Here is a 249562-nt window from a genome sequence, read left to right on the forward strand (position 1 = left end):
TCCCAAATCATTCTCAGTCGATGAAAACATTGAGCCTGATTTCATTTTCTTACCTTTGAGCTACAAACTGAGTTGATTTTTTTCCCACTTTATTTGCATATATTAACGCTAATGTTTTTCCATGAGGATGAGAGGCTCATCAGCATAATAAAATCACTCTAGCGGGAAAGAGACTCACATGCATTTGGTAATGATCACAGATGGTCTTGAACCAGTAATTCAGGATTATCTGAACCTGATTGCCCTCCATTCCACAAAGAATAGGTAGGGATACGTTGTGCTACACATAATGAAAAAATGCAATGATGAAAAAAAAAAAAACCTAACTAAACAAAAAAGACAACAAATGTAAAATTCAATGATGAAAGACTTATAAGTTAAAAAACGACATTTCAAATCTCACTCTTCAGAGAGATGACCAAATTACAAAAGTGTTTTTCACATTCCTAGATAGCCCACCATAATTTCCCAAGAATAAGATGTAATACAGCCCTCCAAAATAGCAACAATAATAATGGAAATACACGGTAGTTTGATGGACAGAAATAATAATAGTAATAATAATAATAATTGATAAAGTTATACATACATTTATACTAGGCTTTATGCAATCTCTCTCTCTCTTTCGCTCTGTCTCTGTCTCTCAATAAAATTCAGTTTTTGTAAACCACATTTTGCTTTGAACGCATAATATGCAGTATTTTGTAACATTGTTAGAAGCAGCATTGGTTATATTCCTGGCAGTAAAACCATAAATTATGAAAATCTACTGATGTAAAAATATAACAGCAAACAACACCGCCCTACTGTCAAAAAAACAACAAACAAACAAAAAACATCCTTCCCTCGTCAACGTTTCTCTCAGCAGGACGTCAGTAGCAAGTCGTACAAATTATTAATGGCTCTAAAGTATGTTCAAATTGTAAACGTGGGCATTAAAAAAACATGCGAAATGTCTTCTCCTGTAAACATGTCTTTTGACAAAGGAGCAATAAGCAAGGCAACTGAGATGAATTGGGTGCAGGCAGTGATCAAATGCGCAGGCATAGATTGTGCTGTGACTGAGAATGTGCAATTGATAAATGTTGCACTCAGCCACAATGTTGTGTGCACCCTCAGAAAGCCGCCTGTGACACTTTGTAAACAGAATGGATGGCCGCACGCACCATCGTATTTTGTTCTCACTCTTTGCATGGGTGGAGAATAAATTTCATAAATGGAGTCCATTTTAGCCTGATATTAATACACTACAGCACTCCACAGTCTGCGAAGCGGGACGCTCAACTCAAATTTATTTATAGGACACTTTAAAAATAAACAACTGCAGCTGTCACAAAGTGCTGTACAAAAAACATCTAATACAACAATAATAATAATAACAATAATAACAAGGAAATGAATAAACGGTCTTATGTCATGAAAGTCCTGTATGAAAGAAGATCTCCATCATTTTATTCCCTCATGTTGAATAATCTACATGTTGTGAGGTGTTCGTCGATGAGCGAGGAACATGATGGAAGTCTCCACTGACCGCTGTCAAATGATCGTGAATGACGTGACCTTGCGATGACTGCAAGCTGAAATTAGAACGGAAACAAGCAACAGTATTTTTCTAACAGCCGTTGGTTTGTCCGTTTGTGAGTAAAACACCTGCAGAAGGAACAGTTCAAAACCTCTCTCAGTTCATCCTCTTGCATAACTTCATTTTAGAGCTGGTTCTCATCCGTTTCCACATCTCTCTGCAACTGGTTCCTCTATTTAATTGGCTTCTGAACTCCCTCACCAATGTAACCCAGGCCGCACATGTGAACAACAACATATCCAGTTTCATCATCCTGGACAACAGCTCCCCGCAAGGCTGTGTCCTTAGCCCCTTGCTGTTCCCCAATGACTGTCGTCTCAGGTATAATTTCAAACCCTTCCTGAAGTACACAGACAAAATAACTGTTGTGGGCCTAATGTCAAGACAAAGGAGTGCATTGTCTATCAACGACACTGCAATGGAAGTCGTTAGCAGCACCAAGTTCTGGGAGTGCAGATCACCAGTGAACTAACTTGGTCAAATGCACACCTCCTCCCAGGTGAAAAAGGCACAACAATGCCTGCTCTCCCGATGAAAGAAGAAGGATGCCCCACTACCCCATTCCATCCTGACCATCTTCCACAGAGGCATAATCGGGTCTTTTAACCTTCCGCGTCTCAGTCTGATTTGAGCCCTGCAGAGCCTCATACTGGAACTCCCCTCCATCCAAGACACTGGACAGAAGCGGTGCCTGACCAGAGAGCAACACATCTCCTCGGATGAAACACCCTTCCCCCACCATAGACTCTTTTCCATGTTGACCGCTGTACTCAGAGAGCTGTCATCAAGAGTGGAACAGAGGACACTGTCCAATTGTTTTTACATCTGACAAGGTTCTGATGGAATTTTGTGAAGTCGCTCTAGCAATTTGCAGGCTATTGGGCACATAGTAGTGAGATTAACTTTAAGTTTGAAAAAGTGGGAAGCCATCCGTTTCCACTGAAAGCTTACGTATGTTAAAATAGCCTTTCACACTTCCCATTTCAAATTTGTCATTAAAAAAAAAATCTGTTAGAAAATGAATAAATTAATGAAATATACAGCATGTTTCAGCAGTGTGTGCAAGAGGTAATTCTGTCCTTCATGTCTCAAGTCTAAAGTAACAGTGCTGCTAAGGAGCAGGAATAGAGCACTTGGTCACAGTGCACACTTCTGAGGAACTTTTCTGGAGGAACACCACATCGTTGGCCAAAAAGGTTCAAAACATGCTTCTATGTTCTCTGCAAAACTAATAAAGCTCAAGCACCACCCCTCAGCATGTGCACTTTCTAAAGAGCCTTATTGAAAATGCCATCGCTGGCTGCATCGCTGTGTGGTACGGAGGCTGCACTTCCTCCTGCTGAAAGCCTCCACAAGACTCACAAATAGCTTCATACATTAGGCTGTCAGGATGCTGAACTCGGTCCACTACCTCCCACCTTCTGCCTCCTGCCCTTGTGCTCTCATCCACTTAAACTACCTCTGCTATTTTGCATATCCACATTCCATATATAATGGCACACATGTCTGCTGCTGACATTTTGCACTTTTGCATTTAAAATAACCTTCGTCACCAGGTTACATCAACTACCTTTGGCCATTTGGGAATATCTACATTTGCAACTGTTGAATAAAACTGCTCTATTATGCACCGTTTTTAACTTCTAATCCTGAATATGCAATTACAGGGTTACGTAGTAAAATGGTGAGCACTTTGGTATGTCTATCCTTTGAGTGGAATTTGATTTTTAATTCCTGCTCTCTCAAGAAAGAAATCCATCTGTTACATGTTTCAGTGGAAACTTTATTCCTGGTTAGGATGTCTGACCGACACTTTTGCACTTTTCCAAAACACAGTTCTTGAAAATCCCAAATTGGTGTCGGCTTTTTTAGTTTTATTAAATTTTAATAGGGTGAGATGGGTCCCAGGTTCGAATCCTGAATGCATGTCTCTCTTTTCATTTGTATTATAGTCGTTCATGTCTTCATTCCTGGTTTTAAACAATATGCATATCAGGATACAATATCGTTACATTAGGTTTAATTTTGTAGATTAATTGTCAATCCACTGATCAAGATGGGGACGGCTATGCCTCATATCATTTGTCTGCAGATGTACAAAGTAAATGGCATCCCAGAAATGTCATTGGTTGGGATAAGCAAATAACACTATTATGTTGAAGACAGTACTGTATATCAGGGCAATTATTAAATTAAGATTCGAGTGACACCCATGCTTGACGCTAGTCTAGATAGATAGAAATGGGACTGCCATGAAAATTTTGGCGAGGGCAATCCAGAGTCTGCCTATCTATGCAGCACCAACATTATTATCGTGGGAATACAATACTCTTTGGTAACATTTTACACAGATACTGTATGCTTCCATATTGTCTAAAAGCTCGTTATGAATTAATTTGCATTTTTGTTTCAAATCATTTCTGTCGAGCGGAAACTGGAGTCCACAGCTCCCGTTTTCAGTTTTAACAGTGCATTTGGAGTCATTGTGGCAAAGTTACTCAGCATCATGATTGAAACACATTACTTCACTGGCAGTAAAGTGTGTGATGGTTTAAAAGCCTCTTCCTTGAACACATATGATGCATTTCCCAAGAACAAGGTACAAGTTATGATGATAACACCCTTGAGGGGTCGTTTGTGAATGTGTAGTAAATGACCGTAAAGTGTATGGTGAGGTGCTATAATGTCAGAGCTGCTCGAGTATTTACAGTACAATTGGTTTTGGTATCAGTTGGTGTGGAAAAACAAGGAGACTTATCTGGTGATGCAGCAGGTACTCTCGCTTTGACGCATTGTAATAATACCGAATAAATTAATGCATTGATGTATGCTTTATGGGTTGCATGGCCGACTGGTTAGCACATCCGCCTTACAGTACAGAGGTCCAGGGTTGGAGTTAGGCTGCAGCCATCCTGTGTGGCATTTGCATGTTCTCATCGTGCCTGTGTGGCTTTTCTCCAGTTACGGGTTGCTCCCACATTCCCAAAACATGCATGGCAGGCTGATTGAACATTCTAGATTGTCCCTAAGTGCGATTGTGAGTGTGAATGGTTGTTTGTCGAAATGTGTTCTGCAATTGGCTGCCAACCAGTTCAGGGCAGACCCCAACTATTGCCCAAAGACAGCTAGAACAGGCACAAGCATGTGATATATAAATATATATACCGGTCTATATTTATCTCCCTCATGTTAGGGTCCTCCACCAGAGGCCTGCAAGCTTGAGGGTTCTGTATAGGATCTTAGCTGCTCCCAGCATTGCGCTCTTTTGCATGGAGCTGCGGGATGTTCCACGTATCTGAGCCATCCATCCATCTTGGGGGTTACTGCCTCCAGTCCCCCAATCACTCCTTGCAACCCTGTTGCCTTTACTTTCCACATCTTCTGTCGTTCTTCCTTGGTATTTCTGCAGCTTTTCGTGTTCCATTTTCCGGATGTTGCTGTACAGGATTGTGATATTTATCACCAATGCAGTTTTTTTAATGTTTATACACCACCACTTTGTCAGGCTGGTCGTGATCATCAATTTGTTTGTCTGGCCTGGTAGTTCTGAACCACCTCGTGAGATGTCTGCCATTTTAATTCTGGGACCTCGAATTTATATATTATACATTATTCCTGCTACCAATCCATGTGTGCATTGCTTCTCAGCATCTTTCTCTGGCAAAAAATAAATGATAAGTATGTGAATATTATTAATAAACATTCTTTTTTGTTGTTATTGTATTATTATTTACATATTTTTATTAATCAGAAATGCCTTTCATATTTTGCCAGTCAAGGGATGACACATCATATATACAACTTCCAAGGTCAAGAGTGTTTTTGTATTAAACAGCTATAAAAGAAACCGTTTCATTCTATTCGTGATAATTGATTTTTTTTTGTCCCCAACTTTCTGATCATCTCAAATTAGTGCTGCTTCACTCTGTTTAAATGAAATGTTATAACAGTTAGGCTGCCCTACCAAATGTTTTGCCTCCGCTGTGAATTTGAGCTTAGCCCCTGCAGAGTTATTGGATTGTTGGAGCATATGAGACATTGTTTTTCTTTTTTATAAGGAGATGGAGGCAAGGTAGTGGAAAGACAACAAGACTACAACGCCTCAAGAAAGTCAGCAACCACAGAGAGGAAAAAGGCCAGTTCCTCAAGCTACATTTCTGCACCTGTATGAATAACCCATGCAGAATTCATAATGCATGATCAAAGTTACGAGGGATATCCTGCCTGTCAGTTTTGGTTACTTTTATTTTACTGACTGGTGAGGATTCAGCAAATTCATGCTTCAATTGACTGACTCGAGTGTGCTAGTATGTTTGTGTGTGGAGCTACTTCACTGTCAATAAATGTTGAAATAACACACTCATTAATTTGATTAGAAATTCCTATTTATTTCATTCTTGTGTTGTGATGCACACATAAATTTGTATGGTCCAAAATAATCCCAGTCGACACTCCTGTAGTGCCGGAATTTATTCAACCTCTCCCATGGATTACGGATAACAGCAGAATAGTCTTGCACACAAGGGTAACTTTTTGGCCAAATAATCACAACACTTGTGAGATTTTCGCTAAACTGCATCGATAATCGAATCTAAATCATAAAAATCTTATTAATTCCCATCCCTATTCAAAAGCTCTATAACTGCAAGAAAATGCCCTCTGTGTTATCTAGATCTTCATCATCCCACAAAAAGACTCGCCAACTCGCTTTCCGAAGTGACTGTAACAATTCACCTGAGATCCACTCACTGCTCTCTTACAAATGCTATCAACTAACAAAAAGCTTTCACTTGCAATGAATACTGACCAAACTATCACAATTGATATTTTTGCCACTCTACATGAGAAGGATTCATGTCAATGAATATTTTCACCAGTTTTCAAAACAGCTGTGATGAAATGCTCGTTTCTGCGTGCAAAAACAATCTCGTGAGTAGCCCTTCAGCTCTGCCTGTCCAGGCCTTATGTCTATGTCACCTAAATCAAACCCTACAATATAGCGGAGCTGCAGCTGCCTCATTATTTTCCTTACTTACTGTGTTTGTTCTATTTCTCTCACTGTATACTAGAACCTGAAATGGGTAGGGTCGCTACAAATTACATGATATTAGATCATTTTTATTAGTCCCACAATGAGGACATTTGCGTCGTTTCAGCAGCAACAGTGGTTGCAGGAAACGAAAAAGAACAAAGGAATAGCATCCAGACTGGGGTGGATCCCGGTGGAGGCTGCTCTGCACAGTGAGAAGTCCACCCTATCTCTGTTGTGGTGGTCTCTGTGGCAGCATCATCTGTGACTGTGCGACTGTGGGCTGTGGCACCTCTCGGTGCCAATGATTTCCCACAGGTTGTCTTTCATCGCAAGGATCTTTATTGCCTTTCCATGTCTGTACGCTCACTTAACGCGTGTGTGTGTGTGTGTATTGTCATAAGTATACATATGGGTGTGTTTGAGTGGGATAGGGGAGGTGGGTGTCTTGTGTTTTAAATGTTCTATTTTTTATCACTGTAACACACTATGTGTTGCACTTTTAACCAAGGTAATCATGCGACATTCAAAACTTGGCTTGACAACAATTGAGTTCGTGCAGCTTTCAAACACTTGCCGGACGTGTCTGTTGTGATCAATCAATGCTGTTTTTACATGATTGTGGGAATGCCTTACTGCCAATTTGATCCCCCAGAGCTATTGGTCTCCGAGTTCTATAGATTCTCAGCAGTCTGTACACCACTGGTTTCTGAGACCGATTTACCACCCTGAAAAACGAACATCATTCTTGAATGTTTCCAGCCACCAAGTGACCAGAGATTGCAGCCATGTTCATTTGATTTTGCTGCACCGTCTGTATTTTTGTGTTCATTGAAAATGATGACCTGGTCTTGCTTCGTGATGACACAGTGATCTTTTTTGCATACCGTTTTGCATCCAATGGCACTGTAACAATATGTTAATTGCTTTCTCCAGCCATAAAACCCAGTGATGTTCCTGTAAAGGATAACTTTAAGTGGCTGCAGTTACTTTTGCTAAGCATTAGAATTAGGCTCATGTTGAATCCATACCCATCCAGTCAAAAAGAAAGCAAATTAGGTGAACATTGTACTTTATTTGCTTTGAACTTGTGCATCAACTTCAAAGGGTAAACAGTGCACTGAATTTAGTTTTCACAACAAATCCATGTTTTCTTGAATACATTAAAATAAATCACGTTGGCTTAACTCTGAATCGTAAGTATCATGAATTAGGCTCACAAAACGATTAGGCATCTTGTTAAGATTTTCGTCTTTTGTGGAAATACATCCTGTTTTTTTCCAACTATGTTCTCGATATTCATCTGTCATGTGAATTAAAAATATTTCTATTATATTTGTAGTTGTTTTTTTTTAACACGATAAAAAAGGTTTTCTTCTTCAAAACATCAATGGGTCACTCTGTGGTAAAAAGAGAGCATCCCAAAGTGAGGACATTTACTGCAGCTCTCATCTTTATGAAAGTCAGCTCAGTGTTTAGGATAGCCTTTTGACTACCAGTCTGGAGTACCATACAGCAGGGGCGTAGATGGGGAGGTTTACAGCCATAAAACGATTTAGTTCCTTTTTCAAGTCGTAACATTTTTTTTTTTTGACAAATGCAGGCCTTGACATTAACACCCAACAACACGTCAATGCGTTTGAATTTCTGCAGTGGCAGCTGACGATTCACTTTGCTGCGTTTGGTATTTGGATACACATTATAGTGCTAAAATGGATCATCTTTGATCTGTGAGCCATATGAATAACTCTGCACGCTTCACCATGCATGGTTGGTGAATTTAAAAACAAAACGAAACTGTGTGTTCACGCGAAGGCAGCATTTTTAGTCAACACTCACGAGTCAAGCACTGGAAAGGAGCAGAGGAACTTGAAACCCCTCCTGTGAACTGTCAGTACCAGAACACTTTTGATGGGAGATCATTCAGTCAGCACAGCACGCGCACGCATACACAATCGCACGCACACAAACGCTCTCATAAAATCTTCTAAAAGCGATATGCCACGACGGCTACACACGCTCACAAACATTCAATACTAAACAATTATTTCCAGGGCAGACATCACGGTAGTTAACATTTAAACTCATGCTTTAGAAGAGTTGAGATGGTATTCTGGGCATTTTCCTGTGTGTGACGGCAATGTTGGTGTCCATCCACTCGGTTAGGTCACATCCATCAAACAGCAGCTGAACAAACCGGGCCTTTTATTTTATGGAGCATTGTACGCCTGTGGTCAAAAAACGCATTTCTCACAGTGGAGAATGAATGCTCGCATATTGCTGTGGAGGTGCCAAATGCTAGCTTTTTAAGCGGTTCGGTTAGCCTACTGATTATCAGATGCATGAATGGTACTTGGACAGGAAATTTTTCCCACTTTCATTTTGTTTTCGGTTCTCTTTTTATCTTTATGTCAGATCTGTTAGACCGAATATGGAACTTAATTGTGCAAAACCCTTATCCTCCCACAACAAAATTGTGGCTGGTGAAAATGTCAAGTGAGTAGTAACTCTGGAAAACCTTGAGCCACGGTGGCTGTTGAGCAAAGTTAATGTCAAGCCCTGCTTGAATGTATCCTCAACATTTGTCACACAGACGATTAATCACGTGGACAGCAGGTGAGACAAACACATTTGCTTGTTGCCGGTCCAAAAACCATGTTGTATTATTCATGCTGGCATGTACTTATTCTGGGTATGTTGATCCTAGTTTCTCGTGTTGTGGTATTAGTGTTTCCTATTTCAAATTGTCAAAAATGTCAGCTGATGTTGATCGGTTCTCAGTCTAAACTGATGGCCATGAAAGTTTTGCTTTGCTAAAAGCCATTTGGTCTGATTTCATGTAGGACTAAAGCATTCAGTATTCACATGGAAAAAAAAGCCTCAAAACCTTTTCATTCACTTTTACTTTGAGTGCAATAAATTTGTTGGATAGATTTGTATTTAACCAAAGTTTTGTGTTCAGTCTTGCCATTAGACATGTAGGGCCATATCCCCCCGGTCCCCCTCCTCTTCGTGCTCAAATCAATTTTTTAATAGATGCTTGCACATTTTCAAGGCATGCCGATTCTCCTGTCCAGACTTCTGACAATGCATAACCACCAAAGAGGTACGGATTGCTGAAGTCTAAAAGTCCACGGTGGCCCTAATTTCGGGAGCGTGACGCTTTCATGAGAAGTGAATTCCATAGGGATCTATTTGGATAATGTGAAACTAAATTGTTTAGTGGATCCGAACGTTATATTAATCGTCGCCAGGAATGTGTGCACGGCTCATTGAATAATAATAATAATGTGCATCACTTTCATATTTTGCTTTTCTGGCACACGTAAAGACGCTTCACCGTGAGTACATCAATATGTGTGATACCGAAGGCAAGGTTAGCAGAGTGTCTTGCCCAAGACACGACGACGCGACACGGATAACGAACGACCCGCTTTACCCCCTAAGTCACGGTCGCCTCATCTAACAGGTTACTTTGAAGGAGCATGTGGGTTTTTTTGCACTCTGTATTTAATAAATCGAATCAAAGTAATTAATCTGAGTATTATGCTTAAGACTGAATGTCTGTTTTGAGCCAGTACAAAGCAATTGGGTGTTGATCAGATTGCCTAATGCTGCATCCACGTGGTCAAACACACATAAGCAAAAAAAAAGCTGCTGGCCCTGACCCCTTTTTCACCAATTAAATCTTTCAGGGACATCTTCTCATATTATTGGGTTACAGGGTGCATGAAAGGGTTAATCGAATCGAATATCAAGGTTTCAGCCGTCGGCGGAATGCAGTAGGGATACATTATGGCCATTGGACAGTCGGTGAGCATATAATGGCCAGGTGTGCCCCCCTCCCCCCTCCCTACCTCCGCGTCAGCACAAGGATGCCACTTGACAGAAACGTTGCAGATGAAATCAATCAAAATGTGCAATATGACTGATCGTACTTCAGCCTCTGGAGTGCTTAAGAGGAAAAGGTGCTTAAGTCTTTGGGAGAATAAGCACTTGACGAAATTTGACAGGCTGAATTTGCCCTGATTTGACGGTCGTTCTACCCAGAGTGCGTCCATTCCATGAAGACGCATTCGTGACACAATTGGTATGGCGGGAGCATCTGCGCAGCCATGAACATGCGTTGCTACGCCCCTTTCTGACTTGAGCACAATTGATACAATATGCCCTTTAGTTATTTGGCTATTCAAGATTTACTGTCATTGTGTTTTACCTTATGCAGTTTGGTTATTTTTAAGAAGTTGAACCTTGAGAGAATTATCATTTGCTCATAGAGGTTGTCTTAAGCTACGTTTGCATTACGTTTCTGCTGCTCATAGCAGCCCCATTTATCCGAAATCTAGTGTGTTGTGGGATTTTAGCCTTTTTTTTTTTGTTACACGACCATCCCGTTTAGTCTACGGTGGCCTGAAAACTGCCGCAGCCACCAAGAACATTGTAAACGTAGCTTGACTCCTGAACAATCTGTCCCCACACTTCTGAAATGATGGCTACGCCCCTGCCCTACGACCGTGAATGACACTCCTGATGGTGAAGTTCATGATGGTAAAAACCAAGACAAAATGATGGTTCCCTTTGTACAAAACATATTTTCTTACAAATTGTAAATGCACATAAATATTAGATTTGTCGTAAAGAAAATGAAAAAAAGCCACAAGAGACATTACACAGAGCATATTGTCAGAAACTTTAGCATACTCATACACACGTGAGCTTGAGATTTGCTGCCGCAGTGAAAATCCCGTCTTTATAAACAAAGAATTTCATAAATAAAACAATAAATACTTGAATAAATACAATTTCTTTGCGTGTGATTGCCGTGGATTAATGGAGCTGTGCCAATCACATCCTACGATTCCTCTAAATTGAAGGTAATGGTGTATGCGCTTCATTTAATCCCGAGTTACGACTACAGGCGGATACAATACATGGAACTCGACAGCTTGCTATATCAGCGCTAAACCATGCATCCTTTGGTTATATTTCTGCATCCTTCCCATACACTACATTTAAAGACTAAAAGTTGTAGTACTCTGAAACACAAATAAAATATCACTTATTGCCCGATGGATGAGATCTTATTTTTTCCTCAATTAATTACACGTTATGTGACAAAGAAATACAGTGCTTCCCCCACACAAATAGAAATCAGCTGCACTCATTGCAGTCCTTGAGGCTTGGGGCTAACGTGAGTTGAGAGCCTTTTTGCTCCTTCTATCTATGTTTCAAAACAGACAAAACCTTTGTTGTTCGTTTCCAGTCCTCTCTATGTAATTTACCTACGGCCATAGCAAAGAAATCTGTGATTAAGATGTTCACGTTGCCGCTGCTGTTTAAGTAACTTAATATGACGATGACAGGGTCCATTCCACCATTGTTAAAAATGGAAAATTCCAACCTCTGCCATTAAAACTCCACTGCCTGTACTTTGCGCCTTATTATTGTGATAGGAGTCATGAGGTAACTAGCTGAAATTTCTCCTAGGCTCAAGTTATTTCCACAGGAAATATTATTGAATCCAAGTTAATCTTTAATACGAATGACTTCTTGTCAATGCACTCTCAAGCAACTCTCTCTGCTCAATGTCAAAAATAACCCAAAGTGTACTTCCCTCCCTTTTACCAGTTTCCCCCACGGTTGTTCCAAGTGTCTCTACATGCCTCCTCATTGCGGAGGTGAGGGTGAGAAAGTGATTCCCATTTCATGCCATGGTCTCTTTCCCTGGCAGTCTGCGGTCGTTGAAGGTGTGCATGTTGATAACCTCCTCCGTTTTCACCATGACGGGCGGCTGAGGCTTGTGTTTGGGCCTGCGCTGGCACTTCAGTGACAGCCTCAGTTCGTCCACCATGACTCTGCAGAGGGACCTCTGAAGTTGAAAAAAAAAGGAAAAAAAGGAGGGGGAGACAATAGAACAGAATTGACTTGAGACTTTGCTGCTGTTCACATCCTATGATCAATCAAACTATTCAATGTATCTTAATTTTATAAAGGTTGAGAATGAGGATGTGTTGGGATGACTCGATGTTATGATCTTGAAAGTATTGGTGTTTGGTGGGGGGGTTGCATTTGATATGGATGGCAGAATCATGGGTGGATTGAATCGTAATTTATTTTTCTTTGATCATTTCATTTCATGAAGAGGGTCAAAATACAGGGCACAAGTATTCACATGTTTATGTTACATACACACAACACCCCTTGACATGATTTGTTTTGTTTTGTTTTGGGGGGTTTGACCCCAAAAAGTTTTAAAATTTATTGACACGCATGAAGTATTCACAGCCTTTGCTCAGTATTTTGTTGATACACCTTTGGCAGTAATTACAGCTTCAAGTCTTTTTGAATATGATGCTATAATCTTGGCACACTTATATTTGGGCAGTCCATCCATCCATCCATCCATTTTCCGAACCGCTTAATCCTCACTAGGGTCGCGGGGGGTGCTGGAGCCTATCCCAGCTGGCTTCGGGCAGTAGGCGGGGGACACCCTGAATCGGTTGCCAGCCAATCGCAGGGCATATTTGGGCAGTCTCACCCATTAATCTTTGCAGCACCTCTCAAGCGCCATCGGGTTGGTTGGGGAACATCCTTGCAAATCTCTTCAGAGATGTTTGATCTGATTCAAGCGCAGGCTCTGGTTTGGCCACTGAAGAACATTCACAGAGTTGTCTTGAAGCTGCACTTTCGTTGTTTTGGTGATGTGCTAAGGGTTGTTGTCCTTTTGGAAGGTATACTTCGGCCCAGTCTGAGGCACTCTGAACACTCTTGAACAGGTTTTCATTGCTGCGTTCATCTTTCCCTCGATCTTGACCAGTCTCCCAGTTTCTACTGCTGAAAACATCTTCATCACATGATGCTGCCATCACCAGGGTTCCCTGTCAGGATAGTAGTGCTCAGGTGATGAGCAGTGTCTGGTTTCCTCCCAACATGACGCCTGTCATTCACAGCAAAGAGTTCAATCTTGATCTCATCAGACCAGAGAATTTTCTTTCTCATTGTTTGAGAGTCCGACAGGTGCCTTTTGGCAAACTTCAGGCAGGATGCAATGTGCCTTTTACGAAGGAGTGGCCTTTGTCTGGCTACTCTTCCAGACAGACTTGATTGGTAGAGTGCTACAGAGATGGTTGTGATTCTCAAGGTTCACCTCTCTCAACAGAGGACCACTGGAACTCTGACAGAGTGAACATCCGGTTATCGGTCACCTTCCTAACTTCAACTCCGTCTTCCGCTCCAATTGCTCAGTTTAGACTGGCGACCGGCTCTCGGAACTTCTTCCATTTACGGATGATGGAGGCCACTGTGCTCATTGGAAGCGTCAAAGCAGCATGAATGTTTCTGCATCCTTCCCCAGATTTGTACCTCGAGACAATCTAGTCTCTGATGACTACAGACAATTCATTTCATTCTCGGTTCATGCTCTGACATAAACTGTAAACTACGGGACCTTATACAGGTCTGTGCCTTTCCAAATCATGTCCAATCAAGTGAATTTACCTCAGGTGGACTCCAATCCATTACAGCTGGAAGAACTCAAGGATGATCAGTGGGAACATGATGCACCTGAGCTGAATTTTGAGTTGAGAAGCAAAGGCTGTGAAAACCGTACATGTGATTTCTTATTTATTTATTTATTTTAATAATTTTGAATGAATTTGAAAAAATATATATACACATGGGTGGATGGCTCAGATACGAGGAACAACATCCGACAGCTCCGTGCAGAAGAGCGCAATACTGAGAACAGCTAAGATCCTGCGCAGAACCCTCAAGCAACCAGGCCTCTGGTAGAGGATCCTAAGCTTTATATACATGTATATACCTGTATATATATATATATATATATGAAACCATTTTATTTAGGTTAAAAAAAGAATTAGCTACTGTATGTGTGTTATGTATTTAATTTTAACATCTCTTTAATTCCAAATAGCTTTCATCACTCAGCGTGGCCACGCAAATTCAGCCAGTCACAGATGCCAGGAGGCGGGCATGTCATTTCTTAGCTCTGTTGTTGACCACAGACACACTCAACTTTCCTAAACGTCGATACGAGATATACTGCGGTCATTCTCAACCTGTGTTGAGCTATTCTCGTGCTGTGATTTCATATTATGTCAATCCAGTTTGTGTCGATAAGGCAGAATTTGGACAGCATACATGCCAGACAAAAGTGTACAAACAATGTGAGACAAAATAATCATTGCAGTCTGTGGGCACGGGAACTTCAGCAGGAGCACAATGTGAAGTGAGGAACTTGTAGCTGGGAAGTAAGGCGTACCAATATAGCGATAGTTTGAGCATAAGACCCAGCCAGCTGAATGACGGGCAACCATGCATTTTTTTATTCATTAATGTCAGATAAGAAGATGTTATATTTATATTTTATTTGTACAATTTTTGGGGGGTTTAAATTATTTTGTCCAATGAATTTTAGCTCGACCCAGGACACGCTGAAGAGACTATGTCACCCAGCTGGCCTCCGCCAGGAAGAGCTCAAAGAAGTGGCTGGGGAGAGGGAAGTCTGGGCTTCCCTCCTAAAGCTGCTGTCCCCGCGACCCGACCCCGGATAAGCGGTGGAAAATGATGGATGGATGGAATTTTAGCTCTGATGGGGGTCAACTGTAAATATGCAATTCAAAGTATTTTGCACCGTGAGTACTGAATGAATTTCCCTTTTTTAGTTAACTACACAAATAAAGTGCCCTCCCTCCCCCCACAGTATTTCAATTTATTGAGATGTATCTGTACATACTTACATATACCCATTTATGCACAAATGCATCATCATATGTGGTCATAGATGAAAACCAGAACCACACTGTAGCCATTCATTTACCCCCACTCCCCATCTGTAAAATTAAATGGCACCGCAGTGGTTTCGCAGTAAAAGCTATACAGGCTCCAGGCTTTGTAGTGCGCTGGGCCCTCTGTGCTCAGGCTCAGGGGACACATTGCCATCAAATCTGCCTGCTGGTGGTTTGTTGGATTGATAGCAGCAGCTTAGGGTCATTGGATTACAGAGTTTTTATGGTGCTCAACAATCAGCAGCTGTGCCACAGCTCTGAGGAAGAGCCCGTTTCCACCGTGGAGAATGGCAACGTTGTAATGTGATTCAGGAAGTGGGAATTGAAAAGCAAAAAGCTGCATGTAGGCATCATTATACAAATGAATAAAAGCTAATAAATCACTATATCTAGGCATTTACTGATATTTCATCACTCTCAGCTTAAGATGTAACAGTATGACTAATCAGAAAATGTTTTTGTTTTCTCAACAGTAAATCCCGTGTATTGCCAGGTATCTTTGTTTTGTTTGTTTTAAGTGCACCAACAATAATTGCAAATATACAATTGAGACTTGTACTGCATTTTTTTTTCTATTTTTAATAGTTTGAATGCTATTTGGCACGATTGCCAGTCTTGGTAGAGACAACCATAACCATCCTGAGATATTTTAGTTTCGTTTTTCTTGGTTTATATATTTTGGTTTGTTTACCATTCCCAAAGAATTTTTAGTCTCTGATGACGCGTGAGTTCTGTCCAGGCAACTTGGGTCCATTTCCTAATGATGTACACATACTGTACATCAGTATGTATACATACTGTATAACTACAGTATGTAGTTATAGTTAAATGAAATGTTTAAATTAGACCCCTGGTCTGTTTTGACTTTTAGATAGCTAGATAGGTCGGTAGAAAGGTCCTTAATGTTATGCAGAAGTATTGCATTTATATTCAACAGTAACAGTGACTCGCCTGTGACCATGGTGAGGACAAGCAGTTCGGAAAATAGATGGATGGTTTAAGTGACTCGGTTTATTCTTCTCTGCGTGTCCCTGCTGTGATATGACTTGATAGCATGGACAATATCCTCCGATGCAAATCATGGCACAATCATTAACTGCAGAGGCAATTCATGATTCATGAAGCTTATGCAGCTTTGGGTGATATTGCATGTGTTTAATATGTCAGTATTGGGAACAAAAAATATCAAACTAATGCGACACATTTGATAGATTTACAAATACATGCACCTCATGAACAGCAGTGAAATGCCAAATGTAGAAACACGTAACATGAAAAGCAGCCTCTGGTAGAAACCAACAACTTGACTGTCGCGTTCAAGCACTGCTCCTAACACGTGAATGTTATCATAGTCCATCTTTTTCAAACAGCCTTCATATTCAAATTTGATGCTTGAGGGGTTTTCACAGTAAAATGGTTTTGGATACAAAGCATCACTGGTCAGTATCGAATGAGTTCAGAGACCAGCTCTCACTGGCTGCAGATATGTAGTTTACACACGGTAACTACCTAATCTAGACACAATTATTGTTTTTAATGATGTATGATTTTAATTAATTTGAGAAGGAATGTTGATGGCAAAGACAACTGTACTATGTACCAATTGAAAGGGTTGCAATATGTGACAGGAACAGAAAAGAAAAAAAAAAAGAATATCTGTTCACATGTTGACTCCGAAAGGAGGTTTGCGGAAGTTGTAGTCGTAGGCAAAAATCAGTACGGCAGGATTACTTGAATTACCATAGGGAGCTTTGTTACTCGATTGCCCGTCATGACACCTCATGTGGAGGCTAACATGAGTTACTTGTCATCTCCAGTTTTGTTAAGCTTATTTTACTGACACAAAACTTTACACGTGCATATGTGCGCATCCACAAACATGCAAATGTGCAGTCGTGTTGGTGCATCTGTGTGCGTGTGTGCTTGCATGCACATTGGGGGAGATAACATGGGTTCCTCACAGCCGTCCCAATGCCAGAGTGGTCCCTGCGCCCCCAAAGCCAGGTTAGTCTGCAGCAGCCTCAGCAGTAGGAAAGAAGAGTGGAAAAAGAAGCAAGAGGAGGAAGAGGGGGAGGAGGAGTAGCGGGAGTAGAAAGCAGAGGAGGAGCTAAGGAAGGGAGACAATAGAGGGCAGGACAGGAGTGGAGCAGGAAGTGGATCAGGAGAGGGACGAAGGGGATAATTATGGTAATCATGGAAATCTGACAAACTAGCATGGAGATGACAATCCATTTTAAGTCAATGATGCATTTAAATGAGTGGATAATGAGTCCCGCTTTGATAGACTTAAGAATAGTGGGTGGGGTTATATTTTATGCATTTGTTGTAATGTATATTCATCCATCCATTCATTTTCAACACTGCTTATCTTGAACAGGGTTGCGGGGAGTTGCTGGAGCCTATCCCAGCTGATTTAGGGCAGAAGGCAGGCTACACCCTCAACTGGTCGCCAGTCAGTCGCAGGGAAGTTGGAATGTATATTGTTCCTTAATTTATGTTGTATATAGTATAAGCTATGAAGAAAAATTCTAATTTAAAAAAAATTGAACCACTGTACATGGAAAAGTACAGAGCAAAAAGAGCTAAAATATATATTTTTTCAATATTTTGCATCACATGCATAGAATTTCTTCCGTTTCCTGGCGCACTCCGACAGGATTTTCTTTTGGCGAGAGCTTCAAAAATCAAGAGTTAAAAACTCTAAACAGATGACAATGGGAATTCACATGACTATTAACAGAAACCCTTTCAAAGTTATGACAAGAGCACTGACAAAAAAAAAAAAAAACATGCAAATGGTGACATCAGATCAATTTCTTACATTGCTCATGTAAGCATTTCTTGTAAAAATCAAGATTTGGTTTTGTTTTGAATGACAGGCCCATAGAATGACCGTAACAGCAAATTTCATTATTTAATTTTAAGGATACATGGTTATTGTATAGGTTTATGTGTAATAAATAATGAGACAGTGTTTCTTGTGTACAAATTCTGAAAATGGTTAGAGGACATGAACGTAAAAACAATCGGCAAACATTATTAAATTTATTTCAACCCATGTTAATACTCCTTATTTATTTTCTCAAGAGAATTACTTGGATAACTTAGGACCGCATGTGCAAACTTGTGTTAATATGACCAAACATTTTGGGATCTTGCTATCGTTGAATTTGAAACAACTCAATACTCAAGTGAATATAATTTGAAAGCAAAAAAAAAAAAAATAACTTAATAAAAAGTAATAAAGGACAATAAGAATAAACTAAAATAATTTAAAAAAAACAATGAAGAAAAACAATAGAGAAAAAAAACATGGGTTATTCCTGCTGTGCATGCCTTGGCCCCTTAGGGTCAGTGTGGTGCCGTGCATGCATCGAGTGCACACTTATAATGAGATAAGAAAAAAGTTGCGATCGAAATATATAAATATAACAAATTTTTCATCGATTTGGAAGAATGTGTGCTTTTGAGTATTTTTATATTTTTCATGTATGTATGTGTTTCTTAAACGTTTGTGTGCGAATATTCGTTATTTGAAGGGATATCACTCCCGAGAACTATGCTAATTTCCTGTTAGCAAGTCAATAGAATTTTACATTGAATTTGTCATGTTTCGGTTTGTGACCAACAGGTGGCACTGTAGGGCTCGCCCTGAAGCTGCACACCTGTTGGTCATTAGGTCGTTAGCTGTTTAAAAGGACTCCTGGCACGACTACTCGGTGTCGGGTCATTGTTTGTTTGTTTCAGTCATGTTTTGGTCACTGTTAGGTTTTAGCTTCAGTCATGATTTTTGTTTGATACTTTGGATTCATTGTGTTCTTAGAACTTTGTTTGTTTAGGATTTAGTTTTCTCTGTGTTTTTAATCAATACAACTCGTCAAGTTCACCCTGCTCCTGCCTACTTTTTGGGGTCCACCACCACCTCGCAATGTGACAGACTTAGGTTGGCGCTTAGATGATACTCAATTATTTTTAGTTTTATGTTTAGTAATCTCCAACCAGATGTCATTACATTTTACAGCATGCTCAGGGATGGCAGGTTCACATATCCGTTGCACGCTTGCTATGCAAGCGACATCGTGCATGTCACTTATTTTCATGTTTGCTTATAACGTTTTAAAAATCGAAAGAAGTCAAACTCGAAACAATTACATTTTGACTATTTTGCCAGTCGTAGCAAAAACATAATACCTTGAAAAAATGAAACGGTTTATCATTTATGGTACATACCATGAGTGTAGTGAATTAGTGCGTGAATGAATGAATGAATGTAAAGCGTCGTAAAGCATTTGGGCACCGTATTGCATTGCTAAAGCTCTATATAAATGCACTCCACTTACCATCAGTTTAAAAGAGTGTGTAAGGCTCATCCCCAGTACCAAAATGAGGCGATGCTATTTTTGCTTCTGTCTAATGTCACAGAACAGAAGTAATTATAAAATGCAAATTGTCGTGTGCGCTATCAAGCATGTGGAAAACAACAGATACTCAACATTACATTTTTCAAGTCGACACTTTTAGTTACTTAGTTAAAAACAAACAACACGTTCAAAATTCTATATGTCAGCACCCTGAAGCATAAAATGTATAGATTTTTGGTGATAGTTTATTTTCACAGATAAGCTTCATGCTGACTGGAACATCAATGTGGATCACTTGCTTGGCTTCTGTGCGGGTATCATGTGTTCAATTCTCAATTTGTGTGGTCTAACTAAGTGGCTGTCTGCTGTGCCTTTCTAAAAGAGAGGAAAAGGCTACATGAAAGGAGAGATTCACCACATACTTTTTTATGATGACATCTTTTGCATGTGAAAAAGTACCGGTAATTGTTCCATCCTAGTTAAATCATATATTTAATTATTCACTACAGTTTTGGAAAATGAATTAAATGTTAATGGCCATGCCTGATTACCACCGGCTTTGTCGAATCAAGAATTCACTTAAATAGTGCTGGTCAGAAAATTGAAGAAGGCTACATGATCTGAATAAACAAAACAAAAGAAAAAAAAATCTTCAAAGCTAGTAGAAATACAAGAACCAATTTGAAAAAGGTTACAATGTCATTTCCGAGGCACGCTGCGAGGGGGAATTGAATTGTTCAGCGACATTTGGTTATGTTGCTCTGTGGCTGGTTTTACTAACCCAGCGATTTGCAACAATCCAAAGAGATAATGAAAAGGTCGTTTAACTTCTTGGATTCTTCTTGAAAGAATATGTTCTTCTTCTTCCTCACAGAGGTGTCTAACAGGGTTGTGCACACAACCTTGAATGCCACCTTCAGAAAATCTCTTTTTGTGACTGGACGAGTTTTAAAAGTAACATTGTTTTATCTGCTTATGTTGATAATAATAAGAGACCTGAAAAATGCCAGTGCATTAATGTCCTGGTAAATAATAAAAAAAAAACATTTTCTGTTGTGTCCTCAACAGAACTGGGGATAGAGAGAAGGGCTCCCGTTCTTCCATAAAAATCCAGTCTAGTGTGTTAATATGCTGTTATCCATCCATCCATCGAATTTCCGATCTGCTTATCCTCCCTCACAAGGGTTGTGGGGGTGCTGGAGCCTATCCCAGCTGTCTTCGGGCACGAGGCAGGGGACACCCTAAACCGGCTGCCACCCAGTTGCAGGGCACACATAGTCGAACAACCGTCCGCGCTCACACTCACACCTAGGGACAATTTTGAGTGTTCAATCAGCCTGCCATGCATGTTTTTTGGAATGTGGGAGGAAACCGGAGTACCCAGAGAAAACCCACACAGGCCCGGGGAGAACACGCAAACTCCACACAGGGAGGCCGGAGCTAAAATTGAACCCGGTACCTCTGCACTGTGAGGTTGACGCGCTAACCACTGGACCTCCGGGTCGCCAATATGCTGTCAATGTTCATTATTTTAGTAATTTGCGAAAGTCCTATTGTTTCCTCAGTGATGCTTCTGAATGTCATTAGCTGTTGTGTTTGTAAACGCGTTTCGGTGCTGTGTTTTTGTACATTCAGTTGCTTTCTGTATGTAAATAAAGCTACTTTGCCTTCCCTTGCCTGAAATAACCTTGTGGCATCTTGAGCAAATATACACTGAAAAATGTTTTTTCTGGCTTGGAATGATTTGGATTGGGTGATATAGTCGGTATGGTTCTTACCCAGAGATGATGGGGCTCTGACCTGAGCCTTGTCCACCTGGTCAGCCGAACAGCTACTTTTAGGATCCAGTGTGTTCAAAAATATCTTACAGGACTTCCAGACTTAGTGTAGTGAGACATGGCCAAGTGCAGCTCACTGTGTGTGTGTGTGTGTGTGTTTTGGAGGACAGTGGGGGGTGGAGTGGACCCTGGATCTCTGGAGGGGAAAACTGTCTGCAGCAGAGATGTACCTCCACTTGCAAGTAGTTTAAGGAAGACGCTCAACCTTACCCCCAAATATGACTTTCCTGATCTCTACCTGATGCCTGATTTCAAGGATCTTGGTGAATGTACCTGTATGCTGACAGACTGGAAGGCAACCCCCAAAGCCCCGTAGAAAACTTTGTTCAAGCCACTATGGTCTGTTTTGGAGGGTTTTGCAACACATCCATCCATCCATCCATTTTCTGGTCTGCTTTATCCTCACAAGGGTCGCGGGGCATGTTGGAGCCTATCCCAGCTGTCTTCGGGCAGTAGGCGGGGGGACACCCTGAACCGGTTGCCAGCCAATCGCAGGGCACACAGAGACGAACAACCATCCACACTCTCACTCACACCTAGGGACAATTTTGAGTGTTCAATAAGCCTGCCATGCATGTTTTTTGGAATGTGGGAGAAAACCGGAGTACACGAAGAAAACCCACACAGGGAGGCCGCAGCTGGAATCGAACCATGCACCTCTGCACTGTGAGGTCGACGTACTCAATCACTCAACCACCATCTATTGCAACACATTTTGTTTTTAAATCTGTTGTTCCTGTTTTGTTTTTTATGTGTTCGTTCGGTGGTAAGTGTTCAAGACTAATGGCCAAACCCCACAACTTTTTTGTCGTTCATGACGGTTGGTCTGTCAGACTATCAGATAAATATCGTTCAGTAATTTGCACCGGGGTCAATGTCACACTACAAGCCTGTCACCGCCCAATTGTTACGTGCTTCCATCAAGATTCAGTCTATCGGCCAGATCTGTTGGGGAGGCGGGACAAGTAACTTTCAAAGTCATGTCAACGGAGGCATTATGTGCCTGTGTGTTCAGAAAAGTCCCCCATAAAAAAAAAAAAAAAAGAATAAAGTATGGACTCGTTCCTGGATGGTGGGGACAGGACGGGATGGACCTTTGCTAATCAGCTATTAGCTCTGCAGTGAGCAAATGTCAGATGAGTTGAGATGCTATGGATACTTTCCAATGGTTCCCATTTTGTTCGTCACTTTATAAATACTGTACACCAAATTGTGATTGTGTGTGCCATGTCAATTTCTCGTCATAAGTCTTTCTCTTGGTCAATGCCGAAGGACCAATCTAAGGACGACATAGCACATGTGACACTATGCGGAAAGATACTGACATGCCATACTTTCATCATGGTAGTCATGAAGCATCCCAGACATCAGCCGACCAATTATTGAGTATGTCACACTGGCTACGAGACACTCCATTTGTCCGCGACGTGTCTGTCGGCTCAAAATCGGGCTAAAATTGGCAATATTTTGAACCTCTTTGGGCATTTTTATCTGGTCCAGTGTTATTTAAGGCCAAAGAGACTTGGGCCAAAGATGAGTTGAATGTGCCCACTCTGTTTTTGTAGCCCAGGAAGATGCAAATTGTAGTAGGACTTGCCTATTAGGCAATATAGTGGAACTCAAAGGAAGCCGTGGCTTTATTGGGCACCACAAAATCAAAACTTTAATACACTGCCATGATATAGAAATGAATTATTACTAACAACTCATCAAATGTAAGCACTAAAATTGATTCGGATGAAAAGCAATGGCAGTCATCACTCTTACAAATGACAATAGATTGAAATATTTTTAAAGACACTGTCACTTTTTTGTTTTTGAAAGAAAAAATCTTTTTTTTTTCTTTAATAGCGCACATCATAAACCTGACAACCCACCATAATGATGCTGTGACGTGAAGTGCAGAGGCCAGCCACATACGATGGAAGGAGATCCTAAAATGATTATGTGTGGATTCAAGGATTATGTTTTTGATCAAATCAGGAGAAAGCGAACGGCAACATGCAACTCAAAGCAAATTTTTGATTGTGATGGGGGAAAACTGTTTGTGACCATTAAAACTTTGAACGTCCGGCGAACGTCGTTGCGACCTTTTTCACTCTTTAACGAACCCTGACGATAAAACAACATTCACTACATTTGCAAACACACACAAGCCTCGGCTGCTCAGTGTAATACCGCCTCAAGAAGCCTGACATTCTATCACTTACCATGACTTGATGTCTTATTCACTGACCTTGAACCTGGCTCAGATCTGTTTAGCTGTCAGTGTTATGACAGAAAAGTCTGGTTGAAACATTTTCCCAAATTTTTTTAGACCTTTTTAAAATGGTGCAGTGGATCAAATCGTCAGAGGATGCCTAGCCATGAGCTACTATTACTACTTTTCATCCAACTACATTTTCTTGAGAACGGACTGTCTAAAAAAACGTTTTATAGATTAATGATCAGAGAAGTCTAGCTGAGTGTCTGCAACACTGCTGGTGCAGGGTGAGTAGAGAGAAGAAGGGAGCAATAGGATTTTGTGACTTTTGAAATGGAGCATGCAGCATGAAAATCTTAGTGCATGTGCCTGGTTTTAGCCTGCTGACTGTGTACTACCAGCACTATTATGTTTTATTTCATATTTTGAATCTCTTTGCAAATACAATTCCAGTGAAGTTGGAACATTGTGCAAAATGTAAATTAAAACAGAACACGTTGCTTTGCAAATCTTCTCCAACCTATATACAATTGAATACACTCCAAAGACAAGACACTGAATATTCAAATTGTTGAAAATCGTCCCCCACCCACCCCCCAAATACTACATTCTGTCGATTTGATGCCTGCAACACATTCCCAAAAAGCTGGGACAGAGGCAACAAAGCCCGAAAGTTGAGGAATGCTCCAAAAAATATCTTTGTGGAACATCCCACAGGTGAACGTGTTAATCTGAAGAAGGTGAGTGTCATGATTCGGTATAATGCTCAGTTTTTCACAAGAAGGGAGGGAGCGGGCTTAACCACTTTGTGAACAACTGTGTGAGAAAATAGTTCCAAAAAGAAAATTGTGATTTCATCATCTATGGTCCATAATATCATCAAAAGATTCCGAGAATCTGGAGAAATCTCTGCACTTAAAGGGGCACTGCATTCAAAAGCAGCGTCATTGTGAAAAGAATATTGGCACGTGGCCTTTGGAACACTTTAGGAAACCATCACAGCTAACACAGTTCTTCGCTACGTCGCCACATCTACAAATCGTGTAAAGTAAAAGCCACCCAGAAATGCCACCGGCGCTCTGGACCCAAGCTCATCTGAGATGGAGTGAAGCAAAGTGGAAAAGTGTGTTCTTTTCAAATTGTTTTGGCAGTCATGGATGTCATGTCCTCTGGACCACCCGGATTGATATCGGCGCAACGTTGAAAAGACAGCATCTGTGATGCTATGGGGTTGTGTTGGAGTTCATGGCTTGGGCAACTTGCACATCTGTGAAGGCACCGTTCATTCTGAAAAGTACACAGTGTCCAGGTTTTGGAGCAGAATATGTTGCCAACCAAGCAACACCTTTTTCTGGTCTGTTCCTGCTTATTTCAACAAGACAATGCCATTTCAACATGTGTCGACAAACATGGCTCCGTAGTAAAAGAGTGCAAGTACTAGACCGGCCTGCCTGCAGTCCAGCCCTGTCTACCACTGAAAATGTGATGCACAATATCAAGCGTAAAACATGAAACACCGTGAGGCGCCAAACTGTTGAGCGAGTTTTCCATCAATCAAGAATGGGAAAAGAATTCCACCTACGAAGCTTCAACAGTTACTGTCCTCAGTTCCTAACCGTTCATTGAATCTTGTTAAAATAAAAAGTGATGTCAGACTGTCGTAAACACGCCCCTGTCCCGGTTTATGGGGAAAATTGTTGGGGAAAAAAAGACGTTTATCATTTTGAACATTAACTCTCCCGTCTTTGTCGTGCATTCAATTGGTTGAAAATGATTTGCAAATGATTGTATTCTGTTTCTATCCACGGTTGACATAACATGTCAACTCCACTAGAATTGGGGTTTGCATGTTTGTACTACATCATCTAAAGTGTGACAATCAATGTGTGGCAGTTTTAGATATTGTCAAAGCTTCTTGAGTGTATCTTGAGGTCATTTGCGATGGTGGTTAAAGTCTAGCTTGGATCCATGGTGACAGCAGAATTCCTCACGTTTCTTATCTCGTTGTCGCCATTGGGCCTAAGTGAATAAATGCAAAAAAACCAACCCTTATCTTCCTGCATATTGTAGAGCACTGGAATGATCATGTGAACAATAACAGAGAGTCATGTGCTATTCATTTTGCAAACTTGTGGAATTAGCATTACCATATGTTTCACTTCATTTTGTTTAGATATTTCTGCCATGAAAGTCATTCAAGGCACGCTGGGTAAGAAAATGTTGCTCTTATTCGTTGATATAACAAATGGTCCTACCTTTTCGAATTCGGCGCTTTGCTTGGACTTGTAAAGAAACTCTCCCACTGCCACGAACACGGAAAGCACAAGTCCGGCGGCTAAAACGATGAAGATTCCGCCAATGTTCTGCACCCCGAGGGCACTGGCCTCCTTACTTTCCTCTTCCGGGCAGCCGTTTCCTCGCCACCACCTCTCCTTCATCATGTGCAGCTTGCCTTCCTCCTGAAGCTGCAGGATGGCAATAGTGATCTTGTCTCTGTATGGAGAGCCTGGAGAGCCAGAAGACTGTCTCAGAAATCATGGCATAGCAATCTTAGCTCTTTTTCAAAACTGAAGGAGTGAGGTAGATGCAAACTTGCAAGACAAATCGAATCACATATACCGGTTTGCAATCTCTTCAGTCCTTCTTACCAAGCTTCACATTTGCAAAAACGATCACAATTTATTGTCCCTCGAGACAATAAAGACAGCAGCTATGACAGCAAGGTTGAAAACTAAGATAAAGGAGCTGCTGTATAGATGCCTGTGGATACTCCTGATCTCTGTGGTGACTTCTTCACTTTAGAAATTCCACCATAGATTCTAAAATTATTTCCCTCAACCAAGCCGCAAAGGGTCTATTTCACTTTTTCAATCAGATCTGAAAGCCACGCCAAGAACACTGAATCTCTGACATTAAAATGGGAGGCAGAGCCATAAACCATCAACCCCCCCCCACTCCGTTGAGCCCTCTTTTAAGTTGCCGCCAAGAAAAATGGGGCCATTTTGTCTTGTTGACACTAAAATCCCATTTTCGCCTTATCCCATTGGCAAAACATTACAATCGTTATTTAATGTGCAACAATTTAACATATGGATGGTACACAATATATTTTTCATGTGTGAACAAAGTGTCTAGTGTTGTCTGGTAGTTATTCTTGTTGTAATGTACTGTATATCGAATACTGTATGTATGTACTGTATGTATGTATGTTGTGTTACTTAGTTTGCCTCATAGGAGAAATATGATGTATCCGATTGAGGGTACCACTTATCAAGGATCAGCTCCCCAATTAGAAACAAATGCACTTAAATGCAATGAGACGTTTATTATAAACTATATTATAATATCATGATAAAAGCAAATTATGACACTGACAGATGTTCTATAGGCTTTTCCTGCCATGTTTTTTCTTTCTAGCACAGGGGTGTCAAACTCATTTTTGTCGCGGGCCACTTTGTAGTCACAGTTTCCCTCGGAGGGCCATTGCGACTGTGAAACCATTTCAGTGTTTAATCACCTTCTCGTATTATTACATATACAGTACACCATTAATAGATAACTCATTTTGAAATCAAAAGTCTAGGAGAGTAGTTTGTTCTACTGTTGTTCAAGTTTCTGTAATAATGTAAAACAAGAAAATGCTTGCACTAGCTCAACAAGATGATTTATTGCATATGACAATTTCAAATTCGGCATAGATTTTAGCATGTGTCATGGAAGTTGACCTGGTTGAATTGCTTTCGCAGGCCACATAAAATGATGTGGCAGACTAGATTTGGGCCCGGGGCCTTGAGTTTGACACCTGTGTTTTAGCAGAATCCTATACAATACAATACAAATATCGGCCGCTATTTCAAACTGTTCAGAAGTCCTTCCACCTTGTCTAAAGCTGTAGAAAAGCACCTCCTTTTGTTGATGACCCTTGTTCTATTTGCGCCAACCTTGGTTTAGTCGGACCATAAGAAAATCTCCCAAACCCATGTGAGAAAACTGATGAAACCAATGTTGAACTTTATTCACATGCTTTTTAAATTTTTTTCTTCTGAAATTAAATTGAATCCATCTGTCCGTCCAGCCGCCCGTCCAGCCATATATCAGTCAAGGCTCTCTTTACAAAAACAGAGATAAATCAACCTTGTTTTGTAAGCGACCCGAATTCTCTCATCAATGATTCCTGTCCCACCGGAATGGTTTCTGACCCAAACAGTACCACCACTGCAATAGGGGTTATGCGCAACCAACAAACCAGATTAAGCTATTCGAGGACAGGAGAATGGGACTAACCACCTGTTTTTCATCATCTACTCATCATTACGCAAAGATTATTATTAAAATATTGATCCGGTCATTGTTGTTAACACTTCAGTAAAACAATCACCGTATTGGCCCGAATATAAGACAGTGTTTTTTGCATTGAAATAAGACTGAAAAAGTGGGGGTCGTCTTATATTTGGAGTCTATACATTATACCCATTCACGACGCTAGATGGGGCCAGATATCATTGAAGCAAATGTTGAATTTGACTCTCCAGGCCAAAGTGAACCCCTGTCACGAGGAATAAAAATAAAATAGCGGTAGCACGAAGAAGAAATAAAAAATAGCGGTATGAAAGAAAAGAGAAGAGATAACAGAAAATGGAGAAAAGTATCGACAATCTAGAGAAAAGTGGGTCGAAGATCGGCCAGGTTAACCGGCAGCTGAGGAGAAGTTATGATGTCATTTACATTTCAAAAACCAGAAGCCATTCATTTACGAATGTGATTGCACTTTAGTTTACATATTTAAATGTTCAGATATTAAGATTTGAATGAGGCAAAATAACATGATTTTTCTCTCAAATATATTATAATCATTTGTTTTTGATGAACTGTAATTATTTTCTGTATAAAAATTAATTTGGTGTTCAAAAAGTCTTTTTTCAAACTTGAGTCTTGAAAAAGAGGGGGTCGTCTTATAATCAGGGCCCTCTTATATTCGGGCCAATACGGTATAGAACATTACATGTTATGTGTATGCCATAGCGGTTGTATCAAAAAGGTTTCAACTTGCGCTCTTCCCTTGTTAATGGGGCAAAAAGGTGCCTTGAGATGCCTCCATCTGTCTGTGTGCACTTTCTGCAAGGACATTACTAGCTTCTATGTGTCTAAACATACTGTAGTAGCCGCTGATGTGATGGATTTCAAAGGGTGTGAGCGCATCTGATGCAGAGTGAGGATGAGGAAGAGCAGGGAAAATTATCAGTGAAGGTGTGGAGGAGGAGTGAAGGAGGGGAGACAAACAAAAGAGAGAAGGAAGGGGAAGGAGGAGAGGAACAACTGAGGAAGGAGAGCAAGAAAAGAAGGAGGCCCGAGTGGTGTTTTATACTATACCTGATTGAATATTGAGGGTGTTGGGCAAAGTTGATATGTTTGCATTTTATTTTGTGAAATCAGGACTGTAGATGGTATATGAAACGATGACTGTCGGCCTTGGTCGGTAACTGTTCAGGTTCATGGCAACCTCTTTCAAAGCATATTTTTGCGCGTGTGCAAGCTTTGTTAAGACACTAATATGAGGGAATTACATTGAAATATTTCTAAATGGAGTATCTGTACTGTGGGGAACTGCGTGAATGTGTGTGAGTGTGTGTGTGTGTGTGTGTGTGTATATGTGTGCGTGTGATTGAGAATGAGAGAGAGAGAGGAAGAGCAAGATGAAAGGGGAGGTGGTGACGTTTGGACCACCTGATGGGCTGGTTCCCGCCCTATGTTTGAGACCCCTGATTTAAGGTAAGAGCCCCCTGGAGCACAGGGGACAAAACATGATTCGACAACAATCAACAACAATTATCAAGTGTGGAGAGTCAGTTTAGGAATTGTATTGACTATTCGTGCTAAGGAGCAACTCTAATCAGCTTTTTGACTTGAGGTTGCATTTATTAATCTTACAGGCCGTTCGTTTCTCCCGTCCTTCATCTCTTCCCAAGGGCCTTTGCTATCTCTCTCCCATTTTAGCATGAACAGACAGCATGTTTCAAAAACATCTATCACAACAGTGATGGCAAGTATGAATTGCAATCATGGCTTTGTTATTCACTGCCATCTTCACGACATAACTTCTTTTCAACCATCGAGTGCAGTACGTTATTGTGTGAGGAAAAAAAAATCACTTGCTTCGTGAGCCAGCCTTGACACTGTGCCAGGTCTGTCAGATCCAAACAAATGGAAAGACCTCAGCTGCGACACCATGGAAATGATGAACATGTGCTACGTGTCATGCAGTCACTATCTGTGATGCACAGTCCTAGCCTTCTTATTGACTGTGATATAAGTGACAAGTGACATCGAGGCTCAATCCCGTGCTTTATGACCCCTTCCATCCTGCCCATAAATCCAAAATACTATAGCGTCGTTCTAAATTCCAATTATATTGCAGTAATAATGACACAGCCTTAAAGACAATAAAGAAAAAATAAAAATTACATGAGTTCAGTTCACTCTGATCCAGGAACGCAAGAATTTTGTTTCAGCTATGGAAAAAAATAACAGGAAGGCAATTTTTAAAGATTATTTTGGAAGATAAATTGTTGTCTCTTGAACAAACGAGAAAAGTCCATGTGTCTCAATAACCCTTTGCTGACAGCCTACACCAACATAGAGAAAAATTTTTTTTTTTTTTTTTTTAGACCCTGATACCGTGTTCATTCGTGTTTTGCTTTACCCTCTTTATTTGACTTTTTACTATTTAGATTTTTGCGATTCTCAGTCTGGTCCAATGCCTATACCCCACAAACAGCAGGGGTATTGCATTTCATCCGGGCTCTTTGTCACAATTCCACTCTCCCTGGTTCCTGCTCTGCATTCGCACATATCTCTGAACAAAGGTAGAAGACACTTCTCCACCAAAGACATCCTTTAAATATGATGCTCCCTTTCTTCGTATCTGTCTTCTCACTATCCTTTGCTCATAAGAATGAATGGCTTCTGCTTGCACAGCAACATCAGCCCAACTCGGGAACGACCTCCAAGCGGTGTTGGGCGTGCCTTTGGGTTACGAACAGTTCCCAGTCAATGGCCGACAACCGGGTCTGCAGGTACCCGGGTCGCTGTGGCTTTAGGAGCCGCTTTGGGACCCAGTTGGAGGTTGCTCAACAACAACAACAACATCAATAGAGATCTGCAGGTTTTCGGGTTGTGGGGATCTATATACACAAATAAATGCACATAAAAGAGAGTCAATCAAAGCTTGTAGATTTGTGTCCTCATAGCAAAGTGAAGTGACATCATCTGGTTCTGCCTCCTTTGACAATCACAGCCGGCCATCACAGTCCCTTGCAGAAATCCGACTGAAAACATATATCATCTAAGAAGCTCCTGCAAACAAACACGTGATACAGTCAGGACGTGTTTCTGTCAGTCGTCAGCAAAACGAGCGTCTGTCGGTGATGGACTGAGAGGTCTGTCGGTACTTGACCCGACTGGTAACGACTACACCAACGGACAAAAACCCACTCCTGGCAGTGCTTAGTCTGTCTTTTTTTGTGCCTCCCATCATTCGTCAATCACCAGCAAAACGGGTGTCCGTCAGTGACAGACTGACGGACCTTCCATGAGCACTGATGGAATGCCCACCTCTCTGTGTATCAGACAACCCCCCATTTCCTACTTTGACACTTGCTCCATCCTCCATGCTGACACAAGACCACAAACAGCTCTGGTTAAAATATCAGAATACATTTTTGAACAACGTTGTAATGATGATGTATCTTAAACTATGAAGGCTAACTGATGCATTCTACTTAATTATTTTTATTATTAATATAATTATTATTCATGCATTTGTTGAATTGTCTTTTGACTTTTTATAATTGTGATCGTTGTATTTTTAAATGAAGGAAATGTAGGTGTCCAAACTCGGTCCTCAAGGGCCGCTGTCCTGCCTGTTTTCCAGCTCTCCCAGGAGCAACACACCTGATTCAAATCATCAGGATCATTCTAATGCTGCTTCAGAGCTGGATGATGAGCTGATCATCTGAATCAGGTGTGTTGCAGCCAGGAGAGATGGAGAACAGGCAGCGCAGTGGCCCTCCAGGCCCGGAGCTGGACATGCCTGATTTGGAGTGTTCAGTCAGCCTGCCATGCATGTTTTTGGAATATGGGAGGAAAGTGGAGTACCCAGAGAAAACCCGTTACATGGAGAACTTGCAAACTCCAGACAGGAAGGCCAATGCTAAATGGTCAGGTCTTGTCATGTGTTTTATTGTCAAAAAATTGTCCAAATATAGTCATTGGTACTGAATCAAAATTGTCTGATAATGCCCACCACTACTCTGATATGCTAAAGATGCTTATGTGATCTACCTTTGAAAAATGCCTACATTATGTCATTGCAAATATAGGGATTATCAACTACACACTTGTATGCTTCTTTTTAGCTAAGTACTACATCTAATCATGCATTAACAAAAATATTAGGCAGTAAAGATTGCACTAAGTAAACACACTTTTATAAAGTCAATTTCAGACATCTGGGACGTAAAAGTGTATCCATTAGACAACTGAGGAAGTTGTCAAGGGGACTGTCAGCTGTGGCTCTCCTAAGGCCTTGGTACTAATGCAGTTTGACCTCAAGTCAATGAGATATATGCAAAATGACCAGGCTATATGGGAATACAGTACAGTTTGCAGATGGTCAAGGCGACTAAAAGGGTAGGATTAGCAATTTAAATACCTTGTTCTTTCTGGATGTGAACGAGCCACCTGGGAGCAGTGAAGCTAGCACCTTTCGTTTCTACATCACACACGCTGGCCTATAGAGAAACTGTTTTCAAGCCTTCACTCACTTTGCTTACCTGCCTATCACTCGCATAAGCTTTATTTCAATAACACACATTTAATAGTACTACATAAACAGCTATACACAGCACACTAATGATGCTGGGTTGAAAAAAAAATCGACAAAAATACATTTTTATATTGTTTGTTTTACAACTCACTAGATTTTTACATTCACATCGGGAGTGTTGGGGAAGCTACTTGGAAAATGTCATGAGCTCGTCCTCAACCTATTCTACGTATCTTAACAACAAGGAAGCGAACCACCAGAAAAATGAAGCCAGAATAAAATGACTCAAATGACTAAACTACTTCAGAGTTATGTCAGTTGGGTGGAGCCTCTAAAAAACAAACAAACACAAAAAAAAAAAAACCCAAAACATTTTCAAGTTTTGTAATTGTACTATGAGGGTATAAATGGACAGTTTTACTGTTTACAATTTTTGGATAATGTATACTTCAATTTATGTGATGGACAAAGGTAATATATTAAACAAATAAGGTATGACAGTTGCAGATGCGGTCACCATTTAAATAGGGATGGGTGAGTACCAATAGGCACCGTTGCGTCTGATCGCTTGCTGATGCTCACAGCTGGTCGCCGTAAAATCACAATTCATGACCATGTCATCACAGAGCCCGATTTATAGTTATATTGTCGACATCGACCGGTACTGGGTCGAGGACATGTGCAATCAAGTGTGTTAAGCAGAACCTGTCCAATGATGCAGTCTGATATTTCATGACATGATGCTATTATGTATTATAGTTTATATATAATAACCTGTCACATTTCAATACATTTGATTGTAACACCAACACACGTTTGCACGATATAGCACGAAATACGGTACCTGAGGAACCGCTTTAGTTTAGTTAGTCCAAAGACTGATGAAAAACAAATAAAATAAATATGATAACAAAATAAGATAACATCCATATGACCAAGAAGATAAAAGAAATTATTCATGGTTTGACCATGTGCAATGTTGCTAATGCAGCAAAGGTGTGGATACAGCGGAATGAAAATTTGCACTTGACAAAAAGATTGTTCAAGAACAAAGTCTTGAACATGCAGTGATGAATAGGCATGAAGGAGCTGATGTGGGGCGATAGAGCACCATTTGAGCTTAACGTTCGAAAAGCTTGAGGAAAGAAGTTGCTCTTCAGCATGGTGGTCCTGCTATGGATGGTCCGTAACCTCCTGCCAGAGGGGCAAGGAGATGGAAGAGGGTTTGTGGAGATTTAGGTGGGTCCTCGATGATGCGGAGTGCCCTCTTTTTGCATCTTCTGGAGAAGATATCTGTCGTTGTGGGGAGTTGAGCCTGCTCCTCACAATCTTTACATGGTCTTTACCATCCTTTGAAGAGCCTATCTTTGTGCAGCGTGCCATACCGCAATGCTGGTGCTCAGGACTCTCTCCACCACAGATGTGCAGAAGGCTGTTCCACCAACATCAACCTCGGTCTTCTCCAAATGAATGCAAAGGCTGTTAGTTTTGCACCGGTCAACAAGATGTTCTCCCTCCTCTCTGTACTCGGACACATCGTTGAAAGTGATGCGCCCCACTACGACCGTTGTCTGCAAACTTCGCTCGATGACAGCTTGTGAATTTCACTGAGCAGTCCTAGTTTAGTAGTGTGAACAGGAGGAGGCTCAGTACACTGACCTTGGCATGGCACGTCCGGAGGATAATGCAGGAGGAGACGATGTTATGGATCCTGACAGCCTGTGGTCATCTTTTAGCCACATTTCCAACAGGCGAAGCATGTAAAAGTTTCCCATTTCTCTGGAACCACGTAACCTCGGGCAAAGTCCATTTTATGAAAGTGATGGTATAGGTGGTTTGTTAGGCTTGAGCTAAGCCAGACAAGCTGCCTGCTTGCCTTGCTTTTGTTGGCGTGAGCAGCACTCCCTTTTGCTGGCATCTACTGAAGTTGTGTAGGGCTGCATAGTTATAAGGTTTATCGAGTGGACTTTTCATGATAGGTGAGATAGGCAATTGTTATTGAACTCTCTCTAAAACGATGTAGTTCATCCAGGCTAAACTTCACATGCTGTATTGGACATTGAGACGGCACTAAAATCGGCTTCTATGTCATTGTAAATGGGCTTAATCCTGGGAGCTCGACACACTGCTGCATCGCTGGGTGCCACCAACTCTATTTGTTAAGATAAGATAAGAAAATATTTATTTGTCTCACAATGGAGAAATTCCCAATTTACATCAGCAACATTATGAAAAGGATTTATATGGGACCTTATTTTCATTCCACAGACAAGGAGTGAAGCGCGCCCAAGGAATGACTACAGTATGTATAGCACCATAGAAGCATAGTAGCATCGGTGTTAATATGCATAGAATAAAATAACTTTAAAAGTGGTATATAATGTTTAGTCAGCAATGCAGCATACAGTACGTACCCATTGGAGTGCCAACCCCATAGGCTTGTGAGTCAATAAGGCCTCCAATCTGGGTGAGGTTGCAGTTGCGTTGTGTGGCAAACTCAATGCTTGTCGACTCCATGAGGAAAGCATAATCTGATGTGAGTACTCTGTGAATGCCCTCTTCAACATTCTTCACCATCACTGAATGCCGCCGACTGCTCATGAATTCCCACATTTTATCATAAGTGGAGATCTTGGTTTTCTGTGAGGAGACATAATAAGATTGTGAAAGTAAATAGCCCAAAAAGTTTGTGTAGTCTTTATAGGGCAATATACCATATGTGCTAACTTGTGTGGAAATAAACACCACTTGTCTCACTACATACAGCGGTAGAAGCACATAGTTCCTCTCTGCCCTTTGTTGCATTAATATTTAAATAGTAATGAAAACATACACATACAATACAATACATATTGTTCAACCATGATTAACAACAGAAAGCCATTTTCAACATTTTACATTGGTCAATAGTTTGTAAAAATAGCACACTGTGCAGACTGACCAAGAGTATAGATTTGTGAATTAAAAAAAAAATATATATATATATATATATATAGTGTTGCAAGATCGGGCCCCAGGCAGGGGATATAGAACGAATGTAGGCTAGCAAGTCATCTGAGGAGCAGTCTCTCAACAGCAAGCAGCCTAACTACACTTCAGCTAGATACTGATACTAATGGCTCCTGATGCACTTTTGAGTACCTTTGAGGCAGAAGAGCACACTATAAGAAAGCTCATGTACAACAGAATATGTCGATCTGAGATCGGGTGGTGTGAAAACTGTTTTCACTCATGAGATACTGTATTTCATAAACGTTCTGCTCCTGTCATTTGCACTGAGGAGAACCAGCTTGGGCATAAGCAGTGTGCTTCAAATTGCATACCCGCTATCCCACAGTTTGATTACAAGGGAACGTTACTTTCTTGAGAAGCAGAATTGAAGGCAGTTTTGAAGCCATTCGAAACCTAATTATGTCACATCTTCAAGGTCCCACCCGCCATTATTGTGTGTAATGACTTTTTGTGGCTGGTCGATATTTTAGATCAACTGGGTGATTTGTGGAGTGCCTATCAGAATCTTTTGGAGTCACCCTTGACAAATCAGGCGATTGAGCATGCAAGCTTCTGACTGCTGATAAGAAGAAAGCAGTGGCGATGAATACATTGACAGACAGATAACTTCTACATGCCAAAACCAACTGACAGCAGTGGTGCATCACCACATATGTATACTCAAGCACTACAACAGATTTGCGATGTTGGAAATGGAAAGGTACAGATAACAACCAAGCCTCGCAAAATGCATTATAATTCTACAGAATACAAGTGATTTGAAAAACTGAATTGAAATACTGTTACTTAAATACACAATCCTATCTTTCTGCAAGTGCCAGTGCCACCGACGAAGCCAACGATCATCAATTCCCATAGTCTCGACTGAGTTTCCTTTCGAAAGTGACGGACAATTTCAGCCTTTACAGACAGCGAGTTTTGCTTCCGTTGACCAGACATGTCTACAGACCATGTGCTCAGGACCGCGCCCTGCCTTCGTGAGTTACGGCAAAAAGTACAACAATGTACCAAGTCGATCAGCAGCGTTGCTAAGCAACAGAGGGGAATCCCGTGCTGTACATTTTGTTCAAAAGCAAGCTCGCGGCGGCAGTGAGATTCCCACAGTTCATAGTCACAAAATCTGGTTGTTATAATCAAGTTTACGTTATAAAAGTGTTCATTGTCAGCAAAATCAGTAAATGGAAAATGAGTTGCGTGAAATCGGGACTTTGAAATGTGAACGTTATAGGGGTGAACAGGTAAAATGGGGTACGTTGAAATGAGATTCAACTGTATTATTATTAGGTATGTCATTATATTCATGATATCGCAGTATTAAAGTGTGTTGATATCATCATGTTGTTCTTTTTCCAGGTTAAAATAATGAGCCCTTTGTGCTTCAAATTTTTTTTCGGGTTGACGGATGTGCACGTCGTTTAATTGGGCTGCTACATCACTCTCCCCACTTCCTTGTTACGGTATAAGAGCACCACCAGTTTGCCCGCTAACCCACGTGGCTTACTGGCCCATGTGAGCGCAATGCTGCATTTAAATGCAGTCGTCATGTAGACAAAAAAGTCAAGATGGCGCCCGAGTAGGCAGTCATCAGCAAGTGCTCTCATGAGCCTTGCTTTTTTTTTGTTCTTTTTGTGTTTTTTTTTGTCACTTTGTGTTTGTTGTTACGTCGTGTGGACCTGATGTGGACTTTTTTCAGCATTTTTTGGCCACGACATTCATCAAGGAGGAGACTCTGTGCTTGGTGGTTGCGCCTTCTCGGCAGCATGGGTATACCAGCACTGTTTTTGACTGGGAGGAATGTCGGCGCCATTTGACTGTCGTTGCTGGACAGTCCCGGGGCGCTTGTGTCTTGCACCTGTAATGGGCAGCATTTTTCACAGCCCCGCTTTGTTCAGTGGAGAGATCGGTGCTGTTGAACGGTCTGCGGCTGGATGGATGTAAGGCTTGAGGAGCCGACGATGAGAAGAAAGGAGCGTTAGCGCGGAGCGCCGATGCGGATTTGGAACTGGGAGTCGCGGCTTGGAGTTTGAAGCAGATTACGTGGGACAGGAGAAGTGAACTAATCTCTTTTCGTCAATGGACGCTACAGCTTCGTGTTTGCTTTCAAAACTTAGCTTGTAGCAGACGTGTGCACATTTTCAGCATGACGTCTCTGATCCACTGGTGAAAGGACACTTTGATCCTCTCCTCTTTCATCTATAACTGCTTCAGACAACAAAGTGTATGCAGAAAAGTGGTGAAGATTGCACGACTGTCTGTGTCCTATGTGTTGTGTTGTGTTATTTTTGTTATTTTGACTTCAAAATGGCGCCGCGAGAGTGGCTGCCTTTCCAGCAGCTCCTATATTTTTTTGTTCTACTTCTTCCTTTCATAACTTTGCTGCTGTGAATTGGGAATTTCTCCATTGCGAGACGAATAAAGGTTTTCTTATCTTATCTTATCTTAAATGCCAGCTGCGGAGGCTGTGACCAGGTTCACAAGGAACCTAGGTTAATCGCACGATTAAAATTAAGATATCCTTTATTTGTCCCACACTGTGGAAATTTACAGCCTACAGCAGCAAGAATGTGGGTAGAAAGAAGAAAGAAGAAAAAACAAACACCGTTCAATTAAGTGCAATATAAATACAAAATGGATAAATCGCAGTGCTATTTACAATTGTTTTCCCATCATTTAATTATTATTATTATTATTGTTATTATTTTTATTCAGCAGCCTGACAGCAGTCGGTAGGAACGAGCGTCGGTATCTCTCCTTCTTGCAGCGTGGGTGTAACAGTCTCTGGCTGAAGGAGCTACCTAGTGCTGTCAGGGCGGGCTGGAGGGGGTGGGAGGGACTGACTGTCCATCATAGCTTTAAGCTTAGTTAGCATCCTTCTGTTGCCCACCTCCTCCAGAGTGTCAAGGGAGCAGCCCAGGACAGAACTGGCCTTCCTGACCAGTCGCTCCAGTCTCTTTCTGTCCCGGGCTGATTTGCTGCCTGACCAGCAGACAATGCCATAATGGATGGCCGAGGCCACCACCGAGTTATAGAAAGTCTTAAGGAGCGACCCCTGAACCCCAAAAGACCTCAGTTTCCTGAGTAGGAAGAGTCGGCTCTGTCCTTTCCGAATCAGGGTGTCCGTGTTTGTAGACCAGTCCAGTTTGTTGTTCAGAAGAACACCTCGGTACTTGTAGGAGGTCACCCTCTCTATGTCCATATCCTGGATGTTCATCTGTGCTGGTGAGGACTGTTTCCTGCAGAAATCCACAACCAACTCCTTAGTTTTTCTAGGGTTGATCTGGAGGAGATTCTGCTCCTGCAAAAATAATAATAATAAAGCCTCCGCTCCCCTCAACTGCAGACCCGTGGGCCCAACGCGCCCCCATTGTGCTGAGAACTGCTGCCAGTGGACATCTGCTCATTGAATTTTTAAGTGTATTGCTTGTGGCGCTGGTATACACAGCATGGCATCTTATACTGTGTTTCAACGGTCTTCACTTTCAGTATTTATAAGAATGAGTAAAACGGACAAAATTCAACAAGTACCATGTGTAAATTGTACCTTAAGTTTATCTCTATACAGTAAATGTTTTTTGTTGTGTTTATAAGCACATATCCTTGGAAAGTGAATGCGAGTAACATGGTTTACGGCATTCAGCATATGGGTTGATGTAGCCTTGATTAGAGTGCAATAGCACACGCTGGTCCTTGTCGTCAAGAATCTCTTCGCTGCTTGTCAAAATGTTTTGCATATTTTTCAAAGGCCCTTAATCAAAATAATCTAGAGAGTGGAGGGGGATCGCGCATGGTTTTTGTCTGCACAAACAGCAGTGTTTTTATATTATGCAGCCTTCTCTCTGTTGTACAGACACCGTTTATGATACAGGGAAGCCGTGAAACAAAACGGCTGTAATAGAAAAATAATTTCTGCAATACAAGAGCAGTATATAAAGTCACATTTGTGCTTCGACTACTCAGCCAGCAGAATGGTTGAATATAAGTGCTGTAGACCAAACCTAAAAATAGCGATGACAATGAATTTTGTAAATGTATGTTGCTGTTTGTTTTTTTTTACCCACTGAGATGGATATTTTAGTGGAATATATATATATAATATTTAGTGGAATAAAACGTATACGGTACCAGTGTGGAAAATGAATCGAAAGAAAAATACAGTACTACATTAATGTGACACAGTGGCATATTACAAATGTTGACTGCAAGTGATAATTCCTTCAAGCATACACGCTTAAATTTACATTTTAATTCGATGGGCGTTTTATTTTAATTTGGTGACTGTGAACTGCACCTGGGACTGTGAAATTGTTTACCTATTGGCTACATTGCATGCTGTTTAATTTTATTTTGGCCATATAATCATTCACGTTTACTGTGACAATAGTACACAATATGTAGAAACTCATGAGCCAATGGTATATTTTAAATTCTATATAATTTTTATTGGTATATTGTTGTAAGTAAATTTCTTCTTAATATTATTAAGTTATCCATCCATCCATCCATTTTCCAATCCACTTTATTCTCACAAGGGTCACGGGGGGTGCTGGAGATTATCCCAGCTGTTTATTTCTTGATTAATTTATAACTTCTCAAAGAAGCTTAAATCTATTTATTAAAGGGTAATTCCGTTTGAAATCCCGTGTACTGTAGTAATGCATTCTCAACCAGTGGTTTTAGGTTTTTGGCATGTATACCACCTTTCTCTCTCTCTCTCCAACTCTCTCTCTCTGTACACACACACACATATTTGACGTCCAATATAAACTAGACTGGATTACTGGATTTCATTTGATGCAAGTGTAGCGAGAACTGTGACCCATGCATGCATTGTAATTGCTTTACTGAATTTTATACAGCATATGTCCACTTTATTTTGTTGCCATTGTTATAATTCTTCCATAATTATACATACAAAATAACAATAAATAAATATGTTTCAATTTCTACTGCTACAAGTGGTATTTATATGACAGCTACAAGAGCATTGGAAAGACTTAGAAGATCTCGACATAACACTGGTGTTATTTAAAGCTCTCCACCAGACATATCCTATTAACTAGGAGATTTTACCACTCATCAGTGGATAGGATCATTCTGGAAAGCGTTTTGATATCAAAGCAATACAATTAATTATGTAACAAAACAGGCCTCACGCTTTTCTGCACTGTTTGATTAAACATTTTCAAAATGCAGATTAATTAGGATATTACCCGCCGTATATTTATTCTGCAATGGCAAGCCATTATTGTGATTTTCATGGTCTGCTCTATCTTGTTACCTTCTCTCCCCACCACCATCTCCATGAGTTCCCCCTGATTTAATAACCAGACTGTTCCTGCTATTATTTTTGTGCAAAATAATCTGCATTTGTGAAGACTGAAGATTTGGAGAGGTGGCCTTGTAGAAGGGCTCTGTTTTAAACATTAACCGGCATCTCCCAATTATACCCACAAGGTAAAAAAAAATCCAGCCCACCCTTTAACAAGATGTGATTTTATTAGCTAACAAGCAAGTCTCTACAGCAGTGGGTGTTTGCTATTAAATTATTCAGTGTTGGTGTAGCAGAGGTCCACGGGGAGTTCTGCTCGAGAGACGAGTGAAACGCTTCTATGCTTCAGAGACCATCCTAGGCAGACATTTACATAATTAGGCACCATTATACTATTTTCCAGCACGAGTCACTAATTACCTAAACAGTATTTTGTAAATGTTATTCCTGGATGTGAATTGTGATGTCTGTGCATATTATTTGTGTGTACAGCCACTACACTGAACATCATGATAACCATGTGCCATTAACACCTTGATAAGGACATTAAGGGCAGTTGCCCTCTGCATTTGTCTGGCTTCGTTAACACTCAACTGAGAAAAGTAAAGTGAAATTTTTGCTTTGAATCATTGTATCTGTTTTTTATTGATATGTTCTGTTTTGGTTTTCATATTTATCTTTATCAGTTTCAAGATCAATTGTGTTTGACCATTTGCCACTTGTCAAAAAGGACTCAGTCAAACAGTACCTTTACAATTCGAATACATACCTCTATTGATTTATTGTGCCGTAAACCTAATGAGGTACGCCAAGTTCTCATTTTCTACCAATCACTTATAAGTTGTAGGAGTGCAAAACATACTGTGCATTCTGGTGAGCTAACCAAATGTCAGGTCCACAATAGACACTTGAATGCTCTGGAAATACACTCTCCTCACTAAATATTGGCCAGTGAGCTAAATTCTTTCTCCGTTTGCTCCGTTTTTACCGGTTAGCTCTCTGCAAAAGCCATGCATGCAATCCTTTCGTGAATTCGCCCCAGAATTCCTTAAGACTCTGGATGTTGTGGGGCCATGTTAGTTGACATGCGTCTGCAAAACTGCATAGACATCGGTGGAATGTGCCTCTGGATGCAAACCAGGGGGGTGGACCCCGGATTCACAGAAGTGGAACCAGAGCGTATGTATTTACCATGGAGCATTACACTCCTCAGCCTGCATGGTAAGACCAGTACGTGGGTTCTGGAGAGGAGGTCTTTCAGGAAGTCAAACCTCAGATTAAGGAGGTGCAGTGTGGTTTTCATCTTCTTCAAGGTCTCCCTTAGGGATAGTGTGACAAGCTTGGTCAGTCAGGAGGGCATCCGAGGAGAGCTGCTGCTCCTCCCCCTTGAAAGGAGCTAGATAACGCGGTACAGGCATCTGTTTCAAAATGCCTCCTGGATGACTCCCTGGTGAGGTGTTACGGGCACCTCTCACCAGTTGTTGTCCGAGGACACTTGCGAGAACGTGACTCCCAAGCGGCCCTGGGATTTCCCTGAACAAACTGAATGAAGTGGATGGGGACAGGAAGGTCTGGGCTTACCTGCTGAGGTTGATGATGTAAGCAAAAGAAAGATTGATGGGTTAAACTTAGAAGCACTTACAAACTATTTGTTTGGATACAAATGGCCACATTTCTGGAGTCTCTGCCCACAAATTTATGTGAAATTATAGCCCCCATCCCCCCTCCAAAGAAGGATGAAATGCCTTTGTAGGAGAAGGTGTCTGAAGTATTTGTTTTTGGCATCGTGTCCTCATGCTTCACATGCATGGATCCTCACACTCCTTGACTTGGTGATCAAGTGATGCCTGTATGGCTGAAAATAAAATACATATTTTTACTTCTTGGTAGCTCAGGTGCAAAAAACACAGCTCCTCCAAAACAGTCTGATTTTAACAGGGTTGTTAAAAAAGAGGGTGTTAAGTATGCGTATTGTGGTATTTTCAACGCCCCCCCCCCCCCAAAAAAAAAGAAATGTTTTCACAGACAGGTTATAACAATATCTGGTAATAGTTCTTATTTATGGAGAACTGGCATATGTGGTTTGTGAGGAGCACCTGGGAACATATCTTAATGCACACTTGGCGGGGAAAAAAAGTGGGTTATAACAGCCGTTAGCTTGCAGAAACGGATTAATTTTAAATAATTAACACCCTATGAAAACACCTATGACAAAAGTGTCTGTATACAAGATAAATGGAGGAATGCATGACTGGAGGTTAATAATAGAAGACCAACTTGAGGGCACAGCAAATCATCTTTTTTTTTTTCCTTTTTCTATACTGCTTTTGGCTGTAGCCACTGTGTCATGATCACTGTTTTTGTGGACTTTTGTATTCTATTGAGTAGCTTTAGTCTTATTTCATATTAGGTCACCTTTCCCGATGTCCCTTGTTTCATCTCTTCCTGTTCTCGCCCGCAATGTTCCTTGTGTCAACTGTAACCACTGGTGTCTTGTCCAGGCGTGCCTTGCTGTTTCATCAGTTTGTTTGCCTGTTTCCAGAGATGGTTTGGATCCACTTTTGCCTCCCTTTTTAGGGCATCGTGGCTCAGTGGTGGGGCAACATGGCTCGTTTCCCAACCCAGAGGTTGGTAGTTCGATCCCCGGCCATTGCCATACAATCGACAGCCCATTTATTTACCTTCCACCCCACCATGAAAACCACACATCCTTGACAAAATGATCCGACAAAATGAGCACAAAGCTGGAAGCTCATAGCGTTGGCCTCCATGCTGTCCGTCTGCCTGCCATCAACCTCAGTCTGCTGACCAAGGTAATCCTCAGCCTGTAAAGCTTGTTGCTGTTTCATGTGATCCAATTTTTGATTTGCCCACCCATTTTACATTCTTAATTTTTAAGAAATATTTTAACGTTTTCATTTTATTTTCAATAACCTCTCTTGGATTCTGACGCTAATTCCGATTTTGATTTCTTCGATTCTGTCCCTCATAGTTTTTCTTGTCGCAGTCAGTTTTGGTTTTGTTTTGTCCTCTGATCTGTGTATGTCCATGCTTAAGTCTTTTCCTTCTAACTTCTACTTCGTTTGGCCAGCTATCTGGGACACCCACGTGGTGACCAACAGTGGCGCCCAAATAAAGGTTCAGTTTCGTCGTCACACCCCGCACCTTTGTCCTTGTCGTCTTTCCATGCCTCTGTCCACATCACTCTGAACCTGTCCCCAAATCGCCCCGTTCCCTATCTGTTGCATCACTTCATCTCATGCTGCCAGTTTTCTCCACACTCATATTCGTCGAGTTCCTGCACACTTGGCCCCACTTGCTTCTATTGCTCCCCAACCTCCATGGTGGCAGGCTGATGAGGCTAATACAGACCCTGTTCTTGCAATGTGGCAGCTCACAGACCCTGTTCCTGCGTCAGTGCCTTGCCAAATCTAACTTCATGTGGCACTGCACCAAGTCATTGCTCCCATTTCTCTTACCTTGCCATGCCGAGTCAATGTACTCGTTTTTATTCTGTTGCTGCACAAAGTCAGTGTGCAAATGCTCCAATTATGCTTGCTGCATGGCCGCCATCGGACCCAGTCCACACCACAGGTGGGCAGCCGGGCCACAAAAATAAACCATCCATCTGCATAGGGCCAGGCATCATGCCCATCCACCTGATCGTCCCGGTGCAACCTTATGTGTTTTCCACCCTGGTTAACCTCCTGCCTGGTCCATATCTTGTTTCCAAGATGCCCACCAAACTGACGCCGTACATGACTCCATGTCACCTTTCAGCTATTCTGTTTGGGACAAATCTGCTGTGATTTAGGGATGTAGCGTATTGTTACATATTGTTAGTTGTTCATACAAAACCTGTTTGTTTTTAGCAGTGATTCTCTTTTTTCTTGCGCAATCATGATTAGAATCGTTTAGCCCTAAATATTGATAATGTTGCGGACAAAACCTGTTCTTAGTTCTTAATGTATTGTGCTCAGAAAAAAACATCATATTATGATAACGTTTTGCAACTCCACACACCCTGTTACGGTACTTGCAAGTACCTACCCAATCTGTATGCGCTGCCTGCTGCCTACTCAATGAGCAATTACATCCCGTGTCACCTGCCGTTCTCAAACAAGCGAAATGCTATCAAAATGTATTGCCTGTGCACTGACTTAAAGCTAAAAACATGGAAAAGTGTTTAAAACACCCACATCAAAAAATATTAAACACGGTTTTCAATCGGCTATCGGGGACATGTCCAAGTACCGCTTTTTCGGTATTTTTCGGATCATACGTCCCTCCGGATTATAAATCGCACCAGCCAAAAAAATGAATAATTAAGAAGGAAAAAACATGTATAAGTCGCATTTTTGGGGGAAATTTATTTGATAAAATCCAACACCAAAAACATACATGTCATCTTGAAAGGCAATTTAAAATAAAAATAAAACTAGAGAACAACAGGCTGAATAAGTGTACGATATGCTAACGTTACATGACGCTTAAACAAACGAACTGTGAATGTGTCTGGTATGTTCACGTAACATACTAAGAGTTATTTAGATAACTATAGCACAGAGAACATGCTAACACATTTACCAAACCATCAGCGTCACTCCAAATCACGAAATCCAATGAAATCTTCATGCTCGCTGTCACTTTTAAACAACTCCGCCAACTCCGGAGGTAGAAGATGCATTGCTTTCTCTTCTACATTGCTTATGTCAGAGTCACCGTCAGTTGTTTTTCTCAGTTACCGCCAACGTGGAAAGTATCAACAAAGTCCGAGAGCACCCTCTTGCGGTTTAATGTGAAAATAACATGTGATGTGTACAATATGTTAACCATTTCACACATAAGTTGCTCCAGAGTATAAGTCGCACCCTCGGCCAAAATATGAAAAAACTAAGACTTCTACTCTGGAAAATACGGTACTGTATCAAGACACGGTCTTTAGTACATTACATGATGTGATAACAAAAACAAAAAAACCCAAGCTGAGTGTTATGATGACGCGGACTACACACCCTTTTGTTAACCTTGAGAAACTTTGTAAGCATTTTTTATCTTCAAATTTGAATAAGTCATGCAAAATAGTCTGACTCAAGTGGAGAAAGTTTTATCTCTAGACGATGTTACTAAATATATAATATGGCTATAACTGACCTTGAAGAAAGTCATCGTAGCACCATCCTCGACCACTCCATACTCTATCTTGGTCTGCTTGGCAAGGTCATCAGCAGAGTCAATAGGCGACTCCATCCTCTCCACAGTGAGGAAGGCTGCAAGGTTTGCCGTGTAGGAGGAAATGATGATGAGAGTAAAAAACCACCAGATTCCTCCGACAATTCTGGTGGAGAGGGCTCTCGGCATGAGTTCAGATCCTGAGTGAGAGGAGCAAAAGGAGGTCATGAGACTGAGTTGTGCAGTCAATGAGAGAGCGGGGCAGCATCCTGGACAGCTGAGGCCAGGCTGGTCCTCCGCACCAGCTACCAAGCTCAAACTCCAAAAAAGAAATAAAGTCAAATCATTATCTTTTCGTTGGTGGCGCAGAGGTTGCTCAGTGTCACACCTTGTGCCATATTACCTGGGAGCAGTTAACCAGAGTGTGGAACCAGACTCGGACCTCATAATATTTGCATATCTGTTTCATCGTTTTATTGGTTTAGTTTAATCGATTGGCCACTTGAACCATTTCTGCAAAGTAAAGCACAGGTACATACTGTATATGTGCAATTTGTGGTCAGCATACACATAGACCGTATGCGAGGGAGTGAAACTGCTCTGTTGAAAGAAGAAGAGCCTGAGTTCTATGTAATCTGTTTTACCCAAGCAGCTTAAGCTATTGAAAGCTGGGATTTTGGACAGTCATTCACAGCTGATAAAAAGCCATAAAGATAGGGGGTTAAGAACTGCATGCTCCACATCCTCTGTGAGAAAACTCAATCTGCATTCAAAAGGGAGGGAATGAGGGGGGACTATGGCTCAAAGCGAATTGCTATTGATACAGCAGTGGCAAGGGAACCTCTTATTCGATCACACTAAATTGTTAAGTCTATTTAACGAGCGCTGTATTGGTGTATAAAAAAAATTGGACATGAACAGGAAGCTTTATATTACAGGATGACCCAGTGGCATTCAAAAGGTGGAGCCGACGGGGCGGGGGGCCCCGATTATCCATCTGAGGGTGGCATCCACAGAAACCCTCTGTCCATGACCACTGAAGGAGGAGAATCCGTCTGTAATTGATATGTGATGAAAAGTTGAAGTAGCGTTTAAGGTTTAAAGCATGTGTGTCCAAGTCAAGGTCCGCGGGCCAGATCTGGCCTGTCAGATTATTTTATGTGGCCCGCGAAAGCAAATCAAACATGTCAACTTCGATGATGCTTGCTAGAATCTGTGCCAACGTTTCAAATTCTCATATGTAATAAATAAGACAGATATTGTAAGCATTTTCTTGTTACCTCTCATTACAGTCACTGAAACAATAGTTTAATTAAACCATTATTCTTGACTTCTGTATATTGTTTCACATTCATAACGGCCGGTAAGTTAGAGTTTTGCCCAGGTAACAATTGAAATTGAACTTCCTTCCAAGTTTTGACTGTGCAGATTTAAATGGCCTGGCCTGAAATAGCTTAGTTGTCCAAAGCATTTGTTATTCCATCCCAAAATGTGATAAATGGCACAATTAAAAAAACAGATGTATCACTCATTGGGTGGGTTAAAATCACTTTAGGTCACGCTCTATTTGTAATAATCATAACATTCTTGTTAGTGGACTGATTGCTGTGGAATAATTTAAACTAACATATCTAAAGAACTTGGGAACAGCAGTACACCAAAAGGAAGTAAAAAGAGATTGAATAAGATGAAGAGGAACAAATGAAGGTCCATCATGCATTTCCAAAGGATGGATGGAGTTGTGATGTGATGGCAAATACAACCTTTTGGCCTGATTTATTAAGGGTTTGTGTGTATGTGCAAAAACTGGCGCTCACACAAACAGATGTGGAAGCTGGTTTTATAGCGGGGCGCATAGAGGATTCTGTCTGCCAACTATGCTGCGCAATTCATTTTGCAAGGAGAAAATCATCAGAGCGCCCTAGAGCACCAACCGCTCTTTTAAATAGTACACGCTCCACCATTTTTACACTTGTTGCTTACTGTGCATGCCGTCCATTATCGTGAGGGAACATGCAATTTAGCGCCTGCTCTTTGAGATCTTGGAAAAAGGTTACACTCTTAGTTGCTCATGTGTGACACACCCACCAACTGTACATGCAATCTGGTGAGTGACAACCAATTGTGTGCCTGCTCTTTGGTGTCTTAATAAATCAGGACCTTTGTGTATTCAGAACCAATGTCAAATTAGGGGGGAAAACAACAAATGATGCAATATGTTTTAGATGTCCAGCTATAGGATGTTGGTTTCTTTAAGAATCAAGTTTATTATTCAGAGCAGAATCTTACCCTCCAGCAGTAACTGGCACAGAAAAAAAGGTGATCCATGAGATTTGTCGAACTTGGTTGGGGCTGACTGTCATGTACCCAAGGTAACGTCATGACCGAACAGCACTTCCCACAATTTTCTGGGGGCGGGGCAAGCCACCGGGCAGGAGGGCCTCTCTACATTGTGATCCAACACGGTTCTGCATAGTCATTGTCTGGTCTTCGAATCGAAACGAGCAGAGCAGCCTTCGGGCCAGATGCCACATCTTCTCAACCAGGTGAATCATATTACACGCGCGCGTGCGCACACACACACACACACTGTATTTTCCGCACTATAAGGTGCTTCGGAGTATAAGGCGCACCTTCAATGAATGGCCTGTTTTAAAACTATTTTCATGTATTGGCACACCGCATTTATTATGAGGCGCATAGAACAGAAGCCACAACAGTGGCTGCAGTTGTGTTATACATCCACTAGATGGAGCTACTCTAAAGGAATACATTACAATACAATACAGATTTATTTATAGAGAGCTTTCACAACTGCTGCAGCTGTAACAAAGCGCTTTACAGAACATTTAAAATGCTACATCCAAGAAATCAGAATATTGATCCCTATATAAGGCGCATCAGATTATAAGGCTTTTGAGAAAATGTAAGGCTTTTTTTAGTGTGGAAAATACGGTGTGTGTGTGTGTGTGTGTGTGTGTATATATATATATATATATATATATATATATATATATATATATAGTTTTCTTTGATACTTGTTGAACGGAACAATCAAAACTGATGCAGCTTTACAGGCATCTTTCTTTTAAACCTCCTCATGGAAACAATTCTCAAATCTTTATGCGGTTTTGTTCTCCCCAAGAGGACCACACTTCACAAGCACTGATTTGTGAGGCCTCGTGGAGGTAATTCGAGCAGAGTATTTTGCTCAAAGATGATACGTCAAAGGCGTACAACTAATGGCTTCATTAAACCACAACATATTTTGGGGCGATTACAAGCATGTTTTCATCCCTTGTAAGATAAGGACTACATTTCGCCACTCTAGGTAATGTCCCTGACCAGTTCTCTTCTTGTTTTTTCATAGGTTTTTTTTTCTCGCAGCAACCAGACCTAAGTAATGTTTATACTGTGCCATATTTTCTCCATTTGATGATTGTTTTCAGCGTATATTTCTGTAAAGCCATGGACATTTTTTGTACCCTTCTCCTAACTGATATAGTTATACATTGAGATCCCTCTGGTGCTGTGGAAGCTCTCTTTGGGTCATATGACTTGTACTGTAAGATGTGACTACAAAAAGGTCAGGAAAAGACGACTAGAACAACTGACCTTTATTTGGGGCTTATCAGAGGTACTTTAAATGGTGGCAGGCTCCCTTTAAACATGAGTTTGAAAGTGGTTGGTTCATTCTGAACATGGTCGTACACTCCTGAAACTGCATTATATCAGTTATTAATTTGTACTTTCCCTTCCTAAATGGAATGTTTTTTTCTCAGTTGAGTTGTACAGATTGAAGGTCTCATTAATGGTGTTCATCTTGCTCTAATTTTCCAAAAAAATGGAATTTGAAGAGGGATTTGTACACTTTTCATACAAAAGTACACGATGCCTCATATCACTAAATTGACATTGTGACAAGCTAAATGTTTTGATAAAATATCTCAATCTGTTACCATGTTTTAAAGGTGCCTGCCACCATAAAGGACAGGATTGATTGATTATTTTTTTAGTCATGACAGTTATCTAACTATCCATCTATCACTTATCCGGGTGTGCTGGAGCTTATCCTCGCTGTCTTTGGGAAAATATCAAACCATGAAAAAAAATCATGGCTTTCAAGGTTGTTCAAATATCTCTTCCTATCAGTTTGTATAGAAACTCAAAAAGTCCTTATTTAAAGAAATTAGACCATTTCTAACGATTCAAAACACTCCCATTTGCACCCAGATCGACTATTTTCATGAAAGTAGTTGGATAAGCTACACCTGATCACTCTGGTCTTAGAATCAGGCATTGTAATTCACCATTTAGGGCAACGTATTGTTTCTACAAATACACTTGCAGATGTTGTCATAACTTATCGTTGTTTATGACCCATAAGAAACCTTATACAATACTATCCATCTTTATTTATGTAGCACTTTCACAACAGTGGCAGCTGTAACAAAGCACCTTGCAGCAGAACGCATAACATAAAACCTTGCACGCAACTTCCTTCAAATGAAAAGAAGACACAACATCTGTACATGAATCAATTTCACTTGTGATAGAAACTATTTTGCATTGTGGGTAAACCACGTTCTCATTCCTCTGACAAAATGCAAGGCAGGCATAGAGACCATGCATTGCAGGCCCCAAGAGCCTGTTCTCGTATCTGTTTCAAACACATTGAAGTGTCTCTGGCTTAGAAATAATTCCTCATTTAAAAATCCATCCATCCATTTTCTCTGCCGCTTATCCTCATGCGGTTTCCGGATCAGCTGTAGCCTATTTCAGCGTTTTTTTAGGCAAGGGTGGGGTCTACCCCTGTGCTGGTTAATCACATGATACATATAGAAAAGCAATTGTTTTCGAGTATGGGCAATTTTGAGTCTTCAACTAATTTAAGTAGAAGTTAAAACCGGGATCTGCTTACTGAGGCAAACATGCTAAACACTATCTACCATGCTGTTTGATGAAGAGGTGATTTTGTTACATGCATCTTCAGTGTTTTACGGTGATATCATTCAACATTGAAACATAAAGAGTGGCACCTTCCGCATTTTAAAGATGTCAACTAGTTGAGAAGATGTGGTACAAAAAGTAAGATATCAAACAAGCAGGGTGAGTGATCTCACTTAATGTTAATCGTTAGGGGTCTCAGTATTTAAATTAAGCATATGCAGACACAGAACATGCAGGATAATAATTTACATTAAAAACAAATAAATCCTTTGCTGAGACCCCAAATCACGCTCTGATTAATTAGACACTGCCAATGAACCATCTAACTCCATGCACAGAGGCCCCCATGCATGGTCATGGCTGTGGGATAAGTGCAAGATTGACCCCCAGCAAAAAGTGGGACATGTGCTTGAAAAAAGGGGGAGGCAGAGGCGTCTACCTTGCTGCATGAGAGCTCCAACTCCGAACCAGAAACTATTAAGCAGGGTGAAATTGTTTTCCACTACATCCGAGTCAGGGTTGCAAGGGTGCGGGTTATACCACTCGTAGGGACTAAACCTGTGACAATTGACAAAGAACACACGCACAGAAGTTTAATGCAGTTGCATGAATACACATTTGAAAAAGGGCAGATGCTTTTTAAGGCCATCAGACCTACGGAAGATGGGAGAAAAACAAACAATTAGTCATTTTCAGTGATGATTTCCTGCATAAATAGTGCGAGTCATGTAACCTGACTTCAATTACAGACTTGATGATTCTCAGATTGCAAGGCGACTACTGTACTGTATAATGTTTTGTGTAAATCAGTTTGCAATTTCTTAAAATTGCTATGAGATTTTGAATAGGATTGTGTCAACTCTGATCTTCAAGGGCCACTATCCTGCATTTTTGGGATGTGTCCCTCCTCGAGCACACCGATTCAAGCTGATCATTTGAATGCAAGACAGTGGTCCTCGAGGAAGACCGTAGCGTTGCCCAACCCTGCTCTAATCCTAATACAACACAATTTGGGTAATGGGTTTGAACTGATACTCCTCATACCATATCAAAGCCAAGTCCTGGAACTAATCCAATCAATGCATTCAGAAAATAAATTCATTGTCATACCAGCAGATCAAAATGTTCATTCCCATTATGCCAACTTTGACCTTTGTGATTTCACCACTCAACACGGTCCGCAAGGAAATACATTTCTCATTTATTCGTGTTGAATAAAAGTGACACTACATAGGCAAAGGTTGATTGGTCTACAATTAAATCTACTAACCAGGTTTGATTTGTTCTGGGGATCGAAACTCCGAGCTATCTTAACACACACACATGGATGACTGATCAAATGCTCATGCATGGCATACACTTGTCTCACTCTGGTCCTCTTACTTTGCATTTCAATTCAAATTAAATCTGTTGCAATTAAAACCACAATACAATGACATGTAGCTCTGTATCCTAACGGCAGGCCGTAATCAAGTCCCAATGAGGTTTGCGACGCTTTCTTTTTCACCCCATGGCATTCACAAATATTGACAAATGGAGTTCAATGTTCTATTAATTTTCTGATGATTGTCAGTAAATCTGCTCATTCAATTGGCCGAAGATCCGCTTCTTTGTCAACTTCCAAACTAACATGAACTGAGCTGTGCCCGCATGTCGTGACGTGACCCAGTTCCTCTCGCAAATGTCAGCGTGTTTGCTCCTCATCATGTTGTCAACAGACAATTACCACGTGCCGTGACAATGGATGAGCAAAGTTGTCATCTGGACCATGCACAGGGTGGACTGCGAATGAACTGTTTTGCGGTTGCTATTTTGTCCCAAAAAAGACATGCCATTTAGAGGAGGCAACACAACTAGACCCTTCTTTCATTGTGGCATTGTTTATCCCCTCTGCTGTCATTTTAATTAAACTGTCCTTGCATTATCTGAGGTCATCTGCTGTGTGAGAGATATTTAGTGCAAGGTCAGATAAGCACGGATGGAAAGAAATCACTTGCAGTATGTGAGGAATGTCCAACTTTCATCCTTTCATAGGGGCAGGGTCATCCCACAGAAATGTCAAGGTAGATGAATCATCATCGTTCTATTGCTTTGTCACATGACAAGAGCCTTTATTTTCTCAATGTGAAATTGGGACCACGAGCCTGGATTCTGCAATGTGCATCGAGCCATTATGATTGCATCCTCTTTTTGTGATTTCAAAAGGGGTATAATAGCCTTGACTCTGAAAATAACACATTGGTTTTCCCTACATCAAGTCAAGTCAACGTTTTTGTCAAATGTGCGACATGTGCAAAATACAGCACAGATGAAATTACATTCCCCAGGAGAGAGAGGAGCCGCTGTGGGTGCCCGCGCCGCCATCAAAAGAACAGATCACATAAAATGACACAATCCAGATGCATTTGTATTCTATGTATTTGTAAAGTTATTCTTTGGAAAATGAGGCAATCGTGATGCAATATAAAAGGTGATTATTGTGTCATATTTTAAAAGCGCATGAGTGGTAGAGGTGAAATTTTGGGACAAAACAATGTCACTCCCACTGATTAGATGGCTGTCGCTCGGAGAAAAATGTAATTGTTGAGTGTTGAGTGCCTCCACTCAATCCATCCATTTCCAATCGTGCTTATCTTCATTAGGGTTGCGGGAGCACTGGATTTTATCCCAGCTAACTTCAATCCTGTTAATACAAGCAAAAGCGGACTCGCCAGACACATGGACAATTTAGAGTCTTCTTTTAACTTATTTTATGTGTTTTTCGTGCGTGTGTAATTTTGTGAGGCAAATATGCTCTCGACTATTGCACGTTGCTGTCCAAAAAAAATATTCATCTTCTACTACTCTGTCTAATGTAGACAATAGGGAAAATTGAATTCAGTGGTGTAGTTAAATGTGCAACCGTGGACTGCAAAGACTTGAAAAAAGAACTTTCATTTTGATTCTGATTATTCTTTGTCTCGTTCATAAAATCAGTCACACAAGACAGCACAGACAAAACCAAGTGTGATGCACATACAGTATATACGTGGATTTGTATCAAATACTAATTATTAAGTGTGGCCTCACAATTTTGTGTTTTGTGACATGAGCAGACGTTCATAGTGGTCCTTGAACCACATGAATTAAAATTCATATTTCCCCATGAGAAAATTAGTCAAGGCATGGGGTAAGGCAGCTGGTGCTGGGTGAGCAGTTTCTTATATGAATTACAAAACGGTTCTCTTGTGATTTTTTTTGGGGGGGGGGGGGTTCTGTTTTATTTTGAAACCTTTGCTGCTCTGTTTCCTGGGTTGTTGCAGATTTTGTTCAGCTGTTGGCTGTGGTCAGGTGTTCTGAGCTCCTCGCGCAGCTGTCTCCTATCCCTCATCACCCTCAGTATTTTAGCACCTATCCGACTTCTGTTCCCCTGCCAGACATCTCTTTACGTTCAGGGTATCGCTTGTGACTGACTCAGAGTAGTTTCCTGATGCTGTCCTTTACCTTGATTGTATTTCTGTCTTGTTCCTAATTTTGCTCAAGATTTTTCATTAATTCCTTTGTTCTTGTTGGAGAGTTTTTCCTGGAATTTTCCACGTGTCTGTAGTTTGAACTGATTGCCTCTTTATTTTTGTCCTTTTTCAGCCTCTTCATGTTGAGAGCTCAGGCTCTGACACATCCGACCCTCAGTCGGTTTGTTACTTTGTGTTTTCTGCTTTGCCTGCTGCTTTTAAGATGAGATATCCTTTATTTGTCCCACACTGGGGAAATTTACATTTTGACTTCATTAATAAAATTTCATTTGATACTTTTGAGTTTGTGTCTGCTTCTGGGTCCAACTACCACCTATCGGGTCACGATTTCTCTCGGATTCTGCATATAAATGAGCAACGTTGTTGTTTTTAATCACTTTTAGCATGTCCTGTGAACTTGGGTTGTGAAAAAAAAACAAAAAAAACTGATGTTGCATCGAAATCTCACTGAAGCATAATAAATGCATTTTTTAAATTATGTATGCTTGATGTGCAAGAAGACTTGGTTTTGGAATTGGTTTTATTTTTTTCAGTTACAGAGCTATAGATGGTGTGATGTATTGCATTTTTTGTGTAGTTGAAAATACTAACGGTATCTACAGAAAGCTGAAATTTAAAATTGTTTTCATGACAAAATATACATGCATGGTGCATTACAGTGTGTGGGTGTTTTTTTGTTTGTTTTTGTGTTTTGTGTTGCACTGAATTCGCACATTAAGCAGTTACACTTTTCTTGCTGCTAGACTATCTACTAGTAGAACACATTTCTTTCATCATGGGGAAACAAACTCTTTTCATCCTGTCCAAGTTGATACATTATTCATACTGTATCTAACGTATGACATAAAATGTTATGACACTCTCATTTGCATCTCAGTAACAAAATTGTGCAACTGCCCGTCATGTATTTGTCTTTGGGAACAAAAGACTTTCGGAGAGCAGAGTGTGTGCACTTACCAAAACCCTTATTGAATACAGTCGGTGCATATTCTGAGCCAACTTAGATGACAGTTGCTGCCTTTTATTTTCGGTGTAATCATAATGCCAGTAACATCAGCAAACAGACGTGTTAACAGTAAAACTGTGCAGTCATGGCTGCAAGCTTGCCAATGTGCGCTAGAGGTTTTACAGTTAACATGGACTTTTCTTTTACTCTGCATGCTTCGAACTATAGCCTCACAGCCACACACCCCAGAACCCAAAAATACACGGTGCACATACTTAACTGTAATTGTGTTCATGTCCGTTTGTGATAATCCGTGAAGCACAAAGCCTCCCAATTTTCCAACATACTGTAAGTGTTTTAAATACTGGAGCTACATGAAAAGTGCTTATAAAGCATCACTACTCTTAACTACAACGTTCACACCGATATGCGATATGATGCCAAGACACGATTCACTTTTAAATAATACACCGATTACTACTGCTTTATTCAAAATGTTCTACTTTATTTGGTTGACATTTTGTCTGGTGATGTCAATCATTGTGGCACACGACCAATGGGATACCCTGTAAATACAAAAAGCTAACTTAAATGGAAAACCACTTTTCACTACCTGGTAGTTAAGTGTCTTGTTACACTCCTGCTCACTCATTTGTGTATTTCCATTGTCAATATTGAGGTACTACGAGATACTACAAGACGAATGCCCTGGTCAGTACCCGTTTCCACAGTCATTGCTCTCTTGCTTGCCATTATTTTTGGGGTCACAAGGCACATTTTCTCTGTCCCTTTATTTCTACAATATGCTCGAGGCCCGGTGAAAGAGAGAGATAAGACGGTAAATCCACTGAGAGACTCTGAATCGAGCGGGGAAGGTTGGGAGAAGTGCAGCATCCCACAAACATCCATATGAGTGCACAACTTTCCTGTCACACTCTGACACATACACGCAACCCTAAAGTGTGTGCGCAAATTCAGTGTAAGAGCAGTGTTTCTCTGTTTGTCAGGGTCTACAAGGTTTTCATCTTTCTGGTACCATTGTGAATAGAAATAGGCCAGGAGTAACCTTGCAGCCTCGCTCTGGGTCAAAATCAGAAAAACTGATTTTTTCAAAGAAATAATTTTCCAAGCAATGCAGATTCCATATGATGGTTGAGTTGCGTGAAACACATTATGCGCGACAATGATGTAGCATCTGAGACTGTACACATGACCATCAGTTTTAGTCAGTTCATGGATGCTTCACCAATTCGGCATGCTCAGGATACTGCTTCTGGAATTACTGAGAGTAGCCTGTTGTTAGTCATAAAGGCAATAGTGAGTGGCAGCATTGAAGCAACATACTGACTGATGTGTGATCACTGACGGTGACATGTTACCTGGCTATGACAAACAGCACACAACTGACACCCAAGTAAGCCAGCAGAATATACATCCAGATATCGGGCGAGAGGGGGTTGAGGAAGGAGAAGACCCCTGGGTTGGTCCCATTTGGCTTGCGGTAGAGTATACTTATACCCAATGTCATGAAGGGCTTGGAGAAGTCAATAACCTTCTCACGCACGAATGTGATGGCAAGAGGCGCCACTGCCAGATCAGCTCTCTGTCGATAAACATAAAAAGGAAGAAGGACAGGCCATTAGTTAAGGGCAAAGGAAATGTTTAGAGGCAATTAAATTAAGAAAACAGGATCTTTAGATTGTCCATGTTCATTTTCAAAGCACTCTGATTAGATATTTCAAGCAAAAATTGTTTTGTTTTAGTACATTTTTGGGAACGCTGTAATATTGCAATGTTGGTCTTCGCTGGGAGCAGAATTTCTGTGTTTATACTCACACTGTTTGAACAAATATGCAAATTTCTAATCACACGACAGTCATTTTATTTACTACACTCGTGAAATGACGACACTGTTTATTTCACAAATTGCCTCTCCTCTGGCTCGGTGAGAGCTCAGTGGTCCTCCCAGCGGGGGAGGAGTACAGGAGTCAAAGGGGACTGGAGCAGTGCTAGATAGGAACAGGTGAGTGGGGCTTTGAGCTACCATGGAACTGTAACGGAGGCCTTCAGTTGCCGGCATTGCTGCCATTCCAAAAGAAACCAAGGAAACTGAAGGTAGCCGCACCAGGGAATGCGAGACAACTGGCTCTAAATAGACACGATAAGTGTCATGGCTAGCACACGCCGAGTTGGCATACGGTTCCATTTGGGGCGGTTTGTTTGGTCTTATTTTCTGCTGATTTAGGCTGATGTCATTGTTTGGTGTTGCCTCATATGTCATCCAGTTCACCTCTGTCTGGTCCTTGTGTTGTCAGGCAATCAGATGCTACTAGTGTCTGGCTCATCCAGGTTATCGAGTGTATGTGTATTTAGTTCCCCTGTTTTTTTTTTGTTTTTTTTTTTACGTTTGCCACCTGAGCTTTTGTACTAGCATTACGAGAAATTACCGGTACTTAATATTTTTTCAGTCTGAACCAGCCACTCTTTTTTTTTATGTTACAGCAACTGTGAAACACACAATTTGTACTGTGTATTGATCAAGGGCAGACGTCCGAGTTAAGAAGCACTTGACAGGTATTGGGTGTTACTTCTAACGGGTCAGATATTGACTGTGCAGCGGTTGCTATTTTTCTATTTGTGCAGTTTATCCTATTTGGGTTGTTGGGAGCAAGTACTGGTAACTGCGATCAGATTGTGTATGTTTTAATAGGATCTACAGGGGAAACAACTCATGACAGGATCTATGCTCTCCTTGCAGCACTTGACTCTTCTTTCATCTATCCATAGGTGTCAAACTGAGGTTCTGGAGGGCCGCTGTCCTGCATGTTTTGCAAGTCTCCCTGTTGCAACATGCCTGATTCAAATGAACAGGTTCAACGTCAGGCTTCCACAGAGCTTGCTGATGATCTGATCATTTGAATCAGGTGTGTTGCAACAGGGAGACTTGGAAAACATGCAGGACAGAGGCCCACCAGGACCGCAGTTTGACACCCCTGATTCTATACAGTCGCTACCAGTTACCTTTAATTCCCTTGTCTTTGGCTCCCCGGAATGTTTTTGCTGATTCTTAGCGTAGATCAATTAAAATCTGACTGTTTTAGACTTGTTTGGTCAATATCGGTATTCTCAATGAATGAAGAAGTACAGTAATTAGGTATTAAAGAGTTGTTGGTTTTAGATTTACAAATATACAACAATTACAATTTGATTATTGAGGACCCCCCCCCCCCCCCCCCACACACACACACTATATTTGTAAAAACTGTGTTTTTACAAGGCATATTTATGTTTGGTCGCTCCATCATTTAGTTGTGGACAACGTTGGTGATCACAAGGGACAACATTAATTAAAGAACAGATTAAAAGTTTCCACAGAGGTGAAACTTGTACAATTAAAAGTAAAAACAAATAAGCTGTACTGAGGAGATCAATTTCAATAACTCATCATACAATACAATTCAAATAAACGTCCAGTAGCTTTAAATAGGAGTAGCTGGCTCCCTTAATGATAAATTAATAACAGTAACTACAGTCTGAATAAAAGTATGCTAATGTTTTTTCTGAATGAGTAGAGTGGTGCAAATAAGCGATTGTGCACACGGGACTGCTGCTGCTTGGCCTGACCTGATCGTGAACAAATTTGTATTCTGTTCTTACAGCATGTGCTACAGTTGATATAAATTAGCCTAGGTATCTTTTAATTCTCATTGAATTTGTCTTGGAGAGTGTCCAACTTTGCATAATTGTGAACAGTCCTCTGCTAAACGTCACATGGAGCTTTCCCACGTCTTTGCAAAGCTACACTCAAAGGTTTTTGGGTTTATTTTCCTCGATTTGTTTTTTTGAATAACATCCTATAACTAACATGTTAGGTAAAATTGCATAAAACATACTGGAGGTTGGTGGTTACTGAAAATGCGGGTAAAACTTACATGGTCCATTAGCTCCTTAACCATGCCATTCCACTGGCCTGTGCTTTCTTCCTGGGCACCGTATTTTCCATCTTCTACTAAGCGGATTTCATAGGTAAAGCCCAAGATGTTGGAAAGCTCCCTCAGCAGGTCGATGCAGTAGCCCTCAAAGCGGTCATTCCCATACAGAGGCTTATCAGACTTCTTGAACATCACATACGGCTCCTCCTGTGAAATATGGGAGAAAGTATTTGCATTGCCTGGCGTCTTATACCATCTCATAATAATTGGGGATTGTGTGTATTGTATGACATTTGTGTCAGCCTACTGTATTGTGTTTCCTTGGAAATTGTTTTCACGTAATGAGGTTACCACATGAAATGAGTTTGGGAGTGCAGAATGGCCACAAAAACATATACCGTAGTACTCCCACACTACCAGTACATACGTTTTCCTTTTTTATTAATATTGTGTATTTTATCTGGACCAACACATTTGTTGTTGTTTTTCGTTAAATCGATCAGAAGTAGCCCATTAGTGTGTAATTGACGATGAAACCACATGAACTGACTCATTGAAATGACTCATATTAATTTTTTCTCAAGGGGCCACCACCATGAGCTACATCTTGCTCCCATAGTTAAGGTTCTGCAGGTTCAACGTCATCCAGGTTTGGTATGTGATGATAGGGAGCTGGATTTTATCAGCAAAAGAGTGGAAGGTCGGTGTATTTTAGGGAATAATCTGACAAAGAAAGAGCATGTACTGTACCTAGTGAAAGGAGGGGTCCAAGTACAGGACTTTTTGGTACATCTTGGCTGACTGGAGTAGGAGTCGATGAGGAGCGAAGGATAGGAACAAACAGTTCTGTTGGACAGGTAGGCTGCAGTGGGGTCTGATGCCACATTTAAAGGGGTTATAGAGCTCCTTGTTGGATATAGATTGGAGAAGTTGGTCACCGACTGCTCTTTCTCGGATCTTGCTGAGGAAAGGAATGTTGAAAATTGTACAGGGGGTGGGGGGATGGGGTTACCAGGATTTTGAGGACGGACGTGACGAAGGCTGTTTTTAAATGTAAAGGTAAAATGCCAGAATCAAGGGGGGACTTGATGATACTGACAATAGTTTTGCAAAAGACGGTATGCTTGACTTAACGAGGCACGGGCGGAGGATCGGAGGCAAGGATTTGACTTGGAAGGAATCCATGAATGTGGTGCAGATGCCGGGGTCAATTGAGGAGTGAGCAAGGTGAGTTGAGTGGAGAAAGAGGTTAATGGTTTGAAGTGACTCCTTGGGTTTGCTTTGCCGGTCACATAGGAAGAGTGAGTAGTATATTTTGGTGTGTCAAAGGGCATCATGGCTACAGGTGGACAGTGAAGTGAGATCTGCTATTTCTAGTTCCCATCAATAGGTCTTCATGTCCCGTAACTTTGAGGTCAACAAGGAGAGAGGAGACATCCAAATGTCAAGGGAATGAAGGTAAAGAGATATTCCGTGCTGTAGTGCGCTCTAAGACACCGCCATTTATCTTGGAGCTGACGTGTCTGAAGGTTTTAATGATAGGCGACTTGGCAGGATTGTGGATAGGGCTGTTTTAATTGTTTTGGTGTTCTGAAGGTCATTGAGCATTTAATACAAAGTCTGGTCTGGGCAATGTGAACGGGGAAAAGAATGGTTTGATGGTTCCAGACAGTGGGGTTGAGCTACTGTAGATCGGAGGGAGTAATGCTGGTAGAAAAGATCAGATCCAATGTGTGGCTAAGGCCATTGATATATTCTGCAGTGTTGAAGTCACCCAGTGGTGAGAGAAATTCAATGGCTGATGCAGTGTTGTTTTAAAAACCTAGCAGAAAGCTCAAAATGGAGATGAAGTGAAGATGGAGCTCAAGAGCTCCTGTGGAAAGTGGAAGAGGCTTTAAGAGTCAGTGCATATGTGTCACTTGGAAGCCACAATGAAAGCAAGGTCTTCCGTCGGGGTGGTCTTTGGTGTTGACAGATCTTTAATAACAAAGTATGTATTGTGAATCATAGCCAACCCACCAACAGGATCCACAGAACGAGGTTTAGAAGTTATGCAAAATCTGGTGGTGTGGCTGGTTATGCATTAGGAAATCCATCTGTTTTTGCCAAGCTGCTATGAGGCAAGAGCAAATGTTTTTGTTTTTTTTATAATCATGAAGGATGACATGGATAAAACAAGCATATTGTTAAGGGGGCGGGCATTTCGCAACAAAGTGCTGTGGGCCGAGTGTGGGTGAAGGGAGGGGCAATCAATGATCAGAACCGAATTAATACATTTTCATTCATTTAAATGTTGAAGATGGATTTGTTACACAAGTAAACTGAGTGTCACACAGGCAAATTTAGTTCCAGCAAACCTACAGTTATATTTTATCTTACATCACCCTTCCCTCCCCATTTTTGTGTTAAAAGGAGGTTGCATGGTCAGTGTTCCACGAAGACATTGCACACTGTAATCTCCACTAAATAAGGTTTCACCCCATTACAGTAGTGATTTCTAAAGTTTATAAAATGTTGCAGGGACAAGACCTTAACAGTAATTACATCATGTTTTATAGTACATAATTCCTGTGAACATGAGGAGAAGCTGCATGAAAGTTGGCATCAATCAAATGTAACCAACCCAATTATTGTCAGCCCTCCCTGCTTTCCTCGGTGTTCACAACCCATCAAACGCCTCCCCATGACTTCATCCTAATATGGCAATTACTTCCACAAAGTTGTTAATAATGGCAATCCAATCACTTCACAGCATGCTCAGGAGGAAAGAAGGCCCATGAGAATGACAACCCACAACTGACTTGATATTGCTATTTTTACACTTGCCTCACAAATAACAAAAATAATTGTTTTAAAAAAAATATTATTTAAACACTCGATTCCCAATGCTTGTCAGCTGTAGCTTATGTACAGGGACAATGTTACCAAAAAATATATAAAAAATAACCACAATTGGTGGTCAAACAGCTGTTTCACGGAGAGAAGATTGAAGAATGTGGATTCACTCTCATCTTATTGTGGTATAATATTGATGTTTCAAATATCAAACATTACTACCGACAAATGATGCTGCTTGTTGGCACCTATCACAATATGGCTGATGAATTAATGGACGGAAAGCAGAACCATAACCTATGCATTCAATTCCAACCGTCTGAACTTGAAACCTTAACTCCCAATCAAACTGGCAATTTGAGAGCACTGTGTGTCATCTTCTGAAACGGACAGCACAATCCCCCAAAGCTGCTCTCAAACTGAAAGGCAGCTTAAGTAAAAGCAGTGGGAGATTTTTTCAAGTGGGAAAGCTATAAAATAATGACATCTATGGATGAAGTTTGTCATGGCTGAGGATCTTTCTTTCCAGTCACTCACCCAAAAGCAAAGAGGAGTAAATTGAAATTAACAACGTAACAAAGTGAAAGTAACAAGTCTCAATTTATGATGACGGTAGTAGTGCTATCAAAGGGATTTGAAAATAAAAGGATTCCATGGTTGAGTAACAAATTTGAATGAAAAAAAGAGCAAATATAAATCATCAAAACCATATAAAAGAGCAGTAAGAACATGAAAACGCCCCCAATTATTTCATGTTAAAATAAAGCAGGAAAGCCCCTTTTTTTGTGGAGAAAAGTGAAACATTACCCATGTTTCACTTTTGACTCTGACTGTTATAGAAATAAAAAATCTGTGTTTTCTGTTACACCTTACACTCATTCACAAATGACGTATTTTCTTGTGATATTTTTGGGGGTTATTCTCAGAATCCTAAACTGAATTCATATGCAAATGCCAATGCATTCAAGGCACCTCATCGTCAGCGACGAACGAAAGGAAATGTGAAGAGTGACACTTCTTGATGAACTGTCAAACTACTGAACACTAAAATAAAAAGGGGCCAAAGGAAACTATCGCTTGATCATTGAGTAAAATCCAGATACAATCTTGTCTGTCACGGGAGGAAGCTGAACATATTTAGAATTGACAACTAGCACTGAACATGGAACAGCAAACATTGATTGAAATTGAAATCAATGCCTGCTTAATACCATTCCAAATGGTCATAATAAATGCTCCCATCTTTAACTGATCGGTATACTGCTCTGTGTCTGTGGGTGGAGGGATCGATTTATTGATGTCACCCGAGAGAACTTTGTAAACATGTCATACTGAGAAATGAACAGGATCAAATACCAGTATAGTTGAGATGATGAGGGACCGGTTGGATAAGGAATCTGATACGTTAGTCGTCTTCCCTCTCTGGTTGTCCGTCATGTTCAGGCCACTTGGAGGGTCCCATGTGCCAATCTATAGAAAGCCATTCATTCATTACTTGTGAGTTTGCTCATATAAAAACTTCCATCAAGAACAACTCCAAGCACAAGTTCAGTGGAAAACAAATTGTTCCCACACCCCGATAATGAGGGGGTGGTAACAAGAAAATGCTTACAATATCGCTTATTTTAGTGAGCATCATAGAAGTTGGCATGCTTGATTTACTCTCGCAAAATAAATGAACAAAACAACACAAAACAAAATACCCAAAATAGTGCACCATTTTGGAATGATCCAGGGGTACATCCCTTTTCACAAGTGTAGGGGGAGCCTAAGAGCACATAAATAAATGATCCCATGCCTTTGCCTTACATGTTGCTGTAATTACACAGATATAACGCAGAACTGCAAAATTCTATTAATTCTTGTTTTTAACGTACTTTTTTACAATTCTATTTATATATATTTAAGATGCATTCAAACTGCACTTAGTTTGCACGACACCCACTGCAGTGTAAGGCAATGTTGCACTCTGCTGCCAATGAGCCCGCGCCATGCTGTGCCCTGTCAAACTTGGCCCGGTTGCTAAGCGACCGAACAGGAAGTGTTTTTCTCTAGCCTGGTGCCTTATTCCGCTGGTTTGGACCAAAAACAAAAAAGCAGGCCACAGCACGCAACATGTATTTGTCATCTTTTCAACGGAAAGCCCTAACTTTTCTTCTTCTGATCTTGTAAAAGAATGGTATGATTCTATCCCAATATAATGACACAGTAGGATCTCAGGGAGTTGAGGCTCCTCCGTGAACTACAGCTCCAGTAGACAGCTTTGAGGCATACTTCAGGCTAAATGGGGAGCAGGGTGACAAACTGTTTGATATGCTATATTTCATTTGAAGCTAATTAGGTGAATGGAAATGTGATTTCGAATAACCCCTACAAGAGTCACACTATGAACCAACAGTAATAATAATAAAATAAGAGTGCAACAGTTTTATCTGTTGCTTTTCCGGACACTATAAGACGTTTAACAACGGACACTCGGACGTTCACACCTGTGGCAGGCTGACAGAAGTGTGGCTGCCGGTATGCGCCTATGGCCGCTCCGAGCACCGGTACCAAACATTTACACCTGGCTGGAGGCAAGGCGGATGAAGCGTCTTGCTCAAGTACACAAAGACTTGGACAGAGTGGGATTCAAACAGCCAACCCTTTGGTTACCGGATGACTCACTCTACTTCCTGAGCTCCGGTAACCTCTAAGATTTTTTTTCCTCCCTGGATACATTGCATTAGAAAATGTGTTGAAGCCTGAGGACAGTTGACAGGATGTCACGCTGCCTTCCGGCGCACCATGGGGAGCAAAGTTAAAGATTAAATTGGAGCTAAATTGGCTCTGTGGTTTTTGTGTGGTTAGTCAAAGAAAATAGTGATAAAGATCAAAGGCGAAAAAAGAATTGGTGTGGCTCTTAATTATCCTCAGGCCTCTTATGTCCTTTCTCAAAAATGGAAAACCCTCCCATCGCTAACCCTTTGTCCTGTCGAACCAACCTGCCCATAGTGTCATGACGAAGGAGCACAAACACTCCAAACCGCATCCGCCAAAGTCCCCTGGGGGCTCTTCGTATTTGACTGACTCGAGATAGGCTTTGTAATTGCAAATCAACTCTTTAATTCAGACTTCATGAGGGTGGAGGGCTTCTGAAGGGTTTTCTAATAATGGACTAAATAATTCATCGAGGTGCACGCACACGCAGGCCGCAGGTCGAGCACTGCTGCAGTGTGGATGCTTAAGTGTGAAGTGTTTTTTCGTCTTGTTTGAGTATATTATTATTATCAAATATCTCAGCTGGTTGATTGATAATCTGGATCGTGATAAAACGGGGGAAAAATGTACTTCTATTTGTTCTAATCAGTAATTAATCGCAACATCTCTGTAGAAAGTCATTAATTGTTTTTGATTTTAATTTGCTTTTCTGAACTTGCAAACCGAAAACTGTTTTTGTGTTTTTGTTTTTTTTTCCTTTTGCCATAATGAAACTTAACCCTTGGCTTACTTCATGTTGTGTGGTCTGTGTTTTATCCTCATGTTAATTCTTGGATACCTAAATCCAATTAACTTTTATTTCCATTGAGGTGAAAGCTGTCATTGAGGCATAGTATCATTCCGTAGCCCCTCGCAACCGAGCGACGAAGTATTAGGTGCATTCAGTTTTTTTCAATACAAATTTCACAGTGTGAAATTTCAAAGTTCTTACGACACTTTCCAAGTTGTCAGACTTCAACCTCAAGTCTTGTGCATTCACACAAATATCTGCTTACTGATTAGTTAGCCATCCACTTTATGAATGTGTGGATAAACTAGAGGGAAATTACCTTCTCCAACCCCGCCTCCTTCAGGCTGATAACATCAAGGTCAAAGTCTGTCCTCAAGCCATTGGTCCGGTTGAAAGTTATTCTCCCAGTCAGGCCATCCCAGTGGGCCTAAAGATGAAAGAAAATTGCAACAAAGACAGACATTTGATATGACATCAAGCCTGAATGTGTTGTTGAAATTTTCTTTGTGTCTGTGGGAAAAGAGAGAAAGTATCTGAAAGATGGATGCTGATTATGTCACCCTTCACATTTTTCTAAGCGAGAGAGATAATTTACGACAACGTGACATTTGCAGAGGAGGAAATCGCTTATCCTTAGACAGAACAAGCAAGGAAGTTGGGAACTACAGGATTTATTGTAAAGTTTAGCCAAAAGAATAGCTCGGCATGCAGACGGACTTTGTGTACTGTATTTCAAATGTGACAATTGATGTGAAATGGAATAAGCGGTATTTTTAGCTGAGGCCGTGGCATAGGTAACATTCTCTAGCTTACATCAAGGATTTCTGCCTAATATTTTGAAAACAAGAAATTGTAATATCTTTCAAGGATCACTGGACAAGTTAGTCAGTAATCTCACATTTATTTACAAAAAACACAGCTATTGTGTAACCGTAGCGATGCCAGAACAAGATTGCCACAAAAAGCATGCGCACGACTTTTGTTTCCTAGCTCGTCTTTCTTTCTGTCTCTCTTTGTATCTCTGTCTCTCCCCCGTCCCCCAACCACCAAGAAAGTCATCCATTCAAGGACTCTGGAAAAAGCGACAAAAGAGCATGACGTGTTCGGCACAACCTTTTTACAGCGACACACAGCAATAAAACACTCACAAGCCAGTTCATTACAATATCATGTAGCCAGTTTCAAAGACAAGGATGACATGAACAATTTACATTTATTTAGCAAAACACTAACTTCCAAACCAACCAAAAATAAATAAATAAAATGTCTGCCTGCCTGAGCGTCATTCCATGACAAAATGAACAATCTTCTAGGTTCTATAATTAAAACAACACGTCTGGAGACAATTGATGTGACCAAATTTCTTTAGGAGAGTGATGACTCCTCTCTCTCAACTCGACCTTGTCATGGTTTGGTTTGGGACCAACAGGTGGCACTGTAGGGCTCCCCCTGAAGCTGCACACCTGTTGGTCATTTTGTAATTATTAATTGTATAAAAGGACTCCCGCCCGAACTCTCATTGTCGGGGCATTGTTTGTTGCTGTTTATATGCTACTGTCATGTTTGTTTCAGTCAGGTTTTGGTCATTGTTATGTTTTATCTTCAGTCATGTGTTTTGTTTGATACTTTGGACTTTGTTTTGGATTTAGTTTTCTGAGTTTTAAGACAATCTTTCAAGTACACCCGGCTCCTTCCTCCTGCCTGCTTTTTGGGGTCCACCACTACCTCTCAACGTGCCAGACCTGGTCATTTGTTTCCTCTTAAGTAATAACAGCGTGCTGGTTCAGTCTTTTGCATTCAAAGCCAGCAACTAAGTATATTTTTTAATATTGACTATTGCGATGCCATTTTTTTATATGTTGGGTCCAATATTGGTTTGAATGTATGTGCTACGAATACCTGGAAGTGGGACATTTATTCATATGTATTTTTTACCGATTACAAAACGAATACATCAGTTTTACCTGTGAATAGTGCTGGGTTTGAGCGCAACTTCTCAACACTTAAAAATCAGCACCCAGACAGAGCTGAAGAAAAAGGCAAGGCATTTAAAGGAGCGTGAGGGAGGGAGAGGAAATATTGGGGTTGTCAAATAGTGTGTTGAAGACTTTAATTGAAGGGAAACTGAATATTTAACAGCTAGTAAATTGTGTAGTAATAACCTTCCGCGCAAAATCAGAATCAGAATCAGAATCATCTTTATTGGCCAAGTATGTAGAACACACAAGGAATTTGTCTCCGGTATAATACGCTGCATTAGTATCATCGTAAACAACAAAATCATTGAACAATTTTAGAGTGACCAGTAGCAGTATTTGTAGTACAAGAAGAGTGACTACGTCAGTGACTGTTTAAGGAGTTAATGGCTAGAGGGAAGAAGCTGTTTAAGTGTCTACTGGATTTGGTGCGCATGGATCTGTAGCGTCTGCCTGAGGGGAGTAGCTGGAAAAGGTGGTGGGCAGGGTGCGGGGGATCCAGGAGGATTTTCCGTGCCAAATTTAAGGCGTATCCTCACTGTGCAATCCACGCTGGTCAGTTATCACAGTTTTCAGTTCTTTGTTTTAGTTTTCTGATTTCTGTTTGGGAGAACAAGCTCAAAATGTTTTCCTCCCTCTGTGCAACTGTGATACATTAATTGGAAATGCGGTAAATAAACAGTCATGCCATTTGATCGCTGTTTGTTCCATGACATGATGCCTACACCTCATTTAAATTCAGTCTCCACCTACTTTACTAAAAGCATGGACGAGAGAACAGGGATCAGATAATGAAACATCTACCTCTTTGATGAGGGCCATGAAGCGGTTCCCAAAGCGCCAAGGCTTATGTCGGTTACACTGTAATGAGCTGACAGTGATCTGCTGAGACTGCTGCACAGCCACGGCCACCACATGCACGGCATCGTACATTAGGGCTGCATCCGTCTGCAAGAGGAGAGAGCGGAGGGAATGGACTATCATTCGCATAAAATAAACATTGCCTGGCAGCAGAAATCTGTCCCTATATACAGTATGTATATATATATATATATATATATAAAGTATATGAATCATCTCAATTACATGGGTGCGGCTGAAGATGCCTGTTTGATGCTCGAGAGCCACTATTCTGGATTCTTAGATGTTTCCCTCCTCCAACACGCCCTATTCAAATGATCAGGACCGTTACTAGGCTCCTGCAGAGCTTGCTGAGGAGCTGATCACTTGAATCATGTGTGCTGGAGCGGGACGACATCTAAAACGTGCCGGACAGTGGCCCTCGAGGACCGGAGTTTGACACCCGTCTTGTAGACAGTCCATTGCGTCGGCGCAGAAAGTAATCAATGACATTTGCATCCCATAACATTTGATTGCAGATTAACCGAGACAGGGGAATGAGATTGATGATGAGTTTTACAGATATAATACTGTGCAAGAATCAATTTCGCTATTAGTCCACCTCATTTGCATCTTCAGGAGCAGTGTTGATTTTTCTACTTGTGCATGTAGAAAGGAAGGTCGTATAAATTCTCTTGAGATGACTGAACAAATCTGGAGAGGCTTCCCAGTGCTACACACAGTGGAGTTTATGTTTACACGACAGTCCCGATGCCCGGGGCAGTATCGTTAGAAGCCACCGTGGATCGTGGTGAGACTGTGCCGGGGGGCAGGATGGGTAAAAGAGAGTCCTGCGGATTCCCAGACAATTTTTTAAACTGTCAAAAAATGAGCCAATATGGTCACGTGTTCATGAAAAATCTATGCTAAAAAAAAGGCCTTTTGGATGAACTTAATTTGAACATTTACTGTACATCAGTTGCATGTGTGTCATGATGACGAAAGACATGTTTTAAAATTTCTGTTTTTTTGTGAATTTTGGATAGAAGAAAGGTGCACATTTCTTTCCATCCAAAACTGTTGTACTTAATGCACTTTGTAGAATGCTAATTATTTCAGATGAGGTAATTGCAACCACCTGGGAAGGGCCAATTGTTGCTTGGACCCGATTGGCCTAAAGCGCAAGTGAACTCCCTTTATAAGAGGAATGAGGAAGTCAACTTGGAGAGCAGTGCTACACGTGGGCTGCTCAAAACTGGTCAACTGTCACTCCTGAAAATAAAGAAAACTGAAAAATCTCCTTCCTGAATCCTGGCTGAATTGCCTTTTTATTCTTTTTTCACCTGGCCTGCTGTTACGCCGCATAACAATGTGATTAAAATGTTTTCCCATGCTTTCATCAAAACTAAGGACCGGTACTTTTTTACAGTGTGGTTCGCCATTGAAAAACCGGATGAACGCAACACAAAACCTGACGGTATGTAGCAGGGCGGATCAAAACTTGGAGACAGAAACTTAGAAATCTGCGGACCGCTACCAGGTCGCGGACAACTGGAGTAGTAAAATAGTTGTAGAAAGAAAACTAATATGATCTAATTGACACAGATTCTAGAATCAGGCCCGGCAGAATAATTTCACTCCATTCTGCCGGTGCTCCAAATGTGCTCCAAAGTTTTCTGTCACGCCACGTTTCATTTGCAGAAAGTCTCGACAGAACAAGAGATGTGAGGAACCACACTAGAACATACTGCATTCATCCGTGGTAAACTGTTCCTTTGAGCCTCCGGGAGTCAGCAGCCCTGTCCCCACACAGCCAGTCATGATATCGTGATGATAGACCGAGCGACAATTTAGCAAGATATGAATACAGTGGGAAAAAAAAATCTTAAATCCAATGCCATGCCGCACTGCGTTTCAAGCATACGGGACTGCTGTGACCGCCAGGAGTTACCACAGACAGCTAATTAATATTTTGTATTGTCTTAGTTGAAAGAAATGATGCTGCTGTCTTTGGAAGAGCTTTGATTTGTAACATCAGTCTGTTTTACCATGTCTGCGCAGCAGTTCAACACTGCAAAGTCCAAAATAGCGTGGATGAAAAACTTTGGTGTGGATAAACTTGACTGGCCTGCAGTCTTGACTTTAACACATTTGTATACCTTTGGTATGAATTAGAGCAGAAACTGGCAGCCAGGCCTCCTCGCCTAACAAAAGTGTGACCTCCCCCAAATGCGTTTCTGTCAACATAGTCCAAAATTCCAATAAACATACTTCTTAGAAAGCCCAGAAGAGCTGAAGTTGTCATCGCTGCAAAAAGCAGGACCAGTGTCATCTTAAATAAATAAATTTAGAATGGCACGTCACTCAACTTCATATTGTGCGGATCAAGGTAGACCGAGAGAGAGAGAATATTTTTGGCAATGTAGTGAAGATCATACCACAAAGCGCTAATTTGATGACTGAATATGCTCTTTAATACAACAGATGGAGAAAAAAAACGTATTCAGCAGTGTCAAAAATTATGTGAAATTGCGTCCTGCTAGATGAGTTCTGGCAGTCAGACTGTGCGCCTCATTGCTTGTCCCCAGTGCGAGCTTTACAGAGAGCTGTCAGGCAGTCTCAATACTGATTTAGCAACACCGACACTTCACTCTCTAAACATCTCATTAAGACCAAATATGTCACTCCCGAATGAAATTCAAGCGAAATGCTTTAAAGGCTGCTTTTCGCTTGTGTTAAATGATATTGCACTGCTATTCCTTTTTGTCTATTACATGTAACACGGGTACATGTTTTTCAAGGAAAAGCCCACATTTTTATTCCTATTTGTGCCAAAATAACACATCCTACCGACACCCAAACAGAATCAATTACTTAACAATTGTGAGTGTTTTCGAAGGCAGTGAATGTCCCGTTCAGGTCAGAGTTCACCAGGGTTCGTTTTCAACGTCACAAATGTTCGGCATTCGTTCGCCGAACGTTTTCGTGAGTTTTCTTGTTGCAAGGAAATTTTGAAAGTTTTCAAAATTCCTGAACGTCTGATGACCTTATGGCAAACATTTGCGACCTTGAATGAACTGACGTATTTTTCTACCTACACCATCAGTCGGAAATGCTCGCCTCTCAGTGGCATAGGGTCCCTGCAATATGTTTCACGTTTGCATTCGGTGGAGATCAAAACTTGTATTATGATTTTGGTGAAAGCAGTTCAAAGTGCATCATCTGCAGAGTCACTGCTTTTTGTCATTCGAGGGCCTCCTTGCAAAAACGATTTTGAAAGAAAACAATGTAAATCTTATTTACTCTTTGCAACACATCTCAGATCAAAGTTCTGACGTATATCTACTACATATCTCAATTTACCAAGGACGTGCGGGTCTATTAAAAACACAGTACAACAAGATATAAGGAAAAAGAAACCGCCAGGGAAAAGAATTATTTCGATTTTCATTTTTATTTGAAATGCAACATATGTACCCAAGTCAAGTGTGTTAAATGCTGGGTAAGTAGTGTTAAAATTGTATTTCATGGCTGATTCTGAAGTAGCTGAAAGGTGGAGACAAGCTCTGCTGGTCCTATAGAAAGCTGTTGTCACGCAGCTGTTGCTGTTTTGATCAGAACGTAAACACCTTGAGAGATGAGACTGCACTTAGGGGGGAAAAAAAGTCAATGAAAGTGAGTACATGAGGACGGTGTATGTGAGAGTCTGCATTTGGAAAAAAAGGTTCAGCACTAGAACCATTCCACAAAGCAGCCCAGTGACTTGCCTCCCTGACTGCTTCAGCACCTCCTGCCTGCTGCTCGGAGAGATTAAAAGCTGAGCCTGTTTTGTAGTCTTTTGGGATCTGACTGAGGTCTTACTCATGACTAGGTCAGTCACTGCCATCAGCTCTTCTTGCTATTCTCAGCAGTGCACTGAGCTCACCAGTCACAGAACTGATATGCGCATGAAATAGATGTGCGGCACTTTCTCGGATGTCAGGAAAGACGGAGGGGGAACAGGCTCAACAGGATGCCTTTTACGTTTTTGAGATCAGTCGTGATATTGTTTGCGACAATTGTTGTTTGGTCCTATTGTATGTTGTACAGCTGAAACTTAGGGCTCTTTATTTGCGAGAGCTGGTGTATCCTGATTTTCGTGCTGACGCAAGCCTCGAGACGGCTTCACGCAGACACGTACGATCTGGGATGAAGGCAGTCTCTCAGTGCCCTTTTCACAGATCTGTGAGCTCCCTGGCCAGCTTTGAATCATGCGCCCTTGGAGGTCTGCTTGCAGTTCCTTCTAAATGTGCCTCGACCTGCCGCAGGGCATGAGCATATCAGTGATCGGGAAAAATCAGTCAGTATCTGGTGTGACGGACATTGGCCTCCCACAATAAAACATACTGCATGTCCTTCACATCGAGTTGATCAGGTTGTTGATTGCTGCCTGTGGAATGTTGGTCAACTCCTCTTCATCAATGGCTGTAGGAAGTTGCGGGATTAAAACACGCCATTGTAGTGTGGATTGCTCGTTGAACAGGATGATTGCCCCGAAAGCGCCCTCTTTCAGGCTGCCTATCTCTAAGTGGCATCGTGTATCAATTTTCGATTAAAAATATAACAACCCCAAATCTCATCCAGGAACCTCAACCAGTAGGCCAACCAAAACTGGTTTGTCTCAAAATGTGACAATAATTATCCACAGGATGTCGCAGGAAGGACAATTTTCACTCCCCACTCTTTTCGCTGCAATAGTATTTCCTGCAAATTCCTGACAGTAAATAAAGCGTCAATATAAGCAGATGGGGGCACATGAAATTTTTACTCTGGTTCGCCGAGATTTTCGGTCATGAAGCGACTGTCACGATCACATAACGCACTAGCGTCCACAGACACTACATGTCCCCGGGCAGTTCGAAACTCAAAAGCATCTCTTAAGTCACGTAACTCCCACTCATGTCCGCCTTAGACAGTGCCTTCAAATTGTGCATAAAGATAGGGATCATGAAAAGCTTGCAAATTAATACAATGTCAGAAAAACAGCAGATGTGTCCATATGATCTTATCAATCCCCGAGGATATATTTCAACAAATTAAAGTTACTTATCGAGTTTTCACAGTCACAGTTGCAAGTAGCTTGTGCCAAAAAAGAAATTAATCTCAACTGTTTGGCCACACTTTGGATACAATAAGGATGACATTGACTAAAAAGTAGTGAAGCGCAACCCAACGTGAAAAATTGTCTCTTTAATCTCTTTTAACCGTTGAAGCACCATCATGTTATTAAATATTAGCACTACATGGCGCGCACACACACGAAGTGACTACTGGACTGATAAGCAGACAAGTGCCGCCATAAGCAGATGTCCCTATCGGAAGCACTTACGAATGCCACACAATGTGAAAAGTATGCAAGCTTGCGGCTGCCAATAAGGAGTCAACATTTTTGAAGTTCAAATACATTTGAAAGTGTTTGCAGGTACAGTCGATAATATTTGCGAGTGCGTTCGAACTAAAAATGTATGTTTACGAATAAGCGTATAACAAGTAATGGTGATGTAAAAACTTTTTCAGTGATGTAGGAGTCAGCAAATGAGAGTCGGCTGAGAGTTTATCAGCACGTTGAGCAGTAGCAGCGAGTGTAGTAAATGGCGTAGCTGGGCTGTATTCCACAGAAGGATTTTGAGGTCAAAGGACCCCAACACTGCATACGCAAATAGAGGACAGAAAAAAGTCAGGAATAAGTAAGCCAGGAATGGACCATGACAGTGATTAGAATTGCAAAAGCTGTCTTGTTTTATAGCCATCCATTCCCACTCTTTCCCCAGACCCTTTCCAAGCAGGAAAAATAAATAAATAAATATAATGTCATGACCCCATAACATAAATAACAACACGTAAATACCATTTTCCAAACAGAATCCTGAAACAAATAAATACACTAAATAATATTACACTAAAATAACTTACCATAACTAACCATTGCAGGCATAGAACGCTAAGCATAACTTCAGTTTGCAACATTGGTTAACATCAAAGTGCAGCAGCATTGCAGCAAAAAGGGCGATTGAAAAAATACAAAATACTGTCGATGAGCTCAGAACTTTTTGCCATGATATCTGCTGTGTTTCAGATTTGAATGCGTTGTGTAAATAACTCAATAACTCTGCCAACACCACTGTGTCCAAATGCCACCTATTAAGGCAAAAACAGCACAGATTGTAGCCCGTTTGCTTTTCAGGCTGGTAACACTATTGAATTCCATCTGGTTGATTTTTTATTTCTGTGGAAGTTGTGTGAAACAGAACAGAAAATGCAAAATTAGAACTCTTGCACTTCAAAAGCGTTCACAAACAGACCAACCTACCCAATTTGTCATTGTAAGATTTTATATGGCACCTCCCTCCATTGGAAATGTACATACTTACAAAATCAATCAAATAGCATTTGCTTTTAACATTTTTATTTCAAGTCAAGTCACATTCATCCATATAACCCTTAATCACAAACAGTCTCAAGACATCCCCTGATCTTAACCCCCAGGAAAAACTCCAAACACCCTGTCTGGGGAAAAATGGGAAATCTTGAGAAAGGGGCCGCAGATGACAGAATCCCCTTTCCAGGACGTTTTTCAGGATCATTTTTCTTCCACTAACTTGACGTGCATTGAATAAAATGAGCGGGAGTATTACCTAAATAGCTGCAAGCAATAATTCCATATATCTATTTATATTAACATGTAACCTCCACATCCTAAAATAACATGCTAGGTACAAAGACAGCGAGACCACCATGAAGGTGACACGAGTGACAGCGTGACAGCGAAAGAGCGAAGAAAGAGCATGTCACTTATTCCCTCCATTAGCTTCATCAGTGCGGGAGGATGAGGCAGATTAAGACCGCGGTGGGTTGGATGATAATGTGATTTGGCAGGGTTATCTGTTATTTTAGGCCCAACCATTTTGCCGCCTCTATTTGGGCGAGGTTATAATGTGATGTGATGCCCGGAGCCCTCAGGGGCCACTGCTGTTGCGACCAGCCTCTCGAATAAAAATGTGCTTTCACCAGCCAGCCTGAGTGTGGATACCCTCCCACTCCCATCTCATTATCATCGACCAAAGTGCAGTTTTCACTTCTCATCCCACATGATATTTCAGCATCAGGGCTTCAAGCGTTTAAGGTCAGACACTTCACTCGAACACTTCATGATAAAAATGGAGGGAAGGTGGGGTGGGGGGGGGGGGTTATTATGCTTGCCTTTAAACATGTGTTTGCTTAAAAATATGCATTAGTTGCATTCGCTGTGGTAATTTAAATGTTCATGACCGGAATGAACAAAAGAATGGTCTAATGGATTCAGAATGTGAAAGGATTACACTTTTCAACAGCAGTATTTAATCAGAAATTGCTTCTTTGTTTTATATGTCCCTATATGTGATTTTTAAAAATCTTTTATTTGTCTTTCCTTTTTTCCAAACAGCGTGTTTTTTTAGATATATTCATATTTTTGTTTTTAAATTTGAACGATAAAAGCTTGTGCTACACAGATTTTACCATGCATTGTAATTTATAGCTGTGACGTTTCAGGAAAAAAAAATCCACCTATTATTGAACTTAACCCCCTGCATATTTGCATGTCTTCATTCGCAAATTTGCTATTTTTTTGTGCTTGGAAACTTGCCAGATTTTTCGTGTCACTAACGACGCTTGCTTGTTGTATTTGCTGAGATGGATTCTTTTAAAAAATCATGCATGCACGTACATGAAATTAAATAGGGTCTGTGTTTTTACGCGAGAAGCGATCCTACATTACCATGTTGAAACATCTTGTCATGTCTTCATTGGCCCACCTTTGCAAAACATGTCACCAAAAGATTTGAAATGTGAAATTATTTATTCAGAGGGAAAGACAACAAACAGACAATATTTTTAGCAGTGACCACAAACGAACAGACGACCGCCGTTAGGCTTTTATTTGCATTACTGTCTGCAACAGAGACTGCAGCTGCTTTTAGGGTATTTCTATCATAGAAACCAACTATTTTCCCCTAGCAGCCACTTTTCTCACCTAGCTCCAGAGACTATGCACTTGACAGATGTAAAAACAAAAACTAAAAAATAAATGAACATTGGTCATGTTACATATGTAATATGACTTAGACTTAAGCACCAGGAACTTGACATCAAGGAAGAAAAAAAAACTTTCAGCATCTATGCTGCAACCTTGTGTGACATTAATGTGCCTCAAATAGCGAGGAAACTGACTGTGTAAAATTGAATCATTACAATGGCTGGCTTTCCTTTGTAATGACGATATGTTTCTCTCCACATCCCATCAGTGTATATGTTCCCAAAATGACGGTCGGAAATGAGACCTGAAGATGACTGCTGGTTGCCAGTGAGAGTAACACAGATGACAGCTTGAGGATATAGCTACAAACCATGAACAGCATTGATATGAGCATTGTGTTGGGATACTTCACAGAAATCGAGACACAAAAAGACAAGAGCTGATGGGATTCAAGATGAGCTATGGAATCGAGAAAACCACCAGATATAATCAGCATATCCAAGCAATAGGCATTATTCATGAACATGTTTGAAAGAAAGTTCTGAGGAGATGTCGGATGAAAGTCTGAATCTTTGGCAGTTCCTTAACCGTGGGAAAGCATACTTAGGCCTCGTCAGATGTATGGCACCTTGGACAAAATGCACACACACGCGAGCAAATAGCAATATAATCAACAACTTGAGACTTGCTGGAAAACCACCAAACACAGATGATCTTTAAATTTGAACCCTTTAAAGAATTAACAGTTTTATCATTTGAATTGAAATTATATTACATTTTTATAATAAGTAATAATGGAGACTAGTGTCTTAGATATGTCAAAAATTAAAAACACAATGAATCTGATTGCATTAGGATTTTTTTATGTCCCGTAGTTCAAATTACTCCCTCTGGACACATCTGTGGCCAAAAATGCCTCACTGCCTAGCATTAAAAGCCTTGTTTCAGTCATTCTGTAATGTCAGCATTTCATTTCAAAGGAAAGTAGTGATACTATGGCATTTTTTGTGTTTTATACCTTCGACCGCTGGACCCGCTGCAGTTTGCCTATCAGCCTGGCATCGGTGTGGAAGACGCCATTATCTACCTCCTCCACTCAGTGCTGTCACACTTGGAGAAGGCTGGGAGCACTGTGAGAATCATGTTCTTTGATTTCTCCAGTGCCTTCAACACCATCCAGCCCAACTTGCTGTGAGGCAAACTGCAGAACGCCGGAGTGGACCACCATCTCACAGCATGGATCATAGACTACCTCACAAATCGGCCGCAGTACGTGAGGTTGCAGAGCTGTGAGTCGGACAGGCTTCTCTGCAGCACTGGAGCGCCGCAGGGGACTGTTCTGGCTCCATTCCTGTTCATCCTCTACACCTCGGACTTCAGACACGCCACTCCAAACTGCCACCTTCAGAAGTTCTCAGATGACTCTGCGATCGTTGGCCTCATTACAGAGGGCGACGATCGGGAGTACAGGGGAATGACGAAGGACTTTGTGGACTGGTGCCAGCAGAATCTCCTCCAGATCAACCCTAGAAAAACTAAGGAGTTGGTTGTGGATTTCTGCAGGAAACAGTCCTCACCAGCACAGATGAACATCCAGGATATGGACATAGAGAGGGTGACCTCCTACAAGTACCGAGGTGTTCTTCTGAACAACAAACTGGACTGGTCTACAAACACGGACACCCTGATTCGGAAAGGACAGAGCCGACTCTTCCTACTCAGGAAACTGAGGTCTTTTGGGGTTCAGGGGTCGCTCCTTAAGACTTTCTATAACTCGGTGGTGGCCTCGGCCATCCATTATGGCATTGTCTGCTGGTCAGGCAGCATCTCAGCCCGGGACAGAAAGAGACTGGAGCGACTGGTCAGGAAGGCCAGTTCTGTCCTGGGCTGCTCCCTTGACACTCTGGAGGAGGTGGGCAACAGAAGGATGCTAACTAAGCTAAAAGCTATGATGGGCAGTCCCTCCCACCCTCTCCAGCCCGCCCTGACAGCACTAGGTAGCTCCTTCAGCCAGAGACTGTTACACCCGCGCTGCAAGAAGGAGAGATACAGACGCTCGTTCCTACCGACTGCTGTCAGGCTGCTGAATAAAAATAGCAACAATAATATTAATAATAATTAAATGATGTGAAAAACAACTGTAAATAGCACTGCAATTTATCCATTTTGTATTTATATTGCACTTAATTGAACGGTGTTTGTTTGTTTTTTCTTCTTTCTTCTTTCTGCCTACATTCTTGCTGCTGGAGGCTGTAAATTTCCCCAGTGTGGGACAAATAAAGGATATCTTATCTTACTTTTGCCAGTTATATTATGGAGCTGTGCAACTACTAGCCTGTGTGTGTGTGTGTGTGTGTGTGTGTTTTGGGGGATGTTTTCATGTTTCTGTAAAGTCGCTTATTTTTATGCACCAGGCTGCTTTCACCCAATGCTAAAAAAAAAGAAGCTTGGTTGATGTGTCGTTTCATTGGAAAGCAGAGGAGGTGAAGCAAAAGGATCAAAAACGATGAGGCATTTCTGTGCAGAAGACAACAAACAAAAGGCAAGGCTGCATATAGGGAAAGAAATGTACGTATTTTATCTGCTTGTTGGATATCGGATTTTAAAAGGCAAGGCCTTTTGGGGTGTGTCACTGGATAGCAGGAGTGAGTCTTCGTGAGTGTCTGGGCATGAATAGTGGCTGACAGCAGCTCCTGCATGAGTGTGCACTTGTGTTTTACTTTTATCCTGTGATATGCACTAGACAAGTAGATGCATTCGACACTCTCTCTCTTTCTCTCTCTCTCTCTCTCTCTCTCATTTATCCCACAATGTAGCGGGGCATGGGAGGTCATCTATGATATTGCAGGGGAATGAATGTATGCATTTTTCATTTGTTGTTTTTTTCATAACACAAAAGGGCACATCAAAAGTTCAATGAAGTGTATCCACCTGGCAGTGAACTCAGAAAGAGGAAAATCATACAGCTCACCGCTTCACTCTGGTAACAGAAAAATCTTATCCACAGGACAACATCCACTGCCAAGCGCTTAACAAGGGCATCTTTTGAGATAACATGGATTTTGGCACGGGCCAAAAAAAATTTTTTTCAGACTCGGAAATATAAAAGACTGATTTTTGGCTTCAACAGCTTTGATAATAGGGATGTGGTCCTTGAACAAATAAAAGGATTCAAATTGTGTGATGCAACACTTGAACACCAGCAAAAGAAAGCAGAGAGCAGAGAAACCAATTGAGATTTGGCCATTTGAATGGATCATTGGAAAAAGTTACTTTGTGTTTTGGCATAAAAGTGTCTCTTTCATTGATCTTGCGCCGCCTATGTACATATTATATATACACCGGTGTGGGTGTATATACCTGTATATGTATATATATATATATATGTATATATATGTGTGTGTGTGTGTGTGTATATATATGTATATATATATATATATATATATATATATACACATATTATATATATATATATATATATATATATATATATATATATATATATATATATATATATATATAATATGTAGACACATGCACACAAACACACACATGCGTCTTTATCCTTATCTGCCAGATTATTACTGTTGATGTGCTATTATTATTTTAAATCAATATTTCAGTACAGAACCCCCATGACATGTTCTGCCCATCCCACACAATGCAGGTTTTCTGTTGTCATTTTAACTAGTGCCTGAATTAGAGGAGACGATGATGTTTTTGATTCACAAATTGGAAAAATAATCCTTTGTATTAAATTTTCTTGGGGTAGGAGGTTTGAAGATTGCAGAGGGAGTAAATTAGGATTGTGTTGCATGAAGATTGTGAACAAATACAGTATATATTTTTAATGAAGTGATTCCAGTGATTCAGTACAGTCAAACGAATTGGCGTTCTCATCAAGAGACCGATTCCAGTCTAAGTATATCCAATCTTATCCTCATATTTTCAGCTACAATAAATTGTTGTCCTTTAATTGTTATTAGTTTACACTTGTAAAACAGAACAATAAACCCATCAAGTGCATTAGCTGTTAGCTGTTGTTTCCTCTGTTGTTTCTGCCATGCTTCACGTAAATGAGTCACTTTTAAAACTTTAGTATGGGGCAGCGGTGACTTTGTGCAGTCATGTGGCTCTATTTCATTTGTGAAATCGAGTCAAATGCGAAAGGTTATGTTGGATTGTTGAAACAGTCATGAAGGCAGTACCAGTAATATATCTAAAAATAAATAAATAAGTGTTTTGATTGGATTTTAGCTCAATGCAAGGGGGTTTAAGGAACATTTCTTTTAACAAAAAATACTACAGAAAACGTAAAAGGTAAAGTATGTTGCGTTCAAACTACACTGACATGAAAAAGATGACTTTGCATTTGTTGTTACTGCCATTTTCTGTCATTTCATGTACAACTTCACCTTACCACCGCTCCTATTGGCTCTGCTGTCCTCCACCACAGTGTACCAATGTGGTGGCATCTGCCATCGCAACGTCACACTGGCAAACGGCCACCTTGTGTGCCACCAACACGACGCGACACGGTGTTTCGTCGCTGCACCCAAGCATAGACAATGAATGGGGTTGTTCGAAGGTGCATGGCTAAAAGTTGAATGAAAAATAAAAATCTGTAAATACTTTGAGATATGAACTACAATTGTTGATCGAGGCAAGTGTCGTCATGCTTTTTTCAGTTTTTCAGATTCAGAGATACAGTAAGTAAGTTTACCAGCCAAACAATCACCAAACCTCTCAGTCGTTCATGCATTCATTTTATCTGCTAAAGAGGAAACTGAAGACAACATCACCCCGAAAATAATAACTGAAAGAGCCTGGTGGTGAATTGGGTGATGTCAGTCAGTGACGGGCTTGATGGCATTATTGCAAGCAAAGGATTTGGAGCTACACGTCATGTCTTATTAACGCTTTCATCGAAGTCTACCTGTTTCAATACTTTTGCTAAACTAAAAATGTCGTATTCATTATGCCTACTTGCCAAGTAGGCATAATACCTGTCAAGTGGCGCAAATACCTAGAAATGAAAGCTGATGTCCATATTCATCTTATGAAGACAAATCCAACATTTTCAGTCTACAGCAAAATCAGTATTTGGCATCACTGCTTCCATAGGTTTACGGGAGAGTTAAGTGTCGTAATGACGGAATCAATGACTTGTCATGCTATGACACTGATGAGGCTGTTTGAATGGCAGGCTCGAAGGCAGAAGTAGCGGAGAGAGCTGCTTATTTCCTTTGCCACCATCAGCTCGACAGAATACAGAAAAACAATTCGCCTCGGGGTCCCTGTGATAATCAGTAATCATTAGAGATAAATGAAATTGTAGCTTACAAGCAGGGAGGATATGACTTTCACCTTCTTTGTGGTGGAACTCGGACCTTTAATTGACTTCCAAATTGTATTTGTCGAACACTCAAAATGCAAGCCAAAGCTATACCTTGTCCAAAATTTGCGTCAGTGCGCAATGAACGGCTTTGTTATTACCTGGCCTCCTGCCTTCTGCCTAAGCATACAGTGTGCTTCTGTTGAACAGCTGCTGTTATAATAAAGTCCCTATTTACTCTGTGCGTTAAGGTCAGACAATATTTTGCATTTTTGTTGTTGTTGTTGCCTGACCCTAAAGACCTCCTGGTGATCAATGACTGCATCTACAGAGAAGCGTCGTGGGAGATTGTTGCAATTTGGACACCCAGCAGACCCTCCTTTGCCTCGCCCACCTCCTACTTGTCACCTGCTGGCTGGACAATATTGTCCCAGAGGCCCTGCTGTACTATGGGTGAACAATGTGGAATACATGTGCATGTGTGTCGGGAAAGAGGTTTGAGGGGTAGTTATTATGGAACAAAAGGAAAGTAGTGATCTTTTCAGTGCCAAGATGAATCCAGGAAACCAGAATAATCAATTGAGTGTGTTAAATGGTTGTTCTCAGTTTACAGTTTAATGTCATTGCTGCTCTTAATCTGTCATGGGACAATTTCAGTTGGAGCTGACATTCTCTCTTTTTTTTTTTTTTTTGTCTTACCCCAAATGTGCCTAGCCAACTTTTTGTACAGTTTGTTTTCCCATCAGCCATTGCTCCTTCTTGTCCGCCGTTCACATAAAGCTCACTTGACTTTGCAATGTCAATCGGATTGTACGTCACATCGTCTCCTGCAGCAAAACACTGACGGTGTCTCTCATCAGGATGTCTCTCTATTACTTAAAATGGCCAAAGAGACCCATCATTCCAGTCTCTGTTGTAGCCTTAGAGCCACTCAGGGATGAACTCATTAATTCACAAGCTTCTTTAATATCTCAACTGATGAGGAAAGTCATCAAGCAGTATAGCTTTTAAAGTGTTGGAGTGGATTGATAAATGATCACTGAAAGTGATTCTTGCTCTTGTTTTTACTTCACTGTGTTCAATTAAACTGACAACCAGTGAAAAATAGATTACCTTCAACACAATGTATATGAATGCTGTATAATACAGTCAGGCAAAATAATGCACGTCAGTAAAACAAAACTGGCATAAATATTTTAAGATCAAATTTATTCAGCCATCACAAGATTAAACACAAGCTCAAAGTGGTGGCCATGACCTTCCAGACATTTACGTGTACGGCAATCTACTGCTTGGGTAACATTGGCGTAAGTGGTATTGTTGCACATGCATTTTCATGTGTTCAACTTCCCCCTTAGGTACCCTAAAGGCTGTTGTGTATCGCAAGAGGCTGACTACATTGGTGGCCCTTAGACAAGAAAGTAACTTGACTCAAAAGTTGGCAAGACTGAAAACAACTCGCTCCTCTTGTTTCCTTGCACCGCTGGTCAATCGGGAGAAAAAAATGAGAATCAAACAGCAACCTGTGGTGCTCCTAGCGGAAGTGAAGATATTTGGTTGGCAGCATGGACAGAGGGCAAAAGTGTGGGAGCTTTTCAGATTGAGATTCAAAGCCAGCGTGTAATCATTGTAACACGGACCTTGCTCTCTGCCGAAGATGGCCGGTGTGAACTCGCGTGCCCATTGCGCCGTTTGTGAGATTCGTGTTAATGTACAGTACCTTACTAGCATAACATGAGCGCTGTGGTTGGTTAGGTCTCTGTTAATTAGGGCTACTCGAGAATGTGTGCCTTGTTTATTTCCAAAGTGACAAGTACCATAATTACATCATACATGGGCACCTATTAGTTTTGCTTATACATGGGTGTATTCGTGGCCACTGCATTACTCCAAGCAGTGATATTTTGAGGATTTTTTTTTCTTTGTTTTAGTTGTAACACTTCCAAAATGTCTACTGGCATTAAGAATATTTGTCTCATTCCTTGTCAACCGGTCAAAGCTCCTAAACACACACTCCTGAACCTACAGTATAAATATGTCACACGCAAAATTGCTTGCTATTCCAACGAAGTTGCATAAATGCTTTCCATGCTTCTTTTTTTTTAATGCTATTAAAGCCTTGTTTTTGGTACAATGAAGGCCTGATGTGTCTGCAAAGTTTGGTGGGTTTGCGTTCATGTTTTGTGTCCCTTAAAATGTAATTCAAAATGGATGCTGCTGCTGCTGCTAATGATAATAGCTACAAAAACAATAGGAACCTTGCAACGGTCACTGCTAGGACCGTAATTACAAGACAGTATCAATTATGATAACGTGTCTATTTATACATGGCCACATTATGCTATATACTTTAAAAATGTTGTCCCATACAGTTACTAGCTACCTGTCAAAATTATGTAACTATATTAATGTAACTTTATTAATTTTACGTTGGATTAATCCTACACCAAATATGCTAATAAAGACTTATAATAATTAAAGACTTAAAATAAATATTCTCCAATATATATTGAAAACAGTGGGCCCCCCATCTATTAGCAGGGGATGGAGACCGGGCTGGCCTGCAAATAGCAAAAATCCATGTGTAAGGCTCATTGAAGAGCATATATTTATGCTTCATATACCAGGGGAAGACGGCATGTTGCATGTTGGCTTATTTTGCCCTGCGATTGGTTCGCTGTCTTGTCCAGGGAAACCAAGACAGCAAGTATTATAAAAAATGATGAGATTTATTTCAGAAAGGGGAAAAAAAACATGGACACCATTCACAGATCTGTCAAGCCCCTCACCCCCAGCGTCGGGTGCTCTCTTTTTATCTTGTTTTCTCTTTGGGAGGGGTTAAGGTCAGCACAATCAGCATTTTGAGCAACTACACAGAATGCAGTCGAGTGCATGAGCAGGCAACTTTGCTTATCTGCAAATTAACTGGTCAGCATTCAATGGTACGAATCGTTAGTTACATTTTAGCACTGTTATAAATTTCCATTACAGGCAACCAGTTCAGAATGTACCCTGCCTACTGGCCGAAGATAACTGGGATACGTGACCTTCGTGAGGATAAATGGCTCAAATAATGGATGAAAGGATAAAAGGTTGCCCATTTCGTCATTTGTGAGCTACCAGTCGCATGGCATTAACTCAGTCACAACCAGCCCTTCCAGTGTCATGATAGTGATATCCTGTAGCTGTCTGTCGATGTCAATGAATGAGTTTAAAAAAAGTTCACTCTCTCCTTTAATCCATTGTAAAATGTGTCGCTTGATTGACAAACAGGGCAGCCAGTCATAGGCCTGCTATGTGCCTTACCACGCATGTGCATACAAGGGCGCTCACCGGCAAAACTAGCAGTTTCCATTTTGTTCCCTCTCCTCTAAATGCAATAATAAAGTATAAAAACGATCAAGGGACCAAAAACCAAGTATTAAGTAAAAAGAGGATTTTTCTTTTCATTTTCTATTTTGTAGTGGGCTCTATGGCTCCACTATGATCAGCCAGAGCAACAAGGCACAATCCACACAGGGATAGAAAATGTGAATCTGTAACCTCCACGGAGAAAGGCCGAAACCACAATCCGAATCTAGGGTTCAACCAATACGTTCTTGCTGAGAGGCAGCTGTGCTCACCATTGTTTCACTATGATGATGCTAAAATCACCATATCAATATGTTGTGATCTGTATTAGCAACAGATGTGTTCATCTGATAAGTGTGCTGTAGTTCATTTGTACTTTCGAGTATATGAGCCCTCGAAGAGGGACTCCACACCTAATAAAAAGAACAAGTGACACCCAGAGCATTATCATCGTATCTAATCTCAAAGCAACATCAACTAGTTAATTCTCTAAACGGAGTTCTGCTAATTAAAAAGACTGCTGGTCTGTCAAGCACAGTAATGGCCAGCCTTGAATGGACTGCAAACATGACTGCAAGCTTTCCCGTATTGCTTTTGTAACAGAATCCACTGTCCCGTGAATTAGACACACTGTCAGTAGAACTAATAGTCTTAACACTCAAGTGAATCTGATGAGTTTTTCCCAGCAAGCAGATAATGAGCAGAGGAAAATAATCCCCTTTAAAACCTTCAAGGCCTGCTTCGTACAACTACAAATATGAGCATTGCAGGATTAAACATCAAATCGTGTGTGTGTGTAATATACAGAGAGAGAGAGAGAGTAACAAGAATTATAAAAAACACATTTTTCCTCAACACATTCCATCTGCACAAAAACAATTTCTCTCCATCGGGAAATAAAATAAAGGTTTTTTTCTGTACATCATTATGCATTGGCTGTATTTAACAACACTAATAGTAAAGAAGAAAGGAGAGCTCAGACGAGTACCCCAAATCCCCGTTCCTTGATCATGTTGACAGAAGCAACAGGGTTACGGTGGCATTCCAAAGTCCTGCTTCTACCTATGGAAAGGTTTTTCTTAAAATGGCTTACTTTAACTAGAATTCAGTGTGGCCAAAGATGGAATCCTGTTCGGCGATTGCGCCCTTTGGTGCTTTAAATTAAATCCTACTGTGGTGGGTTCTGCATGCCAAACTGCTAGCTAGGGACAAACTATGAAAAAAAAAACTTGTAGCAGAGCGAAATTGGCAATGTGGCAGCAGTCACGTGATAAGGTTTTAGGAAAGTGACATATAATAAAGTGTTGACTCATGTTTCCAAATAAGTTAAAACCACAATATATCATTGTAACCTATTTATAAGGCGCACATAGCAGGAAGGGTGCGCTCAATCCATATTTGTTCCTTGGTCAGTGCCAAAGAGAGATTACATACTGTATACTTTTTATCTTGTCCAGGGTCACAGGGAAGTGGGAGTCAATCCCACCTGACTGAACCAGCGCCAAGACTGATTACCAGTTGATCACAAGGAAACTGGCAGTCATTCATAATAATGCAGTTGTGAGACCCAAAAAATCTATTTGTGTTCTTGTGATTCTTCCCATCATCAACAGTGATCAATATTAATACGAGCATGATTACAATAATTGTCTAGCTCAGTCACGGAAGAAAATGTGTCACGTCTGGCCGTGTTTGTTTTTGTTTCAACTCCAGCTGGAGTGGAGGGTGTTTCCCTCCAGCCGGCGCATGTGTCCCCTATCATCATCACGCCTTCTACTTAAGGACTACGACTTCTGTCACTCCTTGCCGGATTATTGAGCTTGCTTGCTGTTTATGCTCAAGTGTTGTTTTCTAGACCCCTCGATCTCTTTCAGAATCATTTTGCTGTCTTCGTTCCTCGTTTTTTAAGTATTTTCATTATTCAGTCATTTGATCCTGCTCTTGTTGTTTTCGTGTAAATTGGACTCTTGGGATTTTGTTTGTATTCTTGGTGTTACTATTACCTTGTCTTTGGTTGATTCCTTGTTTTTCCCTAGATCCTTGTGACCAGCGTGTTCTGTTTCAGACTTTGTCGATTTTATGTTTTTGAGAGTAAACATTTGTATTAATCGCATTTTTGTCTGGGTCTGCATTTCTGGGATCCAAAACTTTATTGGGTTTGTTCCTGAACATGTCAATGTGGGTTGTTCAGTATGTGTGAGCTAATTGTCCCTCCTTGAGTTCTTATAATTTCTGTAATTTGTATTTATTTATTATCTTGCGAGATTGAAGGCGAAATCATGGCATGCAAGCAAGCAACAGCATGGCACTGCCAATGATGCAATGACATAGCCTAGGAATGAACACTAAGCATCCAGTGTGATGGCTGTTTCACGTCACTAAACCATTCATAACATTAAACTTCATATTTCCCTTGTATGAGTGAGATTGTCATTACAATTGTATTGTATCAAACTGTGAGGTATTCCGAGCATTTGATTTCTTTAATTGGATTTGCACAAGAGGCCAGATATTCAAAACATATTTCCGTTTTCCATTGCAACAATAGAGACCAAAATCATGAGCTCAATGTACAACCGATTCGAGATCTGGTAACAACAAACGTACATTTCAAGTAGCTTGCTAAAGAGTCTACTAGAGTCACAGTTTGATGTCTTTACTAGCTTTGCCCTGCCAGCCTCTGCACATGGAGTGCCAGCTGCCCCACCAACATGTCACAGCCAAGTTCCAAATTCTCCAGCATGTGCACAATTGCAGAACCAGATCCAACTCTATGAGACACAACTTGACGCATACATGGAAACAGATGGACTAATGCTGGATGAGAAAAGACATCTCTGCGAGACAGAAAATGACATTATTCAACAGGATTCTTTTCAATTGCAGCATGAGTGGGTTTTAGGCAAGCCCCTCTTCACATCAACACAAACTATCTGTCCAGTCACCTTTTCTTTACAGCAAAACATGAAAATAGGAAAACTGTGCATCTCACTGCCAAGTACAGTATACTAAATAAGGAAATCTCATACAAAGTAAACATTTGTAAAATTCTAAATACATAATGATACATATTCCAAAGCAATCTACAATTTTGGAGCCCAATAAACAAATCGACAAATATAATGTAAATCTATGTTTGTTGCTAAGAATGACCATCAGTCACATACAGTACTGAATGCAAGCAGATTTATTGGCTAGAATACACAAGTTGCAAAGTGTACATATATTTTGGCCACAAGATTTCAGCGGGCGCTTTTGCTGTTTGAAAACACATTTTCTAATATGATTCATTTAATCATTTCCTGGCGCTCACCATTTGTCGGTTCCAATGATTCAGTGAAAATATGAATCCCGGAAAATGTCAGATTTTTCTCATCACTCTGTTTAGATCAGACTTTAAATGATATCTGTCAAAAACGAAATAGCTTTCCTTCTGTGTCCCATTAAAATGTACCCACAGGTATGGCATTTTTATGGTAATGTGTGAACAGAAAGGACAGAGGAGCAATGGAGTTGCTCTGAATACCAAGTGTGTTTTCAAGCGGCAAAAATGAACATGACCTTGATGTCGAAAAGGTCAGTCCATAAGCTTGGACAAGGGGAGAAGTTGATGTGGTGTTCCCTCCAAACACAAGGGAGCGAGAGCAGAAATTACAGTGATGCCGATATGTTTCTTTTAACCTGCGTCAATATTCATGTTTGTGTCCTGGGAAACATGCTTGTGTACAGGCATTGCCAGCAGCGGTATCCAGATTTGCCGTGCAGGCACAATGAGGATGGAGGAGCCAAACGCACTCTCGACCGCACGCCAATTACCGGTACTTGGGATGCAGCTGGACCAGAGGACACCACCAGGGATGCAGGGTGGTCCACCAGCTCCACTGGCACTTCCAGACAGAAACGCAGGATGAGGATGCAGCGACCCAAGCAAACATACCCACTCACATACCAATTCTCAGACCCCGACCCACCAATAATTATTTTAAGTGTGCTTTTCTATTCTATTCTAAAATTGTGACTGATCTAATATAGCAATTAGGATACCTTTCAGACAGTGTTCTGCCGTGACTAAAAACAACCCCCCCCCCAAAAAAAATATTCAACAATCTTAGTAAAAGTCCCCCCCCCCCACCCTGCCACGCCTCCAAGCGAAAAACAACCTCCCTTCCTTGAGCCATCACCCTATTGTAGTGGAGAGGTTTTTGTGTCCTAATGATTCCAGGAGCCATGTAGTCAAGGGCTTTATTACCCTTGACAGGGTCACACAAGGTGAGGGACCAGACAAAGCATGGCTTTGGGTGATATAATTGGACCTCGTTTTCCATTTCCCAAACACGGGTCACCGGGGCCCCCCTCTGGTATGGAGGTGGGGTTCGATGTCCAGCGTTTGGTGGCCGGGAAAGCACCCATGGGGCACAGCCCGAAAAGACAACATGGATTCCATTCCTATGGGCCCATCACCTGTGGGAGGGGCCAAAGGGGCCGAGTGCACTGTGAGCTGGGCAGCAACCAAAGTCTGGGAACTTGGCAGTCTGTTCCCTGGACAGATTCTCTTGGGACGCAGAATCACCTCTCTGGCAGGGAAGGACATAGTTGTGCTTGCCTCCACACACAGCCTCGGGCTCTGGTACCAGTCTTCTCGAGAGGGGTTGGACTCTCTTCCACTCTGTAGATGCCCACAGTGAGAGATGCTGAGCAGGTGTGGGTATAGTTATTGCCCCCTGTATTTTGTTTTGTTTCTTTGTTTATTCTGTCATCAGAAAGTACATTCCACAATATTCAACAATGTAAGAACCAACAGTCATAAAGAATGGTGACTGAATGGCACAGGCAAAAGCCCAAGGTTATTTAAGCCTGGCCAATTTTGCTTTAAATTTTTTCTCTTGCAAGGTTCAGATAGTTGGTCAAGTTACTAGTTTACAATGTCTGCCAATACAAAAAAAATAAAATAAAATAACAATAGACATCCATCCATCCATCATCTACCGCTTATCCGGGGCCGGGTCGCGGGGGCAAAAGCTTTAGCAGGGAAGCCCAGACTTCCCTCTCCCTAGCTACTTCTTCCAGCTCTCCCCGGGGGATCCCGAGACGTTCCCAGGCCAGCTGGGTGACATAGTCTCTCCAGCGTGTCCTGGGTCTTCCTCGGGGTCTCCTCCCGGTGGGACATGCCCGGAACACCTCACCAGGGAGGCGCTCAGGAGGCATCCGAATCAGATGCCCAAGCCACCTCATCTGGCTCCTCTCGATGTGGAGGAGAAGCGGCTCGACTCTGAGCCCCTCCCGGATGACCGAGCTTCTCACCTTATCTCTAAGGGAGAGCCCGGACACCCTGCGGAGAAAACTCATTTCGGCCGCTTGTAACCGGGATCTCGTTCTTTCGGTCACGACCCATAGCTCGTGACCATAGATGAGGGTTGGAACGTAGATCGACCGGTAAATTGAGAGCTTCACCCTTTGGCTCAGCTCCTTCTTCACCACGACAGACCGATACAACGTCCGCATCACAGCAGACGCTGCACCGATCCGCCTGTCGATCTCTCGCTCCCTCCTGCCCCCACTCGTGAACAAGACCCCAAGATACTTGAACTCCTCCACTTGGGGCAAGATCTCCTCCCCGACCCGGAGGGGGCACTCCACCCTTTTCCGACTGAGGACCATGGTTTCAGATTTGGAGGTGCTGATCTTCATCCCAGCCGCTTCACACTCGGCTGCGAAACGCTCCAGTGAGAGTTGGAGAGCCCCGCTTGAAGGAGCCAACAGCACCACATCATCTGCAAAAAGCAGGGATGCAATACTGAGGCCCCCAAAACGGACCCCCTCAACGCTTCGGCTGCGCCTAGAAATTCTGTCCATAAAGGTTATGAACAGAATCGGCGACAAAGGGCAGCCTTGGCGGAGTCCTACCCCCACTGGAAACGATTCCGACTTACTGCCGGCAATGCGAACCAAACTCTGACATCGGTGGTATAGTGACCGAACCGCCCGTATCAGGGGGTTCGGTACCCCATACCCACGAAGCACCCCCCACAGAACTCCCCGAGGGACACGGTCAAACGCCTTCTCCAAGTCCACAAAACACATGTAGACTGGTTGGGCGAATTCCCACATACCCTCGAGGACCCTGCTAAGGGTGTAGAGCTGGTCCACTGTTCCACGGCCGGGACGAAAACCACACTGCTCCTCCTCAATCTGAGGCTCGACTTCCTGACGGACCCTCCTCTCCAGCACCCCTGAATAGACCTTACCAGGGAGGCTGAGGAGTGTGATCCCTCTGTAGTTGGAACACACCCTCCGGTCCCCCTTTTTAAAAAGAGGGACTACCACCCCGGTCTGCCAATCCAGAGGCACTCTCCCTGTTGACCACGCGATGTTGCAGAGGCGTGTCAACCAGGACAGCCCCACAACATCCAGAGCCTTGAGGAACTCCGGGTGGATCTCATCCATCCCTGGGGCCTTGCCACCGAGGAGCTTTTTAACCACATCTGACACATGACTTCAACCACAGAGATAGGAGAGCCCACCTCAGAGTCCCCAGGCTCTGCTTCCTCCAAGGAAGGCGTGTTGGTGGAGTTGAGGAGATCTTCGAAGTACTCTGCCCACCGGTTCGCAACGTCCCGAGTCGAAGTCAGCAGCGCCCCATCCCCACTGTACACAGTGTTAGTGGTGCACTGCTTCCCCCTCCTGAGACGTCGGATGGTGGACCAGAATTTCCTCGAAGCCGTCCGGAAGTCGGCTTCCATGGCCTCACCGAACTCTTCCCACGCTCTGGTTGTTGCCTCGACGACCACCGAAGCTGCGTTCCGCTTGGCCAGTCGATACCCGTCAGCTGCCTCTGGGGTCCCACAGGCCATAAAGGCTCGATAGGACTCCTTCTTCAGCTTGACGGCATCCCTTACTGCTGGTGTCCACCAGCGAGTACGGGGGTTGCCGCCACGACAGGCACCAACCACCTTACGGCCACAACTCAGATTGGCCGCCTCAACAATAGAGGCACGGAACATGGTCCACTCGGGCTCAATGTCCCCCGCCTCCCCCGGAACATGGGAAAAGCTCTGTCAGAGGTGGGAGTTGAAACTCCTTCTGACAGGGGATTCCGCCAGACGCTCCCAACAAACCCTCACAATACGTTTGGGTCTGCCAGGACGGACCGGCATCTTCCCCCACCATCGGAGCCTACTCACCACCAGGTGGTGATCAGTTGACAGCTCCGCCCTTCTCTTCACCCGAGTGTCCAGAACATGCGGCCGCAAATGCGATGATACAACTACAAAGTCGATCATCGAACTGCGGCCTAGGGTGTCCTGGTGCCAAGTGCACATATGGACACCCTTATGTTTGAACAAGGTGTTCGTTATGGACAATCCGTGGCGAGCACAGAAGTCCAATAACAAAACACCACTCGAGTTCTGATCGGGGGGGCCGTTCCTCCCAATCACGCCCCTCCAGGTCTCACTGTCATTGCCCACGTGAGCATTGAAGTCCCCCAGCAGAACAAGGGAGTCCCCAGCAGGAGTACTCTCCAACACACCCTCCAAGGACTCCAAAAAGGGTGGGTATGCTGAGCTGCTGTTTGGTGCATATGTACAAACAACAGTCAGGACCCGTCCACCCACCCGAAGGCGGAGGGAGGCAACCCTCTCGTCTACCGGTGTGAACCCCAATGTACAGGCACTGAGCCGGGGGGCAATGAGTATGCCCACACCTGCTCTGCGCCTCTCACCGTGAGCAACTCCAGAGTGGAAGAGAGTCCAACCCCTCTCGAGAGAACTGGTACCAGAACCCAGGCTGTGTGTGGAGGCAAGTCCGACTATATCCAGTCGGAAATTCTCTGCCTCATACACCAGCTCGGGCTCCTTCCCTGCCAGAGAGGTGACATTCCATGTCCCAAGAGCTAGCTTCTGCAGCCGAGGATCGGACCGCCAAGATCCCCGCCTTTGGCTGCCGCCCAGCTCACATTGCACCCGACCCCTTTGGCCCCTCTCATGGGTGGTGAGCCCATGGGAAGGGGGACCCACGTTACCTCTTCGGGCTGTGCCCGGCCGGGCCCCATGGGTGTAGGCCCGGCCACCAGGCGCTTGCCAACGAGCCCCACCTCCAGGCCTGGCTCCAGAGGGGGGCCCGGTGACCCGCGTCCGGGCAAGGCAAACCTTGGTCCATATATTTTTCTCATCATAAGGGTCTTTGAGACGTGCTTTGTCTGGCCCCTCACCTAGAACCTGTTTGCCATGGGTGACCCTGCCAGGGGCATAAAGCCCCAGACAACTTAGCTTTTAGGATCATTGGGACACTCAAACCCCTCCACCACGGTAAGGTGACGACTCACGGAGTTGGTATTTGACAGAATTCAAATAATTATTTACCGCCTTCAAAAATAACTTAAAAATAACAAAAAGGTACTCAAAGCAACTCAATTGCTCCTCTGTCATTTCTGTCCACACATCGTCATATTAATGCTATGACAAGGAAATAGGGAAAGGGAAAATGTCTTTTTTGACATATGTCATTTAAAGTCTGAACCCAAGAGAGAATCTGTCATTTTCCAGCATTCAATTTACCACATAATCACTCAAGGAAAGGATCAAATGAATCATATCAGAAAATATCTTTTCAAACATCAAAAACCTCTGCTGAGGGCTTGATACCAAAATATGTGTACACTTTGCAGTTTGTGTTTGCTGGCCAAAAACTGATTGCATTCAGATGTTGTTGGGTCCGTCGGGAAGACAAATCTCAGATGTAGGATGAAGAGTGTGATTTCTGTTTCGGCCGTGAAATGAAAAAATTTAAAGACATTTCAGAGTCTCTTTACTCCCATATACATGTATAAAGAGATAAAGAGAGAGAGAGAATGTAAACACCACGAACTTAACATGTACTGTACATATATCTTGTGTTGTTTTTCCCTTCCATTTTGACAATTTATTGCAAGTCAGTGGTACTGAGGGGAGCCCAATGAACTAAAGTAAGTACCACTCACATCTATGTTACATTAACAGCTCACCACTCAAGCACCAAAAACTGTAAATGCAGCACACAAATGCAACCGTTAATCAGACCTGTACATACCCTTGCACTCTGTCAATAAGCATTAGCTTCTGACTGATTGCCATTTGTGTAATGACTCAATCCCCACTTCTAATTCATACACCACTCACACACTGATTGATGGGGTCGCAGCACAGTCCTTTCAGGCATTGATCTTCTGTCAATGATTTTAAAAAGTAATCCTAAATTCTATTTTCTGTTTGGCTGTCACATCATTGAAAATATCTCCACGTTACAGGCGCATTATGCATTTCTTAAATATTTATGTAGCTTGAGCATCATAATCAACATTTTGTGGACTCTGTGGAGTACATTTGATCGAAAATGGCATACTTTATCTGAGCTTTTTATTTTGTTGTTAAAAGACAGTTATAATACATGGTCCAGTTCAGGTCTCGAGTGGGGAACATTGACTGAGCCACAAATGCAACAAAAACGACATGTAAATTGAGCAACTAAGCTCACAACACAATTCTATAAAAACATTCTTGTTCAGAAAGAAAAAAACAACAACAAAAAAACAGTGTTGAATAGTTATGAATCAGCCAGACTGTTATTGCTTCCACTTCCATTGCATCACAACATCAATAAGAACAAGCTACTACATCAAATCAAGTCTGTCTTCTGGGAATTAAGAAAAACAACAACAGCAATGACCTCTTAATTCTATCTCTCCTTTATCCACCCAGAGTCATTGTTAATGTTGTCTGTTCAGTTTCTAACATTTCTATTTCGATTCCATTCTCTGTCTATCTAGGGTCGATGTTTTTTTGGCAGCGATCTTAGATAACGGTGTGGTATGAAAGAAGCATGAGGCACAGTTTAGTTTATGACAGGCTGCATGCCCCCCTGATCAGAAACAATAACACAGTTCTCTTTTCACTTCTGGGACTCACAAGATGGGCACCAGTGGCTTCCACCAAACACCCTAGACAACTGGAAAATGATGGAAGAAAGGCAAATGCTTGTCTAACCTGGCGAGTTTATTCTCTTTTACATGCCTACATGGATCTACAAATATTTGAGTGGCAAATATATGAAGTGCAAAGGCTGTTCGATGGTGCAGTTGATCAACTGGATGTCACCTTCACAGTTATGTTTCTAAATTGCATTGATACTGAATTTAAAAAATTCTCCATGTTCATCATAGGGTCATCCATACTGTATTCATTCAATACTTTGGTCAGCAAAGCACACAAATGCTTGAGGCTTATGTCTCCACCAAATAAGTCTGTTACACTGTACCATTACCAGTTTTGTGTGCAAGAAAAGCATCTCTTGGTTGTCATGGGCATAGTGAGACAACTATCGGCAATTGTGGTTTCCTAAAACATGATGATTTTGGAGATACAAGGATTCCGCAATATGCAGGTCAATTAACAAATTACTTCCAAATACTGCATATTATTTTTGAACACCCATCCATCCATTCTCTGTACCGCTCATCGTCACTCGGATCACAGGTATGCTGGAGTCTATCCTAGCTGATTTTAGCAAAGAGGTGTTGTAAACCCGGGACTAGTCAACAGCATTTCAATTCATTCCACAGCATTTCAAAATAGCACTGTTTTTTTTTCTCGAAACATTATTGAAGAAGCTTACTGTCATGAAGCCATCCAGTAGACCAGATTCAGGTTTAGGGGGAGCCTGAAGTCGTTCCATGGACCACTTCTCTATGATGGAAGCCACCTGGCTGTTCTCGGTGTTGAGAATCCGAAAGCCAGTCATATTTACACCACTGTACCGATATGGCTCCAAATCAAGGGCAAACAGATCCTGAGAGGACAAACAAAGTAATTAGATCCAATTTATAATATACTAAATAACTTATGAAAACAAATGATTCAGCTGTTGATGAAGCGGATGAAACGTCACTCGACATCACTCAGTTACTGACTGAACTTAATTGTTTTTCACTTGATTATGGCCTATAAGGATTTGTTTTCCATATTTGTACTGCAGTTATAACATTTTGACGTTACGGGTGACATGGGATGAACTTAAAACATTCATGAGAAATTAAAGTCAGCTATGGGGAACAGTCAAAGCAAAAGGACCAGGATGAAGCTATTAGGTTTTAATTATAGTTGGATAATGAAGAAGCAAACACCGAACATCTCTCTCTCTTTTTTTAAATGATATCTCCTGGCAAGCACCTTTTTTCTTCAATGATAAAGATCACAGTGAAAGGGGGGTGGGGGGGGGGATCAAACAGATAAAATATACTGTAGATACATAAATTAAGGGGAAAGAGAGACATCATGCTCTGTTTTGGTATACAAATATCAGGTCTCTATGTAAAGTAGGTATAGACAGTTTTACTTACCAGTGTGGTAAAAATATAATGATAGTATTCTGTCATCATCCCCATAGCAAGAGCCTGAGAAGTTGAAAGAAGGACAGAGTTAGACACCTACAAAGGTAAGATATTCAAGATTGAATATTCGCACACATAAGCATTTCTTTGATGATTGTATTGACTGGCTGTAAATCAACTATCGTGACAAGGCAGACATTTTGCTTCACTGCTGGAAGCTTGAGCAAAGATGGAAATGAATAAGAACACAGTTGGCATGCTGGAGATAACAAAACATAAAGTCAATTCAATACAGTTGTCCGTTCAAAATGTTTCATGCACAAGGTAGAACAGCTGTATGAAGTCAATGGTCAACCATGTTTATTATCATATCATTTGAATCAAAGGCGAGTAGTGTCTTTGTTGCAAAGTTTCTTCATCGTTTTTCTCCTCACAAGCCGCTACCTGAGGTCTGATCTTATATTGGATTTTGTTGGATTCAGAGCAAATTCTGTTGGCCCTGATTGCTGGCCCCCTGGTGATTTTCTTGTGCCTTTCGGTGCCCAGTCTGGTCTCTGGAGAGTGGCCAGGTTGGAGGAAAATCTCAAACCGTGTATGCAGGTGAAATAGGCAACTGGTTCCTCCGGATACTCACAACATAGAAGAGTTCAAGGTTACAAAACCAAACCAAAAAAAAAAAAAAAAAAAAGAACTAGCTGCGGTTGTGCAGCACAACAAGACATACTCAATTACTGCTGACACACATTTTCTATGTGTCGTTTCACATTTACATGCAAATATTTATTGTAATTATGACTACAGTTCAGCATTTGCATCGGTGAGTTTGACTACGGTTCCTGTCTGACGTATCAATTTGGTTGCACTGTAAACTGAGGACCCCTTCAAAGATCGGAAAAGGAAGAAGTGTCGTTGAAAATAAAATTGTGTGTATCTGCATTTATTTTATTTGATTTTTTTTTATAAGTTTGGGGTTCAGGGATCAAGTCAAATCAAGTCAAGTGCAACTTTATTGACAAATGTACAGCACAGATGAAATTTCTTCCCTCTCAAGACAACATGCAACAAGAGGAGCCGCTGCGGGTGATCTACTGATTTACAGAGTATCCTGTGTGCTTGTATCCAAACAAAAACCAATGAAAGCACTGATGAAGAATCTACATTTGTAGTTGCTAACCCTGCCAGTAACGTGTTGTTCCAAACCACTGTTTCGGCCCATGATGTTTGGTGGCCGTTAAATTGTGTTTGGGTTAATCTCTCTGTGTGATGGAGATCTCCACCTGCTCCTCTCAGATTGGCAGCCTTCATCCCCGATGTAAACAACCAATCGGTGTAGGGGAGAGTGGCCTGATTTGTCAATTGGTTTCAGAAGTGCTACCAGCTGCACTGGTTAAGTCCACAGTTTAAAAAGGACTCTGTTGGCTTCAGAGCTGGCTGGCTGTGTTGTGTATCTTGTCATGGCTGTTAGTCAGTCGGTCCCCATACTGGCTGTGTGTTTTGTACCAATGTTTTTTTTTCTTTAATGATGTGTTTTAGTGCCCTTTTGTCATAGCTATTTCATTCATTCATTCGTTCATTCATTTTGTTTTTCTTCTGTCTGTTTTTTTCGGGTGTAGTTCCAGGATCTTCACCATAATTTAATTCATTCGCTGAGTCATTTCATTCTTATGTTGTACCGAAGGTATTTGGGATTCGGGACTTGGTAGTGTTAACTCTGTTTTTGAGGTATAGTGTTGTGTTCTTGTTGTGTTGCGCCCCTGTTTTCCCAGTTTTTGTGTGGTTATGTGTTTAACAGTCAAAACCTTAATGTACCGCTTTTCTTGATTCCCATCTCCTACAACTATTTTCGACCCTTCAGTTGCCGTTATGTGGAAGGATCGTAACACTGCTCACAGCCTTTTTCTTTTATTTAATCGTCATGCATTGTGCTAGTGAGTGCTTTAGAATGATGAAACTACAGAGAATGTCTCAAAAGAGCAAAAACGTATCGACACTGTAACATCTGTAGTGGAGGTAAAGAAATTACATTCAGTAAATAATCATAAATTCACAGTCTCTCAGGTTCACTTAAGCCCTGGAAATATATGCCCATACACCCAAAAGCACAACAGAACAATACCTTCTCCTCAAAGACACGCAAGTATGTGCAGGATTTGGTCTTGAGTTTTATAAATGCAGCAAATGTTCAAGCCGAAAGACTTGTGGAAAGCACACAATCAAAGACTTGAGAGTGGGAAGGAAACTTGAAATTAAATGAAACTCTACACATCCCACAAAAGAAAACATGAGCTAATACCGTGGGGCATGTGCCACGTTGTTGTGCTCTGGAGGAAGTGTTTGAGTAGGTGGTGATGCAGGAAAAATGTGGGCAGGTGCACCAGATGCTTGACTATACAGGGTAGACAAGCATTTAAAAGAATCGGAGAGGCAGGGTTACATTCTAGAAGAGTGAAGGTGATAAATAATAAAGTGGCTGTTAGCTGCATCGTCAAATGATTCAGAAATGTGTCAAATTGGGAGTGTTTGATCTGTAGCATATCCCTTACGATGAAGGGGTTATGCCTTTGTATTAACAGCGCAGAAATCAGCAAGCACAACGCAGGTTTATTCGTTTTTTTTAACATAGGTCAACCACAGTTTATCCGAGAAAGACATTTCTTGCTCCAGAAACTCACACGTGGATAATAAAAATAATAATAATCCATCCATCCATCCATTTTTTGATCCGCTTTATCCTCACAAGGGTCACGGGGCGTGCTGGAGCCTATCCCAGCTGTCTTCGGGCAGTCGGCGGGGGACACCCTGGATCGGTTGTCAACCAATCGCGGGGTAAATAGTAATAATAAATGATTATAAGATAAGATAAGAAAACCTTTATTTGTCCCACAAATGGGAAAATTGCAAATTTATAATCATTATTATCATAATAATAGTTTTATCATAGAAAATAGAGACAGCATGAAGAGTGTGCATGGAAGAGAGCATCCATTACAAAAGACGCACAATGCTTGCAGTTGGCAGGCTAAATGAGGAATTATTGCAAATAGCTGCGACGTATTAAATACCTGGCCAGAACAAAAAACAGGTTTGGTTCTTTCTAGCTCAAGAAATATGAACACCTTTCTCTGTTCCTGCGGAGTTTGTATCGGTCTTGAGTGTTAGTATTTCCTAGCCTGTGTCTTCAAATTGCTTGAGGTGTCTGGATCAGAGAGTAAACTCTCAATTTATCACCTTGTCACTTGCGCTCCTCACCCTGTGGCAGTGAAATTTGGATCGTGATCAAAACAATGAGACCATCGAAGAAGACAGACCAATCCCTTTCTGTCTGAGCTCAACCTTGAATTCCTACATTGCAATCTATCATTAAAAGCACCTTGGAGATGAGTTTTCAAAGTAGAATCCCTGGTTCTCGACAATTCTATTCTCATTCTGTGTTTGTGTGTGTGTGAGAGATGGCCAAATGCCAATCCATTCCAACAGTGTGGTGCTGTAATCTGGTGTCAGGGTCCTGCCTGCTATGCTAAGACTCACAAAATCAATAAGTATCACAGATTAGTATTGTATGGAGCATGATTAAACATAGTGGAAGGGCGAATGGATGCCGTTATCTGGTGCGAAACTTTGAGGGAACGTCCAGTGTTGAGAATCATTTTTTTTCTGTAGTCCCACGTTGCCTGAAGCATCTTTCCAAAAAGAAAGTTTTGTCTATGAGTTCACAGAGGGGTAGACAATACTGTAATACTGTATCTGTTATCGAAACAGGGCATTAATTATCTGCCCCACATTGCAAGGCAAAACTGGGAGTTTAGGTTACCATAGCACCTCAACTTTATTTGGGCTTCATCACTCAATTGTGTCAGGTTTGTAGTGACTCCCATTTATCATGAGCTTGATTTGATTGCTTCATTGTGAACACAGCCACATCTCTAGTTATGAGAGTGTGCACACTTGTGCAATTTTAAATGATCTCTTTCAATTATTTTTTTAATTGATTTGCACAGGTTATAGGTTATTTTAGTGATGGTAAAAGTTTGGAAATTATTTAAATTGGTCTTTTTGTTGTTGTTTTTGTAGGTATATACAGCATCACAAAAATCTGACAGTTGACCAGGGGTGTGTAGATTTTTTTTTATAACCCCTGTAAGGGGGTCAGCCATCATATCAGAAGTGGAAGTGGAAGTGGAGGATTGTTCAAGAGTAAGCGAACTTTAATTAGAAAATAATCATCCTTTGGATTCCACTACTCCTCTCTAATTGTCACACGGTGGGTTATAAAATGTCCAATGGCAACACTTAATGCAAAAATTTTGTTCTCACGAGCCATCTCATTGCGAACAAAAATGTGAATGAAGTGAAAGGTTTTTGAACCTTGGAAAATCACTGAGTTCACACTCTCAAAAATTAAGTCTGTCAGATTTTCTTTGTCCTCCATAAAAGCAAACAAAAATATCCTTGTTGACATTCCAGGGCATCACCTTGGACTGAGAACTTCTGAACTTATTTTTTATATTTTTGGGAATAAAATTAAACACTACCCAGGCAGTCATTCCCAAACATAAAAAGTGTCGGGGACCAACGTGAAATCTGAGAAGGATCTGAGCCCACCAAAATCTCAACATTTGAGGGTCAATCATTTCTTAATACGAATACAGTTTTCATAACCAGAACAAGTCTTTGCGAACAATGAACATGGTTATCCAAAATGCAAACGAATATTCGCTCCAATTTACTATTTCTGAACTTTAATCGTGGGTTTTATCCATAAACATTAGTATCCTATTTTCATTTTCTCACAAGTGGAAAAAACAAAAAACAAACAAAACAAAAAACTAAATAGAAGCCTAACGGTTTGCAGTTTTTATTTTCACACATAAAGTACAAAAAAATGACCAACTTAGTCCACATAATGCCTGAGCGTTGACATTCACTATTAATTTGTCATTTATTGTCTCCGTTAACATCAAACAATTTTACTCAACCTACCTCCCTTTTTTTTTTTTTTTTTTTACATGATCAGCGGGGGGTCATCACCTCAACTAAGCCCCTGTCCACTGTGTACTATTTTCTCCCGGTGTACTTTCAACCCGAGCCCAGCCCCCCTCCCGAGGCATTGTTAATGAAAAGAGTCCTTGACCTTCTCCAGCAACACTTTGGCCCTGATTAAAACCCCTGAGAGGGCGATAGTGTTGGGAGTGAATCATTTGTCAAGTCCTTAATATTTGATCAGTCCTGTAAGCAGGAAAAACATGATCATTTTTTAAATGAGAATCTCATCACAATGCATTTCTTGTGACAAAGTGATGGAGTCTAAAGCTGACGCGATAGATGTATCGACTGCACACACAGAAGGTATCATACATTAAACTTGATCAGCGAGATCAAATGCCAACCGCATTGCAGCATGATCTCTTTTCTCACCCATTTGTTTTGACCTTATGAAGCTGATGTACTGTGTCCTGAAAGGTGTTGAAAGAAATTTATCATGAATGACTATCCTTCAAATAATAATTATGAATGAAGTAAAACTGAATAATATGCCGCACCACTGATGATCCCTCCTAGAACACTTAGCGTGCAACATCACCTGGAAAAATAGAAATGTTTGATGATCAAATTTGAAAAATTGACTATTAAATGCCAACCCTTTGGGGAACTTTGTGCCCTGCCACGGACAAGAAAGATGACAAAGATCCTGATATACTACTTTGTGGTTTGAGCATTGACGCTTACCAGTTTGAGAGACTTTGCCTGAGATGTGTTTCTCTTGTCATGTTGTTACATGAGCAAACATTTGCAAGGTTAAGTGTAATTAAATGTATAGCCAATTATTCTGTGTTACTTTGGAGAGCAGCTGCTAAAATGGATTGCAATTGTTGTTTTTGAGAGGAATTAGAGAGGAAGCATGTACATTAAAAAAAATAAAAAAATTAAAACGGTGGGTTGAATGAATGCAATTTAAATTTGTGAAGTGTTTGCATGAAATATAATCATTTGGATCCAGATACATTTTTTTAAAGTCGACTATTCATTTACTGAGGAAAAAAATGTATCTAGATCCAAATTATTTTATTGTGTGCAACTTCTTGACATCATAAAATTGAGTAGTTTCAACACATAATGGTTTTCAGTGCAATTTGGATGATTTTGAATTGGGTCTCATGTAGACACAAGCAAGAAGTGCACACTTGGTGTGAAACTTGCGGTTGAGAGACTTTCTTTTTCTTGCTGCTTTATTTGCTGACCAAGAGATTGGTTTCGCTATCCCTCCTCTGGAATCTGATCGGGAAGGACACATGGACTGCTTTTCTTCATTTGTCACTGGTCCTTCGCCCCAAAGGTAGCTTTATCTTCCAAGTACCGGTACATGTTTATGCCTATTACCAGACCCATTTTTTTTTCTTTTTCAGAATTCAGTCGGTTTCTTGGTGTCCTAAAACAAGTGACTTCATGACATCGAGTAATCTAAATTCCAGAGCCAATAACAAGTGTACATCCTGCTCAATGGCAATTGTGTGTTTTCCATATTAATTAATACACACACACACACACACACATCCAAACAGATGCACACCTGTTTTAGGATCCCAGCAGCCATTTCATGTCCACAGTCAAAGATGATGTGAAACTCCTTCCCTCTCTTCATCTCCTTTAAAAGTGGTTTGGCATCTTTGGTCTCTGCTGGAAGCTGCCGGATCTTTAATCGAATGTTGTACCGCGATGGGGCCTTGATAAGTTCTTGTAATCGAATTAGACCTTGTAAAACAGCAGAAAAAAAATACCATTGCATGTTTTTCTCATGATAGTTTTTTTTTTTTTTTTAAAGCAAATACAACGGGTTCAGCATACAGGGACCTTTTCAAAAATGCACCTGTCCACAGAAACAAGATAAGAAGTGCTTGTAAAGAAGCTTGTGCCAGCAATTGCATTGTAGTCCTTGTTTGATATTAGCATCCGTTCAACCCATTTTAAATGGTAACTGAGTAATTACTCTTTCAAACTCATACAAATTCACCTCATTTCATTTTTGGGAAAAACAAAGTACAGATTGCATTTGGACAGTTATTTTGCTGGTTGCGTTCTAGACCAGGGGTGAGCAACTCTGGTCCGTGAGGGCCGTTGTCCTGCCTGTTGTAGATGTCTGTCTCCTCCAACACCACGTTATATGTCAGCATATGCATGGAACAAATTATCTTTCTAAGCCAGTGTTTTGGTTCATAGTCTCTTCTCCCTTATGGCCTCATCAAAACTCTCTCTTGCCACAGCTGCTGTAGCAGCAGTTTTCTCGGGAGTTGTAAGGATGTCATGCCTGGCTAGCAGAGCTGTAACACATGCTGCTGCCATCTCCGTTATGCCATTACAACGTTGAACTATTAGACAAGTCCCATTGTGGTTATTGATTTGCTTGTTTGCTCCCCGCTTTGCGGAAAAACTGCTCATACAGAGATTGTTCGACCACTTTTAAATTCCATTCCTGAAATGATGCCGTTGTTCAGAACAACACGGGTGTGATTTTAGAGTGTGATTGCTGCACTGAATTTGCCCATTCAGAATCTCAATACGGTGTCTATGCTGAAAGAACAAATACAAATAGTTTACTTATAAGGATTGATTTACAATTGGTCACAAAGTGATCTCATGTTTGGAACGTCTGCCTCACATTTGCCAGGATCTCTTTTTCAATCTCAGTTCCGGTATTCTTGTTTGGGATATGCATGTCTCTCTTCATAATGTTGTGGTTAGTAAAGTTAATTCATTTTTAGAAGCAAACATGGTTTCCTGCGTGGCTCTGTGTCAAGGTCTGCTTTGTGAATGCATCATATGACATTAATTTTGATCCTCAAGTATCCGCTTTCAAATCGGCCATTTTACTACAGATTGGTCTTGTGTTGATTCTGAATGTGGAGATGCCATTTAGCTGCTGTTCAGCTCAAGGATGGATATTTTCTAGTGGAATACAGGGGTGGCCACCCCTAATATAAATGTAATTGTAATTGATTGAGTTCAGCATGTTTAATTAATTAATGTTGAAGAATTTCGAAGTGACCCTTGCATCCTTCGATTTTCTGTATGCAGCCCTCGTAGAAAGAAGTTCGGAGACCTCTGTACTAAGAGTTTCCATTGAAATTGTAAAGTGAATTTGTAACTCTGCAAATGCACAACTAACCTTCATATGTGACTTCATTGAACTACAATGTTCAAGACACTGCAATATTTACTGTTTATGTGGCAGATGCCTTGGCCTTAGGATATAAATAAAAACAGCAACAGCCTAATTTGTAGCCGATGCGAAGTTGCCCTTTTAATCAGAACAAGACGCATTAAAAACGTTGTCTTAGGACTCCGAGCAGGGCAATACTCAGTTGTGTTGGAGAGAGTTCAGGGCAGTCTGGCAGCTTGTCTCTCAGGCTGGCATCCAACTCTGGCCCTGCCATATGTTACTGTACATAGCCTGATTGGCTTACTTGTGACCCTGCTTCACAGTTATGCATTTCCCTTTTTAATTCACAAAAAAATAAAGATTACTGAATGAAGTATTGACTACCTATCTATCTATCTATCTATCTATCTATCTCGTGTTCACCATGTGGATAAAGCTGCCGTTATTGCACAATTCTTGTCTGTGCATGAACGGGAATAATCATTTGCCAGTGAAGCTTCACTTTGTGCGGCTGCACGTGTTTCTTGCTACTGATATAAGAGACAAAAAAAGTATCTTAAGTTACATTTAATTTGAACAAAGGGAACAAGTACCACGCTGGGGTCTGTGCATGGCAACCAACCGGTAAACTTTTTTTAGTGTCCGTAAATAAGAAATAAAAGCTCACCAGTGCTGTCATCATAAACAACTGTAACTGTTTTCCACTTGAAGAAGTAGACCAAGTCCAGGATTGCTCTGCTCAAGGATGAGAAGTCTGGATATAGGCTGACATAGAAAATGTCTCTGTTGTCTGAAACCTGGTGCTTCCACTTGGTCTGGATGTGAGGCACCCCCAGTGCATTACAGATGGACTGGACAGCATTAGCTGAGGAACTGTGAGAAGGCCCAAATATAGCTGCCACTCCGAGCGAAAGTTGGTCACAGGCTGGAGCATAGGAAAAAATATATTAATAAGCACACCAACATACGCAAAACGAGATGCACATTGTAGAAATACAGGGCATATAGTGAAACACCAGGCTGTATTATAAAACGTATTATGTAAATTCTTTGGAAAATTCTGAACAGCAAAAACGTCTTAAGTAGACTTTTGACCGATCTCATCGCGTGTATTGAATTTCGATATTTTTCATTTTATGCGAAATTGCAGATCGACAGCAATGTCATTATTTGGCCGATCTATCAATGGTGTCATTCATCAGATCCACAAAACCACATCTTATAGCAAACACAACCTCATTCACTCCGGTGTCATTCTGTGGTGCAATAGTGTATATGTGAGCACAAAAGGTAATCTATTTTTAGCCTTGTCACAGGTCATTGCGAGTGGAAACCCTTTGCGCTGGAAGCCGGAAGTTCACCTCCCCACGCTTGATCCTCACAAAGTAATTGCGCTTGTGTAGTTTTGTTTTGTTTTGACTGGTAAAAAGTCAGAAAAACATTTTAATTACGTCAAAAGAATTACCCACAGCACGTGTGATACTTATTTCATTCTAACATCTCTTTCATTCAAAATAGCTTTCATCACTTTGCATAAACAGTGTGTACGTCTGGCCACCACATTCATCCAATATAGGATGCAACCAGCAAGCAGCCGTGCTGTTTGTGACGTCAGGCATTAAATATTTGCAAACCAAGGATATGGGATATAACCAAACATGGTTCAAGGTATTCTCGAGACGCAATTGCAAATAAAATCAAATCATTCTGCGTGCATCGGGGTAAATCTGTACAGCTACACGGAAGCCACTCGGCTTTGAGAATGTGCTGACTGTGTCACATACACGCCAAGTAAAAAGTGGACAAACAATGGAGGACAAAATAATCATTGTGATCTGTCGGCACGAGACTTGTACAACAAAGCCAGCTTCCAAAAAGGAGCACATGTAAGCTAATTAGCATAGCTGGTAACTATGGGTATGGACTTGACTACTGCTGTTGAACCAAGATAGCAATAGTTTTAGCAAATGAATAACTGGCGATGTCCATGAAATTTTTTTCATTGTCATACAAGATGTTGTAAATATGTAAACATTACATTATATTTAATAGTTTCTAAAAGATTTTGTGGGTTGAAATTATATTTCCAATGCATTTTCGCTGTGGCAGGTGTCGAGAGTAAATAAGTTGTTTAAACAGATATATTGCACCATCTTCTGATGGAATCGGTGATCGCGTATCTTTTTTTTTCAAGCCTTCTGATTGCTGATTGTTGACCAAAACCCTGATCACGTAAAACCTACTCTTAAGGTACTCTACAACTCTGTGTTGATATGACTGAGGTGCTACTTGTGCCATACTTTTTCTATTCACACTTGTTTGGTCATGCTTGGTCCGGTCAAAACAAACTCAAATGGGATTGATCTGGTAGTGTGGTTCATTGGTGTGAACGCCATTGTCAAATCCATGGTGTGCACCAAACAAGCAGACCAAGACCGCTTGAAGAATCAATCCCTGTTTACCTGTAAGTGTTCTCAAACTTTTATCTCTGGGTGGATGCCTTTTGGAAAACTGTGTCAATGAGTTCCTTCATACTTTTAGTACTTTGCAATTATTTGAGTGGCACGAAAGACAAGAAGCTCGGCCCGGTGGTCCAGTGGTTCGCGCGTCGACCTCACAGTGCAGAAGTACCGGGTTCAATTCCAGCTCCGGCCTCCCTGTGTGGAGTTAGCATGTTCCCCGCGGGCCTGCGTGAGTTTTCTCCGGGTACTCCGGTTTCCTCCCACATTCCAAAAACATGCATGGCAGGCTGATTGAATACTCTAAATAGTCCCTAGGTGTGGGTATGAGCGTGGATGGTTGATTGTCTCTGCGTGCCCTGCGATTGGCTGGCAACCGGTTAAGGGTGTCCCTTGCCTACTGCCCGAAGACGGCTGGGATAGTCTCCAGCACCCCCCCCCCCCCCCCCCCCCGCGACCCTTGTGAGGATTAAGCGGATCAGAAAATGGATGGATGGAAAGACAAGAAGCTGCAAAACATTTCCCTCCTAAACCTTGCCGTCTTAAACATTATTTTAGATGATGAAGTCATCTCAGTCACTTAGCCACAATCTAATGACCTGTAATTGATGAGAGACTTAAACTTCCCACTTGATGCACATTCAAAGTAGACAGATTATAGCTCTTTATTGTCCAGCTCTGGGGGACAAAACACGTCTTTGAATTACTCCCGCTGAGTCATTACATGGAAACAATCAATCGTAGCTGTTTATACTTGAAATAGTCAGCCATTTCCTCCTGATTTGTTTTCAATTGTCACAAGCTATGTAACCGAGGCTCAAAATTTTTTGACTAGGCATGTGAAATTGTCATCTGCACACACATACAGACATACTGTACATACATACAGACATGCAAAAAAACATACAAAAATACATCCATATAGGCTCTACAATAAAAATCGTATACCTTTTCTGGAGGCCTCAAAGCTGTCATAGATGTTTATCCTTTGGATGTCATATGTCAGAGTGGTGTTTGGCAGTAGAGTTCGGTTTCTGTTGATTGTGTTTAAAGCAAATTTAAAGGCTAGTTCTTCAGCACCCGACGGTCCACTTTCGATGGACTCAAATATCCCTCCTGTCAAATGCAAAAGAAATTTTTTCATCAGACAACATTGACAACATGCAGCATTCAGGCAACACAATGTGAATGGAGAGTGATACATCATAAAATGACTCTTAACACCACCAATTTAATACTTTTGAAATAAAGGGGATGTCACATTTCAAATTCATTTCATTTATTCTGATTAACTGATACCTTCGTCGAAATAATGCTTGTGTACATTTCCAATGTGTGTCTAACAGTTCAGCAGCTCTACACCCTCCTTCTCCTGAGTTGTGTTGCAGAGCAGCAGCCTAAGGAGCCAGGCTTCCCTGTTTCCAGGCAATTCATTTTGCTCCTCCATGGGGTGACTGAAGCGTTCTATAAAAACAATAAATACTAAATACCAAATTCAATAAAACACTACTACAGTACACTTGTCTTCCGCTCCAAAATGATACATAACTGCGCACCTTGTCCATGAATCAATTCTTTGCAAAATCACTTGAATTGAAAATTTTAGGTTGACTGTATTAATCTAAAAAAGGATAAGTCTCGATTTTGTATTTATGTAAATGTGTTTGTTTTTTTAAACAAAAACAAGACACATATGGATTCAATCAGACACCTAGACAACATAGGTGCAGTGTGTGACTGACAATAAAGTTGTACTTGACTTGACTTGAAAGACTGAGACTGCCTGAGAGCAACCGGCTTCTCTTTGAAATGTAGTCATCATAGTCATTCATAAAGCCAATGAAAAAACTGAGAAATAAGGGCTTCAGTGTAAGGCACATGGAATGGAAAAGTGTGTTTAACATATGGACCCCCGCAGCAATAGCCCTCCAGTGAATACTCCTGCCAGTCAGCAAACGAATTGACAGAGATAAGGCCTGAGGAGTTGGGGGGGGGGGGGGGGGTTGCTTGGGTTTTTCGATCAATGTACTCTGACTAACCTGTGATTCAATCAATGGAGACCATAGGGAGCTGTAGAGAGCATCAGTGAGGGATTGAAGTGTTTTGTTTGGGTTAACCCTTGACCTGGCCCTGCTGACTTGATGTCAGTCACCACGAGCTCAGGCTTTTTTTTCCCCCCTTCAACAACCACCTTTGAACCACCACAGAAGGACCAACCTCAAGCCTTGATTCCATCCAAACACTTTATTGAGAATAACTGCAGGATCGGTGATGTTGTGCAAGATGTCCTATCATTGTTTCATTGTGGTGATTTCAAATGTTGGCTTCGCTTCTTCCGGAAGTTTGCTCTCTGCAGCCTAAAGCCAACATTTAAATAAAGATAACACTGACGAGCAACACTGTATCTCAATTTTAATTTGTATTCATCTCATGGGGTTGGGTGTGTGTGGGGGGGTTATTTTGCATACCATAATGAGCCTGCAGGAATGAATAAGTATCAGCTAAAGTGCTTGCACGGTAATAGGAAAGCTGCCTTTAAATTCAACTGCTCTCATTTGAGACACATTGTTTGACTTCTCCCATCAAAAGAAGCTGTCCACTGCGGTGAGATTCAGGGATAATGGTCTATGGATTTATCACAGTTGGTTTCCTGGTTTAAACCAAACTCAAGAACGAATATTACACACGGGATTATTGTGCTATAATTTACCCGAGCTGGCGGTAACGGTTGTAATAATCCGCACCAAGATTCATAAAATGCAACTCAAAAGACCAGTTCTCTCTGTTTGGTTGTCACATGCGAGTTTATGACAATGGCATTGATTTTGATGCAAAAGAAAAAAGATTTTCCCTGAAAACCAGTGTCTTTAATTGAGCTGAGCTCTCGAGAGAGGAAAATACTGCAAAGACAACTTATGTGTCTCTAGGGACAGACAGTAACCGCATTCTATTTTCTGATGACATTTTGCAGTGACAGCAACTGTATCACACTGAACAATAACTACAAGTCCCATTCATATCACTCACCTTGAAACTGCTCATGAAAAGAATATTTTCTAGTTATGACTAATTGGCCAGAGAGCAAACAACCATATAAGTGTCTGCAGGTATGGCATTTCTTGAGGATGTGATTCATGAGTCATTCATTTCCTTACCTAACATTGTGTTAGGCCCAATAAACATCAAACAAATGAGACCAATAGATGATCTTATTATCAATGTAATTCTCTGTTTCCGCCTATCTTATTGGCAGCATGATTGGAATCACACAAGTCGTTAAATGCCTCAGTTGTTCTTGTTCCTTCTTTATTGCTCTCCTTTTTCTTGTAAGTCGTCAGTTTTGGGAAGTTATTCTCGGTTGGTATTTGTCATCATTTGATTCTATTGTCCTTTCGAGACAAGACAATTTCCGTTTGTATTTTCCCTGCCTTTTGCAGGCGATCTTTGCTTCTCTCGTTTTATCCTGGTGTGTTGACCAGTGTCATTATTTGTGCTTTGTCCGTCTTGGGTTTGTTAATAACCCTTTTTGAACCATAATCTTATCCTTGTCTACGTTTGTGGGATCCACCCCTATGTGGATAATTACGGAACGTTACGATTCAATGAACGAACATTGTCCGACAAATATTGCTTCAGTTGGCAAATATTTCTGTTCACAAACAAAGTCTCTGAAGAGTCTGACTTAAAGCTTCCACTGTATTAGTTCGTGTGTTTTCACTGTAGAATGATGTTTTGTTTCCCCTCCAGGTGTCTATGATCAGATTTCGAGAGGAGTACGTTGTAGCTCTTTAAATCCGTTCAAATCTTGCACAAGGCGTAATTGTTTGGAAGAGCGGTGGCGTTATTTTTTAATGGTCTGTTTGTGCAGAACAGTTTGTACCTTTTCATGCAAGATCAACAGCAGAAGGCTGTATACTTCAGGGAGCTGTATGTAGCAGTTGATGGAGATTTAGAGGGAAAAGACTGAAGATGCTTCTACAAAGTGAGCCACTTGAGAATTGCAGATCCGCTGTTGTATTTATTCATCTGCCTTTTTAGACTGCACTTTTGCTCTCTATTCATCCATCTCTGCTTTTATTTAATCTGACGTACCCTGAGTACAGATTATTGCTCTAAATATAAGTACGTAATGAGTAATTTCCCTTTATTTCTTCTCAGTGCCTCTCAATCTTGGCACAGAAGTACAAAATGTGACCCTCTTTCCTCAGTCAGCGCCTTCGTGAACTACTCACATCAGGAAATGTCAATGAGCATTGCACAGTTGTTGGTGGTGGTGGTGGTGGTGGGGGTGTTGATTCTTGGGTGGCAGAAAACAAACTCACACTTACTGTCCAGATGTATAATAGCCGAGTCAGAGATGGAAATATCCACTTTGTGGCAACACGTGTGATCCAAGATTTAAGTAATGCAAAGAGTTTCTCAGCCAATTAGGCCATGTTGAAGGGCCATGTAAGTCCCATCTATTTTCTGATCCGCTTTATGCTCACAAGGGTCGCGGGGGGCGCTGGAGCCTATCCCAGCTATCTTCGGGCAGTAGGCGGGGGACACCCTGAACCGGTTGCCAGCCAATCGCAGGGCACACAGAGACGAACAACCATCTGCACTCACACTCACACTTTTAAGTCTTTGAAAATTAATTACAGTGAACATGTTTTGGCTCTGTTTTTGCTTTACACAGTGAATAAGTAGTAAAAGGATTTTAGATCTGTGATTTTGAAATAATACAGGCAAATAATTGGAGAAATTCTTGCAAATTAACATTTTTATCTTTATTATATTATTATTGTTTTAATTATATTTGATCTAACTGTAGTGATTGTTTATATATAACAAATGAAAAGTTTATCTCAGTTTTGACGACACAAACTGTTCTCAACAGTAAACAGGAAGAAATGCCAGCACAAATGCCAAAATGGCAAGACTCTTTGACCCTGCATTGACTTGAAAGGTCTCATTGAGATGACTATTTTCGCTCTCATAAAGATCCTCTTTCCAACTCTTCAGTCAGCCCACTGTTTTCACCATGTTTGATTTGAGGAGTGCTTATTATCTGATCCGCATTCATGAAGGGGATGATTGGAAAAGGTTCCGAATCCCCATCAGTCATTTTGCGTATTTGGTGATGTCGTTCGGTCTGACTGATGCCCCTGTTGTTTTCAAGGCTCTCGTAAATGACACACTTCCAAAAGGATTTAAACATTTTGTTCGTGTTTATTTAAATGACTTCCTAATCTTTTCTCAGAGCCGTCAGCTTGATTGTCAGATTTTCAGGGTCGTTCTGCGAACACCGTTACAACTCAGACTTGTCTTTAACTAACAGTTAATGCTCAGATATATTAGACGGTTCGTTAAGTAGCTTTAGGTTTTCTTTGGAAAAAAAAGAATGCATTGTTTTGGACCATAGTCACGTCCCTGGCTGGAAGTAAGAGACACAACTAGGATGCAAGTGCTACACACAGAGCTAAAGGTTAATCTTGTCATTAACGTACGTTTAGAGATGGCATTCACCTTTACTGTGGCCAGCTCCTATGCCCAAGTGTCCAGTCCGTAGCACATTATGTTTTCTTCACAGTCGAAAGATTATGGGTTCTTTTCTCATCTTGTGGGGCCTGCTTCTCATGCTTGTGTGAGTTATCGGTCAGGATTACTCTCGAGTAAAGGCTTTAATCTGTGAGCATCTTACGGTTCCAATTGTGGGCTCAGACATTTGTTCCCACTACTATCAATTCACAGCTAGATTTGGCGCTGCTATCAACCTGCAATAAACAAAATAGAACTGATCCGATACTGTAAAGGTCTGAAGCCTGCCAGTTCTTCCCAAATGACTGGGTTCCCACTGAGAGTTAGGTGTTAAGACAGCATTACAGAGCATTTTGCCTCTTGCAAGAGCTGCAGTTATGGTTCTTAAATCCCTGGATGCTGATGTGAGGCTTGAGTCGCTTATTGAGGGTAATTTCCCTCCACGTCGAAGAGAAAATACAGTTTGTTTCAAAGTCAAGTATTATCATTTGCTAAACCCTGAAAACAATGCTCCCGTCTGAGCATAACACGCACATTGTTTGCACCCTTTATCTAAAATGAGTAGCTTTGCTTTGGAACTAAGCAGAGGCGTATTGATTTTCTGTTCTGAGGCAAGTGGGTGATATTATCTTAAGTAATGGTTGAAAATGAGGAAAATGAAAGGTTGGGCAAATTGCTTCAGAGGTGATATTACTCCGCTGCAACAACATGACCTCACTGATGTGACATAATCATGGTCTACTTTGGGGAACAGCCATGCTCCTGATAAGATTACTGGTTAATTGGTTGGTGAAATGAGAAAATAGGAGCAAATGATCACTCTTTGACACAAACACAACCTTTTTTCCCCATCCATTATTCGGTTTAATGAAGTTATATTGTTCCTGATGGCGATGAAGCAGAGACGTCTATAAAGTCTCACAGTGTTAATGGGATCAATAGTGGATCTTTACTACTCAGAATAAAGGGTTTGCAGGTCACAGGAGTCTTGCACTTTACAAGTCCCCCATTTCTATCCTGCTGTTCTCTCCAGTAAATGTTCCCCATGGTAATACGATACAGTTATGCCCGACTGTTTCGGAATGTCTATAAATTCACCCATTCAGACATTTACCCACCATCTATACAACAATCCTGTGCATGTTATGTATGTAGTAAAGTGGGCCATAAACTTCGGATGTCACAATTCAGTGGCAATGGAGGAAGGAGGATGGAGAGCAATATGTGAGCTGAAGCAACTTTATATTTTGGATTAGTTTTCACACATTTATCATCCTGGCCTGGGTTCAGTTTTCTGCGTCCCTTGACTTGCAAACAACACATTAGTTGTATGACTCAGCTAGGAATGTAGGAAAGGGTACATTTTAAGCATGCTCTATTCATAATGAAGATGAGTGATATTGTCATTCTTATTTTATATACACATTTTTGGAAACAGCGAGAAAACAATAAAACACGTGTTTAAAAAGTTAGCTCGTGAAACTTGTAGACACATTGAAAAGACTAAAATGTCAGAGCATCTAACATTGGTTGCCGGTAACACTACATGAAAGAAATCTTTTGTCGGCGGCCTCATTTATTGCTCGCAAGGTCAGACAGCAAGTGCATTCAAGGAGGCGTGTGCATAAATAATTGTGAGAAAGGCTTTTTGATTTGCTCAGTATAATACTTGAATTCAGACATTCTGCCCTGCTTTTGTTAGTCTTTCCATTGACGTGTGTGGGCAAATTTTTAAAAGCTTTTTTTCCCCTTTTTTTTAACCATTGCTCTACCAATGACTCAAATGTTTAAAATCTAATAATTCTAATCACAAAGGAAGCATTTTCTCACATTCGTGCCTATCCCATTGATTGGTTTCACTCATAAAAGATAAAAGATCCCATTCTAAACAACTGAAAATCGAATTTGCTTTATCTGCCTGCTACTTGTTATCTGTTCAACGTGGATGGCTGTCATGAATAAAGGTAGATGTGAACCAGTGGAATGTGTAGTTTTGAATGTATTACAATTTTGTGGTATCAAGGGGAAATTGACCTCACACACCGATTTTTGTTGCATACCACACATAGAACCACATCACACACATGCAGACATACAAGGAGGGATTCAAAGTGAAAGAGGTGCGCAAAGAGTGCACCAGTTCATTCGTGGGGATGTTGCCTTGCTCAAGCGCACCACAACAGTAGCCAGGAAGCAGACTAGCATCTCTCCAACAATTAAAGCAACTGACATTCGTGCTTGTTGTGTCCTGTGTCTCCATTGAGAAAGTCTTTTCAGAACGTGCTACTCCCACCCCAGTAATTGTTCACATCACCATATTAAGATGCTGTCAATTTCAGACTGAATCACGGGGTCAAAAGTCAGGTATCCCGTCGGTTTCTTTAAGGCATCTGTTATGACATGCAAATCCAATCTACTCCTGGATGAATTCGTAGTCACTTCCAGTCACCCAAAATATGCTTCCACATTCCCAACCACATCTCTTGCAGCTCAACCGTTTCCTCCAATGCCAATAATAATAATATGTCTCCCCTGCTGTCACATCCATCGTTCATCCTGTCTCTACAGCTCTAAAACACTGCACTGCAAAACAGAAAAGGGAAGCAGAGAGAATGTTGTGTGACGGTGCGTATGTGTCAAAGTAAAAGTCAAATTGGAAGAGGGAAGCACCAAAGACAGAAATGTTGAGATAATGGTTCCATTTGGAGAGATTGTGATGAAAATGCATGGACAAATGAATTTGCTCCGAGATCATGTTGGCTGTAAAGCCATGAGAACATTGGGCACTTTGCCTTTAACAAGCCCTGACAATCAGAGCTTGGGGGAAAGAGAAGGTATCACACACTTCACGCCTGCAGGTTCCTTTCCAACATAAGACACTCTCACAGATAGATGCGCAGGCAGGCTCATAGTTTATGCACCCAAAAGACAATTATGCAATTTTAATCAGCATTCTGAGGTTATCTTTTCATGTTAAGGCAAAGGATTAAAAAGCATTGGTTGGTTGAAACGGTGAGAAGAATGTGATTCGTTAAAAATGTGCAGCACAGACAGTTTATAAATATTCATAAAAGCTTTCAAAAGTGGTCGTTACTTTTGCTTTATGCATGTTGTAGCATTTTAAAATCGCCCTGCATTTGCTGCAAATGATTTCCCATTTGAAGGAAACTGTGACTGGTGTTCTTCGACACACACAAGCTGTCACGCAAGTAAACAATCTTAGTGTGTGTGTGTGAATGAGAATCAGTCTCTTTTTTTATTCTTTAAATTATCTTTTTGTCTGAGTTGTTTTTATCATTTGGTGATACGTATGCCAGGGATTCATTTTTTCATAATTCATTTTTTTATATACTTTACGTTTTTACCAGTAGCATTTTGAGGTTTGCCATCCCCTAGTCGACAAATATTAGCATCTCAAATCTGGGGACTTGGATATCGAATCTCTTCTAAGCTCTACCAGTTATATATATTGAACCTTTTTTACTATTTGAGTTTACATTAAGGCTTTTCTGCAAAATGACTCATCTCACGTTATTATGGCTATAAGTTTGTTCTACACAAACCAAACAGTCTGCAGTCCTATTAAAATGCCATGTCTGATGCTTGTAAAAGCTGCATTTATGGTGAACCAAGCTTCCTCACCTAAAAATATTGCACTTGTCAAGTATCACCCCAAATGGTATTCTTTAGACAGTGAAGCTCATCATCAACTTGAAAAAAGGTTAAATTCATGTTAGATCATGTCATTCCTTAGATTTCTTGTCATGCCGTCTTTGCAGCAGCTGTACAATGACTGAGCTGTTTTGGTGTGAACAATATTAGTCTCCATCAAATCAAGCATGATAACGGTGTGAATGCCAAAACTTAGTTCAACTTTTGAGATCCTTTTTTGTGCACAGATCACCGACCGCATTGATGAAGGTGACTTAAGAAAAACTGTGGCTGCATGCTGTTGTTATTCAGATTCGGTTGAGGTCGCAATGATAGATACAGATGAATGAGGTCTTTCCAAACCAAAACCTAATGCTATTTGTGTCAGTCAGGTCAAGTTACGTTTATTTATGTAACTTGAATCACAAACAGTCTCAAAGGGCTTCACATGCCCACAGTTGACAAGGATTCATGACATCCCCTGACCTTAACCTCCCGTAGGGCAAGGAAAAACTACAAAAGAACAAAACATCACATTCTGAGACTACTAGCAGTTCATATCAGAATCAGAATCATCTTTATTGGCCAAGTATGTAGAACACACAAGGAATTTGTCTCCGGTATAACACGCTGCATTAGTATCATCGTAAACAACAAATCATTGAACCATTTTAGAGTAGTAAAGTAAATTTATATTCAATATAAGCATGCGATATGTGATGTTAATTCAATAAAATGCATTTCATGGTTTTTTTGTTGTTTTTTGTTTTTCCAATTTGTATTCATTCATTCATTCATAGCACCGGTAACCTGCCCAAGGATAAGAAGCCCATCTGGCAGATAATAAATGCCAAATGATATTCAATCCCCTTGTTAAACAGGCTTGCAGACACTAAATGCACTTCTGCAGCAATACTAAACATGGCCCAGACCCAGGTCTATCACATCCGCCCACATGGGCCACCAACAACTACACTTGCTGAGGTCCAAAACAATCCCACACACACTCCACGCAATCACCACCACCGCTTTCCATTACTGCTCCGCAGACCCATCAAGCTCCAGCCGCCTCCGCTTACATTCGCACACTTGTCTACGCACAACACTATGTGTGCAGACACACGTTTCCCCTTCGAGGCAAATTAACACTTGTGCACATACTCGTTCCAAACAGAGCATGTGCAAAATGGCATAAACCCATTGAGAGTTGTAAGCATTGCAACGATGGATGTGGAACTATGCAGGGGATAATTCTCACTTTCTCTACTTCAAATGCCTGAGTGTGAAGTGAATGTGGTAAGAGTATCCACAGGTAGTGTAATCAGACCAGTGAAGCCGAAAGACACACAATGCGGGAGCTCCTTGGAGCAGGACGTACATGGAAGGGAGATTACTGGAAGAAAGCGGAGCAGTTCAACAATGAAGCGATGGGGAACACAGTGATGGAGCCACTGGTTGAAAAATTGAAGCAAAGGTTTGACACTTCTAACGGCACACAACATGTGATGAGTAACAGGCATAAAATGAATGCATCTATAGTTTAAAGTTGCTTTATTTGAAAACTCTGTGTGTGTGTGTGTGTGTGTGTGTGTGTGTGTGTGTGTGTGTGTGTGTGTGTGTGTGTGTGTGTGTGTGTGTGTGTGTGTGTGTGTGTGTGTGTGTGTGTGTGTGCGTGTGTGTGTGTGTACCGGCGGCAAGGTTGTCGAGTGGTTAGCACGTTGACTTCACAGTGCAGACAGAGGTACCGGCTTCAATTCCAGCTCCGGAATTGTTTGCATGTTCTCCCTGTACTTGTGTGGGTTTTACCCGGGTCCTCCGGTTTCTTCCCACATTCCAAAAACAAACATAGCAGGCTGATTGAACACTCCAAATTGTCCCTAGGTGTGATTGTGAGCACGAATGGTTGTTTGTTTCTGTGTGCCCTGCAATTGGCTGGCAACCGGTTCAGGGTGTACCCCGCCTACTGCCCGAAGACAGCTGGGATAGGCTCCAGCACCCCCCGCGACCCTAGTGAGGATAAAGCGGTTCGGAAAATGAATGAATGTGTATACCGTATTTTTCGGATTATACGTCACTCCGGAAAATGCATAATTAAGAAGGAAAAAACATATATAAGTCGCATTTTTGGGGGAAATTTATTCGATAAAATCCAACACCAAAAACATACATGTCATCTTGATGTCATGATCCTGTTTGTGACCAACAGGTGGCACTGTAGGGCTCTCCCTGCAGCTGCACACCTGTTGGTCGTTATGCAATTGTTTAAAAGGACTCCCGGCACAACCACTCAGTGTCGGGTCATTGTTTGCTTGTTTGCTTCTGTCAGGTTAGTTTCAGTCATGTTTTGGTCACTGTTATGTTTTAGCTTCAGCCATGTTTTTTGTTTGATACTTTGGACTTTGTTTGTTTTGGATTTCGTTTTCTCTGTTTTAATACAATTTGTCAAGTACACCCTGATCCTCTCTCTTGCCTGCTTTTTGGGGTCCACCACCACCTCACAACGTGACACTTGAAAGGCAATTTAAAATAATAAAACTAGAGAACAACAGCTGAATAAGTGTACGATATGCTAACGTTACATGAAGCTTAAACAACGAACTGTGAATGTGCCTGGTATGTTCACATAACATATTAAGAGTTATTTAGACAACTATAGCACAAAGAACATGCTAACAAATTTACCAAACCATCAGCGTCACTCCAAATCACGAAATCCAATGAAATCTTAATGCTCCGTGTCACTTTTAAACAACTCCGCCAACTCCGGAGGTAGAAGATGCAGTGCTTCCTCTTCTACGTCGCTTACGTCAGAGTCATCGTCTGTTGTTTTTCTCAGTTACTGCCAATGTGGAAAGTATCAACACAGGCCGAGAGCACCCTCTTGCAGTTTAATGTGAAAATAATGTGATGTGTGCAATGTGTTAACCATTTCACACATAAGTTGCTGCAGAGTATAAGTCGCACCCCCGGCCAAACTATGAATAACACTGTGACTTATACTCGGGGAAAATACGGTATACTGTATATATATATATATATATATATATATATATATATACACAATTTACCGTGAATTTCTCGTCTTAAGAGTTACTGCATGTATATAGTTAATAACAATTGACACGTACACTTTGGACCTTTGTCCTTCCTGCCAGCTGACAGGCTATTGGTTATGGCAAGACTCACATTGTTCAATGAAATTTTTGCGACAATGGATAGATGGATCTTGTGATTTGGTGAAGAATGCAATAATTTCGCTCAGAAAAAAATGGCATGGCGGAAAATGAACTGAGTGAGTCAGTACAACGGAAGTGCGTGGCATATACCCAATTTTGAGACAATGAACGGCTATTGCGTGGGATATACAAAATGTTGAAACAATGAACAGTTATTGCTCGCCATAAATGCACCAAGATGACATTAAACGAAATGTCCAGTCAACCAGATTTCCAAAATGGTAGGCAGAAGGCTGCGGTGTGCGAAGGCGGAAGTTCTGCCTATAGACACTCGCGCATCCAATTGCAAAAGTAACAGCAGCCAGGAATGGATAGATACAGAAAGAGAGGGCGGCCTTGCCAGTGGCGAAACACCGGTCAGCACGTCAACGCTAAACCCCCTGTCGCTTTCCTTCTCTTATCTCTCACTTCTTCTTTTTCTCTGTGGCACTGGCAGAATCCTACCACAGAATGAGATGCTTCAAAGCGGTCACGCCAGCGGCAAAAGCCGGGTCACTGCACTGGCTCTCAGCGCTTTGTCTTCCTCCTCCTCTCCCCCCCTACATTTTCTCCATGGCATTGTCAGAATCATGCCCGAGAATGAGGCACTTCAAAGAGCTTCAAGGAAAAAGTGTTTGTTTCAGCCACTAGTTGGCATAGCATACAAAAATGAGCAAGTTATCACAATGGTACCATCTCTGCCTCAATTTGAACCAAAAATCTCTGTAGTAATCAAAGTTGAAGGATCACTGTGACAAGTGCATACGACCTGAATACGATTATTCATCCAGTGATTGTGCCCCTACATAAACAACACGGGCCTAATTTCATCTCCACAGGGGGCAATGCTCCAGCTCATCGAGGTTGCATCATCAGGCAATGGCTGTTGGAGACTGTGTGCACCTCAAATGGAATGGCCTGCACTTTCACCAGACCTGTTGAAAACCTCTGGGATCAGCTGAGTCGCCATGTAGAGGCTCGAAACTCTGCAACCGAGAACATCAATGACCTGAGGGCTGCCCTTCAAGAAGAGTGGATGCCATGCCTCAGCAAACCATAAGTCGACTAGCGAACATCATGAGATGTCATTGTCAAGCTGCAACTGATGCTCAAGGGCACATGACGAGTTCTTGAGGCGTTGACATTTTCTGTTGTGGTGTACCCACCATTGTTGATAAATTTTGTTTTTATGAATTGTTTGAGATTAGGAAATCACTAATGCATCCTTCTATTCAAATGTCCAACTTTCATGATATGTAGCGTGAACTTTTTACATTTTCCATAAATTTTACCTGAAAACCAAATATCCCTAACTTTTTGTGAGTAGTGTGTATATGTGTGTGTGCGTGTGTATATATATATATACACACACACACTCATGCTTATGATAACAAAATTGTTATGATAGTTTTATCATGGTTTTAGACATACTATATAGACATCTGCTCCGATAATTATCATTGTTGGTGTAGTGGTTCACATTTTTGACTTTCATGTACCTTATGTGCTTGATTCCTGCTACATGAACAATAAACAGCAGTACGGCAGTTGACTGTTGCGGTCCAGTCCAGGCTGTACACCACACTCACAAAATTAGTAGTTTTTAGCCAGTTAAGTTGTGTTCAGACAAACTTGGCTTCCTCAAGTTGTTAAAGATTCACTTAGCAAAGCAAGCGTCACAACAACTCCAAAAGTTATCAAACATTAAAGGGCTGTTACAGCTCAGAAGATAAGTGATCACCGTTGTAAGGTGTGAAAAATCTGCCCTTTTATGTCTGTGTCAGGCTGAAAACAGAGAGTGGCAGACAACTAACACCTGTAACAACACCTGTCTGACCCTGTACATAACAAATGCTGAAGGGGTGAAATAAAATCTTAATCTTGACCAAATTTTTGCCATCAAATGTGTTAGCTTGATTTGAAGCGTAGGAATAGAATTATTATTTCAAGTCCCATTTGTGCTGTCTCAACTGACCTCATAAAACGTTGCAGACAGAAACGGAGCAAGACACTGTATCTTTTAATCAATGACGAAGACCTCCCAGAGGAGTCGTTTAAGACATATGTAGGACACAGGAAAGACTATAAATAGAGGAGTTAAAAATATTCCACAAAAACAGTTTATGACACAACTCAGGCAAGACAGCTTTTCTTCTGTTTTAGAGTCCCATCACTGGATAGAGAGAACTTGTGCTTTTGCTTTCGAACAGGAAAAGACAAGCAGCATGTGGTGCAAGAGGAGAAAGAAGATTTTGTCATGTCTTAAATATTTTAAGTTACTTTTGCACCCGAGCTCTGTTATATGAAGGTTTTGGCATGGTGCACAATGTCGACATTTTACTACAGGTATAGTCAAAGCTAGATTTTAAAATATGACCTCAGTAAATTAGAATAAATGTACCGTGTTACTTTTTTTCCAATGCTTTTTTATGACATTTTAAAATACAGAGACCCAGGACTAGAAGACTTACATGCTGCCACTTCCAAAACAACGGTTATATTAAAAGGGGAGTACAGCAACATTAAATTAAAATGATCCAGATGAGAACAAAGCAACAATAAGAAAAAAAAAGGCCTTATTTTGGAGCTTTCATTGATAGATCAAAAAGATCTTAAGGAATTTTGTTCCCATGCTGCTGACACTGATCATGAGAGACACACAGTTGTTAGGGCTTTTATGGTCCCCATTGCTAACACATCTGTCTCATTACGGTGATGAACTTTAACATGAGAGTGTTTTTTTGCCCTCATCAGTTAAAATATGCCTCCCCTAATTCGTGGTATTATACAGACAATAGCTCCTGTGGGTCAGTCACCAGTTAGCCATAACTCTCTTTTAATTAGTAGCTGATTAATATGGCCAATGAGGACTACCGTATGTCCCCATTTCTCAGCACAGTTTCCCTTCAGCCTGCCTCAATGAACAACAAGTACAAGAAAGGTGGTGGTGTTGTAAAATGATGAAAAAAAAAAACATCAGCACCAGTTGGCAGGTAGAATATTTGACTAAATTACAGCGAGCGGTTGTAGTTCATGAGTAAGAGTTGAATTTTCAGCTGCCCACCATAAATTCTCTCTTCAATTCAAGATGAATTCTGTCGTTACAGCTTTGTGTTTGCTTTCAAAACTTAGCTTGTAGCAGACGTGTGCACATTTTCAGCATGACGTCTCTGATCCACTGGTGAAAGGACACTTTGATCCTTTCCTCTTTCATCTAGAACTGCTTCAGACAACAAAGTGTATGCAGAAAAGTGGTGAAGATTGCACGACTGTCTGTGTCCTATGTGTTGTGTTGTGTTATTTTTGTTATTTTGACTTCAAAATGGCGCCGCGAGAGTGGCTGCCTTTCCAGCAGCTCCTATATTTTGTCGTTCTACTTCTTCCTTTCATAACTTTGCTGCTGTGAATTGGGAATTTCTCCATTGCGAGACTAATATAGGTTTTCTTATCTTATCTTAATGTTTTTAACCCTGATAAATAAACAGGAGGCACAGGAATCGCACAAGTAACTTGAATTAAGACATTTACATTTTGTTTAAGCATCATAAAACAGCCGCACTCTGTGGAGGCTGCGGTGGAGCACACGACTCAATCTAATGCCAAATAGTATGGTCTATGGAAATATTAGTCGTAGCTATGTTTAAATACATAGTAGCATGGCTAAAAGATGGAATGGAGCATCATAGTTGAAATAGAATTTTATTATGTCGTGTATGATTTGACAAATTAGCAAACACAATGGCCATGTCAGACTTGAGGGATTTGATGTATCTGTATGTATGTATGTAAGTATGCACGTATGTATGGATGTAAATTAGAATGATGATGAGTGAAGGGTTTTAGTCAGGTGACCCCAAGTTCCAAAATAATTCAGGATCTCAACTTGAACGTGCAGTAGACATGGACATTTTGTCTGATTAACAAAGCAGGCATAGAGTACTCAAGGAAAGACTTGGTTTACAATCATGTGTTTTATCTCAAGACCTTCAAAGCCACATCATTGTCCAAAAGCCAGGGTTTTTGGAGTACAGTAGCACATAGAGGGAAAAGCCAAAGATGGCATTACTAAATTCCAATTTTAGAGGCTACTCATAGCATGAATGTAAATTTCTGATGCGCACTCAAGTTTGGAACACATCCCTTCGTGCGGGATGCTTTGAAGAGGTGGGCCATGGCCAAGCAAAATTGAAAATGTCCATGCAAATGAGCAGCATCACAATGTGTCATTCAATTACTGCAATGATTGTTCCTTGCCAGTTATTAATGATAACAGCCACCTTGCATAATGTGAATTAATATTACTTCTTGAAATGCACGGACACATACACGGCTCAAAAAGAATACAGGATGCTTGGTCGCACACGGAGGCATGTGCATATGCAATATAGCATCAACTAATTAAACTTTTTACAGTCACTTCTCGAGCCAGTTATTCATTATAACCACCACATAACTGCTACAGTGCGCAATAGAAATAAACAGGACAAGAAATAAGTTTAAAAAAAAATGGCCAGAGGCTGTAGTGTGATGTGATCACACATATGGCTCGTTATTGATTATAATAGCCACTTTACACAAAAGAAATCAACAGAATGCAGTGTTGTATTATGAAGTGGCCGCAGCACAAATGTTGGGTGTAAAGAGCAGTGAGATTACAAGACCGGGGAGGGTTGCAAAGGGATGATGAATCCCAACCAAGGTTCAAATAATGTCGTGTCAGATTTTCTTGATATGTCTGTGTTGAGTAGAGGGGGAAATTGATTGAAATGTACAATCAATGTTGTTCACGTACATGCTCCTCTAGCAGAATTGTAACCATAATTGCAGGCGTAACATTGCTGCAGTTATGTTAACCATCATTCAACTTTCATTCAGCGTTAGTATAGCATCTGAAGCGTAAGCGTCTAATGTTAGTCTTGTCACACAAAAACTCAAAGAAGCCATTGTGTCTCGGTGCGCCTGCGTGACCGACCCAAGGGTTGGACACACGTTACCTTCCCACCGTCTCCCGGGTTGAAAGTCAAATGCACTAACCAGCAGGTTCAGAGTCCAGGCTGTGAAACAATCCATTCCATTGTAATTTAGATTACATTTTACTCTGTTTTTTTTCCCCTTCGAACAGCCACAAGCTTTGAAAACTATCTTAGCATTTTATTTACATATATATTCAATTCTTTCACCTTTTTTAAAGAAAATAGTGATCGTATGGCTCAAAAAATTGATGTGATCGATGAAAAGGTTAGATCAATTTTGAGTTATGTACCCAAAACTGAGTTGATACCAGCTGTCAGACCTAATTCGTCAAAAAAAAAAAAATTCCCTTGCTTTCTTTATTTCACATTAGGCATTTTGTCACAAGAGGAATTTGTCATGATTTTGTTCTTGTATTTCTAAATGAAAAAACAGAAAGGTTTAATGCAGGGCACAGGTGCTGCTTGACAAGGAACTCCAGTTTCATGGGTGAAAATACTCGGAGAATAATTTGAATATAATTTTACTTGCTTTTTACCTGATCATTTGAATGTGAAGATCATTTTGCACCTCCAAACAGAAGGCACACTTCTGAGATGACCGCTGTAGTAGAACTGCAAATAGTTTTTTGGGGGGTTTTTTCCTCCTTAAATCTATCGCTTGGACGGACTAAATTGCACCAGGAAATCTGCTGTTGATTTATGTATAATCAATTCTGCTAATGCCACTTTCATGCATAGAGGCCGACAAGAATTTGAGGGCACATTTTTTTTCATGCGTATTTTGGGTATGTTCCCATTACTTGAATATCAGCTTGACACTATTTCCCTTTGCTACTTTGAATTTTCTATCAAGCCATGATGTAATGATGGTATGATGAAGAGTTTATACATTTAGAGTTTCACTGTTATGCTTTCCCATAGAGGGTAAGGTTATAAGTGGCCTGTGAAGAAAATGAGTCTTACAACGCTGACACTTTTTATCATGTTCTGTGGAATCCGTGCGTGGTTTTAAGTCACTGAAGTCACTGCATGTGTCTTTTTCAGTGGGCCACCATCACACTTCTCATAATAGGCAGCCAGGCATTGATAGGGTGTTCCATAAAGTCTGCCAGAAGACTCATTGAATAAAAGAGGAGAAATGCTCCATGTGCTTAATCAATACACTTGCCATAAAGATGTGCAAGTGTGGGTATAGGTCTGCGCTCATGTTGGTCTGAGCATTCATGTTTGAAAGGCAGACCAACAGAGCATGGCAGTGTTTACACTTTGTGCTAATTTCTTATGTCAACAGCAAGCTTAATTGGAGACTCCAATACTGCCGGGTCAAAAACAAGAACATTTTGTGGTCATTACTGTTCAAAAAAAATATCTTTCATCTTTCATCATTCTTTCATCTGACAAACCTGCTTTCCTCCACAATAGCTTGGATACTCCTTTCAGATAAACAGATCCTTACCCTTAAAAGAATTATTGTTGGTGTTCCCCTTTTTATTAACTGCAATTGATGTTTAATACAATGCAAGCAATTCTGAGGAAACGGTTTATTACATTTTCAATAAGAAATGCTTATCTCAAAGCTAAACAATTCCATTTTTCTCATCGCCTGTGCAATATTGCAAAACCAATGAATACATTTTCAGGGAGCAGCTTGAGAAGCAAACCCAGTTTCCGTTTTTTGTGTTACCAAGAAGAAAATGGAAATCAATTTCAGAGGATCAGCGTTGCCCAGCTTTCAGATCTTTCAAGGACAACTGGAGCAAAAAATTCTTGTTTAATAAAGCTTAATAAAATTATTTCGCAATGACGGAAGCATGGTTAAAATAATGATCATCGACTGACAAATGCTGGCAAATGACAAATGACGGACTGGCAAAATTTTGATTATGCTTCAATTAATTTCACACTGTTCAACAATGTGATAGCAAGAAAAACAAAAGAGTATTAAATATAAGGTCAAGTTTGTTGTTGTTGCAGTTTTATGGCGGGGTTGGTTCTGATGAAAGTAGCCACCTGTTTAAAAGCTTTGGAACAAACTCTTGATTATAAATATATTATTCATTCTTTAACATATTTTTCAATCATCGGCTCATCCCACAGGTTACAGGCTAGGGTCAACCACCGCCATCTTCTGAAACAAGCAAAAAAAAAGAAATCCAAACAGTTTAGAAATAAATAGGTCTGCTAATTTTAGAGGGCTGTTTGTTAAAGAGGCACTTTTAACTCACAAGAGCACACGGCCCTGTGTGCTTGTGGGATGTTTTCCAGCTTCATCCTTATTGCTGGGGTGAGAAAAGTTAGCAGGTAACAGATGGTAGCCTGATCGCAGCTCTCAGATGATTCTTCATTACCTATGAACATGCATACGGCGATGTCCTGCAGCAAGTACTATGCTAATAAGACTTCCTGCTGAATCCAAGGCCTCCGGCTCAGACATATGGAACCAGAGACCCCTCTCATCATTATGCTTGGGAGTGAGACAAAAAAAACCGATATGGTCTTTCATTTCATAAATCTCACTGATTTTACATACCCACTAATCCTGACTATAATTATTTCTTCATTTTGCTGTTTTCTGTGTTCAAATCCGCTTTTACACATAGCACCTCATAATGACAACTTGAAACATTTTTTATCATGGAATCTTAGATCTGGTCTCTCCTATCATCCCTAATCATCTTTGAGATGTTTCTTCATCTTAATTGGAGTCCACCTCTGTTTAATTAAATGTGTTTAATTTGACTTGGAAAGACACACACAATAATGGAAGATTTCGCATTTGCTGTTGCGGGTCAGAGCACAAAATGAGCATGAAGCCAAAAGAAATTTCGATAGTCCTCAAGATTGACTCGAGACAGTCCTGGGAAGAATTCAGGGAAAAGGGCCTTAGTCAGAGGGGCCACCGAGAAACTGATTGTCACGAAGCGGCATATACCCCCGTTCCTGCTGAAGGCAATTCCGAACGCACATTTCTCATGCACTTTCAAAGCGTGGCAATTCTCTGACAAATACACCTGCGGAACCGGTGAAAACCCGTGCAACCACCGAAGAGGTGTGACCCCTTGAATTCTTAGGTCACCTGTAAGTCCCGGACTGTGGAGTTTTCCTGAGACATGTGAATTCCATCGAGATCCATTTGGTATACACTGTATTCCACACTTTAAATGTGAAATTGACTTGCTTATGGATCCGGAAGTTATATCGCCACTCGATTGTCCTCAGTGGCATACGCGTGTCATTTAACGGACTACTGTCAAGGAGCATGTGTATTTGCATTCTGTGTTTAATAAATACGATTGTATTTAATCACAAGTCATGATCCACTCTATATTTGGAGCTCTTCAATTAGTTGAAAAAGTGAGTAGTGGTTGCAACTTACACGAGCGCGGCATTTCCATGGCTTCCAGGACCGGCATATGTCAAATAAAAACAAATGAGTAAAAATGTATCTCACTATTTCCACCATGAGAACAACCAAATTGTTTGTGAGCTGTGTTTTCGGACAAACGCCAAGGCATCAGCTCGAGTCAGCAGCCGCTTGGTGACTCAGTTGTCCCCAGTGAAGCATGGAATTAAAACAAAAGGTGTGATATAATGTTTCACCTTCAATAGACGCTAGTGCTTAGTACAGCCTCCTGACCGCGCAAGTGGAAAGACGCTTAAGCTCGTGAGAAAATACGCGCATGGCTAGATTTGAGAGGGGATGCCTGAATTTAAATGTCACTCCACCCAGAGTGCGTACATTTCATGAAGATGAGCAACTGACACAGATAAGTCGGAGAATCTGCATTGCCCAAAAAGTGAGTAGCAGCGCACACCTTCTGATTTAAACACCCAGGAGAATATGTTAAAGCTCCAGTGGTCCTCTGCAGAAAGAGGAGAACCTTCCAGAAGGACAACCACTTTTTCGGCAATTCACCAATCAAGCCTGAATGGTAGAGTGGCCAAATAGAAACCACTCCTTCCTAAAATGCGCAGGGCAACCTTTCTGAAGTTTGTCCAAAGGCACCTGAAGAACTCACATTCTATGACAGAAATATTCCCTAGTACAAGCATCCTATTTTTCCAATTTTAAATTGTACAAAGAAGAAACATCAGTAAATTATTAGCCTCTCTGTCATTTTCTCACCATTGATGTTGATCTTTTCCTTCACAGTATCTAGCCTCTTTGGCTCTGTCTGGATTAGACATACCATTTTTTTTTTTAAAGAAAGCCGCTATCTCCCTATTCCCACAGCAGTTAAAAGGCAAAGGAGGAGATGACAAAATGGTAACACCCACCCCCACTCATACTTCCACTCCTCCATTCCTGTAAGTGTGCAGACATTATCTCAGTTTGAAGTCTTCAAGTCAAGCACTATTTTTTGCACTGGAGTTCTTAAGGTTTCCTGGCATCTATTATGAAGTAAGAGGGAAAGGGCTTGGCAATAATTAGACAGCAGGAGGAAAGACATTTTAACTGAACATTCAATGGTTATTACAGAAGAGGTGAGTGACAGAGAGATTATAGAGCGAAAATGCTGGCAAAGAGATGGCAGCTGCTTTTGCCCTGTGAGAATAAATCCTCTACGGTCTCAAAATAACATCATTAGCAACAGGGCATTTTGGAGCCCGTCACTGAATTTGCATGAGTTCATTCCCATGATAAGGGTCAAATATTTTGTGTGAAATTAGAGCCAGGCATTTTCTCAGAGACAACGGTGCGAATTGCGAGTGTAAACCAATTGTATTTGTTTCGTGTTTTTTTTGCTTTTTTTTTTTTTTGGGATGCCACCACAAAAGGGAACAGCAGAGAGAAGACAAGCGTCAAAATGGACGTGCAATAATGGAAAGTTGTGCACTTTTCTATTTTTGAGGCTCAGTACAATATTGATGAAAGGATGATATCACCGATTACCGGTATTTCAATGACAATCAATATATACAAGCAAAACAGCTTAGCAGGGGAGGTTCCACTGCATTATTTAGGACACTGAATTACACGGCAGTAAAATATAAATAAATAAAAAAATCTGTGATTATGATTTCAAGAGTTATTTGTACTGCATTTGTCAGTCGTTTTTGATTTCTTCCATATCAATTTCACATGAAGTATTTTGTGAGTAGTAGTCTAACATTTGCTTATACTCAAAAAATAAGATTTTTTGAAGCCTTCAAGGTGTAGCGGCAAACCAGAGTTTCTACCCTTTAGGCTACTTCCTTCAATTTCATTTGGCTCCAAGACAAGCTGCAGTGGATATTGTTGGCTTTATATTGACAATAAAATATTTAAGATGCTCATAACCTTTGCAGAAGTCAAAGCCAAAAGACCTGACATGAATGTCTAATGGACTCTCTACATGACTTTTTTGTCGTTCAAGATGGTCACCCTGTCAGACTACCAGATAAATATTGTTCTGTGCTTTGGACCGGGCGAGACGTTACACTGCAACTATGTCACCACCCAGACCTTGCTCAATCATTTCGCGCCTCCATCAAGATTTTGTCATTCAGCGCAGGTCCGTCGGGGAGGCGGGACAAGCAGCCGCAGTCATGTCGGCAAAGGCATTATGTGCATGTGTGTTGTTTCTTGGTTCAGAAAAAGCAAGACGATTCAAAATCGGCGACGAGACACAAGGTCTATCTGGGACACGTCTGTCGGCTCAAAATTGTGTAGTCTGACGTCGGCATTCGTGTAGTCTGACGTTGGCATAAGATGTTTTCTATTCACGAGGTAAGTGAAAGGGTGGAGCACACAAAATATGTGTTTACATTTTGTTGTTTGACGATACAAACTGAAATTCAATCTCCACCGTATTTAAGTGGGGTATTTTATGGTTAGCGCGTCAGCCTCAAAGTGCAGAGGTGCAGGGTTCGATTCCGGCTTTGGCCTTCGTGTGTGGAGTTTGCACGTTCTGCTCGAAATAGTTCCAAGGTGTGAGTATGAGCGCGGATGGTTGTTCATCTATGTGTGCCTTGCGATTGGTTGGTTCAGGGTGTACCCCGCCTACTGCCCGAAGACAGCTGGGATAGGCTCCAACACGCCCCGCGACCCTTGTGAGCGATCAAAAAATTGATGGATGGATGTTCTACGTTGCAATAAAAAAGACGTTTGCTTTGAGATCTTTTTATCCTTTATTCTGCCGCTCTCCCGGCCTTACGTCACTTCTATCATGAACCATCCTTATTTAGCCAATCACCACATTCCTGTCTTACCCACTTGGGCTAAAGCATTACGTTAGGGACACACATATCTGAAATATAACAAATTGCAAAATGATTTTCTTTGTAAAGCACTTGGAGTTACACATGCATGATAAGGTGCTAGACAAATAAAATTTTGTTGTGCAATAAGTACTCATTTAAAGGACCAATTTTGCTGCACAGATACTTGCTTATGTGCAAAATGCACAACATTTGGATGAGCACTTCTGTCTGAGGATGGGCCAACTCATGTTCAGGTCACCCTACAAATCCATCATTCACCTGCATCAAATTGCTTTGTTTGGCAAACCCAGACACAATCGTCATGGCAAATGACCTCCAGGGCATTGGAAAACAGAACTGGAATGACGCAAGAAATACAGGATTCTCATTGATGCATTTTTCAGCAAAAGGAGCCTCTATGGTCAATTAAAAGGCTGAGAAATTAGTAGTCTTTTTACAGTTCAAACAAAGTTTTGGTGAACCGATAGCTCGTGGGTTGATCTCATGTTCAAGAGTGTCAAGTGTCAGGAACATTACTCTCTCTTAAGTATCGAAGGTAAATAAGGTATGATATATGAAATACTGAAGTGTGTTTTGCTTTTTCGTTGGCATTCTGGAGCTTAGAAAAGTTATGTCATTAAACGTTGAAACCTCTTTTTTTGCAAATATCTCATATGGGCACCTGCGGCTGATAGTGAGGTGCAGCTTGTGTGTGAACAAAATGGTTTTACCTTTAAAAATGTAGTGGGTGCGGCTTATTATCAGGTGCGCTCTATAGTCCGGAAATTACGGTACATTATAAGGATTCACATTTGCAGACGCGGGCATCAACAAAAGCAAATTCCAAGTTACTTACTTTTAACTTATTTTTCACCTGTGAGACAGTTACAGTCATAGAATTTGAGCGGTATGAGGGACATTTAATGAAGACATGACTTGGCATTTTATCATTCACCACGACTGAGTATTGCAATATTACTATGTTTTACTAATAGTTTGTAACTTTTTAAATTTGTACAAATGTCCAAAGCTTATTTAAAATATGCCTTTTCACCCACCCACTCAAGCTCTGGCAGTTTTGCTTTGCATCATACCACTCAGGAGCAGAACGGAGTGCTCCAGGAGCTCCACCATCAAATGTAACAATAGCAGTGAGGGCCACAACAAATGACTGGCCCCTCACCACCAACTTCAATCAAACAAGGCCTGCCATGGAAAGGCTCAATGCTTGTTTCCATTCTGCTGCAACCAAACACTTTTTCCAACTCACTTTTTATTTACGAAATTTACTTTTTTAAGTGAGCGAAAGTATTGGAACAGTGGCTTGTGATATCTTCACTCCTGCCCTCTGGAGGTTGTTGCCGATGTTGTTTTAGGGTCTTTCTTTTTAGATCTCACAATACTTTTGTCATTAACTGCTGCTGTGTCCCTTTGGCTACCTGTTTAATGGCTGTTGTTGGACACCAGTGGTTTCTTTCTACTTGGGGGCATTCCAAATGTTCGTAATAAGCTATGGCCAATGTTTGTGCAAGAGGTGATCGATTTTTCATCTTCTCTCAGCCTCACAATTGCTTTTATTTTTCATTTTTACCCATAGATTTTCATGTCGCCTGCACCCCTAACTAGTATAAATGTGGTCTTCACAAGCAAAAAAATAAATTTGAAATGAAATAGACATTCAGCACTATTTATTGTAATCGGGCACACAATACAGCATAACACACATCTGCCGCAAGTTCCGTTACTTTGGTTCACAATAAAATGAAAGTTGTTCATGAAATTTGGATATGTGGACCTAGGAATAAAATATGAAATGTGTATGTGTGTGTGTGTGTATAAATATATATATATATATAATTTTATTTTATTTTGTGACTTTAGCGAAGCAATTATCTATGAAGTCATACTTACAGTTTTTACATTCCTTCATTATCAACCACTGCTGGATTGTCATATTCACAACACAACCACTTTGACTAACTGAGCATAACCACCTTAAATTACAAAAATAAGATGAAAGGGAACAACACATACATTCATATATTTTGTACTATTGTTACAATGAATCATATATTACATTATACACCTGACTCCTTGTAATTGACCTTTCCGAGTTCTTTTTCCCCCCCCCATGCTTTTCACTGCCTGCCAATGCCTTCTCATCCTTTCAAACTGGCTAAATGGGAAGAACACTGGGCCTGAGAACTGAGACTGTTGATGATATGTGCAGAAGGTGGTGATCAAGTTGGACTCATGCCTGCACAGCAAGGAAGGACCAGTAAAAGACAAAAGAGCCAAACCATCATCTTGTTTCTTTGATTTACAATCTATGTTTGGCTTTCCATCTTGGGGCAGCAATAGCTGGGTTGCTTCAGCCTTTTGGACCAAATGCGGCCACTGGACTCTTTTTTTTTTAGGGTGGGTAGGGGAGTACTGACAGATCGCTTGTGGAGTTTACTTTCCATCTAACAGTTGTTTTTACTCTGTCTTTTTGTCTTGTGATGTTTATCAGTACCTATCACCTGGCTCTCTGATCACTATGTCACATTTGTGTCCCTATAGGCAACTGTACACAGATCTTAATCCCACCTGCTGTTTGGTAGATTGTTCAATTCGCAGTACAGGATGTGGCTGTCTCACATTCTTCAATACAAGACACCTCCCAACACCTGAGTTTCCCAGAAGACCCTCTCTCAATTTTTGCACAGGAATGAGATCCCTAATGCACACTCAACAGTGTCATCCAGGCTGCTTTGAGACTGCAGCCATATATAGAAGCAACGATTGACATTATTAACTCTTGTCGACATGGTGCAATGACTTACAATAGATAGAAAAAAAAGAGCCAATGTGAAAGGTAGTCACGTATTATTATTATTTTTTTGCTAACTTTCATCATTCAGAGTGTCAGTCACGTCCATAACTAATTATGCTCCCATGTGTTATGACCTGTGCCGAACTACACTGTCTGATTTATTGGATGACATAGATGGGAGGGCAGAGACCTATGGATCCAGTCAAGTGAAGTCAATTTTATTTATGTAGTGCCGATTCACATAAGATATTGGCCTCTATTTTCATGCCCAGTGTATGTCTAGTGTAGTGAGCGGAGATCGGGGTTTGACCAAGTGTTGGGATTTTCACAGACGTTTGCAAACTGGTGCATTTAAAAAGAAAAGATGGTCTGTACCATTGTGGCCATGAATACCTGCAACTTGATTCATCACTAATTGAATCTGAATTTCCATCATGTTATTATGGAACAAGACTCTTATTCAATGGAGTAGCAGCAAGTGGGTTTTTTGTCAGCCTGATCCCTTGTGCCATGCACTCAGCTACCTCAGCGGCTCGTGTGTTGTCCGGGTGGACCTTGTTGTCTCATCACTTTGCTTGCATTTAATTCTCTGGTTGCGCTCTGTCGTTGTCGGTTCATTGTTTCTGTGGTTCTTTGATATGTTGATTTTCGACTTGTTGGACTGTGTTATTTTAACTGAGTTCCTACATTGCCTTTTTTAGTTTTGAATATGAATTATATTTTGAGGTATGGCTAGGTGGTAAACTGGTTAGCGCGTCAACCTCACAGTGCAGAGGTGCAGGGTTCGATTCCGGCTCCGGCCTCCCTGTGTGGAGTTCACATGTTCTCCCTGTGCCTGCGTGGGATTTCTCCGGGCACTCTGGTTTCCTCCCACATTCCAAAAACATGCATGGTAGGTTAATGGAACACTCAAAATTGTCCCTAGGTGTGAATGTGAGTGCGGATGGTTGCTTGTCTCTGTGTGCCCTGCAATTTGCTGGCAACCGGTTCAGGGTTTCCCCCGCCTACTGCCTGAAGACAGCTGGGATAGGCCTCAGCATGTCCGCGACCCTTGTGAGGATAAGCGGATCAGAAAACGGACGGACGGATGGATGGATGAATTACTTTTTGAGACTACTCCTGCTCCCTGCATACCTGTCAACTTTTCGGAGCGCCAACCTGTATAAACTACCAAAAAAATCCTTATAAAGAGCAAAAAATCCTTATAACATACCAAAGCATTTTATGTCAAAATAACGGCAGAAAAAAACCCAACGAAATTTTCAATGATATTATATATTGTAGATCTCCATAATACAATGTCTGGTTAATGTCTAATCATTATTCTAGTTAGTGGCATTACTGTGTTCAGAGTTGTATTCCTGCGTTACTTTTTTCACCAACTCCAAATGCTGACCCATCGGCTCGAAGTTACAGCATCCATTCATATTTACTTTGGAAATGAACTAGCACCATTCGGGGGGGGGGGGGGGGGGGGGTTCAGAATCCGTATGATTTGTGCGATACGGCCATATACGTAAGATTCACCACAAAATCCGTATGAACTATGGCTAAGCTGTATGAGTTGACAGGTATGTCCCTGGTCTAGAAAACTAAGAAAATATGGAATGCATTCATGACTTAATTTAGAACCAACTATGTGTACATGTATTATATGGACCAAAGGGTAACTTGGAGTCTTGGAGGAAAAAAACAAAACATTCATTTGACTGCTAATTTCAATCCATGGGCGGCTTTTTCTATTAGGGCAATTGCAACCCTCACAGGGAAATGGCCAATTTGCCTGTTAAATTAGACCCGTTCGATTTATTTTTCTGTTGGACAACTGTTATTGAATAAATAATTGAATCCATGGTTAAATGTGACAATTCTTCTCCTGTGAGTTATTTATCATGTTGGCAAATAGTGTAAAACGTTAAGCTAAGTCAATTAAAATTAAAAATGTCTTGACACGTGTTCATGCAGAAACGACTACATGAAAAAATAGTCACTTTCACAAAAGCAAGAAATAAGCTTTTCAAATAAATGCACCTTGAAAAAAGGCTTTTTTTTTCTGGGTCAAATTTTCCATTGTTTCAATGTTTTTAACTGCCCTGTTCAGCCTGTCCCATGCAAAAGGTAGAATACAATGACTGGTTCCAGTTAATCATAAGGCACATACTGTTAAGACCCAAACAACCATTCACCACTCCATGAAAGCCATGTTTGAACACATGCTACATAGAGCAGAGGTTTCCAAACTTTTGAAGGATGCAAAGGCCATGATTACATTCAATATTCATTAATAGCACACTCTTAAACCATTTCCAAATTTCGAACCAAATCAAGTGCCAGTTGTAGTACGCGGACACATTTTAAGACACTTATTTATTATTAGGTTCATTAATGTGACAGGAACAGGAACTAGACATTGAATGGAGGAAAAGATTATTGCTTCTGAAACAGGATTAACTTTATTCACCGTGATGAAAAGAAATGCTATTTTTACTTTACTTGTAAATGGTTTCTTTGTGTCTACATTTCTGGCAAAGCTGAAATGTAAAGCCAATTCATTTGCCATAGTGGAAATCATAGTAGTTGTCAAGCATCGCACACATGAGGAAGTGGGTGTTGCATCCAAACACACACACACACTTTTTTGACATCCACACTCAACCCCATTTTTTTTCTTTTTTTAATCACGTTGTGTCAAATGTGATTTTTCGTATAAGCACGAGCGTCCTAATAAAAGGACAGTGGGCCACATATGGCTTCAAGGCTATGCTTTGGACACTGCTACATTTCAACCATCGTGTCTCATCGTTATGGTCGGAGCAGGAATTGTCTCTATGCATGAGAGTAAGATGGATGTACCACTCCATTTCCAAAAACCACAAGGTTACACATCATACAGTTTATTGTGAGGAAAACACAGTGGAGGTAGTTTCCAGATCACCTGTGACCATGATGAAGACAATTGATGTAGAAAACGGATGGACAGACGGATAGATAACAGAGTGGTATGGTGGTTTCACACTGCCACTGTCAAATTTTGGTTCGTATCTGGATTATTTATTTTTTGTTGTGCCATTAAAACTGCAAGGCAGCTATCTGATGTGCCGAGCTAAAGCATATTTTTCTGGAATTCTCGAATAGGCTGAACTTGAAAATCGTGTACTCATGAGTCCGAATGATATGAGTTCAGATCCATAATTGTTATCCTGTTCTGGTTCAAGATGAGCACGGAAACAAAGTTCAACAAAAGCTGGACCCCCCCTCCGGTCTGGTTTGCAGTCAGTTGCGGGGAGATGATAGAAACCATGACACTCTGACTCATTACATAAGACGAAGTACACATAGAGATGAAAAGATTCTTTAGTATCCCAACAGGCTAATTGTTGAGCGGTAGTGTTGAGTGTGCCATGCGGCTGTTGTGTGTATGACAAGCTGTTTCAAACTGCAAGCGTGATGTCTCTATCCTTACTACCGTTTACAGTCATGTTTTATTCACTGAAAGCATCCTTTATTTATTTGCTCCCTCCTCTCTAACGTGTCTTCATATTTTTTTAGCAAATGTTCCCCAACTGACCTGCATGCCATCTTCTCTCGCTGTCTCTAACACATGCTAGATTGCACACACTTTCTTTTTCTTGCTCTCCCTGCTCACCATGTTCTTCTTCTTTCACTGGTTTGCTGTCTAAATGCAATGAGACCTGACTGAGATGTCCTGGGAAATCAAAACGACTCCCCTTGCTGTACCAATTTCACCCTGCATGAAAACACACCAGCAAACACACACATTGCAAAAAGCCTACCGGCAGCAGAAGTTACAGTTCACTACTGAGGTGTTTGAGATGTCCAGATTTCCCCTCTGAATTACAATGGGTAGTTTGAGAAACAAACATCAGAAAAGTCACGCACACAAACTTTCACAGAATGAAGACAACAGAAGGAAAGAGCACACACACAAACATGCCTCTAGAATCGCAAAGTAAAAAAGATCACCCACGGCCAGATGCTGTGTTGGTTGTAAGGCCAGAGCGACTTCAAGAAGTGTCTCTTTTTTCACCAGACAGCAATGACTTTCCTACGTGACAGAGACTCCAAACGATGTGAAAAAATGTCATCTTTGCAGATAAAAATAACGACGTTCAAATTGAATTCCCAATGTAGGATTTCCTTTTCGAACATGTCAAGGCCGTAATTTTTAGATCAAATTTGTCAGGTTCAATCTTTAGTTGGCTTTTTTTTTCATCTTCTTTAGGATGATTTACAAAATACGGAACTTGACATGAAGTCATGCTTGCAACATAAAAATAAATGAGTTACTGTATAAGCCGTGTGCATTTGTCATAACTTAACAATTAATGGGAGGGGAAAAAAACTAAAAATAATCTATTGCTCTGATATTACAGCTGCAGTTAGACGGCCTCATTCCAAGAGAACCTATTAAACGATTCTGTTTTATTCTTTACTTGAGCTGTACGTCTTAGTAAGTCACACTCGTGCCTCACAAATCTCACACAAGTTGGTTGTGTGAGCCATGTAAACGGATGGCTAATAAGTAAACGGATATAATAAGCCACTCCCCCTAATCTGCAGTCCTCAGTTAGAGCACACTCGAGGTCGCCAAAGGGCTACTGGTGAGATTGAATCATATTTTTGTTGTTTGTGTGTGATGACCTCCAGTGTGATCAAACCGGACGAGGTGAAGGTAAGGCGCGTGTTTTAAAGCAACAGATAACTTGCACATGAAAGCACATACACAACTTACATCCTGTATCCTGGAAGTGCAAATCAAAAGTCACGTGTCATAATTTAGCTGTGTTCCAGGATATGCTTTGTTATCGCAGTTTTCAGTCCCAACAACTGGCAGTAGCATCAACATTGCATTCAAGGACTATAAGACAGCTTCACTTTACAATAACTCTTCAATTAAATCATTATTATCAACTTTAAAAAAAACATTGCCAGATTTCATATTTGATTTAGAAGCATAGGGATTCAAGTTGTGACTCCAACCCACTAATCGTTTGCCCTGATAATGCATCTGCTGCTACGGTCTGTTTCTCATTTGTTCAGCAGCATACCCACCTGTGTGGAAACTACAAATGACCATTCACCAGTGTAAAATAGTCATGCAAGCTGAAATCGAATAACATTCTATGGAACAAAAGTGATACATTGATCGTATCCATATTTGTCAATTAGCGGATTTTTGCCTTGCTCAGCAGGGTTATTGTAACAAAACAGCATCATCCAAACGCAACTGAGGGCTAATTTACTCATGACTCCAGCAAGAACTCAGTCTTCTATTTTTACTCGTGTTCCATCTAAAATAGATTGCTTCGACAAGTGCTTCTTTGAAGGATGATGATGGCCTTGTTAACTATGTTTCTCTTTTGAGTAGATGTGTTTGAGGGTTTGACTCCTGTCTAAGTGTTACCACTGATGAAGGGCTCCACAGACGTTCATATTATAGTACCCACAAAGCAAGAGATCTTTTGAAACTGGAGCTGTCCTCTTGTAGCTGATTTAGGGAGCGAGGTGGTTTACACTCTGGACAGATTATCATTGCCAGACATTTTTTTATAATCAAATTAAGATTATTAATTACAAATAACAAAACAACAAAACACAAGCAAAAAAAACATATTTCAATTAACCCAACATACACAAATTATAAAGCTCATACAGGTTCACCAACTAAGGATAATTCCTTTTTTTTCTTTTTTTTTTTTGCTCAGATTAAGAACATTTGGATGGAAAGATCACATGAGACTAAACATTTCAGATTTCACACTACTTTGCTTTAATATGAGCCACATTATGACTGGCAAGTGTATTATATTGCCAGGGCGTTTTGCTATTATATTGAATATCCATCCATCCATCCAATTTTTGATCCGCTTTATCCTCACAAGGGTCGCAGGGTGTGCTGGATCCTATCCCAGCAACATATATCATTTATACATTATATATACAATTTAGAGTGTTCCATTAACCTGTCATGCATGTTTATGGAATGTGGGAGGAAACCGGAGTTTATATTGACAAGAATCAGTCAGCGGACTGCACCAACATTGAAGTACAACAATTTGGAATGTCCTGAAAGCTGATGTAGACATGACATTAGTGTACTACATAACACATGAGTAGATAGGTCAAGGAAAAACAGCTGCAGGTGATGAAACTGAAATATTGTGAGAGCTGCACAGAAGGTCCAAAACAACTGTGAGTAGTATCAGCAACAACCATCCAGGGATAAGCCTCAAATGTTTTTTGAGTTTTATGGACTACTAACGTTAATATTCACCGAAGTGATTGGAAAAGCCAACAGTTTTGAGAAAGAAAGGGTTTGCTCATGATATTAAACATGGATTGTCATTTGCAACACAGTGACTTGGATTGGGTTTGCATGGCTTCCACTGAATGGTTATTAATCAGCCATTGTCAGCCAAAATGGCAGCAGCCAGACGCATTAAGATGTCTACAGAAACATTTTGGCTTCCAGTTTAAAGTAATATGTCACCACACCGGTTGGTGGCTGGTCCCTTCATCATAAAGAAAGACAACCAACCAAAGCACAATGCAAAATCTTACTTTTTACCCGCTTCAGAGGACACTAAATGGAGAAACCACAAAGTCAAACGGAATGAAAAGCAACAGTGGTGGTAAGCTGGAAAAGCAGCGCAAAACAACTCAGTTAATCGCAGGGTTGAAGGACTTTGGAAATTTGAAACTAAATATGAATTCTTATACACTTCTGTGATATGACAGTGACTTAAGCTGTACTTGTTTATTTTTGTGACCTAAAGGCTTGCGTCCTCCAATTATTTGCACTTTTTCCCACACTTAGACCGGTTGAAACCAGTTAAACAGTGGAGTCACACGTAGGAAAAATAAAGTTATTGTTTAGGTTATGCTGCTCTCCTGGGTGTGTGTGTGTCAGACAGTATAAGCACAGGAATCATTTTGGACAAAGGGGACCTACTTCTGCACCTGTGTGGCTGATAAGGCTACACCGGCCTGTGCACCCGATCTTTCAGGTGTTTTCTGGCATTACATCTCAACTGAGAAACTACAGTTTTGTTGTAGGTAATGTTGGCGTACAGTCGGCATTCAAGAAGAGGCGGAATTTAACAATCTGTTGTAGTCATGTCTGTTTCAAATACTTTTGCCAACAACAATTTAAAAAATTGTGAAAAGATAATGTAATCATATAGCGTAGTCTAAATAATCTCCTAAATTGTGTATCAGACGCCGATGTGGATCACTAGAAATGAGATTGCATTGGTGATTTCTCATCATCAGAATTTGATGTCAAATCCAAATGTTTTCAGCTCAAAGAAAAATTAAAGGAATTAGTCTCACTCTTCCAAAACTTTTTGAGCGGGAGTCTACCTGCTATGGGGCAATTATGTTAACCCGTGTGCCGCCATTTATGAAATAATAATGAAAATTTGAAATATTCACATAGAAATGTTTTCCTTATCCCTGTAGTTGAACATATTTCTCTGTATATGAGATGCCATCACAGTCTGCCTTGTTCAATTCAGAGGCACGAATGAACATAGGGCAAGACAAAACCACAAAGACACATACGCATACACTGTGAAGATGCAGCAGCAGGCACTGACAATATACTGTCCATGACACTTTAGTCTAAATACAAGCTAATGAAAGAACCGCGCTGGCATTATTGACATTTAATCCCTGCCCCTGGGAGAAGGAAGCCATCATCTTCCATCCATAAACCAATCTTAATGGCCTGAAATTTTAATATGACATTTCTGAGAATTGGATTTATGGCATGCAAAGGAAGATTCTAATAACTGAGCACCGTGATGCTGATATTTATTTATTTTTTTTGTCTGTGGCAAAGCATTCTGCCATAGATTTCTTCTTGAGGATTATTATTCTTTCTTCTGTGACATGGGTGAGAAGGAACCTTCCCCTCAGCAAGATCATTTGGATTCATAACCCCTTCCAAATGAGTTATTGACTTGTAGAGGCTTCACCGCCATTTTTAATCAGAAGTTTATACTCACAATACAGCTGTGGTGTTTGAACACATCTCTCTGACAGTGGAAACATGAGCAATATCTAATAGTATACACACACACACACACATATATACAATACCTCAAATGACTGATGTACAAAAACTATCAATCTTTTGATTTGAAAATTGATTTTAGAGCATTTCAGTGTTGATCCGCAAATCACTAACGAGGATAAGTTTAAGGGCAGAGAACAGTACGTTATGAGGATTTGGGTCATGTTACTGTCACATTGATCCAGGTATCACACTTTGGTGTCCTTTCTTTGTTCAGCTTACAACCACACCAGAATAGTAGTGTCACCTCAACCTCTAATACAGACACAGCATGGAAAGCCCAAGTCACAAAAGATGAATTTAGAATAACCAACAGAAGAGCAGACACTCATGAGGTGAGGGAGGATTAAAAGAAAAAAAAGAAGTGTTTGAGTTTAAAAGGAATGTAATACTTTTCTCCCTGCTGGGAGAGGCAAAGCCATTCATTCGGAAAAAAAAAACCCCACGAAATACCCACGATGCGTGTAAGCTTATGGTGAGAGCCAGTTCCGACAACAATGTTTTCACCCTCCCTCAATCCATCCATACATCCATTTTCCGATCACTTTATCTTCATAAGGTTCGCGCAAGGTGCTGGAGCCTATCCCAGCTGTCTTCGAGCAGTAGGCGGGGGACACCCTGAACAGATTGCCAGCCAATCACAGGGCATACATAGACGAACAAACATCAGTGCTCACACTCACACTTAAGGGCAAATTAGAGTGTTCCGTTAACCTGCTACACATTTTTTTTGGAATGTGGAAGGAAAATGGATTACCCAGAGAAAGCCCAGGCACACACGGAGAGAACACGCAAACTCCACACTGTAAGGCCAGAGCCAGAAGCACCTCTGTACTGTGAGGTCGACTGTAAACCCAGCTATTGTGCACCTACAGGTGATCTTGGCCGTCAGGGGCCAGTGTAATATAGACACACGGACACACATGAAGGTTTTCACAACTGACTGTCAGTTAATTTTTAGCAGAGGATACAGAATATCTGCCTGTGAGTCCTGTCATACTGTCTGTCTACATAGGTTGCAACATCATTTGTGTTCAAATATCAATTCCTTAAAGGGTTATAGAATGGTGATTTTCCAATGTGTTAAGTTGTGTTAGCAGTTTTTTTATTGTTATTTTTACTCACAAGTCAAAGCAAAATAGCAGCTGAGTAATGACTCATATCTCACAGATCTCACAAACCGTCTGGATCGAGGAAGCCACAATAGTGCTTCCTTTGAAACTACAGACTGGGCCATATTTGCAGAGAGCACAGCCCTGGAAAGCCACACATCTGCTGTGCTTTCCTGCATCACCCTCTGCCCAGAAAATGTGACCAGAACAAAGACTACCAAAGTGTTGTTGAACCAAAAACATGGCTCAACACCAAGGTGCAGACTCTGGTCAGAGCATGGGATGATTTCATTAAACAAAGCCAAATAGAAGAACACACAGAACACTTCAATGGCGGCAACACCAGGAACATGTGGAAGGGAATTAAATAACTCATCAGGTTCTAAGGACAGTAACACGACAGCTGACCCAACGGACAAAACCAATCCAGATGACTGGAACCAGTTCTGCACCCACTTTTACCAGCATAACAGTGGAATTAGCACTTATCCTGTCATTTCAGAGAGGTACGACACCCCAGTCCGGCTACAGTGGCGCCAGATACGAGTCACATTGAATGGGCCATCATTTAGTTGAATCACTAGGCCGTCGGTTTTGGTCTACACCTGATTTATCGCTCTGCTATCACAGGAGAACGACATCAAAGTATGCCTTTATTGGATGTTCTTATCGCAGTGTCAGTGTGTTCCAGCCAGTACCACTGGTTGCAATAAATGGAAACAGTTGCAATGTATAGTGGCATATGGTTTGAATTACAACAACCCTTGATTGGAAGTAAAGATCTATCTTGATATCTCCATCAAGCTCAAAAGTGAGAGTCATTGTTTTGATTCCAGCAGCTCCATCAAATTAAGTGAGGTCAAATGGAGTTCAATCAGCATGTGTCTAAATGAAATGAAACCCAATACATAACCGTTGCTTTAAATACATTTCCCAATGCTGCTTCGTAGGAACAATGTAAAATGAGGAAACAAATAGCCAGGAAATCAGACAATCATGAGGATTCTTCTCTGTCAAGTGCATGCTGAATGGATCACCATATTCTGGCCTGGTGCTGTTGTAGGTTGAATGTGATTGGGGATTTGCAAGATTAAGATCAGAGACAAATACTCCCTTGCGGACGTGATAGCTCAGAGCTTCTGCTGCTAAGGAGGATTGCCTTCTCCAAAATGCATCACATTAACCATCTTTGTACTTATAAGAAAATAGACTACGTATATGCTTGATACCATACTTTTGCTATAATACATACATAACTTAATTGGCTCGTGTAATGAGAATTTCTCTTTTTAGGGTGTACCGGTACTTGTATTTAGGGGAAATTATCTGTCCACTAAATTCATTTATGTACTTATCTTAGAATCCTGTGTTTAATATGCACCGGTCTATAATACACCCCTGGAAAATCAACTTTTAAATGTATGTATTTCTCTGTACGTGTGTATATCACAGTACCTGTATACCTGTGTATGTATTTATAATCTGGTTTCATTTGTGCAAGTCCGTGTTTTTGATGCTCCAATAGCACACTTTCACTCTACACTATAAATTTTAATAAATGGGCTGTTACTTATATTGCACTTTTCTACCTTAGGTACTCAAAGCGCTTTCCACTGTTTCCTCATTTGCCAACTGATGTCTCAGCATCAGGAGCAACTTGGGGGTCAGTATCTTGTTCAAGGACACTTCGACAAGGTCACGAGGGCTATGGACTGAACCCCCAACCTCTGGGTTGGCAGACGACCACTCTACTACTGAGCTATGCCACCCCCTAAAAATAAAATATGATGGTGGGAAGTTACCCACTTTTTAACTATTTTGGTCAAGCTCTACTTCCACCTCTTCTGTTTTGTAGAAAGTGCCGGGAGGGTATGCAAACAGGAGAAAAATCCTTTGGGTTTAATTAATTTGAACAGATACATCAGTAGCTGATGATTCAAATGTGTTAAACTAGCATGTTATTTGATTATTTAAAAAGCAGGCTGCAAAAAACAGATATGATGGTGCAATGTACTGTTTTGCATTTAATTGTTGAGTGTTGCTGGTGAGGGGTTGTAATAACCATGTCAAACTAAGTACTGAAATGTATGAGCTCATGGATGTTTCACGTGTCTACGAAGTGACATCACGACCGTAGTACTCTGTCAACTAATGCCGCACTTTTGAGGAAGCCAGGTTTGTTAAAAAGTGATTAAGAAGAATGGCAACTGTGTCAGGCTCTCAGCACCAGCACCAGCTCTCAGCGTGTCGTCATTTAGGTCTAATAAACTGCCTTTGAAAAATAAAAGTGTAGGCATAGATGTCCATATATTATTGGTTGTGTAAGGTTTATTTTAAAGTTATACATGAACTGTTGTTGTTAGGGTCCCTAGGTACTGTCTCGACAATGGTAAACATCTAAACAAGATGCCATTTTTTATGTCCGATTAACACCCGTGTATGTACTCCGCCCCGGATTTAAGATCATTTTACGGGGAAAATGAAATGGGTTTTAAGCACGTGATTTCATCATATACTGTATATCTTTCATCTGCTGACAGATCCAATTTCTACATTTGCACAATCAAGGAAGAGACATTAAATAAAATCTGAAATGGCCCTGAACAGTTGAGGGTTAAGTGCCTTGCTCAGAGGCATCTTAACAGATTTCAAAGGCAGACATGCATCTATTAATTTCCATTTTTTGTTCTGTGGTGAAAATTGAACCTTTGCTCCTCAAGCCAAGTTCGTAGCGAATTGAGTGACTGCTTCCTCTATGCTCGGCAGCTTAAGGTACAACTGTGTTTGTGGCTAAAGGTGTTGGCCTAATTATTCTGAAGTCATGAATGACAATAGATAAAGTTTCCCATCTAATAATGTGGTGTATTCATAATGTGTAGATAGCTTTGTTTTGTGCTTCCATCTGGACTAAAGATTGCATTTTACATTTCATCTCTTACTTCACTACAAACTGATCTGCTGCAGCTTCAGCTGACTAGAAATGCCACCCTTCAACACACACCCACAGGGGAAACAATCTCTGCTGGAACGGTCCAAAATACCATTCAAAATCAACAACCGCACACACACACACACACCAGTGCTCTGAAAGCTGCTTGCTCACATCTCGTTTCAATTCATCCCCAGACAGAAAATCTTGTTTTCAGCCATGGATAACCACTAGGCTTGTTGGCAGTTGATTGTACGAATGATCACACATTCATTCTGTATTCAGTGTTTTTTTTTAAATCTGCTGTTCAACATGTAAATATCCCTATTTCTCGTCTTAATACAAGTAGGTGGAGTTTCCAGGATGTTCAGATTTTCCACAGCAAAGAGCAGTGAGAGGTTTGGCACCAACGGTGTTATTCTGGTTCTTATTCTTTTCCTCATATGTTTTAATCTTGGGCCTTCACTCACATCCGATCAGGGGTGTCTAAATAGGGTGCAAAATGTAATGGTGTACAAAGGCCACAAGCACAGGTGGTAGGTGAGCTGTTTGCAAGACTCAAAATTAGCACTTCCACATTGCAGCTTGTGAGACAAACTTTGCATTTCACTAAAACACATAGACAATCAAAACTGAGAATCAACCGCAGACATGCATGTAGTTGGACGTCGAGGAAAGCTCGTTTCTACTTACACCGCACATCTAATAGGTGCAATAAAAGTCTACCAGTGGACAAAAAAAGCATACATACTTCAATTTCATCCCCCCAAAATGGCTATTTCAATTAAAATATTTTTTTTCCTGATCAAAAAGAAAAGTGGAAGTAGGAATTTTTAAAAAAGTGAAAAAATAATTTAAAAAGGATAAATTACTAGAAACAGGATATAGAATATTATATTCTTAAAACAAGACAAAAATGAAATGTCCTTTCCTTTCCAGATTCTGAGACTGGCTGTTTTTTGACCAGCAATATAGCGGAATATAATTCACTCAACAACAGACCGAAAGGGGGAATAGGGAGGCATTATCAAGTGGCACTCAGTATTCCAAACAGTACCACTGAAAGGACAACAGTTTGTGCAGCATTTTGTTTTGGCTCTGATCAGAAGGTCAACAGTGAGGACTCTGACAAATGCACTCAGAGATTGTTCTGGGGCAAAAAGACTGATTTAAAAAGGCAGGGAATGAAAATAGCCTTTTTTTCCTTTATGCTCATCCAGTCCCACCCTTTTGCATCAGTATCTGACATGTGGGCGGTCAACTGCTTTAGGAATCAGGTTTAATAAAGAAGACTTCATGTTATTTTTGAAGCCCGACCCCCTCAATCCCTTCTCAGAACTCTGTCTGTATTGGAGTGGAAAAATATGTTTCAGTCTACGCTACTGTCTAACTTTGTGACCACTTTTATCCTCAGCGTCTTGTCACAGAAAACCCAATCAAAGAGCAAAACTATTACCAAAGTATTCAGTGATCTTAAAGTCGTAGTTTGTGATGTTTTTATCAAGGCACCGTAAAAAAAAATGTTGCCTGAAACACAGAAGAAATAAACACAAAATCGAACGTATTTCGTGTTAACTGAACTGGAATATCAGAGATTTCACTCAATTACAGCAGTCATTGCCAGTGTGTACTTCTGTAACTGGAGATCAGCCAGAGTGGCGTGGTAAGGAAAACAGTAAGAACAGACACAGTGCAAAGACGTCTGCATGTTGGATGCACCAAGCTCAACCATTCAAATCATCATATTTCTCTCGCAGCTGAAATGAGAAATGAAGTCATACTTTTAGTACAAGAAAAAAATTTGAAGCTGAAAACTGAAATTTATGCAGAAGAGAAGGGAGCCACGGAGTAAGAGAGAACTTTCACGCTTAAGTGTTTATATTTTGTGTTATTGAACATATCACAACCAAAGCCTTTTTTTCAGGTGTTGCTTATAGACCTGATGTACATAATCTCACATGCATTCCTTCATTGCATTCCAGGAATATTGTTGTTGGCATATGCTGTCATAACAAAAATTTGTCAAATGTTTTCGTCTGAGTAAAAAGAATCACACAACATAAGAGACTTTAAAGTCATTCAAAGAACAAAATCAAGGCAGGGCCACAGTCGGCTGTCGAGCATCTGGATATATGGTCAACTATTATCGTGATGTTTAACAGATGGACTTCCCAGAGATAATAGTGATAGCAGGCGCCGACAATGACCTCATCCACACCATTAGACGATCATCTTCATACCAGTACTGATAGAACAGCGGGACTATCTATTAAAAGTGGAATTTGATGTCGTTCCCAAGTCTAAGACTCCTGTAAATCGATCTAAGTGGAGTCATGGAAATAAAGTTCAGTGTACTGTATATTGTACGATATCAAGATTTGGAAGTCTGTATGTCCTTTTTAAATAAGATGGAACCATACAGTGCTGGACTGAAACGTCAAAGGAATATTTTAACAACAAAATTAGGAGGTTGTTGACATTTGTTGTAGCAAGGATGCGTTTCAGGTGGTCAGAGACAGCACCACTGTCATCATTTTGAAATGGAAATGAGAGAACCATTTGCTACTGACAAGCTCAAAGGCTTGGGGCCCTATTTTGGAAGACAGACACAGTAAAAACCCACCTCTCGGAACGCATCTCCCTGCAGCATTTTCATCTTGTTAAATGGACATTTATATCATTCCAACTAATATTTTATAGTCGTATATTGTGTCAAATTTTGCCCACTCGCCATCCGGGTTCAATTCCAGCTCCGTCCTCCCTGTGTGGAGTTTGCATGTTCTCCCCGGGCCTGCGTGGGTTTTCTCCGGGTACTCTGGTTTCCTCCCACATTCCAAAAACATGCATTGCACACTCTAAATTGTCCCTAGGTATGAGTGTGAGCGTGTTGTTCATCTGTGTGTGCCCTGCGATTGGCTGGCATCCGGTTCAAGGTGTCCCCTGCCTACTGCCCGAAGACGGCTGGCATAGGCTCCAGCATCCCCCGCGACCCTTGTGGGGATAAGTGGATCAGAAAATGGATGGATGGATGGACATCAAAACAAAGGACAAGTAAAAGTCAAATCCACACTTCGGACAAAGTTGGCAATTTCGAGCTTCACAAATTACAGTATGTCATTAAAATTACTAAAAAGGTAGAGAGGCATAACTGTGACTCACTCTGGAAATACACACACGCTGAGATGGAAGTCTGCTTGGTAGGAAAGGATTTTATCACACCTAAAATTTAATCATCGAGTGTGAAATCTTCAAAATAGCAACAGGTTGCAGACTTCCAAGCATTACTATACAGTTCAACTGAACGTATGGTGTACTCCATTTACTCATACCCATGTGGCATGAGTAAATACAGTAGTAGTGATACAGTATCTGCATCCCAAGAGACCTCGAGGAAGCATTTTTGAAAACCAATTGGATTTAAGGGATTTAACTTTGTCTGCATCTAATTTATACACTCCTATATCCAATTTCGATCTTTCTTAATTCCCCAAGATTCACGAGATAGAACTGAAGCAACAACAAAAGAAATCCTCTGACAACATTGTGAAAAACTCTGTGTCATAACTTCTACAGTGCCTCACATGTGAAAGAAAAGTAAATATGTGGAAAGGTGGTCACGTCACCATGAGGGGTGGAAGACGATGGCACAAAACATCAAGCAAACTTTTTAGGTAATAGGAGAGTTAATATGAAATAGCTCACCGAATCTCAAGACATGTGGCATCCCATGAGAATATCCCACACATTGTAATAGCAGCAGTAGCAGCCTGCAGCTCGTCATCAACTGGGAAATAATCTTCATGTTGCTTGTGCGCCGCACAGGATTGTTACTCCCAGAATCCGTATATTTCCCAGGTGTATGTTTTTTCTCTTTCACTCCGGCAGGTTGGTCGACTGCCTCCTTACATCCATAAGGCAAAAAGAAAAAGAAAAACACTGCGTGTCCGGCTCACTGCACCAAGAAGAAAATATAATAGTCCTTGGCTGAAGAAGAAAATGATGGTGATGATGATGATGATGATGGAGGAGATGGTGTGGGACCTGAAGGGGAATCCATGCTAGGCAGGGCGCAGTTTGAAAAAATCCATCTGGGGGGAGAGACACAGGCAGCTTTAGGAGAAGGGGGGATACTTGGAGCGAGTCGAGCGGCGGTGTGAGCTGCCGCTGCACTGCCGCGCAGCATTTGAAGTGGAGATCGCTAATTGTGGCAGAAGGCATGTCAAGAAAGAAAAGCTCGGGTATATTTCCCGCCTGCCGCTGACCACTCTTCACACTCTCACGCGCACTGTTATAACCTATTTGTTTTCTCTCAAATTGTTCGCACGGTTCGCCGAGTCGCCGCTCCAGTCAATGAATTAGACAAGATTGCTATTTGATTGCCGTCGCCAAGCTTTACAGTGGAAACCGGTCAGCGGTCGGAATGATGAACAGCCCGCCCGATATCAAACGGCATATTTTCTTTTTGCTCCTTTTACGCTTTCCATGAAGAAACCCTCTAATATTTTCAAGCTGCTTTTTCAGCTAAAATTGAGTACAAGAGACACAAATGCTAAAGGGAGACATAAGTGGGAGCGCACAAATTAGAAAAGTTACCCAAAAGTATAAATGCGTTCATGACATTGCTGATTTAGCTATTGTGGGAAGTTGGAAGCTTAATGACCACGGAAGCCTCGTTGGCCCTATTTATTTATGTGCCCTACAGGTTTACCTATTCGCTGTCAGTATATTTATTTTGTTGTCTTAACCAGTTGCTACGTTTAATTTTTTTTCTCCCAAAACATGAATGCAAATGATGTGAACGACACAATATAAATTTCAAATAATTCATTCAACTTATGCAAAACTTTTCATTAGTTGAAAAAAATTGTAAGTATTAAGATATACGTCTAACAAAGTGGGAAATGCCTGTACGCAAAGCAGTGCAGGCTACATTTTAGCTCCACTGTATTTTGTATTTTAACAGAAAGGTCAATTACATGGCAGTGTACCCGTGGAGTGTTTAAGATACGCCCAGGTGTATTGTGTGGATAAAGTTTATTTAAAGGTATTGCGCTCGGGAGTTATTGAATTCAGGACTCGTCACACGTGCACCATAAAGAACTGGGGTCATTATGTCATTATCTACGGATCATTCATAAAGCAGACCTGCAGGAAGCATTTATATCCACACATTGTCCTTCTACCTTACAAATGAAAAGCGGCAGTGAACGATAAAATGTGTCCAAGTAGCGGTCAGCCAAATACACTGTAGGTCATAATCTGTCAAGAAAAAAAATATGAACATAAAAGTGAAGACTTTTTAGTGACCTACTTCAATATTTTTGTGTGCTACGCGTGTGCTTAATCCACAACAATCTTTGCGAGTCTGTCATTATTTCAAAATTTGCCCGTACTTGCAATTATTGTTCCAAAAAAGGTAAACGTGCTTGAAATGGTGTGCCACCAGGGTTAAAGAAACGACGTGCCCAAACATTGTACAGTATAGGTGAAGTTTGCAGTATTTGACTTACCTTGGTCAGCGTGAAAGAGTCACCGGAACAGCACAAAGAAGTTGCTTGTTTCTCGATGGGAGAGCAGAGCCGTTTCAGAACCAGTCGCCTCTGGAAAGCAGCGCTTGACCCGGCCGTGGGGAAGACACGCCCCCTGTCGGACGCTGGGATTTAGTGCTTAAAGCACACTTGTTCACCTGAGCTGCGCAAACCCGGCGGGCACCAGTGAGTGTCCGGTCCTTTCAGCGATATTACAATGTGGTTTGATCTGCTGTGTGGGTCGATCATGACAACTCTTGAATGTATCCGTCACATTGCAAACTTGGCTCATCAGCAGCACACGACGTTGTGGGTCCTTTTGTCCATGAAGATGAAAATAAACAATCAATGGTGACTTGTGTCAAATAATAGTTGAATGATTGTTCCAAAGAATACAACAACCCCCACAGCTATTAAGCATAAACCAGATTCTCTTTTTCTTTTTATCAAAAAAAGTACCGGCAATAGCCTATATCATGAAGGATATTAACTTTGGTAAAATGACAGCCATATATGACTGCAATTGTGAATACCCTTTTGCAAATTTTACACTATATCCACACACTTATTATAATGTCATTAATCAACATTATACTATAAATATTTTTCAGAATGCAAGAGTGATATTAGGGCTAAAAAATGCATGCTAAGTTATGTAACTACAGTATTCACTTAGCAGTATTGTGGTTAGATAGCCTGTATGTGAATGTTTAATGGAGGAAGTATAGCATATGCCCTTGGATATTTACAATTTGTATTATAAATGCAGAAATGCGATAAAATACATTATTTAGCTATCTAAATTCTAAATAGTGTTCCAAAGTAGACAATTAAAATGCATCTACTGGAGTGAGATTGGGGCTTGGGGCCTTAAGAAAAAAAATCACTTTGGGCAAGGCAACACCACTTCAAATGCAAAACAAAAATATTATTCTCAGGGTCCCTCTCAGCCAGTGCGCCTGCCGAATCAGCCTCACTTTAATTACTCCTATGGCATTGTTGGGGATTAGTTTTGTTTATTTTGGTGATTTGTTAGGAACCAGGTGATATGCTGGAACTCAGGAAGAAATTATTATTTGCATTGTTAGTTAATACAAGTTACTTAAAATAATTTGTACACGTTTCATTTTAAAACAAATTTTGTGTCAACCTAAACAAGTTACTTTGATTAAGGTTATCTTGTTTTATTGTTTTGTGTTCATCAAATAGGATTTTCCTCTCGGATGCTGACAGAGAATATTAATATTGCATTCTTTGGTCTCAAAATGATTTTTAAACTTCTAAAGAACTTTTAAAAAAACGTCCCCAAAATGACATTGATCTCTGTATTTTCTTTATTACAATGGTCAACAGAAAGTTGGAACAGAGAAAGTATTAAAAATGATTGTATCTTATGCTCATGAAGTGCACATGTAGGACACTCAAAAAACAGACAGCTTTTGTGAACAAAATGTTTTAAAAAATGTCTGTACTTATCAAATACTTTGGTGAAAAAACTGGACCAAATGTCTACCGGTACTATGTGTCTGTATTGGAGTCACTCACACAAGCTCTTCTTTGTAGTGTGCAGCTGCTGGATATTTCTGTTGTTTATGAAGTCAGAAGTCGTAATCAGATCGATTATCAGCTTCACTGCATATACAGATTGTTTGTAAGAATAAAGATAATTACTGTAATATGTTCAATTAAATATCACCCACATTTTCTTTTCACTACTATCGCGAGTACATCCACAACTTTAAGTCCTGTTTTTAGTTTTAGTTTTTAACATTTTTTACCAATATCCTCCCTGAAGTGCATACAGGTAAATAACAAAGATATATATAAAAATATATATATATATATATATATATAGATATAGTGGCTGGATAGCTCAGTTGGTAAGGCCAAAGGAAGAGATTCAGACCACGGACGTTAAGACCCGACAACTCCTAACCATGCACGGAGGGTTCCATCCCAAATCCAGCACCCTGAGACTGTACGCAAGCCGAAAGGAAGGAGGCCGGGGACTAGTGAGTGTGAGAGCCACTGTCCAGGATGAAACATCCAAGCTCCATGAATTCATCAAGGAGAAGGCTCCAACAGATGACGTACTCAGAGAATGTCTCAGACAATGGGGAACAGAAGATGAGGCGCTGGAAGAGGGACCATCATGGGAGGACAAGCCCCTACACGGGATGTACCACCGGACCATAACTGAAGTGGCCGATCTCAAGAAGTCCTATCAGTGGCTAGAGAGGGCTGGCCTGAAGGACAGCACAGAGGCACTCATCCTGGCTGCTCAGGAGCAGGCCCTGAGCACCAGAGCCATTGAGGCCCAGATATACCACACCAGACAAGACCCAAGGTGTAGGTTGTGCAAAGAGGCACCTGAAACGATCCAACACATAACTGCAGGGTGTAAGATGCTGGCAGGGAAAGCCTACATGGAACGCCATAACCAGGTGGCTGGCATAGTCTACCGAAACATCTGTGCGGAGTATGGACTGGAAACCCCAAGGTCAAAATGGGAAACACCTCCGAAGGTGGTGGAGAATGACAGAGCGAAGATCCTGTGGGACTTCCAGATCCAGACTGACAAGATGGTAATGGCGAACCAACCAGATATCGTGATCATAGATAAAGGGCAGAGGAAAGCCGTTGTAGTGGATGTAGCGGTCCCAAGTGATGGAAACATCAGAAAGAAGGAACACGAGAAACTCGAGAAATACCAAGGGCTCAGAGAGGAGATGGAGGGAGCCTGGAAGGTAAAGGTGACAGTCGTGCCTGTGGTGGTCGGAGCACTCGGGGCAGTGACCCCCAAACTAGATGAGTGGTTGCAACAGATCCCAGGAACAACATTGGACATCTCAGTCCAGAAATGTGCAGTGCTGGGAACAGCAAGGATACTGCGCAGAACCCTCAAGCTTCCTGGCCTCTGGTAGAGGAACCGAGCTGAATGAGGGACGGACACCACCCGAGGGGGGGTGAGACGAGGAATTTTAATTTTTTATACACACACACACAGACATACACTAAGTAACATTTTATTTTGAATGTTGTGAACAATCAGACAGTTGAAAAGTGTTCATCTCTGATGTTTGTAGATTTGATCCACAGTTTTCTACCAGCATTCTAATTACCCTTGCCCTCAGAACTGTCACCCGTATGTTTATCTTCAGTCCTCTTGGTCATGTTAATCCACAAAAGTTCAATCGAGGCAACTGGGGATTCTTTGTTGTTATAGAGGATGGCCTTCATTGGAACCTTAATACAAAAGGCTTCTTAAATTCAAAATGTTAAGTGCAGAATCCCCTTTGTATGTCTCTGGTGGGTGTGGGTCCTGGGAGTGGTCACATGAGTGTTGTTGTTGTTGTTGAATGACCATTTTGTGTTGAACTGTCATTCAACGGCCTGTTCAAACAGCTTGTTGGTGCCCACACTATCAATGGCTGACAATCTTTGGGGTAGGAATGTCAGGATTTATTTCTAAGCTTAACGACAAGTACTGGGGTGAAGCTACTCTGTTTAGAGAGGGCCTTTCTCGTTTGCGCTTCTCCCTTCTTCTACAACTCTCTCAAATCAGCAACCTTATTGGTCTAATTTTGACAATGTTATCTTCAAAAGAATGACCCATGTTCCTAGAGCTTGACCCTAAGAGGCTGCCCTCCTAGGTTCTGCCGTGGGTTTATGTAGGGGTTGTTTGTTTTGCCCACTGAAGAGGTCACTGCATTCCTCACTATACTGCAGTGGATAACCAACATTGCTGAGTTTGCCTCAAGGGATTTTGTCCTTCGGGCAAACCAGCTTTTGTCTCAGGGTGTTGCAGGGTTTAGTCTGAATTGCTTTGAAAAACCAGCCAAGTAAGGGCCTTTTGTTCATTGACCTTCACCACTCAACAAGATGAATTGAGTTTTAGCATATTCAGCCAATCAATTGAAATAATTAAAAAAGGACAACAAAGTAAGAGCATCAGACAGCAAAAACAACATCAAGCTATACAATTTAAAGGTGAAGGAGAATATCCCTACAGTGATGAAGGAGTGATCTAAAGGCACATTCTGGAGCTGAAATGAAAGGGAGCTTTGATTGCCCCCAGTCTCTCTGATACCCTCCTGTGAGCTGCATGAAAAGTTGAATTGTGAGGTCGACAAATAAAGAGTCAAAGACATCTCTGTAATCCAGCAAGCGCTACTATCTCAGCCATTGGGAAGTGAAGCCCCTGGAACACACAACACACAATATACAGGTGGGGTCTTAATAGAACAACACTTGTGGCTTATTTTAATTAAAAAATATACTTTGCACTGCATAATAAAACCTCATTGCACTGTAGCTGTGGCAAATGATTTTAAGATACCCAACAGAGTATAGAATAATAATAATAATAATAACATTAACGGTAATAATAATAGAGACAGGCAGGATGGTGGACAAATGGTCGACAAAGCAAGTCTGCCTCACGTTCTGAGCTTCAGGGATTCAAATATGGATCAGCTCTGACACTCTCTTGAGAATTTTGTAAGTGTGAATGGTTGTCTATATGTGCCCCTCAATTGGCTTGCGACCAGTACAGTGTGTCCTCACTGGGAACCAAATCAGGCTCAGAGGTATAAAAAAAGAAAAGGAAAAAAATGATGATGATCATATTGGCAGAATTCAATTTGCAATTGTTTAGCAAGACAGTTACACCTGACAAAAATTGCCGCATGTATGTCTAATAATAATAATCAACATACAGCCACACTGCTGGATTTACATACATGAGACCCCAAAATATATCAAATCTGTTCTTCTCGGGTGGGTTCCTCCCACAGCACAAAAACATCAGGGGGTCACTAACCTTTTCGGTACGAGATATACTACATTGGCTATACTGATTCATGCAATGGGCTACCAGTTTGATAGATACATTTGAAATTACATATTTGTTCAAGCTACCTTAAACATGTTCTTAACAATAATTCCTGACATTTATCTCTGTGACAACAGCATCTCAGCATTAAGCACACACCGAGAAACAACTCAACTGCATGTCTTAGCATATAGATAAATATTTATACTTCTCTCCTAACATTTGTCAAGATACTAGAAAATATTAACCTGTATTTGTGACTTGCTGTCTGCTTATTACACAATGCATGCACTTCAACATTATGCATTCATCTAATAATGTCTATATTTTGTTTCTTTTCCTATCTGCAAAGAGGATATTGCCAGTCTACATTTTGAAAACTGCACATAGCATAGCCAAGAGAAACATGGGAGAAAGGGAGAAAAAAACTGGGAAATCTCCTGAAGGCTTGACAATACGACGTAAAAAGGGTTGGCGCAGTTTTCTGAGGTGCCTCCAGAGGCAACGCTTCTTTAGACCACTTTGGCTGGATTAACAATAGGACGCATCATCTAGATTAGAGAAAAGATTCAGACAGTTTCTGCTTCCTGTTTATTTTACAAGGTACAGTAGCTTGTGGAATAGTAGTGTAACTATTTCCTTCTTTTGGGGAAGGAAATAGTTACACTACAGGGGAATAACACCAAGTGGAATTTATATATAAAAGTTGAATATATCGTGGAGTTCTACAGCATGTGTTGGAAGGAATAGAAGTGGATTGAGGAATGGCATGGTAAAAATAAACATGACGGACACATTCGAAGTGTGGCTGAGGAAAACAGAGGAAAATAAATAAATAAATACATGTGTAACTGCCATTTTTTATCCAACTTTTTCAATACCGCTTGTTGTCATTTTGAAATCTAACGTCAAAGGCACTGGGCTGAATCCAAAGTTTTTCTTTGTGATTCAGGTCATTTTACTTCGCCCATGGTAACGACATCCACCGAATATTCATTTGAAATGAGGTTTGTGTTGGTTACAACAATATTAAGGATGACAAGACAGACATGAGAAATTCACATAGATAAGACTCAAAGTGATGTATTGTTTTATACAAGCCATACCCTTCAGTGATGTGTGCGTGTGTGTGTGTGTGTGCGTGCGTGCGTGCGTGTGCGTGTGTGTGTGTGTGTGTTTGTGTTTGTGTTTGTGTTTATCAGCATGTGAGTGTGCGCGCACTCATTTGACTCGCACTACTTTCTGGGTGCAGAATTTGCCCGAAGCAATGCCCCTGGTCCAGTGGACACCACTCATGCATAGAACTTGGGGAGTGCAATGGCGGCTGGCCCATAGATGGTGTTTGGGCAACCCCAAGCGGGAGGTCAAGAGATGTATTGGAGTAGCATCTGCTGTGATGTGGACTCTGTGTCAGTCTGTTGTGGTAAAGAAGGAGCTGAGCCGAAGAGTGAAGCTCTTAATTTACTGGTCGATGTCTATTACCACCCTCACCTATGACCACATAGCTGGGTCATGACTGAAAGACCAGGATCACAGATAAAAGTGCCCAAAACGAGTTAGCGTGCTCTCTTGAGAAAAAAAAAAGTGCTCAGTGAGAGAGAGAGAGAGAGAGAGAGAGAGAGAGAGAGAGAGAGAGAGAGAGATTGAGAGAGAGAGAGAGAGAGAATAAATATGACTGTGAAATTAACCTACATATTTGAAATGCCTAAATGAGTCCTGATTATGCTATCATCACCCCCAAGTGCAGAAATAAAATTTCTCTTTTGATTTAATTATTTAAGAGAAAATAAGTATTTTTCCCCCACCGGCATAAATTGAACTTCGTGTGACATCTTATCTTTCGATTTTGGTAATGTAGTCTTTTTTTGGCCGTTTTCCCCCCCGTCAGAAGTCGATGTCATAAAAACTGCAATACCCACAATTCTTTGCGCGGTGGAACTTTGTGGACATGTGCTTGTGTGCCGGGTCGGCCTATCACTGGTTACTGGCGGTCCACAGTCGAAAGGTGATTTGCAACGTATGTGTCGATATACGAAAATATAACCTTTTTCAATCCGCTCTGCTTTTCCTTTGTGATTACGTGTATAGTTTTAAATGCAAAACGCATTAAACATAACTGTAGCTAGGACAGACGAGGAAGTAGCTGTCAGGATCTCAAGCTAACATTAGCTTCTGTCGAAGTTTATTTGGACTCGTAAGACGCCTGACAAAAACAGTACTAACATTGTTTCAGTGGTGCGGGAACGTTAAAATGACTGTACATCTTGCTCTCTTAGTTTTGTCTGTAGCAGAGATTTTGTACAGCAGCATTTGGAGGGCATTACGTGCGTAGGATGTCTCCTCCACGGCTGACAGGAGCTCTCCGTTCCTTCTCTAATGTCACCAGGAAAGAGGACTTCGATGAGAAGCTCTGTGATCTGAAAGTAAGTTGAACATTGGGAAACCTATTGTCTTTATGCCCTTATAGCTCACTGAGCCGATATATTGATGATATCCCTTGTTGACTATACCATTATATTTACTGTACTGTTATTGTTGTGCAACATACATACACGCATACAGAAAATTACAAGCTATTGTAAATTCAGACCTGGAGCGGGAAATGCATTTTTCAAAGGGGACATGGAAGAAACTGGCTTGCTTATCGTGGGCCACTTGATGCTAACCACAATTCTGTTCGACACAAATCCAATTATTAAAAACCTTAAACTAAGTTGTCAGCTGTCCTAATAAAATTTATTCACATATGAATATTACATCCGTTTTTAATCAACATTTACTAATCGCATATCGACGGTGGGCATAATTTTTCTGCATTTTTAAAGCCTGAGAATCATCCGCTAACATAAACGCTCTTCACAAACAGTTATAGTGCTGTGAAAAAGTATTTCCCACCTCCTGATGTTTTTTTTTTAGCTGCCATATCTATCACACACAAAGGTTTCAAATCATCAAACCAATTTTAATGCCACTCAGACACAACCCAAGGAAATAGAAAATGCGGTTTTCAAATAACAATTCAATTTATTAAGGCACAAAAAATCCAAACCTTTCTGACCCTCTGTGAAAAAGTAATTGCCCCCTGAACCCAATCACGGGTTGCGCCACACTTGGCAGCAATAACTGAAACCAAGTATTTGCGATAATTGGTGAGGAGTCTTTCACATCTCTCTGGAGGAATTTTGTACTAATCTTCTTTGCAGAATTTTTTCAACCCCGCCATATTGGAGGGTTTTCTAACATCAACTACCCGTCTAAGGTCACACTTCGCAATTGGATTTGAATCCGGACTTTGACTTGGCCACTCCAAAACCTTAGTTATATATATTTTTTTCAGCCATTCAGAGGTGGAATTGCTAGTGTCTTTCGGACCACAATGGAACTATTTTTTCTGAAATGTGATTCCCCCCCCCCCCCTCTGGTGATTCACGTTAGACCAAACGATTGAAGAGACAGGAGCTGTTTGCAAAAGAAGGCCTCACATGGCAAAAGGTTTTCCACTTCTGCACTGATCATCAAGACAAAATGAAACAACATGCTGTCCATCAGGAATTAAAGAACCTCCTTTTTGCAGCCAAACAGATAGGTAATGTAGGAATGCTTCCACACACACACACACACACACACACACACACACACACACGAATGCAAACACCACTTGATGTAAAAAAAAATTCTTAAATGGATTTGTTCATGACTTATGTTCAACTCAGGAGTTCCACCGTAATTTCTCCTTTTTAAAAAAAAAAAAACTTCACTCAAGCATTGTAGTATCTGAAGTGCAAACTTTTCTCAAAACACAAAGTAAAAAAAAAAAAAATCTACCAAGCGATGAAGTTGTAAATTGAGGCACTGCTAAGTCAAGATGGCAGACATAATTAAAAAGAAAAACATCTTTCAGCTCCTTAAGAAGAAATCAGTCATACTTGGTTGCAAAGGAAACATGATTTATTATTTTATTATATATTATATTATTTATTGAACCATGTAACCATCTGATGAGTTTAAATAAATCCATAGTTTACGGCTCTTCTTTTCCTCTTAATGGTTAATCATGAATTTTGGTTCCTCCAATAGTTTTTTTTCTGGACTTCCAGCTGTTTCTGATAGAGCGCCGTAAAATGACACAAGTCAGATCAAAGTTTTTATAATGTCAGAGCTTCTGGGGTATGAGGGAGCCTCCAAATTTATGGAAAATAATGCATTTGCCGACAAATGTTTATCAGAGTTGCAAAAAGCTCACCAAACAGATGTTGGCGAACGCATTATACTGTAATGATTACAGTCTTCTAATTTATCTAATAATAATGAAAATTTGCATTAAGATCTGCTGGAGTCTGCATGTGTTGGCATCTTGGGGAAAAATAAAATCATGTTGTAATCATGTTGCCCCATCCCAAAATCAGTCTTAGGAAGCATAAATGGCAGGAAATGGGTATCTTTATTTTAAATAGAAATCGGAGCAATATTTTGTATGCTATCATTATATAGTGTTATTTATTTTTATTTTTTTCTGATTTACAGTGGGGAGCGAAAATGGTCAAGAGGCAATTGAACATGCTGCTGTCTTTCTGCTCGAGACATTCCACAATAAAGACCATGTCGGCACAGAGGAGACTCGGGCCATCAAACAGATGTTTGGCCCTTTTCCCTCATCTGCTGCGGAAACGTCTTTTACTTGTGTGGCACGGCTGGTAGATTCACTTAGAGATTCCAGAATTGACGAATTCATCCAATCGTATTGCTCCCGACACAAACCTCAACAAGGGTCTTCTTTTGGATGCAACATTGCCTTCTCCCATGAGTGCTTTATGCTCGACCCGCTGGAAGAACTGCCCTGCTCTGGCATTCAAGATCAGAACATGAGCTTGGACTTCACCAACTTCCTAAACAATCAACAAAGTAGGCTGAATGTTGTCAACGAGGGAGAGATGCTCCTCACAGAAAGCTCTTCGGTGAATGGAACTATCCTCAGGACCGAAGTGGATAAATATTTGAAGGAAGGCAATATGATATCATCTAGCCCAGAGGATCTGTGCACCTCCCTATTTGAGATGCTTGCCTCCCACAAAAGCAATGATGAGCTGCAGAATGAGGTATGTGATTTGTTAAAAAATCTCATTTAAAACAGAAGGTACGTGATGGTTAGTTTTGAGTCCGTTTTATTGTTTGTTCTTAGCACCACAAAGCAGTATCAATGGATTTTAAAAAATAATCAGTAGCTGGTGTGCCAGTTATTACTTTTTGATAATCTTTTGAGAATGATCTCTTAATGAGCTGAATACACAGGGTCTGACATTTATATTATAAATAAACAAACTTTGTAATATGGTTCAGTTACTGGTTTGGTCAATAACATTCTGCGTTAAGGAAAGGGGGAAGGGACTCTACACTTCACTCAAGCTGGTCGCTAGTTGGCTGAAAGCTGCAAAGTACAGTGTATGGTTGGTCGTTTTTTTTTGTTTTTTTTGTAATCAGCATTGAAAGGCACTGATCAGAATGCTGATCATGTATTTTTCCATGCGCGTGTGTGTGCCCGTGTGTCATTGTATGCTTCAAACTGTAGTCAAAAAATTGAGTGTGCAGCCTTAGTTGCACGAATGAAACTGTAAGGGAAGTGTGTTGTCCTGCTACACAGGAGATTAAATTTGGGTGGAAATGAAGGAATGAGTGTAGAATTGTAATGTGTGTGCGGGGTGCGCGGCAGTGTCACCATGTGCGCTGAGAGTGTGAGAGAAGTGCGCGTAGCTGAGAAAGAACATTGGACGTACTCCCGCCAACTGCCGGAAAACAGTTGGGTTAGGCTGCAGCACACCAGTGGCAGAACACTGAATCCATGTAAGAAATAGTGGTTCAGTAAATGGATGGATGGACAAGGTCCCAGCTTCATTGGAATTGGGGTTTGTAAAATAAAACTTTTTTCAATGCTTTTGGTGTAAATTTGTCTCATTTAATTTTAAATTTATTTGCGCAATAGATGTGCAGTGATTAGTTGATTAATCGACAGCTCATAGATTATCAAATAAATCGCTGATTATTTTTGATAATCAGTGAATCGTTAAGATGCTTTTTTTTTCATTGTCCAAATGCTCAGAATTTCAGCTCCTCAATAGTAAATATACAATTTCTTTCGTGCAGTCCATGAAAGCGGACTGAACATCTTAGTGTTGAATCAAAATAATACATTTGCTTTTACTTTGGAAAACAACGATCAAAATATTTGCCTATTTTCAGACATGTTAGAGACCAATCCAGGAACAGAATCATAATTAATTAGCTTGGGCTTTTTCTGCATTCTCAATTTGAATTAAATTAATGCCAAGCTTTTGAATAAAAGGATGGAAATTGAAATGTTTAGGGGTTTTTTTTCTCCATCGATTCATGGATCAATCTTCAACATATATTGCTTATTATAATAATTGTTATTTGCAGCCCCATGGGACTGATGAAAATCGGTGACCCAGATGGACGAAGGGCAGACAACAAATATAAAATTTGCTTACAGTTTTTATAACTCATTTTGACTAGCTTTCACTGACCCACCCTGAACATGTCTATGAACTATGTTTGTGTTGCTTATTTGTCTAATTTGTGTATTTCTTGCTGCCGGTGTCGTGCATGTTTTTAATTTTGCCCTATCTTTCCGTCTGTCTAGTTATTTGAGCTGCTTGGCCCAGAAGGTCTAGAAATGATCTCGACACTTCTGCAGCAAAGAACAGTTATTGTTGAACCCCTGCTAAACATCCCACCACTTTCCCAACCACAGTCAGGTTATTTACAAGGTAATACAAGAAGTTGTTCTTTCTTTCCGATACTGTGCATCCAGAAAACATTCATCATGCTTCACTTTTTCCATTTTCTAATGTCACAGCCGTATTCTAAAATGGAATCAATTAAATTATTTCCTCAAATCTCTCAACACAACACATGCAATTAGTATTCTTGTTGTTTTTCTAAATTTATAAATACAAAAAAACCCCTAACAAACAAAAAAAGAAAATAAATTAACATCGTCAGTCTTTTTAAATATGATGCCAAAAGTTTGGCTGAACCAGGAGCGTCAATGTCCAGCCGTTTTTCTGATCTTTCCAGGGAATTCAATCGGTTTCAAGTTTGGGCTCTGTCTTGGCCACTCAAGGACATTCAAAGAGTACTCCTGAAACAAAGTCATTTATCTTGGCTGTGAGCAAATGACTTACCAGTATGTTACAGATGCGCTAATTCAGTGTCTAAACAGCATATAGGCTGTAGTATGGCACAACTACGCACGGAAATAGTAAATGATCCTGAACGGATCTGGGAGTGCCTACTCATGACTGCACAGCAGTAGACTTGCACATTTTCAACTTTTCTCCTGAGACCCAAGATGAACTCTCCAAATAATATGAGTGGAAGAAAGATAAATGCATGCTGGTTTTCACACAAATACGTTTCATGACAAGAAGAAATTCTTTGGTGAAGATTTTTTTTTATTTTTAAGCAAGGCTACAAATGTCAGCAGCTCTGAAAGAATAAATTTGCTATTGTTTAAACATGTGCAATTGCATTACATTTTCTTTTTGTATGAAGAGGATGGATGAAAAAATATGAAGAACTTGAAGGTCCATCCATGTTTTGTCGTCTATTATCCCACTGCTTTAGCTGGAATTTTTGTTTTTACCTGGTTATCATTTCAGCCTCAATACCTGTATTGAGATACACGTATGATATCAAAGTCATACATTTGACATATGTACATGTACTAACCTAGGGGTTTGTGTGTTTTTATTGATTGTTCCATGACTGAATGTTCACACAGTACGCGCACTTAACAAAGGAGAAGGTGAGTCAAATCAAAGGTACAGTGGAAATAAATGATAATTAAACTGCATATTCGACATCATTCACCCAGTCACACTAGCAACCAACAAAGTGTGAGAGAGGGGAGAGTAAAAATGAAGATTCATTTCGAAAATAATAAAATGGTGCTCAATTTACAGAAGCTGGAAATGTAATGTGTGCGGGGCATTGGTGTGTGGGATACAAGTGACGCGATCCAGGCAGCGGCAAGATGGAAAGAGCAGGTTGAATCTCGAGATGAGATGAAGTGGAAACCATTCAGTCAATCAGCGCAAGCTGCAGTGCAATCATCATATCTCATCTGTTTCCAAGAGCAAATCTGACTTTTATTGAGCTGTTGTGCCTTAAACAGATGGACTGCGACAGGGAACTTTAACACCTTCAGTGCCCCTTGTGCCTTGCACGATTATCATTTCTTATTAATTCAGTTCTTTCTACTGACTTTTCGCTTGAGATTCTTGACGGTCAATCCAACATCCTTTTTTGATTTTTGTACTTGACCAATTCAGGGAACAGGCTTTTAAAAACAAATTGTATGTGATGATTTCAAACTCTGAACAAGGATTTTTTTCGGGCGGCGAGGGGGGCATGTTTACTTCATTACTTAAAAAATATGTAGCTGCTGCAAAAATGTCAATTGAAAGTTGAATAGCTATCTTTTTAGTGTCCGCAACCAATCGCAATTGGAGGATAATTTTCTTTTCTGTCTTTTATGAAAATGGTTGCCTGTCGATATGCATGCGGTGAAGCGCCGACTCCCACCCAAAATTTGTGTTTGCTGTGTTTCACCAATGACCAAAATTCCCGAATCAACTCAAATGGGTTGTACCTTTGCCAAAAAACATGTCCATAGTCTACCAAATGTAAAAAAATCCAACAACAATTAGGTCATAATGGCAAATAAAGGGCACTTGTATAATGCTTCATCTTCATCATACAAAGCCATATTTACTTGCTTTCAATGCATTCAGCAGATTCGCTCACTGTTTGAGAGCAGAAACGTATATTTCACGATTTTAAAGCCTCAGTTTAAATACAATGCCACTTTTTGGGGGTCATTTAAATTTGGCAAGGTTGTTCACAATACTCTTCTGAGGTGTGTCACATGTACAAGACATATTGATTTTAATTTCACATGGGCAAATAAAAATTTATATTGTCGTGTTAAACCAGCCTTGTAACCTTTCATCCTTCCAGATTCTCTTCGAAAAGTCAGTGACGAAGTTACGAGGCCCACATACGGCTGTCAGGTGACCATTCACTCCGAACAGGAAAAACATTTGATGAAGATATTCCGCAGGGAGGAGAAGAGAGAGAAGAAGAGGGGAAAAGGAACTGATGATGTGGATTACTCAGATGCTCTCATGAACTTTGACCCAAAAGAGATGAGAGCCCAGCGGTATATCAGATCTCTTTTTCTTGGTCTTTTTTCTTTCCTCTTCTGTCTTTGTCCTTTTCTCCTCATGTGCTCTTGTTAAATCTGACAAGGTACATTATTTTTAGACAACTGACACAGTAGTGCCGTGTAGTAAAAAAAGTAATTTATGGGAGATTGCCTTATTTCTCTACATTTAAAAAGCTATTTATTGTGATAGTTGACTTATGTAGGATGACTAACGGATGGTGTTCAGCTCAGCCAAAAGAATTGCGGCATGAAGAAACACAGTACCTTTTCAAGTAAATGATCCATTGGAAAAACGGGACTGCAGACGTTGCAGAGTTATGGCTTTGCTCCTCTCACCCAGTTCATTCAGAAACAGCGTAACATTTTTTTAAATACAATTGTAAGTAATGATTCAACGTGTTGTTTTTTCATGCAGGGAGCAGGCACTCTTGACTGCACGCCATGAACCTGTACTTACTAGAGAAAGAGTGTATGAGCGGATTAAATACCCAAATGTCTATGACAGCTATGCAGATGCCACAAAGTCACCTGCTTTTGTTGGAGGAACGAGGGTGAGTCTTTTTTTTTGCCTCTTTTTACATCTGCATACACAGTAAGTACACATGAACAGACATACAGATTCTATCATAACACACAGGGTTTGGAAACTTTTAATGTCCTAATTGATCCACACTGATAGTGTCTCTGATTAGATATTAAAATTAATTGAAAGTTGAACATTCATTGAGTATTCAATATATATCGAATATATAATATTCATTGAGTATTCTTTGAATATTCAATGCAATTACTAATTTACATTGCTTATTGAATTCTCTTTCTAAGAATACCTGTTTTGTGAAAATGACCCATTAGTTCCTGAGATATCAGGGTCCAAAGGAAGGTGGCCACACCCCTTTTTACTGAGCTAATTGAAAATCAGTGGGCCAAATCTCCCAACCCCCTTGTCCAATTGACCTAAAATTTGAGATTTAGTGTTTTGCCATCACTATCAACAATTACAGCAAGTTTCATTAAAAATCCGCCAGGTTAAACCTACGGGGTGACTTTGCATGGAATGACGCAATAGCCTTCATATTATTTCCCTCTACAGAGTGATTTTAAAAAAGGATTACATTTGATGGATGACATGTATTTTATTATATATTGTATTTTATTATTATATATTTAATGGCAATATAAACTGACCAGCCACACTTTGATATACAGTGACATAGCTGTGTCAAATATGCTGGCCCTAAAACATTGACTGTCAGGGATGTATTCATTTATCATTATTTATTTTTATGGTTGCGGTTCAACACCAACTGAAAACTACAGTCATGATCAGGAACATATTACTACATGTAACTCTCTGGGACAATTTAATCAAAAATTATATTGTTTATTTCTCCATATCTTTTCTTCTTTAATTTTCATCCAGATGTTGCTTCCTGAGGGAATCCGCAGAGATAATACGAAAATGTATGAAGAGGTGGAGATTCCACCTAATGAACCGATGCCTATTGGCTTTGAAGAGAAACCCATATACATCTCTGAACTGGATGAGGTAAACTCACATGGGCCGTCTTTTTGTGTGTGTGTGTATGTTGGCTGTTCACTCTCTGGAAGTAATCTAGAGTAAAGAAAACTGCTGCAGGAGGAGGGGAAGATCCTCTGGTCATCTTCTCAGGGTGCAGCATCTGCCTTTTTAAAGATGCTCAGCTGATTACTCGGAGGGATAACTAAGCGCTGTGAGTGTTCGGACTTAGGTAACAAAGAACAGCCTTGCTCACCCCAAATTTCAGAGAATACAACTATATCATTCAAGTACCGGTACACGTTACAGTTGGCAACATCGCTGATCACTAAGGGGTGTTCTCCCCTTGACACTTAAGTATATCCAATGGTTCTTGCTCACTTTCAGGACGCAGCGATTCTCCCATCTCGGTTACTGACATGTCCATCATGCATAACCTGGAAGTACGTGCGCAACCATCAAAATACGATGAAGACTGAGGGTGGCCTTAATTTATGGATCATGAAAATTCCATAGAGATCCATTTGAAAATATGGCATACTTTGATTGTGAAATTCATTTGCGTAAATGGCCCGGAGGTTATCACCAGTGACGTGTGCGTGGCTCATCTACAGGCTACTTTGAAATAGTATGTGTTTTTCCATTAACTTTCTAACAAATCCAAGCTGAGCAATTTAATCAGAATTTACAGTGCTCATAACAAACTGCTTAGAAGATGGTTCGAATTCCGAGTTCACCGGGTTGCCAAACAACACGTTGCATGTGTGATGTATCAAAATGCAGTCCCAAAATCTCAAACTTAAGGTTCATTATTACGATGACTCTATTGTCTGTGACTGGCACTTCAACTGCAAGTCTATCAGCATATGGAAATACTCCTTTCAGGTGATGAAAAAAGTCAGCTGGCACTGATCCTTTTTTTTTCACCATTTAATAGGATGTTATGATGACATTCGGCGGTCATTGTAATGTCGTACGGAGACTTATACAGCTGTCGGGCAGTCGGTGAGCATTTATGGGACGGACGCAGACCTGATATAATTTGGATGAAATGTTCTATTTTCAAATGTCTATAGTCAACAAAGTAGTCAGAAAACAAAATAATCTGGTTAGGTACAGATGTCTGGAGAATCTAGTTAAGTACAGTAACAAATTATTTGTACTTAACTTTTATTTTTTCTATTTTGTCCACTATATACATATATATATATATATATATATATATATATACATACGTGTGTGTGTGTGTGTGTGTGTGTGTGTGTGTGTGTGTGTGTGTGTGTGTGTGTTTCACCCCCAGATTGGACAACTGGTATTCAAGGGAATGAAACGTCTAAACAGAATTCAATCATTGGTGTTTGAGACTGCTTACAACACAAATGAAAACCTTCTAATCTGCGCCCCAACTGGTGCTGGCAAAACCAACATCGCCATGCTGACTGTCATTCACGAGATTCGGCAACACCTACAACCTGGTGGTGTCATCAAAAAGGATGAATTCAAGGTACAGTAAAAGCAGGTCTCGAGACTGTGCGCAAAATGGTTGCAAATGAAACTAGTTTTTCAATGTGTGCGAGTAAGAATTTAATCTGCTCCTGATGGCGCGAGTGCATACTTTTTAATGCCCCCACCAACCACGGCACTGTAATAGACATTGTGTCATCTATCGTTTGCGCATTTTGCGTGCGCTGACCGTTTTGCACACAGTGCAAATGTTCCATTCATAAAACATTTCACGATGTCCATATGCTTTCCATGCATGTACATTGGTCCACACGTGCCCATCAGTAAACTCAATACATGCTTTTATAAACCTAAATAGTTACCCTAGGAAAGCAAAAAAAACTAAAACAAAAAATAACATCATCTATGTTTGTTGTTTTTTATAAAGTTGGATGGGAATACTGGTTGATGTAGTCATATAAGTGCTCCTCAAAGCTTGTGTCCCTTGTTGTTTGTACTCATTGCATGGTCGTGGTGCCTGATGCATTCAATCTTTGTGGACTGAAGACCAGTGCGAAAATCACTTCCTCCCCTGACAAACTTTATGATTGATCGAGACACTGAATCTATCGATGAGCTCCGGACCTTACAGAACTGTTAAGGGTCCTTGAGAAATTATTAAAATTAATTTTCGATTCACTTAGTTCTTTGAATGTTACTTTGCACCTTTTACTTGATCTCACTTTTAACTAGAAATAAAATTAATATATTAGTCTAAGAAGCATATTACCATCAGAGGTGAGCCATCTCGCCCCACTCCAGTATCATGCACAACTCAGGCACAGGACCTTTTCTGTTTCTGTGTGTGCAATCCCATGACAATATGATTCGCACGATTATATCAAAACATCCATCATGCCATAAAACCTTACCAGTTTTAAACTCTTATTTTGATGTGAGAGTTTGGATTCGGTGTAATGGTGGGGGATTCTTGCACCTACCGAGCCACTATAAATAATAACTACACTTCTTGTGCATGGCTCTTTCTTAATCAGGAAATAGCTCCTGAGAGAGAACATGAACTAAAGAGGGCAAAAAGCGATGAGGACACAGTTAAAAGTTAAATGACCATCATTTCTATTGTTTACTCTCTTCTTAGTTTTTTACATTATGCACTACTCTCATTTATTGTGCAATAATCTAATAGTAACATGTATTTGTTATATATTGTGATGCATTTTTATGCTTAGCTAAACATTTATGTCTGAATTTTTTTTGGGGGGGAGCGGGTGGTTGGAACGAATTAGGGCATTTATATGGAAAACGTGTCTGCTTACAAAATTTTCTAGTTAAGAAATTTCTTCCAGAACCAATTAATTTCATAAATAGAGGTACCACTCTATATAAACAGCATTTTTGTAGATGTTCAAAGATTCAGGAGATGGCAGTCCATTCAAAAGTTATCAGTATGTGTCTTTTAAATCCAAGGTGTCAAACAAAACATAAACTAAATCTCTGTAAGCATGTTCATGTATTGGCTCATTGGTCACACAACAAGCACTTCAAATATTGCATGTCACTGTTGAGCTTTGCTGATAGATGTGTCTGCAGTTTGTCAGTAAATTAAGATTTGTGCCATTTACCAAGTTTTTCTGTGGAGGTTTATCACCAGCATTTTACGTGCTCCTCTTTCCTGTCCATTAGCCCTCATCAATCTCTACCACTTCCATCATCCCCAAATCCAATTTACCCTGCTGTGGTGTCTACTCTTCTCATTGTGGTGTCTACTCTTCTCATTTTTCTCTGCAGATCGTGTATGTTGCTCCAATGAAGGCTTTGGCAGCCGAGATGACCAACTACTTCAGTAAACGATTGGAGCCACTGGGCATCACTGTCAAAGAACTCACTGGTGACATGCAGCTAACCAAAGGGGAGATTCTACGAACACAGGTGCCCATTACCCACATCCTGTGATGCACATACATACAAATACAATATGTTCCCTAGGACCACCAAATGTCTCAGTGACTTGGCAAAAAGATCTGCAAAAGTAACTACTTTCATCACTGCATTTCGTGTGGTCCTGTCTGAGCCACAGCAACATGCCATTGCATCTGTCTCCATCTATTTATGATTTTCCAATTGACTTTGACTGCTGGATTATTTTCAGTATAGTTTCAAGCAAACTGATCATATTTGGAGGCTAAAAAGCTTGCACAGTACAAGTTACCGGTACTGGTTGAGATTACCAAAAAGAAAATGATCCTTAATTGGGTCCCTTCTTGTTACTATTTATTTTCCATTTATTCTTTTCCTTCATTTGTATTGTGATGTTGATTGATGAAGTCACTCTTGAGGAAGTCAATTAAATTCCTCAAGGATATAAAAAGTCCCCACACCCCATTTTTAATTGTCAGGTTTTTGTCTCTTGACTGTACACCGTGGCCCCAAAATTAACTGCTCTATAAACAGTCTCCAGTGGCAAAGACAAAGACAGTTATCTCATCACAGATTTGCAGTAATCTGTATGTGCTTCTTGGAATTGCACGTAATATAAATCTAGCCATAAGATATAATGTATACCAACTATTGTATAAAGATTAATCATGGTCAACAGACATATTTCTTTTGTAAAATGAGTATCTGTCATGGAAGAGCAAATGCTTTGATATGTCTCTCCAGATGTTAGTGACGACCCCAGAGAAGTGGGATGTTGTGACAAGAAAGAGCGTTGGCGACATTGCTCTCTCCCAGATTGTACGTCTCCTAATTTTGGATGAAGTTCACCTTCTTCATGAAGATCGAGGACCAGTACTGGAGAGCCTTGTGGCCCGGACTATCAGACAGGTAGAAAACCACATTACTATCATCACTAAGCTATTTTCCGTTAAATATTTCAGAATCCTGCTTTTTAATTTTGATAGTCAGAAAATGTGGCAATTAACCCATTATGGTACTCGTCACAGTTATCTCATCATGTCTTATCTTACCTTGCAAGACACATACAGGATGTCGAAATAATTTACTGGAAAATGTTTAGTATTTACTGCCTCTAAATTAGAGATGAAAGTCCTCCGGAATTCTGGGTTTTTCAAATTTTTATGAAAATCTCTCTGGAGAATTGAGGAAGATTTGCCTAAAATTTATCCGTATATTAGTTGAAAACATTGAACGAAGACGCGTTTGATTTCGTTGTTTTGCTTTCACGAGCGTAGCCATGTTGAGATACTAACACTAGTAACAGTAAAGAGATTTTTTCGTCTCTTTATAAACACACTCGCTAAACCCCAGTGGAACGACTAAAAGACACCGTGGACAAGACAGTTGTCGTAAAAAAAAAATTTTGGACAAAAAGGCAAACACACAGATTGGCAGAAAAACGTGTCCGTCCGACTTCGAGTGTCGTCTAGGCTAGCTTAGCTTAGCTGTTGTTGTGTGTGACGTTGGGTGTGTGACGTCGTTGCGTCAGCGCTGATTGGTTGAAATCAAAAGACGCGCTTGCGTACATGTTCGCGCTGAAGCATGCACAACAGAGAGCAGCGGACTATCTACTGCTGAGGCTCGTTTAGCTTGAGTGGCGTCGCCACAACAGTAATACCCTCGCCTCGCATTCTCATGGCCTCGCCATATCTTGGAGATTTCGAAATTTCGGTGAGAGCGTAAGCCACAAAGGTGCACATGTGCACACAAAAGGAAGATTAATCATTGAATGTCGAGTATTTGAATAGCGTTTTGTGTAAACTAATTCATGCGTGATCGGCCAGGTGTGTGCGCGCGCGCGTGTGTGTATACATATAAATATGTGTATATATATATATATATTTATTTATTTTCCGGAATTTTTCAGAAAAGTCCACTTTCATCTCTGAATAATGAAAATAAATCAGCATATATGTATACAGAAATTAATAATCTAATATTTCTTTGATAACTGCGCAAAAAACAATAAGGACGTAGGTGTTTTCATTGCTAATCTACCCCCCCTTTTATAAAAAGTCTGTGCGTGCGTGTGTGTGTGTGTGTGTGTGTGTGTGTGTGTGTGTGTGTGTGTGTGTGTGTGTGTGTGTGTGTGTGTGTGTGTGTGTGTGTGTGTGCGTGTGTTTTTACTGATTTGGCCTCCCAGGTGGAGTCCACCCAGAGTATGATTAGGATTCTGGGATTATCCGCCACTCTTCCCAACTATCTAGATGTGGCCACCTTCTTGCACGTCAACCCGTATATTGGCCTCTTCTTCTTCGACAGTCGTTTCAGACCCGTGCCACTCGGACAGACCTTTGTTGGCATCAAAAGTACTAACAAGGTAAAAGAACAATGATTGCTATTAGTTTGTGTCTGTGTTTATTTTTATATACTTAATCAAGTTAGCATTGATCTGAAACATGGTCGAGCTATACCTCCAGAGGAGAATGTCGTGGCTCACAACAGTATACCTCACATGTCAGAAAGCAGTTTATGTTTTCGCAAGGGACGATACCAACTCGAAATAGTCACTGTTCAGTTTGTATCAAAGTATGGATTTACAGTCCTTTGAAAATTACTCAAAACACAGCTTTTATTCTCGACCTAGTCATCAATCAACACAAGTGAGTCCACCTCACAGCGACTACACAAATGTCCAAATTGTACTCGTCCATGTTGTCCAGTTTCCAAAGGGAGTGAGTCATTCTCTATTGTCAGATTGTCACGATACATATTCGAATACATGCTTCCCTCAATCAACCAGCGCTGGTAGTCAGCCTCAGATCATGACACTACCACCATGCTAAACTCATGGCAAGACTATATAAGACCTATATAGTCCTGGATTGTGGGAAGAGGGCAGTATGGACTGCCTATTCTCCAAAAGGAACTTGAGGTAATAAATTGTTAAATGACACTAACATGCATGTCAGGCTGATTGGACGCTCTAAATTGTCCCTAGGTGTGAGTGTGGGCGTGGATGGTTGTTCGTCTCTGTGTGCCCTGCGATTGGCTGGCAACTGATTCAGGGTGTCCCCCGCCTACTGCCCGGAGATGGCTGGGATAGGCTCCAGCACCCCCCGCGACCCTAGTGAGGATCAAGCGGTTCGGAAAATGGATGGATGGATGGACACTAATTTTGCTAATCAGCTACTAGCTTTGCAGCTAGCACACACAGCATGAGTTGAAATGGTATGTATATGTTCCAATATTTCCCATTTTGTTCAAGTGACTTTTTAGACATGATACACCACATTGTTTCTTGTCATAAGTAGGAGGGCACCGTCTTCCTATTGGTCAATGCCGAAGAACCGATGGACATGTCGCACTATGCGGCAAGACCAACAAAAATTCTGACATGCCAAACTTTCGACATTGTGATTGTGATCATAGTCGTGAAGCGTCCCAGATGCCAGATGACCAATCATTGAGTATTTCACACTACATGGGCTAGAATGTGTCAACCCCTTGAGAGGATACAACTAAACAGTTGCTGATATGTTAGATGTTTTGTGAGCTACTGTGTATCACAAAAATGAATCCACGATTCACATTTACATACGGTATTTTGCTGTGTAATGACGTGTCGTCTCTTCTGACTCCTCAAACTGTCTGAAAAGCTGACATTAATTCGAACATGACATGACTTTATTAATTAAACTAATAACTGATTTTTCTATTCTGCTTAGATCCAGCAAATTCATGACATGGAGGAGGTTTGCTACAACAAAGTTGTTGAGCAAGTCAAAGCTGGTCATCAGGTAATTTCGTCACCCTTTTCCGATAGGTGCATTAAACAACAGAAATGTCCAATTTAGTGCCACATACACATTGACCAGCCACAGTTTGCACAAACTAATAATAGCCAAAAGCAAAGCTGTAGCTCAAACAGGCATTTGTAAATAATTGTGGTTATAGTTTGCAGTTGTATAGGACTTTTTGGCACATAATGAGAGCTATTTTTCATTTCATGTGAGACAGAAATATTTGGAACTGCTATAGTTTTAAAGTTCTGGCCAGTATATGTAAACTAATACCATTTTTAATATACAGTATTCTATTTTAGGGGTGTGCGTATCTATTTGACATGTATTAAAATAACAATGATGATGATAATGATACTACGCCTTTCAGGGAACTAAAGGTCACAGTACAAACATCTCAACTCAACTGTATTTATAGAGCACTTTCGAACAGCCATCGCTGCATACAAAGTGCTGTACATGGAGCAATTTAACATATACAATAAACAGTAAAACAAATCGGTAATAAAGACGGTAGAAAGCACCGAACAGTAAAACCAAGAACAAATCTAAGTCATGCTGAGTCGAATGCCAAAGATTACAAGTGAGTTTTGAGGAGGGTTTTGAAGATGGGCAGCGAGGAGGCTTGCCGAATATTCAGTGGGAGGTCATTCCAGAGAGAGGGACCAGCAACAGAAAAGGCTCGATCCCCTCTGAGCCTCAGTTTAGTTCTTGGTACTTCTAATAAGGTCTGGTCCGCAGACTTGAGGCGGCGGGCAGGTGTGTAGGGGCGGATGAGCTCAGAGAGGTAAGGTGGCGCGAGGTCATTTAGAGATTTGAAAACAAATAAGAGGATCTTGAAAATAACTCTAAAATGTATGGGGAGCCAGTGAAGGGATGCCAGAGTAGGAGTTATGTGCTCCCTCTTACGAGTACCAGTCAAGAGGCGGGCAGCGGCATTCTGGACCAGCTGAATGCGCTTAATGGAGGACTGGCTGACTCCAAAGTAAAGGGCATTGCAGTAATCGAGCCGGGATGTGACAAAGGCATGAATTACTGTCTCAAAGTGTTCATGAGAGAGGAGAGGTTTTACTTTGGCCAGCTGTCTAAGGTGAAAAAAGCTGGATTTAACAACGGCACCAATTTGCCGGTCAAGTTTGAAATCACTGTCCAGTTTAAGGCCCAAGTTTGAGACTGTTGACTTAAGATAAGGATACAGGGGGCCCAAGTCTACAGGATGGGATGTACAAGGGCCACTGGGACCAAACAGTATCACCTCTGTCTTCTTTTCATTGAAATTTTGTGCCATCCAGGTTTTCATAAAACATCATAAAAAGAACAAGCAGTACAATAAAAATAACAGAAAACCTCAACTAAAGTGGCACATGAAATAGGCAATGTTAAAGTGAAAAGCAGTCCATATTAGATGCGCTTTGAATTTGTTAATGGATAATTTTTTTCTTGTCTCTTTCTTTTTGTACAACCAAGTTCATGTGGGTGGGTTTCAGAAAAGTGCTAAACAATTTTCCATCTCACTGTAACCACGGTACAGCGACAGAACTCATGTTGCATCACCTAGAGGCGAGGGGTTGTGTGATCTTGCCGTTGCCTGGATTTTCAAATTAGGTGCAGCACCACAGCGACGTCCTACAGTGTTTCCAATCAAGAGATGGTGGCCGACTGATTAGGGAGGGATAATGGCAAGGTATTTGTGTGGTATGTAGGTGACAGTGAAAAAGGAAGGGCGAAACTTGAAGAAGCCTAAAGTACACCTCAATGTGATCTCCAAATAGCTCGAGCTCACGAAGCAGTCTGAACTGGCTGAGGTCTTGCCGAGCTTCTGTATATGTATAGTCAGATGAACCAATTACCTTTTTCTTGCTGCTGCTTGTCGTCTCCTCACTCACAGCAAAAGCCACACATTTAGTTAGAAATGTGATAAAATCATATTGCTTAGCTGCAGCTTACTCTATGTCCAAACAAGGGGGAAAATTCTGCCATTCTGTTTGGTCGCTTAGCAACCACTGACAAATGTGGCTTGCTCAAGGTAGGCCACCGCCGCCATCCTCCCGGCTCCCTATCCTGCATTGGATGCTGCCAAAACCAAGTGCCCCATAAGACATCCATCCATCCATCCATTTTCTGATTCGCTGGGGGGTGCCGCAGCCTATCCCAGCCGTCTTGGGGCTGTAGGCGAGGGACACTCTGCCAATCGCAGCCCTAAAGACATTCTGCAATGATTAGCTAGCATAAAGATGTTTTTTTTTCTTCATAATTTAGTTCTATATTCGACAGCGGTGGTTGGCAACAAGCGGCCAGCGGGCCAAATTTGCCCCGCTGCCATTTATATCTCCCCCGCCAGATCACATAGATGAAAGGGGGAAAAAAAAAATTGATGTCAAAATATTCATGGTAATAAAAAAGCCTTCTTCGTATTCTTGGTTCGGTAAAAAAATAACCATTCTGCTTAAAACGTAATTTGTTCAGCGTTTTTCCTGGAAGCGCTCCACTTCCGTTTTTTGAGTTATGGGTCCAGTTGAGTGCCTGGAGAGTGAATACGATTGTATTGTGACCACATCATACAGCGCATTTGACAATAAAGTTGTACTTGACTTGACTTGATCAAAACAAGGACATTAACGATTGGCTGACTGCCCGACGAGATGTTACTTCTTCGAGAAATGTACACAAGTCAAGAGGCAGCTGTGCCCACTAATTGTTCTATGTAAGGGGCGTACATAAACCACATGACCACCCCCCCCAACAAAAACTAAAAGTCAAACTGACGGGAATTGGAAGGACATATTGATTATGGAGATTTAGAATGCACTTCATGGCCGTGTGTCCCTCCTGGGGCTACCCCCTGTCTGAGCGTGCCTTCGCAATTGATTCGGCGGCAGGGGTCCTTCACACCAGCATATCTGGCCAAACCATACTGTCGTCTGGCCGGGAACGGGGATCCGTTAGACCTCTGCTTCGCACAAATTCCTCTCTTGCCTCTGACCACACATCAAATGCGACAGCCCTACAAATTTAACCATATCACCAAGCACAGAAAAAGAAAATAACTAGGTTAGTTGATTATTTTTCTTTATTGTTATTTGGCTGTTTCTATGAAGAAACTGTTCCTGTAATTTTGGGACTTAATCACTGTTAAAAGGCAGTATCACATTTCTAATGTTATAAATATAGGACAAATACTGTCAAATTAATGACCAGATAATTTCTCAGTGGACCGTTTTGTCATTGTGAGCAAATCAAATCATTGCTGGAACGGGAACAGAAGTGCACGCACGATAATGTATATTTGAAGATGTATTATTGACAAAAATCTAGGGCAAAACGCATAACATACCTCGAACCTTCAGTGAAGCTTTCTGCAGTACATTTTTCACGATCTCGCGATAATTATCGTACCGTGACTTCAATAGCATGATAACACCATGAGCTTTTGATACGTTACATCCCTATGGATAATACCGGTAATTCAATATTGTTCGTAGGAAAAGCAGGGTTTGTCTGAAGAAATTGTAATTTTGCCCCGTGATGGAATTGTTAGGAAAAAAATGTGGCCCCTAGGCCAATCTAAGTTGCTGACCACTGTTCTACGGTATTTCTTCAACCACACACACCCAATAAAAACAATGTAAATATAACATCACTTTGGGCCTGGGATGAATTAATTGCATTTCCATTCATTTCAATAGGAAGGAAACATTACAGTGATATGCGAAAGTGTCGGGTGACAAACAAGTTCAGATTCCACAATATATCAAATTATATATGACATTAAATAATATAGATAGATGGGGAGACAGACAGATTTCTGTGTTAAATATGTCATTTGATGTCTCAGGTAATGGTGTTCGTCCATGCTCGTAACGCAACAGTGAGGACAGCCATGGGGCTAATCGAGATGGCTAAGAACCATGGAGAAACGTGCGTCTTTCAACCAGACCAAGGTCCTGACTACGGCCAGTGTGAAAAACAGGTACAAAGCCAATCAGCCTCACTTGCAGTGTTTGTATCGATACTTAAAACGTGTGTAGCTGTGGCTGTGTATGCGCGCATGCCAATGTTCTTAGTGTGCCTGTGTGAAGGCAATGAAGAAAGCGTGATTGGGATCAGGTAATTAATAGTCTATGCACTGTGAGTATACAGAGGTGCAGCTCTACTCTCTTAACAGAGGATGGTCAGTGGAGCTCTAATTCCCATATTTAAATCACTTGCAGCAGAAGCCAGTGTGATAAATTTAGTAACCATTTTCCTTCATTCCCTGGGGATGAGCCGCGATTGATGTGTCGCTAATCTCCCCTCTATTTAAAAGGGATATGTATACAAATCAGATCACTTTTCCTGCTTTCCAGGGCTGGAAATAGAGACGGGCGATTATGTCGGGCGACTAAAAATGGTGCCTCATCGCCTGATTAGTCTTTGAAGCAGATTTTCAAAGGCAATTGTCGCAACTGTTCCTGTAATTTTTGCTCATAGAATTCAGTTTGGTTCATAGGCTCTACATTTACATTAGCTCAGAACAATCTCAATGCAATGAGTATTATCCACTCCATTAGTTTTTCTTTTGAGTGTTTGTCTGTCGGGCATGCGCTTGTGAACTAAGGGGCATCAGGGCGATTCCACTTTAAGCCCACAGAGAGATAATGCACCGCTTATTTGCTCTCTGGAAATTGCCCTCTATTAATATTTAAAGGTGTGCTAATCCCCAATGTGCATATGAGAATTAAAGCACCTCTTAGGTCAGACATATAAATTAGCTTTTATTTTTTCAGCTTTAAAATACACAAGTCTAAACAGCTTTTCTATTTTTTTCTCTTTCATTGTTATTTAATTGGTTTTATTACAAGGGTTTGAAATGCTGCCAATCAAGTTTATATTGCAGCGACTACAAAAATCAGTTATTGCTGAATATAGTTTTTGGTGAACTTGTGATTACTGTCTTTTTGTGAAAACATTGTGGTAATCCCACCCAATTGTGGCATTTCCTGCCCAGGCAATGTCTACTTCAGGCTTCATGTGGTGCATTATAGAGAAATAACATAGCTGCAAGATGACGGGCGCAACAAAAGATTGGGAAAGTTGAGGTCTGCTCAAAGAATACCTGTTTGGAACATCTCATTGGTGAATGGGAAAGTGGTGAGTGTCATGATTGGGTATAGAATCTCCGAAAGGTTCAGTTGCAACATCGACCCCTTCCTCGACTGTTGAGCAACTGAAGTTGTCCATCAGGCAAGAATGGGAAATAATTCCATCCACAAAGCTTCAACACTGTCCAGGGCTCCAAACACATTGATGTAACACAGTGGTAAACATACTCCTGTCCCAACTTTTTTGGCATGTTTTGCTGGCATCAAATTCAAAATGAGTGAATATTTGAGGGGGGCGGGGCAATGGGTAGTTATCTGAACATTAATCTTTTTGTCTTTGTAGTGTTTTCAGTTGAATATTGGTTGAAGATGATTTGCTAATTATTGTATGATTGATTTTATTTCCATATTGCACAACATCCCAACTTCATTGGAATTGGCGCTTGTAGAATATTTTGCTTCTGGTATGCTTGAAAATGGAGCTTTCGTTGTTTGGAATTTTTCCACATCAAAAGCTGCCAGATGTGTATATAGTTGCCCAATTAAAAAAAAATCCAATTTTTTTTTGACAATTACAAATTCAATGACTATAACATGAAGTGTGATACAAAGCAATTCATTGCTTCACCGCCTTTATGTTTATATGTTATTTACTGTTCATTCCAAATTGCTGAATACAGTTGTCTCTGTTGCATTGAAGTGATTAGAGATTCCGCAGTGACTCGATACAGGCTCCCTGTCCGAATGAGCCTGCTTGACTCTTCTTCTTTGCTCACAATCAAGCGCCTGCCTTCACCTCTATTCTTTACTTCTTTGTCTACCTTGATGTTTACCATCCAGTCCCCAGAAACTAAGCACCCAAGAATACTGCGGACTTGAAGAGACACCTTGTGGTCGCATGTACTTAATACAATGCATTGCTCTGTTTGGTAACCCTGTTTTAATTTTGTAGTCTCGATAAGGAAAGGAAGGGATAACATAGTAAGCTTCCAAGGATCTACTGTACATTGTGAATGTCTTCAAAGCAGTATGCACGTTACTCAAATAGTAGTTTCAAATCAGTAATGATAAAGGCGTCAGTGTGTCATATATCATTTAAGTGCATTCTCTTTCATTCTGAGGCAAGTCTGCGTTTTCAAAAAAGTGTTGTGTGTGTGTGTTCTTCAGATGGTCAGCTTTAACTTTCGTTCCAATGGAGGCAGACTACATGTGATTATGTAGCCCGCGGAGATTTCACATCACGAACACACACAACCTCATTAATATGTGTTTGCTTTCCTTTGCTGCTATTTTTAAGAAACTAGTCCACCACCTGTCCACCCATCGCGTCAGATCCATGACAGCCTGTCACCATGCTCAAAACAGCTCTGTGGTACATTGATCAACAGTGATGAGCCGCAATGCAAGGAAAAATGAATCATTCAGTTGAATTGCATGCCCATATAAATGAAAGGTAAATATGTACATGGATACAAATAATATACCTCGTAAATTAAAATCCCACCTACTACAAACATCATGATAGAATCGTTTTGGAGTGTTGACGAATATCTTTGCATCCAGTTCAACTATGCTAGTAATACACAGTAAATATGAGCGATAAAGAAGTAAATTTGACCGCAAATCGTGAATTTATGTGATTAACTCTTCCCAAAAAGTGATTGATTGCCAATATTCATAGTTCAGATAATTGAATATACCACAAACTATGATCCCAAAAAACCTTAATAGCAAATGCTTCCAAATATTTTCAAACATTGTTGTACCCTTAAAAATATAGTAAGCACAGCGAAGCACGCCCCTTTAGACTTTTAACAGTGACCTACGTGTGTGTGTGTGCGTGTGCGTGCGTGCGTGCGTGTGGAGAGAGAGAGAGAGAAAGATTAGTGTCTAGTGTCTGCAGATTGGAACTCAATTAGATGATTATAATTGTTAATATATATCAATATTGACTGACATAAAATACTGACCGTTTAAATTGCAGCTTTTGCATTGAAGTAAATCACAATTTTATTGCAAATGCAATTCATCATTCAGACCCATATTTCACAAGCATGTCACTGACGCCGGTGACCTGTTATTAATTAAAACATTTTCTTAAAAAAAAAAAGGCAGCTTCTTACCTATGCAATTTAATTAATCACAAATGTTCAAATTGTTTTTATTTCTATAGTTCTCACCAAACAGGTAAATAAGCCTCCGACGTACACTAAGATTCTCTGCACATTCGCAAGTAGGATCAACAATGAGTAGAGCTGGCAGCTAGTTATCTGTGGACGGAGCAAGCTCAGCAGTAGCAGCATCAGCTTGTGGAAGAACCTAATGGGGCCTGATCAGGAGCTTAGATCACAGCCATCTCAGACGTAGCCATGGCACAGCACACATCAGCGCTGACTCACCTCAGATTAGGGCTGAGAATCAAGTTTGCAACACTCAGACACATCAAAGCAAAGCTTCTGCTGCAGCATTTCAATTCCCTTCCCTTTCCCGCATCTCACGTGGCTTTGTTGCACAAACTTGACTGAAGACACCCACCACCAGGCTGCATTTTGCTTTTTGTTTTCACATAAATAGCCTTTGGTGGATATTGTTGTTTTGAGTAAAAAATATTCTGTCATCCACATCCACTGCCTTTTTTCCTCACATTTGGCATCTTTCACCACATCTTGCTGTATGTTTCACATACAGTACATTTGACAATAAAGTTTATCCAATCCAATTTTTCACTTGTCACTCATGGAAATTTAGGCTCCTTGTGAGGAATTATGGCAGGCACCGAATTTAGTTTTAAACGTCATTTATTGTCAGATACACCAGGGACGAGAGCAGAGCCGCGGGTCTTCGGGCAGGCAGACTCTTCCAGCCGCATCCTCCTGTAACCGGTAGTGTCCGACTGCCTTGTGTTTAAGAATATTGACAACGCACAGCAGGATTTCTTGTATTGGCTGTGTTTAATCGTCTCACTCTCAAAGCTTGACAGCATTGTATTAAAATACTTAAACTTGTAAATCAAAACTTTTTTTTTTCCAGCTCTAAAGCCCCCCATGGACATCAAGAGAAAATGGGGAAAGTCAAAGGTGGGGGTTGTACTTAAAAGAGGCAGTGCCACTTTAATTTTTGAAGTCTGGGAACATAAACACATTTTTGTTTCACCTGTTGGTAGTGGAGGATATAGTCAAAGAACACATCAGTATTTATCATTTCTCATATTTTGTGTAATTATAATCGAGTACAGTAAGTTTTTTACTGGACCTGTTACACCGTCACTGTTTTCTGAACTTCCTTTCTTTAGGAAAGCTTTGGAGGCTTTCGTTATCTCGCTTTCTTAATTCCCCTTTGGTTATTATCCAAAAGCAGTGTGGCATTTTGACTCCTTTTCACTGATGCTCGTAGTAGATCGCAATTGTTTTGCTTTGTTCAGCAGGTGGCAGCGAGTTGGGCAGCAACAGTACCACGTCATCGTCCCAGAATGCATTGCACATGTGAAAACATGATAGTCGGGGTTCCTTTTCAAGGTCCAAATTTGGCACCCTTTTTTTCTGACAATGTACGTAGCTCAACATTAACGAGTATGCGTACACCGCCTATGTCATCCAAGAATTTTCCGAATTCTGATGATCAAACTTAGCTGTGGTTGAATTCTTGTCAGGGGTGACAGTGGCCCAGCGCAATGGTCACCCTATTAGGCAGTGGTTGCTAAGCTACTGAACAAGGAGCTTATCTGGTGCCTTTTTTCCACTGATTCCAACATAAAAATTAAATTAGTCGCAACGGAAAGCCTGCCGGTGCTCATAATGAGCAGTTGGAGGAGAATACAGTTGAGTTGAAAACAAGCACAAAAGAAAATTACAGTCAGCCACAATTATTATTATTCTATCATCAAGGAGAGGAAAAAAAATCACTCAAATATGGAATCACGAAACTGGAAGCAAACAAACGCAAAACACTACAACACTGCACTTCTAGTACCGGCACTTTGTTTTACCACGTCAGGCTATTATAACAATTTCCACCACCAATTTTTGATTGGATTGAGATCTCGACTATTTGCAAGCCATGACATTGACACTATGAGACTTTCTTCAAGGAAGTTGCTTACGATTTTATTCTCACTAGCAAAAACAAACCCCTTAAAATTAAAATGCGTCTTGAAAAATGATGTCATCTGCAAACCTTCTTTCAATAGATGGAATCAGAAAAAGCAAAATCTCATATGAATTTATGCATTTAGCTGACATGCAGCCTCATATCCTCAATGACTGAAAATTTGCACTTTCTTCAGGCAGTCATCTTCATAAATCGCACGAGAACGGCACCAAACAAGTTTCAGCATTATCACCTTGCCAAATGCAGATTTGCAATTTGTCAACGAGTATCACTTTAATCCTGTCGTCCACAATCTATGATTGCTTTTCTTGAGCCTACTGTAGTCTTGTTTTGTTCTGTTTAGATGTTAAGGATGGCTTTCATTTGGCTTTTTGATACGCGAGTCCCATTTTCTTTCGACGGTTTTTTATAGCTCAGTCACAGACGTTGCGGCCATTTGTGCCTCATTTGTTTTGTTGTGGATTTCCTATTTCCAAGATATATTGCTTAAAGTTTTCCATGTTTATGATTTGAAATCTTCCTTGGCCTAGCCCGATGCTTCCCTTTTACAATCTTCCCATTTTGTTTGTTGTTTAACTTTTGTTAATGGTAGATGGATCCTCTGCCATAGTTTCAGCAAAGCTCCCTAAGATCCAACTTACAACGTACTCTTACACCATTTTTTTTAGACTAAATAATGGTTGATTTCATGTAATACCGATTTCTTGAAACCATGTCATTTTATGTTGATTATTGTTTTTGTTGATTTTACATTAATGTCGCTGTAGTTGCATTTAAAAAGAAATAATAACAATGAAGTTGTGTTCATGCTAATATTGGTTTGGTGTTTTTCCAAAACAAAAAGAGTATAGGAAAGAATGCTGTTGAAATGCCGGATTGAAAAGCAGTATGGTTACAAGTACTAATATCTCTAAAATCTCAAGAATGCCCATTCCTAGAAACAATTTGAGAGCCAGCAATTTTGGAGGTTATTCCAAAGTGTTCTGCGTATAATCCAGACATGTTTTCTTTGGAATTTACTGTATGCCGTGAAGGTGAAAAAGTAATATTGTACATGTATCTCCTTGTCTTTAATCAGACCTTGTGCAGTGTTTCTGAAATCCGCTCGCAGGGCTAAGACTGCCAGCATAATGGTTGCAAATGCGTGCTGTGATTCAGCATGAGCAAGTCAAAAATTCATCTGGTTGCGTGGGTGTGAGTGCATACATTTTCATCCATCCATCCATTTTCCGAACCGCTTGATCCTCACTAGGGTCGCGGGGGGTGCTGGAGCCTATCCCAGCCATCTCCGGGCAGTAGGCGGGGGACACCCTGAATCAGTTGCCAGCCAATCGCATTTTCATTTATAATCTAAATGGCAACTTCCTCCTACCCCCAGTAAAATAATTTGTCTCTTTGTTCTTTATTTATCTTTTTAAGGAAATTTATTTACTAATACATTTCAATTTTTTGAAAGCCACATTGCAAACACACATCAAGTCCAGACCTTTGTTTTAACACAAACTCTCAGCTCAAGTGCTGACAGTTACGGCCTGTCCTTGATTGTGCAGAGGCCTGGTGTGCTTTAACCTCCATTTAGATGCCCGCGGAATGAGATAAAGCCCCTATAATGAGAACTCCCATCGAGCACAACCAGGTCATAACCCACCTGTCAATCATAGATGCATTCCAAACTCTGTGTGCGTGTGTTTGTGTGTGAGTAACTTGTCAGCAGAAAATTCAATGTAAATTGGAAATGTCCTTACTTTTTTTTAATCCATCTCTTCTGTATTATTTGCACACTATTATTTTAAATGTCTATTTTTTTCTCTCCCTTCACACGAACAAGAGATGCATTTATTTGTTTATTTATTTAATTTTTAAGCAGTCTCTTTTGCCTGAAATTATAGATCCAGCGCTCCAGAAACAAGCAAATGAAGGAGATGTTTCCAGAAGGTTTTGGGATCCACCATGCCGGCATGTTGCGGTCTGACCGCAACCTAATGGAGAGTATGTTTTCCAGAGGGTACCTCAAGGTGCTTGTCTGTACCGCCACCTTGGCCTGGGGAGTGAACCTGCCAGCCCATGCTGTTATAATTAAGGTTCTTTATTTTAAAATTTTCTGTCTTAATTTTTACTTACAGCGCGATTTAACAAACATTGGATATCAAAAGTCTACACACCCCTAATTGAAGTTTCAAGTTCTTGCACCATTTATGTGACCGATAAACTGTACAAGTGAAAAAAGGGACATTTTTTTTCGAGAGGCGAAATAAAAATACACAGCGGAGATAATCTGATTGTACAAGTGAGCATGCCAACTGGGGATGTGGCTGTCAGAATAAATCAGTCCCATTCAAACAAATGTTGAATTGGATTGAACACACACCTGCCAATACTTAAAGTGACTCCGATTAAACACAATTAAAATGTAGGTGTTGCCCTTGGCGTTTCCTGATATTTTTGTAGTCACATTTTACAGCACAAGCCCTGGTCCCAGAGGGCTTCTGCAGTCGTGCACGGTCTTGGCATCATCATGTTTTGGGGGATTTTTTTTTTCTTTTTTCAGGTGGGACCCTGGACATGGTGGAGGAAACTATGCACAATTGCAAATACGAGTCAGTGTTGGCACATAACATTCATTTGTGCAACTGCACAATCTGTTCTTTTTAGTTTGCTTCTGTAGAAGATTTTTTTTCTTTAAGGTGTACAGGTTATAGGTCACATTAATGGTGGAAAAAAATTTAATATAGTTGATCTTTTTCTGATTTTTCAACCTCACATAAACCTGACGTTTAAAAATGTATATGTACCGCCTATCCTCACAAGGGTCGCAGGTGAGCTGGAGCCTGTCCTAGCTGACTGGTGAAAGGCGGCTACACCCCAGACCGGTTCTCGACCAATCGCATGGCACATGTTGACAAACAACCATTCACACGCATATTCACAAAAAACACAATTTACAGTCTCCAAATAACATAAGCATCTTTTAAGAATGGGAAAGGAAATTGGAGTACATGGATCTTCATTGAGATTCAAACCCCCAAAATTAGTGCAGTCCTTTGAGGCGGCTGTGCTAACCACTGGTACACTGTGACACTTTTGATATCCACTCTGCAATACCTTTTTTTTGTATGGACACACTGTATTTTGGCTTTGCTCAAATATTTTTAGTTGTATTTGTTCTTGTCTCTTGTGGTTCCAGGGGACACAAATTTACGATGCCAAGCGTGGTGCCCTGGTGGATCTCGGCATCCTGGACGTGATGCAGATCTTTGGTCGTGCAGGACGGCCACAGTTTGACAAGTATGGTGAAGGCACCATCATTACCACCCATGACAAGCTCAGCCATTACCTGACCCTTCTTACTCAGCAGAATCCCATTGAAAGTCAGTTTCTTGACAGCCTGGCTGACAACCTCAATGCTGAGGTTAGTCTTTAAGTGTTCTTTTGAACTGTTTTTTAAAAGCTACATTATTATGAGAAACAGTTCAAAGCACGCAAAAGTTGTGTTTTGTTCCAGTGTCCATCGGGTTGTGACAGAGACCGGTAGTTAGCGTGAACTTTTGTCTCTTGCCGTTGCAGATAGCTTTGGGTACAGTCACAAATGTGGATGAGGCGGTGAAGTGGCTCAGTTACACTTACCTCTATGTGCGCATGAGGGCAAATCCACTTGCATATGGCATCAACTACAAGGCCTTGCAGGTTTGTGAACTCCCTTGATTTCAGCATTGTTCCCTGTCACAAGAATACCATATACTGGAGTCAATTTATTACTTTGTAAAAAAAAATAAATGTGATATTTTGCAGATGAAATCCTAACTTCTTTTTTTTTTTCAGAATACATACCATGTGTGTTTTATGTAGTATTATGAATACTTCAGTGTGATTTTGGGAGTTGGAAATGAAGCCTTTGGATGTTTCAGATGGATCCGTCCTTAGAGCTGTACAGAAAGGAGCTCGCGGTAGAGTCAGGTAGGAAGCTGGACAAAGCCAGGATGATCCGCTTTGAAGAGCGCACTGGCTACTTTGCCTCCACTGACCTGGGAAGGACATCCAGCCACTTCTACATCAGATACAACACTATAGAGGTAGACAAATACAGCTGAAAAGCAGCTACAATTCATCTCTTCACAAGGATATTCAATTCATTGACCAGTTATTTTGTATATTTCTCTCCCTTATGAAGACATTCAATGAACTTTTCAACTCTCAACGAACAGAAGCTGACATCCTCAGTATTGTCTCTAAGGCTGAGGAATTCGAACAGCTAAAGGTAAGATTGCCAAGGCTACAACATGGTTGAGAAATTAATTTAGTCAGTCAAAGGGTAGTCACACTGTAGACAAAACAAAGAAAACACCAAAATAACGTATTATACAAATACAAATGTTTTGTGTTCAATATCAGTTCCTGAAAACACGACAAACGCTAATACAAACAGACAACATACACATGATTCTTTCGGGCCATGCATGAGTATTCTCATGAACATGCCAAGGTTGACAGCCCAATTGTGTGTAGTCTTCACCTTGGCTAGAGTTTTCCAATAAATTAAAAAACAAAATCATTAATATGACATTAATCCTGAGGGAAATGAAATGCTCTTTGCTGCTTACATGCATACAAAGAACATATCACACATACAAACTACAACGGAAACAAACAAAAATAAGGAAAGTACAAATGAAATAGGCTAATTAACATGTAGGTGTGAATGATATGGAAAATAATCACACAGTGGCTGTAAGCGTGGGGTGGGGGGTTCTCTTCTTTTACTGAAAAGGTACAGTTTCTTAGTGACATCTTAGGCATCTTATATCATGAACAAAGGAAGCATTTACCCTGGAGACAAGCAGCAGTCTCCTTTGAGGTCCATCGGATCTTGCACCAGTCATAATCACAAGGAAAGTCTCAAATCCACGTCATTTCCGCTGGAACGGTGTCCTTCTGCAAATGTGGCCTTCAGAATTTTGGCATCATCTTCCATACATGTGGCACTCAAATGACTCACCTCCTTTAATCTCCACTCCTGCAAACAAACATATTCCACCCCAAAAACGGATGCTCTGACCCCCTAATGTCTTTCTTACAATCCCTTTACCATTTTCCCAAACATTGGAATGGTCATTGATCGATAAGCTATGCCTCCTAATCGAATTCCTCTTGCATGTGGGGCGAAGTTTACAAGTCATATTTCACATTCGTAAAATCAAGAGAAAACAAAAATCGCTCCTCGAATCCCCCTGTTGGCAGGATTGATCCTGGCTGGCTACATCAAAACACAAGGACCACCTGAAGTTCCCAGGGAAGGATGGGGGGGGGGAAAAATCCCTCAGACGGCATAGATTAGGCCTGGGCAATCGTTGACCTTGGAATTGTGTAGGGGGGGGGGGGGGGGGGTCCAGCTACTCACTGTACGGTTCACACTCCATCGACTCACCTACAGTCGTATTTGTCATCTTAACATGGGGGATGATATGATCTCCCCACCTCAAGAAGTGTCCAAATTGTGGTTCTAATTTCTCACGGTCTGGAATCATGCTGGCAGGTTCGTGATGAAGAGATGGAGGAGCTGGAGCAGATGCTGTGCAACTACTGTGAGCTGCCCGCAGCAGGCGGAGTGGAAAATGGCTACGGCAAGGTTAACATTCTCTTGCAGACATACATAAGTCGTGGAGATGTAGACAGCTTCTCCCTCATCTCAGACCTTTCATATGTTGCACAGGTGAGAAACAAACTATTGAAAGATGTGAATATTATTAAAGCGATGTACTGTATGATAATTTCCTGCTTTTGCCACTTTTCAGAATGCTGCTCGAATTGTCAGAGCATTGTTTGAAATTGCTCTAAGAAAGCGTTGGCCGGCCATGACCTATCGACTGCTCACACTCTGCAAAGTCATTGACAAGCGGCTTTGGGGCTTTGCCCATCCTCTTCGCCAGTTCTCCAATTTAAGTCACATTGTACTGAATCGATTGGAGGAGAAGAAGCTTACTGTTGATAAACTGAAGGAAATGAGGAAGGATGAAATTGGTATGACTCCTTTCAAACTTAACAGTTTTGGGGGTTTTTTTCCTTGGCAACAGTTGAATTTTCGAGAATGCGCCTTATGTTCATCTATTCCTGCCCACTTTAATTACTTAGAAAACCATAGCGTTTTCTTCGTAATTATAAATTTCACCTCAGACGCTGTCCTTAGCAGCGGTTTACTTTTAAACCATAAATAAATGTGATGAAACGAACATATACCCGTTTTTTAAAAATATTTTATGTCCTAGATTGAGAGTTTGAGTTCTTCCAAAAGGAATGGCTTAAACAAGATATAAAGTATTCAATTAGATGTTATACTGCACATAAGAAAAATACATGTAAAAAAGTTGCTACAGAAACGTAATATTTTCATGAAGGTTGCTCAGGCCCGTGTACCAGCACCAGTGCCGGTTCCGGCAGGATCACCACATCATGACTCGAACTGTCACTCAATTAGCCTTAATGTCACACCATGATTACATTTTTGGATAATTCTGTTAAAATCATATTCTACAAATGCAGTGTTAGTCATAGTACCATGTTTTTACTTGTACTGGCACATAAAATGTGTTTGTTTTAAAAATGTTTGGCTTTAGGTTTTGGTGGTTTTAAGTCTTCTCTGAATCAAGCAAAGATGGAGACAATTAAGTTAGCATGTTTGCAGTTTTTGTGAATATACTTAAAATCAAATCGATTAAAGGAGTTGCTGACAGAAATAGTGAAATCAAAACGGGCCTGCAATACATGCTTGGAAAGTAGCATTTCTTCAATTAGCAGTTTCTAAACATGATGTGGCCTGCAAGTCAACAGAGCATTGGCAGATGAGGAACTTGGTTCCATTTTAGCATATTGTCATTCTTCTTGATCTTCTCAGTATGTTAATACCAGGTGTATTGTTTCCAGGACACATGCTGCATCATGTTAACATTGGGTTGACAGTGAAACAGTGCGTCCATCAGATCCCTTCAATCACAATGGAGGCTAGTGTTCAACCAATCACACGAACTGTCCTGCGCGTCCGTCTCATTGTCACACCTGACTTCCGTTGGAATGATCAGGTAAATATGGTGGCCTTTGATGCAGGATTTGAACGATCGTCTGGCTCCCAACTTTGACACAATTGTATTTGCTACATATAATTAGCTGCTTGGTCATAGAACCAAAATCAACAACTGAACAAAAATAACAAGTAGCCAATATTGCCTCACGTGTCTGAAAATGATTTGTTCATAACAAATATAACTTTTGTTCATCTATCAACGCTAGTGATGGATTATGAAAAGCAGACCAATGGAATGCTCCTCGAGTAGAAGAAGGTGCAACCTGCCGCCATAGCTTGTTCTTATTTTGTTGTAGTACAAACAATAATGCCATTTGAACAAGTGGGGGGTTGTAGATTGTAGATTTAAGCGTAATATAACTGAAGATCGGATTACCTTTTTACAAAGAATTTGTGCAGAAATACAGATAATTCCATCTATGGTCTCATACATTTGGATCTACAGAAACATCAGCAATTGAGGAATTACTCTGTTGTCTTGAATGAAAATGTATTGATGTGGGAATTTCTTCCATGTTTCAGGTACATGGGTCTGTGGGTGAGCCATGGTGGTTATGGGTGGAGGACCCAATCAATGATCACATCTACCACTCTGAGTACTTCCTCCTCCAGAAAAAGCAGGTTGGTTTTGTGGCACTACAAATTCTATTAGATTATTACTAAATCGTGTTGAACTAAATAAACAGCAGCAAAAAACTCGACATACAGTAAAAAGTTCAATTATCTAGTACATTTTCTGAGTAGAAAACATTTGGTTCGCCTTTGGTCAATAGGAATGAAATATAATTATATTGTTACTCCGATAGCAAATGGTCATTTTTAACTCACTATCATATCACTCTCAATAAATAATGCCAATGTGCTTGACATTTATTTTTTTTATGCCCATGTCATCGTTTTTTTTTTTTACGATGTCACCCAGGTCATCGTAATTGCAAAGGTTGAATTGAGGCAACTGAACTCTTTTTGTTTATTGAATTAGTTGTTTTTTTTCTGTTTTCCGAAAACGCTACAAAATGACTTGGACAATTAGGCTATTCGGTTAATGATATAAATTCCTCCCTATATAACTTTGAACCTTTGAAGCTTCTGCAAATTTTTGGGAAAGGATCGGATTTGAAGTGTGCATAATGATTGTTTCTTTCTAAGCGAGAGTTTGTGTGTTCCCTATTCCATATAGGTGGTCACAGGAGAAGCTCAGCACATTGTGTTTACCATTCCCATCTTTGAACCTCTACCCTCTCAGTACTACATCAAGGCAGTGTCAGACCGTTGGCTTGGTGCCGAAGCTATCTGCATCATCAATTTCCAGAACCTTATCTTGCCTGAGCGACACCCCCCACACACCGGTACACTACATCAAACTTCAGTGAATCACAATAACAGATTCAAACTACTAGCTGGTGTGATTTCTTTCGAAATCGTGTGTGAATGCTGAAGAGCAAACGCTGAACTGAAATGCTGTGAAAATAAGTGAATTGGTGAACTGAGAATCTGAGATGTGAAGTTGGAATGGTTTAAATCGTTCAAGGACGAGGTACAGATAATACAAAGAGTCTTTCTTTTTTTTTTTTTTTTAAATGTCCGAAAAAAATGTGAAAAAACTATCATTTGAATATGTGATTTGCTGTATTGGTAATGAGCGCCAATAATTGAAAACAATTGTGCATGATTTTAGTTTTTTTTTTTTGTTGTTTTCCCCCCCAAATGTTTCTTCCAATTTCCATATTCTATTTCCCTCACAGAGTTGTTGGACCTGCAGCCATTGCCAGTGACTGCTTTGGGACACTGGGAGTATGAAAGCTTGTACAAGTTCACTCATTTCAACCCCATCCAGACTCAGATCTTCCACACACTGTATCACACTGATACGAATGTGCTTTTGGGGGCACCAACGGGCTCTGGAAAGACTATAGCTGCTGAGATGGCCATGTTCAGAGTCTTCAACAAGTACCCAAGCTCTAAGGTTAGACATTTCAACTCTTCCGCACCAGTCTTCAGTTTTGGGTAGGCCTTTGTGTTGTGTATATACCATTGGTCATGTCTGTGTGCCAGAATAAATGTTGTCTTAAGTTTTGTTGGGTTTTTGTTGTCAGTGCTTTAATGATATCTCCAAATGTATTTTGGTTCAGGACGTACAGTAAGTGTACATGTCACCTAAAACAACATGTACAGTATTATTTCGAAAAATGTAGGTTGTCTTGCAACTACAACCACCTGAATGTAAATAAAAACAATGATCTACAGAAACTGATATGTTTTGGAAAAAAAATCACTGTTATAATCTTAATCATTATATAAATAATTACCAGCAACAAGGAGGGTGAAAGCAGTTAGGCTGCAAAAAGCGGTTCTGAGGTGAGATGAGTATTTGCTATTTCATCAAGGTTACTTATGTTTCCCCCTTACATGAAAAAAAATGATTGCACTTAAGGCAGCATGCATTGTCACCATCAACCTTTGAGGAATGTCAATGCCATGATTGTCATTCACTCAGAGTACCAAAAAAAAAAAAACCCAAACAAACAAACCTTTACATTAGTGTAACCATTGCATTGAGTGTAAATGAATTAGTCATGCTTGGAGTGTGAGAAGCAATGATAACAACCTAGCTAGAGTTTAAACTGTGCAGTGAGTGTGGTCCCCCGACCACCAGTCCATGGACCTGTACAATTTGGAACCAGGCTGCACATATAGATAGATATATTGTAGTGCCAATCGGCTAGGTATGTCATCAACCCGTCCCCACCCCGATGCGTTAAGCTTCCAATGGAGAATATCACCGGTTGTTGTCAATGAATCGTTATTGGTCGACGAAAAGTCTGGACTAGCATGAACCCGTCCGTCCCTGGCAGAAAAAAAAGGTTGGGGACCACTGCGTTTAAATCGACTTCACCACACGCGACAAAATATAATATAATATAAACACTTAAGGGTCATATGGCATGATTGACTTTTTTGATAATGCTACAAATCATATCTGATTATGATTGCATGGGAAGGGGACAGCCATGCCTCTCACACGGTGGAGTGTGGCCAAAACGGGTCACCACAACCGCCAATTATGAAAATGCTTCTTAGACAATCTTAATTTTATTTCAACATAGAAACGTGTGAAAGGTAAAAGGTGCAAACTAAGGTTCATATGGCTTAAATATATCAAAAAGTAATTTGAATCATTTCTCCACCGTTACGATGGAGCGTATCACTAGTCCTGTCTTTCATAATGTAGCACCAGGGCCAGTCTCATAGCTGGGCTTGGTGCCCATCTCTCTTCCTCCATAAAAGCAGACTGAATTATTTTTGTGATCAACATTTGTTTTTGCTTTGGAAATCAATGAGCGATATGTTTACCTCATTTATCAATAATGAAAACAAAAAAATAATCTTCATTCGTTCCCGCCCAAAAATCAAACAGGTTTCATTCATTCAAAAAGGGATATGTATGTTCTTTTCTGTGCTTTCAGGTGGTTTATATTGCCCCCCTTAAAGCTCTGGTCAGAGAGAGAATTGAGGACTGGAAAGTCAGGATAGAAGAGAAACTGGGAAAAAGGTGAGTTTGGCGAAATGAGGTTCACATAAATGGGGTTAAACACCTTCAGCATCCAAGATGCCTTTTTTTTCTTTTTATGAGAATTATTATGGTGTTACACTATATTTTTTAGGTTTTGGTTTTGAAAGATTAAAGGGTTTTTCTCACAGAAAATGTTTTCCATGGTTTAATTTTATTAACATGGTATATTTAAACAATAAAGCAGTGCAACAGTTTTATAAACCCGTTATAAAAGTTATATCTAAGTTATGTACTTTGTGCTTCATCCATGTGTAGAGTGGTGGAGCTCACGGGTGATGTGACCCCAGATATGAGAGCTATAGCACAAGCTGACCTCATTGTTACCACACCCGAGAAGTGGGATGGAGTAAGCAGAAGCTGGCAAAACAGAAGCTACGTTCAGAAAGTAGCGATCCTCATCATTGACGAAATCCACCTGCTTGGTATGTAAGGATTGTTTACTAATGACACCTGGCGGATCTTCCTGTCTCGTTTTTTACGATGTCTCTAAATACAAAAGCAAAACACCAAAATGGGGGGCCTGAGTGATACAAGGCACTTGTCACAGGTCGGGCTGCAACCACATTACAGCGGAGAGTTACTAAAAGTGAACAGCAAAATACCAAGTAACTGGGGAAAAATAATACAGAATAACATCTAGAGCTGGGCAATATGATGTTGTATTATTGTGTCACTTTTCAAATCTATTGATGATAAATAAAATAAATGTCCGATTTTTTTAAACATCCGGAATAACCCGGTTGCATGTTGGAATTACTCCCCATAGTTGAATAACCCGATTTAAAACAACAACGTACGGACGCTGTGATGCAAATACATTTCTTTTCCGCTTGTTCCTTTATACCATTTATAAAATACATTATATTCATGTCACCCGCCACAGTGCAGAATAAAGCAGTCTGTTTCCTCTTTTCTCCAAAAGTCTGCTCTGAGCTTCGCCTCAGCTTGTGTACTTCTGTCAATTTACATGCCAGACATATGGACTCTAACTTTAAATATAGCTCTAAAATAAAAGAGGAAGCCAAGACGCATCACTATTTTGAACCCTTGATTTCAGTTTTTGCTGCCAAGATGACACAGTTTACATGGATTTGTTTTTCCCTTAAAAAATAAAATTGTCACGTCATGCATTTGATTTATTGGTGTCGTAGTTGTGAGATATTAAAATTAGGGGTGATGATCTGAAACTGAAATTTTTGAGTGTTGGGGGGGAAAAAATGAATCCGAAATCATAGGGCAAAAACGTTCATGTATTTGCCCATTTTGTTAATTAAGCAGTAAACTCCAGTTTCATCACTCTACAGTGTACGATTCCAGTATAAGGCGGACATTTTCTGTGATTACAGGGGAAGATAGAGGTCCAGTGTTGGAAGTCATTGTGTCAAGGACCAACTTCATCTCTTCCCACACCTCGAAAGGTGTTCGGGTTGTTGGTCTCTCCACTGCCCTTGCTAATGCGCGAGATCTTGCTGACTGGTTGGGAATCAAACAAGTAAGGACCCCGTGGTGAATGGTCAGGGCCAGCGAGGCCTTTTCTGCTTGGTCTGAATCTAAAACATGCCACGTGAAATAATATGAATTTATTTTCGAAGGTCTATTGTCTATTTGGTTAATTGTGTTGCGTTTCTTTTGGCTGCACCACTTACAGCACGTGTACGTGTATGTGGATGTTAGGATGTTAGATTGTTTTTCGTTCAACTTCATCGTAATGTAATCCCATGTCTATCGAATCTGCCCACGGTGTTCAGAAACCAGTAGTGCCAGTGAACCTTATTTGCAATGTCATTGTTTCTGAAACCAATCAGATTTCAGTTAACTTCTACTGGCAAAACACATCTGGAGCAGGATACACACTAATACTATCCATTTAATAATCACCATCTCATAGTGAGTGTGATGCATTTTATTTAAATGCTCTCTTTTTGTCATTTTATCTGATACATTTTGATTCAGAACTGCTCCAGATGCTACACGTAGCACAGTGTGAATACCAAAATGCGATGCTATAGCATCGCATTTTGGTATTCATCGAATAGTATTGGATTCTATTATTCCGACTTGATTGTCGTGGTAGATTAAGTGGGGTGAAGTACCCACTGAATGCCTATTGAGCAAATTCACAGCCCACCACTCTCAGGAACCCTCATTCGTCCCTCTTGTGCCCTAAATCGGGGGTTTATAACATTTTTGGGCACAACTTTTGATGTACAAAAAAAAATACCGTTTTAATATTTGAATTGGCCAAATCTTAAAACTGTCCTCATTTCATTGAAACTTTCATACTTGCCTTGTCTTGTATTTAATAACTACATTGAATTTTGCCACTTGCTCTTGACTGAAAATGCAGTGTTCAGGGCTCAGATAACAAGCAATCATGGCTCATGTGACATTTGAAGGCTGAGCCAGGATTGGTCATTCCTTGAGTGCATGTGATGTAATTTTCATTTCACAGCAAGTGCCAAAATGCGTGTTTAAAGGTGTTAATGTACTAGTAAATAATCAAGATAGCAAATTCATTCAAGACAAAATGTTTTACTGCTGAAAATTGCTAAGTAAATTTAGTATCCTCTACCTCACGGTGTGTCTTTTATACAGTACACTAAGTCTCACAACAAATGTATCACCCATGGGGCGAGTATAAATTGAATTTTGAATGCTTACTGCTGAATATGTACCAAAGATACTGAATTATGTGTGCGTAATAAAGCGCACACACTAAGAAAAAGACTAAGAAGAATCATCTTCGTTTGTCCTGTACACATTAATACACAGAATTTGACCAGTGCATTTGACCTATGACAGCAGTGGAAACAGCAAACACATTAACACACATTAACTACATTTCCTGTGCAGTGTCTGAGTTTCATTGTGTTGTTTATTTATTTTATTTTATTTTTGTTTTTTGGTCTGGCAGATTCAAGTTATTTCTGTGACCACTTTTGAGTTTTTCTTTGATTAACAGAGCGGTTGGCAAGATGAGTCTTCAGTCCGGCCACAAGATGGGGTTATTGCCCATGCTTGCACTTCTTGAAACTGCTTTACTTTTTGCTGTCTGGACTGGGTGGGCTAATTTGATTCTTTATTGGTACACTTAAAATACTCAAAGCACACGAAAAGACGACACATAATAGCAATAGCATCCTAAATCACACTTTGATTCCAATGTTGTTGACATGGTGCTGTTGCACACCACCACAACACATTAAAATCCATCAACACCATAAAGCTTTCAGACTTTATAGCACCAGTCCGGCAGCAATTTGTGTCTCGGTTTCTCAATGAGAACGTTAGAAACCTCACATTACTACCAGATGGGGCTTTGTAACACCAGCTGCTCACATTATACTTTATGCATTCTGTTTCCCCCTTTCCGCTTTTCTCCACACCCTTCTTATCTTTTGTTCGACAGGTGGGTTTGTTTAACTTCCGTCCTTCTGTTCGCCCTGTACCGCTGGAGGTTCACATTCATGGGTTCCCGGGACAGCACTATTGCCCCCGCATGGCCACCATGAATAAACCCACCTTCCAAGGTACCTCTGACTACTTTTTTGTGTGAATGCTCAAGAGCATTCACACGCGTAATTCTACTGAAAATGTCTTTTTTAATCAGCTCCCCACTTTTTCAACACTTCTCAATTACCACCAGTCACCACCAAAATTCATAATGTGCATTTCTGCTGTTGTCCACTTTAGTCTGTAATAATAGTTTAAAAATGTTCAGCACAATATTTTTGATTTTGTGGAGGTGCTAGTGGGTTTTGTTCATTGGAGCTCACATTTGATGTCAATAAATCCAAAATATTGTGCAACCTGCTTTTACATTTTCACAGGTTGAAGTAGACAAGAGGAACAATGTGCATATGCATTTTTGCAACAATTGGTCACCATTTCAAGTGACAACACAACGTGACAAACACATCTAGGAAACATTACGTATTGGAATTGCCGCCGACCCGCTATGATGTAGACAGTCTGAGATGGGGGGGGGGTTATGCATCAAATGGGTGCGTGCCAATCTATGGCTTTTATCATCACAAAAAAAAAAGGCCCGAAAATCACGACAGATTCTTTTAGGCAGGGTAAAGTTTAGTGCTGACATCATCAAAACAAATCAGAATGTCACTAATGGCAATCTATTTTCATTGTATTTGAACTTGGAGATATTTTTTTAACAATTTAATAACTGACTTCAACACTTACCTTCACAGCAATACGTAGTCACTCTCCAGCTAAGCCAGTGCTGATCTTTGTCTCATCACGACGACAAACCCGACTGACAGCCCTGGACCTCATTGCATACCTGGCGACAGAAGACAACCCCAAACAGTGGCTGCATCAGGATGAGAGAGAAGTACTGTCTACCTCCACTGAGCAGATGATTTACTTCACCTGCGACATCACAGCTCATGCATACATGCATTGTTCAAGTGCAGCAACACGAAAGACACATGCATTCGATCATCCGTAGCTTCGATTCCTGATCCAATAAAAAGGGAATGCATGCATGCACTTTCCTCTGGTAGGCGAAATGGTACTGATAGGCAAGTGTTTATTTGGGTTTAAACATTTACATTGTATGTTTGCCTGCAAATAGGCCCTGTTTTATGTAGGCTTAGTTAACAGCAGTGTGTTACATCTTGTTGGTGTATAAAGATTTGTAAAGTGGCTAAATTCCACACATTGTCACTGTCCCACAGTGTCGACTAAGAGAAGGTTATTATGGTGAAACAACATCAAAATAGAATCACGCATCAATACGTAGCTTGGTTTTAAGGTACGTTTTGGGTCTCTGTTGGTCCAGTAAGCAAACACATTGTAAAACATTCAATTTCTTGTTTAAAACAAACAGCCGACGCTTTTGAACAAGCATAGATCAATTGTCAGATCAGTCTGTCCATTTTCCCTGACACATCTCACAACTGCATTTTTGATAATTGTCTTACAATTTTAATGGATTTTGTGGATGTAGTAATGTGATTATGTGAAACTTCACACACCTTATGATTATTTTCTCGAAGCAAACCTTTATTTTTACTTTTTACCCTTGGTTTTCATTTTTTGCAAGCACATTGAAAGCAAAGTTGAAACTGATTTGCAGTTAGATTTTCTCAAGTTAATTCAAGACGCGCAAATAAAATTCTAATTCTGATTTCTGTGACATTCTTTTGGGCTGTCTGCAGATTGAGGACATCATTGCCACCGTGCGGGATTCTAACTTGAAGCTAACTTTGGCATTCGGAATCGGGATGCATCATGCTGGTTTACATGAACGAGACAGAAAGACTGTGGAAGAACTGTTTGTCAACTGCAAGATCCAGGTACAATCTTTCTGCGTGCACAATATTTAGACATCATAGGACAGTCCGCATTGGTATCGCTGGATAAGAACAATAACTTTTCCTTTAACTGGAATATTGGCAGTTGACTGACTTTTTTAAACCGCGCATTGTGTTCTAAATCCTGATTGGCTAAGGGACTTGAGACCAATGTCAGCAGTCTCCACGCCTCATCTCTGTAGAGGTTGCCAAAAAGCAGGTTTTTATCTTTGATTTCATTCGACAGTACAGTATTATATTGTGTAATAATTGTAAAAAATAAAGCTGAATAGTTTACGGATTTTGGTCTATCGCAGGTTCTTTTTGGAATATGACCCCTGCAATAAAAGAGGGTTCACTGGATTCACCATGCACCACAATTATGGGAAGAAAGAGGCCAATTTCTTTTTTTTTTTTTTTTGCTATACACTGGATTTGATCAACAACTGAAAAGAAAATACTATTGGGAACAAAACACCACATTTTAATGAAACATTCCTGAACCAGGTTGATTTAAAATATATAAGTGACTGTCACTGCATCAAGCCTGGAACCAATTAATGAATTTCTCACCATATTTTAGCATTTTTCTTTTGTGGTGCTACTCTAGGCTTTCGCCTCCGCTGGGGGATTTGCGTCAGTCTTTTTAAATTTGATGTAAGATGACATTTGCACAATATATTTAGGAAACGTTTGTTTTAAACATTCGTTGAGGTGCAATTTTTGTCTTTTTTTTTTTTTTTTTTTTGGCGCAATAGAGGGTAATTGAATCATGTTCAACCTGTGCATTATTATGTTAAACCTGTGCATTATTATGATTGCATGGGAGGTTACGGTTGTCTTATTATCATAATGACTCTATTAGGAATAAAACCTGTGCCTTGTTTTTGAATGAACACTGAGGCCTACTATGCCTCTGTACTTGAAGAGTTAAGTATTTTTCTTAGTTGCTGCTTGGTGTAAAAGGTTTGCGAGCCACTGCTCTAGACTCTGGGGATTGATTTGGCCTCAACATTTTACACTTCTTTCCTCCCATAATAAACTCCTTTTTTGTTTTGAGTGTATTGGGTCATTCATTATCTTGATGCATGTTGAAGGCTCTCTCAATTAGTTAGGTTTGCTTCTTTATTTAAATTTGCAGACAATATTTCTGTACACTTCTGTGTCATAGGACACACTTGGACAGCCAAACATATGTGTCAGTCACATATTCCAAAACTCAAATCATAGGAAAAATGGGTGTAGGATTCAAACAAAAATATGCCATCTTTTTAGCTTCCAGGTGTAAAATCCCTCGAAATACAGAGAAAAATCTTGACCCTCTTGTCTTCATCATTTGATGTCAAATACAAATGTCAGAGTGTATTTATTTTCTTTGATAAATGTCAGGATTTAACACTTGTCACCTCATCTCAGGTTTTGATTGCCACAAGCACTCTGGCTTGGGGAGTGAACTTCCCTGCTCATTTGGTGGTTGTCAAAGGAACTGAATACTATGATGGAAAAACCAGACGATATGTGGACTACCCCATTACAGGTATGATTTTTTTGGTTTGTTATCCTTGCAGAAAATCCTCAAGTCCTTTGGAGCAAAAAATGGATCATGCGAGGACATGGAAAAGAGGGAGTAGTGCAGTGTAAGAGACAAATAATGGAATTGTGTTATGTTATGTAATTTAGAACAAAAAAGTACAATATTAAATGTTAATATTGCAGAACGATGTTTACCTTTTTTTGTGTTTTAAATGTATTCACATATATTGGGGAGTACTGGGGCCACCTAGAGAAAAAGAAGAAAAAGGGGCATTCATAATTCTTTGGCAAAGTTTCAAGCCAGATGACCTTCCTGATGCATTTACCGGGCTTGCCCTCCCTTGGGCTGCGTTATTTTCTTTTTTCTAGTTGGTCTTTTAAAAAATAAAACAGAATGAAATTAATTGACCCCATTGGAATAAAAATATAGATTTTTGGAAATTCCATGTTTTGCCTTTTATCTCCAAAAGTTGACATTTAAAAGGTCATCCTCCAAGAGCAGTTATTCAATAATTTGTTTTTTCCAGTGGTTGGAGCAATTCTGATTTGAAACAACCAGCCATAATATTATGCAAAGCATATGGCATCTGAAATGTCGACCTGTTATTTAATGTGTCTCTGCAGATGTTTTGCAGATGATGGGGCGAGCAGGTCGGCCTCAGTTTGATGACCAGGGCAAAGCAGTTATTCTTGTCCATGACATAAAAAAAGATTTCTACAAGAAGTTTCTCTATGAGCCTTTCCCTGTTGAGTCCAGGTGAGTGCAAAAAAGGGATTCTCTTGCCATAATTCAATATAGGGAATCCTTGTATGACTGTAAGTCTTTAATTTTTCCATGTAAAATGGACTTGTTAATGTGATCAATATATACATGGAGAAGTACTGTATTATAGTTGACATTTAGCGTCAATAAATGTATTTTCTACATGGACTGGCGCATTTGATGTAAACGCTTTATGTAACAGATTATTCGGCCTTCATTTTGATTCACATATTCTTCACATTATTTTGATTGTTATTGCTGCCATTATTATCATTATTATGATTATTGTTGTTGTCAAATGTAGAAATTGAGTGATTGTTGTATCCGCAGTCTCCTCAGTGTGCTGTCAGACCATTTGAATGCAGAGATAGCTGCAGGGACTGTCTCTTCCAAGCAAGATGCAATGGACTACATCACCTGGACTTACTTTTTCAGACGACTGGTGATGAACCCCAGGTTAGGTTGTTACACATCATTATAATTTGCAACAGTAAAAGCTTCAATTCCACACCAAACTGAAAGAAACTTCGAAAGAGTTTACAATTAGTAAATATTTTCAGCTGTTGAATTCTTAAAAGGAACCCCGGCTACAACGCCATACAAAACAATATAACCGCTGACCTAAACTATTAAAACATATTGGAAAAATATATTATAATTAGAGCTGTCAAACGATTAAAATATTTAATCGAATTAAAAATGCAACTGTCATATTAACTAAATTCACTAAAAATTAATCGTGATTACTCATGAATTTTTTATCGTTTCTGAATTTCCTGTTATATTTTTTGTCCTATTTTTTCCCATTTTAATGCTCTCATCAACATGGAATCATGAATCAGTTTTCTTTGTGCAAAATGCAAATATTTACTGAAACAACAATTTCGATTTTCAATTTTACATGAACATTTTTCACTTGGAGCAGTTATTGACACATCATGTCTTACACAATATTACTGTCCATCAACAACAGTGAAAAAAATATTTTGTCACACAACAGCTGCTTTAACAGCTCTTTTTATGTAATCAAAACAGAGCAATATAACATTATAAAGTGCACATCTAAGGTAAACTAGTACTCAGCCTAAGAGTAGACAAAGTAGTTGAGGAGAGCACAAGGGTTAAGATTTAACTGCATAAATTCAAAGAACGATCAGGAATTGAGAACAATCTATAAAAAAAAACTAAACCCAAAAAACGTAATTTGACAGTGCACTAATATTAGATTACATAGTTATTTTACACTTACAATTTCTTGATATTTAGTACCTACTGGCTTTTAATAAAGAGTGCTATTATTTTCTCTCTCATTTGATACATCTAACACAATCATGACCTAGTGAAAATTGTCTTTGATTATACTTTGCTTAGGCCTCATGTGGTAACTCTTAAATGGCTCTACCAGGTATGGAACCTATTTACGACACAGTTTGATAGTGTGATCTGGGAGTCATTTTCTGGGAGGAGTGGTCATTTTCCTTTCATATGGTTATTATCTTCTGTAAAGTGTACACAGACTTGTTTCCAGTAGAAAGTTGTATTTTTTTTTTTTTTGTTTAAATGCATACATCGTATCAGACGTTTCACTGAGTAAAATTACCCTCATCACATCTGAGGGTTTGATACCTGACGTGTTTAATAGGTGTGTGTGTGTGTGTGTGTGTGTGTGTGTGTGTGTGTGTGTGTATTTTATATATATATATATATATATATACCCGGTATATACTGTATATATTTTGGTTTTAATATATATATATTTTTTAAAATATATATATATATATTTATTTATTTATTTATTTACAAAAGTGCAATGAATGACTGAAGTGCAGTTAAAATAACATGACGGACGACTGGCAGTTCTAGTTTGATTCGGCATGAAAAAATGATGACTGATGTCCCAGGTGACTGACACATGACGGACTGATAACATTTTGTAAAATACCCACTTGTGTGCGTGCGTGCGTGCGTGCGTGCGTGCGTGCGTGTGTGTGTGTGTGTTTGTGTGTGTGTGTGAGGTGGGCGAGAGATTTAGAAAGATAGAAATATGCGCGCACACACACTCATAATATAAGCTGACTTCAAATGCCTTTTGTGTTCAGTTATTACAGCTTGGAAAATGTCAGCCACGATTCTATTAACAAATACCTATCAAGTCTGGTGGAAAGGAGCCTACGGGACTTGGAGTGCTCTTACTGCATTGAAATAAAAGAGGTGTGTGCTTTTGTTGAAGTTTTGAGTTGTTTGCATTTTACGTCTGTTTGACTTTTGACATTTCTGATTCTCAAGGATGACCTGACTATTGAGCCTCTGACCTATGGCCGCATTGGGTCCTATTACTACCTGAAACATCAGACCATCTGCTTGTTTAAAGAAAGACTGAGGGCTGAACTTCCCATCCATGAGATTCTTTCCATTCTGACTGTAAGTATTCACATATCCATTACAGATATTTGTCTGTCCGCATGTTAGCAGAAAGCGTTCTGGTTCCAAATGAATCTGAAGTCATTAGGAATTGTTGAATCGGGTTCTACCAATTGCATTCTGGGATTGGTGCCTTAATTGGGGTGAGTTAGACTTAATTGGACAGGTTACGCAAAAATAGAAAATGAATTTCTGTTTTGTATTTGGGTCATAGTTTGCTCTAATTTGCAAGGTGAAATTACACAACCAATTAAATATTTTGTGAACTGCCTATTCCCAATAAAATTTCTGTGAGTGAAGTGTTCTAAAGTTAGCCACATTTTTATTTAACATAGTACTGCCCCTACAAAAGTTTCTCTGCCCATGACTTGGCAAATGGGATTGAGAAAATCTACCATTTTCAGCAACTCCAGCCTCCAATCTCAAAGGAAGCACTGTAATGTCAATGCAAAAAGCTGCAGTTTTGGCAAAAACAATTAGTGGCCAGTTTTCAGATAAATTCTTGACGTGTGGCGGTAGCGATATTTGTTTTGGCAAAGTGTCTGCTCAATACGAAGACACATTGAACCTGCATGCCTCTGCACACTCAGGCTACGTTCACACTGCCATTGAAGTGCTACCGGCAGGAGTGAAAATACAATCCAAAAAAAATCCCTTCAGACGAGGTTGATTCAGAAAAGCCAATTAGTCCCAATGCTTTAGCTCTTCATGGTGGCAAATGCACACATTGCATTGGGTGTATCAGAAGCGCCCTCCGGAAATGTGTTAAGCATGCTGCAACTAATTATAAAACAATACGGTACATTTCCTTTGTGTGAACGGGGCCTAAAGCAGCAGCAAAGAATCCCCGTGGCCCCTACCCTCTCTCGCCTACCAGCTGCACCACAATAGTGAAGCTTGTCAACCTGCTTCTGCGCTCACTTTCCTTTCTTTTTATTTCTGACACAGCACTGACATGTCTTCTGTAACTGCTGCAGTCTGGCCGCTAATGAGCCAAACGCACAATGCATCTCATGAAGGTCACAGGTGTGCTGGAATCCATCCCAACTGTCTTCGGGCAGTAGGCTGGGTACTTCTTTAACTGGTTGCCAGCCATTCGTCTGCACATTATTGGACTTAACCGAAATATTTGGCCATTGCATTTCCGGTTTCCTCTCTTTGAGTGATCATAATGTTCTTCTTGGGCAAACTAAGATGTTTAACCTATGTTTCCATAATTTCTCGAACAATCAGGGACGTTTTATTTATTTATTTATTGCGTGTGTGTGTGTGTGTGTGTGTGTGTGTGTGTGTGTGTGTGGGGAGGGACTTCCAGGGACATTGAAAATAAATAATTCATTGATTGTTCTTTTTTTATCATTCACACCACCACCCTTGACTTGACTAAAGTCCTTTTTCAGCACCCTTGATTTTGTGACTCTGACTTGGACCAGTGATTGATGGTGCATCAACAGTCCTGGGAGTGGGGGATGGGGGACTGCAAGGCAAGGGGAGACAAATGCCTCCCGCACAGCCTGTTGACGGGCCTACATTAGCTGTAGTTAAACTGGAGTGAATTAGTGAAGGTGTGCATGTTTGTGCATCTTTAAAACCAAACTACTGGAAACAAGGCCAAAAACACCAGCACGGGCATACCGAGTGACTGAAGAATCTTGAGCTTTGCTTGTGTATCAAAATTGTTTTTCTGCTGTTTTCCAGTGAATTGCCCCGTTTTTTTTTAGCAAATATTTCCCAACAACTCTGGACATTTATTCTTAACAAACAATGCGATGCAGACCTTTTGGATTAGTGGAAATACACAACAGATCTTCCCGTATAGTGGTATTCTCTAACAAGGAATACATAAAAGAGGCTGCTTGAATTTCAAAAAGAAAAAAAAACAACAACAAAAAAAAACAACAGCCTTATTTGATCTGTGATCATGTTCGATACAGGATGCAGAGGAGTATGCCGAGCTTCCTGTGAGACACAATGAAGACCAACTCAACAGCAGCCTGGCTCAGCAGCTCCCCCTGAAGGTCAACCCACACTCCTATGACAGCGCCCACACTAAGACCCATTTACTGCTTCAGGCTCACTTCAGCCATGCCCAGTTACCATGCAGTGACTACTCAACTGATACCAAGACCGTTCTGGACAATGCCATCCGAATCTGTCAGGTATGTTGCCATGAGTCTTACGTACAATACCGATATAAAGTTATAACCTATTTAGTTGCCTGAATCACACAATGTATGATCACTGACTGGTCACTAAGCCCTCGAGGTCGGACATGTTTATTTTTATTCATTCCCACTTGCTTGTGCCTTGGTCAGGTTGCTTCTTTATTGGCTACATTCCATTTCATGTCACAATTCACGGAGTCATAACTCAGGACTCATCGGCTTTCCCTACGCTTAAGATTTTCCGTAAGAAATATCGAACACATTTAATATTCAAGATTGTTGGCCCCAACCCATTTTGGACCCTGTTATCAGGTCAAATTTGTCTGAACACACCTCAGAGCACAGGATGATTTTTTGGGTGGTATTATAAGACATGAAAGGCTCTTATAATACCACCCAAAAATGATAGTCCATTGTTAGAAAGGGAACATTCCAAGGAAAAAAAACAACCTTGTTTGTGTGTACCAGGCTCTTTATTCACACACTAATCAATACATCCATCAATGACAGACTGTCTATAAGTTTCTCAAGGCAACTTTATATTACTCTTGCCGTCCCTTGTGAATTCACAGATGTGTCAGTTAAGTAGTTAAGACCTTGTCTCCTGACCTTTGGACTTGTTATTGCTCATTTTGTGAAGCATTTTTTATTCAGCTCTGAAAAATGCATGTGCTTGGAGCAACTTCTTGGATGTGCATTTTACCCCCTCTCTCAGCTTCACAAATGTCTGAGTGTAAATGCGGTAGTACATAAGGTTGGAGGAAATATGATGGGTATTAGAGGGCAGAAGACAGAGGGGGTGATGTGCTGCCAGGGCTTGATGTGGCTGGTTTCTGTACATATTGGAGCTGTTCCAATAATTTGCTCAGTAGTCGAGCCAAGGAATCTGAGGGTAATGGCGGCATTCTGTAGATGAGTGGCTACAGAGGGGATTTAGTGAATGATTCAATGTGTGACTATAATAAGCCGGTGGAGTCCAGGATTACACTCAGGCCGTATACTTGTGGGGATTGGTTAGACTCGTGAGTAAAGATATGAGGATTTGTTTCTGTCTCCACTTGGGATTGGCCATACAGCCCCTTTATGTTTTCTGATGATTCCGATTTTTTTTTCATCTGTCTCAGACTCAAATGTTTAAGATCATCAAACCAAGTACGAAATATCACAAACTCAAATAAATAGAAAATTGAGTTTTAAAACGATGAGTTTTTTTATTAGGGGGGAGGGAGCGGGGGCAATCCAAACCTATCCAAAAAACATTGGACTATTCTGAAGTGACCTTCTATGTGCATTGATCGAAATCCTATTGAAGATCTTTTGAAGGAACAGAAGCATGCCGTCTGATGAACGAACCCTCAAAACTTGAGACAATTGGAGCTGTTTCTCATGAATTCACAAAACATCTGCTGAGACTGCACAAGTCTCATTGAAAGTTACAAAAATAATTTCATTGCAGTAAAGATTCAGCCACGAAATATTAAGTAATGTGTACCAGCATCGTCTGTTTTTTTAGTAATTCTGTTGAACTACAATTCAAAAGCAATGTCTGATTTTTATTGGTTAAATGTATTTAAATATGTATTCATTATTTCCTAAGTCAGGGGGTATGGAACCCACCACACCACACCACCCCACCCTGTCTCAGGTGGATGCCAGGCTCCACCCTCTCCATGCCCTTCAGAGAGAGAGAGAGCATACATTTTATCATAAAATGTCATCTGGTGTTGGAAAAATGAATAATTGCTTTATCCATATGTTATATGATGCCCTCCTGTCTTGTCTACTCAGGCTTTGCTTGATGTAGCAGCAAATGAGGGCTGGCTTGTTACAGCTTTAAGTATCTGCAACCTAGTGCAGATGATTGTGCAAGGCCGCTGGCTGCATGATTCTTCACTACTGACTCTGCCACATGTGGAGCAACAAGACCTCTACCTGTTCAGGTAATCGTGACAGTACCATACTAATCTGAAAATTAACCAATAATTTTTTTTAAAGTTTGTCACATGCAGTAATGATAAAGGTGTTTCAACAATGGGAAATATATTTATTTGGATTATTTTTTTTATGTAAAAATATAAAAACGATACAAAAATGAGTTACCTAACACCAATGTTTTCACCAGCATAATTACCAAGACTGCTTCTGAATTGGGCCTTTTGTCTATAAAAACTGCCCCAGTAGTGTTAAGATATCCTTTATTTGTCCCACTTATTTGTTATAAGTTATGACTCATGTGTGAATTTGTCTTGTAATGTTGACCATTCTGCTTGCTAAAATTTAGGAAATGGTCTAACTGGAAGGAGAGGGAAAACACAGGATGCTACAATGGCCCAATTGAAGGACTTCCTGAGTTGATAGCTACCTGCAGTGGAAAGGAAAGCATTTTTGCAGCCATTATCGGCCACGAGTTCCCTTCAAGTCATGTTACGCAGGTAAAGATTGTTTCCAACAACAGTAGTTTATAATGTATCTATTTTTACCCTCATCAAAAAGACTCACGTTTTTATAAGCATGTGGTGTTTACTGTATGTCCAACCAAAGAAAATCACGTGTCTAATCTGAGACCTGGTGAAAAAGGAAGTAAATGCCACGTCAACGCTCAGACAAATTCAATCAAATATCCACAGAACTCTATCTTCCTTCAAGTCATAAAAATATTTTATACTCCATTTTTGTGAGACTGCTTACATTGATGTTTACCAGAATGACAAATCAGCATTCATCCTTTGACTAACACCTTATTTTTCTGTCGAATCTCATCCAAGTTCAACAAAATGTTCAGTCAAAAAATGTGCATTCACAATTACAAGTTGAATTTCTACTCAATGCGTCTTGGAGAGCAGCATATATTTAACTATCAGAATCTCATTGAACATTTTCAGACTCTTTGTCAAATTTCATCAGGTCAGATTGTAACCTCGTAGCGTTTTACTAACTATGAGCAAAGCTTCCATCCATATTTAGAACGTCTGCAGGGTCCAAAGTGCCAAAATGTGAGAATTGCAAGTTCCAATATTTCAGTTGATGAATTCCAGGCCTTGTTTTTGTTGTTGGTTATTTTTAATGTACAACGGAAAGTAATTTAAAGTAAACGACTAAATACTGTGTTTTGATTGTAAGTACAGTACTTGGATATTTTGAACAGTTATCATACCAATCAGGACTGTGAATCTTACTCTTGCGCACGCATACGCACTATTAGCAATGACATGCCATGAGCAGCCTTGCCATTGTGATCCCAGGTCCCTCCAGGAACTCCAATTACAGCGCCACTGATAGGGTTTACTGCTCCAATCTAAGTGCTAATTGCCACAGTAATGAGAGCGACCAGGGGCAACGGCAGGTTTGGCTCCTTCACCCAATCAGTAGGCCTGCTTTCATCCTTCCCCACCTTAACTCCCCTCGTCGGCCCCTGCCCTCCCGCAGTATGGTGCCCTCGCTAATTAAATAATTAGATGTGCAGCAGTGTTCCTGTCTGCTTTGTGCAGAGAGAGTAATCCTCACATAAATAGTCTTTGCCTGGTGAATGGGAAAGGGTTTCTCCCCCAAGCTCCCATAACACACATCTGCACGTATACATCTTTCTTTGTACTGCGTGTTGAGCTTTGGACTTAATTCTCCATTAACACGGAGGAGGCATGTTCATGAGCGTTGTTTGTTTGAATTACTCAAGTTTTAATTATGCATTAGTTTGACATACATTGTTTTGTTTTTTTTAATTGCAAAATAACAGGATGCAATTTATTGATCAGCTTTTAGTGTACATTTGTCTTTTGAAGAAATCGTGTATTGTTTATTTAGTCATTTATATTTGAATTATAGATGCCAATGCAAGTTCTTTTAAGATTTTATTTTACAAAGTATGAGACGGATAAATGTCAACAGGCAACACTTTATTTCTGTATTTCTTTTTTCGGTATTTCTGTTTGTTACTATAAAATGTTAGAATATTCAAATGATCACTTCTCAAACATTGAACGAATGTGCCAGCCCTGGTGGGTTATTTTTAGAACAGGCATGTGGGCTACTCGCAAGGGGTCCTTGGCAATGACCTGGTGACCAGCGGCTCCATGTCGATGACCCCTGCGTGTTCTAACACGCGTGTGCTATGTTGAGGAGAAGCAGTGAGTTTTTCTACATTTACTGAGATGTTTGTAAAGAATTAGGGAAGTCTATTTTATGAGCGAATTGTCGGCGAGTTGGACTGCACTGCCCTTGTCATCTCCGTGGTGGTGGTTTGACACACAAAAACATCAGACAACTTGTGTCCTGTATTTATGAGGATGAATCAAACAAACTAACTTTACAGAAAAGAAATTGATGGCTCCGAAAATTTTGGGGAAATTCAGCAACTGCATAAAAGCTATGTTTTGTGCGAAATCGAAAACGGAAAGATGATGTCCAAGTGACAATTGGATGTACATTACAGTATGTGCCTATTCTACATAACATTACGCATGCCCAGTCCTGAATATCTGCTCACAATTTGTGCGCACTGCTTTGTACATATTCTTTCCAACTTTCACACTTTCACTGTAATTCCTATCTGCAAAAAGGAATCCTCAAGTTGTGATTGATTGAAATATATGAAATACATCCATCCATTCATTTTTCGAACCGTTTAATCTCACAAGGGGCGCGGCGTGCTGGAGCCTATCCTGCTTTGAGATGTGCGTAAGTTAATGATGTGAGTTAATATTTGTACTTTCTTATTCGTGCTGTATCTGAAAATGGTCATTATTTGCCTATGGATAAAAACACATTTTATATCCCCATGTTCACCTATTTCAGTTATGAAAACCATATATTTGGGAATTATTGATCCCAGTCTTATGTTTTGGTGTTTTGTCGTGCTTCAGGGAAATTTTAGAATTCAAATTAGGCCCTGCCTGGGTAAGTGAGATAAGTAAGGTGAAGCAAAAAGAAAGATTCCAAAAATGGGCAAAAACTACAAGCGGATGTCCACGAATAAAGGGACAGTTCATCTGCTTTCATGGAGGACTCAGAACATTGAAAAATATATTTGAGAACGATTCGGTATTTTTAAAATGAAATTTTAAGGAACGGCCCAAAGCCGTTACATTCTTTTCCATTTTGTGTGCAATAAGCTTGCCGGCAAGAGCGATGTTTTACTGGATATTTGTGTTCACTCGAAGCATTGGACATTTTATTATCCAGCTACTGCTTTGCTGTCATTGTCATGATGTTTTACTTCAACTACATTTTGACAGTTTGGTTATTTTACGGTCATCATCGTTTGGCCACTATGAAGTGATGGCAAACCCCCAGGTTCAAACACATTAACGCTCTTATCTTTACCCTTTTTTTTTTTTTTTTTTTTTGCCCCTTTGGCCAGATGTGGACCTTCCTCAGTCATCTTCCAGTGCTGGACGTCACATTGAGTGTCAAGGGCTGGTGGGAGAAGAGCCAGCAACAAACAGAGCGCCACGTGCCTGCTGCAGGAGCAAACCTGAGGGATGCCAGCAGCTGGTTGGATGTCCATGCTGACCAGGAGTACGTTTTGCAAGTGTCACTGAAACGCATCAACCACGGCCATCAGAGGGTCAGTATGGCTGAGTGGATATTTTAACCTTACACTCTATCAACCCAAACTATCCATTGCTTGGACTGCTATATGACATAGACACACGTTTCCACATTAAATACAACTGCCTAAGATCCCAGGTTAGCCCATTAAGTCCCAAGACTTGTGACGTAAGATAAAATAAATGTGACAAAGAGAAAATGGTCATGCTAAGTTGCAAGATATCAAAGGTGTGGATGTAGCAGAATGAAATGCAAGAGGCTTGAATTTCACCTACGTGCAAGGTCATTTCCTACTTGACAAAAAAGGATAGTGTTTACCGCGCAAGGATGAATGGGCATGAGGCTATGTTGACAGGTTTTGAGTTGTTTAAGTACTGTACTGTAGTTGAATGAGTAAAACATTTTGAAATCTATGAATAATCGTTAAAATAATTGCAATTCTATCAAAATAATCGTGATTATTGTTTTTTCCATAATCATCCAGCCCTGCCACATGTCAGCCGCTAAGCTGTGAGCACCATTCCCACGGGCAGAGCCAGAGCATGACGTTACTACCGCAATGCTACGGCGATAGTGCCCTTGGGTTTAAAACTTCGCCTCGACTCATCTAAGCATACATCTTGGCGTTGTGGCAGAATAGTTTATGCTCTGTCCTGTCTGAGCAAAAAAGCCTTTGTCTTGAAGGCATTTGGTTTCTCCATGCGAGCAGCTGCAAATTTCAGTAACGCTTGAAGGTGTCAATTTCAGAGCAGGAGCTTCTTTACTGGTCAGCATCTTCTTACTCTATGACATTGTAAACCTTGCTTCACTATCATCAGAGGCGCTCGATTACCAGCAGTTCTTCTTCATGGCAGGCTTGATCCTGTGTTGGGCCTGAACTTCATAACGTAAGAGGAGGGGGACCTCAGAATTCTTCAACTTCACCTCAAACCAGTTGACACTTTGGCACAGTTTGGTGTTTCAACAAAACGATCCGATGCCCAAACACAAACTGTAAAAACTAATTTGGGAATGCATAACACTGGCTACAATGAGTTTTATTTTTCAACCCTGTAAACCAATTGTGGACTCTGCTATAAAAAGTGGACCTGTGCCAGGAAAACAAACTACAAAGTATTTAAATGAATAAGGTGAAATATCCAGCCAGAACCTTGATTGCATTTGATGAAAGTGAAACTTGCTCAGGGATATTTGACCAAATATCCGTAGAGCTGTATGGTATGTATCTAAATTGCTAACAGTAATAAAGGGCTCTATGGCTTTGAGGTGTAATTCAGTATGAACATAAAATGCAGTCTGTATAAAAGTTAAACTTATAAAATTTCATTTGAATATTTCATCATGTAATTAGTACAGAAACTATCCACAACGCTTTACTCAGGATGGGAATTAAAAACTGGTTCTTGTTGAGAACCGGTTCCGAGAGCTTCAATTCATTCATATTGTTTGCCGTTTGTGTCGACGATTCCCTTATCAATTCCACTCGGGACAAATGACATCACTACCCACGTTGTGTGGCATTATGTTCCCAGCACAGCCTGGAAGAAGCATGATGCCTAATGCTCCAAGTTTTGTTTATATTTTCAACAGAGGAAACAGGACAATAAGGCTCAGGCTCCAAGATTTCCCAAGGTGAAAGATGAAGGCTGGTTCCTTGTCATTGGTGAAGTGGATCACAAGGCGCTGCTGGCAGTCAAACGAGTTGGATACGTGCGCAACCACACAACAGTGTCCGTGGCCTTCTACACACCAGAGAAGATTGGAAAGTAAGGGCCTATCCTGATAACATGATTAAAATCCTTCCTGAACTCAACATCTCGTGGTAAACTGAGATTTGAGTTTGATGACCTCCAATTGGAGAAATTGGTGTATGTAGTTAGTAGGGAGTATTATAAAAAGATTGTTCAATGGGTTGTTCAAGTTGTCATCATACGGTCTATATTAAATGAACAGGAAATGGTTTCAGTAACATTGCTATTATAGAGGTATGGGCCTATATTAAATTCTGACGGTGTGATAACCATGATCAAAAATATCGCAATATTAAAATTCTAGCTCCAAAATGTCATGTTTTGAAAATTTGGGCTAAATTCAAAACATGTTTTGTATTGAATAGAGTCTCTTATTTTTAAAGAAAACATTGAAGATTTGGGACATTAAGAAACATGTACCATGTCAAATTTACGTACATACTGTACATACATATTGACAGTCTTCTTCTGTTTCAATTCTTCTTAGAAAGTCACAGTGTCCCATCATTGATGTGCTGTTTTTAGAACAAACCATCCTTGCGGGCTAACTAGTACCTGTTTTTTTTTGGGGGGGGGGGCAATACACATTAATCAACATACCCAAAAAGGCATCAGTGGATGTATGGTAGGGATAACGCGGGGTCTGCTCACCTCTTGGCTCAGCCATGGAGGGGGGGGGAAAGCGGCTAACCTCTTTTCATTAACTGATCATTGAAAACAGCCAATCATAGCGCATCTGTTACAAGTCCCCTCAAAAAAAAAAAAAAACATCACCGGTGACAAACAACCTGATCGGTTTTTGAAACCATGGCTTTTTAGAACCACGGCAAACTGTCAAACCGGTAAACGGTCCATGCCTACTCCCATAAAGTACAGTCAGGTTCATACTAAACACCACCACAATGGATTTGAAATGAAACAAACTAAATGTGCTTTTACTGCAGACTTTCAGCTTTCATTTGAGGTTGTTTACATCAAATCAGGTCAGTTGAAGCACCTCCTTTTTGTTTCATTTCACATCCATCCTGGTGGTGTTTATAGCCCAAAAGATGACATTTGTGTCGCTATCCCAATATTTATGGACCAGACTATGGGATGAGTGACAAGGTCATGATGACGGAAAATAAATATGTATTTGCTCATGATTGGCTGAAACGGGGATGAGTAACCTGCTCCAAAATACATATGGCGCATTATGGTTTGTGCAATTCAACCTTCATCAAATTTGGTTGTCCATTCAGTTGCGTAGTTCCAACCAAGAGAACACTGAATCAATGTAAACTGCATTCATGAAGGTCGTGCATTTATAATCGGCCATCATGTGGATGCCTCCTGACAAAATATTTGCCTTGTACTTTCAGATGCATCTACACACTCTACTTGATGAGCGACAGCTACTTGGGTCTGGACCAGCAGTATGACATTCACCTCAATGTGACACCAGCCAGCATCAGTGCCCAGTTCAACACAGAGGTCACAGACTAGATTACAGGATCCCCCTGCTGCTGTTGTCTCTTCAATATATTACACTTATAAACGAACAGTGGTCATCAGTCTAGCACAGGACATTCTCTTAAACAGTCACTCTATCATGAACGTTTTGGTGAATTTTATTTTATTTTTTTTTCCTGACCAAACATGAAGAAATCTGCATTAAATACCACAAAATACCTTTGATGCTTAAAGGAAGGCAATGATATTGTTGTGACATTTTATAGTCTCTGTGAGGATGGGGGCCACTTTTTGGCTCTACTAGGTCTCCTCTCTGTGGATAGACAATGAAGCTGATCATAACAGGATTAAGATTTTGTCACAATGTTTAATATGCTACTTTAGTTCAGTCTTAAAAGCCCTGTAACAACTCTTTTCGCCATGATTTGAAAAAAAATTAGTTTTTTTTTTTCTTTTCACCTGTGTATTTCTTTATTTTTCATAATAACTTTACTTTGCAGTGTACAGAACTCGGGTTGGTAAGTCTCAAGTAATGGTTGAGCTTTTGGTTGCTATTATTCTCCTCGGCCCACCCCCACACCCCCCATAAGGAAGCATGAACGTTCCCCAGATGAAAAACTACCCGAAACAAAAAATGTGGTCAAAAGCTGTGCTCAATGGCATTTTTTCATTACAGGGAGGGGAGATGCTGACTAAGGTTGGGGGTGGTCAACATGCTTGGGGCCCCCAGAAAAGGCTTCCCATTTTATCTGCAAATCAATACCCATCATGAAAATCTTCGCCCAAACTGAAAACATCTTGAAATACTGTTTGACTTTAGAAGACAAAAATGTGCTTTAGTTATGCATTTTACATGATTTGCTTTACGACTATAAATGTTTGAATATACGAGTAAATCCGGATCATGATCATGACTGCAGGCTCCTTGTTTTGGACATTTTTGTTTTGTTTGAGTCAACTTTTCTGAATTGGCCAAATAAATGTCCCAACAGATAATTACAAATATTTATATTTGCAGAGTGAATTTGTGTCAAGGGTAATTCCATTTGTGAGTGTGAGTCTGTGCGTGCATGTTGGTTTTATATTTCCTAGAAAATGTTACATAATCGCGGTTCGGCTTTTTTTTTCAATATTTTTTGACTTGAAGGGGTCGAAACCCCAATTTTTTCGGAACATTGCGTTTTTTAATTTACAAATACACACACACACACACACATTTTCCACACGTATTTCAATGGTCGTCAATTACACTGATTTACGCAGGCCGATATAGATTTTGAAATACTACTATATGGTACTGTACTTATAGTAATGTAAATTACATTCAATGTGGATTTTTGTGGATCGCTCAATTTGATCACTAGCTGTTTATCTGGGTCAAGTCCGTCTTAATATACTGTACTAGTTTTTTGTCCTACTTTCCAGTAAGAGACATGTAATTTCTAGTAAATATGAACTTGAGGCGATGGTGAACGCCAGCATAAAACACACCGTGATTTTTAAGCACTCTGGATGATTTGCTCACCGTAAAACGAATTTTATTCGTGCGGTCAAGCGCGCACACACAAATGTAAAAAGAGTTACGTCCTCCACCGTGGTCAACATGTCACGTGGCGCAGAAAGTGACTAGTTGTTCAGCCAACGTAAGAGCAAAATGTTTAAACAAAAGTACAGCGCTTTAATTGAATCACGCCCCCGGGGAATGGTCCTGCTCCATTTTAACTGCTATTAAAATAAATATAGTGAAGAAAAAAACGTTTTGTAATGTAATATTTTTTGTGATTGTTTTAATGTGCGTTTCTACACTAATCGTAATTAGTTCGATCCAACCTTTTAAACCGCAATCATTTCGAAACTTGAATACGTGTAGACAGATAGCGTATATGCAATATTTATATGACGCTCGGGCTTAGTGTTCCTATTTTCCCCTTACAATATGACACGTACTGCCGAAAGGTAGCATGTTAGATAAAAGATAACTATCATCCGCTATGGAGTGTGCGATGCTGTTTGTTTGTTTTGTTTTGGGGGTTTTCAAGTATTTTTCCCTCAACATCTGCACTTCCTGTACATTTATTTGCTGTGCGGCGTGTCTCTTTTTCTACGTACAGTATGGCCTTGTTGCCATTTTTGTCTTTCTTTGAACGGAAGAAATTAAGCGGCTTAATTGCTTCACTGATAAGATTTCTAGAATTTCGGAACAAATATCATAGAGTCAGTCACGTACGCGTGCTTGGGCAATATTTGCCAACCAAATACAAAGCAACTTTCATTGTTGTAGGATATCACAGTCCCGCATAGATTATTGTTTATCCCTTATGTTTTTATGCGCTTTATTTTTAACGCCCTATTGAACACGTTTTGCATTGCTTATTTTGTCAGGCAGGGACTCGTGCTTGGCAGCAGGTGCTGAGGCCAGAGGTGAACAGCACCCGTTTGCCAACGAATCATCGTCCATTGTGCAACACGTTATTACAACGCTTCGCCAATGGGAACTGGAGCTATTTGCGCTGTTGTCCAATCGGAGCTGAGCTGGATAGAATCTTTGGACGCATCCGCTTTGCCACATTAATTCACTCGGCATGCGGAACGGGCGATGCTCAGAATTTTGGACATTTTGACCAGTTTCAACTGCAGCAGACTCTGGCGTAGCAACAATTTAGTCGTGATTTGGCCGAGGTAAGAAATAAATCTGAGACAATGACTTTCATTTAAATCAATTGCAACGACATTGACACGGGGTCTTCCTCAAACTTCTTTTTCGGATCCCACGCAATCCAATGAGTTGAACACACTTTTCTTCTTCCACTCCAGAATCTCGCCACGAAAGACCCGGTGGGAATTGTGATGAATTCCCGACTGCTGCTGCTGTGGATCTGAGGCCGACCTTCTCCCACGTCCACGGGCGTCGCGGCTGTAAGGGAATGCGACGAGACTTTTTGGCGTAGAAATAGAAAAGGAGACATCATGAAGGAGAAATCGAAAAACGCCGCCCGGACACGACGGGAAAAGGAGAATAGCGAATTTTATGAACTGGCCAAACTGTTGCCGCTGCCCTCGGCCATCACGTCCCAGCTGGATAAAGCCTCAATCATCCGCTTGACCACAAGCTACCTCAAAATGAGGATCGTTTTTCCTGAAGGTGAGGGAAGCACTTGCATTACATCCGAGCAATGTGTTTGGAAAAGGATGCAGTCAAGCAAAGAAATGAATCCTGTTCAGTGTGAATTGACTCCTTTAATGATCACATTGTAAAACAGTTGCAATTAGTGGGATGTATTGGTACCAGTTCCGATGAGATGGTATTTTTCCACTGACTACTGTATACCCTCTTCAGCATGATTGTTAATTGTTGTAGTTTGTTTTTAGATTAAATAATAAAAGGAGTAACACGTGTATATACTGTATGTATATATATATATATATACACACATATATATATATATATATATAATGCATATAGTGTATGTACATTTACTATCCACCTAAGTGCAACGAACTCGGCATAGCAATCGAACAATAACATTCTAATTTTTTTTAAAAAAGCATCTCGTCAAAGGTACTGTATATATCTGTTGCACAAACCTGTCCGAAGTGATCGCGAAACGGGTGCAGATTCGAACCCAGAACCTTTCAAGTGTGATTATTCACTCCGCTGCCCGCAATGTTCAGTTCAATGTGAAATAAATAGCGTTCATGAATTCCTTTGACCTCGACTAATTTCAGAGACTGAGTGATGTGATTTTCTGGAGTCCCGTGATGAGGATCCATGTTGCACGCGTGACTGCTACAGCGCCTCGCATATTAGCAGCATGCCCGTATCTGATCCTTCAACATATGGGGCTCCTTGAGCCTCACACAAGGCTCATCGTCGCCATTTAGTGTAAGGTGCACTCACAAAGAACCCGGACGGGAAGTAGTAAGAGCTGGGAAACGGTGCACTTAAGGTGCAGCAAACATCGGCACCATTTTTTAAAATGCTGACAAACACTTTACGGTAGGCCTATACACAATTACGGAGTGTAAGAAAGAGAAGGAAATAGTGCAATGACAAAACAAAAAATCCCTATAGTTTAGGAATAAATATGGGCATGGTTACTAAAAGTAACACGCTGCACATATTAAAACGTTCTGGGGTTTTTTTGTTTTGATTGATGTTGCTGAGCTTCGCCATGATGTCCATCTCGGTATAATTACATCTTAAATCACAAATACTTTCTCGTGGGAGTTTACTAAAAATACCTCAATTTAAAAGAAACTCTACAACTATTATGTTGAGATTATGCTGTGTACTTGTCCAAGTGTTCCTAGAGGTGACCTTTTGTAAATTGGGCCATTATTGCCAGAATACACCTTCTGTGAAAAACTCAAATTTCAATTTAGTAATACTTATAGGCCCGATCACACACACCACTAACACCTTACTAATAATTAAAATGTACCACTTTTTTGCCCACGCCCCAGTACGTCTTAATATGAAAAAAATAATAGCAGATGAAGATGAATTTATTTAAGTGAGCCGCTCATCGATCCGGAAAGGTTCAGTACCGAGTAGAAAAACATGCTTTTAAAGTTTGCTGGTTTGTTTATTGTGTAGTGTACAAGATAAAAAGAATCATTCGTTCTTTTAATATGACGTCCCGTCACATTCTTTTTTTAATTGTGTTTACACGTGTAGTATTGAAATATTTTTTTTCTTTCTGTAGCTGACATAAACAAATCTAAATGAGTATTTATGTTGTTCAAAGTGAATAAACGATTTACGAGTTGACAACGTTAAAAAAAAAGTTGTGTAATTCAATAACCTTATTCTCTCCCAAACAAACTACCTCCGAGGCGGTGCATGAACAATTTTACATTCATTATTTGGTTCCTGATAGGAATCTTAATCCAATTCAAGTATTTATTCGATGAGAATTTCTTTAGTAAGTTGTGTTGGCGGCGATGCGATTGTGTTCCGAGTCCAAACAGAGAAGTCCATATTATGGAGCGCAGTGTTGCCCACATGCTGCCTGTTTATTCTGCTGCACATTTGCATTTCAATTCCACAGTCTGCTGCGCGGACTCGTGTTTGTTTTGTCCCGCTTTGGGTATTGAGCCTCATGCAGCTTAACTCTTAAGCTTTTTTTTTCTCCTCCGTTTTGAATAGTTTATGCTAATAGTTTCACAAGACAGAAACGCGTTCGATCTATATAGGTGTTAAAAGCCGAGGTTGATTAGGATGTGCTGATTTTAATCTGATGACATTATTAGGCTACGGTGCGGAGTCGACAGCATCTAAAATATATAAAATTGCATTGCATGCGATGCATAGTGTTGCTTAATTCCTCTGTTATCCTCGATCTTACTATTGTTTTTCATTATTATTATTAATATTATATCGTCTTTTTAAAAAAATGTTTGTATGTGATTTAATTTCCAGGACTTGGTGAGTCATGGGGCCATGTGAGCCGGAGCTCTCTGGATGGGGTCAGCCAGGAATTAGGCTCCCACCTCTTACAGGTCATTCATCGTCGCCATTATTTATTATTATTATTGTCTATTTTTTTCAAGCAGTGGGTGATGTCTTACCTACCACCATTTGCCACCCAGTGCTCTCCTTACAGTGCTTGAGGATTTAAATGAGCTGAGCGCATTCATGGTCATGCGCAGGCCTCAATCTGTTTTTGAGCCTTCACACTGCGCTTATCATTTCTCACATTAGCAACAACACAAAGGAGCAGGCTCGCCAGTGGCAAGGCCATGTATAGCAGTTTTTAAACGCCAATGTGTGGCATGCAATCGTATGAATACTTTACGAAATATATTTTTAGGGCTTACATACATACAAATATTAGTCGTTCTCAGAAAGTGTGGTACGGGAGTGTGACATGAGAGGCCAGAAGTAAACTTGTTCAAAAACTGACCACAAATATATATGCTTTAAATCAAACCTCCCCGCTGTGTGCGCTGAATAGATAAAGATACTTAATTCACCCCTTTGTTCGCAAGAGTTTGATGAATGCCGTGGTCTACTCCATTGTTTCACACAGGAGCAAATGACCAATTTATTTTGAAAAGCAACACTCAATGATGAACAATTGCCATCATTTATACGCAGCATTATTTTAGAGACACGGTAGACGCTGACAAATGATCCGAGCTCGATTCGCAAAATGCGTAATGCCCACAGTTGAATTGTGCGCGGTTCACATCCTGTCGCCACACACGCTAAGAATACACGAACGAAATCGTGCGTGCAGCAAGTGTAAAATAATCCTCACTTATTTTTTTTCTGACGACGTATTGTCATATTATGGTCAGCGTGGAACGCGATGAAATAATTAAATGATGTTGCATAGACATTCCCGACAATTTATTGTTAAAAAGAGAGCCGATGCATTTCTGCGTATAAAGAGCTTCAATTACATGGGTGTGTTCTCATCTCACCAAGAGGAAGTTGTCGGGACAGCTTTTTTTCAAGACTCAAATTACATGCACACACAAACGACAGCGCAAGTCCTCATTAAGTTGTTTATTTTAGCTCTGCAGAGTTTGCAATATTGTAAGCGGCAAAATCTGGTGATTAATTGCAAAGGGAAAGAAAATAATGACTTTCAAAGGGAGTCGGTGTTTGACCATCGGTTGGACCACACTTTCTGAGAACCACCCATTCCATGTAAGGCCTCTTTGGCTGTCTGGGGGATGAAACAGCCTTGCTCTGATGCACCTGATAATTTGCTGACAGAAATTAGCTTGCACTAGGCGTAAAAACGGGCGAATCATAATTTTCACACACCCGGACGCTCGATCGGGAGGTACAAGGCTCCAATTGCCCACATCACACACACGGCCGAGTACTTCATTCGAAAGGGGAGATATTGCTGTTTATGTGCCAATGTCATGCACAGACTCCAGCGAGTCACATGTCTGGTTCTGCAATATAAGCACTATGCAAATGAGTGATGCCAGAGGATTCGCTGGGGAAACGCTGCGTTCCACTCCACAGTGGTGCACAAGGAGCAAACACCACATTACACCCAGTTCTACTGGCACAAGGTCCAGCATAATACCATCCATCCATCCATTTTCAGAACCGCTTTATCCACACAAGGGTCACGGGGGAGGGGGGGGGGGCTGTGCTGGAGCCTACCCCAGCTGTCTTCAGGCAGTAGGCGGGGGACACCCTGAACCGGTTGCCAGCCAATCACAGGGCACACAGAGACGAACAACCATCCGCGCGAACACTCACACCTGGAGACAATTTGGAGTGTTCAATCAGTCTGCCATGCATGTTTTTGGAATGTGGGAGGAAACCTGGTTATTCGTGATGGTAACATCTCTGTTGTTTCTTTCAGACATTGGATGGCTTTATTTTTGTGGTTGCTCCAGATGGGAAAATAATGTACATATCGGAAACGGCCTCGGTGCATTTGGGTCTGTCTCAGGTTGGTTTAACAAAGGTAATGTTAACTCCTTTGCTATGTCGCATCTGAGGTGTCACAGTCCTGACATGGTTGTGCATTTCAGGTGGAGTTGACAGGAAACAGCATCTTTGAATACATTCATCCGGCAGACCATGATGAAATGACAGCTGTCCTCACAGCACACCAGCCTTACCATTCACACTTTGTCCAAGGTAAAACTTGAGCCAAACTCTGTACGTGATATGAACTCATCACGTCATGATATTGTGACTGCTGAGCGAAGAACATTCATGATGATTCTCTCGATGAGAAACCATCATTCACGCCAGTGTAGAATCATTCTTTGTCCATGTCTGTGTTATTATTATTCCTTTTCTTTGCTCTTTTGATATCATGCTGAATAGCTGCACCATAGCTCAGTGGATTTAAACTTTACCAATGAGCAAAATGTGAGGCTCTTCAACACCGGCGCTGTTACTTTTCAGAGTTCAAGCTAGTTACCTGTAAGACGATCAAAATCAATCCAACCTCATTACCTCTCAGTATGCATGCAACCTCTGTGAGACGTTGAATCTACTATTTATTCTTTTCTTTTTTTTCCCTCCATGCAGAATATGAGATGGAGCGCTCATTCTTTCTGAGAATGAAATGCGTCCTCGCAAAGCGGAATGCTGGGCTCACGTGTGGCGGTTACAAGGTCAGAAAAGAAACGGTTGTTTTGATGTGATTACCTCATCGGTTTCTTCTTGTAACATTGAATGGAGATCCACTCATTACCCAGGTCATTCACTGCAGCGGCTACTTGAAAATCCGCCAGTACAGTCTGGACATGTCTCCATTTGACGGCTGCTATCAGAACGTTGGGCTGGTGGCCGTCGGTCACTCATTGCCACCCAGTGCGGTGACAGAGATCAAACTGCATAGCAACATGTTCATGTTCAGAGCCAGCCTGGACATGAAGCTCATCTTCCTCGACTCGCGGTATTTATTTATTGACTTCCTTCCATGTTCACACCTTCGATGATGCACTGTGAAGTTGGTATCAATGTGTGTCATTTCCACATGAGTATCTCCATGCTTTGTCAGTTGATGTGTTTCCAACCCAGCACTTTGGATTGCGTGTCAACATGAGAACACTCAATGACAGCTGAAAATGCCGGTGTGCATGTGTGCGTTGTTTAGGGTTGCAGAGCTTACAGGCTATGAGCCACAAGATCTAATAGAGAAGACCCTCTATCATCATGTCCACAGCTGTGATTCCTTCCATCTGCGCTGTGCACATCATTTATGTGAGTAGTTGATCATGCAACACACCTGCAATATTATCATACTTTACTGAGAGGAAGTAGCTATAATAGATATTAAAAAAAAAATAATAATAAAAACTTGGGAACCATTTTTGGTTACTTGAATTGAAGAACATGTTGTGAATTTGGACAATTCAGATGCCAGTTCTTCAATTCGGTTTCAGTTCCTATTCTTAACACACGCACACAAAAAAAAAGGAGGGAGCTATTTTTGGACAAATTGTATGAAATTCTCTCTTCTTTAATTTCATGAACTTTGTACAGTTTGTGAACTGTAATTCATAAGGCTAATTTGGAGCAGTAAATTATTAGCTTTTTTTTGAGAACCTCAAGAAAATACATTAATGCAGCAGGTACTCAAAAGCATACTACTGTCATTTTTCTTTATGAAGGAAAAAATATACAATATTTATGAAAACCACAAAGCTGCATTTAAAGGGCAAAGCAAGGAAAATGATGATTGTTATATCATGACTATTGATTTTAATTTCAGAAAATTCTTGATCATTTGATTTCATAGGTGATATTTTACCCCCCATCACCCACACCCCACCCCACTTACTCTTTATTTTGTAGTGCTCGTGAAAGGGCAAGTCACCACTCGGTACTACCGTTTCTTGGCCAAACACGGTGGCTGGGTGTGGGTTCAGAGTTATGCAACCATCGTACACAACAGTCGCTCCTCCAGACCTCACTGCATCGTCAGCGTCAATTACGTTCTCACGTAAGTACCTGCTATTTGCCAGAATGCTGGCAAATTGCGCCCCCCCCCAAAAGAAATCTAAACAAATATAGTGGAACCGAAAAATGTAAATAACCCCAAAGTCATACAATGTGGAAATTGTTCTCATGCTTATCTTGCACATTCTCAGAAAATCTCCTGAGAGTTCAGCTCATCGAGCATCTAAATCAATCATTCCACAAGATTACATTGTTATTGTCTTTTGTGGTGCCACCACAGAATAGTGTGAGTGATGGCAAAGAGGTGAAGTGAAATGACATTTTCCGAAAGATGTATTTCAAATCCAAACTATACGTTTCCTCCTGCAAAGTAATCCCCCCCCCCCCCCCCCTGCATCCAGTGCACTTCCCCAGCTTTCTCTGCCATGGCGCAGCGATTTTCTTCTTGGCAAGGAACTGTCAGATGCTCAGCACATTGTGAGCAGATGCATTGTCATTGTGAAACAGCCACAAGTCGTCCTGCCTCAAATCTTGTCTCTTCTCTCTCATGAGTGAAGCAAATGCTGCAGGATGCCTTTGCTGGCCCTGAGGGGTTTGCTGACACATGACCTCACCTGAAAGCAGTGATAATTTTACAGTTTGAGCCCTGCGAGTCCCAGGGACTCCCTGATCAGAAAAGTGTGAGAGTGCCAAATTTCGAATTCTGAAATGGTCTACTTATTCAATTGCATATGATAATAACACAAACAACAACAATATACATTGATAATAGGTTTATTTCTTAGAAACAAATGCTGCAAAAAAATTTAACAATACAGGCATACAAGATTTGCTGAAAAAATGGGTTCTTATTTCATCCCGTGGTTCAGTCTTTTGAGTTCATAAATTCTCATCTCTTTACTCTGCTTCCAATGATGCAAGGCTTTCTCAAAGTCAACTTATTATCGCACAAAAACGATCCAACTTTAGCTGCTTCCTCTGTGATATCTCTGCAATAAACTTTTGCAACACTAGTTCGCAACACTTGTTTTAACGTTACACAACTTGGCAATCGTCTGCTTCTCGCGGGAACGAAAATCTCGTCACGCGAGATTACTTTACGTGAGATGAAAACAACAATGGCGGCCATTGTCAAACTGCGATCGTTGCTGGAAAAAAAGATTTACTGTAGGTATTTTTATTTTTTTTTGACTGAGAAATTTCCTTGCGTCCCAAAAATGCACATTATTTGGACCTGTGCGTCTGGCGGGAAAATTATGCGTCTAGGACGTGGGATGCAGAGGTAACGAGGTGGCTGCAAAGGAGACATACATCCCTGTTCATCTTTGTGAACTTCTCATACAGCACACTCCACAACCATGGTGGCCATGTCTTGGACCACCAGCACAATCTGCAAAGTGTGAACCGAGTCGGGGCACTATAGTCTGCGTGTTTCAAATTGGCTTGACTGAATTTGAAAGTTACCAGCCAAGTACCGTTGGGTTGGCCTTGAAATGCACTTCACATGCTGTTGTTTCTCACCTCTTTCGGTACCAGTCCAAATGCTTTGAGCCACACTTTTCTGAGCTCCGGAATTCAGAATCCAGAATTCTGTTTGTCGTCTTTAGATTGAGGCCCTCTGCTTCTTATATAACGACGGTATGTCTCTATTGGGACATGTGACTAAAATGTTTAAAACAGGACATAAAATAATCTTTGGTAGGTGAGAAGTGGTCTTTGGTTCGGAATGTTATTAGGGGCAATTGTGTTCGTTCAGTAGCCTTTGTGTACATTTTAACCACGGGTAAGAAGTGATAAAGGCAGTTCACCTGAATGTGAACTCTCACTGTGTGTTCAAGGTCTGGTGAGCTATGGTCTGGAGACCTGCCAATGCATAGCTTTAGTCAAGACAGTTCATCAGCGAAAGCTTAGAACCACAAAGGTTTGGAAGGGGGGAAACTATAGTTTAGTTATATGAGCACCAGATATCATTTACAGTACCCCTATCCCCAATTACATTGCAGTTTTTGGCTCATTTTAAAGTTACAGAGCAAAAATATCATGTCCTTTTCATTATCGGTATGTCTTCTTTGGATTGGGTTAGTCAATTGATGGTCATTCAAGAAAGCATTGATTCCCCACTTTTTAATGTGTAAGATCATTGAACAAACATTAATATCAAATAAAGATAACCCAAATAAACATAAATGCCATTGTTAAATGGTGGTTTTAGTTACTAAGGTAAAAAAAAAAAAAACAAACAAACAAAGTGGCATGAGGCAGCAGAGAGTCCATAAGGTGCTGAAACGTCTCTGCCACTCCCTTGAGGTCAAAATGCATCTGCAGTAATTCAACAAGGTCAAATGGATGGGACAACAGTGGTCTCCGGCACATCTAGCCGGTGTACTGGTACCCGATGGTAACATCGCACCAGGTCCACCTTGGAAAAGATGGATATGGGTCAGGGATCGTGGCTTTGGTGGCACGGGTGCCAACCATTGTCAGTAGGGGGCGACCCGCGGGCTGTAAAAGTGAGGCCTTATTCCGAGGCATTCCATGGTGATAAACCGGTGAGAGAAGTGCGCAATCGCTCACACACGCAGCTCAGACGGAATATTGCTTGTCGTGGTGATGTGGTGCTCCATACCGTGCTTAGATTGAAGACTTCTTGAAGTGGCAATTTAGATTCTTGTAAATCTCAGCTTCATACGCATTGCTTTCAATTTGTCTTGTCATACAGGAGAGCAGATACCTTTAATTTTAGTGCTTTGACGCACTGCCATTGCCAGTGGGTTGATGAATATTACAAATAGCAAGGGGCAGAGAGGACGTCCTCGTGGTTTCCTCTTTGTAAAGTAAAGCTTTGTGATCCCAGTAGTGGTGACCGGCGAGATAAAACCGGTGTGAATTAATGATCATGGCAATATTTTAAAAGTGCTTTTTAATTTATTTTTAGGGGCAGAATCAAGAAAGGGTGTTCAGTCCTATGAATTACATCCATCTGGATGCGTAACGAAACATTGAGAGCAAGGAAGAATGGATCAGTGTTTGTCTCAAATAAATCTCTGCCAAGGTGTTCTGTTGTCCCAGCCTGATTTGCCATGGCAACAACCGAGGAGCACTTCAGAGAGAAATCAATTCCTTTTTCACAGTACCAAGACGTCCACACTCAGGCCTGATTTATCCAGACATAGCCTTTAATCTCCTAATGTATTTGATTGGTCTGCTTTCCCTCTGTGTAGTGTTTGTTAAAGACCTTGCTTCAATCCCTCTGGTAAAAAAAGAAAAAAAAGCCATTCCAGCTGTCTCAGAACATCCCAACACTTTCAAGTATGAATGCTGTCACACACGGACACGCAGCGCTCGGTGTGTGTTGGTCCTTCATGATGAGGCTCAGAATGCTAAATGAAATGCTAATGAGCTTCACCTGGAAAAAAAAAGAATAACTATCTGGACTGTATGTGTTTTCCAAAAAGACAGGAGACAAGAGACCTCTCTGCTCAAGTTATTATTGTGCACAGTAATATTGTACATCTTTGAAATGCAAATGTAGACTATCCAAAGAAGATCACAGAAAGTACACGGCATTTAATTAATACTTGTGTCTTTAGGAATACGGAGTGTAAAGGATTCCAGCTCTCTCTGGATCAGGTCATGTCCAAGGCCTCTTTCCCTTTCAGCAGCAATACAGCAAGCAGTCTTACCGATTCAGGGAGAGCCAATAAAAGCAGAGTGTCCCGCCCCAAAACCAAAGCTAGACTTTCACCATATAGCCAGGTGAGTGTTTTATCTTGCTATGCATTTATCAAGTTGCAAATGTGTTTTAAAAGTGTTCAAGGAAAAAAATTGGGCGCTCTATGACAGTTCAATGTTCAATATCTCAGTTGATTTTGCATAACTTGCTCTTGGAATGAAACAGCCAAATTCACAACAGATGTTTGATTTCCTGGTTCTCTTTGAATTGGGGCGGCATGGTGACGGACTGGTTAGCATAAAGTCCAGTCCCCCAGACCCCCTATCCAGGATTGTTATCAAACTTTTGCAAAGCTTGCTGATCAGCTGATCATTTGAATCAGGTGTGTTAGGGGAGGGAGACATGTAAAACAGGCTGGAGAGGGGCTCTTGAGGAACGGACTTGGGCACCGCTGGGTAAGCACATCCGCCTCACAGTTCAGGATGTGGAGTTTAACATGGTTTCCCCAGGCTTGCATTGCATTCTTTTGCATTCCACATCACTCACACACACAAACACACACACACACACACACACACACACACACACACACACACATATATGAGAGAGAAAATGGGAGAGAGAGAGGATAATACCGTGCATGCCCTATTGATTATGTTCAGCGGATCAAATTTTGAACTAAGACAAAAAGAATTTGTCAGAGTTCATCGGTCATAGCATGTTTTGATGCCTCTTGTTAGTGTTGATTTCATCCATCCATCCATTTTCAACACGGCTTATCCTGAAGAGGGTAGCGGGAGTTGCTGGAGCCTATCCCAGCTGACTTCGATCGAAGGGCTGGTCCCCAGTCAGTCACAGGGCACATATAGAGACCAACAATCATACACACCTGCATTCGCACCGCCACTCAGTGGGAATCAAACCCACGCGGCCCGCACACAAGTCAGGCGAGTGTATCGCAACACCATCAGCGACTAGTTTTTATTTTGTTTTTACTTTTGTTTTTTAGGGGGAGGGGTTTCGTTAATGTAAATTCATTTTTAGTTTTGTATTAGTTTTTAATTTTCAAAAATGCTTTATTTATTTTTAATATTGATTTATTCTTAGTTATGGACTATTTGTTGAGTGGAAGATCAAAAAAAAAAGAAACAGGTCGCTCAATATCATGTAATTAAGTAAGCTCAAATTCTCAAATAACTCGCCTTCCTTCTTATGTAGCTACAGATCGACAGCAATACCAAAATTTGTGTGTTTAAAATGAACCTCAAAGGTTCATGTATGATCTCAATCGACAAAGATGAAAAGAGGCATTTTTGCTTACATTGTAGTTAGTTTTAGAAAAATAGCATGTCCACTCAGTTTTCATTTTTGAAAAAGCACTTTTGTTTTTATTTTATTTAATTCACAATAATATATTTTTTTCAAATTTAGTTTACTTTGTTAGTTTTTGGGAACTTTAATAACCTTGCTAGGCTCCCAGAGGTCTTGTTGGGTGCTTGAAATTCTTCCTCCAACATCACACAACTTTAATCAGTTTTTTAAATTTTCCATTGTAACTCTTTGACCACTATTATTGTTTTTGTTTGTTTGTTTCTCACCCCAGTATCCAAGTTTTCAGGTAGAGCGGTCGGATTCAGATCAGGATAGTCCCTGGAGGGGAAGCCCTTTGACTGACACAACCTCCCCACAGATGCAGGAGACGAATGAAGGCACGAACGCCTCCTGCGTTTACAAACGCTTCACTGATCCTGGTCCGCTGTGCTACAGTGTGTCTGAAGGGCAGCACCATAGCGGTGATGGTCACAAACACGTCCATGTGCATGCTCAAGGTCAAAGTTGTGAGCGGGGTCGGTGTGAGGCAGGGCGATATTTTCTTGGAGCGCCTCCTCCCAGCAGGGACACATGGTGGAGCACAACAAGGGCAATTTTGCCCTTAAGCAAAGTCTCACTGGAGAACCGTGAAGGATGTGATGGCAGCATGCCACATATTACGGCAGTCCACAGTTATGATGGTAAGAGCTACACTCTAACTTGTATTACAGTTTAAATACAGTGAAACCTCAACAGTTGACTGCAATCTATTCCGTGATGCTGGTGGATATCAGATTTGTTCACATTAAAAATAAATCAATAAATTAGAACCAACAGTTTAAGTAATTCACATTATAACATCTGTTACTGCCATGCAAGTTACATTGACAGCAATTCTTTGCGTGGAATGAAATTTGTCTCTCCATTTCTTTAAAAAAAAAGAAAAGCAAATGAGATGGCATGAGTGGAAAATTAAATAAAACTCGACTGCCTAACTAGGGCGGCGCATCTCTCCAATTAAAGATGATTAGATATGCATCTTGATACATGGAGTTTGATGCAATTCAAGAACGATACATTTTCAAATGGAGCGATTCGATTTGGTTCAAATCTGTGAGATTACCTTCCAATTTGATATGCGTCGACTGTAGCTTTTGTGTGGTGTACTTCTTGAGATTGGTCTTGGTCATTTTTTAAGGGTTTCAGTCTCTTCTTGGAATCAAAGGCATTTTTACTCGGTCTTGTTTCGGTCTCGGACAAGGTGGACTCATGATTTTTGAACAAGACAGGAAGGAGGGAGGGATAGATAGAGAGAGAGAGACTGTGCGTTTCACTGTCTTACTTTAAAACTAATGTCATTCTACATGCTACATAAATGTTAGCCGCTACGTAGTTGTATAAGCCTTGTTTTATATGTATATTTTAAAGATTGAAACCAACATAGTAACAGCCCAGTGTATGAAAAGCTGCTCTGTACGAAGCAGTGCGCTGCATTTCTTGAACTTTACAAACTCCAAAAACAATTATTATTATTATTATTTTTTAATTTTTTATCATGTTTGTTTAAGGTCGGAATCAATGGGATGAGGACAGTGTGGTGAGCTCTCCAGAACGAGGTTCCACCAGTGACTCAGGAGATCGCCAGCGAACTGACCAGTTCAGGTTCAGCCCGCAGGAAAGCAGCAAAATGGAAACACTTATACGGGCAACACAGCATATGATTAAGGAGGAAGAAAGTCGACTTCAGCTACGAAAGGTTCATCCAGACACTCCACTGGGGCAGGCCAACGGACTATTGAACAGCACCGGTCTTTGCTGTACCTCAGAGTACACCCAAAGGCCAATACAGGCTGTGGTGTGTCGCGGTTTGAGTCACGTGATTAGCCCGGTGCACAGCCCCGCCCACTTGTCAAGGCTAAGTCCAGGGTCCGAAAGCCTGAAAAAGTCCAAAGACTACCTCCAGACAGACATGGGCCCGCGTTCTTTACAATTACATTACCCGTTTGTTCGACCAGGCCCATGTTCAGATTCTCCCACCCCGGCCCCAGCTCTTTACCCGCCTCACACCCATTTTCGGCCATACTTGGAGAAGCATACGCCGTACCCCCGAACAGGCTATGCTCTTGAGCACCTCTACGACCAGGAGAGCCTCAGAGGCTACTGCGCTTCTGCGAGCACGGATATGACCCCTCACCTCCGCATGCCGGCAGAACAGACACCCGGACACAAAGGCACCTCTGTCATTATCACCAATGGCAGCTAACAATCATTTTACACATGCACTGGGACTGATGTCAACAAGCCCCCGTGACTGGCCTGTTAGCCCCCATTAAACATCACTATTTTGATTCAGGCCCCACTAAATGACTTTTGAGTACAGTATTTGTCACGTTTCAGAGTTAAGGTTTAGAACACTTAACCCGTTATTACCTAATCTTAAGATTTGCCTAAGAGTAACTGTCATAATAATATTCAATATGCCAATAACAAGAACTCGCACGTGACTGTTAGACCACATTTTTGAAGCCCGCTGCACACCGAGTGACACGACCCAATGCCAATGAACTGGAGCACAGTGTGAGAATCTGAAAGTAATTTTCATCATTGGCAGAACATTGGCAACTAGTTTTGCCACGATTCGAAATTTACATAGATGAATAGTGTTGCAATGTCACAGATGTAATGGTCAGAAATTCCACATTGTATCACATGATGTATAACCCCCAAAATGTCCAATAAATTTCCAGGTATGAAGCGACAGCCAGCAGGGCACCACGCAGCTGTACACCATTACAGTAAATGCAATATATATGTCTGAAAAGCAAAGCGTGGAGAGTATCTGTCACTTAAAATGCACAAGTGCAGCCAATACCCTCTCAAAAATCCACACCCTGTCTTCTGTTGTTTGCATTTCCTCTCTTTGTATTATGTTATATATGGTAGCTGCGGCGTTCAGGCAATCGGTTTCTTCCTTGACAATCACATCATGTTGTTTGTGGTTCAGAAGAAATAATATAGTACTCTATTTTATTGTGGAGCTTCAAAAACATTGTTTCCTGATCACACCACTAAAGCGCACAGTTTTCCGTTGCAACGTGTCAACAGATGATTAGGTAGGGCATAAGTAGTTTGCAAATTTTCAGTTCAGTTGTGCTCGGTCACATCACTCAGTGTGCGGCCCTAATAAAGATTTAATGGCCATTTTTTGTACCAAGCTTCAAACTGTCCTTCAAGTACAATACAGCACTGACCCATAAATAGTCATACATATTATCTTTTTTTTTCTCAGATACTCTACTGCTAAATCAAAGATGTAAAACTATTTGGTTTCTAGTCTACTGGACTCGAAAGTTCACATATTTCAGTGAATTTTGCCCTTTTTTGGTTGGGGGATGAAGGGATTGGGTTGTGCAAACCATGCTAGTGAATTTACAAGTTCACTCATGATCAACCAACAGCTAAAATGCCGAAGTATGGAACTGAACTAACATTTTTAAACATAAAACTTCCATCCATCCATTTTCTGATCCTCTTCTCCTCACAAGGGTCGTAGCCATGCTGGAGCCTATCGCAGCTTTCTGTGGGCAGTAGGCGGGGGACACCCTGAATTGGTTGCCAGCCAGTGCGCTGAAAATGCACCCGGTTCATTGGTCAGCTGTCAATCACTTGCCACTACATCGAAAATCTTTCTTTGGCCTGTACATCTCTCCATGTTAACCGCAAAAAAAAAAAAAAAAACATCTGCTGGAAGCTTCTGGTATTTGGAATATATCCCACTGAGTTGTTTCATTGCTTTACTGCTCCCTGACGAGAAGCTTGCGAATGAACACGGCCCACGGAGCCGCCGCCACGGACAGGAAGCGGGCGAGTCCGCTGCGTCACCTCGCTTGGCGTTGTATCCGTGTGGAGGTCCACATAATGAAGATGCTTCAGGAAAAGTCAAACTGTCATGAACACAGGGGTACTCGTCATTCAACCTGTGGCTCACGCGATATGATAGAAATTTGAGCACATAGAGTAGTGCTTTAAATAGAGTAACACAAGTTATGCAAAACATTAACTTTTTAGAGAACAACACCAAACTATTTGGTAAATTGTGGTTTCCAAGAAATTTGCATTTTCAAGGTGTTGACATTGTTAGCTTGCTAACTGTGCACTGTAGTGGTAGAAATTAGCCTCTCCAGAGGGTAACGGGGGACTCATGCCGGTTTCCTAACTACGTGACTGGGCAGTTCAAATTCTTATATAGTGAGGGAGGGGTGACTCATGCCAGATTGCCAAGTGCGACATTGGGTACCATTTGAGCCATGCCGCAAAATGCCAAAAACTGAAATGATGAAAAAACATTTTAATGCTCCATCTCCACAATTCACTCCCGGTCCTATGGCGTTCTCAGCGTTTGGACATATTTTCAGCAATTATCCTCGAACATGTTTAATATATTTTGGGTGGGGGAAAAAAAAAGACTCAGACTTCACATTACTGTGACGTTCAACATGTCTGAACACATATTTCCAATCGCTCTCATAGATGCATAATAAATTGTTAGAGTAAATACAGTCTAATGACAAAGATGGGACTGGGTCAATGCTTCATCCTCTTTTCCATGTGTGCAACTCTTCACTTCGGCTTTGCAAAATGTTGAGCTGTTCTTGTTTATCAAAGCTTTTGATTGAGGTGAAATAAAATAGTTGGATGTGGTGCACTTTGGAGTGATGCACATGAAACGTCTCATGCTATATCTGTCACGGACTAATAATGAAAATCCAATATGTTTTTCGAGCAGTTTTTGCTTCTTGCAAAGAGGTATTATTTAATGACCTTTAATCCCCTACATCATAGGTGTCAAACTCAGGTCCTGGAGGGCCGCTGTCCTGCATGTTTTCCAAGTCTCCCTGTTGCAACACACCTGCTTCAAATGAACAGGTTCAATGTGAGGCTTCCGCAGAGCTTGCTGATGATCTGATCGTTTGAATCAGGTGTGTTGCAACAGGGAGACTTGGAAAACATGCAGGACAGCGGCCCTCCAGGACCTGAGTTTGACACCCCTGCCCTACATGGATGACTCAAATGGATGCCAAGTAATAACCACTCGAACTCACCATTCTAATCAGCCCACAAAATGTTTGTAGCTTCATAAATGTGGATGAAATTCAGGACTGACATGACAACAAAACGACCAAAAATATACACAAGGAGAATAATGAATTGTTTCCATACTAGCCCTTTATTAATTACTGCAAGGAACTCATATTGCTGGTGTCGGGCGCAGTCCTTGTACATCCAAAATCATCACTTTTCAGCAGATCCCTAAATCGGCATATTTGATTAAATATCAAATGTAGCTTCACGATAGAAGACCCAGGCAGCAACCACATTGGTTCGGCATAGTCTTGTTTATATCCACACTTTTTTTTCTAAACTAACACTATTATGAGCAAAATTATGTGATTATATACAGTATATATAATATACTGTGTATGTACTGTATATATATATATATATATATATGTGTGTGTGTGTGTGTGAAACTGAGTGTCTTTAAATATACAGTATATCTTCAAATAAAATTGCAGAGATTAATTATGCTTTGTTTTTGGACAGATTCACATGCACCCCATATCAATTAATCACACATTACAAGCCCAGTACACTGTAAATTTCATAGAGTAGATTTTATTCTAAAAAGTCTATATTTTGGTCCCTGACTAAACAGAGTAAAATTTGAGAAATGTAAATGTTCACACTCATCTGAGCCATGCCGCTCCTCCGGAGACACCAGCAACATACTAAGTCACACTCGGAGTGGTTTTGCTCAGGTGGTAGTGGCCATCCCCCAACCTGACGGACGTTGGTCCATTCCTCAGTCCCGAAGTCACTTTTTATAAGAAATTAATAGTATGCAAGTAAAATGCACTCAAAAACTCTCCTTTGAAAATATGAATAGAATATCAGATTTTTTTTTTTAAAAAGTTGCTGTTTACAGGTAAGTATCGCTCCATTTTTTTTCCTGTGTAAAATGTTACTTTGTTTACACTAGGACCAAATATAGTCTTTTTTGAGTAAAACGTACTCTATGAAACTGTTGATACATAAATATAGTAATCAGTATACATCAGTCAACCTGCTATCATACAACAAAATTAAACATTTATTATACTGTATAGGGTACATATTTTATAATTATCTAGTCAAGGAAATTTTAAAGGAGATTCATGATCACATGCATCGCTCAAAATACCAGTCATATTTTAAGCAGCGCAGTATGCTCGCAACTGAATTTGATGATTTTCTTTTTTCAAACCAAAAGCGTCACTAACATGTGCAGGGATCGCGTGAAGCAGCACTGGCAACTAAAAAGCTGATGAAAATCAATGCAGCAGAATTCTCCATTAAGCCTGATGATGTGTGCCTATGTGGAGGCAAGAGATGGAGCCTCCTCATCAGCCTGATGGACGTTTGCTGTTTGCCTTCTTCATCCCAAGCTGATCTGCTGCTCCACTTTCCCCTGGGTGCTTCCCCCTTTACTTCCACATTTAAAGCTTTACACCCAGATAGTGTCCCCTCTTCTCCGATCCAAGCAAGCTTTTCACTGACTAACCCTTGAGGCTGACGCAACTGCTTCACCATTTCAAGCGTGTAACCAAGAGACCAGCAAAGTGCAGCGGATACGGTTCGAACTACTAGCCCGTGCTTATGTAAATTTAATTTACACTTGTATACACTCAAAATAAAAACATATCACTAATGCTAATTTGATGGAAATATAACCTCAGTTGTGCAAAAATATGCATTTTGCAAAGGTTTTCACAACAAAGGAGAATGGGTCTGATTCTACTTGAGTGGCGGTCAGGTTCCTGCGGCAGATGGAAATCATTTGCGTTTGCTGCAACGTTTTGAATAAATCAATTCCATCTAACGGGTAAGAGGCCAGCATTTCAGCGCAGACATTCAACAACAATTTTATTCTGTTGCATTCATGGCAACAGGCGGATATAGTGGTTTATTGTAACTTTTGCCATAATGGAAGAAAATGTTTTTCCATTATGGCAAAAGTTCTACCTATTACAATACTGGCCTAGATAAATCAATAATAATAAAAAGTACTTTTTGGACAAATGAAATGAAATTGTATAATTGCCTGTGGCACCCCTGATCATCTCTGTACCATGGCAATGAGTTTGGCAATCACTGTGAATAAGAAGAAGAAGAAGAAAAAAAAACTCACCATGCAAATGACCGAAAATGTAATTAACTTTTTAAATACAATTTAATCATCATAAATAATATCGAGACACTCTTGTTAATAGGACTACAGGGAGAACAAGCAAAACAAGTAGAACAACTACATCTAATTGTGACTTGCTCTGTTGCGGTTGAATTTTTTAAAAAAATGGTCCGAGTCGGTCCTGAATGTGACCCGAGATCATTCTCTTGGTCCTCTGCTCCCAACACATCCCCGCCCGCTCCTCAGTATCTCCCCCACACTGCAGCGCCTATCTGCAGCTATACCAGTTCTGGCCCATGTCTAATTGGGGTTCCATGAGGTTAGCGTCAGCTATCATTTGTTTTGTAAGGAATTCCACTCACTCTGGCATCAATTTCATTGACAAATAACACATGGGTGCTTTTCTGACCTCTAAGAACAACTAAATTGCATACTCAGTTTAAACTCATCGCTTTTTTATTATTTATAAATTTATCTGTGGTTTTATTGCTCTTTTTTGATTGTAAAGTGTCCTTTGGTGTTTTGAAAGGCGCTTATAAATAAAATGTATTACAGTATTATTAACATGCATGCGGCTACCAAATGGAATAAAGAAATCCTCGGATTACCGGTTCAATGGTAGAACTTGAATACATGATTGGAAACTATCTGCCGTCTTGACAACTGCAACTCTCTTCTGTTTGGTGTCCACCATAAATTACAGCGTCTTCAGAAGCCCACAGTTCCCTTCCATCCACCACATCGCTCTGGTCCAGCAGCAATACCACTGGCTCCCAGTCCAACACCACATCCAATGACACTTAAAAAAATATGACCGCAATTATTAGTAATGCCCTTAATAATTTAGATATGAGAAAAGAATTATTATTATCATGTACTGTACTATACAAAAGAGATTACGCTCATGAAATAGAATCAAATAAGAATATCATGGTTCTTTTTGTCTTTGTGTAGATGAGGCTCGGCTGTGAAAGAGGAGGATGTCTTTTTGTATTGATCCCTGATAAGAAGACAACAGACTTCAATGTTAGTTTTTCGGATTATCTCCGTTCTCATTCCTTGCTCAGTATTCCTAGCCCATTTTGAGATGTTTGTCCATATGCTCAAATGTCAGAAAATGTCACCCCCGTCAGCATAGTTAGCTTGACATGCCGGCTGTGGAAAAGATCATTTTAAGCATACAGATTGCCTTCAGCACTTCACTTCAGTCGACTAGTAATGCTTTTCTCCAGTTAGATTGGGGCATTTCATACATTTTATCACCCTGAATAAATTCTCAGTGTTCAAACAACCGGGTCATATACAAGAAGCCTGTAAGTCAAAACAACATCCAACATGGTATACAGCACAAGTATTAGTGTAATAATAATAAATAATATCTTAACTTAATTCTATTCATCCATCTACACTATGCATTCGTTTTCAAGACCATTTGTCTTCTCTAGCTCACTCGCGAGGAAGAGTAAACAAGAGAAAAGCCGCGCAAGCCCGGGGAGAACATGCAAACTCTAGCTCGGGACCTTTTGACTGTGAAGCAGATGGCCTAACCACTGACACACCGTGCTGTCTGCCTGTCGAAACACAAAATGTAAAAGATGTTACTGAAGTCCCTCAGTTCCAGTTTAAAATTTTTGGTTTAATAAAAAGAGCAATCAATAGGAACCCAAATCTGTGTCAATTCAGGATTAGATTGAGAATCATACTTGAAGTAAAAACCCAAGTATTGGATTCCATGCTGTTCTAGTGTCTGTGAGTTCTCTTCAAGTCGTAATGTGGCCAAGGACTGGACTAGCACAGAACACAAATACAAAAGTGAGATTACAACACAAACCACATCAAAATACAAATACAGGTCATCACAGAAAAATGGACACAATCCAAAACAGAAAAAGACAGAGTTATGTCATTATTACGTATGGTATTTATGTGGATTGAAAACAGACTGGTTCTATTCATGGTATGGCGTGTATGTTGCTTAAATATTGAACAGGATTATGATTGTTTACGATTGTCGGATCCCAGTCATTTTCCAATAAGATAGGGGAGGAAGTATCACTCTTAGTCGCCACACACCCCACACAACAGGATAATCCGTCAGGATAATATTTAAGAGATACATAACAGATTATCAAGGATTTCCTGAATTTGATCCGAAGAGAGGAAAAGAGAGTACCGGTAATCTGTCCGCCTGTTCTCTGAAGTGAACATGAGCCATGGGAGCCATGAGAGTCATGGCCGTCCGTTTTTCTCTTGCCTGTTTGGAAATTAATACAAGTTGAAAAATAAGACTGCTTAATTTGTCACCATTGTGCTTCCCGCTGTGCAGGATCAGTTACAAATAAAACAGGGGTGGGAGTTGAGCGCTGACGCCAGAAAATACTGGTGAGTGTCACTCATCATTTGGAAACATTCAATGGCATATGACAATGCTAAAAAAATAAAAAAATAATATTTCGAACAACCACACACGGGGGGGGGGGGGGGGGGTTGGCCTGGCAAATGCAAATATTAGCATAGAATCAAAGGAAGAGAAAACAAGATATTTCAATGCAACACAATGTAAACACGTGGCCCGGTGGTCCAGTGGTTAGCATGTTGACCTCACAGTGCAGAGGTACCGGGTTCTATTCCAGCTCTGGCCTCCCTGTGTGGAGTTTGCATGTTCTCCCGGGCCTGTGTGGGTTTTCTCTGGGTACTCCGGTTTCCTCCCACATTCTAAAAACATGCATGGCAGGCTGATTGAACACTCAAAATTGTCCCTGGGTGGAGTGTGGGCGTGGATGGTTGTTCGTCTCTCTTCGCCCTGCAATTGGCTGGCAACCGATTCGGAGTGTTCCCCTGCCTACTGCCCGAAGACAGCTGGGATGGGTTCCAGCACCTCCCGCGGCCCTAGTGAGGATAGAGCGGTTTGGAAAATCAATGAATGAATTTTATTTGTAAATTTTTAAAATTTTGATTCTTCAACTTTGCGCTGAGCCAAATGCAGAAAAATGTCATTCTGTACATACACCTGAGCATACCTGGATAACGATTATTTACTCTCTTAAAGATCACTCTTATGCAAAAGTCGAAATTCTTGAACCATTCTTAATCCTTACTTCTCTAACAAATGCAAAAGACTCACGTAGACCTACAATGTCTCACATTCAGACACACCTCTGTGAAGTTCAAGAATTGTCAAGTGAGATCTAACGCTCTTTTTATGAACCCATTTATCCCTTTGTTCACAATTTCATGCGCAGCTTGGTCCTTGGTGTTATTTTCACAAGCCTCTACTGCTAATTCCAGTGAATCCTGAAACAGAACACCCTCCCCTCGTTTCCGTTGCTTGTGCAAGTCTGTTTTATCAAAAGAGATGAGAAAACAGTTACATCTTACAGACTTGAACGCCTGTGCTCCTCACTAAAGTGTTTTTACATGGGAGATCATGAATCCAGGTGGTGAACATGCAGTTACTCTATTTCATTTGTAATTAACATGTAAGTTCCATTTTTTTAAGTATTTTTGTTTGGATTTATAAATGTGTTTGGGGTTTTTTCAATTCTAGCTTTGGTTAATTTTTATCAACTATAAAAATCTTGGTGGATAGTGGGCTTCTCTGGCATTTTATATGATCGTCTGCCTGACTGTACGAGGTGTGGCTGCTTCCTGGTCTTTCGGCAGTTTCTCCGTTCTGGGACTAGAGGAGTTGAGAAATGTGTTGCGCTGGTGAGATGTTGGCTGCATGATTTTAGCCTTGTACATCAGCAACCACTGCGACCAAGTCTGCAGTCCCAGAAATGGTATTGCATCAGGGTTTGTGGCCGCAACGGCTCTCGGATATGAGGACTCACGGCTTTTGAGGTAGCAAGGGACGAATGAAGTACAAATGAGTCTAATTTAGTCAAGTCTTGTCTACTGCTCATATTCTTGCCTTTTTTTCCCTGCCTGTCTTATTTTACGGCACGTATTGTCATTATTCTGTTTGTGACCAACAGGTGGCACTGTAGGGCTCTCCCTGCAGCTGCACACCTGTTGGTCGTTATGCAATTATTGCTATAAAAGGACTCCCTCCCGACCACTCATGGTCGGGTCATTGTTGCTGTTTGTGTGTTGCTTGTTTGTTTGCTTGTCCTGTCATGTTTGTTTCTGTCATGGTTCTGTTCTAGTTTTTTGAGCTTCAGTCATGTTTTTGTTTGATACTTTGGATTCGTTTTGTTGTTAGGACTTTGTTTGTTTCGGATTTAAGTTTTCTGGTGTTTTATCAATACACTTCTTCAAGTACACTCTGCTCCTCCCTCCTGCCTGCTTTTTTTGGGGTCCACCACCACCTTGCAGACATGACACATGTTGTGTCACGGTTCATGATGTGCATCATGCGTAAGTTCTAGATTTTGTTTTGATTGTGTTCTGTCATCGGGTGAGGCTGAAAATTGAGCCAATTTTTTATTGGTGTCAAGTGTTTCTTGTCACAGCTTTCTTTCCCTAGATTCTTCTTTGTTGCCCATTTTCCAACATCTTTCGTGCTGATCTATCGGTCGAACAACTTCTGTCCTATATATATATATATATATTGACTGTCAACAGAAATAAACTGCTCAGCTGTTTCATTTTACTTCCGTCATTTGTCCATGGATCGTGCTTCTGCACTGTAAAAAAAAAAGTGGCTTCGTGCCAGATGTCCTCAAGGTGTTAAGGAGGTCAACATGGGGAGGGGTCAATATGGTGAGAAAGCCAATGACATAGGGACAGAAGTCTGCCACGAGACTGCCTGTCTGCATTAGTGGGGGCTCAAGGTTAAAAGCTTGCCAATGTGCTGCATGTAATTACTATGCAAATAAATATTGCATGCTGTTTTTTTGTGAGTGTTAGAAAGTTCAAGAATCCAGTCAAATAAATAAATAAAATAAATGACTATCCAGTAGTCTTTGACTGTTGTGTGCATGCGTGTGTGTATATTTACAGTATGCATGCAGACTGTTTGGCAGGCCACGCTAGCACCCCACCCTTTTTTCCAGGTGACAAATTATCAGCACAGTTGTAATTGGAAAGGGCAGACAAACTTGAAATGGTATTTCACAAAAGAAAATAAATAATTCAATGTCACGGCAAACTGTTGGTTATACAATTTGGCATCTTGAGGTTCTGACATATGTGATGATTGTAACAGATATATTTTCCTCATTAACACAGTATATCATTATTTAAAAAAAAGGAAAATTGTCTCTCGGTGCGACTGCGAGTGTGAATGGTTGGTCGTCTATGTGTGCCCTTGCAGTATCGCCGTTGGTGAAAACTGTAAAACTATGATGGCTACTTGTCAATGAGCAGGCCAGAATGACTTTGATGTTGTCACAGATATGACAGCTCCACATAGTCTGCACCCATTTTGGGTGGGCGCGGCCAGCCACGGTTTTATAGGATAATCTCCATGACGGTTCAGCTCTTTGTTCCTCTTCAAAGGATCTTTCAAAAGGAAATATCACCCTGATCTCTTACTACCACGACTACCATCCGAGACATTACAGTATTCTTTATCCAGACACCAGCATCCACATTCTTGCAGAGATGACCAACAGCTGGGTGGTCTATGCGTAGAGATTTTTTTTTTTTTTTTTTTTTTTACTTGAACACATGATTTTGGGTTGATGAGATAACAGTGTTCCAGAGAATGAGATGCACTGACATTCCTTAGCATGAAGAAATAAACTCACTGTTTAAGATCCTTGTCAAATCAGACTCCACAATGCATCTTTTATTTTCAGAATGTTGGATACCACTTATGCAGACTGGGGCAGTTAGGACGACTCAGATCCCGCCTTCCCGTGTGATGATTGCGTTGGCTCCAGGTACTCCTCCCACATTACATAAATTGCATTTTTTGATGAATTGAAAACTCAAAATTCTCCATAGGCGTGAATATGATTTTGAATGGTTGTTTGCCTGTATGCACCCTGGGTGCATTGCATCACTCGCCTAAAATGAGCTAGGATAGGTACCAGCAAGGCCGCTTCCCCAATGACAAATTATAGAGAAAATGGATGGATGGATTCTTTGATCATTTGTCATCAACTCCCGATCCTTCCTATTCAAGAAACTATCACAAGACTTGTCAAATTATGAAATACATGTGGTATTCTTTATTCAGAACCAGGCGATTAATAATAATTTTTAAAAAGAACACTACAATTCTATCCGCATTCCATGTCAGTAAACATGGTCACGTTAAAGATTAACTCTGGAATTTGTAAATGTGTACAAGTCTAACACTTTGCTTCACATTGTTATTCAGAAATTTTTTAAAGAAATTTAGCGTTGAGCATTAATGCATAGTGCATAAACTCTCTACCATTAATGTATTTCTTTTTGTGAGTATGAAAAACAGGTTTACGTCAATGTTAAATCCCCCAAATATTGGGTCATCAATGTTGTGCAACCACAGTGCCCATAAACCCCAACGAAACGTAACCGATACGCATTGGCCTTTGGCCTTTGCATCCTCACGCCTTGACCTGTATTGTCAGCTCTCCCTTGTTCAGTTGTTCATTCCTACATGTGGATGCATGTCGGAATGACCAACATGTGTTATATACATTGCCACACACACACTGGGTGAACACAATCCTCCTGGACAGCCTGGCAGGAGCAGGCTACATGACACTGTGACAAGCAGACTAATGCAGGAACAAGCAGAAAGTGGATTAAGCAAAAATCCTACATCTGATTCCATTGCCTTGCTGGAGTCATGATGGAGATGAGGCAGGTGTACATCAACAATGAGCTCTTTCAAACATTAAACGACTGTTTACTTGCGCAAAAGTGTATATGTCGTCTTGCATGTTTATTTCGTTGTTATTTCACCTATATTTCTGCAGGTGACGCAATTGAGAAGAGTTTGTCACTTTCGATGCTGATCTGGCTACTGATAGCAAAGTAAAACATCGCGAAATGAAACAAACCGTACAATGTGATAGTTACATTTTTACATAATATATTACATTACATCAGACCAAATGAAACATTTGAAGGGCTCTTGAAATATATATTTAAGATAGATTAAAGTAAATACATGGTTGATATAAGTGTGAAATACTGTATAGTATCGATATGAATGACAATATACCACTACAATGTGCAGGTAGCCGCTGAAACGAAAAGAAAAAAAAAAGATGAACTGGACTAAATCTGAACTGCAGCATACTGTATTTGTAAATTATATTTCAAGCAGGTCAGACAACGCAATTGTTGACTTCTTTGTTTCAGGGGACGGAAAGGATTCTAAATGTTTTGACCTCTTGCTCTGAAACATCTTTATTTCATGGCTGACAAAAAGTGAATCCTGTCTGATTTATAGACCTCACCTGCCGGGAACCACCAGCTGGTCCCCAGATGGGGCTCACAGGCAAGAAAAAAAGAGAAAAACAGTGCAAGTGGTACACAATATAGACCCCCCCCCCCCCCCACCCCTCAATTTTTTTAAACGCCTCTTAATAATAATAATGGAATGAGTATTATTATTATTATTATTTTAATTGTTAATCAATCAATCCATCATTTTTATTGTTTTTTTTCTAAGGCTTAGCCGTTGGAGTCTATCCCAGCTGATTTCAGGCGAGAGGCAGGCTACACTCATTGCCAGCCAATCGCAGGTCAGATATTGACAAGAAACCATTCACATTCATGTTCACACCAATCTGCAATTTACCTAAGAAGCATGTTTGTGAAATATGGGAGGAAGCAGAAGACCTCCGAACCTCCAAACTCAACAACTCCACTTCATTCATGGAGCACTTTAAAAACAACCGTCGCTCCATACAAAGTGCTGTACACTGAGTAAAAATCAGACAAACAAAAACAAAGAAAGTTAAATGATAAACGAAAGATCATAAAAACAGTAAACACCATGAAACACAAAAACAATGCTGCGCTCATGCTGAGTCAAAAACCATAAAATAAAAATGTGATTTGACATTTAAAAATGGACAGAGAGGAGACTTGCCTAATGTTGAGCGAAGGTCATTCCAAAGAGCGGAACTGGCAATGGACAAAGCTTGGTCCCCTTTGAGGCTCCGCTTAGTCCTCAGTACTTCCAGTAGCATCTGGACCTGAGGCACCGGGCAGGTGCATAATTGTAAGCCAGTGAAGGGAAGCCACGATTGGAGTTTCGTGCTCCCTTTTACGAGCTCCAGTTTGTAGTTGAGCAGCAGCATTTTGGACCAACTGCAGACGCTTGAGGGAGGACTGTCTGCCTTCAACATAAATTGCTTTACAGTAATGCAGCGGAGATGTAACAAAGGCATGGATTACTGTTTCTCAATGCTGTTGAAAATAGAGAGTCTTTACGTTAGCCATCTGTTGAAGATGAAAAAAAGATGGATGCAACAACAGCAACAATTTTCCGGTCCAATTTAAAACCATTGTCTCATTTAAAACTCAAGTTCGAGACTATTGGTTTGAGAGAAGACAACATTGGACCCAAGTCAACAGTGGGTGATGTACAAGAGCCACTAGGGGGCGGATGTCCTCACGACTCATTCAATGTACAGTTTGTATATTATATACAAATATATTGTATGAAATTTTACTGAAACCAATGTTTTTATCTCGTCACTCAAGTAATTCTATTTGTTTAGTGAAGTGGAATGAAGCTAGCTGTATACCTTGCGTTTGTGGCCAAGGCGCTCATGACAAGCTAAACTTTATTGGATGCTCATGAGCAAAATGTGATATGCTTCTTCTCTTTCAAAAATGTGGGAATAAAATTGGATTCAAATGTACAAAACCATTAAAATTGTCTTGCCTCGCTGATAGCTAAGCACTGCTAAAACTCTGACACTGGAATCCTCCCTGCTCTCAAATAATCATTGGCTTCCAAAAATATGAAAGAAACTGCAATCTCTGGTGGGATCAAAGTGTATCGGAGAGCTCTTTGTAGCACTCCACTTGACATTACCATAAAATGAATTGTATCAAACCCAATCGTGATTAAGGAGGGAGTCTAAAGGTTTGAAAGGGGGAAAGGTTGTCGGGGGAGGTGGTAGTTTGGAGAGCTAAAGAAAATAACACTGAGCTGAGCTTGTTAAGAAAGTACTCAAAATTCAGTCCTCATTTCCTCCATTGATCTCACGTTGGGAGTGAAACCGAAATGTTTGGCTTGTTTCAGCCAATTAAGCTGTGTGAGAGCCAATTGTGAAAGAGTTATTGAGCGTCTCTTTGCTTAAAGTGCTTATTGTGTCGCTGCTTGCTGAGGGATCAATCGCAGCCTCTGTGATCGGATTAACCAAGTAATCAATTCTGAACACTAATATATTAACAAGGTAATGCGCTTAGGAAGAGATGGCCCTGTCAAACAAATGCAAAACCCTACCATTCCCCAATATAGTTGACACATACTGTACATTATGCAGATGTGGCATACAGTTTTTTTTTCTTTAATCATTGTCACACACACAAAAACTCACGCAAAGCACTGCCCCCGACCCGCGGTAATGAAAGTTTTCATCACATTAGTCATGATAACACCTCAGATTCACACCATGAAGATGTGCAGCTGTAGCTCTCAGACATTTAAAAATGGCCACAAACAGATGCAGAAGCCGATCTATTCACCAAATTGCTGTACAGTTTACACCTTGTGGGAGGAGTTCATTGCGAGCCTCGGGCGGAACCCTCATCCTTTCAAAATCGTCACTTTTCAGGAGACCCACAAAACAGCACGATTGTTCAAACATGAACATTGCATCGTCAAAGACAGCAAGCCAATTTCAATACAGAGTGGGCACTCATTTGTAAAAAAAATAAATAAATAAAAACACCCACACGTGTGGACCAACCAAAAATACAGATTTGTCCAAAATGTTTACATTTTCCAAAATGTGAGATCGGAGGTTCCAAGCCGACACCAGCAAAACATATGAATTTAGCATGTGCAATGTGATTTCTCAAACAAAGATGAATTCTCGTGGATTTAGACATCTCGTTTGAAGGTTAGGTGCAAACAAGCGCACAGAGTGGTGTCAGTGTAGCACAGGTAAAATGAGAGGACACAGGAAGACTTGTTCCGCTCATGTAAACATTTTTGAAATGGCAACAAAAGTGATCACAACATATCATCAATTATGCGCTGCAATGTTGGAGCTTCTGAATGATCCAAAGGCTGACTTAGAGCCAGTCAGCGTCAAGATTTGTGCCATATCAGCCATGACAAAACTTCAATTTTCGTGCATCCATGTCATTTAAGCGCATTGACAATTCGTGATGGCCTCTCCCAGGAGAGTTTCAGGTATAGGGTACTTCCTCAAGTTTTAAACGCACTGTTATGCACGATTTTCAATACATCATGTTGCCAGACACTCGGGGCAAGTTTGCCTCAAAAGCGCAAAACACACTTTTAAAAGCGTGGTATGAGCTGCTGGGATATTTCGTGTGAAAAAAAACATCACCGCAGAGACGTCTTGCTGAGCTGCAGTTCTCCTCGCATACAATTGTCTGATAAAGTGAAATGTCTGAAAGCGTGACTTGAACTCACGTGACTTGAACTCACTACGAAACAAGGAATAAGAATGGAGAATGTTGTACTGATGTTGTTTGCTTGGAAGATTTCAGTTATTTAACTCTCAATGCTGAAATACACAGTTTAGTTTTGCAGCACTTTTGGCACCTGTTGCCAACATCAGAGGTGGGCGCCTCTGTAAATTTTACCCGTCTGTCATTATTTCAAGCTGAACCTAAACTGTAATCGTCAGTCGCTACTCCGTCATTGTTATTTTAACCGCATTTTTGTCATCACAAAATAACAGTTCGCCACTGCCCTTTTTTGGACCGTCAGCCAGTCCATCCGTCGTTGGTCATTGCTCCGCCCACTTTAAACTGCACAACACAATTATGTTTCACGACGTTCGCTCTATCGGATTGCCAAATAAAATTTCTACCAGGCATCAGAACTGTGCTTATTAAATGTGTAGCTTCTACCGAATAACTGGTTTTAATTGACATTTTATTGATGTACAGCAGGGGTGTCAAACCCATTTTCGTCGGGGGCCACATTTTAGTTACCATTTCCCTTCGAGGGCCATTATGACTGAAATCATATAAAGAAGTCAAGAATAACAGTTTATTCAACTGTTGTTTAATGTTACTGTAATGGGGTGTTTGGCAACAACAACATGCTTATGAATCTTTCTTATTTATTACATATGAAGATTTTCAATTTTGATACATATTTTAGCAAGCATCATGGAAGTTGCCATGATTGATTTGCTTTCACGGGCCACATAAAATGATGTGGCGGGCCAGATCTGGCCCCCGGGCCTTGAATTTGACATATATGACGTCCAGTGTCTTTGAGGGTTTCCAAAGGTGCTTATAGATAAAACGTATGTGCAGTAATTCTTAGTCCACAACAGTTGCAGCAAAGGAGACACAATCAGACTGTGAAGTAGAGTTCGGACTATGTCATAATCATTGGTACACATCCTGCCGCTTGAGGACTCACGTGCTTCCAGAACTCTGGAAAAACCAATAGCCATTCCAACATCTTTTTCAACAGATGACTTGTAAAAGCATTTTCTGCTTTTCTCTTGTAACATGATTACTGCATTCAAATGACACTTCACTTACAGTAAGTGTTTATCTACAAGTGCAGCAAACTTCAAAGTGAGTGTGTAATTATTTCTCGTGATGAATAAATTATCCAAGGGGTTCAGGTGGGCCTGCCATTGTAATATTGACAATGGCAATTAACAATCGCCCAACTGCGCCAGATTATTCATGAGTCTTGACTATTACAGTGAACGGTAATTGCATTAACAAATCATTTTTGTCAATGCTGGAAATATTTTGCAGACTATGTCAGATAGCACACACGGAGAAAAATAATTCAGCATCCCTTTTTATGTGTGAACGGGTTGCAACATAGCTGAACATATGAAAGCTGTTTTCCAAATGATTCTGATAAAACCAGCCCATCTGGATAATTGAACATTAGTCCATTGCAAGCCGGGGGAAAAAAAGCCTGCCAAGCCAAACTCGGTATTTACCAAGAAGGCTGTTGTCAACACTTCTCTGTTACTGTTAATCTCAGATAGAGATGCACAAATGCATGTGTGCTTGTTTTGTGTGCTTACACCGTGCAAAAGAAATATCTTACTTGTTTCAGCTAGTTCTGTATAAAGTGATTGCGGTAAATATTGATTGTGCCCCCTTTTTATAAACCATAAAACCAAGTTCTTGTTTTGTTTTGTTTTTTTATGATTTTGCCTTCATAAACCACCCCAATAATTTCAAATAGGATAAGCTATATATCTAGCTATCTATGCTGCATGTCATACATAAAGCGTATTTGACAATAAAGATGACCTTGACATGACCTTGACCTGTATGGTGATTGAAGGGACTTTGACCTTCCAGTCATTTGTGTCCACTAAAGTTTGGCAATTACAATTGAGCAATTGAAGCCCTTTTTGCCGGTACAATACAGTAAATAACCGTATATACGGTAATGATTAACATTAATGACCGGGTATTGTCAAGTGTGCTGTTCTCTCATGCCCATTCGTTGAAAATACTAACCCATCTTTTCTTTCCATCTATTTTTATTTTTTTTTTCCTTAACCCCCAAAATTTATCCTGCCAATAAGTGTTTTCCGATTCATGGTGTTATGCGCTTGCGTTGGCTCTTTTGTAGTCAAACAGGAGCAAAATACAGTACCTGGATCAATTCCTGACTTTTTTCTGCTCCGTTTGACTTCAGGTAACATGGGAATTAACTTCACCTGGTCAACAACCAATTGTGGGTCATCTAAAAAGGTTTTAGCCTTGGAAGATGGATGTGCTTTGTATTCCGCATAAAATAGATATTCCTAAATGTTGAAAACATAATTGAGAAGCCTCATAAATTAAAGCCGAAAGTATACAATCACATTTTGATAATTTTATTTTCAATCAATTGTGGTGGTGTATGAAAGCAAAATTACTAAAAATGGGCATTGTCCTTGTGTTCTGTAGTTAACTTTAAGAAGACGATTAAAAAAAAATTGCGAAATGTAATAGCTCACTTGAAAACGCTGAGCAAAAAAACTTCACCTTCCCTCTGCGTGCGAACACTGAATTTTTTAG

The 249562-nt window shown here is 40.6% G+C and overlaps 3 protein-coding genes and 1 pseudogene across 5 annotated transcripts; 2 read left to right on the forward strand and 2 right to left on the reverse strand.

Moving 5' to 3' along the window:
• Positions 1-7666: 7666 nt before the first annotated feature.
• LOC147203508 (glutamate receptor ionotropic, kainate 2-like) lies at positions 7667-149620 on the reverse strand. Its single transcript, XM_086113181.1, has 17 exons — positions 149492-149620; positions 108242-108409; positions 105502-105759; positions 103248-103429; positions 96689-96742; positions 95965-96138; positions 68543-68686; positions 66082-66189; positions 63629-63742; positions 59438-59644; positions 56885-57108; positions 51487-51605; positions 46080-46297; positions 35059-35284; positions 26076-26326; positions 25812-25839; positions 7667-12480 (listed from the first exon to the last, which is right to left on the reverse strand). The coding sequence occupies exons 1-17, from the start codon at positions 149589-149591 to the stop codon at positions 12233-12235; spliced, it is 2823 nt and encodes a 940-aa protein (XP_085969307.1). The 5' UTR covers positions 149592-149620; the 3' UTR covers positions 7667-12232.
• Positions 13088-14425, reverse strand: LOC147203509 (uncharacterized; annotated as a pseudogene).
• An 8465-nt stretch (positions 149621-158085) lies between the features above and the next one.
• On the forward strand, positions 158086-215867 carry ascc3 (activating signal cointegrator 1 complex subunit 3). Of its 2 annotated transcripts, none has more exons than XM_086113238.1 (42): positions 158086-158156; positions 158428-158574; positions 159587-159737; positions 160676-161247; positions 162807-162933; positions 165188-165389; positions 165811-165946; positions 166819-166944; positions 168215-168418; positions 170167-170307; positions 171040-171204; positions 172481-172657; positions 174006-174077; positions 177916-178050; positions 185158-185349; positions 186453-186677; positions 186833-186952; positions 187174-187338; positions 187437-187523; positions 188799-188975; positions 189058-189283; positions 190184-190338; positions 190863-190961; positions 191521-191689; positions 192086-192306; positions 193808-193893; positions 194170-194336; positions 195261-195406; positions 197324-197444; positions 198123-198265; positions 199095-199232; positions 200646-200766; positions 201387-201519; positions 201856-201981; positions 203625-203736; positions 203812-203946; positions 205881-206105; positions 207900-208051; positions 208393-208543; positions 211468-211674; positions 213249-213424; positions 214771-215867. In XM_086113238.1, exons 2-42 carry the CDS (start codon positions 158485-158487, stop codon positions 214892-214894), a joined length of 6597 nt encoding a protein of 2198 aa, XP_085969364.1. In that variant the 5' UTR covers positions 158086-158156; positions 158428-158484; the 3' UTR covers positions 214895-215867. The 2 variants fall into 2 exon arrangements, with proteins under 2 accessions (XP_085969364.1, XP_085969365.1); XM_086113239.1 differs by having other exon boundaries at positions 158093-158168.
• A 1609-nt stretch (positions 215868-217476) lies between these two features.
• sim1a (SIM bHLH transcription factor 1a) lies at positions 217477-231502 on the forward strand. Of its 2 annotated transcripts, XM_086113786.1 has the most exons (12): positions 217477-218003; positions 220284-220363; positions 222199-222303; positions 222371-222479; positions 222879-222964; positions 223049-223248; positions 223450-223556; positions 224151-224298; positions 227846-228011; positions 229532-229820; positions 229893-229940; positions 230808-231502. In XM_086113786.1, exons 1-12 carry the CDS (start codon positions 217829-217831, stop codon positions 231500-231502), a joined length of 2208 nt encoding a protein of 735 aa, XP_085969912.1. In that variant the 5' UTR covers positions 217477-217828. The 2 variants fall into 2 exon arrangements, with proteins under 2 accessions (XP_085969912.1, XP_085969911.1); XM_086113785.1 differs by having other exon boundaries at positions 229532-229940.
• The last annotated feature ends 18060 nt before the right edge of the window (positions 231503-249562 follow it).

The sequence above is a fragment of the Hippocampus guttulatus genome, chromosome 6 (assembly GCF_054856545.1).
Source record: "Hippocampus guttulatus isolate MCC_2025c chromosome 6, RoL_Hgut_1.0, whole genome shotgun sequence".
In the NCBI taxonomy this organism is placed as follows: Eukaryota; Metazoa; Chordata; class Actinopteri; order Syngnathiformes; family Syngnathidae; genus Hippocampus; species Hippocampus guttulatus.

Excerpts from the sequence above, each read along its gene's own strand:
- ascc3 (XM_086113238.1), top strand. The coding sequence starts at position 158,485 with ATGTCTCCTCCACGGCTGACAGGAGCTCTCCGTTCCTTCTCTAATGTC. Across the intron at positions 168,419-170,166 it reads TCAAAAAGGATGAATTCAAG|ATCGTGTATGTTGCTCCAAT; the intron begins GTACAGTAAAAG and ends TTTTCTCTGCAG. Across the intron at positions 171,205-172,480 it reads TGGCCCGGACTATCAGACAG|GTGGAGTCCACCCAGAGTAT; the intron begins GTAGAAAACCAC and ends TTGGCCTCCCAG.
- LOC147203508 (XM_086113181.1), bottom strand. The coding sequence starts at position 149,591 with ATGAAGATTATTTCCCAGTTGATGACGAGCTGCAGGCTGCTACTGCTG. Across the intron at positions 108,410-149,491 it reads GCCACATGTCTTGAGATTCG|GAGGGATATTTGAGTCCATC; the intron begins GTGAGCTATTTC and ends TGCATTTGACAG. Across the intron at positions 63,743-66,081 it reads AGGAGGCGGGGTTGGAGAAG|ATTGGCACATGGGACCCTCC; the intron begins GTAATTTCCCTC and ends GGCTTTCTATAG.
- sim1a (XM_086113785.1), top strand. The coding sequence starts at position 217,829 with ATGAAGGAGAAATCGAAAAACGCCGCCCGGACACGACGGGAAAAGGAG. Across the intron at positions 218,004-220,283 it reads GAGGATCGTTTTTCCTGAAG|GACTTGGTGAGTCATGGGGC; the intron begins GTGAGGGAAGCA and ends TTTAATTTCCAG. Across the intron at positions 228,012-229,531 it reads GACTTTCACCATATAGCCAG|TATCCAAGTTTTCAGGTAGA; the intron begins GTGAGTGTTTTA and ends TTCTCACCCCAG.